The sequence below is a fragment of the Phacochoerus africanus genome, chromosome 7 (assembly GCF_016906955.1).
Source record: "Phacochoerus africanus isolate WHEZ1 chromosome 7, ROS_Pafr_v1, whole genome shotgun sequence".
Classification (NCBI taxonomy): Eukaryota; Metazoa; Chordata; class Mammalia; order Artiodactyla; family Suidae; genus Phacochoerus; species Phacochoerus africanus.
Genome location: NC_062550.1, coordinates 41,996,177 through 42,242,318, shown reverse-complemented (window position 1 = coordinate 42,242,318; position 246,142 = coordinate 41,996,177). Strand labels below are relative to the sequence as shown.

Here is a 246,142-nt window from a genome sequence, read left to right as displayed (position 1 = left end):
GTCATCACGTTCTAAAGGTCTCTTGATAAGCTTTAAAATATTGTTATATATTGTAATGGCATTACATGAAATTTATAGTTAAGCATATTTCATTGTTCTCTGGATCTTTAAAAGGTAGTTACCTGTTTGATACAGAATTGTTTCCCAGTTAACCATACTGTATTGAATTCTATATATTGATTTTACTGATTCTATTCTTAGAAGTAAAGTTTTAAAGAATTTTCAGGGAAAATTTATATTTTATTAGGAAGGGATATTTAGGAATTTTAGCAATATTTTAATTAGGAAAGAATATACATTTTTATGATGGAGCAGCTGTAGTATAGATAAAAGTATATGCATCCCTGTTTTAAATTTTATAGTATAGGAATGCTTCAGGTCCCCTTCTAGAAGATTAAACTCAAAGCCTCTGGCAAGACAAAATTACCAGAAAGTTTATCATTGCCCCACAGGTCTCACTGTAATGCCTCTTTCCCCACCTTGAGCAACCAGGCCTGCTCCTTCACACCCCCTACTGGGAAAGGTCTGCGGCCCACTCCTCACCCTGCCTCTAAAGGGGCAATGAGAACACAAGCAGACCCAACATCAGGGAACTCTGTGGGAAACTTGCCTATAGTCTATCCCCCATGTAAATGAAGTATCCTGCCCAAGACCAATCAGAAGATCAAATGTGCCCCATACAGAGACCAATCAACACTCAGCCCTTATGCACACACAGTGGGCCAGGATGAGGGAAAAATCAGGCCCCCACTCTGGTCTGCAGCAGGTGGCTATAAGGAAAACCTGATTGTAAAGCGGGACCAGTCCCTACCTGGGGTGGGGGGAGGCGGCCTGCTCTCCTTTTGAGAGTGTACTTTCGCTTTAACAAACTTGCTTGTAACACTACCCTCTGGGTAACTGTGGTCTCCAAGGCAACCCTGACACTGTGGCACCAGCAGACCAGATGATGCCCTTTTAAAGCCCGGACAAGAGCTGTAACTTCTGAGGTGTCGCCTCTGAGCTGTGACTTCTGAGCTGTAGCACTGCTCCAGAGCTGTGACACTTCCCAGCTGTAATTAACATAACTAATGTTCCAACTAAAAGAGCTTATCTACACCTTTAACGCCCTTGCAATTTCAATTCTTTGCTGCGTGCAGGGACAGGGATCGAGGAAACAAAGCAATGCTACCCTAACAGAAACACCTGTGCTTAATGAAAACCAGTGATTCTGCACAGGGAGAATCACTTAGAATAATTCACAATTTTGATGCAGCCGCAAACCACATCTTAGTTTATTAATTTCTTGGATTTCCAGTCAATCTAAATTGTCAGTTACTTCAGGAGAGAATTATGTAAAATAAGCTCTGTTTACTGCAGACTATTTAATATGCATTTGTGAGGTTATAGTTTATAGTGCTTGCAAAATAAAATGTGCACTGTGATAAATTTTAATCACTACTAGGTTGACCAGCAAGAACAAACATCTACAGTGAAAATGCTTAAAGAAATAGAAAGAACCTAGCCTATATAACAGAAGACAACCAAGAGAAGAGAAAAAGAATCCAGTGGATTGACAGGATGCATTAGTAACTGATAAGAGAAGCTACTATCATATCCTCCCACTTTTATTTTATGGTTATACAGATTTCTAAGGGCAACTTATTTATTGGATGTCTTCTAATAGTAAAGAATAAATGCCCCATATTGGAGCCACTGTTTGTTTGATCATTACTTGGCTCATTCAGTCACTGACACCGATTATGTAGCACTATTCATCCACTTGCCTAAGGCTCAGAGACATTCTAATTTTTTCTCACTCTCTGTATATCCACTAAGTCTTGAGTATGAGTCCTTGGGTTTCTTTCTTTTGAATCTGTACCCCCTAATCAACTCTGCCTCTTTCCAAATCCTATTTCAAACCTTCCTACACATTGCTGTTGGAATGATCTCTCTAAAATGGACATTTCTTCCATAATTAAAATCCTTCCATGGTATTCCACATCTTTCAGAAAAGTTCAAATTCCTTACCTTAATATGTAAACCTAAATGATCTGGTCTCTGTAAGTTCATCTCCTTCCATCAGCTCACTCTCCATGATCCCCCAGCCCTTCTGAACTACTTACAGTTTTTGAAATGGATTGTGAGGTTTCAACTTTCTCTACCTTCAGAATTGTTCTGCTACTTTTGTCCAAAATTATTTCTTCCACTTGGAAATAATTCATATTTGTGCTCTAATACCACCTCAAGAACCATCTTTTTTAGAAAGCTAAATCAGACAAATTTCTTGAGTCTGATGGAGCTTCCTTTTTTTGGGATCCCATCAGTAGTCTAGGTGTGCCCTTAATCCAACATTTATCACTTTATACTATAGCAATTATATTGCTTAAGTTTTTCCCACTAGATTGCAAGCTCCTTGAGGATAAGAACCATATCTTATTTAACGCTATGATCCTAGTGTCTAGCACAGTGTTTGACCTGTGGTAGGTGTTAAATCAAAATTTGTAGACAGGATACACATGTGGTTTACTGAGCAGCAATTGTTATTCTTGCATTTGAACACTTTTGCATTAAAACACTTTAACAAAGACTATGTAAATAGTATGAATGTGTAATTTAGTGCAAACTTCAATTATAGGGGCAATAAATTTCCCTAATAAATGCTGCACAGACTGCACTTTATCACTACTCAGGGGCTACTATATTCACTTCAGTTAGCTAGCACTCTGTCAATCTCATATGCCTAGATAATTAGCTTCCTAAATATCATGGGCTTTATCCATGAAAATGGCATCTTGTTAGAGTCTTAGGTGGTCCTGTGTTCCACCTATGGATTAGAAGCCTTCTGGCTGACAATTGTAAGAATACTGTAACCAGATCCCTCTGCTAGAGTGTTTCTGCTGCTTCCCCTGGTGAGCATTGGTTGGAGTTCCCTAAAGGACAAACTGCTGGGATTTCACTGAGTTTACAGAAAAAGCTCTGCGTCCCCTTGGTAGGGTGTGCTTGTTTGATAAACATCCTTATGCATGGCAGAATTTACTCTGAAATTAATTTTGTTATAACTGGGTAGTGAGATTAAGAGGAATAGCTCATTCTCACTACCTCAAAGATTTTTAGGGAGGGTGGGGAAGTCACAGTTAACCACCATAAAGAACCTATTATGTGTGTACCACTAAATTAGCTACTCCTAAATTTGTCACAGTTGCAATTCTTGTCAGACACAGCAGGCATCACAGACCTAAACGTGGCATGGCATGATGGCTAAAGTAGTAGAGTTAACAATTCCAAAGCCTAGTTCAAGATTGCTATAATACAAGCATAAAATAGGCAAAGCAGAGCATGGAAGAGCTGCTTATATCATCCCAGGGGAATAATAATAACACCATTCTGAAAACTTTCAATTTATTAAAGTATTATTGAGATGGCAATTATACTTTTCTATTTTATTAAGCTGAAATAGCAAAGATTTTGGAGATTTGATCACAGAGATTTTAGAAATGTATTAGCGGATACACATTTTCAGATTTCTCTATTTAATAACCTGTGTAAGCTGATTTGCATAGTTTTTGGCTATCCAAGAAAAGGAAAGTTATTTGAAAGGATTTGAATAAAAAACTACCTCTCTGGTGACAAATTTTATGCAAGGAGAAAACAATCAAGGTCCCTGTTGTGCTTTGAGTATTCTTTTTATCAAGTCACAGTGGGATTTTTGAGCCCTGGCTGAATGAGTTTAGATATAAATGAAATGATTCCTTAAGTTGCCTTGTGAAGCAGTGGGTTAAGGACCTGGCGTTGCTGCAACTGTGGCGTGGGTTGGATCCCTGGCCCAGGAACTTCCACGTGCCATGGGTATGGCCAAAAAAAGAAAAAAAAAGAGAGAAGATTCTTCACCTTTGCAACTGTATGCTGAGTTTCCTGCGATTCTCAGATGATGAAAAAGCCAATGTGAAACCACTGACCACAATTCAAGAAAATCATTATGTGTCACTTATCAAAGTTGCACAATTATCCAGTAGTTGAAGAACTTATAGAATGTTTGTCAAAGAAAACTAGTTTGGGGGAAGTATTCAGATGGCCACTACATCAAGGAAAAGTATGTACTGATAGTAATATTTTAATAGAAATGATGTGGAAAGAGCACAAGCTTTGAAGTCACTACTGCTTTCAAACTTCAGCTCTGCTAGAAATTAGCTGTATGGCTTTGGGAAGCTACTTAGACTGAGTCTCTACTTCATCTGAAGGTTGAAATGAGGATTGAATATGGATATAGAAATGAATATACTTAAAGATGTAAAATAAATATGTATCTAGATACAGTACTTAGCACAATCTAGCATACATGTAACTCAGTACATATTTATTTTGTTTTCTTTCTTGAAATAAAGTAATCATAAGTTTTCCCTGTTTTTGTCCTGATTATTCCCAAATGGCAATCATACACACTATTCTTTTAAAGAGATACATATTATGGGTAGAAATAATTTGCATGTTGCCATTTCCTCCTGTAACTTATTATTGTCAATTCTCTTCCTTCATCAGACACTCTGAAGGAAATTCAAAATCTTGTATTAAAGCTATGAATTCTTTAGTGATTAGTAACAATTTGCTATTGAAATTAATTGAAAGATAATACATATGGAAGACTAATTTTATACCTACAGACACTTTAGGCAACCTTATAATATCTTCAGTGTGTATATTAAGACAATCAGTTGCCTAGAATCCTGTAAGAGATTGTTTTCCAAAGATGGCTGCAACAGTATCTCATCTCATATAGTCTTCTTACATAATGAATTTGGCTTGACATCAAGCACTCTGGTCTTTTCCCCTTTGCTTGGTTCTGGGTATCTTGTTACTTGTTTGTAACAATGGATTATGGCTGCAATGATGCTGTGTTATTTCTGACTAGGCAAGCAAAAGCCACATAGTTTCTGCCATGTTTGTTCACACTACAAGGTAAGAAGCCATGGAGGTAAGAAGTCAGACTATGTCAGACTGACAAATTGCAGGGACTACAAGCAGGCGCTCTGATCAATAGTCAGATCTGCACTCCCAGCTGATACTAGTATCAATTATCTGCCAGGTGAGAGAATGATTTTGGGTTGATTTCAGCCTCAGCCAACATCTCACTCTATTTTCTTGAAAGACCCCAAAAGAGAACCACCCAAAAAACCCTTACCTTTTCATATTCTTTTTTTTTTTAAATTTCAGATTTATTGAGGTATAATTGATCCATAATTTTATGAGCAAAATAAAATGACTGCTTTAGCCTGCTAAGTTTTGGGATTATTTCTTATACAAACTAGTAAGTTAAACACATCCTTAATTAGATTTTGATAAAGCAAGGATATTAAAAACATTTTGTCAAATATTCGGGATTTAATTAACATGGCACATAGTTTTTAAAATTCTTTCAAGACATTAAAAGAAAAAAGGCACAATAAGTCTATATGATCTCAGTTGTATGGTAGAAAGTGATCTGATGGAATGTGTGGCACAGAATCAAAAAAGTCATACTTTATTAAAAACAAACTAAATTGAATCATAACGTAAAATCAAAACCTTGCAGAACATATATTTTAGTACTGTAGCAGTTGCTCTTTATATTATATTAGTTCTGGCAATTAGGGCATTTATTTATAATGGTGTTAGATTAAGTATAATTTTCTCACTGAAAAAAATTATTTCCTCTAACAGTTTCATTAATGAGTCAAATAAATATGGCAAGATAATGTGCAGAGTGATAATTTATGTTTTGTTTTTATTCCTATGAGATATAGAAAAGAATAAAAAAGATCTCTCCAGTCCTATTCCAAGAAGACAAGTAAGTTTTGTTTTTATTATCCCAAGGTCTGAAGCAGAAATGCCAAGAACTCAACTCAGAATTTGAATTTCACCTGTCTTGAGTGGTGTGTGTGTGAGTTGGAGGGAATTTAAATAGATTATAATGGATATAGGCCCACCTGGATAGAAAAAGTTTCTACTGAGAGAAGAGTTTTCTTCTGGTAAAAAGTAGAATCAAGGATACTTTCTGTCCTCAAGAAGGGCTTTGGGTCCTGGAGACTGCTGATCCAGAAGTCAGTGATTATAAGTGTGACAAGTGATTGACAGCATAGGCAGATACACTCTAGATGAAATAATATTCTAGGTGAATGAGTGTATGTGTCCGTGTGTGCACGTGTGTTCAGGTCTATGCATGTGTCATGAAAGTGGGGGAAGAGACAGGATGATATGTAAGCAAGTTTAAATGGAGCTCCTTAAGGCAATGAAGGCTGAAAGGCAGAGGGAGAGTAAGAATTTGATGCATTTCCTATTTACGTTTTTCTTGTATGTTTCAGTATCATTCAGATGGTAACTGCTCTATTTCTGGGATTTCTTACGAAAAATTTAAAACCCAATTTCAGGTTTCATCTGTAATGCCAGAAATATTATTTTTTAATTGTTATTCCCTCAATACAATTTTTTTCTACTGTACAGCACAGTGATCCAGTTACACATACCTGTACACATTCTATTTTCTCACATTATCATGCTCCATCATAAGTTACTAGACATAGTTTCCAGTGCTGCACAGCAGGATCTCATTGATAATCCATTCCAAAGGCAATAGTTTGCATCTATTAACCCCAAACTCCCAATCCAACCTACTCCCTCCCCCTCCCCCTTGGTAATGCCAGAAATATTAGTGCTCCTTTTTATACCCTTCATAGCATTCTCTTTATCCTTTGTATCACTTTGCCACTAGTATTTGTCTAAATCAATTATTATCTTCCTTGAGAGGACAGCTGTCATTTTCAAATGTTCATCACTATATTCTCATTGTCTAGTGCAGTTCTTCACTTTGTATCTGGCACATAATTACAAAATAAATTGTCCACTTACATTCGTAAATTGTATCTGCCTGAACATTCCCAATATTTTAAAATATCATATATTTTATGTTTTTTAAAATATTGTCTATCCTTCCATATTCTTTATGATTTCTATATGAAGAATTAACATTTATTGATTGATTGATTGATTTTCAGGGTGCGGGGGGGCTGCACCTACAGCATATGGAGGTTCCCAGGCTAGGTGTCAAATCAGAGCTGCAGCTGCCAGTCTACACCATAAGCCACAGCAACATGGGATCTGAGCCACGTCTGGAACTTACACCACAGCTCATGGCAATGCTGGATCCTTAACCCACTGAGTGAGGCCAGGGATTGAATCCTCATCCTCATGGATACTAGTCAGATTCGTCACTGCTGAGCCAGGACGGGAACTCCTGTAACTGATGTTTTTTAAAGTTGACTTTGCTCCAAAAATTATTGAAGTTATTTAAATTGCATACCAACTTCCCCTTCTGAATATTTGTTTTTTTACCCTTTTAAATGATTATTTTTTATCCTTTCCTCTTTGTTATTTGTGATATACTAAAGTGAGTAGTTTTTGAGACATCCAAAGATGTTATTTTGAGTTTTCCTGTAATCTTTTAGTTATTGATGTTCTAAGTATCATACTCTACTGTTTTCTGAAGAAAAATATATGAGTGGAAAAGATGTTGGAAACTGACTTGTTTTCACATGGCTCCTGTAGCCACCATGCAGTAGGGACAATTTGAGAGTATAGTCTTAGATCACCTGCTTTCTCTTTCAGACTTTTGGAGATGTCAATCTGCTATATCTGGTGGTCTGAAGCACTCTTAAGCCTGGTTTTCTGGTAGCAATCTATTCACTTTCCTTCTGCTTTTGAGGTTTGGAGAATTCTTTTTTCTTCCTTGAAATTTAAGGCTTTTATTAGGACATAGTCCAGTATTGATTTTAGCTTGTTCATTTAATACCAGACATATTTTCTAATTTTTTCTATTTCTCACCTCTGTTATTTTAAATTTCAGAGTGTTTATATTATAATGTTGATGACCAATTTTGCTCTATTATTCAAATTTAATATCCATATCTGTATTTCTTATATAAAATGTTAGCTGTTCTCCATATTTTTCATGACTATCTTCTGTTTTATAAATGGCATGTTGATAGGTCATTATATTCTTTTCCTGGATTGAAGTTCTTTCTTTCTCAGTGGAGTCAGATTAGTATTTCCCATTTTTCCTCCATTACCCTGCAAGCTCCCCTGTCCCTTCCCCAGGTTAGGATCTATCAATTGCATCTCCTAAGCCAGCTTTTCCTCAGAACTCAGAAAGAAGAAGTTATTTTTTAGAAAAATGGAACAAAAATATGTGTTTGTGTGTATGTATGTACACATTTACTTTTTACAATAAATGGATTATTTTCTAATTAAAGTATTATTTTCCAATGAAATCATTGAGTTCTAGTTTCTTCATTAAGAGTCTCACTGGTGTTTCTTATGTTTGGCTAATTCTGAAGCTATAGATAAACCCTAATCTTAATTGAAAGTATTTAGCTTAATTGCTTTTTACCCTTAAGTAAGAGCATGGTTCTTCTCTTTTGTTATTTCCTCCAAATATATATTCAGTACATACTATATGTCAGGCACTGTGCCAGGTACTGAGAGTCTACAAACACAAACCACAGTTACTACAGTTATGTGACTGTTCGTCTTATGTGGGCAACAGGTATAGTCTATAAATACAAGTCAGAGCATAGTAAAATATAAGGAACTATGGCAGGCCCAGCAATGTGATGGTGGTGGCTAATCCGAGAAAAATGCTTATAGGAACTGAAGTTAGAGATGCTTTTTAAAGGGCAAGGAGGATTTAGTGAATTCCAGGGATGGAGATGGGGGAAGTGTAGAGGGGAAAGTCATTCTGGACAGGGCCAGTGTGAGCAAATGCACAGATATGAGGACCGGCATAGTATGTGCACTGTGTGTATGTGCGTGTGTGTGTGTGCATGCACATGATTGTGTGTATGTTTGTGCTCCTGTGAAGTTCAGTTTTGCTAGAATTTGACTAGTCCAACAAGGAGTGGCAGAAGCCTAGAGGGGACTGGTAAGGGCAGGTCCTGGAGAACCTTGTATGCTATAAAAATGGACTTGGATTTTATGCTGGAGGTGAGTGGTTCTTAATCTTCTGATAATACTCCCCTTTGAAAATCTGTTAACAGCACTGGTACCCCTCCAGAACAGTGGGGAGAGACTTACACATGTTCATATATAAAAGGCTTCCACTCAAGAGAGTTCATATCTTCTGTTCCAAATGCAAGCAAATGACAAAATATTAAATGAAATTTACTGACAATAAAAAGTTATTTTGTGTGTGGATTTAAAATTAAGAATAAAGTTAAAACTAAAAATTTATTGTTGTATAGATTGTGAAAGGTGATGTGATTGGTTGGGGGTACTGTTAAATTTTGCTAAAACTCATAGTTTCCTATACCTGTCAAAATTTTAGCAGAAGTCATCATAAAAGAATAAAAATGCAATCTCCAGCTTTAAGATCATCAGAGAAAAAAAGGAAAAATAAAACTATCAAATGGAAAATAAGTAGTGAATGAATTGAAGAAAAACTTTGGATAAACAGAAATGACAAAATAGGATTGTAATAAAATCCTAATATATTAGTAATCATAATAAATAAAATTGGGTTAATTTTACCAGACACATTTTATCATATTAAATAGAAAGAATAAAAATTTTAGCACCCAAATTCAATAAAAATAAAACCACCTAAAATAAAACCACACAGAAATGGATGAGGAAATAGATAGCTAAAAGATAGATGATATATCATTCAAAAAATAACTGAAAGTTGATCTAGCCAAACTAATATCAGACAAAACAGAGCTTAAGGCAAAAAGCATTTATGAGACTAAAGCAAGAGTACTACTTAAGAATAATAAGAAGAGAAAAGGGAAGGAGATTAAAAACTAGAGGTACTAATGGAGTAGTAGGTAGCTTGGGGTAAGATGGGGTTAAGGGTTCACATGAGGAACTTCAAGATTCTTTGGGGAAAGAGTGCAAATGGTTGAGAATGGGCATAACCTAATTGTTGGCAGTCCTCTCCCATGGTTAGAAAAATTGAGGTGGATATGGGGGCATGCATTTTCAGTTAGGTCCAATGACAATCCAAATAAAGCTCACCATGAAGCCTCCCCAGGTTACTGTGGGAGTCTTGAAAGTTGTATTTCATATACTCCAAAGACCCATTCTATCAGTGACATTAAAGGTGCTTACGGTTGACTGTTGAAGGATAAGTTCCTAATCTTAGAATTGGATCAGCTCCCCACTGTCAGGACCATGTGGTTCACAGGTTTCCTTATGGGTTTGCTGAGAGTGAAAATAGGAACGGTACCAACACAATAAGGAAGGAAGAGGAGGCTGATAAACTCAAGGTTTACTGCACTTATTTTGACAAAACTATGAAACATCCACCAAGATCATTCCTGTCAGTAGAGGTTCATGTATTAAAGATACTCTCTTCTATCTAAGAGGGTTTCCTATTTTCTAGTCCACACCCCCTTTTTCTTGCCATAGAGTACCTGGTTATCAGTGGTCTATACCTTTCTACAGAAGGAAGCCATGGAAAGGCATTAAGGGGCTGGTGGGCACATATTAAGGTGGCAAAAGAATGTTGGGTCAGATTTAGATCTGGGGGGAAACTGAATGCCTATTCCTTATAATGACTGCTAGGTATTTACTCAATGGCTGGTACAAGCATTAGATAGGACTTCTCCTACGAATGTTAACAAGCATAGGGGTGCAGCTAAAGTCAGTTATTGGGCAGATTTCAGGCATTTAAATCCAGATTGGCTTTTCTCATTTGCTACATTGTTTCAATCCATATGACAGATGGTAGTGTCCTGGACTAAAATGATGTCACTGAATTAGGATGATAGCTGCTAGGGAGTTCAAATTCTGATCATATTTTGAAAGTGAGGCCAAAAAAGATATCCTGATGCAAAAATGATATATGGCCCCCCCAGACCATATATATATGTATGCCTATAATGTTGTCTGATGTTTTAGAAATACCAATATTTAACTAAAATTAATTTAGAAATACCATAAATTTGATAGATTAACCATCCTTGTCCATCAGCTCTCCTTCTAAAAACAGAAGGTATAAGAAAAAATAATCTGCTTATGAAACAAAAATAGGATTTTTTGAAAAAAGAAAAATCAAAGAACAATTTGTAATTTTAGAACTTGAAGAGATGATGAATAGGAACAGGTTTGCTTCAGCTTCTGCTAATGTCATGGCATCGCCCCAGAGCAGCTGGGAGGTCAGAGTTTTCAGAAGGAGGTGCTACCAGTAGAAGGGTGGGCCGGGACAGTGGCCTGAAGCTGGGTTAACAGACTGAGGAGGAGATGGCAGAGGCAGTGGAGGCCTGGAGGCTTGTTGTGGGCACTGTTGAGCGGGTGGGTCCCTGACCAAGGAAAGAGTCCATTGGCTTCCTCTGTTCTCAGCCTTCTCTGGCCAGATGCTGCATTTCCCACCTAGCGAAGGATCTGGGGCCATAGGTCTTGGCAGTCCAGTGCTCTGAGCTGTTGAAACTCTACCTGGAATAAGAACAGCAGTTCCAACCAGTGCAGCCATTATGCATTGAAGACAGAGACATGTCAAGATTTAAAGGATTTAACCAACTTTTTTTTTTTATTTTTAAACTTGCACATAAACTTTTATCCCGGTTGTTAATATTTTGGACAGATCCTTGGCTTTTATGAAGGTGAGACCTAAAATCTGCCTTGCACTGGAGTCTGTTGTTTTTGCTGGCTGCCGTAATAGTTGAAAAAGAATGCAACGTTTCATTTACTCATGAAATAATTTGGACTAGTCAATGTAAACGCACTGCATCTGACAGAAAATGAAGGGAGAAAATAATTGTGGAAAAAATTCAGAGCTATGAAACAGAACATACTGCTGTATTAAACTTTTTTTTGCTTACATAAGACTATTATACTTCATATTTCAGAAAGGAAAGAAATATTGTCTTGATAAACTGGAAGCTTAGCTGAAAGCTTGCAATTTTCTACTAGTCTTTTCAAAAGCAAAGCCATCTGTATTAGCTTTGTACCTTCTCAATCTCTAAGTAGAAAAGTAGTTCATTAAATTATCACAAATTCTCCTCCTTGTTATAAAGCATTCAAAAATTAATGATACTGAGTTCTTTTACTGGAGGTAAGTATTTTCTAAATTACTAGCTGAATATTTTCTCTTGAATACTGCAAGAAGTTGGCTGGGATTGTTTCTAGGTGCAGAGCCCAGACCCTCCAAGGTAGCAACTATGGTGTTCCTGAGGTGTGAGCCAGAGGATCTCTGTCTTGATGAAAGTGAAAGTGAAGACTCAGAAGATAATTAGTTTTAGAGAATTAAGTCTCAGCATCTCCCTCTCCATCTCAGTGATCCAAGATGCATTGTCTTTTTCAACTTGAAAGTGACACTGTGTGTTCTAATTGTACTGTGTCAGAATTTAAAGTGTACATATAGTTTATAAGCAGTAATTGTTGGAATAGGTAGTTTTTGATCCAGCCCCCATCTAGGCAGGAATACAAAGACTGGAACACCTGTTGTCTACAATTATTCTGATCAGATCTGGTCAATTTTCATATCTGAAGCTACCAAATGGGGTATGGCTTCTCAAGCAAATGAAAATAATTTAAATATTGGCACTTTGTTTTTCTTTGAATAAAAATAGTTTTTAGTTACTTTTCCATATGGAAAATAGATTTTGTGAGTAAGGATGTAGAGAGATAAAGAGAGAAACTTTTTTCCTTGATAAAGTATAAAGTAGGAGACTGACATCTGTTGAGAATAAGAGTAGAGTCTGAGTGATGATGAGGTTTGAGAGGAGTGGTGAAAGTTCTGAAAGGGTTTTGAGGGAAAAAGTGGAGGGAACCAATCAAAGACAAGTAAAAGTACTAAGGTTGATGATGTGGTCCTAGCCAAGGCTGAAAACCATGAATTTACAGTAGTGCAAAATCAAAGTGTGGAAACAAAAAGGTTGACTGTCACTGTTTCAGGATATGGGTTTTGCAGGTTGCTGATGATGTTGAACTTCAGATGAACAACCTTGAGGTCCAAGCTCAGTAAAAAAAGGAAGGTAGCCTAGGATGGAACTGATAAGTCCAAGGAAACGGGGAATCGAGGGATGGAGGGTTTGTCAACATTAGTGTGCAGATCTGGTGGGAAGGATAGTACAAGAGAGGTGAAAAAACAGAAATTTGTTTACAAAGTATGGAATATGAAACTTTGAAGTTTCTGAGTGAACTATGAAAAGTATATTCTTGGGAGGAGGGCTATAGTGCAGAGGAGAAAATGGTAATTTGAAAGAGGTTTAGAGAATTCGAAATTAGGATGTCGGCTTTTGTCTACGCGAGCACTGAAATCTCCTAGAATTATGGCAGAAAAAGACTTGAGCCAGGTCTGAAAGTTTACCTCCATTGAAATGAGCTTAACAAGGATGATGTAATATAAATACCCTTAAATTAGGACAAGCTATCACAGGCAGATGGAAGAGTAAAGAATTAGGCATCAGGGGAATGTCACCTCCACTATCAATATATACACTTTCTTGTGGATTTGTGGAAAAGAATAGCTTTCAGTAGAGAGGCTTATGGGAGTACTAGAAGTCATAATTAACCAAGGTCTGTTCTTTCTGTAGCATCAATTTCCATGCTTGGTAAACAATTTTATACATCTCAGTTTAATATAAACTCAGACACATTTTGAAATAGGATTCTAAATTTATGTACATATTAATGATAAAACAGCAAATGTCAAAGAAAATTTACACTTATGGAAGGCTGCTTTGGGCTAGTCTTCTCTTTCCTTTCCAAGGCTCTCTTTGCCCTGTCATCTGTGAGGAAAAACTTAAAAATTATCTAGTAAGTAAGGGGAGGGGAAGGAGTCTTGAAAGAAAAGGACACAGGGCAGTTCATTATCCATAGAAAGGAGTCTTGCACAGCAATGGATAAAGTGGGGGCTGGGTTATTCAATAGAGAGAAAGGTCAGGAAGAGAAATCTGAAAACAGTAGAGGTGCCCAGGAGAAGAAAAGAGGAGAAAGTGTGGGATATCGCAATTTTTCAGTTCCTAGTCAGATTCGTTTCTGCTGCGCCACGACGAGAACTCAGATATTTTCCATTCTAACTTTTGCACAAGTCATTTTTGTGCGAGAAGTACTGTATTCTGCTTATCTTAGGAACATCGTAAGGACTATATGTGAGTAGATTTCAGCCAGTTTTAAGAGTGCTGATAATTCAGGGCTTTTTCATGGTGTTTGAAGCAATGATGAGTCATTAGTTTAGGTCTCTTCATCATAACTATGTATCTTATAATTAATTGAAATAGTGACAAGATGATTTACTTTAACTCTTCTGTCAGGTCAGAGATAACCAGAAAAGACCCCCCAAACACAATTTTACTTTTTAAACAATGTGATTTCCATAATGCTTGCCTCTTCAACCTCTTTAGGACAGTAAATACAGGCAAACTGCTGAACAAGTTTCTCAGCAAATATACCTTTTTTTTTTTTTTTTTTTGCTTTTAGGGCCAAACTTGAGGCACATAGAAGTTCTCAGGCTAGGAGTCGAATCTGACCAGGAGCTGCCAGCCTACACCACAGCCACAGCAATGCCAGATCCCAGCAGCGTCTGCTACCACAGCTCATGGCAACATGGGGCCTTAATCCACTGAGTGAGGCCAGGGATGGAACCTCATCCTCATGGATATTAGTTGGGTTTGTAACCTGTTGAGCCACAACGAGAACTCCCTGCTTACAGTGTCTTAATCCTGGTTCTTTTTGGAACTATTTGGTTTTATCAACAATTACAGCAGCACTGGTATTTTTTCCTCCATAGGGGTTATTTGTTCCTCATGAGAGATCTCTAAACATGTATCAGAGTAAAGACATAACCCTTGAAGCTCTTTTCCTCTGTTGCCAAAAAGATTCTGTTATTTTGAAATTATGAAGCATTTTTCAACTAGAAAGCTTTGTGAAGAAATACTTCTTTCCTCAAATGTTATTGGATATTGAATTATAGTCCTTATTTTCCCGTCAGTGAAAGTGATCACACTATCTTCACATAAACAAATTTCATGATTTATTAATAATCATATGGCTAGAAATGATGAAATAAAATAAACTTTTTTTTTACAAGAAATTCTGGACTTTAAAGAAGTATATATTTGATCTAACCTGAAAGAGCTACAGTCATTTCCAGAAGGACTGAAGGCAAGCCAGGTGAAAAATCTGGGGAGTTTAAAGCAATTGCTATAGAGAATTTTTCTAAAAAGGCAGGCAGTGGCTTCAGGAAAAGAGACTTGCTATAGGTACTGGGTACAGGCAGGAAATAAAAAAAAAAAATTGCCAATTTCTGTTTTTGAGGATACCAGGATGAGACTTAATCTGGAATTACTGAGTTTAAATGTAGCAAGAAAGGACAGAGAAATACCTGGAGCCGTTATCAGTGGTTTGCTAACCTGAGCAGGTAATAACAAAGTAATGCTAACCCTAGGACACATTTTTTTTTAATTTTATTTTTAAGAGATATTGCTCTCACCTAGGTACAATAAAGCTTCAGCTGACATCTCTTAAACAAAATCCAAAATTATTCAATCATTTAAGCATCAACTGATTTACTGAATTTTTAAAAAGACTTAAAATTGTCCTAGAAAATTTCACAACTGTTTTGAGGGGAAGTAGGGATTTGTGGTGGACACTTAAAGATAATGTGACTTAGAAAACTTGAAAATGTGTGACATAAGGACTAGGGTGAAGAAAGGTAGTAGCTAAAAACAAAACAATGGAAGACATATTATAAATATTAGGAAAATATTTGAATGATAGAATATCATTGTTTGGATTTTCATCTTAACAGTCACAGAAAAAAATGATACATTCTCAAATAGGAAAGTAGTGCCAATTTAGGAATCTTCTGTTTTGTTTTGTTTTTTATTTGTTTATTTATTTCTTATCAAGTAGTCTTAATTGTAATCAATTGTTATTTCCCCAATACATTTTTTTCCTTTTTTTTCCTACTGTACAGCATGGTGACCCAGTTACACATACATGTATACATTCTTTTTTCTCATATTATCAAGTGACTAGACATAGTTCCCAGTGCTAAACAACAGAATCTTTATCAATGAAGTCCTGTTGGATTGAAGGATTATTTGGACAATAGTGTGATGGTGGCGGTAATTGAAATTACCTAAATATTAAGTGACCCTCCCTTGCAGGGCAAGTTTTGTGATTATGGGAAAGTAAAGAAGGGATAATTGTGAGAGGCTGTGGTTTCAGCTTTCCGCATTTAAACCTAGCTGTTTCCACCATTGGATTCTGATAGATCTTGTCTATGTGATGGTGATTATGTCTTCCAGTGTCTATCCAGCCTGAGGAGGCTTCTTGGGTGAAACCTCAACCCAAGAGAAGAGGGAGTCAATGACACAATCCGTAGGTATTAAAACCCAAACCAGGCATTTGTCATCCTTGGGAAATAGTGAGGCTGAGTACATATTTTTGCCAGTTAGATTTGTCTCCTCTATGGATCTATATTTTAAAGTTACAACTCTGTGTTTTTGCTTTTGTTTTTGTATTTTAAAGGCTGTAAGATGGGAATATTCTGCTGTGTTATCTGTTATTAGAACATAACACAAAAAGTAGGAAGAAGCCTTTCCCTCAGTTCAAAGATTTGATGCTCCTGGGATTTGAGTGCCCCTGCTTACAGAAATGATGGGTGAGGCTGGGAACAGCGATCCACCAGGCTACGTTGCTAGCTAGGAGACATGCTTGTATTTAATGAAAAAGGTGAAGGAAGAAAAGAGGGGTCATGGTACAGGTGGCATGTTAAAACATGACTTGGTTTAAGTACATGCAAAGTGGGGCTTCTAGAATGCTTGGAAAAAAAGGAATTTGCAGGGGATTGGTCCTAAAGTATGAAATAAGGGGAAAAATTAATAAAAAAAAAGGAGGGAGGAGGTGATCCTTCTTTTATTTATTTATTTATTTATTTATTTATTTATTTATTTATTTATCTTTTTGTCTTTTGAGGGCCACACCCGTGGCATATGGAGGTTCCCAGGCTAGGAGTCTAATCAGAGCTGTAGCCACCAGCCTATGCCAGAGCCACAGCAATGAGGGATCTGAGCCGCATCTGCAACCTACACCACAGCTCTCGGCAACGTTGGATCCTTAACCCACTGAGCGAGGCCAGGGATCCAACCCACAACCTCATGCTTCCTAGTTAGATTCGTTTCCACTGCGCCATGATGGGAACTCCTCCAGGAGGAGGTGATCTTTGAACTGACTGGGATTAGATAATGTGATAGGTGGAATAATGGCTCCACGAAGATGTCCAAGTCCTAATCCCCATAACCTGTGTTTGTGACACAGTGATGGGGAAATTAAAGTTGAGGTTTAATAAAGATTGTTAATCAGCTAATGCAGGAAATTCTGTCTTATCTAGGTGGGCTCAGCATAATCACAAGGGTCATCAAGGGAGAAGGAGATAGAAAAAAGAGAACCAGAGAAATGAAAGCATAAAAAAAAAGGATTCAGCTAGTCATTGCAGGCTTTGGAGATGGAAAGGGGGTATAAGCCAAGGAATGTGAGCAAACTTTAGAAGAAGGAAAAGGCAAAAAACCCCTGAATTCTTCCTTAGAAGCCTCAGTAAGGAAGGCAGTGCCACTGACGACACCTTGACTTTAGCCCATTTCAGACTTCTGTCCTCCAAAACTGTATACTAATAAATTGAAGCTATTTTAAGCCACTAAACTCATAATAATTGGTTACAATAGCAATAGGAAGTTAATTCCGATGTGAATTTTATGGGAGTTGATGTGATTCATCAGAGAAAGAGAAGAGCAAAACAAATACGTGAATCTTCTTTTTCTTCTTTTTTTAAAATTTAGTGGTCAATTGGGATCACAATGCATCCAGAAAAGCCAAACATAGTTGGCAATGGGAGATGTTTTAGGATAGAAGACAATGAGATTCAACTGATTTATGTTGAGGTATGAGAATGCTATTAAAGCATAAATATCCAGATGAAAAAAACAGATTTGGATTTGGAAATGAAAATATAGAGAAGCTATGAGAATAGAGGACTAACTCTATAGAGTGGTTTAGGCAAAAAAAAAAAAAAATGCCTTTCAGAGATTTTCAGATTTAGATGTAGATTAAAATTGTGAAAAATGAAATATAGAACAATCGGAGAAGTGGAAGGAGAATCAATAAAGGACAGCGATAAGTTTTAATAGAGTTTGTGGTATGTAACTGGAGTTTGGTAAACATCTGAGACCGAGGTGGTTAAAAGGGGCCTTTCTAGTCAAGAGTGGTGAAACTGCTTGTATGCAGTATCATAGGCTTTGAAACTGACTAGTTTATTATAGATTCCAAAAACACAGACTGAAGTTTATGTCCTGAAAAGTATCATCTAATAAAGAATGTGAGTACTCATTTCATTCTGGTCTTGCCCATATGGAATGTTACAGTTTGAAGCAGACTTCAAGAATGTCCAACTAAATTGAGCTAGATTCCTTACTACATTACCAGTCAATATATAATAAATTTTTATTTTGTATTTTTATACCCTTAATCTCCCAGCATGATCCCATTCCGTTATGCTTCCCTTCTTTTTATGCTTAATTTATGTTCTGCCAATTCATACCTTCCATAAATTTCTGTATTATGTGTCAAGGTAAAGATGTAATATGGCTTCATAGAATGCACATATAAATGTATGTATGGATTACCTGTCTCACATAAGTATCAGATTCATATATAACATTTGTTGCACTATGTTTCTTACTTTTTTCTTTCAACCCATAGAGAACTGTATCAAAAAATATATTGTCCTTTTCTAGTACCCACTTAGATTATCTAGTCTTCTATTGCCCGATATCTAGAATGCTTCCAATGTTTTACTAATAATTAATATTATTCAGTGACCAGTTTTAGTCATGCCTATTTGTGTCCCTGAGCAAGAGTTTCTCTAGAACTGACTTTTGATTCTAAGATATGTACGTACCCTTATTTAGGTAACCGATACATTTTATTTCAAAAATGAATGCCACTGATCACATTCAAAAATAGGGCATCAGAATTCTTGCTTCCATGCATCTGCAACAATAATAATATTTGAATTTTTGCAAATATAATGAATATTCAGTGTATATCATTTTTACTTTTACTTGCACTTCTGTGATTACTGCTGAAGTTGTTTTTCTTTTTACGTATTTAATGGTGGTTGTGTGTATAAATTGCCTATTCATATCCTTTCTCTCAATTCTTTGTGGTTTCATTTCTTTTTTCAGTCATTTTTTAAAAAAATTGAAGTATAATTGATTTACAATATTATGTTTGTTTCAGATGTATAGCAAAGTGATTCACTTAGACATAAAAATATATAGTTTTCATATTATTTTCCATTATAGGTTATTACTGGTTTCCTTATTCCTCGATAATTTATAAGACTTCCTTGATAGTCTAGATCTTAATCCTTTTGATAATTTTGGATGTTGCAAATACCTTCTTTTTTTTATTGTATTTTCCCACTGTACAGCAAGGGGATCAAGTTATCCTTACATGTATACCTTATAATTACATTTTTTTCCCCACCCTTTGTTCTGTTGCAACATGAGTATCTAGACAAAGTTCTCAATGCTATTCAGCAGGATCTCCTTGTAAATCTATTCTAAGTTGTGCCTGATAAGCCCAAGCTTCTGATCCCTCCCAATCCCTCCCGCTCCCATCAGGCACCCACAAGTCTTTTCTCCAAGTCCATGATTTTCTTTTCTGAGGAGATGTTCATTTGTGCTGGATATTAGATTCCAGTTATAAGTGATACCATATGGTATTGCAAATACCTTCTTTATGCTAACTTCATCTGAGAGGCCCTCGTTTGAGGAAATCTTTACTTTTGATATGATATTATACATGGTTTTTCTCTTACATTATTAATATCTTTTAGGCTTCTTTAAAAATCATTCTTCATAGAGAAATAAAAGATGTTAGAGCACACTTTCCACTAATCCTGTTATTCTTTTTACAATATGTCTTCAATCCATGGCTTATTTCTGTGACGTGAATTTCAACATGATTCACAAAATAATCCATAATTTATCCTCTATGTACTACTTCTGTCTTTTATCTTTTTACATCTAATGTTGCTGTTTGGAAACCTCAGGTCAAATGATTCAAATTTAACATTACCATTTCATTCTAGAAATGTTGAGGATTTCTCTGTTTAAAGTTTTTGTTGTTGTTGTTTTGCTTTTTAGGGCTGCATCTGTGGAATATGGAAGTTCCAAAGCTAGGAATCAAATCAGAGCTGCAGCTACAAGCCTATGCCAGATCTGAGTCGCATCTTCAACCCAGCCGCTAGCCTGTGTCAACATTGGATCCTTAACCCAACAAGCAAAGCCAGGGATAGAACCCACATCCTCAAGGATACAAGTCAGGTTCTTAACCCACTGAGCCACAATGAGAACTCCATCTGTTCAATGTTTTAAAATATTTCTGTACTGTTTATAAATATATGTTTATATATATACATATATATTTACATTTTCGGTCTGTTCTTAACTCTATGATGCTTCTCAACTGATGGCATTATCTTTAGTTAAGAAAATTTCATGGCTATTATGTATAAATACATAATTTATACATAAAATTTATACATAAAATTTTCTTCTTCCACTTCTTATTTATCTTTCTCTTTCTGGGATTTCTATCAGTGGAAGTTGATACTTTGACCTTTAGTTTTTGCATCCTGTAATGTCATTTTTATAGAGTTAGGATAAGGGTTTGTACAAGTATAAAAAAGTCTATATTATTCATTAAAAAAACCATGTAATACATAACAATATCATTAAAAATAATTTATTGATGGACATTTAGGTTTCCAATTTTCATTACCACAACAAACAAATAATTCAACTATGTACATTTTGATGCTAATTTGTGAATCTTTCTCTTGAATTGTTTCTTAGAAGTTGAACTGCTGAGTCAATAGAAATGTACAATTTTATTTTGATAGACTGTCAACTTGTTTTCCAGAATGGTTTCTTCAATTTATACTACCAGTAAAAGTGTACAAAAGTACTATTTCTTGTACACTTGCCAAGGCTTAATATTATCACTGTAATTCTTGTCAAACTTATGAAAAACAATTCTTTTAATTTGCATTTTTCTCATAACTAGTCAGGTTGAACATCTTGCACATATTTTATGCAGATGTTTGTAACTATCTTTTATGACTTGTCTGCCTATATCCTGCCCATTATTTTAATTTTTTTTTTTTAAGATTGACTTTAGGAACTCTGTGTCTCTGTGTATCCGTGTATATTCCAAATAGTAATTCTTTGTCAGCAACATAAAGTGTAAAATTTTTCCTCAGAACTTTGCTGAAATTTTAATTTTACGATTTATTTTGTTTAGGGGAGGCTTTACTTTGTATGAAACAAAACCTTAGTTTTGTTTTTTTTTCAGTCTTTTCCTTTGGCATTTGTGTTTTATTTAGAAAATATCCCTACCATATTGCATTTTCTTCTACAACTTTTGTCATGTTATTTAACCTGGAATTTACATAGGCATACATACTCTATTTTCTCCAATATGTGAACCCAATTGTTCAAATACTAGTAATCAGTCCACATTTTCAATTTTACTTGAAATGCTGATTTCACCAATAATGAAACTAAAATATATACATAGATCTGTTTATGGATTCTCTTTGTAATATAGTTTAACTTCCATTACTTATGTCTTCCTTCATTAATTTAAAAAGTTACAGCTGTATTTTTCATAGCAGTCAATATATTCTTTTAATGACTTTAGATTTTGGTTAATTTCTTTGGTCATTGGTGGAGATAATATTTTAACACAGATTTATTTATTTGTTCCTCTACTGCTTATGATACATCTCTCCCTTTTCCATCTCTTTTAAGTCTTCAGTAATATTTTATAGTTTATTTTTATTCTCCACTCTGGGTTTTTTCAGTTTTTCATCATCATACTTAGTTATTTGTATTTTCAAATTTTCTGATTCTTCCTCAGAAACATTTAATAATTAAAAGAAAATCTTTAAAATATTTATTTATTAGATGAAAATGTTTACAGTGTATTTTTTATAATTTATAATTTCAGTGAACTGCCTATTTTATTTATGCTTGCTTTTCTTTTTTGATTAAATTTATCATTACATTTCTTATTTTACTGTATTGCCTCAAAGAATCAGCTCTGATATAAATCAACTCTGTTATTTTAAGTCAACTAACTTATTTATAATTTTTGTGTTCACTTTTTATTACTCTTTGTTATGGGTTATTTTATAGTGATTGTAGAACAGGAGATAAATGTGTTTTTAATTTATTAAAGTAACAAAAGCTCTGAAACTCATACTTCTGTTACAGCTTTGGTTGCCTCCTATGTGATTTGATATGTGTTTTATTGCTAAATCTTTAAGATATATTCGTCTTTTAAGATTACATAAATGTATAAGTTAGTATTTTAATATTACTGAATTTAAACGTGGACTATTTAAACTAAACAAGCATTAGTTTGTTCATTCACTGACCATTTGAGGGTCTATCATATGAAAAGTATTGAAATATGAAATTGTAAGACATTTATAATAACTGAACACGTTTGAGAGGTAAAAAATTACATCTTTCTGTGATTTTCAATTGCATTTTTCCAATTACTAAAGGTTTTACTATTTTCATGTATTATTTGTAAAAATAAATGTTTTTATTTTTTTTCCTTAATTTTCTATTAGAGTATCTTATTTTCCCTTTTGATTTCCCAAATTTCCCTAGATAGTTAAGATACTGATCCTTTGTTTTGTAGGTGGAAATCTTTTCATTCTTTTCATTTTTTCTTTTTCACTATTTCTTCTTAGAGCAGATAATTTTCGTAATTTTTTAAACTTAGCTATTATTTACCTACAGTGAAATGCATACTATAGATGAACTGGCAAATATATAAATCCACATGACCAACATTCTAGTCATTTCATAGTTTAATTATATCAGCTGAGAAAGTCCATTTTTACTCCCTTCCAGTTGACTGCCTCTTCCCTGTTTCCTGCTGATCACCACTGTTCTGATTCCTATCATAATAGCTTGGTTTTCTGTGTTTTAGAAATGAATGTGACTAGAGTTATAATATACCTATTCTGATTCTATCTACTCCGAATGATATTTGACTATTCATTCAACATGGTATTTATGAAATTTTTCCATGTTTTTGTGTGCATCAGCAATTTGTTCTCTATCCTTACTAGACAGTATTTTATTGAATAAATATACCAGAATTTGATTATCCATTTGGATTTTTTTTTAGCTGTGTCCATGACATGTGGAAGTTCCTGGGCTAGGGATTGAACCTGCACCTCAGCAGAGGCAACAGTCACTAGGCCACGAGGGAACTCCTCCATTTGGTTACCACAAATAATAGGCTCTGATAATTTTTTTGTAAAGTATTTTAGGAGACATATTAGGAATTGATTTTTTTTAATGTAAAGAGAATTTTAATCAATTTTAACCAACCCAGAAATTGCAGAGATGAAGGGATTAGCAGACAAAGACATTTCACCAGCAATTCTGGTTATGATCCATATGGACAGGAAGGCAGAGAAAAATTTCATCGTGAAAAAGAGAAAATTGGAAGATACAAAGATTTAAACCGAACCCTTTGAGATTAAAAAATACAATATCTGAGATGAGAAATAAAGTGGATCATAATATACACTAAATGTCTGTTCCCTTCCCTTTTCACCCAGATTCCTACATTGGAAAGTGATTAAGTTACAAGAGTGAAGTCCTTGTAAAAGAGGATTGGTGCCCTTAAAAAAGAGACCCCAGAGAGCTTCTTTGAGCCTCTACCATTATTATGGCCATCAATGAACAAGGAAGTGGGCCCTTACTAGACATCAGACCTGCTAGTGTCTTGATCTTGGACTTAAAACTATGAGAAATAAATATCTGTTTTTTAAGGCAATTGTTTATGCTATTTTTATTATATAGCAGCCTGAACATACTAAGACAGATAACATTTATATTAAATCAGACACAGCAGAAAAAAAGATCAGTGAAGTTGAACACAGAGCCACTGGAATTATACAAAATTATGCATAGACACAAAAAAGATGAAAAAATAAACAGCATCAACAGCTTATGGGATAATATCAGGTAGTCTAACATACATGCAACTTGGGCACAAAAGGAGAGAGAGAGAGATGGAATAAAACAAAAAAATGAAGTAATAACTAACAATTTTCCAGGTTTAAGACATACTACATACCTACAGACCCAAGAATTTCAGCAAACTCCAAGCAGTGTAAACCTTTATGAAAGCTACACTAAGGCCTATCTTAAATTGCTGAAAACCAGTGGTAAAGAGAAAAATCGCAAAAGCACCCAGAGGAAATCAAGTCAGAGAACTTCACTGTGGTAAAATTGAGTTGGATGTAACATTTGTGATTGGTAGAACTGACCTAACGCTTTAAACATAGATTATAAAAAAAATATAAACTATTAATCTGAATTTTTAAGCCCTGCATCATTATCTCATAAAACTATAAGTTACGAGGGGAATATAAGAGCAGTGAAAAATATGCATCAACAAGGAAATCTGAAAAAAAAAATTTGGTTCTAGTTTCAAGGATTTGAGAATGTACAGGCAATAAAAGATGTGAGAATGTATTAGGAGGCCATGTTATCCCATAATTCACTGCCTATAAGACCATAGCCTATCTTAGAAAGAAATGAAGGAGTGGTTACCACTACCTAATTTTGAATGGCAAGAGCTAGACAAAAGTGTGGGTTGCAGAGCAGTTGGTAAGAAGAACTTGATCCTAATTAAACATACCATCAGAAATTTTCTGGATGCCAGAGTTTATGCAAGAGAGGGAACCTGCTGTATAGATTATCCTCATATTACACTTTTAACTAAATCAGGGAGACAGCTGAGGCTAGTTCCCAGTGAGAGCTGTCAAGTCAGTGAGAATAATTTTATGAAAAGGGCTGAGACTACTCCATGATTACAGAAGAGAGACTCTTTAGGGAAGAAGAGAAAAATCCATGCTCTGATTGTAGCCAAACATAATGTTCTTGATCCTGAACCCTCCAAAGTAAAATTATAATCATCCTAGGTTTTTTTCTTCTTCCTTTTATGAGTTGCATAGCAACTTATTCAATTTCTTACAGTTCATGTCAATCTCAACATTATTCAAACATAAGCTTCCCTCTCAAAGGTTAAGTAAACCAAAAAGTTGGCCAATACATTGAAAACTATACACTTGAAATTGAGACTAGTCTGAGGAAGTCAAACAAATGCCCGTCTATAAAATAAACTTACTTATAAGCAACTAGAAAATCTTAAAAAAAATCTATATATGTATTAAAGTTTAAGAAAACTAGATTAGGGACTCATTAAAGATGCAAAAAATTTATTTATAGATTAAAATTATGACTGCTGCATTTTGAAAATGAATAAAGGAAAAAAAAACCTGTGTACTGGATTGTACAGATGATATAGTAGTATGTTTATCTTCCTAAATTAAATAGAAAAGAATATAATGATAAATAGAACAGATATTATCTGAAAACACAAATGACTAAATTTATTCTGCCAATTCTTTTCTATGGGTATGCCAAAGCCAGATGCCTTAAGATAAGGTATCTGTGTTTCATTATGTTAGTGATTTTAGGTACATAGAAACTTCCCAACCTGAAATGCACATAGAAAAATAATAATTTTTTAAAATGCCAGAACATTCAAGACTGTGAAACAACTTCAAAAGATACAACATACTTGTAATTAGAATAGCAAAAGGAAAAAAAATCAAAGCAGAAGAAATATTTGAAGTAATAATCTCAGAGAACTTTTTAAAATTAATGACAAATACCACAGACCCAAGGAGTTCATAGACTACAAAGCAGGATAACTATTAAAAATCCATACTTATGCATATCATACTCAATCTTCTGAAAATTAAGAGAAAGAGAAAATATTGAAAATATCCAGGGAGAAGTGGGGGAATCTTACTATAGAGTAATAAGTATAACAATTATGGCTGACTTCTTGCTAGAAACATGACGCAAAACTCCACAATGTTAGGGTAACTCCAGATGGCCAGAGCCAGAACAATTTAAGCCAGAACAATAGAAATTATCTTTATTGAGTCCCTAATCTAATTTTCTTAAACTTTAATACATATAGAGATTTTAAAAAAGATTTTCTACTTGCTTATAAGTTTATTTTATAGATGGGCATTTATTTGACTAAATATATATATATATATATATATATAATAACTATAATTGTATGGAGTTCCTGTCGTAGCACAGCAGAAACGAATCCAACTAGGAACCATGAGGTTGCGGGTTTGATCCCTGGCCTCGCTCAGTGGGTTAAGGATATGACATTGCTGTGCGCTGTGGTGTAGGTCGCAGATATGGCTTGGATCCTGTGTTGCTGTGGCTGTGTGTAGGCCAGAAGCTGCTGTAGCTCCGATCAGATCGCTAGCCTGGGAACCTCCATGTACCACGGGTGTCGCCCTAAAAAGAAAAAAAAATTGTATATATATACATATAACTATACATATATTATTATAACTCATTAACCATATATTATAATAAATAAGTGACTAAATCAGTAAATGAGAATAGGTAAATCTTTCAAGTGGAAGAATTCCAAATAACTTGTGGAAATAGCCTGCCCTCAAGGAGTTGGGACATAGCTCCTCACTTCTTAAGTGTATCTGTCCTAGTGACAATGAAGACTAGGATATGGAAATGGGGAAAAAACTGTAACTTTACTGTGGAAAAATCTAACAAAAACTACCTCAGCCAAGTGACCAAGGTTAACATCAACTGTGATAAGACATGTTGGTTGTCTGTACCACTGATACGATGGCGTGAGAATGGCATTTTACCTCTGTTGGCTTTCTCCACAAAACCCATAACCTCAGCCTAATCATTAAGAAAAAAAAAATCAGAAAAATTGAAATTGAGGAACGTTTCAGAAAATATCTGACAAGTACTCCCCAAAACTTTCAATGTTATTAAAAATAAACAAAGCCTGAGAAAATATCACAGTCAAGATAAACCTAAGTGAACCTAACAACTAAATATAATGTGGTATTCTGGTTGGGATCCTGCAACAAAAAAGACATTAAAAACTAAGTGAATATGAATAAAATATAAAATTTAGTTAATAATAATAATCACTATTAGTTCAGTAATAATAGTTATTATTAATAAAAATTATTATTCAATATTAGTGACAAATGTACCATAATAATGTATGATGTTATTAACAGTGGAAACAGTTATGGGTATTTGAACCATCTTTACCACCATCTCAATTTTTCCATATATCTAAAACTAAACTAAAATGTTTACTTTAAAAAAAAATCTGTTCTGGGAGTAAATTTTTTCTCCCCTCTCCAGTAAAATGTTTTCTTTGATATGTAATTCTAACCTGCATGTCATTTATATAGTAGCTTAAAATAGAAAGCCACTGATGGACTCTAACTAATGTAGTTGGTAACTGAATATGCCTGAGAGAAAAAGATCAATGGGAGAAAGAATGTCCTTGTGATATTACAGTAAGAGACCCTGCTGAAAAACACAAAATTCTTAGAAGGTTTCTCTATAGATGGAGCTCAGAGAACCTCATGAGCCCAAATTGCTGGGATTGAGGCTATGAGTTTACCTTTTTTTTTGGCAACTACAAAGGTGATTCTTATTTCCACTTAAGGTAGGTCTTACCATGTGATGAGACACTGGACATATAATATATACCACTCAGGAATCTTTCATCTCTAACCCTCAGGTATAGTTATTTAATCCAAGGTTGTTATTCAGTCTAACTGAACCATGACCAGCTCATATTTCTCCATCTTTTCTTATAGATTTCTTTAAAAGACCTTGCCTACATCCACACACTGCCCTGCAAAGATCTGTAAATTTCCCTGACTTGGATGCCTGGGGTATAGAGATGAAGAAGACAGACATGCTCCTCATCCTGATGCAGGTTTAGTGTGGTGAGAAAGACAAATATTAAACAAATAACTATGCAGACAATCAATTGTAAAGGTGGTAAATGTTAATGAACTAAGAACTAAGCCTTTAACAGGGGAATCTGTCCAATGTTTGTGTTTCTGCGTGGACAGTGGTGTCAGGGAATGATTTCATAATAAAAATGTTGAATCTGAGACACACGAAGGATGAATTGGGTTAGCTAGATTAAAGCTGTCTGGGTTTAAGGGAGTGTCAGTCAAGAGAGTGAGTGGAAATCAGGGACTTGGAGAATAGATTTGTGGTTGTTGGGGGCGGCGGGGGAGGGAGTGGAATGGACTGGGAGCTTGGGGTTAATAGATGCACACTATTGCTTTCGGAATGGATTAGCAATGAGATCCTGCTGTACTAGCACTGGGAACTATGTCTAATCACTTATGATGGAACATGATAATGTGAGAAAAAAGAATGTATTCCTGTATGTGTAACTGGGTCACCATGCTGTATGGGAAGAAAAAAAAAAGTTAAAAAAAAATTTCAATGGGAGCAAGAATCCAATTACAATTCTTTTTTAAAAAATTGTCAAAAAAAAAAAAAAGACAGTGAGTCCATTGGAAAATACCCTATTAGAGAAACTGAGAATGAGAATTGTGTTTTCCCTCTCAACAAAAATTTACTTGGTTTCCATTACGTGTCAAGTTTTTAGATGAAAAGTTACCCTTTATGGTGGGAGCATAGAGAGAAAGAAGGGAAGGAAAAGTACATCAGCATTAAATCATGTCATTAGTAACCTTACCGCTATTTCCTAATAATTATAGCTTCACTGCATAAAGCTTGTAAATTATACCATTATAACCTGTTTTACATGTGTTCTTCATGTAAGATAGTCTTCCAAATTTTTCACTTTGTTCTCTGCCTTTCTGAATATTAGAGAAACAGTAGATTCTCTCCAGGCTTCTAGAAGTTCATGTATCCATTATAGTTTTTCAAAGATTTAATGCTCATCATACATCCTTTGGCAAATTCCTTTGCAAGTTATTTTATCACTCTTTGGATAATTCACCTGGTCTGAGAGAACTGGCCTCATTTTGAGATGTCATTATGTCTCTAAATATCTTGTGTTCTGGCTTTCAACTTCCTCTTTGGTATATTTATTCTACTCTTTAGTCATTTACCTTGCAGGAGAATACAAATGCAAAATAGTTGTCTCATTTTCTTTTCGTATACCTTAACATTTCCCCAAGCTGTTCATTCTTTGGTTGTCTTGTTTTTTTCCTCCAAAAATGAGCAAAAACTTGTTTTAGGTGTCTTTAATATTTTTGTAATTTTAGATGCATCGTGAACAAGACTTCTTGAAAACATTCTTAAGTGCCACTATTTTATCACTGTCACTACTTTATTTGATTTTTTAAATGGAATGTATCAGAAAGCTTTCTTTTGGATATATCATCCTTATTGTTTCTGCCCCCATATTCTTTTCATCAGTATCTCTTCCATGTGACATAAGCAGAATTACATCTTATGCAGCATTTTGAAAACTGTTGGTCTTCCCTTGTAGTTTCTGATGACCTAAACTTATTTTCACTTTGTTCTTAAGCAAACTTATAAATTTTTTTTTCAAAAATGTAGAGTGCTGTCTGAATGTGCCCAGGATTTTCTTTTGATGTTGTTTTAAACTGTTTCCTGTCCCTAAGGTTCTTGTCACATCCACTTTCCCAACCAATTTTTTTCCTTCTTGGTCATTATTAAGTTCAGAGTAGCAATTTAATTGTCAGTAGAAACAATTACTAACTATTTTGAAAGTCCAGGGTACTGCTACAAGTTTAATGGCCTGAGACTTTTTTTTTTCCAGCCATTTGTGTAAAAATATTAAGATACTTAACTTGGCTATAATACAGCACCATAACTCATATTGTATTCTATTAAAAAAAAGTTACAGAGTGAAGATGAGTTGTTCTTATTACAGCCCACAAGGTTCTACATAATCCAGACTCCATGTTTCTCTCCAACTTCAACTCATACTAATCTCCTGCTCACACACTTTAGACATGACCTGATAACATAGCAAGCTTTTCTCTCTCTTGGGGTATTTGTTTAAATCTTCCCTCTGCCTGCACACTGTTTTTCCAACACTCTGCAGAGCGAATTCCTTCTTAATCTTTAAGTTCAGGTTAACATTTACTTTTCTATGATAACCTGCTGTTTATTCCCTTAATATTACTTATTATAATCTGAAGTTACTATACTTATGTGTTTGTTTATTATATTACACCAATGAGAAAGTTAATGTGAAGAGGTAGGAAAATTTTGTGTCTTTCCATTACTCACGCATAGTAAATACTCAATAAATAATTGTTAAATAGGTAGATAAGGTAAATAAAAGGTGTCCTAAAATGTTAAGTTCTTTGCAAGAATGAATTAAATACAATTTTTGATAAGTTCTTTGTTATACATAACCAATCAGAACAGCCAATTCATACTTCTCTTGAGTAACCTTTAGCAAAAGATCCTAAGAGAAGTGATTCTGGTAATATCAAGCAAAGGTATACAGGCCCTACAGAACATCTAAAAAATGGGTAAAATATTGAATCAGAATTACTTGAAGGCACAGAAAATTAACAAGGTAGTGAAGAATTATGAAGCAAAGGCTCAGGAATAGAGAAAGTCAGAGAAGTAATTCTGACATTTGGGGCAATACTTTGGGGGTTACATACCAGTTCTGAGAAATGGATCTCAAGAGGGTGAGGGCTGAGCAGAACTTTCAAACAATCTCACAGGATTACAGAGATAAATTAGCTGGTACAGTGTGCCTGGCTATCAAGAAAAGAAATCTCTAGACATACCAAAGGCCAAAACCACAATTTGAAGAAACAGAGAACCATACATGGCAGACATGTTGGAACTGTCACAGAATTTAATATAACTATGATTAACTATCTTCAGGGCTCTACTGGATAAAGTAGATAATATGCAATAACAGATGGCCAATATAAGCGGAGATGGAAATCCTAAGAGAGAACCAAAAAGAAATGCTAGAAATCAAGAACACTGTAACAGGAGTTCCCGTCGTGGCGCAGTGGTTAACGAATCCGACTAGGAACCATGAGGTTGCGGGTTCGATCCCTGCCCTTGCTCAGTGGGTTAACGATCCGGCGTTGCCGTGAGCTGTGGTGTAGGTTGCAGACGTGGCTCGGATCCCGCGTTGCTGTGGCTCTGGCGTAGGCCGGTGGCTACAGCTCCGATTTGACCCCTAGCCTGGGAACCTCCATGTGCCGTGAGAGCTGCCCAAAGAAATAGCAAAAAAAAAAAAAAAAAAAACACTGTAACACAAATGAAGAATGTTTTTGATGGGTTTACTAGTAGATGAACATGGCTGAGGGAAGAATCTCTGAACTAGTACAGAGTACATATATCAATAGAATACTCAAAAATTTAAACACAAAGAAAAAAATGACTAAATAAACAGAAGAGACTATCCAAAGACTGTGGGACAACCACAAAAGGTGTAATATGCACAATGGGAACACTAGAAGAAGAGACAGAAACAAAAGAAATACTTTAAACTATACTGACTGAAAATTTCCCCAAATTAATGTCAGACACCAAACCACACATTCAGAAAACTCAGATAACACCAAGCAGGAAAAATGCCAAAAAAATCCCCACTATATCACAGATCAATTTAAAAAAAATAAAAGTTTTAATTTTACTTTAATTTTTTTCTTCTTCAGTGCTCTTCCTTTTCTTATGTAGATCTGAGTTTCTGACCTATATTATTTCCCTTCTCACTAAAGAACTTTTAACATTACTTATAAGTTTGGTCTACTGGCAACAAATTCCTTCAATTTTTTTTTTCTTTTTTCTTTTTCTTTTTTTGGCCATGACTGCAGACTGTGGAAGTTCCCAGCCAGGGATTGAACCTGTCCCACAGTAGTGACCTGAGCTGCTGCAGTGACAATGCTGGGTCCTTAACCCACTGTACAACAAAGGGAATTCCAATTTTTGTTTCTGAGAAAGTTTTTATTTCTCTTTCATTTCTGAAGGATAATTTCACAGGGTACGGAATTCTAGATTGGTGAGTTTTTTCCCTCAACCATTTAATTTTTTTTACTTTACTTCTTCTTCCTGGCATGGTTTCTAAGAATGTCAGATGGAATCATATTTGTTTATCCTAGATAAGGTGTTGTTTTCTTTGGTGTTCTTTCAGGATTTTTTTTTTTATCTTTGATTTTCTGCAATTTGAAAATGGTATGCTGAGGTAAAGTGTATTGTGATACAATAAAAAAAGTATGCTATATTATCTACAAAGTATTCTCTCCAAAATATGTAGTCAAATCTAATAATGAGAGAACAACCAGACAAATTCAGAATGTGAGACATCCTGCAAGACAAGTAGCCTGTTTCTTTGAACATGTCTGGAGAAGCAAAGGAAGGGCAACAAGTTCCAGATGAAAAGAGATTAAAGAGACATAATGAACACATGCAACTATGTAAACATTGATTAGATTCCAGAATGGGAAAAATCCAATATGGAAAGTTTATTAGACATTATTGAATTATTGTTAATTTTCTTAGGTATTATGGATATATAGGAGAATATCTTCACTTATAGGATATATATACTGAAATATTCAGAGATGAAGTGTCAAGCCATCTACAGCTTATTTTTAATTGATTCAGCAATATTCACACACATATGCACATACATATGTGTGTATATTTGTACATATAATGTAAGTCCATATATATATATATATATATATATATATGTAACTAAATATACGTACTTAATGAGTAAGTTAAGTTCACCAATCACAAAACAAAGATAATAAAGCATTTTCCTTCTATATCAATAGAGAGGATAAATTGTGCTTCTTCACATTATTTAATAAGGAGAAAACCTGAAGTACATTTTAGATAGCTTCTCTTAAAACATTGAAAAGTAGGAGTTCCTGTGGCTCAACAGTAATAAACCTGACTAGTATCCATGAGGTTGTGGGTTCAATCCCTGGCTTGCTCAGTGGGTTAAGGATCTGGCGATGCCGTGAGCTGTGGTGTAGGTTGCAGACATGGCTTGGATCCCTGTTGCTGTAGCTGTGGTTTAGACCAGCAGCTATAGCTAAAATTTGACCCCTAACCTGAAAAATGCCATATGCCATGGGTGTGGCCCTAAAAAGACTCTCTCTCTCTCTCTCTCTCTCTCTCTCTCTCTCTCTCTCTCTCTCTATATATATATATATATATATATATATATATATGTAAATATTTGAAATCTAAAAGAATAACTGCTTCACTGTGAACAATTAGAACATTTATCAGCTATCCTAGATATTAGATACAAAATCTTAATGTTATTAAATGTTGAGTGAGAGCTGCCAGTGTTTTCTGGAAGTAAACTGTCCAGCCCTGTGGAATCTCTTATCTTTTCCAGGGTAGCATATGTGTAGTGGACATGTTAAGGTATTATTTATCAAATTATATTTCCAGCAGTCTTTTATAGCCAGAGTTCCTTCATTCCATTTTTATTGCAAGTATTTTTGCTCAATAAAGTAACTATTTTCACAGGAAGAGATTCAAGACTTTTATTTTGCTAGCCTGAGAATGGGGCTTTGGGGTACTCTTTCTTAATGGATTATGCAAGTTACCAGCCTTGCCTATGCTTTTTAAGTCTAGCAATGACACAAAGGTATTTCTGTGTGGCTTTTTTCACTGTATAATAGATTCTAGTATGATTCCCATGAGTTAGATTCAGTGGAAACATTTTCCTTACTAGGAAAAAAATGCATGTGAAATTAACTTGATTCTAAATCCTGGTGGAAGTGATGAAACTTGATGTTTAATGATGTTCCCTTGCGATTTAAAGTGCACATTTCTAAGACCAGGACAAGACTACAATTAAATTTCTAGTTTCCTCTGTTGCCTAGGTGGAGGATTTATCCAAGTTGATCCAGGCATTGCTTTCATAATTTCTTTTGCATCCGCTATGACAACACAACACTTTTTCCTTTTGACCTCTCCACTGCACACCCTCCATCTCATTAAGAAAATTGACATGCTTTCCTTGATTCTGGGTGACTGATGCAGGAGGCAACTATGTCAAGACAGTCACTATGTGATGAGGAGTCTGAGCAGATTTGAATGCCATAAAGGGCAATCCAGGAAAAGATCCATAAAAATAGCAATTCAGGCCGAGAAAACAGTAAGTGAAATGGTCCCAAGGTAGGAACTAGTTTGTGCATCAGAGAATAGAAATAAAACTACTGGGACTGGAGCTTAAGGTGAGGTTTGCAGCATCATAGGAATCCTTGTAGTTTCCACTGTCATCTATTGATCTATGCTTGTGAAGCCCTGAGTTTCAATGTGAAGTTTATGACTTCCCTTGGCTACCATAACTGGAAAAATTACACAGAGACATCCCATAAAAAGATCCCAAGACTATGTAGTTGGCAAATTCTCAGTTAGCCTCAGCAGATCCAGCCCACATCCATTTCAATCTTCCTATCTGAGGCCACAGATATCACGGAGCAAGGATGAGTCATCCTTTGCCATGCCACCTGACCCACAGAACCATTAAAGATGATGATGATGATGATGATGATAATGATAACAATAATAATAATATGATTTTAAGTCAGTGTTCTGGAGTAGTTTGTGATGCAGGTCTAGTCAGAATTTGGTTCTTGAAGTATAACATTGCTGTAATAAAAATTCAAAGGATTTGCCATTGACTTTGGGACCAAGTAGTAGACCAAATATGAAGAGTCTTGAGGATACTGTTAGTGGAAGCTGGAAATAACCTTGAGGAAGCAACTGGTAAGGGCTTGAAGGAAAGCAAGGAAATGGGGATTCTTGTTATGTAGTGGCGGAAAGTTTAACAACACTGTTGTCTATGGTTGCATGAAAAATAGAAAGGAAACCTAGTGAACTCATAGATCTGGCCAGAGAGATTTTCAGATAGAATGTACAAAGTGACAACTGGCTTCTTTTTGCTTCTGATGATAAAACAGGAGAAGATGAGATGCACCAAAGAAGAAACTGCTACATTTTTGAGCAGAATTTAGAGAAATTACATGAACCAGAACTTGCTGCATTTGAAAATAAAACTGTTTCTTTTCTCAATATTTCCGAGCAAAAGAATATCAAAGTAAGAACCAAATTCAAATAGGGCTGTGAAATCCTTTGTTAAAATCCCCCAAAGTATAAATTGGTATGTCTCATAGATCCTTGTAGGTAGACAAAAGCCATCTAAAGAATTTGGCCATGCCACATAGGCCTTTCCTGTTAAATCAATAGAACTCCTAAGACTATTAGGGTTTTATATCACAGCAGCCTCACAGGGAACCCAAGATTTAGATGGGCTTTGAGAAAAGATTTATGAAAATACCTTTTGTTTAATGTAATATATGATAATGTGATACACAATGATTTTAAAATGATTACATTAGCTTGAACCAAGCAGGGAGAGTTCAAAAAGAAAAGAGGCTTTTGGACCTTAATATGCTTCAGATGAGAAGCAGGCTGAGAAGCATCCTTATATTTCAGAAGAATTTTTCTTCTTATTTTTTGAATATTAGAATAAGACATTAATTGAAAAATAGTATCACTAAATTAATTTAAAAATTATAAGGGCATTAATCTATAAACTTCTGAATACTTATTATTCATAATAAAGCTTATTGAAAATTACGGGGTTTGTAATTTTTCAAGGAAATAGTACACAGAATTCTTAGGGAAAGGAAGTAGAGCTGAGAGCATGAGGATTACATTGTGAATGAATAAGATTGAAACATCAGAAATCCGATGAAATAAGAATCTAATATCTAAAATTCTCAGTTGTAGAAATTCAAACTCATAAAGAACAATTTCCTCCACATGGCCTGCAGCATTACATAAAATTCAACACAAATACTATTGAAAAGGAAAAATTTGCAGGCAAAAATACTTGGATTCAAGCCTTACTTTTTCCAATTAATAAAGATTTGATATCAGGTAATTTTAATAGCCTTTCTACATCTACATGCCCTTATCTCTAAAATGGGTATAGTCATTATCTCTAAAATGAGGATAATCATAGTATATATACTAAAGCATTGTTGTGAGGAATATATGTTAATCATTTAGCCCAGACCTGGAAGATGATAGCTATACAATAATATAACTATAATCATCAAATGTAATATAAATCACTATTGCAGCCTTCATTATCATCATCATCATCTTCATTATCTCCATCATTCATTACTGTAAAGCAGGCACTAACTTGGACATTGGGGATATAATTGTGGTCAAGACAGACTTAATTCCAGCCCTTCTTTTCTAACATGGGAGATAAGCAATTAATAAGTAATGGCAATTCTGGCTTCTAAGTGTTCTCACAAAGAAAATAAAGCATGCTGTGTGTATATGCACAGTACTGAATCCACAGAATACAACCTACTCTAGGGCATCAAGGAAATTTGAAAGGCAGTGATAATGTTTACACTGAGATCCGAAGGTTGAGTAACAGATAGACATGTGAGAGGAGATGGGAGTGTTCCAAGAAAAGAGAACAGTATCTGGGAATGTCCTGAGGTAGTTCAAAGGAGAAAACATCAAAAGAAATGACTCAGGTGAGGTGGACTGGGTGTTATTAAGGAACTTGAATTTGTCTCAAGTGCAAGAAATAGCCAATGACAGGTAATAAAAAGGACAGGGTATCCTAAATATGTTTATTCTCTGAAGGACCATTTTGACATCAGTATGCAGAATAGATTTTTTTTTTTGTATCAATATTGAAGGCAGAAAACTCTGTTAGGGAGCTGTGGATATTATGCAGGTAAGACTTGTTGACTACCTGGACAGTTAAGAATGGAAGAAAGTGAGTAGACTTGAAAGCTACCCAGGAGAAAGAATTTTTTGAACTAGGTGACAGAGTTGATCTTGAGTGTAAGATAGAAAAGGATTGAGTCGTGGATGTTTTCTAACTTTTTAGTTTGAGCATATCAATGCAACTCATAGATTCCAGGAGATTGTTGGAAAAGCTGATTTGGGGATTGAAGATAATGGTTGATAAGTTTAATTCTAGGTATTCTGTGTAATACCTTTAGAATAATTTATTTATATTAATTATAGTCCTCGATTATGCTTTCAAAGTTGGTTCTACTGCCTAATTTTTTTTGGTCATTGCATAACAGGGGACAAAATAATTGAAATGACTACTAGTAAAAGCAGAAGGTACTGTGTTTAGGATTAGGGAGGATTGTAGATAGTGAGTATTCTCTCAGTTTGTATTTTATCAATAAATTTTGTCCCCCATCACAGTAATGAAATGAAATCAACTAAAGATACTCAAATTTGTTTAACTAAATGTCCAAGTTTAATTATGGCAATAAAAAAGATTCAGGACATTCAGAGAATCCCGGACTTTTTAAGATTATGTATCTTACTATGGAGTTAAAACTGATTTTTTTTCCTGATGAATTTGAAAAATTTTTTATATCTCTTGGAAACAACTGTGTGTCTCAGTGTGTAGCTTAACATTTTCTCTGAGAGGCTGTTTTATCATGCTAATTCATATTGGAATTTTAAGCTATTTCCCACTTCTCTCCCCCAAATTGCATGATATTCTATGCTATCTCATAGTTCCATTTCTTAAAAAAAAAATAAACTGAAAACAGGTTTCCATGGGCTGGTTAAAGTGGGATTTCAATAATGTTTGCCTCTGTCTGGTTCCTCTTTAGAACTGCTCCTTTGCCCTGACATTACTTTTACTTGACTCAATGTTGTTTAAAACTTGCAAAAGGTAGCTTTTCAAAAGCCTGTTTTTCTGTCTAGATGTCTTTCTAAATAATGAAGCTGAACCAGTGTGCTCATATTTGCTTTAGTCTTATTGTAAGTCTCTTTTTCAACTTTCCTCATTCTTTGAGCTCTTATTTCCTGGGGAAACCCACCGGATTATTTCCAACCTTTTGCAAAACAATTATTGTGACTCATGATTTCCATTCATCTCCTCTTGTATTAAATAAATCCAAAGTCCTTTTAAAAAATCTACTTACTTCCCTGTTGTAGTATCTGCTTTTTTGCAAATGCTGTTTATTAAACAGGAGGAAATATAGTTCTGAGATACTATAAGGGGTTTTCAATTCACTAAACAATTGGGATACCTCAAGTTTGGCGCTTACTTTTTTTTTTCTTTTGTCTTTTTGTCTTTTTTTAGGGCCACACCCAAGGCATATGGAGGTTCCCAGGCTACAAGTCTAATTGGAGCTGTTGCTGCTGGCCTACACCAGAGCCACAGCAACGCCAGATCTGAGCGGTGTCTGCAACCTACACCACAGCTCACGGCAATGCCACTGGATCCTTAACCCACTGAGTGAGGGCAGGGATCAAACCCGCAACCTCATGGTTCCTAGTCAGATTCATTTCCTCTGCCCCAGGAAGGGAGCTCTGGCATTTACTTTTTGTTATGTCTGTTGTTTTCTATATCCTATTCAAATCACGGTTCTACACATATTCAAATTATGGCTCTATTTACTCTCTGACTAGGACACAAAGCTTTGAGATTAAATGCCCATGGATTTGAATGTTACCAGCTGAGTCTTATTAGCTGTGTGATACTGGGCAAGTTATTTTAAAATTTTAGAGTCAGTTTCCTCATCAGTAAAATGCTTGTAAAATCATAGGCTGAGGATCAAGTGAGTTACATCTAAAGCGCTTAGCATATTATTTTGCTCTTAAGTACTTAAAAAAAGTTTTGACTAGTACAGTTGCTAATAATTCCTTTTTCCCTAATCACTCTGACAATCCCTGGCCTAAAATGAAGAAAATACATATTTTAACACTTGCTTATTAGATACACTTTAATGAATAATAAAATAATATATATAAGTATGGTGTCTATAGTTTGTCCTTAATAAATGTTAGTTCTCTTCTTGCTCCACTCCTCTCTAATGTATTCTGCAGATGAAGCATTCAGCTAATTTCTTGTTACATATTTATAAACATTCACTTCCGTACAGCTTCCAATGGACATTTCATAAAATTTAGGATGCTTTTTAAAAACACAGATTGCCAACTGCATAAACTGGTACAGACCAAACCAACTGAGTCAAAATATCAGAGTGGAGACTTGGTATTTTAAAAATCTTCTCAAGGGAGTCTGTTGTACTTCAAAGCATAGAACTCTCCAGTGGCTGGGTAGTTATGAAGAAAATGTAAAGAGAGGGAGTCTATAAACATATATAATATAGCAGAGTAAGTCAAACACATATGAAATAATTAGCAGTAGAAAGCAGGAAAGTACTAAAAACACAGGTTATAAAATTTTAATGAAATGTCTTATCTAGCATCTATGACCTAGTGAGGAATAAGAACAATAGCAAGTAAAGTGCACTTTATTGGTACCTGCCAATAACTTAACCCTTAGTGGTAGAACACTTGGTCACCCCAGGAGAAACTACTGCACACTGACCCCTTTGTAAGTTATAATGACAATAAGTAGTGTAGTGTGAATACTGGGTTGATTCTGTGGGTTAGTGCACCTGGTCTAGGTTCAGTTGGTTAGCTGCTCTATTTACTAAAATTTCCCTATCTATCTATCTATATCTATCTATCTACCTACCTACCCACCTACCTACCTATCTATCTTTCCATCACCATCTATTTAAATGAATGGCTGGTGCAGAGGACTATGACCCAGAATTTTTCATAACGAGAAAGCTATTTTCAACTCTTGCTTTTAATGCTCATCACTCAACATCATCCTATATTCATGGAAAACTTTTCTTGTCCTTCAATCTAAAATGCCTTTTCTCAGCATTCTGCACATCAACTTTCTGAGCACACAGTAAGCTCAAATTGGCTAAATGTTTATGTCATTATGCTGGGTTATTTATGCACAGCCTCTGGCTCTTGACAACCAACGCAAATACATATTTCTTACAAATCAAATGACCAAGGTGTAAAACTAGTAATCCATGAATTCTTCATATGTAGGTCTGTCTTATCCTAATTGTTACATGTAGCTATGTTGAATAGTAAAAAAGTGTGTTGCATGAACTAGGTTATTAAAAGATGGTTATTACATATATTTTAAAATTAAAAAAATTTGAAAAGAATGCAGACACAGCAAGGGTTCTAGAGTTGTTGTTTCATTATATCTTTATGGACTACTCAATATTCAAGGTAGTTCTGATCACTCTACAAGGCAGTGTGCTATAACAGATAAAAGTTAGAATTGCTCTCAGAAAATATGGATTATCACCCTGCTTCTGCCAATTATTAACTATATGATTTGGGGGTGAGACTTTTTCCTCACTTGACAATGAAGGTTACTATTCATATGCCAGAAACTTTCTTAAGTGTTTTATTGGCCTTCTGTCATTTAATCCCAATAGTAACTATAATGTTATCTTATTCTACAGAAGAGGAAATCAAGGCTCAAGGAGCTAGATAATTTTCTCCAGGTCAGACAGCTAGTGAGCAACACTTGGAAGATAAACTCATTTTACTTATCTCCAAGGCCTATGGAATTAATCACTGTAAAACACTACTTCTTAAAAAGTTATAAGTTGGGGAAAATATTATTATATATTGTTTGGGATTTTATAATTCACAGTATATGATATGAAGGGAACTTGGAGGATGAATCAGCTTGTCTAACCATTCCAAAACTTGAAATAGCACATACATAGTCTTTTATTTATTTCTTGATTCTGTGGGTTAGTGCACCTCGTCTAGGTTCAGTTGGACAGCTCTTCTGGACACATGCATAAGAACAAGACAATTCTGCTTCTGGAGATGAGCTGGCTATCCTCCAGGGGCAGAGATGAGATATTGTAGCAGTTGCGGCGGGGGGCGGGGGGGGGGTACTTTACTTTTTTTAGGTATTTATTTTGTTTAAATATGTTCTATTATGTCCTCTTGTTTCCTGGTATTATTCTTCTTTGTATCAAAGATGAGTATGCATGTGTGTGGGGGGGAAGAGGGAGGTATATATATGTCTCTTATCATCAGGTAGGCCAGCTAAAGCTTGATCTCACAGCATTAGGGTAGGATTTCAAGAAAGAGAAAAAGCAGAAGCATGGAAGACCTTTTGAAGCCAAGGCTTTGAACTGGTACTAAATCACTTCCACTTTTTCTACTGGCCAGAGAAAGTGAGAAAGCCAGCAGAGATTCAAGGGCTGAAAAAAATAGACTTAATGAGAGAAGGTAAAAAAACCACATTACCTATAAGAAAGGCAGGAAACTGTGGTCATTTTTTTTAATCTACTGCAAAGAAATTCTTGTTATGAATATGTTGCTTTCTGAAGGCAATATTTAAATAATCCTTACACTGGACTTTAAAAGAGTTAATTTGTTCAAATATTAAATTTTGATAAGTATGTCATTCTGACAGTCACAATGTAGCTTCTCACCAGTCTCCATTTCTGGTGGTGACGTAGTGCTGTTTCTGTAGCCTTCTGTGATGCTGACTCAAGGATATAAAGGAAGCAGAATTTCAATTGCTTCTCTGCAAGAGGTAATATCCATGTAGTCCTTTAAATCTTTGCTCCACACAGACCAACAAAGGAAACCACAACTGTTTTTTCCTCCTCAGTTTTCCATTGCCATTTTTCAAAGATTTTCTTTTTTCCCCCCACTTTTATCTGTCTTTTACAGCAGGATCAGTGGAGTTAGTTACCTGGAGGGGTTTTCTGTTCTCTCCTGCCTTATATAATGAAGCCTGAATATTTGTCTTAGGAGCTTCCCCTCTTATGTTGACCAGAAAAAAATGAATGAGACTGTATTTCATTCATTATTTCGTTTATCACTTCTCCATTGATAAAGACATCTCATCTTTTTATCTTCCTACAATCTTACTTTCAAATTTATCTGAAATGTTCTCTGATTTCACACTTAGTCCTTTATGAATCAAAAGAAAAGTCTAAATTCTTCTAAAAGATGATCCTTTTATCAATGTGATTATTTCTAGAGAGGTTATGTAACCTTAGACTCAAATTGATTCCTTAGATCTTTGTTTTCTTCTTTCCCTCCATGAAAGAAACACTTGCATCGTTTTCCCTCCTTCTTTTGGTTTCTATATAGATCCATAATAACACAAATTTAATATTATCGAGCTAAAGGCTGTCATTATTGATTCCTGCCGTCTGTGAGTTATCTTTCTAGAAGTCTTGAAATTTAGTGTAAATATTTCCTCCATTTAAGTTAAAAGGAGTAATTTATGTAAAGCATTTGCTCATAGTAAGCTCTCAGTAAATGTTACCTATTATTATAAATGATACTCTACTATACTTACTATTGCTAATTTATTTTAAAGCAAATCATATGTCTTTTCCTCCCTTTTGAATCTACATTAAGCCATATAAGAAACTATCTAGACAATATGAGAATGCATGTTAGAATGTGAATATAATTTTTTTGTAACTTTTTTTGGCAATTGAATTTACCAACAGTTTTATTTTTAGAAATGCCTCAGTGACTGTACAAAACTAGAGTCATTACATCAGTATTTAAGCTTTACACTTTTTTGCATGTATTAGTAAAACATTTATATTTTCATAAGGCTAGGTCCATATAACTGTTCTTTGGGTTATTATTACACATTGTCTGTCATGTGAGTAAATTTCTTATAAATGTATACATACCATATTTTCTTGCATTAGTTTCCTAGACATTAGTGCTCTTCCGAAGACTTTTTAGTTCTTCAGTTTGTTATGTACTGTCATAACAGGTAGGTGTGTTCTTGAATTTTTTATATTTAATTGCCTACCTTGCAGTCCCCTATATTGCTAAAACTTTTTATTAATAACTCATAACTCTTGCTCTTTCCAAATCATAGTGTCAATATCAGTATCTTTTTCAAAGAGATCTCCTCCTATATACCTGGTATTTTACCAACTCCATGGACTTCAGCATCAATCCTATCAAACTATCCCCATGGACTAGGATTTCTCCCTTCCTTCCTTCTTTCCTTTCCTTTCTGGAAAAATACACAGGGATACAGAAACACACACTTCATTTGATAGTAAGAACTGATATGGGTTGAACTGTGTCTCGGCCGCCTCCTCAAACTCCAACACCCCAAAAAGAGAGTTCCTCAGAATGTCATCTAATTTGGAGACAGAAGTTTTATAGAGGTGTCAAGTTAAAATGAAATCATTAAGATGGGCCCTAGTCCAACATGACTAGTATTCTTATATAAAAAAGAAATTTGGACACAGAGACAGGTATGCATAAAAGGAAAGCGATGTAAAGAGACATGGGGAGACAATAGTCAACTATAAGTTAAGGATAAAGACCTGGAATAGGTCCCTTCCTCACAGCTCTCAGAAGGAACCAACTCTGACACCTTAATTTGGAATACCTCGCTTCCAGAACTGTGAGATAATAAATTCCTGCTGTTTAAACAATCCATTTTGTGGTGTTTTGTTATGACAGCCCTAGCAAACTAAGACAAAGCCCAATAAAAATTTAAGAAAGGGAGAAATTGGCTAATGAGATCATTGCTTTGGTACTTGCATATCTGTGGCTTGTCTTTTTAGCTTCTGAGAAACCTGAATTTTTACTTGCTAGAGCATTATGTTCCTGGAATAAACTTTTAAAACTTGTTTTGTTTTATATAACCATGATGTGGTGACTGGAGACCTACATTTGACTGAAAAGAGCAGCCAGAGCCATGGATAAGACACGAGAAACCAGACTCACTTGTCACCTGTAAGTAGAGCTCTCTCTCCCATAAGCTGCCATTAAGAAAAAGATGCAATTGGTCTTAGATTTTTCTCTCACTTGTTGGGAGGGGTGGGGCAGCGGGAATAGAAAGGATATGGAGAGTGGGGTGTAAATAAGGCAGACGCTCCAGAGAGGGTGGGAATAGAGCTTCACGGAAGGAAAATAGATGAACCTGGTTGGTACAACATAGCTTCCCCAGACCCACCCACCCACCGACCGACCGTTCCCCCAGCTCTGTGCTGTGGCGGCAGTGGTTGACGGCGAGCGGTGCGGGGCGGAAAGGACAGCTCCAGCCAGCAGCGGCTGTTTAGGGGGGAGAAATGAGACCTGCAGGTCCAAGTCGGAGCCCGGTGATCTCACCTTCGGGCGAGTGAGCTCTCCAGACCTGGGGTCAGCTTGGCTGCAACCCCAGCTCGCGGCTCGGGCCGCCCCCGGCTGGGCTGCGAGCGCCGGCTGGACCCGCCCCGAGCTCCATGGTCCGCCCAGCCCCGCGCGATGGTGACTCTGGGCGCCGATGTCCGCGCGGGGCGAGCCCACGGCTCGCAGAATGAAAGCGGGTGGTTCGGCGGGCCGCCGGCAGGGCTGTCTCCGCGAGCTCAGCGCCCCAGGGAGGCGGCCCAACCACCTGAACCCGGAAAACGCCAACAAGTAGTTTCCCGTTGGAGAAGGGCGGCTCGGCTGGGTGAAAGCACTCAGTCCGGCTGCCCGGAGAACCTCGTCCACTCGGAAACCAGAGCAGAACCACTTTTCCCTCGGTCTCGTTAAGGTATCTAGGGGCGGGAGGGCAAGGGATGATTTGCCCGGGAAGGGCGTGCTGACCCTGCAGGGCAGGCATCCCCTTCCGTTCCACCCTACGATTTGAGAGGTGAAGCCCAGGGAAGAGGTGGCTGGGAGATGGGAAACGGGGACACTGTCAGCCCAGACTCCCAGCTCGGGGATGCAGGGGGTGTGCCTCCAACAGCTTTTCCCAGAGCCTCGCCCCTCCTGGAAAGCAACCCCCCACCCCACCTTCAAGGCGTTTGTTTTTCTTGGGAAAGGGGGATGGGGTGGGATGCACAGATCACTTCTACGCCCACAAATGGCTCCTAGTTAGTCGCTTCCTTTCCCAAGTAATAGTAATATTAACAACAGTAATGTGAAAAGGAAATTAGATCAGGGAATTAGGTGGAGGTCTCCTTGGTGAAAGGCACCACCAGCAGGGACGTTTTTGTGCTCTGACTTCTGCGTTCAGCCTTTTCCCCTGGCCCAGGAGAGGGAGTAGAGGTGAACTGAGAACTGGTCGCGCAAAGGGCACGCCCGGGAGCCAGCGAGCAGCGGGTCGGCCAGAGTTCACCGAGGGTACACATTTAATGGGGGCTCGCCGCCCAGCCTTGGGGGGATGGGGTCCTCTCACCCAGCATTGCCAAGTTGGCTGAGCACAGAGAACTCCCTGCCCAAGGGAATTGCCTCCGAGAGGGTAGGCGGGGGTCTCGGAATGTGGAGGGAGGAGAGGGACCCCGCAAGAGGGAGATGACAGGGTGGGGGAGGGGGAGAGGTATGGGGGGAGACTAGGGGCTTGGGAAGAAGGGGCAGAGGTAGCGGCTGGACATAGGTTAGACCTGAGAGTGGACAGAGGGGAGGGAGGGTGAAGGGTGAGAAGATGAAGGAGGCAGAGGACAGGCAGAATGGTGTGCGAGGCAGGGGGAAAGATGTCATGGAAGGTCACGGGAGACTCGGACTACTGTCCTCTCAGCTCTCTAGAAATCTGAGGAAGATGTGATGCTTGAGGCGGGGTTCCGGCTGGGCGCCTAACTCCTCCTTTGCCCCTTGCCTCTCCGCCATCGCGGCGTCTCGGGACTCTAGGGCTGGAAGTGGGGGGCGGGGCGGGGGTCACCAAGCGGCTCCGCCGGCCGAGCTCTTTAACTTGGCGCTGTGTTCGCCTTCCCCCAGTCATGTCTGAGGCACAGAGATGGGCAAGATCGAGAACAACGAGAGGGTAATCCTCAATGTCGGGGGCACCCGGCACGAAACCTACCGCAGCACCCTCAAGACCCTGCCCGGGACGCGCCTGGCCCTCCTCGCAGCCTCCGAGCCCCAGGGCGACTGCCTGACAGCGGCGGGCGACAAGCTGCAGCCGTCGCCCCCTCCGCTCTCGCCGCCGCCGCGACCGCCCCCACTGTCCCCGGGGCCCGCGGGCTGTTTTGAGGGCGGCGCGGGCAACTGCAGCGCCCGCGGCAGCGACCACCCTGGGGGCGGCCGCGAGTTCTTCTTCGACCGGCACCCTGGGGTCTTCGCCTATGTGCTCAACTACTACCGCACCGGCAAACTGCACTGCCCCGCCGACGTGTGCGGGCCGCTCTTCGAGGAGGAGCTGGCCTTCTGGGGCATCGACGAGACCGACGTGGAGCCCTGCTGCTGGATGACTTACCGGCAGCACCGCGACGCCGAAGAGGCCCTCGACATCTTCGAGACCCCCGACCTCATCGGCGGCGACCCTGGCGACGACGAGGACTTGGCGGCCAAGAGGCTGGGCATCGAGGACGCCGCGGGCCTCGGGGGCCCCGACGGCAAGTCTGGCCGCTGGAGGAGGCTGCAGCCCCGCATGTGGGCTCTCTTTGAGGACCCCTACTCGTCCAGAGCCGCCAGGGTAAGGCCAGAATCGCCCCCTCTCCAGCCGCCAAACTCATACCGCAACTTCCTGTGCTTTTCCGCCGGGGGGCTAGGGGCGCGCTCTGGATGGGGGGAGGGGAAGAGGAGAGCAGGGCTCATAACGTTGAGGTTAGAAGTCCCTCTGGTTCGCGGTCAACTCAGGCATCTTGGCCCCCATCTCCCCGCCCCCTCCCATCCCTCATCCTACTCCCTTCTCTCCTCAACACAGATTTACTTTAGCACATGGAACCTAAAGGGCAAATGTCGACTTCCCTGGTCAACCTTGCCCGGAAACGGGAATCACACTTCATCTTGCACTTCTTTCTCTGACTCTTTTGTTCCAACTTTTTCTTTAGCTCGGATATCCTTTCAGGCTTTTTGGTCATCACGATTTGACCTTTTCAGTGAGGCCTGACACTCCTGCACATCTGACTCACCCAGAGCAGTGGCTCCAATTAGGGGTCTAATCTGAGGACAGTAAAGGGGAAATGGAATATATGTCTGTGGCTGAGCCTGGAGAGGGTGTGCCAGGAGGTTCATTTTGTGAGGAGAATCTCCTGAATGTTGTTTGGGAGAGCTCCAAGGGAGAGCAATGCTGGGCTTGCTTGCCCCAGTGAGTTGACATATCATTCACCTGCACATGAATTTTGGAGTCTGGTGTTTTTCCTCTTGTGCTGTATCTGTATTTTTGAATGCCATTGGTCACTTTGGTGATCCTAGTTTATTCAGAGCCTCTAAACCGGGGTAATTTGGATTGCAGGTAACTTTATTTTACTCTATGGATGGGGATCACATCCTCAGTTTTTCTTTCCAGCTTCTAGCTTGAGTGACAGTTTAAATGTAGTCTTTGACACCTCCAATGAAGTCTTCAAAACAACATGAAGGGATTATAAAAGTAACCAATAATGGTTTCTCTAGTTTTAAAGGAAATAAAAGAAATATAAATAACCAAAATTATACAGTATGTGAATGTTTTTTAATTATATATGAGAACAGAGTACTGTATTTAGTTAAATCTTTGCAACTGCATGTGTCTGGTTTGCTTCTGACACCCAGAAAAGATTCCCCCTTGGGCAGAATGGGAATTCTCCCAGCTTGACTTTGGCTCCATCCTCACTGTTGTCTTCCTCTGCATGTCAGAAGTCTCTGCATGTGAGATACTATGCAGCTGTATGATAACTTGTCAGAAGATGTGCTTCTGATAACACTTTAGAAGTCTGAGAGTACATTTTGTTTTCAATTTCAAATAGAATATGAAAGAAACAATTTAAAGCATTGCTACTTTGTTTTCTGGTATGCATAAATTCTAATATGTCCATATTCTCATACTTGAATATAGAATTAATAACTTCAACTCTGTAATCTTCCTTTTGAGAACATTCTATAAATTCAATGAGTTGGCATTCATGAAAAAAAAGTTCCTGTTTATTTATTTATTTAAATTAAATCACAGATTCATAACCATTACTTCTGTGGGTTTTCTTTTTTTCTTTTTTTTTTTTTTGATTCCAGCTGAGTTCCACGTGCTCTTTCCATTTGGTGGCCAAAAAGATAATCTGAATTTGTTTTCCAGGCTCATCATGTAATTTATTTTACAGTGGTGTATAAAAGAATATTTTATCATCTTTCCTCATAATAACATGGTACATTTTTATTGTAGGCCAGATTGCATAGCAAAAATTTTAGAAGGTGTTTGATTTTTATTATTGCCATGGAAATTGATTCTGTAGACTATTGGTCAAAGGGCAGACTATTAATTGGAAAATATTTTTTTTTCCTAGAAATCTTACTAAAATTTCATGGTAGTAATATTAAGGATTTGACCTGTATCCATTTTAGGTGAGGAAAAGAACACAGATAGATGACAGATTAATGCAAGGTCAAAGAGCCATCAGAAGCAGAATCAGCTGAGAATCATAGACCTGGAAAATTACTTTGAGGTCACTTCATGAGGACCCTGTATTTTGCAGTTGAAGAAAACGAAGATTGCAGATGCTAAGTGATGGTCAAGTTCATACAGCAAGTTAATAACAGTTAAAATTGTGCTGGAGGTCTCATGACATCCTTCCCAGGCCCTTTCTACCACAACCACTGATTATAACTGACCGTCTGGCTTGTGAAATCTCTGCAGATCGTGTTGCTCTTGAGATTTAATGCAGAATAGGACATTTACTTAGAAATTAACTAGAATTCTAACTTTGAAAGGTCATCTGTAACATATGTATATAAACACACACACACACACACATTATTTATTTCCAGGTCTTTGCCTGTACCACCCAACACTGGATTACAAATATGGGATTCAAGTTTTCTTAAAATTAGCCCTGTTTTAACTTTCCATTTTTATTGACCAGTTGATCTGTAATGTTTTTCTTTTTTTCTTTTTTTTTTTTCCAGATTGGCTAACATTCGGCGGGGTTGTCTTCTGGAATAAAATAAAAGTATTTTCAAATTATTAGAGATTGCCTAAAAAAGAGTACTCAGAAGTCATCTATTTTAAGCCATTCTACTTAAATTTTATTTAATATTCTTATATGGGCACTTTTAGTTTAGATGATTGACTGACTTAATATTATCTGACTAATTTGATAAATAAAATTACATCGGGAGGTCACTGGATGAAATTATATTTTTCATGGGCATGACTCCAGGAGACATAAAATCAATTATCATGTGGTTTGTTTCCACTGTGGTCTTACTGCCACAAGTCTCATTCTTAATAGAAGTATTTAACTTTTATAAACCCTCTTACTTTTCATTTTGCATCAGTTCATCTTTTATTGATATACTTGAGAAGAACAATTGTAACTGTTCAAATTCTATTTTCAGTTTTTTATGCTTGTTTCATCATTGTTTTTGTTCTTTTCCAATGTTGAAGAGATTGGCTCATTATATAATAGCTATTTTTTATTTCTAACTTTTATAAGCTAGAGTGGAAGACTGAAACAACAGTGATAGGAACCGGATAATTAATTGAATTTTACAGCATTGTAGTTTTGTCTTTTGTCTTGGTTGCCATTTCCCCCTTCTCTATTCCTTCTAATATATGATGTAAATACATGTTCGAGAAGTCTAAATTGTTCAGGTTAACTTGATAGATAAGTTTATATTTTATATTTATGAATTTTTTCTTTAAGAATAATATTCCAAACTAGAAATTTATAAAAATTCAAATGTAAGTTGTCATGGAGACCTGTTGTGGGGAAAATGAAATCAGGAAAGGGGAGATTATTTTGTTGATGCCACTGAGTGATATTTACAAATAGTAAAAAGCAAGTCTGCGTAGATGTATTTGTGAAAATGTTATGAATTGTATATTTCTGATATAATATGTACGTTTTAGAAGGAAGTGAAACTTCTGTGTGTTTTCCTATGAAGGCATATCATAGGTAAGTGAACAGGCATCATGCAGAAATGCTTTGATAGAACTTCTAGGTTTTTTAGAAGTTTAAAAAGTAGTATAGGGACAAAATACTACGATAAAAATATTTAAATAGTTTGTTTCCAATATTACAGAATTGAGAGCTGTTCTACATTTCTACTTCTCCTTCTTCTTTTCATTTATTTTTTTTGGGAGGGGAGGGGGAAGGTGATTGAATTAGGTTGTTTTAGAGTGTGGTTCTTCCTTGGGAACATGTACATCTTTGATTACCTGATAGACCTTTAACTTTCAAAGAGCATTTAAAACAAACAAACAAAAAAAACCCCTGCCATGGAACCATATTTAAATTGCCAGCTTTTGGTGTGTATCCAGATCATTTCATGTATGTTCTCCAGAACTGTATCCAGTATACCATTATGTGCAGATAATCCTGAATCATACTTGAATTGTGATGGTGAATCCATCATTTTTATAACCTTGAAAATATTCTCTTTATTACCTTCTTAAATTATTTCCAGAGCATTATTAAAATTACACCTTAAGACTACTGAAATTTAAATTTCAATATCTATAATTGGATTCAGAATTACATTATGTAATTTACTTTTTATGGGCTATTTTCTCCTTTACCTCAAAGCACAAAACAAAAGGGGAAAGAAGTGGTCTAAATAACTATTTGCTAACTGTAAGTGTAACAGATAAAGACAATTTGAATCATATATTACGATTAAAGAAAGAAAATGCCTTAATTCTTTTTTTTTTTTTTTGGCTTTTTTGACATTTCTTGGGCCGCTCCCGTGGCACATGGAGGTTCCCAGGCTAGGGATCGAATCAGAGCTGTAGCTGCCGACCTATGCCACAGACCTCAGACACAGCGATGCAGGATCCCAGCCATGTCTGCAATCTACACCACAGCGCACAGCAATGCGGGATCTTTAACCCACTGAGCAAGGCCAGGGATCGAACCCTCAACCTCATGGTTCCTAGTCGGATTTGTTAACCACTGCGCCATGACGGGAACTCCCTTAATTCTTATTTTCTAATCATTGCTCCAGTTAAAAGAATGAATGGCCCAATATAGATTGTTTGTAAAATATTGTTGTTAATTATTAAAATTTCAGAGTGTTCATTTAGTCAATGAATATGATTATGCAGTCACTCTAGACTAGAAACTATGTAAGGCACTGGGAATGCATGGAGAATATATAGTGCTTTGCCCTCAGTAAGCTCACCACTCTATAATAAAAATGTTTCCTAAAACATTATATATTCAGTTAAACTGCAACAAAGCCAACAACAAACAACATTCCGGAGATATTAAAGATGTCCTCAAAAAAAAAAATCTCACGTGTAAATATTGACACGTGCAGGAAAATATTCCATTTAGAAATGATGGTCTTAAGATATTGTTATGTCTTTATTTTATTGAGAAAGTGTTAGGCTATTTCAGTCTTTGATTTTTTTTCTGTTTTCAAAGTGATTTATAGGCCTTCTCTTTGCAATATTATTGAATAATGTAAAAGTTAACAAATGATAAAGGCTGTACTTATACTAAACAACTGAATTATTTGTGATGTGGTCGAGTGTCTTCATCTCTTCCATTTTAATTAAAAATTATGGCTACCCATGTGACAATGCAAATCCAAACTTCAGACCAAGAGTCTGCTATAATAGTTTGGTGTGTTCGCATTTGCTGTATAAGCATCTAAGTGTCCTTTGACCTTTTCCAGGCCACTAACTGTACAGATCACAAGTAAATTCAGTTTCATTCTTACATTCTGAGCATTGAATTTGATCAGAGAGTACCTAATTCAATACATCATTAAAAAAACAAGTAACTTAATAGAATGATATTTTTCACTGAGTTGATGAAATTAAATGAGAGTCAAAGAAGTTTGTCTTCTCTATCAAGAAGCTTATTTTCAGAGCAACTGAGAACAAGTGAGTGTGTAGTTTTGTAAAGAAATGCAGGTTGGGAATTCCCGTTGTGGCTCAGCAGTAACGAGCCCAACTAGTATCCATGAGGACACAGTTCGGTCCCTGGCCTCACTTAGTGGGTTAAGGATCCAGCGTTGCCATGAGCTGTGTTATAGGTCACAGATGCTATTTGGATCCCACGTTGCTGTGGCTGTGACATGGGCTGGCAGCTGACGCTCCTATTTGACCCCTAAACTGGGAACTTCCATATGCCACATGTGCGGCCCTAAAAAAGCAAAAAATAAAAATAAAAATAAATAAATAAATAAAATAAATACATAAATAAATAAGAAACGCAGGTCAACTTTTCCCATTTGGAAATATGTTTCAGTACTCTTTATTTTTACTATTGCAAGTAAAGTAAATGTGATTTTCAGATCTCATATTTTTTCAAATTCTGAGTCATTTATTCTTTTTATTATGGCAACCTTTAAAAATATATTTAAATGAAATAGTAAAGGGCACTAAAGGATTGATAAATGATAAATACAGATCTCTATAAGGAAATATATAGTGGCAACATATATTATATAAACTTATTTCAGTCCTGTTGGAAGTATGAAGGGCTGTTCTTTTGGAAGAGCCATCAAGATATTTTTTATGACAGGATAACCTTTTTGCTTTTCTTATAGGTTGAAAAGTGGTGATTAATTTAACCCTGTGTGGTCAGTATTTTCGTAGAAAGTGACTAAAATATGAGTGTTGGGAGAAGAGAGCAGAAGTAGAGAATATATGGAAACAGCATTAGAAAAATGCCTGGGTTGGGATCCATGAGACCTAGGAAGTAACTCTGACTTCACAACTAGCTGTGTGACCTTGAAAAATTTACCTCACCATTCCGAGTCTTGATTTTCTTTTGCCTTTTCTGAAAGAAAAAAAAATGAGGATGACACATTGGATTTAATGGTATCCAAACTTCTTTCCAGCTCTAAGATTTTGAGGAAAAATAAGGACAGTTATTGCTAAAGATCCATGGGCGATGGGGGTGGTGGTGGACAGCATGTCTGCACTCATTTTGATTGTACTCTAGGGACCATCACACTAATAAGGTAAACTAGTATTGATTTCTTTTTTTTTTTTTTGGTATATAACTTTCTGCCCTTTTCTATTCCTACAGCTGTTGGGTAGCTGCTGCTCTGGTTACCATAGAAACAGGTTAGCTCCTAGCTTCCTGTTTCCATTGAAAACAGCTTTCTCTCAACCACATATTGATTTCAGGAAATCATTTTGCTGTGGCTCTGTCATAAAACCCATAAAGATGATCGGCTCTGTCATTTCCTAAATCAAAGATTCAGTGCAGGTGTATACCCATCCACCCACGAGGATAACTGATTAGATAATCCCAGTTTTATTTCCATTTGAAAAGTGCCTTGTCAAGACACCATCCTTTTCACCTTCCCATATCTTCTACAGAAGGGAAAGTCTTATTCACTTGAGGATTTACAGATATGACTAACACATTGAAGTGTTTACAAAATAGTGTCATATTGTTCAGTTCTAATCTTTCATAACCCATTCTCTCAGAGTAAGCATAGAGAATGGTATACTGTCTAGCACACTTCATAAGTTTGTATTTTAATGTACTCATTAATAAAGAATATTTCAAGGTAAATATACGTATATGTACCATGTATATAGTGCACCAACTTATAGTGCACTATATTTCTCTTTTAAGAAAAAATAGTTTTTCTATTTCAGGTTATGTATATTTACATAAAAAGAATATATATTCACTGTTATGATGTAAATACATACTCAGAGAATATGTTTATAAATTTTTATGTAGATAAACAAAGGAAGAGACTCATAGGAATATAGCTTAAAATTTTGATGAGAATATTAATGTCCGTTTTCATGTGTATATTATATATACATACATGTATGTATAACAGACTTCTTGTGTTCATGAGACTTAGAATTGAAAGGAAACGGGTGATCACCTAACACAGTTGGCTGAATTCACAGAAAAAGCAGATGACTTGTTCATTGCCATGGCTAGTTAGTGACAGTAGCAGAGCGAGAATTTAGATCTTCTGACTCTTGATGCTCTTCCCAATCAATCTCAATTACTTAGTATGAATTGGGTTTAACATTTTATGCACACATTTTAGCTCTTGTAAAGCAGCATGCATGTTAGGAATAGTTGGGGTTGAGTCTGTCCTCTTCCATGTCCTATTGTTCAACAATAGCAGGGAAGTTGTCACTGTTTTAGGTATTCTATTTCCAGATCCCTCTCCAGATGCAGTCTTCCATTGCATACAGTTCTACATCTTACTGTTCTACTACCTTTAGAGCCTCAAATCTAACCTGCCTATGCACTTACCTTCTTTTTTCCCTTTTAGTTATGTGTATGTGTGTCTTTTGTAATACGTTTTTCTGCTTTTATTGGATTTATTGCTCTTGGAGTTTTTTAATGCAACCCTAGGTCAACCTAATGGTGATGGTTGATGTGTTTTATAGAACATTCTATTCTCACTTGTAATTAACCAGGTCATGATAGGTTTACACAGGGATAACTGGTGAATTAGAGTGAAAGATATTTGGTGTTGTTTTTAAGATCTGCAAATGACATTAGATGTTTTTGTGAGGTCAGTAAATACTGGAACAGAAAAACTTATACTTCAACCTTTCTTTAGTGGACAATTAGCCAAAGGTGGTATTTACTGCTCTGTGATGGGATGTAAAGCAGCACTGTAATTTTGGGAGTGTTTGAGTGAATGCATTTTATAGGAATTAAAATAGAAGAAGCTGGGCCAAAATGTTGCTGGCAATATTGGGAAAAAATACTCCCTAATTGATGTGGTTACTTGACTGACCTTTTCTTTCTTCTGAAAGCTGGTAATGATAAAGACATCTTTGTAATCTGACATTTCTTCAGTGTTCCTGTGTTAAGAAAATCCTGTTCAGACACTTTTGTGTCATCTTTATTTTCAGTTTGAAGACTCTGGTGGGTTTGCTATCAGATCTGAGAGCTTTTCCATTCTTTATGTATCTGACAATATTGTTGACATCCTTAAAAATTGGAGCAAAGGTCAAGATAGCCTTTCTTGGCTAGTGTTCTGTGATGTAGTTTCATCAGTGGAAGGTGTTCTCCTTTGAGTTGTCCCTATGGATTTTCACATCCATATGATGAGTGGAAATATGCTACCTTTTAGCCACGGACATACTCTTATTTGGACACCGATGCTTTGTCCAGAATTTTAAATTATTCACTAAATGATAAAATGGGAAAACTTTTTTAGTAGAATAAAGTGATCCTAAAAATATTGTGAAGATATCCAAATAATATTGTTAATTCTAATTTTAAGACCACATGTTTATGAATTATATTTAGGCAAAAACTATTTGGATGAATGTGAAGTTACTCACTGAGTAGTTGTCAGATTGAATTCAGTGGAAAGGCCAGAGATTATTCAGAATTTCTATAAATTTTGTGTCTGTGTTTGCAAATTATACAATAGAAATTCAGATATGAGGCTTCTTATTTCAGAATTTTTTGTTTATTGGTTAAGGATAAAATACATTTTGCAAAAAATGAATATTATGTAATTAGAAACAATGGCAAAGTAATCATAGCAAAAGGAAACTTCTTTCCTATGTTAAATTGGATAAAATTGATACTTATAAAACAGAATAATACAGCTATTACAGTTTATTTATTGTTTAAATTGTCCTGCTTCTCTTTTAAGGTGAACAGTGAGAGGGCAATTATGAAAATATTAAAATATACTAATGAAACCTGTCTTTCATATAAGCTGAGTAGGGACTTATCTGGCCCTTTTTTTGTGCAAACAGAATATCAAGTCACAAGATAACATCTTCAAAAAGCTATGGTAACTTTATTATCAGGCCTGAGTAACCTATCAAAGTCATGTAAAATGATTAGTGAGTGCATCAAAATTGAACAACTGTCAGATTTGTGTCATGATGGATAAACATTTGCAAGCTTATGCTTAATTCCCAGTTCAAAATGATGTTGACTATGCTTTGATATTTAGAGTACAATGCTAGAGTTATAAAATTCAGGAAAATGAATTAAATCAAATATAGTTTAAAGTATTAATAAGGGTCAATGACATTCAAAATGGATTAGTCTTAAATAAAAAACAAGGTTCTTTAAGTGTTTCACTTTCTTCTGTGAGTGCCCTGCTCAATTTGAGTTGTAGCGTTTGTACACCATCAGTTCTTTAGTTTTTTTTTTTTTTAATTAGCACTTGTTTTCAATATATGGTCCTTCTTCTGTTTGTGTCTTAATTGTTGATTAAGTTCATCTTGAACTTCTCTGTTAGGGGATTTCTTGGTAACTTTACTTTTTAATTATTTATTTATTTATTTTGCTTTTTAGTGCCATACCCTCAGCATATGGAGGTTTCCAGGCTAGGGGTCCAGTCAGAGCTACAGCTGCTGGCCTACGCCATAGCCACAGTAACGTAGGATCCAAGCCTCATCTGTAACCTACACCACAGGTCACTGCAATGCCAGATCCTTAACTCACTGAGAGAGGCCTGGGATCGAACCTGCAACCTCATGGTTCCTAGTAGGATTCATTTCCACTGGGCCACGATGGGAACTGCTAACTTTGCTTTTTAGTACTTGACTTTGTGCTTCAGAGGTGGGTTTTTTTTGTTGATAACCTTTGTGTTTCCTCTACCTTGGCTTGCACTGCTTGGTTGATGAAATAACATGTTATTATCAGGCATTAGTAGATCTCTCTCCTAGCTAAACAAACTGGAAGAGAAGCAGGCGTCAGAGATGAAAGCTTTCAAATAACTTTTGAATCTCTGCTGACAGTTATTGAGCTTCAACTACTGGCCAAAACTGGGTTAGTACTGAGAATGCAAGGGCTAAAATTTGGCCTTTACCTTCAGGACACTTGCATTCTATTGGAGAACAACTGTATGTCCATAGTTACAATATAATGCATTAAACACTATAATAGACATAATGGTATAGTTCAGACACACAGATGTGGGAGCGACCCACTCCTCCTGTACAGAGGAGATGAGATTTTAGTTAACACCTAAAAGATTAGTTTTTTCCAGCAATCAAGCTTAAGTCAATAGAAAAGTATGCAAACATGAAAACTTGGCAGATAGTACCATGCCACTAGGTTTAAAAAAGGACCAGAAGGAAAGAGAACAGATTTGAGAGGAAGAGGGTATGGCTCTGGGCTTGTAAACGAGATTTTCTGAGGAGCTAGTTGTTCAGTCCACAATAGGAATGAACACTTGTGTTTCAGTTTATTCTGAAATAGTTGTTCCAAAACCTAGATATGTCTAGGAATAATTTAAGATTACAAATAAAGTTTTCATTTTTTTAAATTTATTTTTTATTGTTATTCCCCCCAACACACTTTTTTTCCCCCACTGTACAGCATGGGAACCCAATTACACATACCTGTACACATAATTTTTTCTCCCATTGTCGTGCTCCATTGTAAGTATCTAGTTTTCATTTCCCAGGTATCACCATGGACATTTGAATTCAGGAAGATTTACGTAGGATTCAGATCAGGTGAACATCTTTGGGGTTGTATTTGGCTGCTGACCCAGTGCCAGTACTTTGATATGACTGCTATAAAAGCAAATACAGTTTAACAATGAATTAGGATACTAATATGCTTTGACTAGTGCTTCCCAAAGTGTGTTTTCTAGATTGGCAGCTCTTTAGGGGGTTAACAGGTATGCCCCTCAAAAGAATTCTATAGACAGATGAATTTGAAAACTAGCTTCAAAGTCAACCAGGTTTTTATTTTTACATTTTATTAATGATTACTATTATTAATATCATTTTACTACAGCTCTTTTTAGGGGCAAAGAATTGAAAGACTAGCTGACTGCTAGACAATTGGTTTTGAGATAGGAGTAAATTAATGCTAAGGACTGGACTCAGTTGCCTGGGTTTGAATCCTGACTCTATCATCTGCTTATTGTATAACTTTCACAAAATTGCTGCTGGGCTTCTTTTTTTTTTTTTTTTAATATGGAAGTATTTTCATTCCATGGACCTGGTGGTTTGGGAAAGAAACCCACAACTTGCCACTCACTTAATACACATTCCAGTCAGAGGCCAAAATTCTATTCTTCATTTTATCACTCTAATATGTTACTTCAGCTGAAAGATATTATCCTATACTAATTCCCATACAAAACATCCCATTTCTAATTAAAATCTTTGCTCAAGGATCATATTTTTATGAAGACCATAAAATCCTCACAGTCTGTCTCTTTTGAGGCCCAGCAAACCTTTCTACCTTATTATTATTATTTTAATGTTTTATTCAAATATAGTTAATTAACAAGTTTGTGATAATTTCTGTTGTGCAACAAAGTGACCCAGTCATACATATATACATATCCATTCTCTGTCAGATTCTTTTCCCACATAGACTATCACAGAATATTGAGTAGAGTTCTCTGTGCTATACAGCAAGTCCCTATTGACCAGTCATTCCATATGCCTCTCTGTGCATATTCCAGTCCCAAACCCCCTGTCTATCCTGTCCATGCCCTACCTGTCCCCTGTGGTAACCATAAGTTTTCGAAGTCTGTGAGTCTGTTTCTGTTCTGCAAAAAACTCATTTGTATACTTTTTTTTTTTTAGATTCCACATAGAAGTGATATCATATGATGTTTGTTTTTCACTGTCTGACTAACTTCACTTAGTGTGATAGTTTCTAGGTCCATCCAAGTTGCTGCAGATGTCATTATTTCATTCTTTTTTGTGGCTGAGTAATATTCCATTGTATGTGTGTACCGCATCTTCCTTATCCATTTCTCTGTTGATGGACATTTAGGTTGCTTCCATGTCTTGGCTATTGTAAATAGTGCTACAATGAACACTTGGCTGCATGATTCTTTTTAAATTGTGGTTTTCTCTGGATAGATGCCCAGGAGTGGGATTGCTGGACCACATGGTAGTTCTGTTTTTTGTTTTTTTGAAGCACCTCCATACTGTTGTTGTATAACTCTCACAAAGTTGCTTCTTTTAGTCTCTTTCTTTTCATCTGGACTGGGAGGTAATAATTGTATCTGACTCAGAGGATTGTTATGAGAGTGGACTGAGCACGTTCATGTTAGGAATCCAGCATAGTGCCTGGTTCTGTAAATGTTGGCTGTATCATTATTATCATGATCATTATCACCATTCCTTAAGACAGTCATTGGGAGTTTTGGGCATGGTGATGTTGCAATAGCCCCCATTTTCTAGTATTTAGAATGCTTATAAAAATAAATGATCTCCCCTTGAGATTTTTTTCATGTGGCTACTGGATAACTCTCTGGGAACCTGTAGAGTAATTCTATCCCTCATGAATAAATAGTGGTTAATTAGAACAATATCTAACAGGTATGTATTTTACACCAGGCATTTTATGAATGGCAAGGTAAAGGAATATGTCCTGCCTTTAAGGGGTTGTGGTGTCTTGGAAGGGAACAGTATAAGGGGCATGATAGTTACATGTCATGACAGCTCCAGTAAAAAGTATGCTCAAGGTGGAAGTTGACATAGTCTTGCCAAGATTGGAAAAAACTTCCTCGAGGAAACGTGCCTCTTTTGGTACATGAAGAGGAGATAGCCAGACTGTTTAGACAGAGAGAAAACCTGAAACAAAGTCCTACAAGGGAAAGATTTGTAATTGGGAATATTATTCTGAAACCCTTATACTTGGAGAAGGGATTGACTGGGATAGGGAAGATGAATGCAGTTTGTCAGAGAGGCTATGGTTTAGCACATTAGTTATCCAGGCAAGTGATGCTGGTGATCTCAATTAAAACAGTGGTCAGAGGGGTGAGGAAAAATGAACATAGCCTGGAGTTCCCATCATGGCTCAGCGGAAACGAATCTGACTAGCATCCATAGGTTCAATCCCTGGCCTCACTCAGTGGGCTAAGGATCAGGTGTTGCCATGAGCTGTGGTGTAGGTCATGAGCTGTGGTGTAGGTCATAGATGAAGCTCGGATCTTGTGTTGCTGTGGCTGTGGTATAGGCCGGCAGCTGTAGCTCTGATTGGACCCCTATCCTGGAAACCTCCATAACCACCCCCCCCAAAAAAAAGCAAAAAAAAGGATGTCTCCCTGATTTCTGTTTGCACAATAGGGCAAGATAAACTTTATGACTTTTTTTTCTAATTCAAGATTCAGTGGTTACATGATTTGAGAAATCAGTAGTTATTCTTTCATGGGGTTTAACACTATAATATTTTGTATTATATTTTGTGATTTTTCTTTTATATTTCAGTACCAGTTACTTAATTATTAACAGCCATTTCATAGATTTTGCGGTTGTAAAATTAGATGCAAAGTAAGGCCCTTAGAATTTTTAGTTGCAGTAATTCATCACCATAAAAAGTGGCAAGGAATACGAAATGCTCTCTATGAGAAATGTCAGCTTTGCATTGATGTTATTTTGGTTTAAGGCCCAAGAAAATAATGTTAATTTTTGCATAATCTCTACAAAATGGAACTATTTCGATGTAATGGCTCCTGTAGACTCCAAAGTTAGAAGCTGAAATTGAACTGGGGATTAAAAAAAACCCAAGAAGATTCTGTGGCTCCAAACACCCCTTGGAAAATTCCTTTTAATAAATATTTCCTTTAGATAAGCCCAGGAAGGAGCAAAGGTAGTGAGGAAAAAAAAAAAAACAAAAGTGAAAACAGGCATCAAAGGAGTTAACCTGGGAAGACTATGAAGACTTCAGACCCAAGGCAGAGTAATTCCTGCTAAAGCATTAATATAGCAGGCCATTTTCTTGCTTACAACCCCGTTATCCCTTTCTTCTGGCTACATATTAAGATATATTTTCCTCAGCCTGGCTCTCTGAAATCTGCCCACCATCTATAATCCTAATAATAGCTCTCACAGCTTTACCAGTCAGCCTGCATGCTTTGCCATTCCTGAATATAAGAGATGAACTCATGTTGTTGTACATTTGTGTCCATTGTTGCCACAGCTTGGAATGCTTTCTCCTCTTCGATTTAACAAGTTGATTCAGTCATCTTTCAGTATCCTATGTAATTATCAAATCTTACTTGACAACTTCTAAACTTTCCCTAATGCCATTCGTTTCTTCTTCTGTCCATATGATGTGTAGATACAGTATCATAGCACTTAACTGACATATTAGTTTCCCTGAGTTGTTGCAAGCTACCACAAACTTGATGTCTTGAAACAACATAAATTTATTCTCTTACAGTTCTGGAGGTCAGAAGTCTGAAAGCATGTGTCAGCAGGATTGGTTTCTTCTGGAGATTTTAAGGGAAAAATCTGTTCCATGGCTACCTCCTAGCTTCTGGTGGTTTCTGGCAATCTATGATGTTCCTCAGTTGGTAGACATATCAGTCCAACCTCTGCAGCCATTTTCACATGCTGATCTTCCCTTTGAGCCTCTCAGTTTTCTCTTCTCACAAAGACACCAGTTCTGAGATTATAGCCCCATATAATCCAGTCTGACCACACCTTAATTTAATTTCCTCTACAAAGATGCTATTTCAAAATAAGGTCACATTCTGAGATTTGTGGTAAACATGCATTTTAGGGAGATGCCATTCAACCTATGCTGACTTTTCCATTTGTGCATCATTTTCTTAGTATCCAATAAATCTTTTATTTTCTGATTTCTCATTTTCCATTTCAGTATGCTCTCATTGAATGTATATGGTGTCTTTAAGAATCTTCATAAAGATACGAGTTAGATAATTTTCAAAGTTCTATTTCATTTCCGGTATTAACTCTGGCCCCTTTAGAATTTTTTTTTTCTATTCTTTCACCTTTGTGCTTTCTATGCTGTTTATTTCTTCAGATATCTTTCCTTTTGGAAGAAGGTAAAAGTAATTATAGTGCTCTGTGGGTAGATAGGCAAGATCATGCAGAAACATATGATTCCCTTCAAGGTGGGTGGGGAGGAGCAGGTAGGCACAAAAAGGACCCTCTCCGGCTCTAAGAAAGGTGTCTGTATTTGGGGATAGAACATTAGTGAAGTTCAGTTAATGCAGAGTGACCTTTCCCTCATCCTTTTTTTCATGCACTTTGAGGAAATCTGAGGTGCTGAGAAGTTTGCCTCACTTTTCTCTATCACGCTAACACATCTGATTAGAAACTGTCTTCTTGTGTGTTGATTCTCTACATAACTTAAAGAGTTGTCCTGCTGGCTATATCCTGGGGGCAAATTATGAAGCCAGCCATAAAAGGAAGTCAGGGACTTCCAAGGAGTTGGCCCACAGCTAGCTCCCTGTCTTAGGGCCTGTTGCCTCTGAGTTTGAGTTTCCTCTGGTTTCTGAAACTCTTTGAGAAGAATTGGATCAACCCCAAGAAAAGTGTTCTCTTGCATCTGTATCAAATTCCATTCTTCCTCTCTCCTGAAACTCCATCTCCATTAGTTCAATCCTGTTTGCTTTATATCTTAGTATTTCTGGGTCAATAACTGCAGTATTTCCTGTTTTCTATCCCTGTGATTTTTTTTTTCTTCATTTTTAATGACGCTTGGCCAAGGAGATGAGGCATACTATCTTTCATTAGAATTTGATTGCATGCATGTAGGTTTCTTGCTCATACACTAGTTCTGAACTTGTGCACAGAAGTATCATTCCATTCTTGCTGTTCACCAGAGTAGTGTACAGTGTCTGGCAGTTTTCTCCTGGGTTTTCATTATCATATGAACAATTCCATGAGTTTTCTTGTCTATAAGGATATATTCCTCTATGATTCTTCCCAACAAAGTCATTGTATCTTCTTATCTTCTTTGAGCCCACCTTCTTTATCTACTTTTCATCTATTCTGGTTCCCAAATATGTAATTCTAGTGAAGAAATTCAAAGCCAACGTACAGTGTGATTTTACCATTGCTTTAAGAAGCTTGTTAGACTAACATTAAAGCAAAATCCTAGATGAAATTATCACTTGGAGAACAGTGACACTTTAATTTATCATCTTCCCACTGAGAATAAACTTGTAAGAACATGAACTTTGATGATTTAATACATTTGTGATACTTAAAGTTGCCCAATAAAGTAACAGCATCACATTGAAATAATGTTTACCTATTAGCATGCTTTTATGTTTTACACAGAGACATTGCCAGTAGGACCAGATGCTTAGCCCTTATTTTGTAGAGAAACATCTGACTGACGATAAATAGATGGCACTGATTGTCCTGCTAATTACATGGAAACAGGGCCTTTAGTGAAGGGTGCTGTATCCTAAGAAAAGATGCTGAAGAATGAATGTTGCAGCAGCAAGGAAATTAGACAAAGAGAGCAGAGAAAAAGATTTCTATTCATCATAGTATTGTTATCTCATTGGATTTAATAAAATGGAAATATCCAAAGGTGAATTTTTCCCCTTGCTATTTATTTATTTATTTATTTATTTATTTATTATAATTTTTTTTGTCTTTTGTCTTTTTGTTGTTGTTGTTGCTATTTCTTGGGCCGCTCCCGCGGCATAGGGAGGTTCCCAGGCTTGGGGTTGAATCGGAGCTGTAGCCACCGGCCTACGCCAGAGCCACAGCAACGCGGGATCCGAGCCGTGTCTGCGACCTACACCACAGCTCACGGCAACACCAGATCGTTAACCCACTGAGCAAGGGCAGGGACTGAACCCGCAACCTCATGGTTCCTAGTCGGATTCGTTAACCACTGCGCCACGATGAGAACTCCCCCTTGCTATTTAGAATACACTTTATCAAACCAAAGCAGTAATGAAGACTGTTACATGTAAAATCTAATTGTGCTAAAATATCCTTTCTGAACTGTGGCAAATAGAAGACTGAGAAAGACATTTAAAGGAATATGTTTTATATGTTATATGTATATATATAACATAGCGGTCATGCAAATAGAAGGAAGAAAAGCCTGGAATTATATAAACATACTGTATATATTATAGAGATCACATAACATTGTATTGTTTTCAGGATAAACCATTGTGAGATGGTAGATGAAATAAAAATTATAAAACACATTGTAATATTTAAAAAAGAATAATATTAGAACAAGTTTATATTTTAAAGATAAGCGTTCATTGTCATTTATTCATTTTTAAAATAAAACTTGGTCTTAAGTCATAAAAGCACATTCTTATTATGGACAATTGAGGAATTACATAATATGCTGGAAAAATAGCCCTTTTATCCCCAAAGGCTATTATAAATTTAGTATAATTATTTTATTTTTATTTTCTCTAAGGTAATTCTAACTACACTAAATCCAACACTAAATCCTTATAATCAGGAATATAACCTTCCCTTTTATTTAAATCTGGTTTTAGATTAAAAAAAAGAATTTCATTGTTTACTTCACATATGTCCTACATGTTTACTTCAAGCGTTATTACTGTATATTTTATAAAATAGTTGGTATTGTGAATGGGATATTGCCATCTATTACATTTTATCTGGTTTTTGATGGCATATGAGTAAGCAACTACTTTTAATATGTTAATCATATGGTTAGTTATCAATAATCAATCCTTATTGATTGAAATATTTCAGTTTATTGTTTTAGGTTTTGTGGATATGGCATATATACAAACAATCATTCATTTTATAATTTCTAATATTTATAACTATCATGTGCAATTTTGACTACTAAAATCTGCAGTTTATGTCTGATATTTAGAAATAATGAAGAGTAGAAGAAAAAAAAAGAATGGGGAAATCCCCATGTGTTGGAAGCACAGGCAGGAGCCCTACACAAATCTTGGCCCCAAGGACATCTCTTGCTGCAGATTTTACTTCTACTTCTACCCTTATTCTCCAGTTTTCTTGATATTCTGCATCCAAGACTCAAAATTGCCCAGAATTTGCTCCTAATCCATTTATGTACTAGTTATCTCTCTTTAAGAGGCAGCATATTGTGATGGCTAAGAATGGAGATCTTGGCATGAGACAGACCTGGATTTGGATATGGCCCAATGACATATTAGTTGCATGACCTTGGGTGAAATAATTTTTTTTCATTATTTGTAAAGGAACCTCATCATCAGATGGGTATTAAGAGGATTAAATGATATGAGAACTAAATGAGATAATGCATTTAATGTATATAGCAGAATGCCTAACATAAAGTAAACCTTCTATAAATGATGAGTATTACATGAAGCTTGAGTGCAGGCTGAAGGGCAAATTCTTTAGTCTAATAATTGGTGGGATCTTTCAGATCTTTGTTGTATGTCTAGATCCAGGGACAGGATCTTTTTATTGGATCAGAGGTAGAAAATCCAGGAGACTGGAAGATTATTTGTGTTTTTGTCAACAGATTGAGTACAACCGACAATTTTCTATCATTGCCTTGACCATAATTTTGCTAAGTTTAGACCCTGTGTTGAAATGAAGTAAGATAACATTCCTGATACCATTGCTTACTTTTCTGGAAGAGAGGAAAGGAGTAAATGATGAAGAGGCACAAGGGAGGCTTAGATCAAAATTTCTTAGCAAATTACTGCTGCCTAGGATAGACCTGTACACAGAAGATACTCAAAGAAGTGTTTCCTGACAGACTGGCAGACTGACTCTTTCATAGGTAGAGGTATACTTCTCAGCATGCAACAGTCCAGCGGCTTCCACTGCTTCACCCACAAATGCATCTCTGAGGAAAGCAACTAGAAACCTCTTTCTTCCCTCAGCTCGGTGGCTCCCTGAGATGGTTGTCAGAGGAGAATGTAACATAACTGCTGCTATTGGAGAACATAACCATACTGGCATCTCTCTCTACTTTTGAACTATCCAAAGAGTAACCACTAAGTAACTAATATTATTACAGAAGTGGAGCACTCCCTTCTTATTAAGAAGTTTCCATTTCATGGAAGATTATTGGTGGAATGACTCTTGGTTAATGTGGTTTTCCTAGTCCAAGGTAAGGCCAGCACCAACTGTATTTTTATGTTCAAAAGAGTTTTCATATTTCTCTAATCCTGGCCAATCTTCCCCTCACCCCCCATTTCAAGAGTTTGAGCACACGATGATATGAACATTTATGCTCAACCATTCTCATTAATAGGTATTTTAATTAATTTAACTCTTTCTGGATCCTGCTATGTCGTGAATTTTTGTCCTTAATTTTTCTGGGCTATTGTAATGTGTTATTAGTATGTTTTTATGACTGCAGGGTTGCCAGATAAAATAAAACACATAGTTAAATTTGAGTTACAGATAAACAAAAATAAGTGTTTTTAATATTAATATGTGTACCAAATTATGGGTCATACTTATACTAAGAAGATTTTGTTTCTTATCTGACATTCAAGGTTAAGCAGGTATCCTGTATTTTTATTTGCTAAATCTGGCAATGCTACTTTGTATTTTAAAGAGAATTCAGAAAGAAATTTTGGGTGCCTACATTTTACAGTCTTTCTCACTGTTTTAGCATTGTTCCAAAAACAAATTTTCCAACTGAACATATTCATAGTGCTATACATTGTCTGCTGCTGCTCTAACACTAATTTTTGAAGCAGTTAGTGTTCAAATAGAGATAGATAACTTCTCCAGCTGTCCAGTAACACTACTGCCAAAACAACAAAGATGGTTGGGTCTTTGCCAGAGGTGATTTCTGTGATCCTAAAGCTGGAAAAAGGGTGGCATTTAGTATTATTTTCATTCAAATGTTTTTGGACCAGCATACCCCTGTATTTTTTTTTTTCTTTTCTTATTGGCCTTTTTACAACTCCCATTTGCATGTTAATATCCTCTGACTAGTATATTTTACTCAAAAAAGGCATGATGATTGCAAAAAATAGGGTTTTTAATTATTACTAAATAATTGCACACAAAGTCTATGCTAGTTGAGGAAAACTCGGTAACTGCTAATAAGCTGTACAGACATTCATTTTATTTCAGGTGGGTTTTTAAATATATGAGTATATGCATTCTTCTGAAATTTGATTTATCATAATTTTCTCTCATAGTCCTCAAGTTATTATAGTTATGTTAACATTTGTGCTATTTTCAGATAAGCAGTGGTCTGTGGGCAATTCAACATTCTGCTCTAGGATGTACACTGGACAAAATTGCATCTTCCTCTGCCTTCAGTTTGGTTCCACAGTCATTCCCTTTGGCTTTCACTGTGTCTCTTCTGCAAATAACTCTCCTTGCAAGCAGTGCCAGCATGCCCCACTGTGAGTTCCCCATGATTCAGTAAGTGAGGAACATATAGTTGAAGGAATACAGCTGGGAAAATAAGGACAAAGAAAGGTTGGAACCAGTGAGCATATCCTATAACTGTAATTCAGTAAGACTGATTTTCTAGTGTTTGGTAAATTGTCTCTTGCAGTTGGTTCCAACAGAGGACTTCTAAAAAAGTTTTAAACAATGGCAATGTCATACTAAGGGCATAATCTCTCCAAGCAGAAGTGTTTTCTTCAGTGTACAAGTCCTTTGAGATGCTTCATCATAAAAAAAAATTCTGTTTGAGAAATGAGTCACACTCTATCTCCACTTGTCGATTCACAGTGCACATTATGCATTTAGCCTCTGAGAAATCCAATTTAAAATGAAAAGGAAAATTGCCTATCTTCCAACTTTTTTTCCAAAAACATACAGTTTCATGGAATATCCTTCATAAAGTACTTTTTAAAAGGAGGAGATCATATCTCTGCTTATCTGAATTTTGATTTGTGTGTGTTTTAAAGCCATTTCTGTAGAGTCACATTCTCTTAGAGCTCTGAACATGTTAAACTGTAGGGCTGAAATGGGAAAATACCAATTTTATGAAATGGGGATTCAGCTCAACTCTGTGTGTCTTTGAAGTTGGCCACCATTAGAAATATTTGAGGGGTTTGATCCCATGATTCCATAATAAAGTAAGGACTTACGAGCCAAAATCTAAAAAAGTAACATGAAAAGAAGAATGTCTTCATGTAAGTTAACAGCAGACCTTTCAATCATAGAAAAAACTGGTAAAATGCTGATCAGCTTTGTAAATAAGATAGATTGCTTCTCAATCTAGTAATCTTACTTTTAGAATTAATTATAACAAAGTGTATTATATATGAGTAAACTAATTTTTGCACAAAAATATTCCTTGAATAATTATTTTATATTAGTCAAAAATTTGAAATAACTTTAATTTCCAACAAAGGGAGTCAAGAGGTATATATAAATTATGGCAGTCCACATTATTGTACTGTGAAAAATAATATTTATGAAAAAATCTTAGTTATATGGTAAAATACTTATAAAATATTATCATAGCAGGTTTTCTGTTTACTTATTTGATATATTATTAATAATTTAAATAAATGTGAATAAATTCTGAGAGCTCATAAAAAGTTATCATTTACGTAACTGAATTTAGAAATTTGAGATCATTTACTTTTTCATCCTAAAAAATTACATATTTATAAGTTTTGTCCAGCAGTTATTTGTTAACTGTATAAAAAATATAAATATACCAGTTTTAAAAAATATGTTTCTAAGATATAGCAGTGAGTGTAAATGAAGCTCTTACCACTGAAGATCTAGCAGATTGATAATTCTATAAATCTTCTGCTTTAAGGAATTAGTGTAATTATCAAAAGTCTTTTCTTTAATGATTAATCTGTAATACACAGCACAGAGAGAAATTATCAGTGAGAAAAATTAAGTACTCTATTTAATTGGTCAGATATTTATTGAGCTTCATATATACTAAGCACTGTGGATGCTGGAGATTACTTCTAGCCTGAAGAATCAAACCATTTTAACTGGGGTTTGGAGGTGCAACAGACAGCTAAAAAGACCATTACATAGTTTGGTAAATTCATGAGAGGGATATGCAGAATGTCTTAAGAACCCATGGAATGAACATCTAACTTAGAAATCAGGAGAGATTTCCTTGGGGAGGCAACACCTGAACTGAGTCAAATGAGAGATTCATTGTCAGTGGGAGAAGCATAAGAAGAAATATGTTCCTGTTAGAGGGGGCAACACTGAGAATGCTTCGAGTTTGAGGGCACCTTCCACGTTAATCATTTTGGCTTAAGTAGATTACAGAGGTATAGAAGTAGTTGTGAGGCAGCTCCTGATGTTTTCCTTAAAATGCACTACATGGTTCTAGAACTCCAAGAAGCATTCTCTGAGAAGCCTAGAGAAAAATTCCAAAAGTCTAGGATTTTTAGTCTATTTTGTATGGTGACTCCACTGATTTCTTTATTGGCATTACAATGAAATTAAAATTAATAACTAAAGTACATTTATAGGAAACTATGATAGTATGTTTTTTTAGTAGACAGATTTTATAACATTGTGTTTTCAGAAATACATACAAGTTGAATAAGTACACAAACTAATGCATCACATAAACTTCATAGCATGTGTTACCATTGTGCCAGTCCAAAGATGTCTTTCACAATTCTACCCTCTATTATCTGATTAAATATAACATCTGTTACCTTCCCTATAATGGGCTGCATATCAAGTCCTTTTTTTTTGTAACTCTTGATTATTCTGTTTCTTCTATGAGAAAGAAGAAAATGAGAAATTTAAAAGATCTTATTGCAGTTGTAGGATCTGCTCTGACCATTCTAGATATGTTCTCTGTAACCTTCCAACTCTACATTTCTGTTCCTTTCAGAGAGATCCTGCATTCATGAGTCTATTAACAGACTCAAAATTTTCCCGTGAGAATATTTCCTGTCATGGCCATGTTTAGCCCTGATTCTGAATAGTGAGAATTGGACATATAACCACCACCAGTATTTAAAATCTGTTCTGTCTCTGTGAATTCACAGATATTTTCACAAGCAGGCACTTTGGTGTGTGAGTGGCTCTTCAATCAATGCATTATACAGGACTAGATGAATATTTTAAATATAATATTTCCCAGATGCTGGGAGATAATTAAGAGAGATCACTGTGCTTGGTAAACCCTATATTTCCTTAACTCAGGAAAGAAATACTGTATGGCAGCACTTTCTATGAGACAATGTGAGGGAGAGAAAAGAAGTGGCTGGCAGAATTAGAACTGAGTTTACTTTCCAGCTCTGCCAATTAAGTCATGGATTTCTAAGAAATGACTTTCTTTCTGAAAGAGGAGCTGTGATTAGGGTTAAGTGAGAAAAAAATACATAATTTTACTTTACATAGAAGGTACTTATATAATGGTTGATATTATTATTAGTGATTAAATCTAGTGCTATTAACCCAGGTTTCCTTAGCCTAGCCAATTTACTTCTGTGGAGACTCTCAACTAGATGATCAAGTTAGCGCTAATGATATCTGCTCTTGAATAGTACACAAAACAAGTTCAGGTCCTAAAAGGTATGTATGATTATTAAAATTACTCATTTTGGTGTTTCTACAAAGCGAAAGACTGTGTTACTATCGGGGCTGCACAGATCCTTACAGAATTTATATTTAGAAAATATGAACCAATTATTACAATCAAATATGAGAAGTATTATAATAGTGGGTATATGGGGAACATAAAGAAAGTGGAGCTAACCAACCAAAGGTGATCAGAGAAAAGCTACAGGAATTAAAGTTTATACATATTTTTGAAAGAAGGATGTGGATTAGGAGAAGTGGGTGTGAATAGGAAATGTGTGTGAGCTGTGATAAGAAGGGTATCAGGTGGATGAGGGGTGAGTGTGACACTTTTGAGGAAGAGAATGAAGTTGAGAATCTAGGAGGGAGAGCTGGGTGGTGAGATTGCAAAGGGGGATGGAGACAGTGGAGAGCCTGGTAAGCCACATAAAGGACTTTGGGCTTATCCTAAGAGCAATGAGTATTTAGTAAGGGATTTGCAGCAAGTGAGTGACAAAATCCATTTTAAGTTTTAGAAATATTATTGCTACAATTTGGAGAATGGGTGAGAGAGCAAGGGCAAGAATGGAAGAAGAACAACAGAGAAAGAGGGACTGCACTAACCTAGGCCAGATTTTTCTATTAGAGCATCTTAGTGTTCTCCCCCTTCATGGCTAATTGCCATACAGTGTTGGACTATGTAGACGTGTACACAGTGAAGAGCGAACTTGAACAACTACAGGTTTCTTAAAAACAACTTTTTACTAGACAATCTGGACTTTACTTTTTATATTTTTTAACTGGGAAAAGTAGTAGCAGCTTCACTTTTTTTTGATCAATAAAATATTTTAAGACAAGAATATCATTCAGTTCGCTTTCAAATTCCAGAGTGAAACTGATTTCTGTTCTTAACGTTGTGGGACCATCTCAGGCAGAGCTGAAATTTCATATTCTTACATCCCTCTGTGGTGAGAAGACAAATAACATTCGGTTGGACTTGAAAAGAAGCATAATGATTATACCAATATTCCTAACATATATAGATAATGTTTCAAAGACAATTCAAAGGCTTATAGATATTTCTAACATAGTTTGCTTTTATCTCTAGGATCTTGTCATTTCTTGGTCTTTCCAATAACTAGTTAGTTCATTCCTAAGTATGACTGATATTTTGGTTATCAAAATTGTCTATGCATTAGGCACAGTAGTTTTTGTATTTTTTACATTTTGGATTGGATACTGAAAAGGAAGTTTAGATATTTTATCATGATGGATATCTGCTGTAATAGGTTACAGGTTGTCTTAGAAATGATCATGGTTATAGAAGTTCCTACTTAGCTTAAACGATTTGTCAAATTCAAGTTTGAAGTCTCTGTATGAGTGGTCTGTTTGTGGGGAATATTTGAGTGAAGGGCACCAAAGTCTTTGCATTATGTTACTTTGCTATGATACCAGAAAACTTCTAGTAGTGGTGTCAGTCCTTTCAATTAATGTACTGTGATTTTTGAATTTCTCTGTTAGCACATGTTTCTCTAGAGGGGTAACATTGTTGGGCTCTTTTCAGCCACAAACACTACCAAAAATTAGGGATAAGATTGCTAACTGCTCCATCAGTGAGCGTCTGGAAGTAAGAAAAAATGATCTGTTTGTGAGGGTAGATGGTCGGAATGATAATGTATTCATTCTATGTCCTTAATGCTCTGTTCTTAGACATCTGTGTCCCTAGCACCCAGTACAGTGCCTGGCACAAAATAGCCCACAATATTTTGTCCTCAATTCTCCAATCCTGGGGGGGTGGTGAATGCTCTGAAAGGAGAACATTTTTTAGTGACTGATTTGCAGTAAAACTTGTCCTGAAGTGAGGTGAGGCTATTTATAGTCTTCTTTATTTATCCCACTTAGTGTGAATGTTTTGATTGCTGCAAAAGTATTAATGTGCTTGATTATGGGGTGCTGCCCCAGACCCTGCTGGAGGTGTTATATAACATGTGTTAAAGGAACTCTATTACTTTTCTAAAATCTAAAAAAAAAATTCAGAATTCTGAAATACATCTGGCCCTAAGGGTTTTGAATAAGAGACTGAGGATCTTGGAAAGTATCTTGTACTCAGTGCTTCCCCCAAGTCAGGTTGGGCACCATGTGATGAATGCATCACTTTGTTAATGCATCCATGAGAGGCAGCTGTTACAGAGTGGAAGTGTAGGTCAAAATACCTGAGCTGAGATTTTACCTCTATTCTTTAACCACCTATATGCCTTTGGGTACTATCATTTTCCGCCCTTTACCTCAGTTTTGTCCTCTTAAAACAGAGGTAACATTTACCTAATAGATTTATAATGGAGATTAAATGATTTAAGAGATGCAAAGCACTTATAACTATGCCTTCACAGAATTATTCTTGTAAATCATTTTGCTAAAATTGTGATATTGGCACTATGATCCTCATTTTATAGGGGAAGAAATTGAACTCTGATGAAGTTTGATAACTTGCCCGTGTTCGCATAGCTGGAAAGTCATTGAGAAGGATTTGAGTCCTTATCTGTGATGCCATCAAATCTGCACTTGTCACCATTTACTCTATTGTTTCTTTGCAAAAAGAAGTGCTTTAGTGAACCTCTTGGAATGAAAATATTGAGAGAAAGAGGTGCTTGGAGATCAGATGGTAGGTACTTTAGCGGGGGACCCACAGCAGCTACGAAAGTGTGGCTTTTATTAATAAGCATGAATGCTTAAGGGAGGAGGTAAAGTTATTAAATATAATTTTTCTGCTCTACAATATTGTTTAAGATTAGTCATATCTGCATTGCTGTAGTTATGCAGATGTGTCCTGCACAGACAGAAAGAGACTGGAATAGGGTTAAAAAGTAATGTTGTTAGAAGTAGGGCAACAGTTTACTTTATGAACACAGTTAATTATTCTTAAAGTGAGGATGAGGGATTATTATTATTATTTTTAATTCGAATGAGGTCCTCTATCCTTGTAGCTGGGATCATAATTCAGTTGCATTTTAAATTAATTGATCTTTGAGTTTTACCTTCCATTTCCATGGGAATTCTGGAAACTGACTTGTCAAGTTCCTTGCTTTACCATGAGGGTCATTATCCTCAGTACTGAAGATTGTCCACTAAGCCTCTCTTTTCAAATATTTACTTCGAAGCATTGTACTCTACAAGTTAGAAGAACAAAAAGTATGCAATAAAAAGAAAATTTTAAAAATTGATGTTTTTGGAAACGCATGAATTATCAAAAACACTAACTATAAAATTACCAAAAATTATACCAGAAGGCTTTGAACCTGTCTATTTTTATAACTAGTTCTTCTAAACTTTCAAGGAATGATAATTTTCACAGTATATAATTTATTTCAGAGTGTAGGAAAAGATTTTATAAAAGGATACCAGTTAAATTTATGAAGATTTTCTTGTTTTAAATCTGACAGAGCATAACAAACTCACCTATAAATATAGAATGCAAAATTACTAAATGGAATACTTGCAAACTGAATTTAAATATATATTAAAATATTGACATACCATAATCAGGTAGCATTTATTCTAGGCATTAGAGAGGGATTTAATATTAGGAAATCTATTATTAAACAAATCACATCAATACATAAAATAAGAAATAAAGTTGACGTGCCTTAAAATAAAAAGAATTCCATTGTGTATATATACCACATCTTCCTAATCCAATCATCTATTAGTGTACATTGGGTTGATTCCTTCCATGTCCTGGCTATTGTGAATAGTGCTGCAGTGAATGTGCAGGTGCATGTGTCTTTTTTAAGGAAAGTTTTGTCTGGATATATGCCCAAGAGTGGGATTGCTGGGTCGTACAATAGTTCTATGTATAGTTTTCTAAGATACCTCCATATTGTTCTCCATAGTGGTTGTACCAATTTACATTCCCACCAACAGTGCAGGAGGGTTCCCTTTCTCTACACCTCCTCCAGCATTTGTTATTTGTGGACTTAATGATGGCCATTCTGACTGGTATGAGGTGGTATCTCATGGTAGTTTTGATTTGCATTTCTCTAATAGTCACAGATGTTGAACATTTTTTTTTTCATGTTTTTGTTGGCCATCTGTATATCTTCCTTGGAGAAATGTCTCTTCAGGTCCTTATGATGGAACATTTAATGTGAGAAAAAAGAATGTATACATGTATGTGTAACTAGGTCACCATGCTGTACAGTAGAAAAAAAATATATAAATAAATGATAAAAAAAGAATTTTAAGAAACAAAGAAAATCAAAAGAAAAAACAAACGTAATTGGAAGAGAGTGTTTAACAATAAATTGAACATACCGAATTCATTAGTTTTCCTTATACCAAGAAATACAACTAGTTTATACCCATACCTAATATATATAAAAGAGGCTTCACATTGTTAGAAATTAATAGCACTCATGCATAAACTAACCGAAATACATCAGTAGGTCTAGGGGAAAAATCATGTTGACTTGAAATATTTTTTCTCAAATACTGGGAACTAATATCCAATAATATGGCTTAATTTTTTTCATTTTTTCAGCTGCACCTGTAGCATATGGAAGTTCCCTGGCTAGGGGTCAAATAAGAGCTGCAGCTGCAGGCCTATACCATAGCCACAGCAACACAGGATCTGGGCTGTATCTGTGACCTACACTGCAGTTTGTGGCAATGCTGGATCCTTAATCCTTAATCTGCTTAATCCACTGAATGAGGTCAGGGATCAAACCCATATCCTCACAGACACTGTGTTGGGTTCTTATCCCACTCAGTCACAATGGGAACTATTAGATATTTTTTTAAGAATTTGTCAGCTTTTTAAATTGCCCTCTGATTTAAGGAACATTTCTTTAACGATTTGTCAGATTCACTTCTATTATTTTAACAAACCTGGAAAAAATAAAACAAATTAATGAAAATGATAAATGGTCTTTTTTCTAAGGAGCAATTGATTTTCACTTTTTAAAAAGTATTTGCGGAGTTCCCGTCGTGGCACAGTGGTTAACGAATCCAACTAGGAACCATGAGGTTGCGGGTTTGGTCCCTGCCCTCGCTCAGTGGGTTAACGATCCGGCGTTGCCATGAGCTGTGGTGTAGGTTGCAGACGCAGCTCGGATCCCACGTTGCTGTGGCTCTGGCGTAGGCCGGTGGCTACAGCTCCGATTGGACCCCTAGCCTGGGAACCTCCGTATGCCGCGGGAGCGGCCCAAGAAATAGCAACAACAACAACAACAACAACAAAAAGACAAAAAGTATTTGCCCTCTGAATGTTTATAGACAAGTGAAATAATGTATCATTTACTACAGGAAGCCTAATTTTCACTAGTGCCTGATTCAACTGTAGAATTTAACTATTTAATTTTTAGTAGTATATGCATCAAATATTGTTGGAACATGTGAGTGAAATATTTAGAATTATGGGCTTAATTCTTACTTCTTCATTATCTTCTTTCCTTTAGTATATTTCTGTTTTTAATAATTAAACTTGAAGTGAGATTTCCTTCTGGTTTGTTTCTCCTTTATAGAGATGAAATCATCAAGCCCAAAGATAAAATATGCACTGAGTGGCTATTACCTGATCTATAAGCTCATTTATTCCAGAACTTTACTATTCATGAGTTTTTTTTCTTTTTTGAAAAAAGAATGTTGAAATGCTTACACCTTTAAAAAATTCAGTGATACTAAGTATATAATATAATTATTGCTAAAGAATAGGTAAAGGAGTTCCTGCTGTGTTTCAGTGGTAAGGAAGTTGACTAGTATCCATGAGGATGAGGGTTTGACCTTAGGCCCAGCTCCATGGGTTAAGGATACCGTGTTGCTGTGGCTGTGGCATAGGCCAGCAGCTGCAGCTCCAATTCGACCCTTAGTCTGGGAACTTCCATCTGCAATGGGTGTGGACCTAAAGAAAATATAAATAGAATAGACAATAAATATGTGCCTTAAGTGATATACTTGCTTCATGCTGGCAGTTTGGATCCTCTTGTAAAAGACATAAGTATCTTTGTGCTAATCTGTTCCTAAATGCTTTCATTTATACTATCCCATTTTTCTTCACTAAAGTTTGTGATTTTTTTTGTTGTTGTTGTTGTCTTTTTGCCATTTCTTGGGCCACTCCCGCAGCATATGGAGTTTCTCAGGCTAGGGGTCGAATCGGAGCTGTAGCCGCCGGCCTACACCAGAGCCACAGCAACGCGGGATCCGAGCCGCATCTGCGACCTACACCACAGCTCACGACAATGCTGGATCCATAACCCACTGAGCGAGGGCAGGGACCGAACCCGCAACCTCATGGTTCCTAGTCAGATTTGTTAACCACTGAGCCACGACGGGAACTCCTGATTTTTTTTTTTTTTTTTTTTGAGGGTGGTGAATTTTTGTTATTGTCATTGGTCTCCTTGACTAAATTCCCATTTGAGGGTTACAGGATTCTGAATAGTTGCATATTTACAAAATAAGCTGAAAAACCAATTTACACTTGGATTTTTTTCCCTCCAGTCTAGAGTACTGTGAAGTCTTTGGAAAGATTTTAAATAATCAACACAATATAATTTTAAGAAATGAACTTCTATACTGTCTTCACCAACATAACTCTGCTAAATGAATTCGATGTTGATTACATTAAGAGCTTCAAGAAGTATTTTGCCATCCCCATGGATCAATTTTCCTTTTTAATTCTTACCTACAATCTTATTTCTTTTTGGAAAGGCCTAGTTTCTAGTGAGAACTCTTTGGCTTATGCATCCATGCTAATTTGTGTGCTACAGTAGAACTGCATTACTAAGCTTAGGTGTAGGTTGTGATGGAATTAGAAGAGTGTCTTAACTACTTCATGGGTATTTCATGTCTTGGCCATGCCTTCAGTGTGTTCTAGGGATAATTGTATTACAAAAGTTGTGAAGATTAACCAGTATTCTCATTGGGAACTCTACATTTCAGAAGATGTGGGCATCAATGGCAGGCCTTGTCACTAAATTCTGGACAAGGTTTTTACTATGTCTGGGTTTCAACCTTAGTGTGTTAATATGCAAGTCTGGATATCATCATTAGAGTGTTAATATGCAGACAGGATACATTTTTGTATACCTCCATTTTCATTTTGTTCCTTTATAAAATAATTCTGATTTTTGTCAGGAAAATACCATTCTCTGTCTACAGCTGTATGTCTCAGGTGATGCTGACCCCGACCCAGATATGGTGGTGAGCTGAATGGTCCATGAACAATCCCATTTCTCTTGTCAATGAATTAGTCAATAGAACAGTGAAATTTTAGAACAAGTCTCCAAGGAAAATTTTGGAGACAATACCTTCATTCCAAAGATTGTGCCTCAAGATGAGAACTTAATTTTTCTTCTCTGTGTCGACATTTTATCCTGATGTGATGACTGAAACAGTTGTTTCATGAAGGTTCAGTGAACACAAGGGATCTTAGAGCAGAAAAATTCAAGGAACCTGGCCACTTGATGACCTAGGTGAGCTGCTGAGTCAACCAGCCTTGAAGCCTGTCCTTCTTGTTTTCATCAAATTTAAGATGAATTTTTCTATAGTTTAAATCAGTTTTAGTAAGTATTCTTTAACCGATTGCAGCTGAAACCATCTTAGTTTACCCAGTTCCCAAATTTCCTTCCACTTTTACAATTCTTAAAAATATATCTATATCTATATCATCTATATCTATATTATTGGTGTTCCATAGTAAACTAATAGAATTAAAAGCACATTTCCTTAACCCTGTGTCTATTTGTGGGATAGCATTACCTCTTCCTGTTGTTTCTTCACTGTTCTCCTTGCCAGGAAGTAGGGGAATATATCAGATTATTAAATTAAATTCTCTAATATAAGTTTATTATCCCCTCCTCCTTCATTCTCACTTCATCCTATAGAAACTTTTCTTGGGAAGTGATTCTTATTTTTTATGTTTCTATGTTAACACTTGATTATAATATTAGTAACACAAAACAATATGAAACATTTCAACTGCAATTTCATTACTTTATATTATGGGCTGCACTGTAACCCTCCAAAATTCACATATTGAAGCCTTAACCCTCAGTACCTCATAATGTGACTGTAGTGGAGGTAGGGCCTATAAAGAGGCAGTTAGGTTAAAATCGCTCATTAGGGTGGGCCCTAATCCAGTATGATTGGTGTCCTTATATGAAGAAGAGATTAAGACACAGAGACATCAAATAGAGATATGACCATGTGAGGACCCAGTGAGAAGGTGGCCATTTGCAAGTCAAGGAAAGAGGTCATGGCAGAAACCAAACTTGTTGACACCTTGATCTTGGATTTCTAGCCTCCAGAACTGTTAGAAAATTAATTCTGCTGTTTAAGTCACCTAGTTTGTGGTATTTTATTGTAGCAGCTGTAGCAAACTACTCTAAAATAATTGCTTTCATTTATTCCTGCTTTCCAATATGCAAAATTAAAGTGTAATATATAATAATTTGGAGTATCGTTTTACTTAACTTTCTTAGCACTTCCATATTGTTGCAGTCTTCTTCTTTATACTTTTTGATGAGACACAATATTCCATAGATATGTTTCTTTTTTCACTACTATAAATTAAATTATTGAGAACAATAATGAGGCATTAGTGTTAACATATCTGAAAATATATGTACTTTTTCCTTTTGAGATTTTTTTCAGACAAACTCTCAGGACTTGGTTTGTTGTTTCAGAGATCACAAATTTTTTTTAATGTCCTTTAATAAGAATTGCTAAATTAATATCCAAAGAAATTACATCAATTTATCATTTGAAATGAATCATTCTGTTTCTAAAGTTAAGAGTGTAGGAATTCGTTGTTAACTGAAGTGGGGGAAGAGAAAGCTCAGGCAGATCAATAGATCACTCACTGTAGTAAGGAGGGTAGGTTTATAGAAATTAAGGCAAGAATGGCAGAAGAGAAGTGGGAGGCTACACCAGTGTTTATGGGGCTATGATGATTATTTCAATTAAGGCAATGCTAGTAAATATAGAAAAGGAACTTGGGTTTGAAACATGTTAAGGACATAATCTTAACACAATGTCAAAGTGATTATGTATAGAGTGTGAGAGAAAGTCAAATTCCCAGGTTTTGGTCTGAGTGACAGATGTCATTAAGAGAGATTGAGATTGTAAGAGAAAGATGATGAATACAATTTAGGCATGATGAATTGATGTGTTTGTGGGACATGCAGATGCATGTGTGCATCGGGCATTTGAATATGTGCCTGAAGGTTGGTGAGAGGAAGGGCTGGAATGTATTAGAGAGCTCAAGGGAAGCAGGTAGAGTAATCAGAATACTACCTCAAGTATAGAGCCCTAGGATGTGGCAAAATGTAATGAGTGGGCAGAGGAGTCACAAAGTAGCTTGATAAATAATGGTCATGAAGTTAAGATATCACCATCCAAGATGGAGCCAACCATCAAACTAAGGGAGTAAAATATTGATAAAGGATTCAAACAAAGGCCAGTATGTCCAATAATGTAAGGTCTGAAAAGTATCCAATTTATCATCAACATGATGGTTATTGATGACTTTTGGATGAGCAATTTCTGTGTGGGAAGATCCTGTATGCCAATGTATTGAGAGGAAGTAGTTAAGTCTAGTATAAAATATGATTTCAAGAAGATTGTTTAAGAAAGTGAATGATAGAGTTTTAATAAGGAAATTGCAGATCAGAGAACTGTGGATTGGATTCAAGGAGGATATTTTTTGAGGTTGGATATGAATTGAATATATTCAGAGCCAAGAGACATTGAGAAATTGAAAAAAAAATGGATTTTAAAGTGAGTCTCAAAGGGAAAAGCAGAAAATCAAATGACTCATAGAAGACTCTCAATTAATATTTCCTAAATGAATAAATGAGTGGATATTGGTGGAAGGATTAATGAGTAGCACAAGAATCACCCATTCTCTGAGAATAAAGATAATTGCATGGTATTAGGTTTAAATGGTAGATAAAATTCTAAATGAGTCAAGAGATGAGCCAGTTTGTGTCTGAAGTTTTGGTTTTTATGATAACGTAGGAGATGAGAAGTTGAAAGGACATTTGAGAGGGTATTAAATGCTTGTAATGTATATATTAAATTACTGAAAAAAGAGAACTTATCAGAAGGAAAGATTATGCTATATAATTATAATATCATCTGGGTCTGGAGATTTTTCTCAATGAAGAGAGATGAGTGTATACAGGGGTGTAGAAATAGATCAGGGGAAAACTCTTGATTTTCGTCTTCTCACTAGGATGACAACTCATGGGCATTGCAGTGGCATATGGCATGTTGCATTACTTTTCTTTGGTGTATAGTATTGTTGGCAATTTTTGTATTTTTTTGATAAAGGGATTTGAATTCAAAGCTGCAAAGAGTGTGAATCAAATACAGAACATGTTGGGTACAGTTTACCTGTTTTTTTTTTTTAAATTATGGTAAAATATGCATAATGTAAAATTTTCCACTTGAATAATTTTTATGTGTACAGTTTTATGGCACTAAATACATTCACATTGCTGTGCAGCCATCACCACCATCCATATCCAGAAGATTTTCATCTTTCCCAACTGAAACTTTGTACCCATTAAATACTAATTCCCCATCGATCTTCACCCACTCCTGTCAACTACTTACTATCCTACTTTCTGTCTCTATGAATTTGGCTGCTCCAAAAATCTCATATAAGAGGAATAATACAATGTTCTTTTATGACTGGCTTATTTCACTTAACTTGTTATCCCAAATTTTTATTCATATTATATGTAAAAATTCCCTTCCCTTTTAAAAATTATTTATTTATTGGAAGTTCCCAGGCCAAGGACTGAACCCACACCACAGCAGTGACCCAAGTTACTTCAGTGGCAATGCCAGATCCTTAACCCACTGCACTGCAAGGGAACTACTGCCTGTCTTTTCGTCAGGTGGGTTTTGCTATTGTCATTTTGTGGTTGTTGACTTGTAGGAGCTTGTGTATATTCCAGGCATCATTCCCTTATCAAATAAGTGATTTGAAAATATTTTCTTTCATTCTGTGAGATACTTTTTCACTGTGTTGATAATATCCTTTGATACACAAAAGTTTTAAATTTTGATGAAGTCAAATTTATATAGTTTCCCTTTATTTACTGTGCTTTTGGTATCTAAGAAATCATTGCCACATCCAACATCATTGTTCTAATTCTCCTATGTTCCTTCTAAGGCTTTTGTAGTACTTTATCTGTTTTAGTAATAAATGATCACATGAATTACTTTCTAACAGTGTGACTAAGAAAACATAACAGCTAAAATAAAACTATAATAGCTAATATCTAAAGTTTAAACTATTAAGAATGAAAGTAGTGTAACTCATGGAAGAATTTCCCTACTTATTGAAAATTAAGCTACAGTAAAACTGCTCTTAAATTCTTGAGATAATGCAAATAGTTTGCTAAAATTGATATAGGATAGGGAGAGCAAAGTTGATTGAGACATGGTCTGCTAAGAGAGAGTAGATTATGGAATTTAAAAGGTGATTAAAGTAAAATAAGGGTGGCTTAAAAGTTCCAACTTTCAGTAAAATGTTTTATTGTATGGGTCTCAAATTACAGAGTTATCTTGAAAAATTTCCTATAGTTTTATTCTTATCCAATAGATTGCTAAATTCTAAAATTTTTATCTTACTATTATCCCTCATATACGTGTTCTTCCCATTCCCAAAACTGCTGCCCTTTTGACATGAAAGAAATAGCCTTCACAATGAACTTCCTATCTCTTCTGTGTGGATTATACATGGGATTTTTTTTGGAGCATGGGCAAGTTGGAGCATGTATTTCTCTTTTAAAAAAATTGGTATTAGACCATAAAAAAAGACAAAATAATGCCATTTGCAGCAACATGGATGGAGCTAGAGACTCTCATTCTAAGCAAAGTAAACCAGAAAAAAAGCAAATACTATATAATATCACTTATTCGTGGAATCTAAAATATGGAACACATGATCCTATCTAAAAATAACAAACAAACAAAAAACAGAAACAGAGCATGGCCAAGAAGAGCAGACTTGGGGTTCCTGGGTAGGGGGAAAGGGGAGGGAGTGGGAGAGATGGGCATTTTGGGGTTTTGGGGGATGCCAACTGTTATATCTGGAATGGAAAGGCAATGGGATCCTACTGTACAGCATAGGGAAATATGTGTGATTGGGTCACTTTGTTGTACAACAGAACTCGATGAAACATTGTAAATCAACTGTACTTTAATAATAATAATAAATGGAAAAAATTTTTGCATTAGATATTTTAAAAATTCATTGAAAATGACATTTTGGAAAAAATCTTAACTTTGTTAAACTTCCCCACATTTATTTTATGGTTTATTTATTATTATTATTGTTATTATTTTTCTAGAGTATGCCAGTTACTCTTTCACTCTGTTAAAGTAATCTTGCTAAAGTACAACTCAGATAATATGCTTATTAACTTCAAACCATCTAAGACTATTTTTGCCTTCAAAATATTTATGCATTTACTTATTTAAAAATATTGAGTAACTTCTATGTGCAAGTTATTGTTTTGGGCCCTGGAGATGCAGTAATGAACAAAACAGATAAAGCCTTTGCTCTTGTGAATTTTACATTTTACTAACGGAGCAGGAAGAAAATATATGAGTAAATAAATGCTGCATATTATATGGTGATACAAGTATGGACAAATATTTGATAAAAGATGAGGGCTGTAATATCATAGCTATCAGGAAAGGTTTTATTAAGGAAAGGTAATATTTGAGCAGCAGCCTTAAAGAAGTATGGTAAGAAGATGCAAAAAAAATAGGGAGAAATGCTGAAAAATTGGGTTGTGATGATCGTTGTTCAACTATAAATGTAATAAAATTCATTGAGTAATTAAAAAATAGGGAAAAGTGTGTTCAGGTAGAGATAGGAGCAAGTACAAAGGTTCCATGCTGGGTAGTGTGCCTAGAGCTTTTGAGGAGTATCAGGGAGTCCATTTGGCTGCAGGATAGGAAGAGAGCAGTGGTAAATGAAGTCAGAGAGTTTGCAGAGCACGAGATCTCATAGGGCCTGAAGGTCTCCGTGAGGACTTCAACTTTTACTCTGAGCCAGAAGCTATTGAAACGTTTTGAGCAGGAGAGTGACATGACCTAGCTTCTGTTTAAAAGAATTACTGTGGTCACTATTGTGAAACACATTGTAGGCGTGGGAGCAAGGACTGGATCAGGGATAGGTGCTATTGTAAGACTATAGATAAGACATGGTGGCTCTCAACAGAGAAGAGGTGATAGAAGTGAGTTATAGCCCAATGTACCTTTCTTATCCCATCCCAGCTAAAATGAGAAGAAAGCTGGAGTGGATGACAATGCTTAGGGCAAGCATGTAGAATCTTGAGAATAATACCAAGGATGGACCCCTAGGAAACTGCAAAATGTAAGGGTACCTACCATTCCAGGTATATGGTATTTCAGTTAAGTAAGGCTTCCTGATCTTTGAACATTCTTTTGTACTTTTTGGTCTTTGGCCCTTTGCCTGAGCATTTACTTATCTTTTCTAAAATATGTCAAAATTCTATTGATTATTTAAAATTCATCTCTGATACCACTGCCTTCGTAGATAGGGTTGTTGAAATTAGCAAGTAAAAACGTAGGTCCAAATTAAATTTGAAGTTCCATATGCTGTGGGTGTGGCCCTAAAAATACAAAATAAAAGTGATCCAATTATTGTATTTGAGAACATTTGAAAAATTAGGTTTATATGTCAGTATCCAATTTAAGACAGTTTATCCATGTGTTTAATAATATTTAAGAATTCTGGTCAAGTTTAATGAATGATCTAGAATATTTAAGTTTGCTGTTATTTTGATCACCTAATTTAATTAAGGAACCAGGTTGGAAAAATGTTAGGGCTATGAAGAAGAATAATATTTAATCCAAATTCAATCAAAATCTATATTAAAGAAATTACTATCTATAAAATGACTTTTTTGGGGAAGGATTACATATATTCTAAAGATTAAAAAATTGAAACTCAGAAGATGAGGAAATGAAAGTCTAGAAACTGATTGTATTGGGAAAAATTTCTTCCAAACTGGTTTTTTACCTTGGTGCCCAGTGAAAAAAAGGTACAAATGAAGTTTGGCTGGTTAATAGCTTATAGCTTTTTTTTTTTTTTTTTGGCTGCCCCTGTGGCATATAAAAATTCCTGGGACAGGAGTCAAACCTATGCCACAGCAGTGACCCTAGCTATTGCAGTGACAACTCTGGATCCTTAACCTATGGTGCCACAAGGGAACTCCAATATATATCTCTTTTGACGTCACAAATTTTTAAAGAGAATTTTTATTTTGCACCCTAAATGACATTGTCTTATCACTAATAATGAAACATCATTGAAGTTTTGTTATATGAATTTTGAATAATTTGTACTATTTCTTTGGTTGTAATTAATTCTACTAGTTTTTTTTTTGGAGTTGTTGCAGTTTTATATCTATTTTGCGAGTCAATGATTCATCTATTTATTCAAAAATGTTTTTGTTCGGTGCTCATTGTGTGCAAGGCCCTGTGTGAGGTACTAGGATAGAGATTTACCTAGGAAAGACTATCAGGGCCTCAGAAAAAGGCAATCCCAATTAGCTTTATGCTTAAAAGAAGTTATTTTTATTACTGTGATTTATTTTTGATCCCTTTGGTTTCTGAGTTTCAAAAATGGAGGCTACACATAGTAAATTAATTGTCTGGTGGAGAGATAACTTTGAAAAAAAAGTTTGCTCTTTCTTTTTTGGCACCTATCTCAACAAAAGATTAATGATTAAAAATATTATCTATCTGACTTTTGCAAAAAGTCTTATTATGTGCATTATATTTGTGAGAAAATCTTTACAAATAGTCACAGCTATAGCTTAAACCAAGTAAGATAATCTTTAAAGGAAGATGGTGCAAACTTTGCTTCCAAAAATATTGAAACATTTTTAATATTTATTTTGGCTGAATTAAATACCTTCTAGGTTATAACCAGTCATAGACTGATACATTATTTACAACTCCCACTGATTACAAAATTATTTGGGAGTAAGTTTGTTGAGGGAATAAACATTTTAAAAATATATTTGAGCAATTCTCCTTCTGCTGATATGGTTTTAGATAGAAAATGCAGTTGTCAAAATAAAAGAAAGCCAAAAGATTGTATTTATCACTTGTGATCCTCAAAACTACTGTGTTTTTGTTTTTTATGTAATTATAGTTTCTTAGTAAGTTTGTATGAAACTTATTGTTTATATGGAAACCATGCAATTGATAATTATAGAGCATGGAGGTTAGACCAGCTCTCTGGGTCTGCTGCCTGGCACCACCACTTTGTAGCTTCTTTATGGGTTTGGATAAATCAGCTTCTCTGCCTCAGTTTTATATTTTGCAAAACAGGGCTGGTGATATATGTTTGCTCTTATTTTGTTTTAGTAAAGAACTAAACACAATATCTGACAAATAGACAAGTGCATAATTAATAGTGCCTTATTCTCTCTTTTTGTCTTTTCTTGTCTTTTTCCAGGGCCACACCCGTGGCATATGGAGGTTCCCAGGCTAGAGGTCTAACTGGAGCTGTAGCTGCCCGCCTATGCCACAGCCACAGCAACACAATCCAAGCTGCATCTGCGACCTACACCACAGCTCATGGCAACGCCGGAGCCTTAACCCACTGAGCAAGGCCAGGGATAGAACCCGCAACCTCATGGTTCCTAGTCAGATTAATTAACCACTGAGCCATGATGGGAACTCCAATAGTCCCTGCTAGACTTTGATGTATAAATACTAAAAAAAGAGAGATAAAATCATTAAATAATTTTTTTCTCCAAATGCGTGATTGATTTCCCCAATATAACCATGCCTTTCTGTTTTCTCAAATCATTCATTAAAGGAATAAAAAACAGCATTCATTTTGTCAGTTACAGGAGGGTAAATGATGAACAGCAAGAAGAGATTAGATTTTTGGAGACAGGAATTCCAAATCACTTGGATGTGGAGCTCATTTTGATCTTTGGCAATCTCATATTATACATTTTTAACAAAGAGTTGTCATTCAAATATGGAAGATAAAATGTAGAGATTAAAGCAAAATTGGAAATGATTGAGGATTTAAGATAAGTTTTTTATGCATTATAGATTAAAGGCCATCAGGATATCAGAAAATCTTGAGATATTGTTATATACAAAAGAAGGAGGATTTAAAAAATGAAAATAATAAAAAATGTATCCAGTAGAGTGCATGATTTAATAACTGAATCTTTCTTAGCAGTACTTTTGAGAAAACAAAAATGCCAAAAGCATAGAGCTATAAACACAATGTGTCAGTTACAATTCAGATTAGTGGAGGAAAGACTTCTCTGCTAAGACGACTTAGTTATCAACCTTTATTTTTAATTTCATTGAGTCTTTACCTATGTTAACCTCAAGGTTATTTTCTTTGTGTAATTCCTTGCTGTGTCTTTCTAATATTTACATATGGCTTTCTTTTTATGCATTATAATTATTAATTATTCTTAGCTTGTATTTATTATTTCTAAAGAGGAAAATGTAACTCATCAGGAACTTTCATTTTATATTTTTGAGAAAAATTAGTTTTTAATCCACCAATTTACTCTTTGTAGTATTTACTAAAATTTCATTTACAAATGAAAAAAATAAGTACTATATACTTGTTGCTAAATAGAAACAAAAGGAGAAAAAATACAAATAGAGTAAAAATTCACCTGTAACTCTATGCTTGCTGATAACCACTATTACTATTTGCATGTATATTCTGTATTTTTCATATGCTCACATATACATCAATGCACATCTCACATTATTTTACAAAAATTGAATCATATAATACAGTTTTGTTCTCTTTTTTACTTTATGTATATGTGGTAATCTCTGCCTGAATATAGATCTATATGGTAAGTTTAAGGGTTACATATTATTCCATAGATGGCTACATCATTTACTTAACCAATTCATGTTTCTGAACATTTGAAAGATTTATGAAAGGCAGTAATAGATGTTAATGGTTAAGTTCATGGTCCCTAGGTCTAGACTTCCTTTGTTCACATGTCAGTCCTAATGGATGAGTAATCGTGGGAAAGTTTTTTGTTTTTTTGCTTTTTTTGTTTTTTAAGGGCCGCACTCGTGGCATATGGAGGTTCCCAGGCTAGGGGTCTAATTGAAGCTGCAGCCGCCGGCCTATACCACAGCCACAGCAACGCCAGATCCGAGCGGTGTCTGCGACCTACACCACAGCTCACGGCAATGCCGGATCCTTAACCCACTGAGCAAGACCTGGGGTCAAACCTGCAACTTCATGGTTCCTAGTCGGATTCGTTTCCACTGCGCCACAATGGGAACTCCCGGAAAGGTTTTTAATCACTCTGTTGCTGAGTTTCCTCACAGGTAAAACAGAAATTATAACTAATTATCTTAGAGTTATTGTGAAGATTTAATGAATTAATGATAAAATCATAACATTTGTAAAATTAAGATTAATCTTGGGCTGGAAAAGCTGAGTGAAATGTCATACACTGTCTCATTGTTGATACAACAAAATCCTGGCATAGAGAGGAGCCTGAAACAAACATTCTGCAAGTCTCACTGTTAGACATTTAAATCAGAGGATGTATTGAATAAGACAGAAAATACAAAATATCCCTGATCCATCTCATTTCTATATTGGATTAAGTATTTAGCCTCTCAAACTATCTGCCTGACAGTGGAGTGGATGAACCTGCTCAGTGAAAGAGATTTTCAACATCAGCCTATATACATATATATCATGTATGTGAATATATGATATATGTATCATATACATCACATATATATGTGAATATATATGTGAATATGTATATATATACACATATATATACATATTCACAAATGTTTGGTATATAAGCAAAAAGCTGAGAAAATCAAGGGAAAAATAGACAATAGAAGCAGGCAGGTAATTCGCACAGTAGGGTTAGCAGCCAAGAACTTTATAATATATTTAAATATATTTTAAAAAAAGAAAATATGAATTTTAAGAAGATGAAATTTAAAAAGTGGAGGATTTTACATAGACTTTCAAAGTATCGGAGGGATTGTGGTAGGTATTCTACTAATGCCAAACTTAAAAACTCATTAGGTTGGCCTAGCAATAGACTAGAGATAACAGGACACAGGTTTAATTAAATCAAAAGGCAGATCAATAAAAAAGACAGCTGGAAGACAGAAGGAAAAAAGAATAAAAAGAGCAGAAAAAATATGAGATATTTAGGTGTAAATATTGGGAAACTAGAGAACTAGAAAGAGAGGGGGAATGAATGACATTATTTATAGTGATAGTGGCGAAGGATCTTTCTAAACTTGTAGTCATGTTCAAGAAGTTCAGAGAACTCTAAGAGAGAAAATGAAACATACCTAGACACCTAATATTCAAATTTGTGATAATTACAGATTAAAAAAAAGCTCTTGATAAATATTACTATCTGGACTTAAAAAAATAAAGGAATAAAACTATATGCCAGGCAATGTTCTGTGTTCTTGTGTAGCATCTAAAAAGCCATTGCCTAACTCAAGATCACAGAGATTTATTCTGATGTTTAAGGGTTTTATAATTTCACACTTACTTTATTATCCATTTTATTTATTTATTTATTTATTTATGTCTTTTTGCCTTTTCTAGGGCCACTCCCACAGCATATGGAGGTTCCCAGGCTAGGGGTCTAATCAGAGTTGTAGCCGCCGGCCTACGCCACAGCCACAGCAACACCAGATCCGAGCTGCATCTGCAACCTACACCACAGCTCATGGTAATGCCGGATCCCCAACCCACTGAGCAAGGCCGGGGATTGAACCCGTAACCTTATGGTTCCTAGTCGCATTTGTTAATCACTGAACCATGACAGGAACTCATTATCCATTTAGAATTGATTTTTATATAGGGGCCACGTTAAAGAACTTACTTTTTACCTTGCATGTGGATATTCTAGCACCACATATTGGAAAGACAGTTATTTCCCTCTTTGATTTTCTTAGCGTCCTTGTCAAAAATTAACTGGCCCTAAATTTAAGGGTTTATTTCTGGAATCTCAATCCTATTTCATTGATAGATATGTCTATCCTTGTGCTAACACTACACCGTTTTGGTTACATTGTTTTGTAGTAAGTTTTATAACTGAGAAATGTGAGTTTTCCAACTTTGTTCTTTCTCAAAATTATTTTGGCTAACCTAGTTCCCTTAAATTTCTGCATGAACTTTAGTATCAGCTTGTCAATGTCTACAAAACGGCAGCTGCCATTTTGTTGAGTCTGTAGAGCAACTGGAAAATTTTGCCATCTTCTAATCTATGAACATGGGTTATTTTTCCATTTTTTAGGGATTTTTAAGTTTCTTTTAAAATGTTTATAATTTTTAATGTATAAATATTGCATTTCTTTTATTATATTTATTCTTGAGTACTTTTTTTTTTTTTTTGCCTTTTAGGACCGCAGGTGCGGCATGTGGAAGTTACCAGGCTAGGGGTCGAATCTGAGCTACAGCTGCCAGCCTACACCACAGCCACAGCAGCGTAGGATCTGAGCCGGGTCTGGGACCTACACCACAGCTCATGGCATGCCTGATCCTTAACCCACTGAGCGAGGTCAAGGATCGAATCCACATCCTCATGAATACTAGTTTGGTTTGTTACTGCTGAACCACAGTGGGAACTCCTATTCTCAAGTACTTTTGATGCTGTTTTAAATAGAGTTGCATTCTGAAATTTATTTTTGGCTTGTTCATTGCTAGTGTATTTAGACATACAGTTGATTTTTACATATTTATCTTGCATTCTAAAAACTTGCTAAAATTGTTCATGAGTTATAATTTTTTTCCAGTGAATTCCTTATCATTCTGATACAGCATGGTGACCCAGTTACACATACATTTACACATTCTATTTTCTCACATTATCATGCTTCTCATAAGTGACTAGACATAGTTCCCAGGGCTATACAGCAGGATCCATTTCAAAGGCAATATTATTAAACCCAAGGTCCCAGTCCATCCCACTCCCTCCCCCTCCCCCTTGGCAACCACAAGTCTATTCTCCAAGTCCATGATTTTCTTTTCTGTGGAAAGGTTCATTTGTGCCATATATTAGATTCCAGATATGTGATATATGGTATTTGTCTTTCTCTTTCTGACTTACTTCACTCAGTATGAGAGTCTCTAGTTCCATCCATGTTGCTGCGAATGGCATTATTTTGTTCTTTTTTATGACTGAGTAGTATTCCATTGTGTATATATATACCACATCTTCCTAATCCAATTGTCTATCGATGGACATTTGGGTTGCTTCTAGCTCTTGGCTATTGCGAATAGAGCTGCAATGAACATGTGGGTGCATTTGTCTTTTTTAAGGAAGTTTTGTCTGGCTATGTGCCCAAGAGTGGGATTGCTGGGTCATATGGTAGTTGTATGTATAGTTTTCTAAGGTACCTCCATACTGTCCTCCATAGTGGCTGTACCAGCTTACATTCCCACCAACAGTACAGGAGGGTTCCCTTTTCTCCACACCCCCTCCAGCCTTTGTTATTTGTGGACTTCTTAATGATGGCCTTTCTGACTGGTGAGGTGGTCTCTCATGGTAGTTTTGATTTGCATTTCTCTAATAGTCACAGATGTTGAACATTTTTTTTTCATGTGCTTGTTGGCCATCTGTATATCTTCTTTGGAGAAATGTCTCTTCAGGTCTTTTGCCCATTTTTCCATTGGGTTGTTGACTTTTTTGCTGTTGAGTTATATAAGTTCCTCGTATATTTTAGAGATTAAGCCCTTGTCAGTTGCATCATTTTAAATTATTTTCTCCCATTCTGTAAGTGTTGAATAGAAGTGGCAAGAGTGGATACTCTTGTCTTGTTCCTGATCCTAGAGTTTTCTGATCTTAGGCTTCTGTTATTAAGTATAAGGGTTTTTTTGTACCTGCCCTATATTAATATGAGGACTTTCCCTTCTATTTCTAGATTTTTTTGTGTGTTTTTTTTTTAATCATGAAAGAGTGTTGGATTTTTCAAATTCTTTTTTCTACATTAGTTAAAATGATCACATGGTTTTTGTCCTATATTCTGTTAATAGAATATATTACTAATTTTCAGATTTAATTTAGCCTTATGTTGCTGGGATAAATCCACTTGGTTATGATATAGAATCCTTTTTGTACTTTACTCAATTAAGTATTTACTGGTATTTTATTGAGTTTTTTTTTTTTTGTCTATATTTATAACGAGTATCTGCAGTATCTGTGTGCGTGTCTGTGTCTGTGTGTGATTTTTTTTTTCTGGTTTTTGTATTTGGTCAATGGTCTCACAGAATGAACTGGAAAGTGTTCCTTTCCCTTCAATTTTTTTGGAAGGATTTGTATTCATTCTTAAAATGTCTGGTGGAATTCACTAGTGAAACTATGTAAGTTGGAATTTTGTTATCTTGTGAGAAGGTAGTTTTTTAAGTTACTGCTTCAATCTCTTTACTTGCTATAGTTCAACTGAGATTTTCTATTTAGTCCATTGAAAAAATGTGGCAAAAGAATAAAGAGTAGATATTATAAACACCTCTAATCAGATTCATAGATAAAAATGCAGACTTTCTTTTACTAGTTTCCCTTAGAAATTTTACAAATGAGCCCCATGGATTTGTGAGACATTACTAGGAAACTGTGCAAGATCACTGTCTTGACCTGAATAAGTTAAACTAACTGAAAAATTGAATAGGAATTTAGGTATGTGTAGCAATCATGGCTTGGCCTGAGAATATTGATTATAACTGCAGTATGTTGGTGATCTTCTGGTGAAGTTAGGGAAGGACATACTTGAAAAATTGATAGATTGTTAAATGAGCTTTCAAAGAATTAATGAATAGCCAACAAATATTAATTCTATGTTGAATAATTCACGCAAATGAAGATTACTTTTATTTCAATCATTTCTGATTTGTAAGTAATTCATAGAAAACTCCAGGTGCCATGCCATTGACTATTCTCATAGATGAAAAATAGATTTGGAAGGGGAAACCAAATACCTGTTTACAGGTCTGTGTTTAGGGGACTGTAATTTACTCACTCAGAGAACATTTATGTTCTTCTTCCAGATGACTGGTGGGTCTATTACCCAAATTTTCCCATGCAGCAGTTTAGTCTAGAGGAATGCACTCCAGTTATCAATGCACTCCAGGATCAATAGTTGCGCTCAAACACATTATCTGGAAGCCTATGGGGATAGTGCCTCCTGGCAAAGGATCAGAAATCTGTATGGTTTCTAGGAACTGGAATTTTCTAGTTGGGGTATGGTGTGAAATGTGTTAGAATGTGTGTGGGGCTGGAAGTATAATGTAACCTGTGACACCCCAGGATACTTATATGATAATATAACCAGAGTAGTCCCAATAGTAGATGCTGATTTATTGTTCAAAATGAAGTGAATAAAGTTCAGTCTTAAATCGTGGTGTGTTGTGCTGGGCTCAGTGAACATAAGCAGAGCCAACACATGCACTTGAGAATTACATAAAGTCCAAACCATCCTCCTCCCACTGAAAATATTTTATTGTATTTTAAAAATTTAACGGAAAATAAGTATGAGGCTAATGATGTTGGGATGCTGGTCGTGTATTCTCAAATGACCAAAGAAGCTAGTTTACAATAGGGAGCTTAGGTCATGCATTCAGGGTAATTCTTTATGAGAGTTTTGAGAAATCCTGAGTTCAGTTACCATTCTGCTGCCCTTTTTTCCATGTTTTTCTTGCAGTCAAGGACAGTATGAGATTTTCCCCAAGGTAGTTTAGAATACCTGGGATTTGTTTCACAGCAGCAGCAAAAGTCTTTGTAGGAAGTCTCATGGCACTTTTGAAATGAGGTCACAGGATAAGTCTAGCAAAACTGTGCTTTAACACAAACATTTAGTGTTTCAAATTTTTAGGTTTCAGGAAAATAACATCGTTCCTTTAATGTAATGTAATCTATATTTTTCAAATCATTGACATTATAGTTCTTCAGGTGTGGTAGTGAGATTGTCTAAATTACCTTCAAGATTAAGTCACTAGCTTTTCGAGTAACAACAGAGCAAAAATGGTTGAAATGAGTAAGTAGCAGTAGATATTTCTTTTATGGGCTATTTAGCTATCTTATATTTTTGAAATTTAACAATCATAGAAATCCGTGTGTGCTTAATGCTATATTTAATGCTCAGAATTTTTTCAGCTGTAAGTGGCTGGTATTAAAACAAATTATTAATGTGCAGAAACTAAATGTATTTGTTCCAAATGAGAAGTGTTCTTTTTCACCATCTGGTTGGCTTTCAGCTAAGGAATCTCAGTTGAAAAAACAGATTTCTCCCAACAACTCTTTGTTTATTCCCCCCCATAAAATCTCTGTTACCTGGAGATGGCCTATCTTTTTTCCCTTTGGGGTTCTTGGTCAAGGAATTATAGAAAAAAATGAAAGAAAATATCTGCTTTATTAATTAATGGGAAAAGCACAGGCTGACAGCACTATTCTTCTTCCACCTCTTCCTTATCCTCTCCCTCCATCCTCTCTGACTTCTCAGGGAAGCTACAATACCAGTGGCCTTAGGTTTTGAGGCAAATGGAGCATGCCATCTTCTGAGCTGGAAATGGACTCACATGCTCAGGTTCACCTGCAGGATGAGAGAAAGAAAGGTCTGGATCTGCGGATCCACTTTTTACAGCCAATCAAATAGGTCTGCTTGCGAGGACAAATTATGAGAGAGATCCTCCTACCTTTAATTACAGGAAATAAAGAGGAGATAGGTCATGGCCTCAGCCTTTTAAATCTCTAGTAAATACATCTCCCCTGTGAATGTCTTGAGATGGGGGCTGTTAAAAGAGCTGGAAATAGTCCCTTCCAAAAATCTGCAGGTAGGGAGAGGGAGTGAAGTTAACTCTTCTAAAAAATGAAGCCAAAACAAAGGGAAAAGGAGAGGTTTTATGATGGTGAGTAGGCAAGACAGATATCATTAAGTCTGTTCTTTCTCCACAACATCTAACATATCAGAGGGCAAGACTCTTTTTATAGAGTTTTAGCAGGCGTTGTTGTCTGATTTTAGTTGTGCATGTGATTTAAGGTGAAGAATCAGTAAAGGCAAAGGGACTTAACAATGTTCAACAGAGCAAAGTATAGCTGCTAGCAAGAGAAGAAAGAACAGAAGTATAGAAGTAATCTAATAATGCCAAAGGCATTGCTATCAAGGGTTATTTTGTGGGCTGACAGAGACCCATAAACTTGAGCCAACTCTGATGGCCTCAGGATGTTGTGGAAAAGAGTCATCATTTTGCTTGAAAGCAACAACCCTGATCATTTAGAGAAACTTGAAAAGCAGACCTTGGAGTCCACATGGCCTAAATCTTTCATACATGAAGAAAGTCAGGTTAGTATTCTATCAAAAAATATAAAGAAAAATGTTTGTACAACCTTAAGTTTTTAACAAAATTTTTATAGTTGAGACAGGTAAACTAGCTCAATAGAAAACTTGGTCATGTAGAGAGACTCGCTAGCAGAGAGAAAGAGAGAAAGAGAAACATAGAGAATCTTAGTCTGTTCAAGCCACTGTAACAAAAATACCATAGACCCAGTGGCTTATAAATGACAGAAATGTATTTTTCACATTGTGAAGTCTCAGAAATCCAAGATCAAGGTCCTGGCAGAAAGAAGAGTAGGAGGAGACCCTGATTCTCAGTTTATAGACAGCCATCTTCTCACAGTGTCTTCATATGGTGAAAGGAGCAAGGGAGATCTCTGGGGTCTGTTTTATTAGGGCACTAATCCCACTCCATGAGAGCTCCATCCTTATGCTCTAATCATCTCACAAAGGCCTCATCTTCACTTACTATCACACTGGGGGTTAAGTTTCAACATATGAATTTTGCAGGGACACAGGCACTCAGTCTATAATAGAGAACGAGAACATGACCAGAATGTCTTGTTTATTTTTTATAATCGCAAATAGAATAGCACTCTGCTCATGGTGGGTCCAGTCATTATTGGCTGATGAATGTTGGATGGTGTACAGGTTGGGAATATTATAAACACAGAATTCACAACTTTGAAGGAGTTTAGTTACTGTAAGATTTCGGTTCTGTTAATGGCATTACCTCCCTTCTTCAGCATGTTTTCACATCTTTGCCTGAATATTGCTCATTAATTGCCAGTGCCTTTTCTGCCCTATACTTTAAGTCATAGTAATCAACGATGGATGGGGAATAAGGCTGTGGTTTCTTAGTAAGAAAACTTAGAGTTAAAATGTACTTTCCAGTTAGAAACAGCATTACCTGACTCCAGGAGGTTTCAATTCACATTCAAGTCCATGTGAATGACACTTTCTAGAATTGGGCAGCAGCCAACCTGTGCAAGTGTCTATGGCAGCTCTAGATTATAAAACTTGCCAGAACCATAAATTTTACCAAGGTGTTTTAGAGTAATCACTTTTCTTTCTTTACGTTGCTTGAGGAGAAATGGCAATAAAATTCTCTGCTGAGCAGAAATCAGGATACCTTAACTTCATGTTGTTAAAACTTTGCAGAACTTTATTCTCTAGAAGACCCTAATGTTGCATAAGGTGAAATTTCCATTTGAGAGATATCAGTATGCTCCATGTGACAGACTACTTTTATGTCTTTGAACTCTGATTTTGGACTACAACTTGAAAGTAGCTTCCTATGTGGCTTTGGGTAAAATTAGTTTCTACTTGAGTAGATATCATCTACGTTTTTAAAGTATGTTTGTAGGAAGAATACATAGATGTTTACAAAACAGTGTAGATTTAATACTTTAACTCTAAAAATATAAAGTTCTATATAATATTTATTATTATTGCCATCAGGCTTTTTTTTTTTTAAAGCAAAAGCAATTTTGAGTTTATGCTTTAAGATATCGAGTGTCCATTAATCTCTGAAACATGAGATCTAATTTATGGATGTGTCTACATCCTTCAATGATATGGGCTCATGAATACCCAAATATGTAGGTTTGCCAGCTCACACAATAAACAGAATAAACGGAAATGAAACTTATTCTGTTTTATTTTATTTGTATTTTATTGTAGTTCTTGCTTAAGAACAGATGAAATTCCTTTAAAGTTGTTTTTGTCTCATTTGCTTTTCATGAGTGAGGCAACATTTTCAAATCAATAATATATTTGAAAAGTATGTGTTTTAAAACTGTGCCTTGTGGTTATCACCCACCACACTTATCACTCGTGAAACTGTAATTATGAATTTTACTGGGGTGTTAAATGCATGTATTTCTTTTAGACCTTAATGAAGCCTTGAGTATATTTATCTTATGATTTAGCCCATGAGGATCTGAATAGAGAAGATATCATATGCATTTGACAACAATGTTATCCAAGAAGCAGGCTGTTGCTGAACAGATCACCTTTACCTTTTTATGGACTGGATCCTACTTTAGAAGATGGTTATAATTCTGGATTTTTTTTTTTAATAGAAAGAGCACATTCCATTCCATTCCACGGTACAGTGGATAAAGTGTTTGAGTTATAATTACATAACTGCTAAACCTGTATTCAAATTCTGGCTTTGAAACTAAGCTGGATCGTTGGCTTTGTGATCTTGGGCAAGGTATTAAATTCTTTGACTCATGTTGAAATGATTAATGTGTTCATAAATGTAAAATATTTTGTTAGTTTACAGATAATTCTAATACTGTTTAGATTTTGGGGGGGGACATAACTATATTGGTTTCCTAGGATTACTGTAACAAAATATCACAGACTGGGGGGCTTAAACAACAAAATTAATTTTCTCACAATTCTGCAGGCTCTAAGTCCAAGATCAAGGTGTCAGCTGGTCTGGTTTCTTCTGAAGCCTCTCTTCTTGGCTGTCTTCTTGCTGTGCCCTCATATATCTTTCCTGAGTCTAGGCACATCCCTGATATCTCTCTGTGTGTCCAAGTTTACACTTCAAAGAAAATTGGTCATATTGGACTAGAGCCTACTTGATTCCATTTTAACATAATTACCTCTTTAAAGATTCTATCTCTTCATACAGGCACATTCTGAGGTACTGGAGGTTAAGGGATTCAACACATAAACTTCGAGGGGGACACAATTCAGTCCATAATAATAACCAAGAATGTTTCATGATCTGCTCATTTATTTATTTTCATTTAGCACTCAGGTTTAAAGCGCCTTTTCTGGAGTTCCTGTTGTGGCTCAGTGGTTAACAAATCCGACTAGGAAACATGAGGTTGCAGGTTCGGTCCCTGCCCTTGCTCAGTGGGTTAAGGATCTGGTGTTGCCGTGAGCTGTGGTGTAGGTTGCAGACGTGGCTTGGAGCCTGCATTGCTGTGGCTCTGGTGTAGGCCGGTGGCTACAGCTCTGATAGACCCCTAGCCTGGGAACCTCCATATGCCACGGGAACGGCCTTAGAAAAAGCAAAAAGCCAAAAAAATTTAAAAAATAAAAATAATAAAGTGCCTTTTCTGGTGCATACACCTGTTCTAGGTGCAGGGCATCCAAATTTTGCAGACCCTGTCCCTGCCAGCAGTTAACTTGCAGTGTGGTTACAGTGGGTTGCAAACTTACTGTGTAACAGAATGACAGAATAACCAGAAGTTCTTCAAAATATACACATTCCTGAGCATATCAGGATCTCACAAAGAGGGCTGTTAATATGTAGTTATTAAAAAAAACAAAACAAAACTGGAGTTCCCATTGTGGCGCAGTGGTTAACGAATCCGACTAGGAACCATGAGGTTGCGGGTTCGGTCCCTGCCCTTGCTCAGTGGGTTAACGATCCGGTGTTGCCATGAGCTGTGGTGTAGGTTGCAGACGCGGTTCGGATCCTGCGTTTTGTGGCTCTGGTGTAGGCTGGCGGCTACAGCTCCAATTCGACCCCTAGCCTGGGAACCTCCACATGCCACGGGAGCAGCCCAAAGAAATAGCAAAAAGACAAAAAAAAAACAAAAACAAAAACAAAAAAACTCTCTGGGATATATGGGGGGGGGGTGGCTACTACTGATCAAATGGAAAATAGTAATTGTACATAGAAGCTGCTTTGTAGATGGTAGATGCCTTCTAGTTCTAATGGTAGTCCAATGGTGTTAGAAATTAGGCTTAAGGGAGTTCTCGTTATGGCTCAGTGGTAACGAATCCGACTAGTATGGATCCTAGATGAGGACGTAGGTTCAATCCCTGGCTTCGCTCAGTGGCTTAAGGATATGGGGTTGCCATGAGCTGTGGTGTAGGTAGCAGATGGGGTTGCTGTGGCTGTGGTGTAGGTCAGCATCTACAACTTTGATTTGACCCCTAGCCTGGGAACTTCCACGTGCCACATGTGTGGTCCTAAAAAGAAAAAGAAAAAAAAAAGTTTATGAGAATCTCAAGTGCTTTGCCAAGATTATACATCTGGTTTGTTACTGTGTTTTCTTAACATGAATAAATATTTAATTATTTTGTGATATAATCTCAAACCCTGGACTTGGGTCCGTTAGGGTTCCGTATGCAACTGCCAATTATACTAGTATTCTTGAAGCCATCAGTGGACTATTTTTTATTTTACTGGAACTTAAGGAAGTGTCACTGAGAGAAAAACAAATAAACAAACAAAAAACCGAAACGAGATCCATACTTTTTTTGCAATTTAGAGTTCAGATATACCTTAAAGGTATTGAACAAATCTTTAGTTGCTCACCTTGCCCCTGCAAAGGTCACATTTTCACCTCATACCTCGGTACTTTTGAACAGGAATTTTTGTCATTTCTGTTTCATTTCTTGGGTCTGATTAGGAGAAGACCAAATTAAGTTTTAGCTCAGTATTGACTCTATGACTTGATTATATTCAAAGTCTCAGGAGACTAAAATTAAATCGGTAGAAGAAGATAACCCCGCTGTTAATAAAAAGCCTCTTAGGTGGCCTTTGCCTTTGAAGTGTTACTAGATCCATTTTCAGATAAAACTTCTCAGAAGGCTTTTGGGCAGAAAAATCAAAGTAACTTTGTTGGTTGAAGGTTTGTTACGGTCTCCTCATTTTACAAGACCTTGTTTCCAGTGCTTTAAAATCCAGATTGATTTTTTAAGTAAATGTCATGGGAAATGTCATAACTATGAAAAAACCTTGTTTTGGATTTCAAAGCACCAGGTCCACTTGGTAGAGAAAACTAAGGTTATACTTAATGTAAAGAGTAGAGGATACAGGCTGTTACTTTGTTTTTTGATATTAACTAAAAGTGTGTGGCTGCTTCCTTTCTGGTCTTTAAAGCATATCTAAGAATATAATCTTCAGTGATACAGTGAATTATTCCAAACACACATAAAGTTTCATTCTTGTTAAAGGTGGGCAGCAAAATTGTGCAGGTAACTTCTTCCTCACTTTCAGTTAATGTTAAAAGTTAGATTCTGTTTGTTCAGAAAATTAGAGCCATTGTTTTTGGTTTACACAGCAACAGTATTTATTTTATTACCATTTCATTTCCTAGCTTGAATATTAGAGGGTGTCAGACTTATTCAGACAACAAATTAATAAACTAAAAGATTGGTAAAAATTTATGTATTTATTACTGAACCCTGTGAGAAGACATAGGTAAGTCTGTCACTGACTTGTATTGACTTCAAATGCAGATTGTATAAGTAAGATGCATAAGAATAGATTAATGATAAAGATTGACCAAATTCAAGTAACTTGAATCAGTGACCAGAATGAGTTACGACCTAAATGGACTTGACATCAATAAAGCCTCCCTGCCATTTAATCTAATCTTTGTAAGAGAGATATTTTTCCAGAGGAGTCTGTGAACCACAGGTTTAGGAAGTGTGAAGTTTCTATTGAAAATGTCTTGAAGTGATGATGTAATTATATTGCTGATTTGCCAAATAGAGTTCAAGCTCTCAATTCAGAAATGTTGTCAATTAAGATCAGCATTGTCAGTAGTCAGCTGGCAGGAAGTCTCATTCAAAGTTTAGCATCTCAAATTCCCTTTCTCCAAGTACTGACACACATTATTTCTTTATACTAGTGCTAATAGATTACACAGTATTACTCAGGCACAAGTGACAAGAAGCTGATTAAAATTGCTAAACTGTAGTCTTGATATTTGGATGCCCAACCCCAAAGAAGTATGTGGATCAAAGAACTCCTTGAGGGTGGATATATTAGTTAAAATTGGATTTGGCTATAGGAAACAGATGAATCCAAGGCTTTATTTTTCTGATTTGCCAAGAAGTCTTGAAGTAGAGAGATGCAGATTTAGCAGCACAAGGATATCAAAGCCTAGGTTTCTGCAATTCTTTAAGCCTTTCCCCTGTAACTCAAAATGACTGCTAGAGCTCTAGCCATGATGTCCACAGTTGGGGGAGGAGAAAGGGCAAAAAGCACAAAGTTTAATGAGATTAAGTGAGTTTAGCTAGATAAAAATCAGGACTTGAATTCAAGACCCAATGAGCTGGATTGGAAAACATTCTCTGTAAAGGGCCAGATGGTATAAATATTTTAATGTTAGACTGCAAGAGTCATGACTCTCTCACATGTGATAAAATATTATTGTTATTTTCGTATTTTTCTTTTTTCTATTTTTTGCTTTTTAGGGCCACACCCATGGCAGATGGAAGTTCCCAGGCTAGGGGTTGAATCAGAGACACAGCTGCCAGCCTACACCACAGCCACAGCAATGCAGGATCCGAGCCGCGTCTGCGACCTATACCACAGCTCATGGCAACCCACTGAGCGAGGCCAGGAATTGAACCCGCATCCTCATGGATCCTAGTAGGGTTTGTTAACCACTGAGCCATGAAGGGAACTTCTAGTTTCGTATTTTTCAACCACTTAAAAATGTATAAATCATTCTTAACTTGTGGGCTGTACAAAATTATGGGCAGGGGTGCAGCTTTCATCCACGGGTCCTAGTTTGCTGATCACTGCTCTAAATCCTGTACATTTGACCTTGGTGCTATACCTAGCTGCTGTAAATAGAGCCAACTGGCATTTCCTACATGTCTTCACTGTCTGTGACTTCTCCACTCTAAAAACTGCATTACTCTTGGTGACCTGAAATCAGACCATTAGAACATTTTTTTTCTTTCCCCACCTTAAATAAATAGTGCTTCATCTTAGATACTTATTTTTTGTTTATGCTCTCTGATGACAACATTTCTCCTTTTTCAGGTATAAGCTGTCTCATTTCTTTGGGATTTCACATTGTCCTCCTCCACAAGTGTTACCTAACTTGAAGCCTTATTGCAAGAAGTGATAAACTATATCCAAAGCACTTGTCCCAGTGACTTGAACCTTCCTAAACTTGTCATTATAGAAAGGTGCTCTGCTTCTCTGCAACTGCTCGGCAATGTCTAACTCATTAATGTTTTTCCTGTCCTCTGCCTTGCTGAGCACCCTCTCAAGTTAGGGTCCCCTGCAGTCTTAACAAGCCCTCTCATTTTCTGTCATCAGTGGGTAAATATAGCCTATGAACTCACATATCAAGGTTAGATATAAAGCCTTGTCAACACGGAGACAAATTGTCTTCATTTAGTCCTAATTTCTCAGCCACATATTCTGACTTTGAAGGAAATCTATCTCCACTGGGACTCCATCTCTGTGCAATCATGCTGGTACTGACTTTATTTTCTTGAATGACTGTGAATTTACTTTTCTTTGCTCCAACATTTGTTTAAAACTGGCTTTGAGACTAGCTTTACAGGGGAAAAAGAATTATTGCTATTTTTAGTTTTTCTTTGTTTCTACTTTGTTCAGCTGCTTCCAAATCAGCTGTTAAATAGTGGAGTACATGAGAGAATGTGGCTCCATTACAGGCACCATAAAATAGAGTTCCCTCAATTTAGATAGTCAGCCCTAATCCAGTTTGTGCAGTGATAGTCATTATTGCAATGTTTGAGCCAGAGGCTTGTGCAGACATAATGAAGAGGAGTTAGAAGATGGGACTAAATCTAGTGTCTTTAATTTCCCTGAACTTGTGTGAGCTCCAAACTGTTTGGTGATAGTTATGAAACTCCCTTTATACTTAGCACACAGCAAGCCATGCAAGAGTAAAAGCGTGTTGGAATTCAAAAGGTACTTCTTGATATAGATAATAAATACAGAAAAACTGACACAAGCAAATTTTAATTTTTCAAAATGCATAAAATGTGAAAGAAATCTGACATAATAGTCGCTGTGTTGTAACTATTGTAGAAAACCACAGCCTTGTCTATTATCTATTTATGTGCTGTGTGTTTAGTTTTATAGCATCAGTACCATATGATTTACGAAATGACATCAAATGAAACTAGCTCAAAATTATAAAAGCTGTAAGTAAGTTTTCCTTTCCAACTTATTCGGGTGACCAGCTCACACATTTCATGACTCAAGACGCACCATTGCCAGTCAGATTTCTTTTTAAAAACATGATTGCATCTCTCTGTGCAGCAGCAGCACCAGATGGGATTAGGAAATTTAGTCAGTCTGATTTATTGTAGCTTATCTTCCACACACTACAAATGCCAGAGATGAGAGTCCTACATTCCTGACATTTGCCAAGGTGTAAAAACCATGTAATATGGGAGCCCCTGAACCTCCATGAGCGCATCAGGCTGGGAGTCTGGAAATAGGTGACTGTGAGAACAGGTGTGATGATTCTCACTAACGAGATCTCAGCTAAGGCTTCTCAGATCTCAGCTGCCCAGTCTTAATAGCCAGTTTTGCCTAAAGAATATGTCTTGTTTGAAATGCCTGCCTTTCAGACACTCCCAACTAAATCTCCCACAGTTATATCTCCTGATACAACAAATGCAGTAGTTGCACGTTGTGCTAAATAATTATATCAGGTTGGACCCGCAAGGAATCACCTAATCTAACCTGCTCTATTCAGTCAGTTCTTTCCTGAAACTACTCAACGGAATGAAAATAGGTTTCCTGTATAGTACGATAGTAAAATGTTTCTATTGTGAAATATAACATTCTAATAAGTGTTTATAAAAGTATGTGCATACTTCAAGAAAAATTATAAAATAATGTTTGTTGTCACATCACTGAGACTAAAAAATGGAATACTGCTTGTATGTCAGGTACCCTCTGTGATCCCCCTCTCCCATCACGTGTCACTATCTCTCCCTCAAAATACCTATCATTCCAAGTCACAATTCCTTTAAATGTATCTCTAAGCAATATATGGTTTTATGTTGACCTTTTGTGAACTCTAAATAAATGAAATCATATGGTCTATTTTCCTTTGACTTTACTTCAATGTAATATTTTGAAGCTCTGTATTGATTGTTGATGTTTTCCCCAATCTCCCTTTACCCCACTCTCGCCCCCATCCTTATTCCTGTCTTTTAGGATAAACTGAGCTTTCAAACTTACTTTTCTCATCATCCATTTCTCCTCTAATTTGGGGAAGTTATATAGTCTATGACTATTTTCCTAGTGGTTACCTTAGCACATATAACATGCATGCTTTACTTGAGGCCTCTAAATTATTATGCCATGTCTTTTCTCTGCAAAAATCAAATACCTTAGAATTCCTTTTCTTGACCACTCTTATAACAACTTGTGTATTATTATGGTTCAGTATTTTAATTCTAGCCTATTTATCCTTCATCCCACACAAACATATAATTAGTGATTTTATTGCTAAAATAAATAAATAAATAAAAATAAAGATAATGAAATTTAAAATACTGGAAATAGAATTGTGTTAGCCATTACTTGCTTTCAGTAAAGCAAGTGGTCCATTCTTTTCTGACTTCTATTTTTATTAAAAAACCAGCTATTATTTTAATAATCATTCTTTTGAAAGTTGTGTTTTTCTCTTTCACTGATATTAAGATCCATTCATTTTGGTAATTTTTATTTAACTGTATTGCATTTTAATTTTCTTCTTGGGATTCAATGAGCTTCTTAGATCTGAGGATTGAATCTTTAACCATTGTCTTGGAAACGTCTTCGTTGTTATCTTTTTGAATAGTATTTGCTCCCCTTTCTTTTTATTGGTTATTTTTCTGACCTACAGTTATACATACATTAGACTTTCTTCCACTACTTCCATGTCTCACATTCTCTTTTTCATATTTTTCTTCTCATTGGCCCTCTGCATTATGTGCTGGGTAATATCTCAGGTGTTTCTTGCAGTTCGCTAACTTTCCTTTAAACTAATGGATTTAGTTGATCTATCCAGTAAGTTTTAAATTTCATTATTATATTTTCCATTTCTGTAAGTTCTATTTGTCTGTTTTTTTCAAATCTGCTTCATTCTTGGTTATATTATCAAACATTTCTTATTTAGGAACTTAAATTTCCTTAAATGTGTTAAATAGGAATATGATAATTCCAGAATCTGTTGTCTGTTTTAATTTTCATATGATTTGTTTATCTGTATAGCTATCTATCTAATCTATTTTCTTTTTCTCTCCCTTCCTCCCTCCTTCCCTCATCTGTCTATCTATTTATTACATTCTGCTGGTCTTGTTTTGGCATAGATTGTGAGTTTGTTCTATGAGTTAATCATTTCTCTTGGAATTTTTACCTATGGGGATTCTTTGAGGTCTGGTTTGAGGTTGAGCTCTTCCAGAAAGGGTTTATATTTGTTTCTGCCAGTTATATGGCAGTGCACTGACACAGGCCATCTTGACATTCTCCTCGTCATGATCTTCAATTTCAGCAGATGGTGTGAATTCCAACTGCATACCTGGGTGAAAGCTAGTGTGTGGCTAGAGTTTCTCAGGGGAAATTTTAATTTTTCTCTTCAACCACATCCAGGGTTGAGACAGTCATATTTCTTTGATTTATCTTTCCTAAAGGAAGGGTTTATTTCTCCTGTGCTTAATCTTCTATGCAAGGTTTTCTTATTTGTTTCCCTGCATTGTGAGAACCTCAGGCTTTACTAGTCTTGGCCTTTTGTTCAGTATCATAATGGAAGTGTAAAGTCTTTTGGCTTAAGGTAAGAACTGTCGAAAAAAAATCAAAAATCAAATCAAAAATCAAATACCAAAGATAAAAAAAAATCATCTTTGGTATTTGCTCTCCCCAGAGAGCTCTTGCTTCCTCTTTTGTATTTTTCTCATGAACTCAGTGATGTGTTCAAAATAATATGTGTAACACACACTCACACTTATATATAATTTTAATTCCTTAGTAAGGGGCATCATGCAAGGCATATAATCCACTGCACTAATGGAACTAAATATTGTGAGTGTTAATTTGAGAATTGCAAATACATAGAAAATCAATTGTACCCCTAATTTTACTGTAGGATTTTAAAGGTTATGTTTTACATAATTGAGTTTTATTCTAATGTACATTTTATTATTGTAACCATATAAAGACAAATTTAGTGAATGAAGCATCACTGATATTCAGAAGGGCATAATTTATTAAAAGTTAATGTAAAAAGGATTGAATGTTTATATCAAACACAACTATAGAGTCTTTATTAGAATAATGTGGTCATGTAATATTTTCTTTCTGAAGGTGGCATTTTATATTTATATGAAAAGATATGCTTGGTCTGTAAGCCTTTTCAGAATTTTTAAAACTTCTGTTAAAAATAAAAAAATTGTGGAGTTCCCGTAGTGGCACAATGGAAACAAATCTGACTAGGAACCATGAGGTTGTAGGTACAATCCCTGGCCTCACTCATGGGTTAAGGATTGGGTGTTGCCATAAGCTGTGGTGTAGTTGCAGCCATGGCTTGGATCCTGCATTGCTGTGGCTGTGAGGTAGGCCAGCAGCTGTAGCTTCAACTGGACCCCTAGCCTGGGAACCTTCATATGCCATGGGTGTGGCATTAAAAAGAAAAAAAAAATCAAAAAATTGCGAGAATCATGTAGTTTCATTTATTTTTTTTATGAATGGTATGTTTATGGCGCCCATAAAAAGGCATTATTTTTGTGCTTAGATTCAGTAATAAAAATAGCTATCTTTTGTTGAGCACTTCTCTGTGCTAGGGACTGTTCTAAGTTTTTTTTTTAAGTGATTTTTATTTTTTCCATTATAGTTGGATTACAGTGTTCTATCAATTTTCTACTGTACAGCAAGTTATACATACATGTGTACATTCTTTTTTCTCACATTATCATGCTCCATCATAAGTGACTACACATAGTTCCCAATGCTACACAACAGGATCTCATTGCCAATCCATTCCAAAGGCAGTAGTTTGCATCTATTAACCCCAAATTCTCAATCCATCCCACTCCCTCCCCCTTCCCCTTGGCAACCACGTGTCTGTTCACCATGTCCATGATTTTCTTTTCTGTGGAAAGGTTCATTTGTGCCATATATTAGTTTCCAGATATAAGTGGTATTTGTCTTTCTGTTTCTGACTTATTTCAGTTAGTATGAAAGTCTCTAGATCCATCCATATTGCTGCAAATGGCATTATTTTGTTCTTTTTTGTGGCTAAGTAGTATTCCATTGTGTATATAATATATGCCTCATCTTCTTAATCCAATCATCTCTTCTAAGTTTTTAAAATTCATGTATTCAGTCCCTAACATGACCCTTTGAAGAAGGTACTTTTTTTTTTTTTTTTTTAGGGCCTCATCCATGGCATATAGAAGTTCCCAGGCTAGAGGTCAAATTAGAGCTGCAGCTACTGTCCTAAACCACAGCCACAAGCAATGCCAGATCCAAATTGCATCTGCAACCTACACCACAGCTCACAGCAATGCCAGATCTTTAACCCACTGACCGAGGCCGGGGATTGAACCCTCATCCTCATGGGTACTATCAGGCTTGTTATCATTGAGCCATGATGAGAACTCCTAAAGAAGATACCTTTTTTTTTGTCTTTTTTTGTTGTTGTTGTTGTTGTTATTGTTGTTGTTGCTATTTCTTGGGCCGCTCCCGCGGCATATGGAGGTTCCCAGGCTAGGGGTTGAATCAGAGCTGTAGCCACCGGCCTACGCCAGAGCCACAGCAATGCAGGATCCGAGCCGCGTCTGCAACCTACACCACAGCTCACGGCAACGCCGGATCGTTAACCCACTGAGCAAGGGCAGGGACCGAACCTGCAACCTCATAGCTCCTAGTCGGATTCGTTAACCACTGCGCCACGACGGGAACTCCAAGAAGATACTTTTTAATATCCATATTATACATGAGAAAACAAGTCAGAGAATCTAAGTAACTCATCCCTTACACAATTAGCTGTAGTTAAGTCAGATTTAGCACACAGAGAGTATGGCTTCATAATCCAATTTTCTAAATGTATCATTATACTAATTCTCTAAGTGACTTGGAATATTGAGGATATTATTTATGTAACAATTTATTCCTTCTTTTGAAAATTATTTATTGAATGCTTACTATGTCCTAACAGTTGCTCAAAGCACTTGGTATATTCCCGCTTTGATGAAACTCACAATTCAGTAAATGGATAGTCATGCAATCAAACAACTACACCCTTAAAAGGTATGTCATGGTGCTTAGGGGAAGGATCAACTCAGTCTGCCTATAAGAATCAAGGAACTTTTAAGAATGGTCTTGATAATTAATAGGCATCTACCAAGCGAATAAACTGGAGCTGGTGGTGATGATCATTTATTCAGGCATAGCATTATATGTAGAGTAGTATAATACAGAATTTTAAGCTCACTATTACTAGAGAGTATACAGTGTGTTAGTGTGGATAATCAGAATATAGTAAAAAAAGGTGTAAACTGTTAAGCAGAGGTCATTGAAATTATTTTATTTCTCTGAATCCTCTGAATAATTGAGACTGAATTATTTTCTGATTTTTTAAAGTAATATAGGTGATAGCATAAAGCCTTATACAGAAATATATATTTAGAAAAGTGAGCTCTAATAAACTCTGGATGGAGGTGCAGTAAGTCAATTCACATTTGAGGTTGTTGTAGTCAAGTACCTTCAGGAGTCATGCAGGTAACAGGGACTGGCTTAGAGTAAGATACCAGGGAAAGTTGGGCGCTGTGGCCAATTAAAAAGTCCATGCCCAATCTTAAGATATTCAGATTTAGTGTTTCAATAGCACTGTATCTCCTTGTTGAATAAAACAGGAATCCTTACTGAATTTGTCTCAGTAGCCCTCAGTTGCGCCTCTTGGTTAAAATGCCCAAGATTTGAGTAAGAAGGTTTTAATTCTTTTTTGTCCAAATTTAATAAACATATGTATGTGTTTTGATTTATTATACTCCTTTTAAAATATTATTAGGTAATTTCATTAGATTTTCTCTTTCTTAGCAGATAATTAAAATTCCTTCCAGGAGTTTCCGTTGTGGCTCAGCAGGTTAAGAACCTGACATACTGTCTTTGAGGATGCCAGTGCAATCCCTGGCCTCACTAAGTGGGTTAAGGATATGGTGTTGTGCAAGCCGTGGTGTAGGTTGCAGATGCAGCTCAGATCTGGTGTTGCTGTGGCATAGGCCGGCAGTCGCAGCTCCAATTTGACCCCCAGCCCAGGAACTTTCATATGGCCACATATGGTGTGGCCATAAAAAGAAAGGAAAAAAGAAAAAAAAAAGGCCTTCCAATGAATACTTTACATTCTGAGACAGTTCAAAACACACATGAAAACAAATGTTGGCTGTTTAATTCCTAAATGTGGAACACTAATGAAGATTAAACAAATGTTGGCTGTTTAATTCCTAAATGTGGAACACTAATGAAGATTAACCAATACAACATTTGAGCTAGAATATCTGGGGATAGACATGCCACAACTGCTTTTTTCATTTGTGTTTGTATGACTTAGTAGGCTATAAAGAAACTTCCACAGATATAAGTTCTATTCACACTTTAACCATATTACAGAATAATTTTTGGAGGAGAGGCAAATATGAGAAACAGACAATATATAGTCTTGATCTGTGGATGGAAATATGTAGACGTAGAATTTGCTTATTTTTACACATTAATATTACTAATACAAGGAGTAGAGTAAGTGGGAAAACCATGAAATAAAATGCATACTTCACACACACACAAATACACACGCACACAAAAACAGTTCCTCTAACTTTTATACACCATTACCTTTTTTAATGACTGGATAAAGGTTTCCTTAAATTGCATCCTTGATACCTTGAGTTACTGGGAATTGGTCATTCATCACTTGCACTTCACATTTTAATATTTTGGTAGATGGTGATAAGATGATATCAGTTTTCAGTTTCCACCAAGATTTTGTTTTTGTTGTTGTTTTTTAGTAAATCGGTTATCAAAAAGATTTTTACATTCATTGACATCATTAAATGCCATGAGACATAGAAGTGCAACACTCTTTTAAAAAAGTTTGCATTGGCATATGGGAAATCCTCAAACTATTGAGTTGAAATTGAGGCAAAAAACTGAATTGGAAATGCCGATCCATTCTTTCTTCCCTAGATAGATATCAAGGGGAATTAAGCCAGCAAAAGGTTTCACTGTTCTTTGAAGAATTAGGCCAAAGTTTGGAGAAAACTATAAAACTACAGCAATGTTTGCCAAAAGGACAAAACACTTGCTCTGTATTATCCATACAGCTAAGGCCAGACAGGCCTCCTGACCTAAACATTAATAGTTTAAAAGCAAGTTAGCACAGTAGTTCCCATCATGGATCAACGGAAACAAATCTGACCCTGCTCATTGGGTTAAAGATCCAGCGTTGCCATGAACTGTGATGTAGGTCTCAGATGCAGCTTGGATAAATAAGTAAATAAATAAATAAATAAATAAATGCTAGTTAGCACAGAGAACTCTACCCAATATTTTTTGATAATCTATGTGAGAAAAAAATCTGAAAGAGAATGGATGTGTGTATATGTATAACTGAATCACTTCGTTGTACAGCTGAGATTATCATGATGTTGAAGTCAACTGTACATCAATAAAACTCTTAAAAAATGAGAAAAACACAAAAAATAAAATAAAGAATAAAAACTAAAAAATAAAGATGTAGGAGTTCCCATCGTGGCGCAGTGGTTAACGAATCCGACTAGGAACCATGAGGTTGCAGGTTCGGTCCCTGCCCTTGCTCAGTGGGTTAACGATCCGGCGTTGCCGTGAGCTGTGGTGTAGGTTGCAGATGCAGCTCGGATCTCACGTTGCTGTGGCTCTGGTGTAGGCCGATGGCTACAGCTCCAATTCAACCCCTAGCCTGGGAACCTCCATATGCCGCGGGAGCGGCCCAAGAAGTAGCAACAACAACAACAACAAAAAGACAAAAAAAAAAAAAAGATGTAAATATGAAAAAAACAAGCAAATCAAGAGGAAAACTATCTCCTGAGAACTCACTTTAAATGAATAATTGGTACAGATTGGATGTCAGCCATGGAAGAGCTAAAGTTTTCTTGTTTGGAGAGATGTTATTTACTTTTTTACTAGCCATGCAAAGGATTGAATTAGGGGATTGTTAAATTTACATGAGACAATGAGTCACAGATTTTTCTTTTGGAGGACATTGTACTATTTTTCATTTAAGTTAGGATGCTATATATTCTTTTTTTTTTTTTTTTTTTCATGGAGACCAGGGGTCCAAAGTTTATTGTTTCCAGTTCTGGAGAACTAGTGTCAGCAAAGTTGGTTTCTTTTTTTTATTTCCCCAATACAAATTTTTTTTCTACTGTACAGCATACTGACCCAGTTACACATACATGTATGCATTCTTTTTTCTCAACGTTATCATGCTCCATCATAAGTGGCTAAACATAGTTCCCAGTGCTACACAGCAGGATCCCATTGCTAATCCATTCCAAAGGCAATAGTCTACATCTATTAACCCCAAGCTCCCAGTCCATCACACTCCTTCCCCCTTCCCCTTGGCAACCACAAGTCTATTCTCCAAGTCTATGATTTTCTTTTCTGTGGAAACGTTCATTGGTGCCTTATATTAGTTTCCAGATATAAGTGATATCATATGGTATTTTTTCTTCCTCTTTCTGACTTACGTCACTCAGTATGAGAGTCTCTAGTTCTATCCACGTTGCTGCAAATGGCATTATGTCATTCTTTTTTATGGCTGAGTAGTATTCCATGTGTATATGCAGCACATCTTCTTAATCCATTCATCTATCAATGGATATTTGGATTGTTTCCATGTCTTGGCTATTGTGAAGAGTGCTGCAATAAACATGCAGGTCCTTGAGTCTTTTTCAAGGAAAGTTTTGTCTGGATATATGCCCAAGAGTGGGAATGCTGGGCCATATGGTAGTTCTATGTATAGTTTTCTAAGGTACCTCCATACTGTTCTCCATAGTGGTTGTACCAGCTTACATTCCCACCAACAGTGAAGGAGGGTTCCTTTTCTTCACACCCTCTCCAGCATTTGTTATTTGTGGACTTCTTAATGATGGCCATTCTGACTGGTGTGAGGTGGTCTCTCATGGTAGTTTTGATTTGCATTTCTCTAATAATCAGGGATGTTGAGCATTTTTCATGTGCTTGTTGGCCATCTATAAATTTTCTTTGGAGAAGTGTCTCTTCAGGTCTTTTGCCCATTTTTCCATCGGGCTGTTGGCTTTTTTGTTGTTGAGCTGTATAAGTTGTTTATATATTCTAGAGATTAAGCCCTTGTCAGTTGCATCATTTGAAACTATTTTCTCCCATTCTGTAAGGTGTCTTTTTGTTTTCTTTTTGGTTTCCTTTGCTATTCAAAAGCTTGTCAGTTTGATTAGGTCCCACTGGTTTATGTTTGCTTTTATTTCTGTTGCTTTGGGAGACTGACCTCAGAGCACATCTGTAAGGTTGATGTCAGAAAATGTTTTGCCTGTATTCTCTTCTAGGAGTTTGATGGTGTCTTGTCTTATGTTTAAGTCTTTCAGCCATTTTGAGTTTATTTTCATGCATGGTGTGAGGGTGTGTTCTAGTTTCATTGATTTGCATGCAGCTGTCCAGGTTTCCCAGCAATACTTGCTGAAAAGACTTTCTTTTTCCCATTTTATGTTTTTGCCTCCTTTGTCAAAGATTAATTGACCATAAGTGTCTGGGTTTATTTCTGGGTTCTCTATTTTGTTCCATTGGTCTGTCTGTCTGTTTTGGTACCAGAATCACACTGTCTTGATGACTGTGGCTTTGTAATATTGCCTGAAGTCTGGGAGAGTTATGCCTCCTGCTTGGGTTTGTTCCTGAAGATTGCTTTGGCAATTCTGAGTCTTTTTTGGTACCATATAAATTTCGGATTGTTTGTTCTAGCTCTGTGGAAAATTCATGGGTAATTTGATAGGGATTGCATTGAATCTATAGATTGCTCTGGGTAGTATGGCCGTTTTTACTGTATTAATTTTTTAAATTAATATTGCTATATATTCTTAATCAGTACTATATGTTCTTTACTAAGTTTTTATGCAGTAGATAAAATGTTGCTGATTTTTCACTTGAAGTCCTAACTTAAGTCTGATTATTAAGGGCCTCTCTAGTTCAGATGAATTTTTTTTTCATATATGCTTTCTATCTTTCAAACCCAGACCTTTAGATGTTTGCTTCAGAAATATGGCTCATACTGCAGATCAGTGCATCTTGTTTTTCTGAAGTCTAGCTTACTCTGGTCTTTTCAGAGATGGAGCTTGGAAACTGGAATGTGTAAATGTGATGAAACAAGCCAAGGTCTCTGTCTCTGCCTTTCCCCTTAAATACCAGGTTTGTGGTCTTGTTCAAGACACATATTATGTTTGTTCTGTGTTTAGACCTCTTCACCTTTCAGGAATGACTGGTTTTCCTTCCCCATTTATTCAAATGTTATCCAAAATTCCAGGCTCATCTTTTATTTGCATAAACACCTTTTTTAACCACCTTATATGCAAGTTATTCCTTGAATGGCTATAACTTTCATATTCTGTACTATCCAATCACTTCTTGAATTGTTTTAATTTTATTCTCGTGTGCCATGGATTTTAAATCAATTAGAAGCAAAAGTTGATGTAGTGTTGAGCCTTAATCTTCTATTTGAATCTGATGGTAAGACAGTAAAATGCTATGAAAATCCTCTTTGGATAGTGATCAGAGAAGCATTAAAATTAAAAGAGAGGAGGAGTTCCCGTTGTGGCGCAGTGGTTAACGAATCCGACTAGAAACCATGAGGTTGCGGGTTCCGTCCCTGCCCTTGCTCAGTGGGTTAACGATCCGCTGTTGCCGTGAGCTGTGGTGTTGGTTGCAGATGCAGCTCGGATCCCGCGTTGCTGTGGCTCTGGCGTAGGCCAGCGGCTACAGCTCCGATTCGAGCCCTAGCCTGGGAACCTCCATATGCCGTGGGAGCGGCCCAAGAAATAGCAAAAAAGACAAAAAAAAATAAATAAATAAAAGAGAGGAAAAAAACATGAAAAAGATATCTTCCCGTTTGTAGGTCTTTTTTGATAACTTTATACAAGTTTTATTTTCTCTCCATAAATATATTGAACATATCTTATTTATCCCTAGGTGTCCTATAGTTTTGGTTCCTATTGTCAATAAAATTAAAATATTTATTTCAAAATATTTAAAGTTAAAATATTTAATTTTTTGGAGATGCTAAGAATTTTTGTATATTGGTCAAGTTAGCAAACTTGCCATTGGATCTAAAATTGTGTAAATTCTCTTCAATTCTGTAAATGTAGTTTTATAACTGCAAATAATATTTTTATTTACAATTCTTTGTACCTATTGTTTTGTTTATATTTATTTTTTCGTTTCTGTTACTAAGACTTTAATGCTAAATAGACTCAGTGAAATATGTTTCTGAGGGAAGTGGAAATTAAACCAAGGAGTAGATATATTGTATATTCATGAAAAATGATTAATATATTTAATGACACTGATAGTTGGCAAGATGTGAGGATATGGAAACTTAAACACTGATGATGGAAGTTCAATTTGTTAAATAGAACTGCTTGCCCATGCCTAAGCAGTTCTATTTCTAAATATTTATCCTGGAGAAAATCACACACCTGAGTGGATGTGGTGACTGTTGCACCATTTTTAATAGTGAAAATGTGAAACATTTATTTTGCTAGTGGATTAGATAAAGAAACTGTGGTTTATCCATATAATGGATTATTACATAGCAGTTAGAGTTAAAAAATAAGATCTATCTTTAATAGCATGTATAAATCTCAAAAATAAAACATTGCATAAAATGAACCATTCAAATATATGTAAATTCTTAAAATCCCTCAAAACCATAGTATATGGTGTATATCTTTTTTCTGTGGGTATCTTAAAATTTCCTGCATAGGAATGAAATATGTCGACTACAGAGAAGTGCTCATTTCCAGTGAGGAAGGAAAAAAGAATGGTTGTAGGACTTTAGCTGTAGCTATAATATTTTATTTCTTAAATAAAATAAGCATCAACAACAAAAGACCTAAAACAAACGTGACATGAGATTAATATACAGTAATTCTGGGTGAGCACACAAGTGTTCATTATACTATATTCAGTATTTTTCTACATTTTTGAAATATTTTACAATTACCAAAAAAAAAACCCTTCCATTTTAGAATACATATATTGCACTATTTATCAGGATATATGGCAAGCAGGACCTTGGAAATTGTCTTTTCTACCATCCTTGACACTGAGTAAATCCTTAAAATCATAACATTCAGTTTTATTCTTACATTTCACCATAAAAGAGAGATGCTCATCAAGGAGGTACCAAAGCTGTGCATTAATTCGGTCATATGAAGTAGGATTAATGATTTGGAAAAGACTTAGGAGGTGGTCATTATCTTATACAACTTTTAGGATGATACTCTCATTTTGTTTTTCTACAAGATAAAGGGAAATAAGATATAAACTTAATGAAACTGGCTTAGGCCCACTACATAAATAAGCAGTAGCCAACATAAAACTTATAGAACCTATGCATAGCATGTTAGAAATCAATGGCCTGGGCATTTCACACTGGGAACTGTGGCTATCCTAAGGAGAACACGCAGCTCCTGAAGTTTCATCTGTAAATGATTTTAGGTACATTTTTCTGTGGAGCGAGCCCAGAGTTATCCTACTAAGTTAACACATAGACCACCTTCTGCAACTTGGGAATTTATTGTTTACAGTTAGGCTTTCAATTCAGAATTGTTTCCAGGAAAAGCACCACAGAAGTTCTTAAGAGATCTACAGACTCTTCAATGTGAGAATCATGATGCTGACTACTACAAATAACATACTTTCCTTTGACTTATAGTATAAGTTTAATGGGATTTAGAGTGGGTGGGGATTTGGGTTAGAGAGATTCTCAGTTTCTTGTGTGCTGGTAATGCAGTGGCTCTGTCCGGAGAAAGAGACAATTCACCAGAGATGAGTCACAGTGTGAATGGCAACTAGAATTTTGAGGGCCCAATGAGGTCTATAATGTAGTTACAAGGTTATATATACTATAAACAAGGAGAGATTAAAACAGGAAGGATATTCTGGTATATATTCTCAGTGTGTTGTACAAGCATATTTTGCAGCTCTAGTAGCCCTGACTTAGTACAGTAGCTAATTGTTTAATAAATTAATAAATAAACCCCTAAAATACTGGTGGAAAAACACTTTACCAATTCACCAATTATATCTGCTCTATCACAAATGAATGCATGATAAGCCTATCATAGTTGCATTTTAAGGACATTTAGGGATAACAGCCATGCCCTTCGGTAACTTATATTCCAAGATGTTTAGTGCCCTGTGGATACTTTGACATGGTAATTTTAAAAAGATGATAATTTAAAAAGTGAATAGTGGTTATACTCATCAGATAATAGTTTTGATGAATCTATATTTATACAGTAAAAGCTAGTATTCTTTTTTTGTTTCAGTGACAAGTAAGACTATTATAATAATTAATAAATGTCATACATATAAAAATGGGTATTCACCATGAATTGCAATTTTTTAGGTAGTTGTTACTCCCACGCAATAATACCTTCTGTGTCATTTTTATTATCAAATGAAAATATGTCTACATGCATATTAGAAAAAAATTGCTGACACTTAAATTAGCTTTATATGTCTAATTAAATTTCCCATCAAAACATATCATGTATAAAACTCCTATTATAAGGAGTTTTCAAGCTGCCTTGTAGAAAATTTGGTGGAAGTCTTTGTTACTATTTTTGTAAAAGGAAGAAAAAACTCACAGTGAAAAATACAAGAACTCACTGGATACTTTTGTTAAAGGCAGTGATGGAAAGAGAAAGGCATATAAAATAACATGAGAACCCAGGATCAGATGACACTGGGGAATACTTAAGTCAGAAAATCAGGGATTTCCAGTAGAATCTTCTTGGGCGTTGTTCAGGTCAAGGAGAGCAGGGGATCAAGGAGCAGTCTGCTATTCTGGGGAAAAGTGTGCCGGCGTGAGTTTGAAGATAGGTCTCTGACAAGTCATTCTTCTTAAGGATCAGGTTGCCAGGACCTCATCCAGATTGGTTACCAAATCTAGCCTATGCCCTCCTAGCTGGATGGGACAACTGAGTGAGTCACATGTGATAGAAATCCTGGAAGGCAGGTTGTCCTGTGAGAGAGTTGCAGGAGCAGGTACGAGGTGTCTAGTCACAGAGGTAGATTTTCTGATGGGGATAGGCACTAGAATATAAGATCGGGGATGTAAGTATAAAAGAATAGCTTGATAAAGAGTTACTTTCATCATAAATCTCAGAGGTTTTGGAGGTCACCTCGATCAACCACCATTTTATAGGTGAGAGAACTGAGGTTTTAGTCACATAACAAGTTAGTGTAACCATGTGGAATTAGGTTTTGGATCTCCCAACTTTCAAGATGTGTGTCCTTTGAACAACACTGCTATTCCTATAGGCCTGCAGGTCTGACTCATCACAAACATGCTGAGTTGTTTCTGCAGGGCTTTGTACCTCCTTTTTGCTAGAGACTGTGATTTGAGAATTGAGAGTGACTGAAGTTACTAATTAGGGTTAAATGACTGTAACTTTCAAAGTAAAATGAGTGCAAGAGTATAATTACTTTATCGATTTGACACTCCTACAATCAAGAGGTGGGTGATCATGCTCCCATCCTTTGAATATGGGCAGGCTGACTGGTGACCACAGTTATGTGTCACCACATGACTTCCCAGGCTCACTCATAAAAGATAATACTGATTCTCTATACTTCCATGGGGTTGCTCCCTTTTGGAATCCAACTACCATGCACTGAGAGAGCCCAAGCAGTCCTGGCTGGGATCCCAGCTGACAGTCTGCACCCATCTTCAGTTGATAGAACCGTCTTGAAAGTAGACTGTCTAGTCCCTGTTCAACCCCCAACAGCTGATGCCACGTGGAACCAAAGTGGCCTGTTCATCTCAAAACTGCAGATCCATGAGCAAAATAAAGACTGTTTTAAGTCACTAAATTTTGGGGTGGTTTGTCACTCTGGATACCGTGTTCTTGCTTACTTGAGTGAGAGTTATCAGTGAGACCGTATATTCAAGAGACCTTTAAAAAATTGTTTAATGCATAGGCTTCAGTGTCTTTTTTCATTTTCTTTTCAAATTTAAATTTGGGCTTGTGAATGATAAATCTATCTAGATAGTGTAATAAGAAATTTACATTTGCTGATTTGTGCTTTTTTGGGACCATGGTTGTTTTACTATTTTGTGTGGCTCTTTTACCCTGAAGCCAGACTGCCCTGGGTTCAAAACTGCCATTTAGGGTAGGATTTTGGACAAGTTATTTAATTTTTCCCTGACTCAATTTACTCATTTACAAAATAGAGCCAATAACTAACTCTCTTACAAGACTTTTTTTTTTTGTGGCAGTTGTAATGAAGTTTAAGGATTAGATGTTCAGCTTCTGTCTGACCTGGATTTAGCTCAGACGTTGGCACTTAAAAGGTGTGCAGCATTAGGTAAGTCAACCTATCTAAAACTGAATTTCCTCATTGGTAATGTGAGAATCGTATAAGTACCAACTGCAGCATTTGTAATTTTGTGAGAGTAAAATAAATAATTCATGAAAATTGCACAGTATGGTACATAGTTAACACTGAAAACAATGTTAGCTGTTTTTATTATTATTGGAATTAAATCAGATAATCCTTCAAAGCGTACAACTATTTTCTCCTCAGATACATAGAAATACCTGCTAAAGAGTATTGTCCTTTTCCCAACTCCTTCTCAGGACCTCATAGCTCACTCAATGCACAGTAAGTAATTTATCTTAGTTAAGACCTTACTCAAACATGGAAAAATTGCTTTAAAAGTGAGAAGATAGATTCAAATTCTGAATGACTCTGATAATTGAATATTTTTTTTTAAAAAAATGGAATGTTCAAATAAAAGTAAAAATGAACCAGTGGCTAAGAAGCTACATATTAGTCAATAATATGGTACATACTATTAGTAGAAATGCTGGTACATGAGAATGTTTAAAATAAATGTGCCAGACAACTACTATTTATGCTACTTTAACTACTACTTGCTAACCATATTTTATACTAGCTACTATTTAAGCTCATCCAAAGAAAATTTATCAATTTATTGCATCCTCAAGACAGTCTATTGTTGAAGGGTTTAACTGCATTATAATTGTCTCTGTTTAATCCCAACCTAAGATGAAGAAGCCTCACTCTCTTGAGATGAGTTGAAATTTTTGAGAGGATTTAGAAGAGTGCAGTGCAAGTGATTCAAGAGTTTGAAAATAAAACATTTTGAGGAACGACTTAGAAAACTGAATTTAGTCCACAGAAGGGGGAAAAAAAGATGTCATAAGAACAGCCCTCAGGTATATGGAAGTTTCTGTAGTTCTGTGAAGGAAGTAATCATTTTTCATACAGACTGCCCAAAGATAGGATCAGACTCGCAACCTCATGGATACTAGTTGGGTTCATTACTGCTGAGTCAACAATGGGAATTCCTATTTAGAAATTTTTTTAAAAATTTTAAGGGAAATATAAATATATCTCCAAAGTAAAAATTATTTTATTTTATATATGAAAACATAGCTTTAAATTATTTCTGTTAAGACATCTCTTCACCACCAGAACATACACTTAAAGAAAAAGAAAAAAGCCTGAGTGAGAGAGTAAGGGTAGTATTTATGGATGTGGAATAGCAGTTAGAGTTGAACTAAATTTACACAAATATTCTTGTTCACATAAGAAAATTTCACCCTCAATCGTGATCTCTTTTTGAGATAATTTTGTGTTCTTCCAGGCTGCCAAATTATATTTCACTTGCTGCTGTTTTTAAAGCAGAGCATTGCTTACAATTTTATCAGCTTATTTCTAACCACAATTCACAGCTTCCTTTGAGGAAGAGGTGAAATTTTGGTTCATGTTTTATTCTTTTTCATTTTCTTTTCAAGGCATGGCCTTATTATTATATCTGGGCCAACTTGGATGCTTGAAGCAACTGATTTTTTTGTGCAGCAGAAGGAAGTGAAATGAATTGGTTATTTTAACTCTAAAGAGAGCAAAGGCAGTCAAGCTGATCTTAAAGATGTAGACAATAAATAATGTGATTTATTAGGTCCCTGGAGACTCTGGGGTGTCATGTAGGAATGCCTTCATTGTTTTGGCTATTTCTCAGGTGAGCACTGGCAGGAATCTCCTTGAACTTTTTTCTAAATGAAATCCAATTTTTTTAAAAAGCGAAACATTCTTGACAACCTCCTCTGCTTTTAATACCTCTTTCTGATTTATTGTTCAAAAAAGCAATGGGAATGTGTCTTGTTTTTAACTTTAGGGTGCATAAGAATCACCTGGAAGGTCTGTTAAAACTTAGACTCTTGCTTTACTGAACATCTTCTTTTTTATTTTTATTATTTTATTATTTGTTAATAGTTATTTCCCCAATACACTTTTTTTTTCTACTGTACAGTATGGTGACCCAGTTACACATACATGTACACATTCTATTTCTGCACATTATCATGCTCCATCATAAGTGACTAGACATAGTTCCCAGTGCTACACAGCAGGATCTCATTGCTAATCCATTCCAAAGGCAATAGTTTGTATCTATTAACCCCAAGCTCCCCAACCACCCCACTCCTCCCCCTCCCCCTTGGCAACCACAAGCCTATTCTCCAAGTCCATGATTTTCTTTTCCGTGGAAAGGTTCATTGGTGCCTTATATTAGATTCCAGATATAAGAGATATCATATGGCATTTGTCTTTCTGACTTACTTCACTCAGTATGAGAGTCTCTAGTTCCATCCACGTTGCTGCAGATGGCATCATTTTGTTCTTTTTGATGGCCAAGAAGTATTGCACTGCGTATACATACCACAACTTCCTTTTTTTTTATTACTCAAATGAATTTATCACATCTGTAGTTGTAAAATGCTCATAACAATCTGATTTCACAGAATTTTTATCTCACAGTCCAAGCACATCCCCCCACCCCCCAAACTTGTCTCCTCCGGAGACCATAAGTTTTTCAATGTCTATGAGTCAGCATCTGTTCTGCAAAGAAGTTCCGTCTGTCCTTTTTTCAGATTCCACGTGTCAGTGAAAGCATTTGATTTTAGTGTCTCATTGTATGGCTGACTTCACTTAGCATGATAGTTTCTAGGTCCATCCATGTTGCTAAAAATGCTGGTATTTCGTTCTTTTTGATGGCTGAGTAATATTCCATTGTGTATATGTACCACATCTTCTTGATCCACTCCTCTGTCGATGCACATTTAGGTTGTTTCCATGTCTTGGCTATTGTAAATAGTGCTGCAGTGAACATTGGAGTACATGTGTCTTTGCGAGTCGTGGTTTTCTCTGGATAGATGCCCAGAAGTGGGATTGCTGGATCAAATCATACCACAACTTCCTAATCCAACTGTCTGTCAATGAACATTTGGATTGTTTCCATGTCTTGGCTATTGTGAGTAGAGCTGCAATGAACATGTGGGTGCATGTGTCTCTTTTAAGGAAAGTTTTGTCTGGATATATGCCCAAGAGTGGAACATCTTCTGACTCAGTGGATTTTCTAGGGTGTTCATGAACTTGTTTTTGTTTCATTTTGTTTTTAAAAAAGGACCCAGGTGATTCTGAAACAGTTGGCCTAAACCACAGTTTCATCAACTAGATACCATTATATTGTGATTATGTTCTTCCAGTTGGTATTGGTAAGTCACACATATGTATAATAAAACTGTTTTAAGACCTATGATAAAGAGAGTGAGAATGTTAAGTGGTAGAGTTTTTGTTTGTTTGTTTGTTTGTTTGTAGTGAATACAAGGCTAGACAGTGGATTTTTTTCCCCTTGGCAAAGACAAAATGCAGCAGCAAAGAAGTCAGGTAGTGTTCATATGCTCTCATGTTAAGAAATGCTCCAGATCTGCAATCCTCCTCAGATAAGCATTGCTTTTAAAAATGGAATTAGCGGGATTCTGTTTATGTCCATATCAGTGAGTTGGTCCACGTGAGGACAGAGTGTGTGACTGCTGATTAATGACAACCCATTCTAAGTAGCCACTGCATCTCCGTAGTAGGTTTTCAGTAATGCTCATAATCATGATGAATTAGATTTTCCTCTGGTGTTTTCATTTTGGTAGCTGTTAAAACAAATGTGAACTGCTAATAGGCATACTTCCATGTATCAAGGTTAAATTAGAGGTACTGGTGCTCTATTCCTTCCCAGGCTGAAGAAGTGAGACTATTTGATGATGATAAATATTTTCTAACGGAAACATAAACTGAGGAAGGGAATTTAGGTTGCCTTTATGTCTTATTTACATGCTTTAAAAAAAAATCATATTGACTGTAAAGCTTTCTTCATTCAGAAATAAGATTGATCTGTGTTGAAATGTTTCAGCATGAAAATATATGTAAAAACAGTGCATTGGGACAAAATGTTAATGATAATCCTATTTTTAATGGATGTGATTATGTCATCATTTCTTTTATCCATTTTTTTTTTCCGAAATATGATTAGTTCAATTTTTTCTTCCTTGGTCTGATGAAGAATTTAGTTTTGGCAGATAAATTTTTAAAAAGTGTACGTATAGGAGTTCCCGTCGTGGCGCAGTGGTTAACGAATCCGACTAGGAACCATGAGGTTGCGGGTTCGGTCCCTGCCCTTGCTCAGTGGGTTAACGATCCGGCGTTGCCGTGAGCTGTGGTGTAGGTCGCAGACGCGGCTCGGATCCCGCGTTGCTGTGGCTCTGGCGTAGGCTGGTGGCTACAGCTCCGATTCGACCCCTAGCCTGGGAACTCCATATGCCGCGGGAGCGGCCCAAGAAATAGCAACAACTACAACAACAACAACAAAAGACAAAAGACAAAAAAAAAGTGTATGTGTAGACTCTTGCAACTGTACATGGGATCCTGGGACTCTGAGGAAAAACCAGGAATGCAGATGCAGTTGTAACATCTTTAATATAGAGGTAGTAGATAAAACCAGTAGGTTATATGATTTTCCAGGAGGTGCATGCAGAATGGGAAAAGATCCTTGGGTAATTAGGATTTATAAGACAAAAAAGGGAAAAAGCCTACTGCTAGAGACTTTAAAGGCATGGTCAGTGAGATAGGAAAGATCTAGGTGAGACAGTATTCTGAGGGCAAAAGGGGAAAGAAAAACCCTAAAAGAGTCCATTAGATGTAACAATTAGATGATCACTGGCGACCTTGGCAAAGTCCTTTTTGGAAGGAACTGTAGTGAGTTGAAGGAAAAAGAAAAAAAGACAGACAGCTACAGTAGGCTATTATTACAAGTTTAATTGAGAGGGAAGAGAGAAAGTTGTAGTGGATTATGGTAGGATCATGCATATTAAAGAAAAGGTGGTTTTAATTCTAAAAAATGGGAGGGACCTGAGTTTCATTGCAGGCTGAAGAGAAGACAGCAGTGAAGAGAATGGTTATATATACAAAGAGAGAAAGGATAATAGAACTGAATCTTAGTTGGTATGGGGACATCTGAGTGCTTAAATTGACAGATTGAGTTTAACTGGAGGGGCGCCTTTCCTCTAAGGTTAGAGAAATGGAGTTGAAGGTAAGTTTAATGTATATGGTGAAAAATGCTTATTTCTTTCTCAATAGATCACACACTTGTCAAACCATGATAAACTAGAATATTAACATACTCAGTGTACATGTAGGGTGCAATTATCCCTTGTATACAACTAATGATTGAATATGTGGAATTTTAGTAAACTGGTTATTTTAAAGAGCTAAGACAGGTTATTGGTATGAAGAAATGAGTGGACAGAGATCATGTCAACCAGGGTAGCTATAAATCTGTGATATGTAGAGAAGGGAAGCCTTTTGCCAAAGAACAAATGTAGAATGTCCTTACATTTTCTCTTTGATTTTCAATAAGCTCTCATCAAAAGTTCTGCAATTATAAGATAAACACTGTAACATTGGTAGTACATCTCATTATAAATTCTCTCTTGGACTAAAAATATTTATTTTCAGAATGATGTTTGAAGTTTGGGTATAAGCAGTTATTTTTTTGTTTAGCTAGCTACTCCTTTATCTCTCATATCTTCTCTAAAGAGTATTTTAGGACATTAATGTTAGGAGAATTGGACATTGGGTCTCCATGCAGAAATGTTTGAATGTCTGATTGAAATAACAGAGACCTGACCTGTAGCAAAGAGGACCATTAATTTAACTACTGCCATTATCACATTCATTCAGAGCTGTGAGTACATAATGGCCAGGGATTCGGTGGCATTTTTTCTTATATTTTTGCCAGAAACAAATACCTGGAATGTTGCCTAATGAACCCAGCTATTCTCCATCTGTTTTGTCCTGGACTTATTCCCATTTACTATGAACTGTGGGTAGGGATTCTAAGGAGAACAGGTATTCATGACCTTAGGTCATAAGAATCAGTATCTTGACTCAGTGACTTGGGCTGTGTAATATTTGAGAGAGGAAATAGGAAAACATTTTATATTTATTTAGAGAAAAACGGTCTGATGTTGGTTATAAACAAGCTTACTATAAGCCATTCTTTTCTGTGAGTGAATTGTAATTATATGAAACCTGGTTAATCAGACTAACTGGGGAGAACTCTAGTTTAAATTTTAGAACATTTAAAACAGATGTGGTTTTGTTCCTTGCAAATGAACATCACATTTAATATTAGAAAGTGTTTTCTAACAGTAAGTTTTAAGAAAATTTATTATGATTATAATGGTATCAATTAATTATCTGTGAATAGTTGTTTCCAGATAGACTGATACTACTTTAGAAGAATTTATAATCTTGAAGAATCCATTCTGAGTCTAACCTGCAACATTTGGTCTGTGAGAGGAGAATGATAATGTCCTCTGTGGTTTATGGATAGGTTGGGACTGGCCAAGTAATCATAAACATGTATAGTACGTATTTATGTATATCACATCTTCCAACACTGAAATTAGGCATTTAATCATTTTTAAGTCATCGCAAACATATCCCTGCCTATATTTCTGCAATTCTAACATTATGTTAAAAAATAATAATTTATGCCTGATAGAACTGCATTATTCTTGTTTCAGAGAAACAGAAATCTCACCTTCTGTATTATAAAGAAGCATGTATGTCTGTATTAAACATAGGCTTTCAGGACATGAGTGGAAACAATGTAATTATATATTTGGACTATAACAATACTTTATTCACTTAATGTTTACTATAGGAAGTTCATTATGCCTTAATTTTAATTATATCATATTAAGTGGATAATGACTAACCTGCCAGATGACTCTGATAACTGCCCATGTATATTTTAATCACCAACAAATTTAATAATAGACTATTTTTTCATGTATGACGTTTCATTTGTTTCAAGATCTCATATATATTGCATGTCACAGCACACTTTTGAGGAAATTAAGGTAACCATTAACCAATACCCACTGTTATGTGCTTTCATAATACTCATGTGCTTTCACCTCTACCACATTTTTTCTTATCTTTCTGCTTTTTTTAATTGCTATTTTCTAGTTGTTCATCCTTACTATTCTGTGGGAGACAAAAACAATGTCTGCTAGGTTTATCACTCTATTCCTAGTGTCTAGCCCAGTTTCTCACACAGGGCATATGTCCTGTAATACTCATTGGGTGAATAAATTCCCATTTTATCAAAAAATGAATTACAAAGAAGTCAAAATAATAGAGACAGACCCAGAATCTATTTCTTTTATTCCTGGTTCTCATTCCTGCCCTCACATATTGGACCATATCCATACTGTTTAGTCTTTTATTGTAATGCCCAAAATGGTAACCAATTTTACATGTGGAACCTAGAGACTGATCTTCAATTGTTGTAGAAAACTCACTGAAAAAAATTATATTCGTAGTCATTTCAGCTGAGAGAAAGTTAAGGGAAACAATTCAATTCTAGCATTGGAAATATGAAGGAATACATAAGGGAGATTTTCCTGGGAGTAACTTTTTTTTTTTTGTCTTTTGTCCTTTTTAGGGCCGCACCTGCAGCATGTGGAGGGCCCAGGCTAGGGGTCTAATCGGAGCTGTAGCTATTGGCCTATGCCAGAGCCGTGGCAACACCAGATCCAAGCCTTGTCTGCGACCTACACCACAGCTCATGGCATTGCCGCTGGATCCTTAACCCACTGAGCAAGGCCAGTGATTGAACCCACACCTCGTGGTTCCTAGTCGGATTTGTTTCCACTTTGCCACAAAGGGAACTCACCTGGAAGTATCTTAATGTAAACTTTGGGATTCTTTTGAGTGGCTTCTTGAAAACTTTCCTTTTATAGAAATCGTTAATTTCAGTGAATGCTCATCTACCCTAAATTATGGGAAGTAATGCTATTGAGCCTCTGAGCTTAGCTACAAACCCCCCCTACACAAACCATGCTCATTCAATATCAATACTTGGTTTATAAATCAGTCTGTAACACATCTTAATTTGTATGATACTAGCAGCTAGATCTTGAAGACTTTTTTAAATATGAGAATTATTGGACAAAATCCTTTCGTCTCATAAACTTGTTTTATTTGAAGTTATTGAGTATTGAACATTCTTTAAACCTGAAAATACTAATTTAATACTTCTTATCATTTAAGGTAGACCCAAATAGATATTTCTTCAGTGATGAATGAAATCAGGAGGTCATTTATAACTTTTAACAAATGTTCATACTTCTCCAGCTAGTAGAATTTATACAGGGAATAAAAGCCAGTCAAAAAGAAACAAACAAAAAAAAATCATTGTTGAATGTCTGTAATACAGTGTTGCTGAAATTCTCATTGTTTGTTTAAGAGATCATGATCTATGGAGTTCCCATCGTGGCTCAGCAAAAACGAATCTGACTAGTATCCATGAGGATACAGGTTTGATGCCTGGCCTTGCTCAGTGGGTTAAGGATCTGCTGTTGCCATGAGATGTGGTGTAGCTCACAGACGTGGCTTGGATCCCGTGTTGCTGTGGCTGTGATGTAGGCCGGTGGCTACAGATCCAATTCGACCTCTAGTCTGGGAACCTCCACATGCCGCGGGAATGGACCTAAAAAGACAACAATAAAATAAAAATAAAAATAAAAGACCACTATCTGTAGAAGCATAGCTCTGTGGTGCTTAGATGTATCAAAAATCTCCAAAAGAGCCTTGCAGCCGGAAATGAACTGTTGATTAATCAGGAAGATGTTTTGGCACTCTAGTCTAAATGTAAGCTGAACTCATTTTCCTTTGATAACAGGAACAAAAATTTAGATCATGGTGATTTTCATGCATTATCTTCCACATCTGATACAGGAGCTAACTTATAGTGCCTGTTGCATTTAGAAAAGAAAATATTATAGTTTGGGGAATTACTCATCCCCTAGCACATACGCTTTCTTTCCTTATCTTGTTTTTGCCCAGAATATCTTTCAAAATTCTTTTCCTGTTGGCAATACAGAAAAGATTTTATTTTAAAATTCTGTCTCAACTCTTCTTTAAGTCTCTGCTTAAGTAAGAGTCATATTTTAATTTAGTTTGTTCAAAGATTTCAACACTCTCTTTAGGTATCCTGACTGTTCTGCCAAAACCTCACAAATAGACTCAAAGGAGATGAAAGAAGTTGATCAACACTGGTTTCAAGGCAGACTTTTGATGCATCCAAAATTGAATTGTGCTCCAATTAAAACAGGATGATCAACAATTAGGCAATTATTATGACAAGGAAATTACTAATGAATGAGGATTTAGGCAAAGCTTATAAGAAATGAAAATTTACTGTTTACCAAATTCCAACCTTTTCCCACTACATAAGGTAACCAGATAAAATACAGTATCTACATATGTTAAAAAGAAACATTTTGGGGTCTTAATACATTTATGTTTGTATCACATAGACTGCCCAACAGTATATATCCTAATTTTAACTATTAAGCTTCCTCCCCTGTGCCCAAATTCACGTCCTTCCTTTTGCATTCCTTAGTGTTTTCTCTAGAATAATTATCACCACTTTTCTTAAGCTACAAAAGATGGTATCATCATAGACTCCTTTCTTTGTGTCAGCATGCTACAACATGGATGAACTGTGAACAAAAATTCTAAGTGAAAGAAGCCATATACAAAAGGCCATATAGTGTATGATTCCATTTATACAAAATGTCCAGAATAAGTAAATACATAGAGACAAAAATTAAATTAGTAGATGTCATGGACTAAGGGGAGGAAGAAATGAGAAATGATCATTAATGGGTGTGAAATTTCTTTGTGGAGTGATAAAAATGTCCTAAATTAGATAGTGGTTATGGTTGCACACTCTGTAAATATACTAAATACTATTGAACTGCACACTTTAAAGTGGTGAATAGTATTGGATGCTAATTATCTAAATAAAATTATTGTTAAAAATAAAATGATACTATGACTAACCCAAGATTTATTAAATAAATTAAATTTATGCCTAAAAGGATCTTTCTATCAAGAAAATTCCAGACTCAGATACCTTCACTGGTAGATTCTGTGAAACATTTTAGAAGGAAATATTATCAATTCTACAAAAACATTTCTGAAAGATAGAAGAGGAGGGTATGTTTCCCACCTCATTTTATGAGGCCAGTTTTTTCCAGATTTAAAACAAAAGACATTATAAGGTAAGAAAACTACAGGTTAATATCTGTGATGAACATAGATTCAAAAATCTTTGTCAGGCGTTCCCGTCATGGCGCAGTGGTTAACGAATCCGACTAGGAACCATGAGGTTGCGGGTTCCGACCCTTCCCTTGCTCAGTGGGTTAATGATCCGGCATTGCCATGAGCTGTGGTATAGGTTGCAGATGTGGCTCGGATCCAGCGTTGCTGTGGCGCTGGCCTAGGCCGGTGGCTACAGCTCCAATTCAACCCCTAGCCTGGGAACCTCCATATGCCATGGGAGTGGCCCAAGAAATAGCAAAAAAAAAAAAAAAAAGACCAAAAAAAACCTTTGTCAAATATTGAAAAATTGAATTAACATACAAAAAGGAATATATTCTGAGCAACTGAGATGTACTTTGGTAATGCAAAGTAGTTTTTTCATTTGAAAACAAAACAATATAATTCACCATATTAACAAACCAATGAAGGAAAATGATATAATTTTCTCTATAGATGCAAAAAAGTGATGGTAATTCATGATAAAAATTTTCCACAAGTTAGGAGTAAAATAGAATATCCTCAATATGTTAAAGTGGATATAGGAAAATTCTGCAGTTAATATCACCCTTACTGGTAAAAACCTGAATGCTTTCCACTCAGATGGGGAACAGTTCCCTTTTACCACTTCAATTCAGTATTTTATCACTTTCACCACTTTGGAAGAGGGCTGACTCCACTCAGTTCACCTCAGTGGAGTTACCACGCCACTTGACTCAGCCCCTGACAGAGAGTGGTAGGGAGTTCTTGTGGCCACATTTTGATTCCTTCTCAATACTTTTGCTCATCCCTCTATTTTTTACTGTTAAATTACCCATGACATTTTTCACAGAACTAGAACGAACAATCCAAAAATTTATATGGTACCACAGAAGACCCAGAATTGCCAAAGCAATCCTGAGGAACAAAAACCAAGTAGGAGGCATAACTCTCCCAGACTTCAGGCAATATTACAAAGCCACAGTAATCAAGACAGTGTGGGACTGTACCCCAAAAGACAGGCAGATCAGTGGAACAGAATAGAGAACCCAGAAATAAACCCAGACACCTATGGTCAATTAATCTTCAACAAAGGAGCCAAGAATATAAAATGGGAAAAAGACAGTCTTTTCAGCAAGTGGTGCTGGAAAAACTGGACAGCTGCATGTAAAGCAATTAAATTGGAACACTCCTCACACTATGCACAAAAAATAAACTCAAATGGCTTAAAGACTTAAACGTAAGACAAGACACCATCAAATTCCCAGAAGAGAACATAGGCAAAACATTTTCTGACATCAACCTTGCAAATGTGCTCTGAGGTCAGTCTCCCAGAGCAACAGAAATAAAAGCAAAAATAAACCAGTGGGACCTAATCAAACTGAAAGGTTTTTGCACAGCAAAGGAAACCATAAAAAAAAAAAGACAACCTACAGAATGAGAGAAAATAGTTCCAAAGATGTAATTGACAAGGACTTAATCTCTAAAATATACGGACAATTTATACAACTCAACAGCAAAAAAACCCAACGACCCACTTGAAAAATGGGCAAAAGGCCTGAATAGACATTTCTACAAAGAAGATATACAGATGGCCAACAAGCACATGAAAAAAGTGTTCAATATTCGTGACTATTAGAGAAATGCAAATCAAAACTACCTTGAGATACCAAGGCCATCATTAACGAGTCAACAAATAACAAATGCTGGAGAGGGTGTGGAGAAAAGGGAACCCTCCTTCACTGTTGGTGGGACTGTAAATTGGTACAACCACTGTGGAAAACAGTATGGAGGTACCTCAGAAAACTATACATAGAACTACCATATGACCCAGCAGTCCCACTCTTGGGCATATATCTAGACAAAAAAAAAAAAGACACATACACTCACATGTTCATTGCAGCACTATTCACAGAAGCCAAGATGTGGAAACAATAGCCAAGATGTGGAAAAAACCTAAATGTCCATTGACAGATGATTGGATTAAGAAGATGTGTTATACATACACAATGGTATACTACTTTGACATAAAAAACAACAAAATGATGCCATTTGCAGCAACGTGGATGGAACTAGAGACTCTCATGCTAAGTGAAGTAAATCAGAAAGAGAAAGACAAATGCCATATGATATCACTTATATCTGGAGGGAGTGGGATGGACTGGGAGTTTGGGGTTGATAGATGAAAACTGTTGCATTTGAAGTGGATAAGCAATGAGATCTTGTTGTATAACACAGAGAACTATATCTAGTCACTTGTGATGGAACATGATGGAGGATAATGTGAGGAAAAGAATATATATACATATGTATGAGTGGGTCACTTTGCTGTAAAGTAGAAATTTACAGAACACTGTAAATCTACTATAATGGAGAAAATAAAAATCATATAAAATAATTAAAGAATGAGTCATGTAGGGCAATAGTTGCCTCTCCATGTCCATTCCCACCTTGCCCTCCTAGCAGTGTTTTCCAGGGTTCATTCCTTGCTCTCTGTGTAGGGTCAGCTGGAAGAGACTGGAAGAAGACCAGACATCTTCGTATTTATTCCTCCATTTCCGTCCTTACTGGACCCTAAATGGGCTATAGCTATGCTCCTTGACCAAAGGTTTTGCCCCTCTAGCTGCAGATCTCCCTGACACTGTACCTTCCTCTGACTTTTCAGGCCTAATGATAGAAACCATTTTCTGCTATTGCCAACCCAGGGTTATTCACCATCCCTCACGGATTTCTTGAACCTTTCTCACACCTGTATGTATAGAGAGCCCACCTCCTCAATTGTCCAATTTTGAATAGGTGGACCATCGAACTCATACAGAGAAAAATTAAGATATCACCCAGGTCAAATGCAGAGGGATTAATTAAAATTCAAATACATCTGGCCCTGATGTTAGTTTCACTATTGTTCCTGTGAAAATGAGATTGAAGAGACAAAGATACCATTGGTATGTTTATCCCCTGAGTCTTTTCCCAACTCACTAGCTAAAGGTGTTTCTGGGGTCAGTACCCTCTTCGGGTTCTGCCTTGCACCTTGCCTTTCCCTCTTATTTACTGTTCATATGATTAGTGTCCTGAGCCAGGAAGGGAGCTGATTCCATTTGGCTTATATGTGTTATCTTTCTACATACAGAATGATTACTGACATGGTCCTAATGGGCCCTGTACAAGTGAAATGTGGTTGTGACTAGGAGTACATTTTAAAAATTGAATAGCATCTGTATTCAGTTTTTTAGCAGCTGGGCTATTTCTTTTTTAATTTTTAATTTTTTAAATTTTTATTTCCCCAATGCATTATTTTCTTTCCTACTGAACAGCATGGTGACCCAGTTACATATACATGTATACATTCTTTTTCTCATGTTATCATGCTCCATCATAAGTGACTAAACATAGTTCCCAGTGCAACACAGCAGGATCTCATTGCTAATCCATTCCAAAGGCAATAGTCTGCATCTATTAACCCCAAGTTCCCAATCCATCCCACTCTTTCCTCCTCCCTCTTGACAGCAGCTGGCCTATTTCTGCTCGTTGTAATCAAGCTGTACTTCGTAGTCAGTGGGTTTTCTCAACACTGCTTTAATTATGATAAAATATACTGTCCTTGGGGTTAAAATTTTTCTTTACAATTTAACTGATTGTGAGAATACATATTTTACAGAAAATCTAATGGACAATCAGTCATAATCACTGTAATATAAACACTAGAATCCCCACTCATCTGGAAGAGCAAGTAATTTATTATAGATAAGTTAGAAAAATGTCAGTTTAAATTAGTTTTTCCCACACATATCTGGAAAGGAGTACATAATTTTTTTCTAGGTTACAATAGAATTAGGTCCGTTGAGTGTTATTCTGTGGAATATTGATGGAAACCAGATGCATAGCAAATCCAGTACTTACACCTTTTTATTTTGACTTGTTTTTGCTGTCTGGGATTCTATTCATTTATTTGTCAATTCTTATAGCATCCAGAACATATACTACGTCAGTCGAGTTTTGTAATTATCATTTTATTATTAAAGTCTATAAACATTTTCCTAATTTTCCAGTTTTTAGTATATATTTAATCCATATATGAGGCCTACACTATGTTTTCAGATACTAAATTTAAAATTATATCAGATTTAGTAAAATCTGAGGAAAAAAATTTGCCAGTTTAGGTAAGACTACTTATGTGAAAATCCCACAGCTAAATGGTAGGAATTTTATATATAGTCTACACATGAGGTTCATGATAAGATATTTACAATTTCAGAACCCTTAGCCCAACCATATGTAATAAATGAAAATTTAAATCCTTGGTTATGAGTAGCTAATTAGTAAAAGAAGAATTATTAAGCTTTTTGGTGTCTGAGTACAAGTGTGATATGTAATATATTTGATCTTTGTAGTAACTTTATTAATCTTTCATTAATAATTCAGAATTTACAGTGATCCAAAATTCAAAATAACCTTACATGCTCACTAACCAACTAGAGGATGCACATGTCAGTGTGAGAGGAGTCAGTGAGGAATGAATGAAAGCAATGCTGAGTGGCAGTGATAATGCAATGGCAGGGAGTGAGGATTAGCAGGGAGCTGTCATTAAATTTATGTTACATTTCTTCAGCAGTGTTGCAGAATCATTTAATTTGATTCAATGAGCCTATTTTAGAACATTCAAATGTATCACTTAACTTTGTGAAGAATTATTAATTTTACAATAAAAATATACCATATAACACTTTTATGTGCATTGAGAATTTGCTTTCCTTATGTAATTTGATTCTCTTAACATCTCAGAGACAGGGCAGAGAGAAAAAGCAAGGGCTAAAACCAAGGTTTCTTTTCAAAATTTATAATTTTGCTAATAATTACAACTGTTTTACTCTAACATAAGGTGTTTTCTTGCTCAAAGGACACTGGCATGAATTTTGTTTTGTTCCAATGTTCTTTTAATAAAAATTGTCAAGCATACAAGAAGTCAAAGGAATTTCACAATGAACGTCTATATATACACCGCTTCCTTCTGCCATTAACAATATATTACATTTGGTCCACCATGTATCTATCCATTTATCCAACCCAATGCCTGTCCATCAATCTGCTTATTTTTTTGATACATTTCAAGGTAAATTACAGATAATTATACATCCAGCTAAATATTTCAACAAATGCACTTGATTTTAAATAGAAATAGGTAATTTTTTTGGAGCATTTATTCTATAACAAGCATAGACTAAATATGTCACTTGCAGTATCTCATGGTACTCCCAACAAGGCTGTGAGGAACATATTGTTTTCATTAAATCAATTTACAAATGAAAATATAGAGCCTTAGAAGAGAGACATGATTTTCCCAATGTTATGGTTAGTTGTAGAGACTGACCAAATTACAAGGTTGAGTAGAAAACTTATACAAATTGATTAGTAAACTTTTAGGTCCTAGACTGGTAAGGCTGGAATTTGAACCTAGAGAGTCTTGACTTTGATTTGAACCTAGAGAGCCAGAGCTTCTGTATTAATTTTTTTATTGCTGCTGTAACAAATGACCATGATCTTAGTTGCTTGAAACAACATCCAATATCATAAATTCAGGGGTCAGAAATTTAGGCAGAGCCTAGCTCATCTGGGTCCATTGTCTAAGATCTCACAAGGCTGAATCAAAGGGCCTGGGGTGGTGCTAATCTGGAGGCTCTGTGGAAGATTCTGCCTCTTTCAAGTACTGGCCAAATTAAGTTCCATGCAGTTGTAGAACTGAGGTCCTCAGTTCTTTACTGGTCGTCAGTCAGGGAACTGATTTTTCTCCAAGAGGCTGGCTGACTTCCTTAGCTTTCTGTGTGGTTCCACTCCAAGAATGATAAATTGAGTTCCTCTTGTGCTTTGAAAGTCTCTAACTTTTCTTCTGCTTTGTCTGTCTACCTCCAGCCAGAGAAAGCTCTTTACTTTTAAGGGCTCATGTGATTATATTGGACCCACTCAGATAATCCAGAATAGTCTCCCTATTTTAAGATCTGTAACCTTAATTGCATTTGCAAAGTCCCTTTTGCTCTGTAAGGTAACATATTAACCAGTCTGAAAATGTTGGGGAGGTCATTCTGTCTACTATAATCACAGTTATATGCCACTGCTTTCAGTAGTTCTCTATTTTTAAAAAGGATTTCTGATAATCCAAAAATTTTACTAAAAGTATAAGAAATATAATTAATATTTGAAGATAAGATCAGTGAGAAATTATTATGAAGTTTGTATTTCCTTTTGATCTCTGGATATATTTTGAAAATGAAATATATCAAAATATCAATAAAAAGTTTGGTCATCTTTCCTGTGAAGTATTCCTTTTTATAAGGCTATACTTAATTTTATATTTCTTTGAAGCATTTTAGCTGACTTGTTCTATTGTGCATCTGAAAACTTATAATCATCTAGTCTTGTTTATTTTGGTGGAAATATACACAGTACCACAACTGCTCCAAAGCCTTAGGTCTTTTCTCAACATATGTCTATTTTAGGTATATCCTGAAGGGTATTGTATACATCTTTGCATTGGTGCATCCAAACAGCAGTAATTCAGAAGGCACAAGGGATGGAGATGATTTTATCTGTGAATGATGGTCATTCATTCAGAATTGCCACTGAACTAATGTTGATTCTGAAGTAGACTAAGTCTGAGCTTCCCTATATGGCTTTCCTACTTCACTTTATCATGGCCAGCATATGCATTTATTTATTACTATGATATCTTTCATAAATATCTTGTGAGAGAATCCCCTATGTGATTTTAAAAATGAAAGGACCGAAGTCAAATAAAAATCATTGACCTCACAAATATAGATAGCACATGCTTTCAATATCCACATTGATGCAGACGAATTAGGTCTTAATCACATCCTTATAATAATTTCTTGTTGATGGTTTTATCATTTTCTATGCTATAATAATTTCTATAAGCTCATTTAGGTCACAACTTACATGTGATTCATTTCTACAGCTCTAATGTTCCCTAGTACTGATTCTAGTACAAAGCATGTGCTCAATTTTTCAATTACCTTATCCTGTCATTCATTTATTCATTCATTTATTTTACATAGGGCTGTTGAGGGCCTATGCTATGTTAGTCATTTTTATGTCCCAGGACAAGAGAGAGAGAGATTAGAAAAAGATTCTTAAAAGATACAAGCCTGCCTCAGGAAACAACAAAAATCTCAAATAAACAATATAAACTTACACTTAAAGAAACTAGCAAAAAGAAGAACAAACAAGTTTAAAGTTAGTAAAAGGAAAGAAATAATAAAGATCAGGGCAGAAATCAATGAAATGTGAACTTTATAAAGTAGAAAGATCAATGAAACTAAGAGCTAGTTCTTTGAAATGATAAACGAAATTGATAAACATTTACACAGACTCATCAAGAAAAAGAGAAAGAGAAAATACAATCAACACAACAGAAATACCAAGGATCACAAGAGATTACTATAAACAATTATAGACCAATAAAATGGACAGCCTAGAAGAAATGGGTAAATTTCAAGAAATGTACCATCTCCCAAGACTAAATCAGGAAGACATAGATAGATGAATAGATAGATTATCAGTAATGAAACTGAATCAGTAACTTAAAAAAAAAGAGAAGTCCAAACAAACAGAAGCCCAGGACCAGGCAGCTTCAAAAGTGAATTAAAAAAAAATTGAGTTAACACATACCTTCTTAAACTATTCCAAAAAAAAATGAAAAGGAATGCTTCTGAATTCATTCTATGAAGCCAGCAGCATCTTGATACCAAAACCAAAGGTACCACAATATAGGAAAATTATAATCCAATATGACTAATGAGTATAGATGCAAAAATCCTCAACAAAACGTTAGCAAACTGATTAAAAGGATGATGCAGCATGATCAAGTGGGATTTATGCTAGAGATACAAGGATGGTTTAATATCTGCAGATAAAGCAATGTGATTATCACATTATCACATTAACAAACACATAAACAAATTAAAAAATCATATGATAACCTCAATAGATGCAGAAAAAACTTTGTCAAAATTCCATATCCATTGATGATAAAAACTCTCAACAAAGTGGGTATAGAGGGAACATACCTCAGTATAATAAAGGGCATATATGACAGATCCATAGTAAACGTCATACTCAAAAGTGAAAAGCTATAAACATTTCCTCCAAAATCAGGCACAAGACAAGACTGCCCATGTGTGCCACTTTTATTCAACATAGTATTGGAAGTCCTAGCCATAGAAATCAATATAATCAAATAAAGGTAATCCACACTGGAAAGGAAAAATAAAACTTTTTGCAGAGGATATAACTCCATATGTAGAAAATCCTAAAGACACTACCAAAAATCTTTTAGAACTAACAAATGAATTCAGTAAAATTTCGGGAAACAAAATTGCTATACAGAAATATTTTGTTTTCCCATACACTAATAACAAGCTATCAAAAAGAGAAAATAAGAACATTCTGTTGCACCAAAAATAATTAAATACCTAGGAATAAATCTAACCAAAAATGTCACAAACTTATACTTTGAAAACTATAAGACATTGATAAGAATATTGAAGAGAGTGCAAATGGGAAAATATACTATGCTCATAGATTGGAAGAATTAATATTGTTAAAATGACTACAATATGCAAGGCAATCTACAGATTCAATGCAGTCTTATACAAAAGCATTTTTTCATAGCACTTAAATGAATAATTCTAAAATTTGTATAGAAACACAAAAGATGCCAAATAGCAAATGCAATCTGAGAAAAACAAAGCTGGAGGCTCATGCTCCCTGATTTCAAACTAAACTGTATAGTTACATTTATCAAAATAGTACAGTACTGGCACATAAACAGACACATAGATCAATAGAATGGAGAGCCCAGAAATAAACCCACATTTATATGGGCAATTAATCTATGACAAAGGAGACAAAAATAAACAATAGGAAAAAACCAGCTTCTTTTACAAATGGTGTTGGGAACACTGAATAGCTACATACATAAGAATGAAACTCGAGTATCTTTTTACACCATATGCAAAAGTAAACTCAAAATAGAATAAAGAAGTAAATGTAAGATCTGATACTATAAGACTCCTAGGAATAAACAGAGTAAGCTCTTTGAAATAGGTCCTAGGAATATTTGTTTAGATTTGCTTCTTCAGGCAAGGGAAACAAAAACAAATTTAAAAAACACTACTACATCAAACTAAAAAGCTTTTGCACAGTGATGGAAACTATCAACAAAAGGAAAAGGCAGCCAACTTAATAGAAGATATCAGCAAGCAACATATCCAGTAGAGGTTAATATCCAGAATATACAAAGAACTTTTACAACTCAACATCAAAAATGTTCAATTAGGAAGTTCCCATCTTGGCACAGCGGAACCGAGTCCAACTAGTATCCATGAGGATGCGGGTTCGATTCCTGGCTTCACTCTGGGTTGGGATCTGGCATTGCTTTGAGCTGTGGTGTAGATTGCAGACATGGTTTGGATCCCGCGTGGCTGGGCTATGGCTGTGGCTGTGGCCAACAGCTGTAGCTCCGATTTGACTCCTAGCCTGGGCACTTCCGTATGCCTCAGGTGAGGCCCTAAAAAAAGAAAAGAAAGAAAAGAAAAGAAAAAAGAAAAGAAAAGTTCAATTAAAAAATGAGCAGAGGGCCTGACTACACATTTTTCCAAAGAAGACATACAGATGGCCAACAGACACGTGAAACAATCAACATCACTATCATCAGGGTGATGCCAGTCAAACTCACAGTGAGATATACCTCACACCTGTTGGAATGGTCATTAACAAAATAGAACAGTACGTGTTGACAAGGATGTGGAGAAAAGGGAACCTGTGTGCACTCTTGGTGGGACTGTAAATTAGAACAGTTACTATGGAAAACAGTATGGAGGTTCCTCAAACATTTAAAAGTAGAACTGCAATCCAGAAGTTTAACTTATGAATGTTTACCTGAAGAAAACAAATAAAAACTAATTTGGAAATATAAATGCATCCCAATGTTCAGTGAAGCATTATGTATAATAGCTAAGATATGGAAGCAACCTAAGTGCTCACTGATAGATGAATGGATAAATTAGGAGATAAAATCCTCCAGTTATAAAATAAACAAGGCACAGGGATATAGTATACCACATAGGAATATGTCAGTAATATTGTAATAACTTTGTATGGGACAGATGTTTACTAGATTTACCATGGTGATCATTTCCTAATGTTCGAAAATGTCAAATCACTATGTGGTGCACCTGAAACTAACATATTGTATGTGAACCATATTTCAATCAAAAAAAATGAAATATCTTCTATAGCTATTGAGGTTTTCTAAAAAGAAAAAATAAAGTTTTTATGCTACCTGAAAAATAATTTGACATATAGAAGCCAGCAAAGAGGATTTTCAAGTTATTTACAATCTGACCTTATTTTCATGAATCAATAAAAAAATTGAAATGCCAGAGAGGCATGAAGCCACACATTTGATTATTAGGTGAGAGGCTTATTGCATCTTCTTTTGAGAAAACATAGAAATAGATAAAGCATGAATCAGTAGATAATGGGACTGGCTACTGGTGATTATCTGATTGTATGCTTTTCTCTTTGCCTCCTATACAAAATTAATGAGTTTAAAGCTTAACTTTTTTTTTGTCTGAGCCCATGATATGTGGAAGTTCCTAGGCCAGGGATCGAACCCTCACCACAGCAGTGACCCATGCCACTGCAATGACGACACCATCCTTAACCTATGGTAAACTTAACTTTCTTTTTGAATAACATAACAATGGAGTGAAAACCTTCTTGTGGCTTGAATACCTACTTTTTTTTTCTCTTGTAGTATTTGAAGGAAAAACCCTAGATATATATCATTTTCGTCTTATTAACAAAGAAAGTGATGTTGGGTATGCATAAATGTAAAAGTCTAAAATTCCTGAAGTGCAAACATGAACTACTGTTTTTGGTAGCAATGTTTTCTTTGAGTCTGTGAATGAGGAGAGTAGGTGCTTACACTTGAAACTACAAGAGATTTTCATTCTCTAAGCATTTATTTATTTTAAACAACATCTATTTAATGGTAGAGTTTGTCGACTTGCTATTATAACTGATTTTATAAACTAGGTGTTGGAATCATGAAATTATGAGGAACTTTGAAAGGTCCACATACCCTGTCATGTTTGAAAGCACATGGAGTAAGAAGCTGACTTGTTAAGAATTTATTTACACCCCCCCCCCAATCGTCACATTATTTTGGTCATTGATAGTATTCTACAAAAATAGGCTTAGATATTTATATACATTTGTTTTTTTTTATGTTGAATATATTTCTACTTGTGAATGAGTATAACAGAATAGATTTCCAATGTGGATCACAGAGGATTGAACATAAATTGAGTTGTTATTCTTTACTGACTAGTTTTATGATTATTATAACAAAGATCCTACTTTGTCATTCCAATCCTATTTAAAATCTATACTGTAAGTATTTTTAGGTTAAAGATATTATAAAAAGTAGATTAATTAGGAGAAAAAGTAATAGAAAATAGACTGTACAATGTGCTCTGTAATAAGAATTTTCTGTGACATTGTGTTTGAAGCTGAGACATCCTATTACATTACTAGATATTTTCATTGCTATACCACTTTAATGTTAAGAAGTTATTCATCATTATGTCCTTTATTAATGGAATAGTAAAGGTTTTGGCTTGGAATTTCTCTTTCTTAGTTTGGAGGAAAGTCATATCCATATATTTTTAGATGATTTATAGTGTTTGTTCCTCTCCAGGTAAAAATCCATAAAAGGTTTTTAATATTTTACTTAAAATAAGGGAAGGGATAAAAATAGAAATAAAAAAATAAAATAGATAAGGGAATTCCATTATCAATTCTGTAATTGATAATTTATTTGAAAAGGTACATTGAGTTGTGAGATGAAATATTCCCTTGATGGACTCAACTTTCTCATTAAATTTGTCTTCCAAACACGCTCACATCTGTATAGTTTTTTCAAAAAGTAAAATTCTGTCTTCTTCACTTGCCTCCTCTTTTTTGAGAAATACAATTTGTGCCCCCGCTTCTTTACTTCTTCATCATTTATTATTTTCATTCTTAAAGTCAATGTGTTTGTTTGCCTCATTATCCTCTTTGAAGCTTTCCAGTTTGGGAATGAGAATCTACGTGTTTGATTACTCAGTTAAGGACTCATTTTTTTCCTTTTTCTTTATATTTACCAGCCGATGTGTTCAATTATTATTTCCAAACCATCACTAGACTTAAATAAAACAGACCACTGAGACCGCCAGTTTTTGTTTCATGGTTCCATAATGCCATAGGCAATTTCCCTTAAATACCAAGCTCTTTTTTCTCTTCCTGTCAACAGTTGGAGCACTGGCCTTTTTCACTGAAAGCAAGTGAAAGATCCTATAATTTTCTATATTGTTTGAATTTAATTTGAGCTACATTTTCAACTAGTGCTGTCATATAGCTACTAATTCTCACTTTGTTAAAGCCTGGCTTTCACCAGAATAACAAGATTGTTACTACCTGTCTTCTGTAATTTCCATGGTGAGTTTTCATTCATAAATCTTTGAGACAAGTGCCAAATCCAAAATATTAACTAGACTAATTAGAAAGCAAAATTTCTTAATAATATACAGTATATGATACATACAATATATAGTATACCATATGATGGTATATTGTAAAGAAGGGAATGCTTAACACAGCACTGTTTTCATAGGCATGATGAAAAGTTTGTTGAAATGTCTAGTTGTTATATATGAGTTTTTCCTTTAATACATCAGGGTCATTTTGAAGAGTTGACTCTCTACCATATGATCTAAGAACACTGGGGAATCATTCCTGCCCCCAAATGCTCCAAAGGCATGTTTCTGATTTTCCTTGCTGCTTAAGTAGTCTTTTGTAACCAAAGTTTTATCCTGAACTTTCTTGTTTATAATCCTTTGATGTCCCCATAGGATTCAAGATATAGTGCAATATCTTAACCTTACCCTATGACCCTTTATTTTTCGCCTCTGCATTGTGCCTCACACACATTCCAGAACCATTTTGAATGGCTTATGATTTCTTCCTTGTCTCAGGCTTGTGCCTTCTTCATGCATCCTAAATGTCTGGAACATCCTCCCTCTCATATCACCGACTTCCTCATCCTACAAAACTTAGCTCATTTGTCACATTACATATGAAACCTTCACAGAATGTTGTCTCCAAACTTTTGTTTCCATGGCATCCTAGGTAAACCTCATGTGTTATATATGAGTCCATGTAATCAATGGTGTTTAATTGTCTACCTTCCCTGACATACAATACTTAGAGGTGTAAAAATGACTTATCCAAGTTGTACCTTTACCACCTTATACAGTTACTGGCACATGTACGGTGTTCAGTAAGGGTTTGTTGAGTGAATGTGTGAATGAATAAGTTAATGCTTGAAATTTCAACACTGGAAATTCATTTTAATTTTTTAAAGAACTAATTTACCAAGTTATTCTCTTTTAAAATGCAAATTATTATAAGTGAGACAACACAACTCTCTGTTTTACCTCCTTCAGTGCAACAAATATCCTTTTAAAACTAGTTCATGTATCACTGAGCTATGTTATAAAGATGAATTTCCTTACTATTTTGTGTAGTGGTAAAGCCATAAGATTGAGAGAAGAGGGTCTTGGGTGTTAGTCTTAGCCCCACAGCTCACCAGATATCACCTTATTTCCTGTATATTTAAAAGGAAGAAAATAATACCCATGCTGTAGAGTTACTATAAGGAGCAAAATGAGAGCTCCCTCTCTGTATATATGTATATATTTCCTAAGTGTAATATTCAAGTATAAATTTATATTTGAAAACTTTGTTTTCCAATGCATGAGTCTAGGAAAGTGAGAATTCTAATGAGAAATGAGAAAAAGAGATGAATTTAATTTGAAGGTCCTAGTCATTAGCCTGAGTGTGTATGGTTTTGAAAATAGTGTGCATAAAAGGGTTAAAAGAGTAGAGAAGTGATGTTTGGCCCCAAAAATGGCAGTGACAGAAAATTTCCCTACTTTGCAACTCCTCCCATGAATGACTTTACGCATTCTAGTAGTCTTGGCTAAATACCTTACAAAAGGTGACACTGAAAGAGAAGTCATGGAACTTTGGCTCAAGTTCAGAATGATTACTTTCTGAAAGAGAAAGTCCAAACATGAAAGATTCTACCATTTCATAAGGATATGCAAATAGTGCAGCTAAGAAGCATCGCTCCTCTTCACTTGGTTTGGATCTTCTGTTGAGAAACACAGTTGATTACTTTCAGTGTAAATATATTGGTAAGTTTATGTTAAGAAGAATAACAGTATAGTCATGGGGCCCTAAACTGTTTGTTGATTGGCTAAAATAGGTTGATCTGATTTTGGCTCATGTTCAAGACTTAGAAATTAATTTTCAAAACACCCAATTCAGATGTATACTTTTTACATGTTTTGTTAATTTGTTTTTCACCTACACTGAACAACTTGCTGCAGAGAATGAGTTTGCCAGTTGGCATGGTTATTTCCTGCCAAGGTAGTCGACACATCAACCATATGAACCTCTTTGATGTTCTTTTCCAGCTTGATGATAACTTTTGTCACAACCTTTGATGCATTTTTACTAAGGTCTACTTAATAGGAATAGTAATAAAGATATCAAGGATGGTAAATTTCAATGGGAAGATTAAAACTTTTTTTGCAGAATGTTGTAGTCCCTAATGAGAAGGAACATATTTTTTATTTTTATAGTTTTGTGAGCCTGGTAAGAGATAGATATTTAATCATAATATAAGCAAATTTTACATTTTAATCCTTGTTAGATAAGTAGAAAACATCTTTATCCTCAGTGACTCACCTGTGTCATGCCCCATTTCTATAGAGTTATAGGTCTGCCAGGGATCCCCAGAGCTCATTTTTGTCTCTGTATATGATTAAATATTTAAACCATCTCAGACGGTTAATCCTTAATAGCTTATTAAAGCATCTTAAGATCCCCCTCTTTCAACAGTTCGTATTTATTTGTATCTAATAAAAACCTTCTCATTGCAATCTAAACTCTTGTTCTGGCCTCAGTGAAGACATAAAACTTCTATGTAGTAAATTCTCATGGAGCTGAAGATTATGATCAAGCAAACATACAGACTTTTAACTTTAAAAAAATTATAGTGTAAAGACATTTTGGAGTATATAAATCCCCTGGATATGCTTTGTGAAATGTGAATAATCATATCTTTGAGGGTTTTTGAAGCATACAAATTGATCAGTAGAGGACAGATTGTTTTTCCCTGTGGAGTTATACTCAATGTGAAAATTGATTTAGGTGAATGAGGACCATTTAAGTTCATACAGAAACAAACTCTGTATGCAGATGGTAATCAGATTTCATGTAGCAAGATTTGAAAGGTTTGGGTTGGGTTCTTTTATGGAACTTTGTATTATCTTCCTTTAGCAATCTTAGATGAAATTTATTCCCTTGACTAGATGAATGGGGAACACGTAAATCTTTAGAAAGTGTAGTGCTTATTGAAGGATAGCTCATTTATGTTACAAAAGTAGTATTCAGTTTTGCTTTTTGACAAATGACCTTTGCAGCCTCCTCAGGTCAGCTTCTTCCAGTTACTGCTGATTTTGAAGTTCTACTTTCGATGTGATTATGAGGGATGCTTACTGATTCCTCGGACTTCTAAGAACATTGAATCCCTAAGGGTTCCGTCATGGTAGGAAAGAATTGCAGGAGAAATAAATGTGGAGAGGTGCATACCCAGAGGAAGAACTCAACTCAGATTGTATTGGACTGATATGCAGGTCAGGGGACCTGGTACGTTTTAACCCTGGATTTAATTGGTCTAGAATCTAGACCTGAAACTGTCTCCTCAGATAAAATTGTGTTGTTCCTACATAAGAAACACGGAATGTTGCTGTATTGCTTTCCGTTGCAGAATGAATGATTAGGGAAAAGAACCTCAGGTAGAAGTAAGAATTACAAACGCATTGCCTATTCAGTCCTAAAAGAGGCATTTGGGAAAGGTAGTTGCTTAGGATGGTGGGTGGATACCAATCTGTTTGTTTTGCTCTTCTCCTTAAGTATATTTTTAAAAACATTTAATTAGAGAAGTATTTCATTGTATCTATTTTTGTACTATTAAGAATAGAATTGGTTTCAAGTGATACTCTAAGATTTACGTGTCCTTGATTCTGAGCCAATTAAAATAAACTCAGTGTTTAACCTTAGTCTGTGCAGTAAAAATTGCCTTAAAAAAAGAGAATTTGGTCATGTATGTCTCTTTTATATTCAAATTTGATGCTGAAACCTTAAGAAACTACTTCCATTTTTGTTATAAAGTAGTACCTTAAATTTATACAATGACATTAGAGAAACATTCATCCTTTAAAAATGAGCAAGATTCGTATGCCAATCTTCATTTTTTTTCTACAAAGTTTGTACTTACTTTTGAAAAAATATGTTTAATTTAATGTAATTATCTGAATCTGATTAGGTAGGGATTTAATTTTACCTAGGAATTTCTAAACATTCAATTAAAAAAAATATAATACATGATAAAATATCCTTATAAATCATCAAGGTAGATTGGCTTAAGACTGGAACTAAAATATCCTCTGATTAAAATAAATCTGAGTTTCAAAGAGTAAATTTCTTTTAGTAAAACTATGACCTTTAGTAAAAACTATCTGATATTTTTCCAGCTTTCTGATTTTAAGTAGTATCTTATATTTCATTATACAGCCTCAGCAAACGTTAGAAGATAATGAATAGTCCATAGATGAACAAAAAAAGTTTGTACTTGCTGGTTTGCTTTGATGTTTTTTACTTATCTTGTGCTTATTTGGCCTAACATATCAAATACAAACATTCAATCCTTGAATCTTTATGTTTTACTAAAAAACATACTTAATAGATTTTCCTGTTTTTTTAATTTTTTAAAATCAAGTATAGTTGATTTACAATGTTGTGATAATTTCTGCTGTACAACAAAGTTATAATGTACACACATCCATTCTTTTGCAGATTCTTTTCCCATATGGGTTTTCACAGAATATTAGGGAAGAGTTCCCTGCGTTGTACAGCATGTCCCTGTTGACCAGTTATTCAATATACCACAGTGTGCATATGCCAATCCCAAACTCCCAGTCCTGTTATGACAATTTACTTTGATACTGAAGCTATGTGGAGGAGGTGAATCCTATTTTCTTTATTATTATTATTATTATTATTATTATTATTATTGTCTTTTTAGAGCCATAGGCATGGCATATGGAGGTTCCCAGGCTAGGTGTCCAGTCGGAGCTGTAGTCACTGGCCTATGCCACAGCCATAGCAATGCAGGATCCGAGCCGCATCTGCGAACTACACCACAGCTCACGGCAACGCCGGATCCTTAACCTACTGAGCGAGGCCAGGGATTGAACCCGCAACCTCATGGTTCCTAGTCAGATTCGTTTCCGCTGCACCACGATGGGAACTCCGTATTTTCTTTATCTTAAATATAGGGTTACCGATCAGTTCATAAAGATGAAATGAATGTCTAAGATTACATAGTCACAGTAATTGGGACTTGAATTTTGGTCTTTGGATCCTAATTTATACCGTCGTCTAATTACATGGCTGTTCTTTTGTTTTACCTCAGGAATGTGTGAGCTATGTTTTCAAGAAGGTTGACACTTAAGCAATGGAATACAAAGTTTAAAGACCCTTAGGATATATACTGTGGACCTGAGATTTTATTGAGAATGTGTCATGGTGTATGCTCATTTAGCTGAGCTTTTTCAAAGTCACTTAACACAGCATCAAGAAACAATTTCATTCATGTGAATATAGACTTTAAAAAGATAGCTAACATTTCCTGAGTATGTGCCAGACATTGAGTCAAGAAATAAATCTGCATCATTCAATACAGTAATTGAAAAATTCCTAATAGAAAGATGCTGTTATTGACCCAATTTTACAGGTGATGAAATGTAAGAGAGCTAATAAAGCTAGTGAACAGTAGAGCCTGTTGAAAATTTAAGTATGTTGAACTTCAGAGCCTTCATCTTTGGACTTCTATTTCTTGCCCTTCTGACTTTTTGAAAATAAAACTTGATAAGTCAATATACAAAAGGAGGCACTCCTCAAGGATATTTAATGGAAGATACTATACATATTACATCAAACTTAACTCGTAATTCATACCCTATTTTTTCAGCATTGGTAGGTGTAATCAGAAGCTTGGTGGCTTTAGATTCCCACCTGTGTGTGTTCAAAAATGAGTGCTGTTTTTTTCCCACTACATAAATGCCTCTGGGGCTCAGTTTCCACATCTATAAAATAAAATCCCATATCTCATAGGCAGTTGTAAGATTTGGATGGTGATTTTTGTAGGGTGGTCATGACTGTAAAACAGTTCCTGTTTCCCATCTCCCTTTACACTAACAAATGAACTCTATGTCCATGAATCTATGGAGGGCAGAGATAGCTCTATTTTTCTGGCAAGAAGGCTAATGTTCTTGCCTTGATGGTGGTGGAACTTCCTTTTGATTTCCCCAACTGGTCTTTCTCTTTCGGCATACCACCCTTCTAAGTACGTTGGTTGGGTCACTACAGGGTATGACTCTTGAGCAGCAGCTTCCATGTGGTGACTCTGGTGACTCCCAGTAGATGCTGAGTCAGTGTTCAAGGAGCTAGTAACCCAAAGTTCTGTGACCTTTTCTCTGTCGCTAACTTGTAGCATCCTTTGTGTGAGATCATTTAAGTACAAAAGGACTTCACTTTTCTCCTCTATAGTAGAGATAGCCAAGGATCCAGTGAATACCAGAAGTGGGATAAAGAATTTTACTCTGACATTACAACTGAGCTGACAGAAGAGTTGCACTTCTTTTCTTTTCTTTTCTCTTTTTCTTTTAGGGGCCATACCCACAGCATGTGGAAGTTCCCAAGCTAGGGGTTGAATTGGAGCTGCAGGTGCCGGTCTACATCACAGCCAGGGCAACACAGGATCTGAGCCACACCTATGATCTACGCTGCAGCTTGTGGCAATGCTGGATCCTTAATCAACTGAGCAAGGCCAGGGATTGAACCTGCATCTTCATGGATACTGGTTGGGTTCTTAACCCACTGAGCCGCAGTGCAACTCTGAGTTGTACTTATTTATTTTAATCTATCAGTATGGCCATGAGAAATGAATGCTTCTGCTTCAATGGAAATTCCAAAAGAAACAGGACCAAGTGGTCAGGGAACAGCTGCAGAGAGTATCTGAATCACATGCTGAATATTAAAGTGAACTAGTACAACATTCTGATTTCAGTAGCTCATACTAAAGCACAATTAAATGAAGAAGAGCATTTACCAGTCCTTTGACAAAGGCAGTCACTTCCTCATGTGCCTTCCCTGAGTCCTTCCCATCTCCTCTATTTTTTATTAGCACATATCACAACTGTCATTTTCTAGTTATATGTGTGATTACTTCCTTAGCATCCTCTCTTTCCTTAGGGCAGGGATAATGTCTGTTTTTCACTGCTTTGTCCTTAGCAGCTCACCCTATGCCTGGTCCTGCGCTTGTTGACTAATTATAAAATGAGAAAGGGAAATTTTAAGCAAATTGTCCTAAATCAGCAGACTCAGTAGAGGGAAGATTTGGCCCAAAAGGGAGAATTTTGGAAGCAAAGTGGGTGTAATATAAAGGAAATCCATTGAAATCAGCTATGTATTTAAGAGCCAAGTGGGGAAGTTGATAGCCTTGGTTATAGAGGTTTATAATATTAGGAAGTAAGGGTGAATGAGTTGAGAACTGGAAACATCATAAAGGTGAGGAATGGAAAAATAGAAGTTATCAACATCAGCCTTGGCTTTGCAGATCATGTGACCCAGAGAGGGGTGTATGCAGCACTAGAGTAGACAGAAGGCAGACACGATACAGGGGGCTGCTTTTGGGGAGTTTCCCATATTAACTCATATTAGCTGCAGATGAAGGGATAAAATACAGCATTGCCTATTGTTAAAAATATATGAAATTAAGTTTTTTGTGGATTTATAACCAGAGCTAGTGTTTTAGGAAAAAATTTTGCAATGATTAGAGGAAATGAAAAGATGTGTGCAGCTAAGGAATGAGCATAATCTCAAAGCCTTCTGAAAAGGCATACATGGGGCTCCTCTCAGGTAATTCCCACAACTCCTCTTAAAGAGACAATTTCTGAGCACCACCAAGCAACTTCCTTCCCTGGCAGGGTAATAAATAACCATGTGCCAAGGAACGTTTTCTAAGAGACTGTCCTTGTTGCCAGAGTCTTTCATCACATTTAGCACTTTTGTGTCAGGGTCAGGACATTCTTTTGATGGCTTTGGCATCGTTTGTGGCTTCAGTCCATGCAGTTTCTGAATCTTAAAAGGCGCCATTCCCTAGGACTTAGGCTATAGTGTATATATTTGTGCCAGCTGTGAAAAGAACTGGCTGGGCTCAAGGCATGCCATTATAAAGAAGTGCTGCTGCTTGTAGTCCCAGCTGTAAATCATGCTTGATTTAGAATATGGGGTCAGAGAGGCCAGCAGGGGGAGGCTAAGACTCCTGGTGGGAGGCCAGGAGAGGATACTGTGTCTGCCAAGCCTAACTGCCAGAATGCCCAGGAACCTGTGGTGGGTGCTCCAGAATAAATCAATCCTGAATATCGACAAGACATTGCTGCCAAATTGTGGAGTCTCTGCAAATATTAAGATGATAGAATATTGGGGGTTAATAGGAAGGGAGTTGTTCTGAACACCCCTTAAATTCAGATGACTAGAACTATTCAACTGAAGCTCCTAAGAGACTTAACTTGCTGTTTTATTCATTCTGCATTTATTACATTTAAATCCCTGGCCTTCTATTAATTATAAATGAGATGTTGAAGATGGGCTTGAAATCTTCTTTGAAAGTTTTATGCAGAGCATCGTAACTGTCTGAGTCATCTTATACCTGATTTCATTTTACAGTGTGTCCTAAAGACAATTAGGGTATATGCTTCATTTTGTTGTAAGGGTCATCCATTTCTTAAACTATCACAGATTAAGCCATTTCTGTTGCTTAAGATATTGTGTTAAACTCTTTCTGTATATTATCTTAATCCTCAAAAAAATATTTTTGGAGTTCCTGATGTAGCTCTCCTTGGCCTCACTCCATGGATTAAGGTTCTAGTGTTGCCATGAACTGTGGTATAGGTCACAAATGCGGCTTGGATCCTGTGTTGCTGTGGTTGTGATGTAGGCCAGCAGCTCCAATTCAACCCCTAGCCTGGGAAGTTCCATATGCTGCAAGTGTGGCCATAAAAAAATTTTTTTGAGGTGGGGTTTAGTATCCTTATCTTACATGTAAAGCTGCAAACTTTTAACAATGAAGTGGCAGAGTTGATGTATAGATGGAGTTATATCTGACCTGAGAGCCTGTATTCTTACCCATAGCACTATGCAGCTTTCCAGGGCCAGACAGCCTTCATTAAACATAAGCTGCTTAGAATGATGGAACTAGCATGACGTAAATGTTAGAAAACTTGCTTCAAGTTCGGGTCCACTTGACCAGTTGCTGGCTGAGTTTTCTTGATTAAGTCACTAACTTCCCTGACCTTGCTTATTTATCCCCATATAGGAGATAATAATAATTACTATTACCCTACATCACAGTGTTAGTTTGAGGATCCTGTGAGGCATTGTATGGGAAAGTACTTTACAAATGATGAAGTGACATATAATGTTAATTATTTTAACTATCTTCATTAGAAATAGAGAAGGTCTACCTTCCTAGCTGTGATTAGGTTTGCTCAAAGCCTCTTTTTAAAGAAATTCTACATTTGAAGCTGTGTGAAACAGCTCATTTGGCAGCCTCGGTAAAGGGTTTTTGTTGTATTACTGAAAGCAACTGTGAGCGGCCTCAAGATCTCAGTCTTGCAGTTACTAAATTGTGCATTTAATATTAATCTATTCAAAAGGCCATTGAGTGAAATGAAAAGGCCCGAAGGGCCCCAGTGGGAGGGGTATCCAGCAAACACATTTCACATAACATTTCTATGTAGTCAGTGCATTGCTTTATTCTTTATAGTCTCAGTGTCTGACTATGATTTAGGTGGACTCTCATCAGGCCTGATAATGTACAGTGAAGTTGATGAAAAGCAAGGTGCAGGTACCACACTTGATTTATAAGCAAATTCCTTTTTCCTGTGGTTGTAAATAATGAAAATATAAAATTTTGGATATCTTATTTATTCAGTACTACATTCTGTCCAGTTAGAAGTTCTTTCTCTCACAGTGGTAGAAAGGGATATTTTGCAAAATCTAATCCCTTTCCTGGATTACTGTACTGGGCCCTTAACTGAACTTTTTGTCCTTTTCTTATCTCATTTTCTCTATGTTAGCTAGAATAAGTTTTCTAGAGTTTTAGTCAAATCTCACTGCTTCCCTGCTTAAAGTTACCTCTTGGATTTCCACTGTAACCAGAATAAAGTCTACTCCTTTGAGCATGACTTGTAATGCCTAGACTTTTCTTTTGACTTCTTCCTAAAATCTCCTGCTTTCTCACAGCATTCCAGCTCCTCCAGGCTTCTTTCTGCTCCTTGCCAGCTTGTTTCAGGTCTTTATCCTTGATTTCCTTCTGCTTGGGATGCTATTTCTCCTGATTCTTAGAGGGCAACCTTCTCAGCATTGAGGTCACCAGTGCCAAGGTCACCTCTTCCAAGAAGCCTTCTCCAAGTACTTGCCAACCAAGCTACTGCAGACCCTACCACCCCACCTGTTTTCTTTTTTTTTTTTCCCCCACCGGTAGTATCTAAAGTTCTTTTATGCGTTTGTTTACATGCTCATCATCTGTTTGTCCCTGGTGGAATGTTAGCTACTCCACAGAATTGTTATACATTGTCCTTGGCTGTGCCTGGCACATCATAGGTATTCGGCAGTGATGCTTAGTAAATGACCAATAATTATTTAACTGAAAGTTGTTGATAAAGTCACTTATCCTTTCTGAGATTTGGCTTCTTGATTTGTCTAAAGACAGTGAAAACTATCTGCTCTAATGCTCAGGAATTGTGTGAACATATAGTATATAGTTCTTTTAAGGCCCTGTATTAGGACTGAGGTAGAAGGATGAAGGATAGGCCTGTTTTGAGGAGAGCACCATGCAATAAAGTAGGCAAGGACATAATTAATTTTGATACATGTTGATCACTGTGCAGGATTGCTGAGTTGCACAACTCTGAGGGTGCTATTCAGTTTGTGGTATGTAATGCCCAGCTTCATTGCTCTAAATTATAGTAGTGCATTGTTTTACATAACTTTAAACTATTGGCTCATATGATATTCATTAAAAAAATTGATGAGGAGGATACTTTAATGTCCATATTAATAGTTCACTGTAATATATGATATTACTATACTATACTGTACATATATGATATTACTATACATGTTATTCGACATTGTATAAATTTAAAGTTTGATTATTAAGCTCTCTGCCTTATCCTTTCCAACCTACGAGCTCTAATTTTTAATTTGTTCTTAAATATTGCTGATTTCTCCCTTTAAAATAAAAAATTCCCTGAGCCCTCTTCAGGATTATCTTTGTTAAAAAGTGACAGTTTTAACATTCCAAGGCTATCCCTGGTTCTAACAGTTTCCACAGAAGAAAAGTCAGCATTACAGTCTTTTTGGGTGGTGGGGGTGAGGCGGGCAGCTGTGTGGGTAACATGTAGATTTTATGCTGTCTTATTGGTGGCTATAGTCAAGATAATAAAAGCAATACAGCCTGTTGACAGGACAGCTTGTATCTTCCCCAGATTTTTTCCTTTGTATGTTTTGAAAGGAGCAGAAAAAATGAATTCAAAACAAAACCTTCTCAGAGCTTCACAAAGCACAAAAAACATTAGGCCTTTAAACCCAGAAATTTCTCAATGTATGGAGACAAATGTGTAATTAAATCCGGAAGTTATTTTCTTTCTGTCTTCTCTTTCTTCTTAAGAAAAAACACCAAAAAACAAAAAAACAATTACCAGTGATAATGAGAGTCAGGGAGTAACTGTGCCCAAAACAGAAGAAAAACTGTGTTGCTATGTGAATGGAATTTTAGGGAAAGCAATTGTAATTCTTATGCTAGGCTGGAAATTATAGCTGAAGCAAATGAGATGCCACCCTTTCATGTTAGATAATTAAGGCAAAGATGGTTTTTTTTGGAGGTGGATGGGCTTCAGGGAAAAATCTGTATCAACCATGTGTTGGTGACATGTGTATGGGGGTCAGTATGTGGTGTCTGCTAAGGAGGATGGGTGCAGGATATTGGCTGAGGTTGTCAAGAGTGAGGATGTTAGGAATGGGTCCATCTTGCAGATCGACATTTTCTATGTTACTGTTTTATTCCACTTTTAAATATCCTTTTGTTGTCTCATGTTCTAAATTTTAGGATGAAATATGGTGTTTTATCTTTTATTCCTACTGTTCTTATTTGGCAATTTTTTAAATGTTGGTTTGCTGTTACAGTATTTTCCTTTTTTGGAATATGTATATTCAGCCAGTTCCCTTAGAATGTTCATTTCATTTGAATCTGAATGAGAAAATGATATTATGTGAATTGGAAGAATTCCTAAGAGTGATTTTTAGTAGCTGCCTTTAAAGTCTTCTTTTTGAAGTCTAATAATATTTCCCTTCACTTTATTATTGTTATTATATTTGTAATGAGCAAGTCCAACGATATCACTGGGAGGAAATAGTCATCTGATACTCTCTTTGAGGCAGGGAGTGTGAGTTCCATTGGAGCCTAGCTATCCTTCCATTTCCCTTTCAGACATTTTTCTTTAGCATGAATATCCAGATTCTGCAGCCAGGTTCAGAATTCACAGCTCCATGACATTGTAACAGTGGGATTGAACTATATTGCCCTCCCTTTTAAAAGTTATAATACCCTGACCTTTGGGTTTTCCAAAATGCATCCAACTTTCTTATTTTGCAAACTGAAATTAGATGAGTTTATCCTGCAAACCTATCATGTTGCATAATCTGAAGCACAAGGTTCTTTGACAAGCAAGTCTCTTAGTGTATTTGTTCAGCATTGTTTCAGGCATTGCAGGGAGCTCAGGAGAAAATAAATCATAGCCACTCTTCTCAAGAAACAGTCATTTTTTGGGGTGGTTTACACAAACAAAGTAGGGAGTCCAGAGATGAGGTTCAGGTCTGCACAATATTGTACCTGTATTCATTATTTTTCTAGGGATTGTATCTAGAGCTTGCATTGATTCTTATATCAATCTGTTTCAAAAAAAAGATTAAGAATTACTTAAGTAGAGAAAGAAATAGGTACCAATCTATGCCATTCTGTTTCCAAATGTGCCAGGAATTCAGAGAAGAGACATCATTGTGGCCTTAACCAATTTAGAAAAGCATTGCAGGAGTTCCTTCTGTGATGCAACAGGATCGCAGCATCTTGGGAGCCCTGGGAAACAGATTCAATCCCTAGCCTGGCACAGTAGGTTAGGGATCTGGCATTGTGGCAGCTGTAGCTTAGGTCAAAACTGAGGCTTGGATCTGATCCCAGGCTTGGGAACTTCATATGTGGTGGGGCGGCCAAAAAAGAAAAATAAAATGCATTGCGATATGCTGGGCCCTGAAGAATTTGATATGCAGAGGAAAAACCTAACAGAGTTCCCGGTGAAAGAACTGAAAATAGTCTATCTCTTTAACTTAGGTAAAAGACATGGGACAAACTGTTTCTAATGTAGGAACATAAATAAATAAATGAAATATATGAAATTATGTAAAAGTGGATGTGGATTTTGGCTTTGCTATTTACTAGCTATGTAGTCAAAGTCCCTCAGAAGGTCAGTTACCTCATCTGTAAAACTGAATAGTAATGACACCTTATAGAAGTGTCATGAATATTAAATGAGATGATATGTATAGGCTATGGGCAGAGATCCTGGATCAATTAGAAATTCTGTAAGCATCACTTTCTCCTTTAGATTCTAAATGCCATGGCATTTGGTACAGAGCACAGTAAGTGGGATGGCTGGTCATGAAAGACAGAAGTTTAGTATAGACTGGAGCTTTTTAGATAGGGTCCCGGAAGTATTCAAGGAACTGATTGGATTCCAGAGGGGAGCAGAAAAATTGGTGGGCATTTAAGAGAGGGAACAATACGTGAAACTGTATAGATAAAATAAATAATAGATGTAACTCTAGGTTCAGAGAGAATCCAGGTCCTTTGCACACACCTGGAAGAAAGCTCAGTTCCACACATCACTTACAGTTTGATCAAAGATTACCTCTGTGGGTTGTAATCCCTTATCTGAAATATTATTGTCTAACATTTCCTTGTCCTGATTTATTTTTCTTGCTAGCATTTATACTGATAGCTTCATTATATTATAGAATACAGACTCAAGAAGGCAAGATTTAGTCTGTTTTGCTCATTACTATGTATTTGCTGCTAAAACAGTGTCTGGAATTTAATACTCTCTAGATATTCATTGAATAAATTAATAATGCCTGCAAGATACTTAGGAAGAAGAACCCACCATGTTTGCTGACAAATTGGCTATAGGGTACAGAAAAGGGAAGGGGGTCAAAACTGGCAACCATCTACAATTTTATCTTTAAATTTTGGGGTTTTTAATTTAATGAGATCTTTTATTAAAATACATCTGTTCATAGCTGGTTTTGAATCTCTAAGCAAAAATGTCAGAAGAACTCTTATTTTGGTTGAATACTTTACATATTATTTCATCAGATTTTTGATTCTCTCATTCACTTCAAATTAAAAATTTGATTGAGTGAAGTTCAGATGCAAGTTAAATTGATTTTTCTTTTGATTTATCTATGAAATTAAACTTTCATAAACAAAATATGTGTGTGTGGCATAAAGAAAAACATTTAAAATAAATAAGTCATAATTAAGTTGGATTCTGTTGATTTTTTTAAAAAATTATCTTTTTCCTAGAGGATTTCTTTTTTATTTTTTTATTTTAAAATATTTTTATTTTTTCCTTTATAGTTGGTTTACAGTGTTCTTTCAATTTCTACTGTCCAGAAAAGTGACCCAGTCACACATATATGTACATTCTTTTTCTCACAGTATCCTCCATCATGTTCCATCAAGAGTGACTAGATACAGTTCCCTCTGCTATAAAGCAGGATCTCATTGCTTATCCACTCCAAATGCAATAGTTTGCATCTATTAACCCCAACCTCCCAGTCCATCCAACTCCCTCCCCTTTGGCAACCACAGGTGTTTTCTCCAAGTCCATGAGTTTCTTTTCTGTGGAAAGGTTCATTCATGCCATATTTTAGACTCCAGATAGAAGTGATATCATATGGTATTTGTCTTTCTCTTTCTGACTTACTTCACTTTGTATGAGAGTCTCTAGTTCCATCCATATTGCTGCAAAGGGCATTATTTTGTTCTTTTTTATGGCTGAGTAGTATTCCATTGTGTATATATATATATATATATATATATATATATATATCACATTTTCTTAATCCAAAGAATTAAATTTAATTAATTGAAACAAGAGACCTATGACACATTCTGAATAAAACAGTAGCAAAAAAATAATGGCAGCAGTTATATGTCAATCATCACATACACAAACACCTCTGGTACTTCTAGTTAAATTTTCCTTTAAATTTTGAAGATTAAAACTAAGTTTTCATTTATCTTAGATAATGATATTCCCTGTGCATTGATTCTCCTACATAATGAGTCTTAGTAACCTTTTTCTCTTCTCCTGTGAAAAGCCCAGTCCCACTATGCCTTGCCTGATCTGTTCATGGTCAGCTAGTAGAGCATTCTATCCAATGATACATTGTGACCTATATATAGAACAGCTTCCTGAATATAAAAAGCCGGACTAGTCACATCACAGTTTTACATGTTCTGTGCCTCCCTGTCTATGTCACAACAGTATTGATTTGGATAATTCAAGTCCTCCTTTTTTCCAGGAAAAATGGATGTGAGTGACCCACACCTAATGAAGTTGGCCCCCTCATTTTAATTCTTTCCCAGAGACTATCATGAAAGGCCTGTAATGAAGGCATAGGATCAGAAGACTTCAGACATCAGGCTGGGGAGTTCCTATTGTGGTTTAGTAGGTTGAGAACTTGTCAGGGTCTCTGGGAGGACCTAGAGGACATTTTGGAGTGGCTAGATGCATTATGTCTTAGCGTCAATATGATATTCTCATGATCCAGGGCAGGAGAATGGACTGATAATAATGTCCTATAGTGGACAACAATAAGACTAAATTTCAAAATCAAAACCCAAAGTGAATAAGAGGATTTTTCCCCCTCATATTTCTATTGTAGTATGAATTTACAAAAAATGGTTTCTAAGATTTTGCTCACCATTTCTCATTAATACAGGGCAACCTCTGTATTCTAAACTCCATTGGAAAAGAGTGTGGTCATGGCATTTGGAGCTGGAGACTGAGACGTTGTGTTATGATGTGGGAAAGTTAACAGGCCAGGATTTCTAGAATAGGATGCTGTGATTCCTTTATAAATACAAGAATGTTTTGCTAGATTATACTGAACTAAATTCTCTATATTTTAAAAGTTACAATAGTCTCTCCTTAGCCATGATTTCAGCTATCTTCATCCACCATGGTCCAAAAATATTAAATGAAAAGTTTCAGAAATAAACAATTCCTGTATTTTAAATTTGTACCATTCTGAGCTGTGTGATGAAATCTCACTCTGTCATGCTCTGTCCCTGCCCTGGACATGAATCATTCCTTTGTCCAGAAGCATATTCCACCTATTTGTCACTTAGCCATCTCTGTTATCAGATTGACTGTGGCATTTTTGCAGTGCTTGTGTTGAAGTCACCCTTTTTTTTCTTCATCATGGCCCCAAAGTGCAAGAGGAGTGGTGATGCTGGTAACATGGATATGCCAGGTGAAACTGTAAAGTGCTTCCTAGATCTACAGAAAGAACAACTCTTCTACCCTGAAATTGTGAAGAAGGAAAAAGAAATTTGGGCTAGGTTTGCTCTCTTACCTCAAACAGCAAAAGTAATGGCACAGTGCATGACAAGTGCTTAGTTATAAGATAAAAAAGGCATTAAATTTGTACAATAAGATATTTTGAGACAGAGACCATGCTCACATAACTTTTGTACAGTAGATTGTTAGACTCGTTCTATTTTATTATAGTTATTATTGTTAGTCTCTTATTGTGACTAATGTATAAATTGAACTTTATCATAAGTGTGTGTGTATAGGATAAAAAACCATATTATGTATAGGTTTTGATATTCTCTTTAGTTAAGGCATCCACTGGGAATCTTGGAATGTATCCCTCATACATAATGGGAACTACTGTATAGGGGAAATGGTGGCTTTAAATGTTCAGAAGATCAGAGGGTGCATATCCAAATGACTAATACATTTGAACCAAGTTTGGGAATTCAACATTCAAGAGATAATGCTGAGATTTTTAAAAATGAAAATTAAATACATTCATCTTATTAGTCCAAATCCCTTTGTATGAAAATTGTGACTAGCGTCAGTACATTAATTTTACGACGAGATCTGGTGTCTTCAGTGGTATGACTGTAGACAGTACATTAATTTTAAAGCACTTAAAATTGTCAAGTAGTAGGTGTCATTTTCTATCATATAATATGCTTCTTACTTTTGGTGTCTTCTGAACTACAGGTGGTAGTATTGCTTATCTTTTGAGATAAATAGTAAACTGAAGACACATTTCCTAGTTATACTAAATTGATTCTGCTTTGAGATCTTAGATTTGAGAATTTTTCATACCATTTCAATTTTTTATCATTTGAATATCAAGGCAGTGCTGATTGTTAGGGAAAGACCGAATATTTGTATACTTCAAGGTTTGTTTTTTTAGGAGTCTCTCTTATGTTTTCAAGTTTTTGGTTTTGGCATGATGACTTTTTATAAGTGTTCATCCTTTGTATTGTTACAGTTAATTCAAAAGTTATGCAAAAATTTCTATTATACTGTTGGTCTCCTTATGCTCAATTTTAAAGCTGTTACATGTTTTGATGTCATTATATTTTTAGTACTATGTTATGCTCACTTCTGGGCAATATTGCCTATTAACAAAGTACCTACTTCACCTAGTAGCAAATTAAGTCAGGTACATTCCAATCATATAAGTAAGTGTAGAAAATAGGTAGAGACTTGCAATTGAGGAGTAAAGTAAGGAAATACTGGCTCAAAGATAAATAAGCATGAAGAACATGGGGGGAAAAAAATAAAACATAGTAGAATTTTTAGAAGAAATAGAATAAACATGGAATGGCCAGACTTGAGACAGTAATAAAACACAGGGACAGGGTGATTGTAGGAAGGGTTAATAAGAAAAGCATAAAAAATTAATATTTAAAAAATATTTTTGTTTTTAGTTCTGTTAAACTAAATGTAGTCTTCAGCAGTTGTTACCGTTCAGTAAGAATTGTTGCCGAAACTTGGCCTTTGTTCACCAATGCTGAATAGAAACACAGAGACAGAGTTTTGGGAGAAAGAGGGGGAAAAATAGCTTTTATAGTTTTGCCAGGCAAAGGAAGCCACAGCAGACTAACACCCTGAAGACTGTGCCCTCCTTTGGGAAAGAATTACAGGGAGTTTTATAGTCTAAAAGAAGAAAAACAGGGTTTCAGATAAGAATCTTTTGGGGGCAGGGAGATGTTGGGACAAACATGCATTCTTCTTTCTTTCCCAGAATCGTAGTCATTGAACCTGGTGTCAGATCTCAGACTGATCCTGGTGGTGATCTTCTGGCGTATGGTATCTTGGCTTTTCCTACAATAACAATTCTGGTGAAAAATTCATATTGATAGGATATTAGAGCAAACTAGGGAAGTTCCTGAAAAACATGATGTGCTAATAATCTTTAACTCACAGACGAATGTGCTCGGGGTGCCTCATCTTTAGCTTTCAGGCGACTGTGTTTATAGTGCAATCAAAGGAGGGAGAAGCACAAGGAGGGGCTCCAAGTTGTTCATTTTAAAGTATTCATTCCTCAAAGAATCATAGGGAATATAACTTTCCTCTTAGGTGTATAAGATGCCTACATTATTCTGTGTATACCTTGAGGGGGAACCAGGATCCTGTCCCAAGACTGTGCTATGGTTTCTTGACTGTTCCTCCTTTGTCCTTGCATCCCTTTCCTCCCCTGATCAGCCCCTCAGAACCTGATCAGGTCTGAACCTGCCCCTTGGAACTCAGGGAAGGCCGTGGAGGCTGAATGAGGCCCATTACTAAAAACAAGAAGTGGGGGACAAAGAAAGGCTTTTGTGCCAGGAGCCCCACTGGGCCCTGATTGGTTTCAGAACTAATTCAGAAACTTCAGTTGAAATATTTTTCTTTTCTTAATATTTGATAGTTGGAGCATAATTTGTGAATTATGAATAATTTTCAGAAGCATGTAATAGATACTCTTCTCTAAGATATTAGCAATCTTTTGTGGTAATTCATTTTTTCACATTACATAAAGAAATAAGGTAAACTTAATTAAAAGGAATGATAACAAACATTTTATATTTTAATAAAAAAGATTTCTCTTTAAAAAATGTATTGACATATAGTTGATTTATAATGTAGTATTAATTTCTGCTGTACAGCAAAGTGATTCAGCCATATATATACACACACATATCCATTCCCATATATCACAGTAGGTTATTGAGTAGATTTCTCTGTGCTCTACAAGCAGATCCTCATTGATCATCCATTCTATATATAAAAGTGTGCATTAAAACTATTTAAATATACAAAATCTAGAGTGAATTGGATGGAGAATTCAATATTTTTATAATTTTATTCATCTTGTCTATAGAATACCTATTTTTTTAAACAATGAAAGTATGTAAAAATTGTCTAATTTTCCATGCAGTACTGATGGAATGCAGCAATGCCAGATCCTTAACTCACTTCTCTTGGCCAGGGATCACACCTGTGCCTCTGCATTGAACTGCAGTTGGATCCTTAACGCACAGTGCCACAGCAGAAATGCATCACCACTCTCTTCTCTTTATCTTTTCCTATCCCAAGATCTCCAGCCTTGCTCAGTTGATTAGTCATATTTTTTCTCAAACAGGAATATGTGGGTGACATAATCTCAGAATATTCAGAGATACACTTCTTTTCTTTCCCTAGGTGACAGGAGTCTCATCAGAGTATGTTTTGTTGATTACAGACTTTTTTTCCTCAGGTGTCCTGAATATTAGCTTTTATCTTCTGGGATTTCAGATAACTTCGAATGCTAATCTTATTCCTTTTACTTTGAAAGTTACTTTGTATGGAAGCTTAAAAGAATTCACCTCACTTTAGAAATTCAGAATAATTTACCAGGACACATATAAAAATAAGTTTTTTTTTTTTCATTAGTCCTTTCAGGGATGTGGTGAATCTTTTCAATCTGCAGCTCAAATATCTCTTCAGTTCAGAAAACATTTTGTCTATTGTTGGCTTGATTATTCTCTCTCCTCCATCTGTTCCTTTTCCTTCATCTGAAATTCTTATTATTTGCATATCAAACCTGCTGTATTTTTCCTTCAGACTCTTAACTTTTCTCCCATGACTTTTTATTCTTCTATTCTTTTTTGTATGTTTTGAGATTTTCTTGTTTGTTGATCTTTGCCTAACGTCGTAATCATCTTCTCTTTAATTTCCTTTAACTGATTTTTTAAAATTATAACTTAGCCATTAACTTCAAAGAAGCTTAGCAATGTGGTTCCAATTATGACCCCTCTATAGGTTCTCAGACCCCAGATAAGCATGCCTTCCTAAAATAATTCACAGATCTTCAAGAATGAAGTTATCTCTGGGTGCACCAAGATCCAAATAATCACTCCAGACTACTGGTTTCTGGATTCCCTTCAAAACACAGATGAGAGTAAACAGATTGTCTTCAGTGGCTACTGTCTTGAATCATAGATCAAGAGGGAGAGTGGTGGGAATATTAAGGCTTAAATTCAGGAGATACTGTCTCTCCAGAATCTCCCAGGTCTTTCAATAAGACTCATCAGTTTTATGTAACAGATAATACCATTTATAGTTTATTATGTGTCAAACATTATCTGCTTTTAAATCATCACATCAGCCTCTCTAGATATAAAATAATTGTCCCATTTTAAGTGAGGAAACTGAGGCTTAGCTAAATAAGTAACCTGCTCACAGTTGCTTGAATAAGTGACTAAATTTATCTGAACTTAAAACTTTGCACTCTTTGCAATAGCTAACTCTCTCACTTTCTGAGTTACTCAGAACTTGATTGCAAAAAGATTGGGAAGGTTGCTATAATATTCCCTCCCCTCATTCCAGCACATATGTGAAAATATTACTTTGGAAAATATTATTTTGGAATAAAGTTAAATCACTGCATCTGATAGTTTGAATTTCAGTTGAACTGCTTAGAAAAAATGCCCAACAAAACTATCTCAGCCTTGAAACTACGATGTTGGATTTGTGAAAACACCATTTCTTATTTGGTTTGGAATGGAATTAAGCAAAGAATCCATTTACAAGAAGCTGTGAAGGCTTGGAGGGGGCGAGTTGTAATTGCTGGGTTTATAAAATTTAGCAGCTGTTTTGGAAAGGATAAGGGCAGTTAAAGGCTTAGTCATGGTAAACAGTAGTCCTAATTCTAAATGTATTTTTTAAATAATTGCTTCTAAGGTGAATGGATTAAAAAAAAATTAGAGAAATTGTTTTAGAAGCTGTGGAGGGGTAGAAGAAAAAAGATGGCAGGTTTCCTTTTCTTGCCCCTAAATGGTCTTTAGTTCACTAGACATAGGAAAGGCAGGGTAAACAAAAATATGCAAATATTAGTAATTATTTTTATAGCTATAATCAGAATCTAATTTTAGTCACTGTTCTTTCTTCCTCTAATTTTAATTAAAATTTTTTCTCAAACTCACTGTCATAAGGTAATATAAAGAACTAAGTAGTTGGGAAGGTGAGATGTCTAAAGAATGGATATGGATGTTTCTGACCCTATTAAAAATTATGAAATAGGAGAGAGAAATATGTCATCACAATGAGGCTGGGAAAATCTATAGCAGGTCATAATCATGGAAAAAGGTATCTCATGTTTTGTTCCAGAACTCTTCCTGAATGCTGTTTATTTATATTATTATAAAAAAACTCATTAAATTTGAAAAATGTGTTTTTTTTCTTATTTGATGGATATGGAAACTAAAGTTCAGAGAGGTTAAGCTACTTGTCCAAGGTCACATTGTTCTATAGCATGTCTGCTTTTTAAAACACTAGTCATTCTGAGTCAAAATCCAGGCTGTTAGTTAATTTTCCTTGGATGTATTCAGTTAGCTTTGGAGAGGTCATTTTCTAAAGAGTACATGGAAAATAATACAAAATGCTGTACCAAATATCTGCTCAGTATTTATTTATTGATTTATTCAGCAAACATTCTTTCTTACTATCTGACTAAAGTAATGCGTCAGCTCCCAGAGGTCATGGGCATAAGGACGGCTCTGGTGATTTTATTTTCTACTCTGCGATTATCTTCTTTTTCTTCTCTCTTTTGTTTTTTTTTTATTTTCTTTTTCATCTTTTGTGATGTGGATACATAATTTTTAAAAAAGTAAATTAGGTTTATATGCAGGACTCTTCCAGAAAATAAGAGTATCTGGAAAGCTCTGTGTTTTAATATACAGCAAGTAAAAGTAATTCTCTTGCAGCTTTTCCTGAATATTTTAGAAAAAGTAAAAATCAGTGGCCTTATTTTTCTTTGTTTGCTTTTACAGCTTATTCTAAAATGTGTATTTTTTATGGTTGTCATTATTACATTCCTTTTACTCTTCTGATTTTTAAAATTAAGGATTATGGCTGTGTTACTTGAAATATATTTGCAAGAAACATATTCAAATAAAAATATGCACTTCATGTTTTCTCTCTGATCCTCAGTTGAAAACATGAATCTAGGAAAGATTTCAGAAGATCAAGTGGCCAAGTCATTAATCAGAGATTAGTCTTAGAGAAATCTTTCTTTTTCTGACAGAAAATAGTAAAATAGACTAAACATTTCAGGCAATAAATGGAAGCTGGAAAATATTACTTGACTTATATATGTATTTGATTTTATAATAAACTTTATAACAAAAGCTTTTTATAATGAGCAGTTATTCCTACTCTTTCAACTCTATTCATGTCCCTGTATTATATTATTTTTTGGTTTATCTTCTTAATATGAAAGAAAAAATTGAAATTTATGGACAAGGAGTTCCCATTGTGGTTATGGACCTGACTAGTATCCATGAGGATGCTGGTTTCAATCCCTGGCCTTGCTGAGTGGGTTAAAGATCTTGCATTGCCATGAGCTGTGGTGTAGGTCGCAGACATGGCTTGGATCCTGATTTGCTGTGGCTGTGGCCAGTAGCTGTAACTCCAATTTGATCTCTAGCTTGGGAACTTTCATATGCTGCGGGTGTGGTCCTAAAAAGCAGAAAAAAAATTGCAGACAGAAAATCAAGTTGATTCTAAAAACTACTATTTATTCATGTTTGATTAATATTGTCTTCCCCTAAATATTAATATATGTGGAATTAAAAACCTATTTTTGAAATTCAGTATGTAAATTGTTTTGTTGCCAATATCAGCTTTCCCTATAGTAATGTAAAGCTAGTATCTAAACTAAAAGAGGTGTTAAAAACATATACTTAATGGACCTAGCCCTGTGCCTGCTACATTGTTGATGTTCAATCACTATTAGTGGTGTTTGTGTTGTATTTTATTCACTTCATATTTCATTGAGAAAATAGTACCCATCTAAAAGAGACTTACATGTGTTTCTAGCTACTTATCTGCCTCTACCAGCCATATTCTCATCCTTTTCTTCACCTCCTGTTTCTATGAATGAACTTTCCCACCTCCAATCTGATACTGATCCATCCCTCTTGTTCAGTAAATCCAATTCATCCTATCATCCTCAATGAATCCTCTCTAGCAATTGTCTCTTCTCTCCTGTTTATCATTGCTTTTTCTCTTACCCTGGAATAATTTTCATCAGCGTGGAATGATACTGTAATTTCTTTCTGCCACCTTCTTGTTTCTCTGCTTTTTTTTTTTACAGAAAAATTTCTTAGAGTTTTCATCTCTACATATTTCCTCTCTACATTCTCTATTCTAAAAATCTTGCTTGAACCTACCACTCTCAGGCTTTTAGTCCTCAATTTCACAGAGATTGCTCTTTTCAAGGTCACCAGTGACCTCTAATCGTTAAAAATAAGGTGAAAACTAAGGTGAAATCATTAAACCTTGGCAACACTAACACTTACCAATAGCATTTGGCACAATTGATCATTCCATCTTGCTTGAAACATTTGTTTATAGATCATCCAACATCCCCGTGACCTTTTGACTGCTCCTTCACAGTCTCTTTCGCTGTTTTTTTTTTCTCTGCCCTTTGTCCTAAGGATTGAGTCTCTAGGAGCTCAGTCCTCAAAATTTCATTCTCTCTACCTCCCTCTATAAGTCGTCTCTTCCAGTCTAAGAAATTTAAACTCCATCTATATGTTCATGCACACAGTACTCTCCTCTAAACTCCGGATTCTTATATTCAACTGCTTTAATTGACACCTCTTCTTAGTTGCCTTATAGCTATCATTGCAGACTTAACATGTCTCAGGATGAAATTCTGTCAACTCTGAACCACCTTCCCTAAAAACCTTCCCCATCTCAAGATATGACAACTTTATCCTGTGACTTCAAAATATTGGAGTCAAGTTTAACCTCTATTTCTTTCTTTTTTCCTATTTAGGAAATTCTACTTGCCATGCTTTAAAAATATATCTGGAATTTGATGTTTCTCTCCATCTCCACCACCACTAACCAAATCTAAACCACTATCATCTTACCTGTGTTTGTACAGTAACCTTCTAATAGGCCTTCCTGCCTTGAGTTTTTCCTCTTAGTCCATTCTTAACCAAAACACCTTTCAGCTCAAAATCCAAGAATAACGTCTCATTACACTCAAAGTAAAAGCTGAAGTCCTTCCAAGGCTCTTTGGACCTGGATTTCCATTTATATCTGACTTCACTTCTACTAGATAGACTATCCCTTTGTTCATACTGCTCCTGCCACACTGGTCTTCTTGTTAAAACATCCTTTGGCCTCAGGGCCCTTGCTCTTCTCTTTGCTAGAGTTCTCTCTTCCATACATCTACTCAACCTGCTCCTAAAAAGTCACCTCTGTAGAAAGGAGATTTAAAATAGCAAATCTTCACTTCCTAGTCACCTAGGCTTTCTTATTTCATTTATTTACATTTTTTTTTTCTCTGAAGGACTGACATGTCATATATTTTACTTACTGATAATGCCTGTTTTCTGACTTCCTCACTAGAATATAACCTCCCTGAGGTCAACCACCTTGTTATGTTTTTGATTCTAGCTTCATCTAAAGCACTTTGATCAAGATCTGACATAAGGTAGGCAACTCAAAAAATATTTGTTGAATTAATGGACTATAATAAATGCTATTAATAATGAGAACATGATTTTATTACTTAAAGAGCAATACAAGCTAGTGGTAAGATTCTTGAGACTGAGGTCATACTGCCTAGATTTGAATCCTGTCTCTATCATTTACTTTGCATGACCTTGGACAAGTTATTTAATTATTCTGTGCCAGTTCCTTATATGTATATATATTGCACAAGGAGTATTATTATTACTAAATTTATATCTGAACTAGACATGTTTCTCCAAAACTATGCTCAGAAGTAAAATGCATTCACATAATGGTAGTTACAGAATTAGTTTGATTATAATCAATCATTAATATTGTTTCTCTCAGGTCCTGTTTTGTGGGTAAACATGTCATAATGATCCCTATATATGAATGTCACATTATACAATGAGTGGGGGCTTTTGGAAGCAAGTTTGTGGTCCCAGTTCTCCCACTGGTTGTGTAGATTTAGGTTAAATGTTAAATTGTATTCACCTCATTTTAAAATGGAGTATTTTTGTACCATGAAGGCCTGATATAATAAGCAAATGAGGTGATAGATATAGAGTGTCCCATGGAATGGTTAATATTAAGTAAATCAATTACTCAGTGATCCTGGGAGTGAAGAATAAAGGTCAATATCCAGGACACTTAACTATTATTCTTGCTTCAATATCTTATGGAAATTGACTGGTGAGATTCTATGAGTGGCTATATTTTCAGGCTTAAAGAAATTAGATAAGGACAAATCATAGACTTTCCTTAACAATGCTACGTAACAACAATATAGAAAGAAAACCTCCCCACACATTTGGGAGCCATAAGAGTGGATTTAGAATCCCTGCTTCTAGCCTGCCTCATGGTTGGAAATTTCCAGTTACATTCATTGGCTTGTTTGTTTTCCATGGAGTTAAATTTAACCCTTTAATCATCTTCATTTAGAGAGATTATGATTTGCCCTTGGAGATTATTTTTCAAACAATTTAGTACCTGCTTAGGGAAAGCTGGAATGTGTCTCAGTGTTCTCAGTTTTGCCTCTTGGCATCCAAGCTGTGTCTCTCATGCTTTCACTCATTGGGGTCATCTCAGGTCCCTTTGCTCTTCCTCCAACCATGGGGAGCTTCTCTGAGGAAAAAAAATAGTTACAAATTTTTAAATCATATGGGAAAGTTCAAATACAAACATTCTATTCCATGGATTGCTACTTGAAACAAATTATCTTGTAAAATTGAAGGCATTATTCTCTATTGGAAGATCTATTATCAGTAAGCATATGTAGGAGGGGATAGTTCCATGGACAGTAGCACTTTCTAAAAACTTCTGAAGCTCATCATGTTATAGAACCTTATTTTTCTGTACTTCCCTTAATTAACTCCTTTAAGAGACACCTCTTTGATCTTAAAAAATAGAAAACAACAAATATATGTGTACATATAATTGGAAATGTGAGTGTAATTTAAACAATATGCACATATAATTAGAAATATATGTGTATACACATATGCATCCAAAATTAGAAATCCTACTTTTCTTTGGCTATTGGTAATAAATATTACAGGTGGAATTCTGAAAAATACAGACTTTGAAGAAATGTCCAGACAGCATTTGCATTGCTATAGCCTTTGCTAAAGGCTATTTTGGCTGCTGACGTGTTTTCCTCCCGGGCTAGCTATTGGAGCTCTCCAAAATCAGAGGTATATATAACCAACCAGTGCAGATGTCACCTTAGTCATCTAATTTGCATCTAATGATTATATTAAAAAAAAACTATTCCAAGTGATGGAATTTTCCTCTGGAAAAGAAAAAAGTCAAATCTGCACCCCCCCCCCCACTACATTATTCTCTCTTTTGTCTCTACTCATTTTTGGAAAATAGTGTATTTCCTTCTCACTTGATTGCCCTGCATACACAGAAATATGGCTGTTTAGAAAAACCTTCCACCACTTATTCTGAGAAAGGAGCTGTTTGTTTAAAGTAGGTAACCTGATTTCTCCTTCCCATGTAGAGAAGCTGGGTGTGAATAAAGCTCGTTTTGTTGCCTGAGAGCTTCCTACACTCTTCATTGATGAAATCACTCTGTGACAAAGCACAGCATGAGAGCAATGCATGCGAAGAAATTATTCTTGACATATCCCTTGGGCCGGTGACTTTCTTGTGCTGGGCAGTCCATCAAGATGCACTATTATTATTTCCCATTTGATTATGTGTGTGCATATGCTGTCAGTTTGTATTGCTAAGATAAGCAGTTTGAACTTGATGATTTGGTATTTTAAATGCCATCTCTTCCTCTTAAATGTAATCTCATTTTCTAGCAATTTCAAGGCTTGTTAAATTTGGCCAGAGGAATATATATGCAATTTTTATTTTCCTTTTCTGTTCTTACTCTCATTGTTTTTACCTAGTGCTAAAAATAAGGAAAAATCCCACAGAATTACTAATACTGCACCTAAAGCTTTGGAAAACTGGTATTAAAGTGTACAATATGGAACCTTTATTTTTGGTTCTTTTAATTTCTTAAGGAAGAAGTATGTTTACATTTGGGAAGAAAAGGTGATCTTAAGACCTAGTCAAGGTCTCTTTCTCAGAAATGTTCTTTTGTGGAAATCAAAATTCCTTTATGCTCACACATTGAATTAACACTTTTTTTTTGTTGTTAAATTCAGAGCTGCACCCTCAAAGAGTGTAGCAGACCAAATGGTCAACTCTGAAACAAGGTGCAGCTTCTGGGCAAATCACATGAAAACTTTATGTATTCCCCAAATAGTTCCATCCTGTGAAATTATCCCATAATGAGTTAGCAAGTCTCTGGATACTGTTGACCTAGAGTTTCACATTCTCATTAATGTGAAAAATTTAATTATGATAGTCATTTTGACAAATAAAACTTGGTAAAACCGTGTTACGGTGGTGCTGCATTGAATTTTTGAGTAGGTGTTTGGGGCATGGTTTATGAATGTCCTCAAATAGAAGGCTTTTCTTATTGATTTTGAGTATATGTAGGGTTTGCAATCCATACACAGGGATCTCAGTGTATGTGAAAATGTCTCATGTCCAAAATGGCAAACGAGTCTGCCATTAAAATGACAGTTTTCAGTTGAAACACTAAAATTATCAATACTCTCATAATAGAGAGGAAACATTCTCTTTTTAAAAAGTAGTCCCTTTTCCTAAAAGCTAATAATTGTGCATAATATACCAGAATGTGATTGAAGATGTCTGTCAATGAACTATACTTTGGAGAACAAGGCTAATTTCCTTGTCCAATACAATAGAAAATTATTTAGTATATATGTAGGTAAATCTGGCCAAATATTCTTCCAAAGCAGAGGTACCACTACAGTTGTCCAAAAAAAAAAAATCAGGAGTCATCTAAATCATACTATAATGACAACATACAGGATACACTTATTTTACCTTAATCTATTAAGTAGTGAGTTTGCATTAATGTTACAGTGATAAATATATGGTAAATATATTTATACGAATATACTTACATGTGATTAATATTTAGTTCTCATGATAAGTTATATGGATCAATATATAAAATTAAAACCAATTTATATATATATATTATATATATATAAAACTAATTTTGTGGACTAATGAAGCAATGTATGTGATGGTACTTTAAGAAGTTAAAGACTTAAAATTTTAAGAGTTCATTAATAATATAATTTAAATTAAATGTCATGACATAAGTGGCTTTCTTCCTTTTCATTTGTCATATAATAGAATTAGATATTTTAACATTTAAAGAGTCCTTTCAAAAGAAATTGAGTGCCATTGCTATTAATTGAGTGCCATTGCTATTAAATGATTTGATCAGATTGCAGGGGTGATAAGGACTTGGGTCTTCTGACCTCTGTATAGTAATATTCTCATTTAATCTTGTGAGCAGACCTGAGGTTAGAAAACCCATAAATAGGAGAATTATGGGGACTGGAAGCAAAGAGTGAGACACATAAATCTTCAGAAAAAAAAAATAACAACTCAAGGCAGATGGTTGACTGTGTGAATGAAATACAATTTAAACCACGCTTTAGAAATTTTCACTTAAGCATTGATCTTTCTGTGACTACACACTGGTATGATGATCTTGCAGTTTCAGTGATCTTGATTCATCTCTTCTGGAATAAACACTCCCTTTTTGTCCAAATCAGTTGGGAAGTACGTGCTTTTATGACCAATATCAAATTGTCCTTATGATTCCACCACAAAAATGTTGTATCATTGTTTGTACATGAATGTATGGTGGGGGAAACTGAAAAGCTATGCACCTTTTCCTCTGTGTCTTTAATGGAGAGGTCTGCTTAACCACTCCAGACATTTTGGGCCATATACTGTAGGGCAGGCATAGAAACTCCTTGATAAGATTTTCATTGTATTTCACCTGATCCTGTCATTCCAAAGACTTTTCAAAACACACTATCAGCAGTTATTTTATGGAGAAAACTGTATGATCTCCCTCTTCCCAATCAGCTAATAAAGAAACAAGCAAGTAAATTAATATAACTGTCCCCCAAATCTGTGACCCCCTAATCAGACCAATCTGGATGCTTATTCTTGGAACTCTGGTCTGACTTGCAGGGTCCTGTGCCATTCCTACAGTATTGATTTGTGAGGGGATTAGTAAATCACTTAAGAAGATGATCTTCTATTCTCAACAGCCAAGAAGGGCCACAGGAAGTAAGGGTGGTAAGAGAGGCACTCCGGAGTTAGTCAAGACAGAAGCCCTGAGAATTTGTGCTATCTAAAGCCCTGTTGCTCTTTTGATGTGTGTTATATGTCCCGATATTTATTGTTTCATGGTATCTAAGTTTCTTCCTTCCTTACCAGCTTTTCTTGTTTGTTTGGAGGTAACCTTTTATCTTTTTTTTTTTTTCCTCTTGTTTTAGTTGCCCATAGGTTTTCCCAAAGAAGTCTAAATCACACAAAGTTCTCTAAAGTGATACTGAAAACCTCTGAATAAACTGAAATATTCCATGAATCTTATGTATATGCATACCGTTCTGTAATGCCTTTTTAAAAACTCAACATCTATTTTTGAACCACAAACAAGACAGAATTTTTTTGTTTGTTTGTTTGTTTGTTTTGCATTTTAGGGCTGTATCCACAGCATTTGGAGGTTCCCAGGCTAGGGATCCAATCGGAGCTGCAGCTGCTGGCCTATACCACAGCCACAGCAACATCAGATTTGAGCCACATTTGTCAGAGTTTGATGAGTTCTGTTGAATGTATACAGTTGGAAGCAATACCTCAATCAAAATAGAGCAGCTTTTCATCATTTCAAAGAGTGATGCTCCTTTGCAGTCAATATTTCTTTCTTCATTACTCTCGGCCATCTCAGTCCCTAGAAATATCTGATTTGCCTATTCCATATGTCAAATAAATGGCATCAATCAGTGTGTACCCTTTTGTGTCTGGCTTCTTTTAGTGAGCATGATGCTTTAGAGATTCATCAATGCTGTTGCTTTTTATTGCTTTTAGGTTTCCTCTCTGTGGATACATCACAATTTGTTTATCTGTTGATCTATTGATGGAAGTTTAAGTTGTTTCTAGCTTTTGACAATTGAGAGTGAGAAATTTGTGTACAGGTCTTTGACATAAGCTTCTGTTTCTCTTGGGAAATTACCCTATGAGTTATTGGGTCATATGGTAAATATGTTTATAACTTTATAAGAAACTGTCTATCTGGTTTTTAAAGTAATTCTCTTTTGTATTCTCACCAGGAAATGCATGAGCATTCCAGTTGTACTGTGTCATTGTTAGAACTTTGTATTGTCCTTAAAAAATAGTTTTATATATAGTATCTCATTGTGGTTTAATTTGCATTTCCCTGATGATTAATGATATTGAGCATGTTTTCATGTGCCTATTCATCATCTTCATCTCTTCTTTGATAAAGTGCTTGTTCAAATCTTTTGTCTTTTTTAAGATACATTTGTTTTTCACATATATATATATGTAAAGGTATAGGTATAAACTACAACGTGTTCTGTTGTGTGGACATGGTGAAATTTGTACAGTAAGTACATAATACCACAGCAGCAACAACAAATAAACCAAAGGATGAGAAAGACTCTGATGTAGATCTGTTTGAGGAACTAATTGACTATGACCTGTCTAAAATTTATCAAATTTGTTTTCCGTTTTGGCTCTTAGATATGAAAAAGACCATAAAAATAAGATAATTATTCAAAGCATGTATAGAAAAGGAGACATTTTTTATTAAACTAAATCTTGTGATGTATCCCAAGGATAAGAAGGATAAGTGGAGAGTGATCTAATGAAAAGGGGAGTGGAGGTCCTACCCATCTGATCTTTTCTTTCTCTTTCTTTACACCTTAGCCTTCCCTAAAATACCTTCATAGAACCCAGAAGTTCTGGAATACAATTTGAAAATCATTCATTTTCCTCAACTGTTATATGTAAATGGAGGTCTAGATAGTTTCCAGAAGTGACACCATCATTTGGGGTCAGAGAAAGTCAAATGCTTCACTCATCCATAGCTCACAGTTATTTCGTTCATTCTGACAAATGCTATGGGGTGTAAAAACATGACATTCCTTCTCCTGATATATTTTGTTTGTTTACTAATTTGAAGTTATTCAATAGAGACTTGAGATTGAAATGTCAATAGTAGAATTCTAGTATTTGAGCACAAGCTGAGTTCTTTATCTTGAGATGATTGGTCATTCAACAGCTATCTAAGGAAGCCATAATAACTCAATCAGGGTTGAATTCTTGTAAATGCACTATGTTTGTATAAAAAACTCTAAATAATATCTTCTTTGTAATCTTCATGTTCATAGAATCAGAAGCTTTTTGTATGACCTTCAAACAAAGAAAATATGAGTCTACAATTTTTAGTTCCAAAGGAAATAGAAAGAGTACAGAATCTCACTAATAAAAAGCTATGATCAAGAATGAATGATAGACAGCTGGGCAAGCAGCTGGGCCTTTCATGGACAAAACAAAGCAAAAATATGTGAAAACTTAATTTTATTTGAATGTGAACTAAATTCAACTCCAAAATCCCTGGATGCATTGTACAGTTGTGTGTTTGTGTATGAAATATTCAATTTCATTCTCTCATTTGAATCTTAGAAATAGAAAGTAAATTTATCTCAGAACAAATGGCACCTTGCCTTTGTGCCAGCCCTCCGGACATTATTCTAATTTTTGTGAATTAATACATTCCAGTCTTTTTATCACATTTTGCATAAATAATAGCAATGCTTTACATTTCTTAGCAGTACTTTTTTTTAGGTTTGCATCATAAGAGAAGGTTATTAATTCATAAGTTGTCATTAAAGAGTGTAGAAGATATTGACACCTTTTGCTCATTTTCTACCCTTAGTGAGGAATAGTCCTTGAGAGAGGTCAAACAGTGAGTCAGCAGGGCATGAAAACAGAATCTTTCCAAGTTCTCCGAGGGCAAAGCCCCACTCTTGAGTACCAGCAGCTCTCCTAGCTTTCCTCAGACTACACTTATGATTTTGTGTAGCTTAAGAATTCTTCCAGGATGATTTCTGAGAAATAATTCCCCCTACTAGGACCAACACAATTTAAGAATTCCACAGAGAAAAGGGATTTAAGATAGGTTTAGAATGTTTGAAAAGCTTCTCTGTAATTCTCCATGGAAATAAAACCTTAATCAACCAACCAAGATAATGTCAAATAAATATTTTACAAAAAGCAACAGATTGTACAGTAATATAAGTGCCCAGTAAAACATGTAAATACTTACAGGGCTTCGCATACTTGTTAGGAAGAACAGACACAAACATTTCTTCTGTTAAATGCTAGTAATGTGTATTAACATGAAATATTCAATAACATGATCATGTCCTTAAGTTGCCCTTATTTGGGTGAGAACTGCAACTACTTAATGAAGTTTCAGATTGGAGCCTTATTGCTATAAATTCACCACCTCTTTAAGGCTTAAAAATGAGCAAGACTTCTTAATTGTATATATTCATAATAATATAAATAATAAGCTTTCTTATTACACAACTCAAATAGGCAGAAGATGGTAAATTTAAACCAGTGGTTCAAACTGAAGCATCTCATGACTTGATACTGTTATTTCCAAAAGGACAAATAAAATGGCATTTTTTTTTTTAGTATTTCGTATTGAGAAAAACAAACATGGAGGGGAATAGATACAGATGTTGTCCCTATCTGTATCTATCTGGTAAATGGCAAAGTTTGAATTAAAATGCTTGTCTAGCTATTTTTAAAATCCTTGTTGTTAAAAACTATGCTATATATAGGTTTCTAATGGGTTTTTAATAAGATAGAATTACTTTACTAGTACACTTTTCTCTTTTCTCTCTCTCTTTTTTTTAGTCTTCCTTAAATTTTTTGAAGGCAGTTTGTCTTCCATTATAAAATTTTTTCAAGAAACCCTCCTTTGGAGATTTTATTTCTTTTATTTTCTTCTCATTTTTAAATGGACCTTTAAAAATAGACTTTATTGGAGTTCCCTGGTAGCCTAGCATTTAAGAATTTGGCATTGTCACTGCTGTGGCTCAGGTTCAATCCCTGGGCCAGGAACTTGTGCATGTGATGGGTGAGGCCAAAAAAATAGACTCTATTTTTGAGCAGTTTAGGGTCTCAGAAAAATTGAGCAAAAAGTATAGTTCTCATACATCTTCCCTCCTCTCTTTCCGGTTTACACATCTGTATTAATATGGTACATTGTTGCAATTGATGGGTCAATATTGATGCATTATTACTAAGTCCACAGTTCACATTTGTTCTTTGTGTTGTGCATTCTATAATTTTGACAAACATATAATGACATATATCCACCAGTATAATATCACAGAGTTTATACACTGTGCTGAATATTCCCTATGCTTTGTCTATTCATCCTGCCCTCTCTCTCCCAAGCTCCTTATGATAACCCTTGATCTTTTTACTCTCACCATAGTTTCATCTGAAAGATATACGCATTTAATTTTTTCCATGTTTTTGCGTGGTTTGATCGCTTTTTTTACCATTTAATTTTTTATTTTTACTTTTATATTTTTAATAATATTCCATTGTACAAATGTACATACCACAGTTTATCCATTCACTTATTGAAGGATATCTTGGTCATTTCCAAGTTTTAGAAATAAAAGTCGACATAAGCATGCCATGTACAGGCTTTTCATGGACAGGGCTTTTCTTTCTCTCTTTCTTTCTTTCTTTCCTTCTATTGAAGTGCTGTTGATGTTCAGTATTATATAATTACAGGTGTAAAATATAGTGATTCACAATTTTAAAAAGTTATACTTCATTCATATTTATTATAAAATGTTGGCTATATTCCCTATGTTATATGATATATCGTTATTTTATACATAGTAGTTTATACCTCTTAATTTCCTACTCCAATATTGCTTCTTCTCCCTTTCCTCTCCCCAGTGGCAACCACTAGTTTGTTCTCTATATCTGTGAGTCTGATTTTTTTTTATATTCACTAGTTTGTTGTATTTTGAAAATTCTACATATAAGTGATATTATACAGTATTTGTCTTTCTCTGTCTGAATTATTTCCCTTAGCATAATACCCTCTAAGTCCACTCATGTTGTTTCAAATGGCCAAATTTCATTTTTAATGGCTAACTAGTATTCCATTGTGTGCATGTATATTCTTTACCATTCATCTATTAATGGATGTTTAAGTTGCTTCCACATCTTGGTAATTGTAGGTAATGCTGCTATGAACATTGGGCTGCATTTATTTATTTTTTTTGAATTAGTGTTTTAATTTGTTGGATATACTCCCAGGATTGATATTGTGGGTCATATGATAGTTCTATTTTTAGTTTTACATGTCTATAAATTAAATTACTCTCCATAATTTAAAGTGGAAATTCCTTGAGCACCTGAATAATGAAGATATTATTTATGACTAAACATTATGAATTATACTTGTTATAAATTATTCTCTCAATCTGTGAATTGCAGGATTTTTTTGAATCCTTAAATTTAGGTAAGTTCATTTCCTAAGTGCTTGGGGGTAGTAGGGTAATGATAGCAGGGGCAAGTATGTGCTTTTGGAATTTTTCCTTATTCCTTTGTTATTTATTACTCATCTCTTTTCTCCTGTAATTGCATAATCAATCACTTGCCTTTTATTATCAATGTTTCTTATGAAGAAATATACCATTTCTTTCTTTGGTATAGATCCTTTAAGTAAAAAATCAACCATATGCCTTTTTCTTATACTTAGCAAAAGCATTTTATTTAAGCATTTAGAACTGTAAGGAGACTTAGTTTTTAGCAGAAGAATATCTTAAACAAATGTTATGAGAAAACTCAATGAATAAAGATGATAAATACTGGATTTGCTCTGGTGGAAAGTGGGCAATCCACTGGGATTCTTTGCTACTTTCTCCACTTCCCCAAACTGTTCCTGAAATATTTCATGAAACTAACAAGATTAGAAAGCATTAAACTAATTCAGGCTTCTCAGTTTGAATCTCCTATAAGCATGGGAAATTAAAATGTGTCATTTCCAAAGGGATATAAAATTGAGCTGAAGTGTTTGCAGTTGATTTAGTTGAAATTGGTGTAACAGGAGTGAAAAATGTGGGATTCATCCATTGTGATATATAGAGAAAATTAAGGACTTCAACCAAGCTGTAAATGGCCTGTTATAGGGAAAGGATGAAACCTGAATTCTCCAGAGTCATTATAGCTTTAACATTTTACTGAAAGCTATTATAAATTACTTTCTCAAATACATTGAGTCTTTGAGCTCCAGAAAGTGATTCGCTTCACTCATTTATTCTCAACAAATATTTATTAAATGATTGCTGTCGAAGACTAAAAATTCTATTCTGAAAAAGAAAACAAAAAATGAACAGAGAGAAATCCAGAGGAGTTCCCGTTGTGGCTCAGTGGTTAATGAATCCGACTAGGAACCAGGAGGTTGCAGGTTCAATCCCTGGCCTTGCTCAGTGGGTTAAAGATCTGGCATTGCTGTGAGCTGTGGTGTAGGTTGCAGATGCGGCTCAGATCCCAAGTTGCTGTGGCTCTGGTGTAGGCCAGCGGCTACAGCTCCAATTAGACCCCTAGCCTGGGAACCTCCATATGCCGCGGGAGCGGCCTAGAAAATGCATAAAGACAGGAAAAAAAAAAATCCAGAAATACTACCTCTAGTCTAAGAAAGGTGGGAATGGTGAGTGTAGCTCAGATTCAAGGGCAAATGTGTTAATGCATTCCAGAAGTAGGCAGATTTATTGCCTGTCATGGGGTTGAGTAAACCAGGCATTGAGTGAAAGTCCTCTTTGCTGTGGGTTAGGTGGCTTTAGATAAAAGGAAGAAACATTTATTTAATTTAACAGGAGGAGACCCATGTTTATATGTTTACAGATGTAAGTAGTTTACTGAATATGGTTGCAAGAGGAAGTGGAAATTCTTTGCAATAAAATAATATACCCAAACCGTCAAACTGAGAAAAAGAAAGAGGGAAAAGGCACTGGAAGAATAAAAGAAAACACATGAAACAGTTATTGGGAGAGTAAACAAGTATAAGAGAGATTTGACTAGGAACGGCACTGGCAGCATAATTTGCAGACCCCAGGGGAAAATGCAAAATGTGAGAGTCCTGTTAATAAATTAAGACAACGACAGCTGCACATGAAACCATGCATGGACCCGTCTAAGTGTGGGCCTTGTGCAAATACACCCATGGATCTTAACATGACTAAGAGAATACAGAATTGCCTGCCAGCACTGAGGGACTGCTTAAGGATTAAAATCATAAATTGGACATGAGAGCAATCAATATGGTTGTGCAATTTCCTTTGTTAATGATCATTTTCCATTCTTATATTTCCCTGTCCATACACATCTTTTGTTATCTGTAAAAGAGAGATCTTTCTTCAGTATTTGAATGTGCTGACAATGTTTAATCCACTCTGTGAAGCATGATGCCTTTAAGACTTTTTCTATCAAGGGGTGTTAGGTGTTATTAATTTCTGGTTTTAATCATTGTTACTTTCAAAAAAGCTAGATGTTCCTAGACTACAGTGGTGTGTTTCCAAGCACAGCAGGTCACTTATCCTCTATCTCATGGTAACACCATTTTCTATAATGTCTTTGCAGTGGGGACTTGCATTTGAGAGAGAGATGGAGTAAGTCCTTATCACTGCCAGTTTCAGTCAACAGTGCTTTCACTTGATTATTGCTCCCACACCAGGACTGTCATCAGGACAGATGTAGCTAATTAATCCTTATCAGTTCTGATTCAATTAAAAATTTCCTGGAAACTACACAGTGTCTGCTTGTATTGTCCTTATGGAACCTTGTTGTTCAAAATGTGAAAGCTCTTGTTAAACAGAAACAAGGACGTTATGAGTCAGACATTTCCCTGGATAAGGGAAGAGTTATATTTATAATCGATTTAAATGAGAAGGCAAAATATTACTGAATATAATTTTGAGGGGGTGGAAGAGAATGTTGCTATTCAGGTTCAACTTTTAGGCTAGGAGAGTCTGATAATAGGTGCATTTATTTATACACATCAAGAACAGAATAATGTTACTATCTCACCTTTAACAGGCAGGCTGTTCCTTCACTCAACTTGAGAGTGAAAATTCATTCAACTCTCTATTACCTTGGTAGCAATGTGTTTTACTCATCCATTTATAAAATGTTAGTTGAGGGAATATTTGATGTTAGTGTAGGAGGAACAAATAACTTTATATATTTAATATGTACTTTGTGTATGTTTGAATTTTATGTATTTGAGAAATAAAAAGGCAACTTTCAGAGAGAAATCATATTTAACTTTACTTCTAACAAGCAGAAAGTTTTACCTACCCAAACTGTGAACTAGTCACTACATGTGCAGGACTGGTATTCTGAACCTCTCAAAAGGGAGGCAAGAGTTTGCTTTATCGTGAACTGGAAAGTAACCAAAATTTATTAAGGAGTACCTAGTAAAGCACTACATTGAGCTTCTACATTATTATGAATTCAAAATCTGTTAAACTGAACTCTTAAAGTAGCCCCTTCTAGTAAAGCAGCCTCACATTACTTGTTTTATTGCTGGTCAGTATATATATATATATATATATATATATATATATATATATATATATATATATATATTTACTAATTGGAAATAATAAGGATTGTAAATTAATTTCTTTCTGAAAAGCATTAATCTTTTGTGGGTAATCGTGGGTCTTAGTTGCCACTTGTCATTCACTTTAAAGCAAAATTAGTGCAATAAGCTCTAGTAAATGTCAGGTTGTGCTAGGTTCTCCATACCTAAATATATGCCCAGCTGTAAATTATCTTTGACAACCTCATAGCCCTTTTAATTTAAGAATAATTTATTTTTATTATGTTGTGTATACTTCTAGATGAAATTAGTGCTTCTATCCCTGTGTAAACTAAAAAAGACCTTCAAGTCTTTTAGTCTTCCACAAATCCATGGATGATGAGATCTGATTTTAAAGAATGGATGTTGCATCTGGAGAAATCAGGCTTGTTGGACCATTAGCTTCTTACAGAGATTGATTTTCCACAATCCCCTGAGAGAAGGAGCATATTTTAACATAGTTTTTCCTTTTATGGACATAAGCTGATCTTGTAACACATGCAGAGTTGACACTACAAAGACAATTGATTGTGTGAAAAAAGAGAACAGATTTTATAAGATGTTCCTGAATTTCATTTTATTTATGAATTGCTGCCATTCCATCTGAATATGCACATTTCTTTTTATGTTTATGGTTGCCAGAGTATTTTTGGGTCTATGAATTCATAAAATGATAAAAAGGAACAATTTCAGTTGCTGTATTGGTTTCTCTCCACTCTTTATTATCATTTTTTGGTTTTAAGTATAGAAGGAGGAACATATAGCTATTCAATCAATTTAAAAAAACTGAAGGTCAAATTACCGTTCCTTACTGGATTCATGACCTTTTAAAGTCGTAGTTGTTCTTGTGATAAAGATTTATGACAAAGTGATTGAACAATATATGCAAGAATGACTTCTACTGGAATATGATAAGTTTATCCACATTAGTTTTAATTTTGAGTGAAGCTATTAATTTATGCCTTTTATTTAAAAAATGTTGTCTTCAGGACTAAAGTGTAATATTTGATATGTATTTCCTTAGAGATTGACAGAATATGAAGAGGTGGGGGAAGGAAAGATTTAAAATTATTCATTTATTTTCCTTAACCATGAAATTTTAACTTTTAAATCATTGTTGTTTAGAATTCTATACGACTGATTATCATAATCATCACTTTCCTCAAGGGAGAATCTCGTTCTTCAGGAATGGATGTCTTTATTCAGTTTGCCTTAAAGATATTTATGCAAGTTGTCATCAATGAATTTTAATGCAAACTTGAGTTAAATATATTTGAATATGTTTGCAAGGCAACAAAAAATAAGGCTTTTCCCCCCAGAAAAATGCTCCACCAAGTTAATTTTACAAATAAATTTATGTTGGCTGTATAAGCATCAGTCTGTTTTCCTATTTAAACAATCAAGACTTTGTCAAGAAAATTTGAAAACCAGATCTGTTATGTGACAGCATAATTGTACATGTTGACTATAACCTCTACGTAAAGTAAGAACTTCAGTTGTTCAGTGGGACTGGGAGGGGTGGGGGTGGAGACAGAGATGTGCCACCTGGCCTTTCATCTGCCTTTGGCTTTGTCATTTAATTGGTTTCAATTCCAAATAATATAGTGCAGTATTTTTAAATCTTGATTATCTAACAATTCTCCAGGGAGATTGTTAAAATGAAGATCAGGTCCTCCCTCCAAAATTAATCTTCATCCAGGAATTTACATTTCAAACAAACATTTCAGGTGGGTCTGATATTATTGATCCAGCAAGCACATTTTGAGACACATAGTTATAACAAAATAATGCTGATATTGGAGGGGAATTATAGAAAAGTGCAACATGTATACTATTTCTCTCAGCTAGTAACCACAATTGAGTTGTTGAACATATGCCATAAATGATAAAATAATTGAGATCTTATAATTCTGGCTTACAACCAAAGTGGATAGTATTTGCATATATCTTAAAGGACACAACTTTATATTTGCCTACAGTCCTTATGGCACTCTGTTCTGTCATGGTTCTCAAAAATAACCATAAATATTTTTACCACCAGAGAGAGAGAATTCTCCACATATGCTAACAACTTGTAAACTCTGTTCCCAAATCAAAATAAAACAAAAACATAATTTTCCTTGTAGAAACCAAAGACCTTTTAACTAGAGCAACTTAATACCTGACTTTCCACCTATTTTCTATGGGCATAAAAGTACTATTTTAAAGACCTCTTATTTTATAAATTGCTTTTTGAGCATTTTAAAAATGTTTTCAAAACAGGACTGTGTGTGAGGAAAACTGAGATTCAAGAATATTCACTTGCTAGGACAGCCTCATGCAGATGTTATAATCATTCAGCGAATTTTATGCTTTTGTTAATAACAAATTATCTTTATTAAATCAAAAAGCAGCTATTTTATTGAAGATTGTTCCTCAATTGTTGCTTTAGAACTAAAAAATAAACTCAAATAATTAAAAAGTTCAAATGAAAGTTAAGAATAAAAGTTGGTAAAGGTCATCAAAATGTACAAACTTCCAGATATAAGAAAAATAAGTACTAGAGATGCAATGTACAACATAAGTTTAAGTGACACTGCTATATGTTATATGTGAAAGTTGTTATGAAGGTAAATCCTACAAAGCCTCATTACAAGGAAATAATTTTTTTTTCTATTTCTTTAATGTTTTGTCTATATGAGATGTTGGTGTTCAATAAACTCATTGTGGTAATCGTTTCATGATGTATATAAGTGAAGTCATTATGCTGTACACCTTAAACTTACATAATGCTATATGTCAATTATATCTCAATAAAACTGGAAGAAACAAAAAAGAATGAAAATTGAGATAAGTCTTATAGTAATAGTATTCTGGGAATTTTTATTTAGTGGTAATAGGATAACATTACCAACTGGATAGACTCAGTATTATGATGTATCTGGGCAATAAGGCTTGCAGACTGCAGATGTGATCTTTGCATCAGAAAGTACGCAGAGTACAATGAAAATCTTTGCCCTAAATTCAGTAGTCTTATAAAAACAATTTAAGGTTGTTTATAGTGTTGGGCTTCAGCAGCCTTTGAGTAACTTTTAGTGGTAATGAGAAGGTCATTCATTGGTATCCTGAGGCTACACCTCGGTGATATGATTGATCATGGCAAGTGCTTGGTGCCTTGTCCGACCTATTTTCTTTCACCAGTGAAATGAGACATATTGTTATTTACCAATTTGTCTATGCAGACTTTGAAAATAGAACTAGAAACTTGGAGGTTAGAGCCAAATTAATGATGCTGTTGAAGAAGAGAAAGATGATGAAGATATCAATGGTAGCAGTTCATCCCATAGTTTAATTTTAAGCTCTACATTACCCTGAAAGTAAATACTTTTTTCCTCCACTTTATGATGGAAGAACTGAGGGTCACAAAGATTGAACTTATTTTCAGGTATTTGGGAAATGCTTCAAAAAAATCCCAACAGTATTTACCAAGGCATTATTAGGGGCGTTGGTATCATGCATAAGGGTTTACAATGTTTCTTCATGCTGTGCTCAGGAGTTTGCCTTTCGTTTTGTAGTTGAATCTATCAGCTCATCTGTGTTCTAGTAAGGCTGCTATGGCTTTTGTTTGGAAGCTAGATTAAAGTGAGAAAAAGATTGATGAGAGTGGCAGTGAGAGTGGAGAGGAGAATAAGGCAAAAAAAGAATTACATGGTGGAAGAAATGCCATGATGACCACTTAGAGGTATGAGGAGAAGAAGAGGAAGAAATCAAAGACATGATTTTTGAAGATTTATGTTGAGGTGGCTATGGAGATGGTAGTACCATAAACAAACAGAGGAAGAAGGAAAAGAGAAACTTTGGAAAACAGTGTGTAGAAGATAAGTAGAATTTCTCACTGGTTTATTATTAATAATAATAATACATTATTACAAAATCCCATTCTAGCTTAATAGAAAAATCACAAACTGGACCTTTATGTATAGATAAATTAAAGCTAAAATAGTTGTTTCTAAAACCTATTTTAGGGGCTCTCCAATAATTGTTCCTTATCTATATTGTCCAATGTGGCAGCCACTAGCTACATGCCTTTAAGTACCTGAAACATGGCTAGTGAGAGTGAGTTTTAAGTTTTATGTATTATATATTAAGTAAACATCTTATTTACAAGTTTGTATTTTTATAATTTTATAAATTATATTTAAAACATGAATCTAGATATTTTATAAATATTTTAATCAGATTTTAAAAATCTAAAACAGTGCATTATTAACAATTTAGACACTATAATTCCATCTTTAATAATTCCACCAAATTCATCACTGATAAAGAAAATGGAAAAAAGTGTCCAATTAAGTGTAAAATTGTTAACTGTTGCATGTCCTTTTAGCTGCACATCTCCCATTGGTGTTAATGAAAAATGTAGGTAAAATAATGTTCATATTTTAAAATTCATAAATCATACTTTAAATCTAACTAGATTGCATTTTTATTTTCCTGGTTTCACTATAATTGAGATAGTCTTTAAAAGCAGAGCCCAACTCAATTACTGATGAAACTGGAGTCTATTTTATCGTTATATTACACAGCATTTTAAAAGAAGGTACTAATTTAGGAGCATTACATAGTGAATACTGAGAATGCAATGGCAGTTTCTTACTTAACACAAAACTTATGTACTGATGGACTGCAGATTAAATATCTTCCTTTAGTGTGTTACAGCAGAATTATGTAGGCACTTAATTTTCAGTAGAAAATTAACAGAGAAAGCAAATCACCAGAATGTACCCAATCTCTGTTCACCTTTTTCTTTTGCAATTAAAAACATCTATCTATATGCATGTCTGTATTTATATCTTTATGTATACCTATATCTATCTATATCAATGAAATGCTGACATAGAGCATAATGATATATCCTTAACTTGTGATGCTCTTTTGCTATAAAAATTGTAGTCAGTCTTTCAGAATTAACAAATTAAGCTCTTCTAGGCTTCAGTTCTAAAGATGATATTATATTTTCCTGCTCACTCTGGCCTTTAAGTATTGTGGCTTCATTGTAGATGTGGAGGAGGCTGTTAATCTAGCTACTGAGAGCAAGGGCTTGTGTTTCAGACACATTTAGATTTGTGATTCAGCTCTGTTGACTATTAACTGGGAGTACTTAGACAAATCATTTTCTTGCAATGTTGTTTTGAGGTGTAAGGGTAATGTATGTATGTGAATATGAATCCAGTGAGAAATTTCACATTGTCTTTTTTGCATTCTCTACAAATTTTACTTTGAATTTCTGTGAATGAGAGAAGGCACTTAAGCTTGGGAAGTAATGAGTGCAGAAATTTCTATCTTTTTTGTTTTGTTTTTTTTGGCTGCACCCATGGCATAAGGAAGTTCCCAGGTAAGGGGTCAAATTGGAGCTACAGCTGTCCGCCTTACCCACAGGGATCTAAGCCACTTCTGTGATCTATACCACAGCTCATGGCAATGCAGGATCCTTAACCCGCTGATCAAGGCCAGGTATTGAACCTACACCCTCATGGATATACTAGTCAGGTTCATAACCCACTGAGCCACAATGGGAAATCCCTCTTTTATCTTTTAAGTTTTCTCTCTCATGTCCAATACTATAGAATTTTTCATTAGTTTATGTGACTGTTTAATTACATTATATTTAATCTCATATTTTCAACAGTTTTTGTAAAATGTCATTAAATTATGAATTTACAATAATAAGAAAACTTGCAAAAACAGCATTGTAAACTAATACAGAGAGTACTTGGACAGCTTACAAACTTTTTGGCAGATATAGGGGGATAGTTTTAGGATGGGCATATAATTTATTATCCACACATAGAAGCTTTTGAGTGTAAAAGAAAATATAAATTGTGACTGTTCTGGACAAACTGAGGCTTATGATTACCCTAGCTAGAGAGTATATTACCAGCCATGGTATTTGTTGCTTTGGGTATCAACTCATATGTTTTACAAAAAGTATAGAATTTTAGGTTAATGTAGAGAATTAATTAATAGGGGTTAAGAGAGCTTACACTGTAACTTTATGCTTGTGCAGTATATTAAGAATTCACATTTGTTGCACTCCTATTACAGATCTGAAATACTTTCATGCATTACCTAATTAAATTCTTAAAGCTTATGGGATAAATTATTTTTATTTACATTTCACAGGTGTGAAAATTGAAACTTAGAACTTCATCTTTGTACAATTTGCTGAATCCCATTGATTTCACTATATGCCAGGCTCTGTGCTAAATACTTATGTTCATTGCTTCATTAAATCCTCATAATTATCCTACTGGATCAATAGTATTTTTGACTTCCTGTTCAAAGATGAGAGATAAATGTGCTGCCCAATGTTACACAGCTGATAAGAGTCATAGACTGGATATAAACCCAGATCCATTAAATAAAAAGTCCATCACTCCATTAAGCTAATTTCTGAAGTTTATAGTTCTGTCAGTTGGCGAAATTAAGAGCTTAGCAGGAAAGAATGAGGATGGTACTGGGGACCAAAGAGTTTCATTTGAAACACTTTAGTCAGGTTATTGCAGGAAGAGGCAGCTTTCCACTCCCTACCTTCTTTTTTATGTCTGACCCGCTCCTAGCCTGGCCCAAAACTTTGAGCTAGTAGACTCCACAGTAATATGCACCCATGGATGGGGATCTGTAAGTTAACTAGCAACATAGGACTGGGTTTCCCCAAGATTTAATTTGAAAGTGTTTAATGTGGACAAATGAAACTAAGGTCATTGGCATCGAAAAGAAAATCCAAATGGCAATTTCCTTCAGTGATAAAAGTCATGAACCTCAAAATAAAGAAAGCACCAGGAAAGATTAATTAATCAAAAATGTGTTGTCTTTACACAATCATTAGAAGTTTAAAATTTATTGAATAACCAATTATAGGAACAATTGCTTATAAAATGATGCTGAGACCACTAATAAATATGGCTCTACTCACCTAAAATAATAGTCAAAAGATTTGTCAATCTAAACATCTAGAATATTATGTTTACTGACTGGAAGAGTGGCATGTACTAATGTTAAGGTAAGTATTAGAGATGAGAAGTTTTATCATGATTCTGCTTTGTTAGCTTTTAGGCCTTAGAAAAATCATGCTCTACCCCAAAATGCCAATGCTGCCTTTAATATAGGGATGCAAACATTAACTCTGTTTAACGCAGGATTATTGTGACGATAAGGTGATTCAACACTTTGAGCATTCTTTCATATAGTATTTCTCATATACAGTAGCAATGATTTGTTTATGTGTCTTCCTTCTCAAACTCCAAGCTCCATAAGTACAAAGGCTAACAAAGTGTTATTTATCTTTGCATTCCCAGTACGTAGATAAGAGCTTGGCACACAGGAAGTATTTTGACAATTTCCTTTTTGTTGAATGACTACATGAATAAAATGAAATGAGTCTACAAGTGCTGTTGAGCATTAAAAAGCATTGTAAAAATGAAGTTTATAGTTATTTAACTCCAATTTATGGGTTGAACCTGTTACAGTCATCCTTGGTATCCACTGGGAATGGTTCAAAGACCCTGTGAATGCTCAAGTCTCTTAAATAAATAAAGTGTTAGGCTCGCCCTATCAGCCACTTGGGCATCTGAGGATTCTAATCTGTGATTGGGCAAATCTGCCCATGTGAACTCACAGATAGGAAAGACTGACTGAACTAAATAAATCTGTTTCACTTAAAATGTAAGTAATTTATATATTAGAGCCTAATGTGGGAAATTTCAAATGTTCTTTTTTCTCCATTTCTTGAGCTTTCCATTATATTTATCTTATTATGATTATTATTATTTTTGCTAAATGAATCTGCTTTTTAAGGGACTATATTCTACTTACTTGAAAGTGAACAAAACAGACCTCTTATACTTGAATTCTAGTGCTGGCTCATTGACTCCCTGAGCTTGTCTACAATGTGATCAAAGCCAGGTTGAAAACACATCAGAAAGATCTGAGTTAGTCATATACATTTTAGCATTTCAAGAGGAGAGCACAAGAGTTCCCGTCGTTGCTCAATGGAAATCAATCTGACTAGCATCCATGAGGACACAAGTTCAATCGCTGGCCTCACTCAGTGGGTTAAGGATCTGGGGTTGCCGTGAGATATGGTGTAGGCCAATGGCTACAACTCTGATTCAACCCCTAGCCTGGGAACTTCTATATGCCACACCTGTGGCCCTAAAAAGACAAAAAAAAAAAAAAAGAGTTGGGGGGAGCACCAAAGTAGTAGAATATACTGAGGAAATTAAGGTATTAAGTTAGAAAAATGCATCTTATTTCTCATCCAGGATAAAAATCTTTTCAGTATTCATTTGTTATGCATGTTCTTACCATTCACCTAAACTTCACATTTGACAGATGGCAGGGACTGCAGATGCCTTAACAGCCATGGACCATTTGTGGTACATTTGGCAGAAGGTCACATTTCTAAGGAGGACCAGAGTTCTCACCCATTGCCACCTCCAATCTAATTTCTACAGCATTCAACACACACCAGCAAAAGCCTTTCCAAATATTTTCAAATAGTTTTAGAGCAATATGATGGCTTCTTTTGAATATGAGGTAGAGAAATTGCAGTCACTCTTATATTTTCTGTATCATAAATCTTTCCTAGAATCTGAGTGGGAAATACTAAAGGTAGAAAACTACTACTTTAAAAAGGCTTTATTATATTAAAACTATAAATTTTAGAGCCAGCATAGGCGTGAGTTCAGCTCCTAACCTCAGCAGTAAAGAAATTCCACAGGAAATGTTTAGAGAGTGGGATATTAGGTCTTTTGAGTTTTTTGATGCTAAATGTAATGTTCTTCCATTACAACCACTGCAGTAACGGCAAGCTTTAAATTCATCTTTAATTTTCTAATTTTCTGGTTCTTTGTATTTTAAAATATGAGAATTTGAAAGTTACTGGTAAGTAATCATAATCAGTTAAAAGGAATCTGTCTTTAGGAATAGTAGTGTGGAAAACTTGATAAAGAGGTTCTATTGGGCCAATAAACTCCCTAGAGACACTTGTATACTATTTGAGGAATGACTCTTAAGCACATTAAGATATATGTGACCTAAGAATGTTAATGAAATCTTTAAATATGTCAGTCTGTCAGTGGATGGTATAATCATAATAGGCTCTGAATTCCAATGCCAAAGTTTGGATCCTACCTATATCTGCCACTCCCTAATTATGGGAGCATAAAACTGGTAATTATTTTAAAAATCATTTTAAAAATACTAGAACTAGGATGATGTCATATTTTTATTAATTCATGTGGCATCTGGAGGGCAAATCCTACATTTTGCATATTTAACTGTTTATATATGTGTATGTTTATTTATTAAATAGTTAGATAGCAAGGTACAGATGTAAAATCAACTAGATTATGAACTCCTGGAGAGCTAGGTTTCCTTTACATATTGTATTTAAAGAAGATGCTCTTTAGATTCTTTAGGGTGAATTACTTTCTTTGACAACCCTACATTTTCCAATTTCTTTGTGAAACACTTGGAGTGGTTTAATTCTAAGATACTTCAAGAGAAGTATGAAGCACTCAAATCAAAAATTAAGCAGAGGATTCTAATTAAAAGCGTGCATCCAATTTAGGAACATCAGTGCTTATATATTCCACTTGATTCAAGAACATAGTATAGAGGGAATAAAAATGAGTATACTTATTCTTTGAATTTAATGAAATGCCATTTTATTTTATTTATCTTGATATTTCTGAATTTTTACTATTTACAGTACAGTGCATTTCTAGTCTGTAAAAAGGGTAAGAAAACATTATAAAATCATGTATTTATTATAGTAAAATATCTTCTTAAAGGCTTAAAAATGTTATTTAGTACTGATTAATAAGCATGATAATTAACTCACGTCGTCAATTTCCTGGTTTATTTTAAAATGTTAATAATCACACTGATTGTAATGCTTATAGAAAACTTTGTAGATTTTGCATATTATAGCGTCAGTATTTACATATATTTGTTAAGGTAGAAGGGTTATTCGTAGCCCAATTTTATAAGTGAGGAAAATGGGTGTGGAAATTTTAGGAAACATTTCAAGGTTTTGTGCCTGGTAAATAGCAGACGTAGGATTGTAGCTCTTATTTTCTTTCTTTGTTTTGCTTTTTGGGTCCGCACCCGTTCTCAGGCTAGGGGTCAGTCAGAGCTGTAGCTGCTGGCCTACGCCACAGCCACAGCAATGTATCCAAGCTGTGTCTGTGACCTACACCATAGCTCATGGCAATGCCAGATCCTTAACCCACTGAACAAGGCCTGCGATGGAACCTGTGTCCTCATGGATGCTAGTTAGATTCATTAACTGCTGAGCCATAACAGGAACTCCATGTAGCTCTTATTTTCCTGAATTCTAATTTATTATTCTCTTTTGGCTTTTATATGTACCCTCACTAATTTTATCAAATTAACTACTAAATAACTACATTCTTCACAGATTGACCAGTTAAATGCTCCCAGGGTGATTATCTCTAGGGTTTTTCTGTAAACCTGAAAATTTTCAAATATGATGCCAATTAATTACTGATACAATTAACAAACAGAAATTAAATTGAGTTTGGAGAAGTCTAAAGGGGTCTGGATTTTTCATCTTTCTATGAATTAAAACAGCTAACAGAAAATAGCAGTAATACTGTTCTTGGTAAGATGATGCTAACCTTTGTTTATAATTTTTTTGTCTTTACAAGAATTTCTAAAGAAAATATTACATATTTATTTTTTAAAAATTCTAAATTTTCTAAAAGTTTAACAAATTAAGATGAAGAGAAAAAAATATAATCTTCACTACCTATAGATAAACCTATAGAGAAATAACTTCTAGTTTTTTATATACAGATATGCATTCATCTACATATCTATATATTTCTGAATCTATAATTTTATCTGTAGATATTTTATTATTCAATGTATATATCTTTATTTTATCTCCACATGTATCTTGGTAGGTATATCTGTCTCCGTCTCAATTTATCTCGTTTTATCTCTACTATATAGATTTTTTCCTTTCTATATAGATATTTCTCTAGATGCAAAAGTGAAATTATGCTGTCTTTATATAAACAAAAATAGAATCATACTCAGTATTAATTTGTGCCCTGATTTTTTTCAGTTAATTTGTGACCATTGTTTTCATATCATTAAGTGTCTTTCCAGAATATCATTTTAATTAGTTACAAAGTAGTTCAATATATGAATACCCAGGTAATTATATACCTAAGTTATTCTTTATTACATGGATATTGAAGTAATGTCTATATTTTTACTATGAAAAGCACCACTACAATGAATATTCTCACAGCAAAATTTTTAACATATTGAAGCTTAAGGTGATTTTCTAAGAGTTTCTGTATCAAATATAATTTATTTTTTTTAAGATTTTAGGTTTATATTACTAAATTAATCTTCTGAAATGTTCAAGTTTATACTCCATCCAGAAGAATAAACATCCCTGAATTTTATGAACATAGGTTCAAATATGCATTTGATTGGCAGCAAATATCTTACTGTTTGAATTATGTTTTTATTTTGAGTGAAGCTCAACATTCAAAATGCATAATTTGTATTTCTTCTCTGAATTCACTGTTTGTGTTCTTTGACTCATATCTCACCTTTAAGAAAGACGTGTAATTAATTTAAAAAATAGAGTGTTTTACATAGTAAGTTTACTAATCAGGGTCACATGTTGCAAATGTCATTTTCTTCTTAGGTTGTTTATCTTATTTTCATTTTACATGTGCTGTTAACAACCTGAATTGTCCTTCCGTGCAGTGGTAGTGACAACTAATGTCTAATTATGTACCTCCACATAGGGCACTATCTACCTGCATACCAGGTGACTCCTACAAAGGGAAGTATCTTACATAGAGCACTCTCTCTAATTTTAGGAAGTTTAAATTCTCGTTAAATGGTAGAAATAATATTCTGGTCAGTGACCATTAAAAATAAATACTCACAACATGTTGAAATCCAAAGAGCAGAAGACCTGGATGGAAATCCTAGTTCTGGTATTAAAAGCTGCTTGAAATGAGCACATTGTTGAACATGCTTGAGACTCTTTCATTACCTCTGAAATAATTAAAACTATACTCATTTACATTAAGGATTGTAAGTCTCAAATGAGATCATTATGTAAAAACTGGCCAAGGATCTGGTATAAGGATCTAGTGCTTAGTAAATGATGCTGTCTGTCCTTCCTTCATATGAATCACGAGTGTTGTTAGTTGTATTTTTCTAGAGGTTGTTTTCAATGAAAGATTTGTATTTTACACTGAAAAGTAATGCTGGTAGTAGTAACAGGGTCAAGTGTGGAAATCTCACTTTTATTGTCATTCTATTATTTTAAGTAAAATTATTATCATTATTATTATTTCTTGAATTTTATAGATGATTATATTGCTTTCTGCTGGATCTGTAATTTCCAGGATTTAAAGCTTCCCTAAAGATGACTTCTTACTCCTCAAAATTGAGATACCTTGTGTTTATATAGCGCTTTTCAAAGTTGTCAACAAACAGTGCTTTAATTAATCTTCACACCATCCCTGTGAGGTGATAGTAAGAAATAAGTATCATTGTGCCTTTTTCACACGTTCTGAACATCCTTTGCAGAAAGGCAACTTATTCAAGCTTAAACAGAAATTAAGTGATTCTCAGGAGACTATATGGAAATGCATACATCTAGGAAACTGGTATCATCTTTTAGTTTTATAACATAAACATTTTGAAGATGCTTAATATGAGTGAAACCAGTAGAAAGGTTCATATTTGGATTGGGTTTGGGTCCAGCACATTTGGGTCCAGGCTTCTAGGTACCAAATGATTCCATCAAAGGATGGCTGCTAATATTGGTTATATTTGTTTTCTAAACTTAGCAGATGTGTGTCATGATTTTCAATTTGTGTTCCCACTGAAACATTTATATTTCTCTTTTATTAAGTATAAATAATTCTCATAGTCTTATGTTTTTCAAAGTGTTGTATAGGCATGACTCCATTACCTTCAATGGAAATTTTTTATTGCTACTGTTCTAGAATAATTTATTATGAAAAGGAATTAGGCTGTTTGTAGATAAAATATTTAGCAAACTATCCCCAGCAACCAAATTGTTATGTTAAGAAAGCTGTAAATCAATAGAACAAAGTCATTTCGAGGTTGATCAAGTCAATCTTAGGTCTTATTATTATACTTTAATGTTTCTATACAGCTGGTCTTCTGACAAAGGGTCTTCTAAGGTCAAAATAAATGTTTAAAAAGTAACAATTTGGAAAAAGAAAAGAATAGTCAGTGTTGATTTGTGCTTCTACGTTATTCCAATAGGAATATACTAATATAAACAGAATATAAATTGCCCAGGAATTGAATGTGACAGAATACATTGATTATTTAAATGTGTAGAGGTACTAGAGTCCTCATGTGAAAAAAATTCTTTGGGATGGGTTCGGTTTAGTTTGAGTACTCTTCCAGGAAGTTTAAAATTGCTAGGAAAAACTTGTTAAAGATACATTTCTAATAGGATGGATATTGAAGATACAGTTAGTGTGTAGTGTTACAGGGAGGCTATAGAATTTAATTACAGACAATGGAAAGGCATTTTGAAAACTGCTGATTTTACCCCATGCTAGCATATAGAAGAATTTGCCATGGGAAGATTAGAAAGCCATAATTGATCCATCAGTCTCTGTCAACTAATATGACTTCTGGTACGTGCTCAGCCTGGCACTCTTTGCTGAAGGTTATGCCCTGGTGGTGGTCAAATGCAAACTCAAACATCTATCTAGGAATGACATTCTAGTATAGGTATATCACAGTGCGTGCGTGCGTGCGTGCGTGCGTGTGTGTGTGTGTGTGTGTGTGTGTAGGCATTCGTGTCAGTGAGAGAGGGAAAGAGAGAGGGAGTGCTAAATGACTGGTACACAGCTTGAGGATAAAGAAAGGTTCTGTGTGTGGGAAGGCTTCAGTATAGAACTTTTGAATTTGTTGACCTTTTGAATTTTTTTGAATTTGTTTTAGGAGGAAACTGGGGAGGGTCTTCATTAGCTGCAGGTGGTGGCAGCTTGTTGTTGCTGATGCAGAAGGAAATCTTTTTTCCTGCTGGGGTCTGTAAACTGTGATGAGTGATATGTGAGTGAGGGCTCCCCTTCAGGGCTTCCTAACCTTAATTTTTATTTTTTCTTCTAGTTTTATTGAGATATAATGGATGTACAGCATAATGGTTTAGCTTACATACCCCCCAAATGATTACTATAATACGTGCAGTGAATATCCATCTTCTTATATAGATACAACATTAAATAAATAGAAAAAATATTTTGATACCCTTAGGATTTCATATATAACAGACTGCTGCATCAAATATATTTATCATGTTGTACATGACATCCATGGTACTTATTTATCTTTTACCTGGCAGTTTGTACCTTTTTACTGCCTTCATCCAATTCCTCCTTCCCTCCACTCTCCTATGATAACCACGTAGCTAAGCTTTTTTTTCTAGGAATTTGCTTATTTTTGAAGTAAAGTTGATCTACAACATTATATTAGTTTCTGGTACATAATATAGCATATTTCTATATTTCTTTATATTTTCATGTGGTCACCATGATAAATCTAGTTGTCATCTGTCCCCATACAAAGATATTCTATAATTGACTATGTTCCCCACACTATACATTTCACATATGTGACTTAGTTACTTTGTAACTGAATGTTTGTGCCTGTTAATCTACCTCACTTCTTTCCCCTTTCCCTACCCCTTCCCCTCTGGTAACCACCTGTTTGTTATCTGTATTTATGGTTTTGTTTCTGTTTGGTTGTGTTTACTCATTTCTTTTTAAATAAGATTTCCTTTATTTTTTGCAAGATAATTCTTCAAGGATAATCGTATCTTAAAAATTGATTTAGTATGATTCTAGCCCAAAGCAACATTTCTGTTTATAGAGATCCCAGATGTATTAAAAAATTGCCTTTTGTTTTTGTGGTAAAGCTGAAGCTCTAATGTTGGGTCGAACTCCATGTTCTTGTTACACATGGCTAGTTGGTTTATATCAAGAGACATCTTGAGTCATTTCTTAGGGTTTTTCTTTGCCTTCTATATTATCATGCTAGGCAGAGCTTATACATGGTCGTGAATACAGATTTCCTTTCTCACACATTCAAAATCTGACAGTGCCTCATCAACCCTCAATCTTGGTGCACAAGTGCCCCTGGTAAAGGATTATTTTTACGGTACATCTGCTTCTGTCTTAGCATGTTATTTAATTACTTTTTCTACACTTGTGATTTTTTAAAAATTATTTTCAATGAAATTCTTAAGTTATTGCCAGAAACACTGATTATGAGATTGAGCAAGAGGATAGAAAGAACAAAGTCAATCTACTTTGAAATTAAAAGCAGAAAAATTTGGGGTAAAATGAAATCAATTGGAAAAAAATTTTTACTGGGCAGTCATGGGCCCAGGCTGCTTCTCCTGCAGTCACTGCCAAGTCTGGCATCTCATTTATTCCTCTTTATTCTCATTGCTCATGAAATGTGGAAAGTCTTCAAAGACAAGAACAGGAAAACACATTATCCTTCACAAAAGAGTTGCATGCACCAAAGGAATGCTTTAAATCAGAGAGGGATGCTATATTTTTCCATTATTTCTATCTCTAAAATGTTTTTAAAAAATCTCAGGGAATTAACTTTTGATTATTTGGTTATTTTATATTGAGAAACTCCAAGCAGGAGCAGTAAAATTCAGCCAGCCACTTAGGGCTTAGATTTTTTTTTTTCCACATTTTGATGTTCAGCAACTGTGTTTTTGTTTTATTTCTACTTAGAATTCTGGCCTTGTGTAAAGACTTCTTATTTTTATGCTGCATGATAAGATTTAACTTGCAGTTAATTGTGATGAGCAAACAGTTTATAAATATACGTATACACTTATACAAACATACCTATTTTAAACATGCAGATACACGAGCAAAGGGGTTCAGTATACAGTTACTCATTTAGTCATCAAAGTATTCCTTAAGAGTATTATGTGTCAACTACAATAAATGTGACATTCTTAAGATCTTGAGGTCTTAGTTTTTGTTCCAGTTAAACTTGTTCTTGGAAGTTGAAATTTGACATATAGTTTTTCTGTTTAGGGATAAAGAACATTGCATTCCTTCAGGTAGTTCACTGGAGAATTTCTAGGGTATCATGGAGAAATTATAGCTCTAGGTCATTTGGAAATGTGTCCATCAGAAAGATCAAAAGCTTTGATCTTTCTTCATGTTTACCAGTGGAAGAGGCATAGACCATAAGTATAACATATTCCCATATGATAACTCTTATCCACAACCCCACAAAATTTTTCTGTAAGTTGCAAACACCATTTAGTGTTACAGTCTAGGATCTGCTTAAAACAATAATTCTAGTTGTGCTGACCTCCTGGTCTAATTTTAACTTCTCATGGTCATATATGAATCTTTTGGAGTTCCCACTGTGGCACAGTGTGGGTTCAATATCTGGCCTCACTCATTGGGTTAAGGATTGGATATTACCATGAGCTGATACGGCTTGGATCAGGCCACAGCTGCAGCTCTGATTTGACCCCTAGCCCAGGAGCTTCCATATGCTTCTTGTACAGCCATAAAAAGAAAAAAAATAATAATAAAATAGATCCATGGTTACAAATTAAGGTGTGTCTTGGAATCCTTTAGAAGAGAGGAAAATTTTGTCCTTCAAAATTACAGTCGACTAAACAATAAAAGAGCAAATGAATACTGCCAGGAAATTTATTTGCATCAAAAATTTACCTTCTTTTCCCAATTAAAGTTACTAGAATCCATGGAATATCTCATTAGGAAACAAATTTAAATATCCTCAGATATCATGAGATGAGATATTACCAAAATGACCATGTGTGGAAAGGAGTTATTGTATGAATCATTCAGATCCATAAAAACAGGAATTTATTAAGTCTTAGAAAATTGACTGATTTTAATGGAGTTTATCACATAGATATGGTTGCATTTGTATTTAAATAAAGAGTCCAAAAGTGATTTCTTTTCTCAGAAAATACTGATGAAACTAGAACTGGAAGTAATAAGATGTACTGCAGATAGAATAAATCTATTATCAAAAGTTGGTTAAACTCGGGAGTTCCCGTCATGGCTCAGTGGTTAACGAATCCGACTAGGTTGCAGGTTTGATCCCTGGCCTTTCTCAGTGGGTTAAGGATCCAGCATTGCCGTGAGCTGTGGTGTAGGTTGCAGACATAGCTCGGATCCTGAGTTGCTGTGGCTCCGGCGTGGGCCACTGGCTACAGCTCGATTAGACCCCTAGCCTGGGAACCTCCATATGCTGCGGGAGCTGCCCTAGAAAAGGCAAAAAGACAAAAAAACAAAAGAAGTTGGTGAAACTAAAGTCCTATAAATTAACTCATATTGTTTCATTGATTAGTTTAAATTTGGAGCTATTTCAAACCACAAAAAATCTTACTCTTAGGCTTTGTGAAAACTCCATTAATAATGCTTATAACATATTTGGATAAGTAGAGAGATACAGATATATTTAACTGAAAAATAAGATATTGAACAGTTAGCAAGTCAACAGTTTCCATGTGGAAACTATATGCATTGGGGTTATTGGAATGAGTAAGTTTCAAGCTTCTCACATTCTGAAGATTAATAATAACATAAATAAAAAATCTTATTGACAATACCTAATAATAATGCTACCATTTATTATACAGAAGGATAAGCTGGTTGAAAACTCCGGGCATAAAAAGATTCTTTGGCACTTTTCTAAAACTCTTTATCAAGAACACATTCTGACATTGCTTATACATTGTGATATTTTTAAGTTTGGTCTAGGTATGCAGGAGGTAAAATGTTTAAGAGTATGTTAGACCTTCATATCTCCATCTGAAAGTTCTTTACCAGTAGTTTGATTTTTAGGAAACTTTGCCATTTTAAAAAAAATTTTGTGTCATTTTCAAATGTTAAATAGAGAGGTTATCTTTAAGACAAATTTAGGTAGGAAATAATCAATTTATTCGATTAAGCATTCTAAAAGAAGCTTGTAAAAAGATGTGGAAAAAAATGGTCATATATTTTGCCTCTTCTCAGTTTATTGAGTTGTTAACATGGGTAATGGTTTATAGTTTATTTTATTTAGAGCATGAATACAGCCACAGTTTCATTAATTTTTTAAATTACAAAGTCAGAAGTTTCAACATTTAGGTCAAAAATCTAACATTTTAGAAACCAATAACCCAGTCATAGCTATCATCTCCGTCTTCCACCCAGTCCCAACAGATTCAAGACTGGCTATGTTTTTGTTCTAAAAAGGCTTCCATTAATTCCCTTTCAGTCTTCAGATCAGAAGGTATGCATGATGAGGAATTTTTGTGTTCTGTTTTCCTGAGGCTTGGATTTAATGTTTGGAAACATTCAGCCTTCCTACAAAGAAGCTAAGGAGATTATTCAGATCCTAAAGGTGCATTTCCTTCTGAAAGGATCATAAGAGGAAAAAATCATAGCATCTCTTGACTGGAGTAAAGTTTAACCACCAACATTGACCTGGTGAACTGGGGGTTAGGATAAATAGATAAAACAAGACTGAAATCCGAAAAGAAAAAAAAAAAAAAGACGTGATTAGTTCAAATTTTAATAGAGTTCTAAAATATAGATCTAATTCTATTACTTCCTTTTACAGTCCTTCAATATGGTTTTGGGATTAGAGTTCAAAGTTTGTGGATTAAATTCAGGTCCCTGAATGATTTCTTTTTTGTTTAATCTTGCTAGACTCACATTCTTCTACTCCTCCGACATAAAACAGTCATCCAGAAATACCACGCATCTTGCTATCATTTCTATTCCTTTTCTTTCTTGATCCAGCAACACTTTTCCCTCCTCCAGTGACCCAGACTTTGAATCAAGTGAGCCTTCTCTGTCCTGAGTTAGAGATGCCTCTTTCTGTGTTTCTATGGGCACATTGTGTTTTTCAAATGCAATCTTTATTATACCTTTATAGTAGGTATTAATTTACCATTTCTCTTGTTTAGTGCTTCAGTCTCTTTGAGGTCAGGGAATACATCATATACATGTTTGTGGTGTCAGCATCTTATGTTTGCAACATTCTAGGTGTATAATTAATGTTTTTGAAATTAGTAAAAGCTGAGTGAAGCTCAGTTCTTAGACCAGGCTGATCATTTTGAAATTATAAGGGTTAATGCAGTTTTTGCCTTGAGGCAACTTGATTTGATGTTGCTTCCAGAAGGGTGAAGAAAATGGAACTGATCAAGTAGTAGAAACTTCATAAAGATTTGGGTATCAGAATGAGCATTCTAGAGAGAGAAGCCAGGCTATGATCCTCTCCATCTCAAATCTGGCTATGGGATTTAGATACTTTCTACCCTGGAAACTGGCCACTGATGAGTTTTACATAATTTCAACAGTAACTTTACTCAAAGGGCAAAAGGAACCTCCATGACTCAGCCTTGGTTAGCCTCTCTTTCCCAGCTTGCTGATTTCCTGCTTAATTTTTCTTATAACTGATATCATAACAGATTATTTTCTTTTTTATTTAAATGGGTTTTATGACTATTCCAAAATCAAAGCACAATTTTAAACTTTAAATCTATTTTTTGTTGAGTATTCTTTAGTATGAACCCTCTTTCCTTTCAAAATGCCTATAATTTCAATAGGCAGAGAACTTGAAGAGCAATAAAAGTGCTACTATATGTGAAATTGACACAGGGAAAAGTCACTTGTTGGGACTTTTAGGAAGAACTTTGATACAAATCAGCAACTTTGATTAGGTTAACTATATCTAGTTTTATTTGGATTTGTTGAGTTAAAAATTATCAATTGAGGAGTTCTTTTGTGTCTCAGTGGGTTAGGTTAAGGACCTAACATCTCTTTGAAAATGCAGGTTTGATCCTTGGCCTGGTTTCGTAGGTTAAGGATCTGGCATTGCCGTAGGCTGCTGCATAGGTCAAAGATGGAGCTCAAGATCTGGTGTTGGCGTGGCTGTGGCACAGGCCCCAGCTGCAGCTCCAATTCAACCTGGGAACTTCCATGTGCCACAAATGTGGCCATAAAAAAAAATTAAAAATTGGAGTTCCTGTTGTGGTACAGTGGAAATGAATCTGACTAGTATCCATGAGCATGCAGGTTCTATCCCTGGCCTTGCTCAGTGGGTTGCGGATCCGACATTGCCATGAGCTATGGTGTAGCTTGCACTCCGCTTGGATCCTTCGTCACTGTGGCTATACTCTGGGCCAGCAACTACATCTCTGATTCAGTCCCTAGCCTGGGAATTTCCATATGCTACAGGTGCGGCCCTAAAATGAAAGAAAAAAAATTAAAAATAAAAAAATCATCAATTGAGAGATGTACCAATAGCTTAAGGATAATTACCATTTAGATGTAGGTAGCCCATAAGTTTATATGGCTTCTGGAATTTTAAATCACTTCCATGGTTTATTTAATAGGGCATTCGAAAATCATCTATTTCTGTATTTTAGGAATTTTAAATTCTTCCTTCTCTAAACAAATATCTTAATTGCACATGGTTTATATGAATAATTCACAGTCTCCTAAATTTAAGTGCAGCCTTCTAATTGTGCAGAATATTTTAAGCAAAGAAACAAACAAAATACTCAAAATAAGATCTGTATCTACCTGAAACTAATGTAATATTACAACTATAGAGGGAAAGTTTTAATTAAACATATTGAAATGCTCAATTGAGACATCATTGTGAAACAATTTTAATTTTGTGAAAATCTTACCTATCTAAAAAAGTGAGAAGACACACAAAATTACAAAGAGAATGGGTTTAAGAAATTGGTATAGAAATATTGCTTTGATTTTGAAAGGTTATTAAAATGTATTTACTACATTTTCTTTCTAAAGTTCTTTTTGGCAGAAGTTAGCCAGATAAGAACTTATTTTAGAAGTATGTTTATTTTAAAAATAACAATATTATCATTGTTATTACTGAATAGTAACATTTGTTTCAGAGAGAGTTGTACAGAAATATATGTTTAGACTGAATAATCAAAGATATGGCAGTAGCTCTTTTATGATGATAGAATGTCGTGTTGCAGCAGATAAACAACTGTGCAGAATTATGAAACCAGGGAATGAGCTTCACAATTCTCAGTTCAGTTTGCTGCAGTTCAGATCATACGTGTTTTTCTTAGATATAAGTAGACATCTTTGCAATGAGGGATATATTTCTATTCCTTTGAATGGGAATAATTTTGCCTACTTAGGGGGAAAACTGTCTTATTGAGAGATCCTAAATCCCCTAAGTTATATTTATTTGGAAACTTTGACAGATTTGTGTCTTAAAATCATGTCAGATCAAAGCCATTTCAAGATCTTCAGTTCGAAAACCTTTACTGAAAGAGCATTAAAGAGCTGATTTAAACTGACAAGTGTAAGAAAATTGAAAGTTAAGGTTGTCATTCCTAGGCATTCAGCAAGTTCCAGAGGAATTTCTGAGTTCCATAAAAGAGTTCCTAAAAAGCTAATTATAAAATGACCTTCTGTATATAGGACTTGCTTGATTTTTCTATTGGTTTTCCCTTTTAAACATCCTGACATTTCACATCTTTTGGTTTTCCAGATGGTATCCATTTTTGGACTTCAGCCATGTAGAGAGACTAAACATCTGTAACATATGCATTTAAATAATAGTACTTACTATTATAATAGTAGACCTCATACATTTCTGAAATACCATTTTTTTTGTAATTACAGAAGAATAAATTTCTTTCCTTTGCCATGATAGAGTTTTATTTTCATAAACATCAGTTTGAATTACCTATGTTGAATCTATTTACCAGTGTTTAGTATAATTTTAAATCTTAATTGATTCAAATTAGATATCATATTTGTCTTTCCACAGAACTCTCAAATATCAAGGTCTTTTTAATTCTGCTCTTTTTTGATTATATGATTTTCAGTAACAGCTATGAACAATTAGGTAACAGAGGCATCAAAAGAAAAATAGAGCTGCATATAACTCCACCACTAGCTCTATAACATATTAATTCTATATCAGCAAAGTTACATATATCAAATCAGCATTATTTTAAAGAATACCCCCTACTGAGCTTTCATTTCAAAGAGATTTATATAAACAAAATCTCTGTATGGAGAGTTATTTATTTTCATGATGATAATTTCTTGAGGAATTAGAGTATTGTAAAGTGTATGCTGAAGGACAAAAGAGGTTTATTTGGTGAGGAACAATTTTAGTAGGAAACATTGTTCTTTTTTTTTAATTCTTTGAAAATATATAATATGCATAAGGTACCTGGGCTAATTCCTACTAGTAATAAGTTATGAACCTAACCATTTAAGATAAAAAAGAATGTGTGGGGTTTCCTTTTGAAATGTTTATATGAAAAAGATAAAGTAAAAAATGTTTACCAATATTTTTAGAATACTCTTTTTTACTCATAAACCTGATATGTCTAAGAGGAAGAGGAGTTCTCATCATGGCTCAGTGGAGACAAATCTGACTAGTATCCATGAGGACACAGGTTTGATCCCTGGCCTTGCTCAGTGGGTTAAGGACCCTGTGTTGCCATGAGCTGTGGTGTAGGTCACAGATGCGGCTCGGATCCCGTGTTGCTGTGGCTGTGTTTAGGCCAGTGGCTGCAGCTCCAACTCGACCCCTATCCTGGGAACTTCCATATACTGTGGGTGTGGTCCTAAAAAGACAAAGAAAAAAAAGGAGATAAAACATAACATTTATTAACTGCTTCCTCAATAAATGTTCAGGGCTGTGATTTAGATTTTGCAGTCTCTGCCAAATTCATTGGCTTCCGTCATGGGGTATTAGTGGAAACCCCCTCTCTCAGTTCCTTCACTAGTAAAGAGCTAGTGAAGCATGGGAGCTTTTTTGGAAATTACTCTGCCCAGAACAAATATTTACCTAGATTGCTTTCAAGATGTCTCTTATGCTAGCAGAGATCCTGCCATTATATAATGCCCTTTATATGGATCAGATAATTTTCACAATCAAATAATAACTATATAAAGAGTTTTATTATCTCTCTCCTAGAAGTGGGATGTGAATGGCCTAAGTAAATTGCCCAGAGTTATACAGATAGTACATGGTAAATATATGATTCAACTCTGGTCCTTTAAAATTTACTTTCTATTATACCATGAAAATGTGATGAGATTCAGAAAAACCACAAGAAAGATGAGAATAAAAAACTTAGCTAAGCTGGAGTTTCTGCTGTGGCATCACAGTGGGTTAGGAGTCTCACTGCAGTAGGTGGGGACACTGCGGGGGGTGTGTGTGTGTGTGTGTGTGCAGGTTAGATCCTAGGCCCAGTGCAGTGGGTTAAAGGATACAGCAGCTGTGGCTTAGATTCAGTACCTGATCCAGGAACTTCCATATGCCATGGGTGCAGCCATAATGGAAAGAAAAAAAACCCCAGCAAAATAAATATAAGAACTAATGTGAAAAATACATCTGTTGCTAGTAAAATAGACTATTAACTTTAGAGCTTGTATTTTTAATAAGTAATTTTCTCCCTCTGCATTTATATGTCCTATGGGTATATTTTAGCACTTCATCTTAAAAATAAGTTTTTCAAAATATTTGTACTCTCCATTTATTTCCCACAAATCCTGTTTTAATCAACATTTATTATTTACAAAATCATTTTCTTTGAAACTAAATTAATACATATAAATCTGGTAAAGGGCAAATATAAATTAAATGTATGATAAATGTATTTTCACATTTATGTTACTATTTGTGAATATCACTTTGATGACTGAGATGAAATGGCATGTAGGTATCAGACTGGTAATTTTCTTCTGAAAATATTTAATTCTACTTGAAAGAATTTGCTCTTGCAATTTTTGATATCTTGCAAGTTAAAGAGTGACTATGCTTTGTCTAAAAATGTATCATAAAATATTTTTATACTAGCAAGAATATTATTTATTAATATTCTTTTATTAAGTGAATTTTCTTAAGTTACCTCATATTGGTTAGCTAATTAATGATCATTAACAGCCATGTTACTATGCATGAGTAAAGAAGCCAGAGAGAGAACTCTCCCACTCATGAAATTTGTTGCAGAGGAGTCACTTAGATCTTGTTTATTGTTCTCTTGATGTGTAGTTGGAGCTATTGAAGTTAACTTGTAAGCCTCAAAAATTGACCCTCTAAGGCCCAACCTTATTTCTCTGGGTCTCCCTGAAATAGGAAAGATGAAGACAGTGTAACTGAGCCATAGAGAAGGTAACTCCTCGTCAGCTTGATACTTCATTTATCCCCTATGTCTGCAAGAAGCTTCTACCCAGGTGCTGAAGGTAGGGAAAGGAATGCTTTCCTTTCTTTGACATAGTCAGTAAAGGGACTTTCTTTGCTTTTTTTAAGTGTCTGGTAATAAAGAATGATGAATTAAGCACAGTTATGCTTATATAGGAGGAATTGAAGATCTCCATAAACCAGACATTTGTCTGCAGTAGTCAATGTGCAACAGCCATATTTTCTAGTGAAATTTCATCCCATTGGAACCATTCAATGGAAACAATACTCTAAACCTGATATGAAAATTATTTTGATTTTTAGATTATATAGAATTGAAGCTATTTTTAGTTCTTTGATGTTTCAGCGGTTCTTTAATTTTAATTCTTGAAGCTATTTTCAGAGCAAAGTGTGCTAATTCCTATATATTCAGTCTCTTCCTTTCCACTGATTTCTTTCTTTCTGCCTATGAACATACTCAAAATATCTCCTAAAAGAAGAACAAAAACCTAGCAAATACCTACAGACCTTCCCTTAACTGTTCCTCCCCCTTCAAGATTTTGCCTTCATGTTTTGGTGAGTTTTATGAAGAACAGTTAGCCCTTCTTTCCTCTACTCCAGTCATTCCTACACCTAGGTTGATTCTAGGCTCAATACTCCTTTGAAGAGATTCTCATTCTGGCCATTGATTTTTTTCCCATTATTCAATCTAAACACCCATTTTCAGTTCTTTTTTATTTCTCTCTGCTATTTATAATTGTTCATCATACTCTACTCCTCAAATTTCTTTCCTTCTTTGGCTTTTTGGAAGTTAAGCATCAGTACAGATACACTCTTTTCATAAGTAGATAATTTCCACAGGAGTAAATCTTACTTAGTCTTTATAACCTCATCCTTTGTCATTTCTAACTTTTACCTTCTATAAGTTATTAGCTTCATTAAATAATTCCTAACAAAATATATCCATGCATTTTGTCTGTTTTACCTTATAACTGTAGCTTGAACCTGTTTCCTTTCTCCATCTGATGACTGATGCCACGACTTTAACCTCATTTTCTCTAGCTTAGCTGATTGGTGTATACCTTATTTAGTATTTTCTCCCCAAAGTCTTTCCTTCTCATTAATTAAAATCCGTAAAGAAACACAAAGATTGATTATGTCACCACTGTACATTCCTTGGTCACCTGTGGTGAACAGGAAAGTACAGTGTTTTTTGTGGCATCTGAGACCATTCCCAGTTTAGATCCAATTCATCATCCATCATTTATTTCACAAATAACATGCCCCCACTTCCTATACCATGGTTTTCCCTTCCAAGTAGGCATAATTGGCTAAAATCTGCCTCAGACTTACTAGAGTCTTTTAAAACACTGTGCCTTTTTTTCCCCTTCCCCAGGAAGTCATTTTCCAGCTTCTTTGTTTAAGAGGTAAATGCCATGATTATTCCATTAGATCCATTTTAATTTAGCTCAACAGAAATCTTATGGGGGGAGGGGCTCTCTAAGTGCGTAAGACTGAGAATAAGAATTAATGATTTTCTTTGCTCCAAAAGAGTTTATAGTCATAGTCTGTAAAAGACTGGAAGAACAGGGAGAATGCGAGTGATATTGACTGATAGAATATTATGGTAACCCAGGAAAGGGGTTGCTAATCACTGTCACAGGGAGTTCCAGAGATAGTGCTGTTGCAGTATTCTTTATATTGATGACTTTTCGGTTCTTTATATACTGAGAGCAGGTAGTTAAAGATTGGGATTTACTGTAATGGATTTGTTATGTGATTCTTCTAACACAACTAGTCATGGAAGAGCTTTTAAAAAGAGTAGGTGGGAATTCCCGTCCTGGCACAGTGGAAACAAATCTGACTAGAAACCATGAGGTTGTGGGTTCGAACCCTGGCCTTGCTCAGTGGGTTGAGGATCCAGCATTGCCATGAGCTGAGGTATAGGTCACAGACGTGGCTTGGACCTGGCATTGCTGTGGCTGGGGCCTAGGCCAGCGGCTACAACTCTGATTCGACCCCTAGCCTGGGAACCTTCATATGCAGCAGGTGCAGCCCTAAAAAAACAAAAAGACAAAAAAAAAATACATGGAGTCCAGCATCATCTCTGCAGTGAAACCTTTCCATATTCCCCCAGGAGGAATTCATTTTCTCTGTCTCCCCTTTCCTGTAGAACTCTGGTTATCTCTCTCATGTTAGCTGATCTATCATGGGTCTTGCCTATTGTAGATGTTCTATAAGTGTTGGTTAAATGCACATATAATGAATTTCTCAAACAGAACATAATATACTACAATGTTTTGTAATTTATCTGTTTACTTGTGTGTAAAGTTAAATAAATAACTGTATGTAAATACCATGGTGGGTTAGAGATATTGCCACAAACTATATAGGTGACTTTAGACATGCGACCTAAATTCTTAGGTTTTTTTGTCATCCACAAATTAAAGAGGTTAGACAAAAGTGCTTTTAAAGTTCTACTTAAGTTAACAGTAACATTTTTAAACTACATCCTGCTAAATTTGAAAATATTTATTTGCAGTTAACTAATAAAAACAAGAATACATAGGTTAATTCCAGGCTCAAATATGTTGGATTTATTGAAATCAATATTTTATTTTCATTTATTAAATGATGAACGGCTACTTAAAGAGAAGGAACACATGGCCAAAATCAGGTCCATGTCATTACATCATTCCAAAAGTAATAGAGTGCTATTTATTTCAGTAACTTTAATTGAATTTAAGTGAGTTGTTTGATTTCATTATTATCCAGATCTTTCACTTTCATATGCAAATGAATTATTTCAACTGAGCAGCAGTTACAGCCTAACTGCTTAAATTATCTAGGAAAGTCCAATTTGTGACATAGGTTGTGACTTTTGTATAATTCAAATTGTAAGTGATCTTGTTCTGCTGAAAAAAAAAAAAAACTGTTTCTTCCAGTGGTATGAACAACACATTATAGTTTAAGCTTTGTCTTAGGAAAATATTAATCTTTACTATGTTAGACATTATATAAAAAAAATCAAAATTTGTAATGTAACTAAAGGCAAACAATAAATTTTATTGTGACCTTTAACCATTGGCTAACCATAAAAAATAGTGCCAAATAAATGGTAAAGAAATCAAAAAATTATGAAGGCTGAAAAGAAGGTATTATTATCATAAAGTTAGGTATCCCTGAATTATTCTTATATTTCTATAAAAGAATATCTTATTTTTATTAGACAGATATTTGGTATAAGTGCTTCAAGATTTTGATAATACATCTCACATTTTTAAAAATTTGTACAAATGGGATTTGTAACAAATTGAAAACATAAATGTAGTTTTACTTAAGAAAGTCATGGGAAGCCTGATCATACCAAATGCTATCTTTATGCATTTAAAAAATTAAAAATTTAAAGAATGCTAATAACTGGCAATACCACACATATTTCTAATGTTGTAATTATCATGTTTATGATTCTTATAAATAATTAAATCTCAGTAAAATCACATGATTATCCCTTTCTATAATGTTAAATCAAACTAGGACTTCACCTGAGGCTCACCAATACACTGAATGATTTAGGTTTGCAGTGCTGTTGGGGTCTTTTGAAAAAACAGCCAAAAATTGTTCTGTTTAACTGTTTGTTTCCCCACTAGAATTCACTGACTCTCAGTGATTCAGGCTTTCATTACTGCTGAAATCTACTTTCCAAGTACTAATAATTATACTTAATTTTGTGTTTTGTTTTTGTAATATAAACATTGGCTAGTAAGAAAATTAAATTAATGAATAAAGATTATTAGATGTTCAAATAGTAAAGAAATTCGCTGATACTAATTTCTCTTTTCTACCTTTCTAGTTGCCTATGTCATTTGGGGAAATATACACACAATTTCATAAGTTTTATATAACTTTTGTATGATATTTGTTGGTGCCACACATACGTGCCACCAATGTGTGTATATATAGTCGTATGCCACACATATATATATGTATATATAGTGGTATGTATACACTCACATTCAAAATATCGCATACCAAAACATTTTGCCTGGATTAAAAATTGTAAATGGTATATTTTAGTGGAGGGTTAAGTCTGCAAAATTCAAGCCTGAAAATTCAATTTTTTTTAAAAAAAAGAACATTTTCTGATAAATTCAAAGTTAAAAGTTGAATTCAAAGTTAAAAGACTCTAAACCTTGTCACAAGAAATAAACTTGGAAATTACATTTTTTTAACATAATTTCTATTGTCATTTGAAAATCCACTTTTGAAAGCATTTATCTTGTCAAAAACAACTGCCACTGCTAACAACAGAGAACAAAAATTCAATTGGAAGAAAGTCTAACCTGTCTCCTAATAACAATGTCAAAAAATAATCAGATGTCATCACTTTATCTTCTCAATAACGCATATAATTTAGACAAATAGTTATCCAGCCTTCCTAATATAATTATACAAAACAATATACATCTTGGTCAGAGGAATTTAGTGTACTAAAGCTTTTTTCAGGAAATGAAAATTTATAATTATTTCAAGAAAAATTGAGAAACTTTCTTTTCTTTTTTCTTTCTTTCTTTCTTTCTTTCTTTCTTTCTTTCTTTCTTTCTTTCTTTCTTTCTTTCTTTCTTTCTTTCTTTCTTTCTTTCTTTCTTTTATTTGCTTTTTAGGGCCTCATGTGTGGCATTTGGAAGTTCCAAGCTAGGGGTCAAATAAGAGCTGCAGCTGCTGGCCTATGCCACAGCAACACAGGATCTGAGCTGTGTCTGCTACTTACACCATGGCTCACAGCAACCCCAGATCTTTAACCCAGTGAATGAGGCCAGGGATTGTTACCACTGAGACACAATGGGAACTCTGAGATTCCTTAAAGTCACAGCCGTAACATGGAGCAGCATAGTGAAAGATAAAAGGTGTTACAGGGAGGTGATATTATTTATCCAGTGTGGCTTTTTTGACTTTAGATTCTTTAAGAATCTAAGAAGAGAGATTGTATTTTCTAGTGCCTTAGAGTAGTGTGGTAATGGAATGAAGGAACAAAGGAACTAATGAACAGTTATTTCAAAATAGAATTTAATAGAAATTAAGTGGCAGACGCATCAATGTTTGATCTTGGAATCAATCGAGTTTTAACAACTTAATAAAAAGTTTCAGACATGATGGGAAATTTTTTTATTGTATTCCCATGTTCGGCATTTATAGTTAGGAAATCATTTTTGTAACACCAAGAAAGTGAAAATTATGTAATTTTTTTGCTGTAAAGTTTCAAAATTCATTGAAATTATTGTGAATCATTTTTGGGAAAAATTATAATTGATTGTGAAAATTAATACATTGGTGAGCTAAGGAAGTGTAGGCACACTTGACCAGTCTTGCCTCTGCATCTTATTTTTCTCATCAGCGTCTCATCTGCCTAAACATGTTTGTCATCACTTATTGAAAAGACTCTTTCTGTCTCTGCTCCATATGCATGGTTTGCTGCCAAAATATATAAACATAACCTTAAGGATCTCAAATATGTTATTGAGTTTACCACCAGCATTGTCAATGATTGTTTATTGATTGAAGGTGAATTAGTTCAAGAAATAACAACTTACTGCTTTTTCAGCTCTGCTCCCACTTCCACCCTCGGCCTGTTGCTAACACACTCCTATCACTGTCCTCCTTCTTTCATTCTAGGTGTTGAATATCTGTGGAATAATTGCAATTTCAGGATCTGACAATGCATGTGGATGTTCTAGGAATGCTAATAATTTGGCACCAGTTCAAGCCAAGCTTCTAATGTATAAATTGAATTTTAATGACTTCTGATTTCCAACTTCTCATAATATCACTCAGTTTCCTCCATCTCATTGCATGGCCTGCAATTTTTTTTCTTGCTTGGAGACCAGTACTTTACTATTGCTCAGCTATCCCCACTCCTGAAACTGACTCTGTGTCCTTCTTTTCTGATCTTCCCCATACTCTTAATACCTATTCTGACTACTTCCTGTGCCTACAGCAACCTGGATCATGATGCTCTTCTCTTCTTCCACCAGGTCCCATGAAACCCCTGGTCCATTTTGACTATGAATTAATTAATTCAGTATTATAGACTGAATTGTGTTTTCCCCCCACCCAGCACATTCAGATATTGAACCCTCAACTGCCAGTGTGACTATATTTGGAGACGGGGCCTTTAAGGAAGTAATTAACATTAAATGAGGCCCTGTAGGGCCCTAGTCCAGTAAGACTGATATCTTATTATAAGAGGAAGTGATACCAGGAATGAGCACACACAAAGAAAGACCACGTGAGGACATGGGGAGAAGGTAGCCATCTGCAAGCCAGGAAGAGATGTCTTACCAGAAACAGCCTGCTTTAATCTTAGATTTCTAGCTTCAGAACTGCAGAGATGAATTTCTATTGTTTTGTTTAAATCATCTAGCCTGTGGTATTCTATTATAACATCTTGACCAGACTAATAAATCCAGATTATAGTTCACTCTCCTGCCATTCTTTGACCTCCTTGCCTAAGTGAAACCTAACTTTTCCTGAGATTGCTTTTAATTAGCAGTGCCTCCTCTTGCCATTCCTTGAAAAAAAGTACTTTTCACTGTCCTCTCCATTGCCAAGTTCATACCACTGTTCCGAAGCATCCTCATTTGAAATAAAGTGTGTCCCTGTAGTTTATGCATTTAGGCCATCCCTTTTCATTGAAATTGCCTACAGAATTTTTGAATCTCTTCCAATTTTTCTTGTTAACACTAGACCTTTCCACCTAGATTTCTTTTAGTAAATGCTATTCTCTTCATCAAATCTGCACAGACTTACAATTCTCGAATTAATCATATTCTGAATCCTTCAATTCCACTTTCTATATCTTACAACGGTTTTAGAGTTGTTTTACATAAGGTCCTGTACTCTGGACAAAGGAAGGCTGTATTGGTTTTAAAATATCCCCCTAATTCTATATATTTCTCCCTTCAAAAAGTGGGTGTTTGATTTCTCCATTTTGAATGTGGGCTGGATTTAGTGATTTGTTTCTAACAAGTAGAATGTGGAGAAAGTGATAGTACATAAAGTAACTTCCGAGACTAGGTCATAAAAGACATCACATTTTCTTTTTTTTTCTTTCTCTCTCTTGGCTTCCTCACTGTGGTGTTGGCAGCTGATATGTTGTGATGTTGTGAAGACACTCAAGGAGCCCCATGGAAAGGCTCATGAGATAGGAAACTGAGTCCTTCTCTCAATAGACAGTAGTGAATTGAGGTCTCCTGCCAACAGACTATGAATGTGCTACCTTAGAAACCTATCTTTCAGCCTCAGTTAAACCTCAGGTGACCATAGCTGCTAGCTGAAATCTTGACTGCAACCTAAGGAGAGGCCCTAAGCCAGGAGCCACCCAAGACTCATCCTGACCAATATACAATTGGGATACTAAACACCTGTTGTTTTAAATTGCTAAGTTTTGGGGTAATAGCAGTAGATAACTACAACAACAACTCCCATGTCTGCCAGCATGGGAGCAAGGAGATTCATTTGAAGACTATGGTGATTTCTCAAAGAGATGATTGTAACTTGGATTCCAGTGAGTTCGCGAATTAGACCCTGAAGTGAGAAATAAGGAGATGATCTCTCAGTTTTGACATGAGTAACAGTGTTCCATTTACTAAGATAAAGAGGATAAGGGAAAGAACAGATCTGAGGAGAAAGAAATTTAAAATTTTGGTAAACTTACTTGGCATCATGTTCAATGACAATATCAAGAAAGCAATTGAGCAAGAAAACAGTTTAGAGCTCAGCAAAGTCAAGCCTAGGGATATAAATTTAGAATCAGAAGCAAATGGATATATGTTTAATATCATGTCACCTAGACATAGCAAAAAGACCTGGAGCCAAGTTGTATGTTGTTCCATCATTTAGTGATCAGGTGGAAGAGAAGGTCTGGAAAAGAAAACTGAAAAGTATTGTTCAGAGAAGTGGGGAGAAAATCAGAAGAACATGGTATCCTAGAAGTCATTTAGCGAGAGTATCATAAACGGAGAGGACTTTTAGTGTTTACTGCTTTTGAGAGTGAGAACAGAAAATATCCTGTGGAATTGGCCACTGACTTGCAACTGCTAACTTCTGCAAGAGCCAGCTACTCTAATTGGAGGAATATGAATGGAAGGTAGACTGAGGTGTGTCAACAGCTGACTTTTAACCATTTTTTTCTCTTTCTTTTGAATGAGCTATTTTTACCTTTATATGAAGCATTTGTTTATTTATATCTTTCCCTCCAGATAGATTACATGATCCTTGTGCATGAGAACTTGTCTTGGTTTCTCCAGATCTCAGGGCAGAGAGCCTTCAAACTTAATATTTGAACAGGAAATATTTATTGAATTGAATTAGACTCTTGAAAAACCAGTCAATTGCAGGACAGAGAAGAAATAAAATTTTAGATCATTAATTACATAATATAATCATTAATAAAAGACCAGGAAAAATTACATTTAAGAAGGACTTCTAGGTATGGGGATTTCTTCTCCAGTCTTGGTTCTTTCAAAAGATTACCTTGTCTTTTTTTTGTTTGTTTTTTTAGGGCCGTTTCCATGGCATATGGAGGTTCCCAGGCTAGGGGTCTAATTGGAGCTGTAGCCGCCGGCCTACACCAGAGCCACAGCAATGTCAGATCTGAGCCGCGTCTGTGACCTACACCAGAGTTCATGGCAATGCCAGATCCTCAACCCACTGAGCAAGGCCAGGGATCAAACCCACAACCTCACAGTTCCTAGTCAGATTAGTTTCTATTGCACCACGACGAGAACTCCACCTTGTCTTTTTTTAAGTAGAGTTTTGTCCGGATATATGCCCAAAAGTGGGATTGCTGGGTTATATGGTAGTTCTTTGTATAGTTTTCTAAGTTACCTTCATACTTTTCTCCATAGTGGTTGTACCAGCTTGCATTCCCACCAACAGTGCAGGAGGGTTCCCTTTTCTCCACACCCCCTCCAGCATTTGTTATTTGTGGATTTATTAATGATGGCCATTCTGACTGGTGTGAGGTGGTATCTCATGGTAGTTTTAATTTGCATTTCTCTAATAATCAGGGATGTTGAGCATTGTTTCAAGTGTTTGTTGGCCATCTGTATATCCCTTGGAGAAATGTCTATTCAGGTCTCTTGCCCATTTTTCCATTGGGTTGTTGGCTTTTTTGCTCTTGAGTTGTATACATTGTTTGTATATTTTAGAAGTTAAACCCTTGTCCGTTGCATCATTTGAAACTATTTTCTCCCATTCTGTAAGCTGTCTTTTGTTTTCTTTTTGGTTTCCTTTGCTGTGCAAAAGCTTGTCAGTTTGATTACATCCCATTGGTTTATTTTTGCTTTTATTTCTGTTGCTTTGGGAGACTGACCTGAGAAAACATTTGTAATGTTGATGCAAAACTCTACTTAAAAAAGATGCATGCTGTACAGTGGGAAAATAAAAAAATAAATAAATAAAAAATTAAAAAAAAGATGCATGCACCAATGTGTTCATTGCAGCACTATTCACAATAGCCAAGACATGGAATCAACCCAAATGTCCATTGATAGATGATCGGATTAGGAAGATGTGGTATATATACTCAATGGAATACTACTCAGCCATAAAATGAACAAAATAATGCCATTTGCAGCAACCTGGATGGAACTAGAGACTCTCATACTGAGTGAGGTAAGTCAGAAAGAGAAAGACAAATACCATATGATATCACTTATATCTTGAATCTAATGTATGGCACAAAGGAACCTTTCCACAGAAAAGAAAATCATAGACTTGGAGAATAGACTTGTGGTTGCCAAGGGGGAAGGGGAGGGAGTAGGAGGGACTGGGAGCTTGGGGTAAATAGATGCAGAATGTAGCCTTTGGGATGGATTAGCAAATGGATCCTGCTGTGTAGCACTGGGAACTCTGTCTAGTCGCTTATGATGGAACACTTAATGTGAGAAAAAAGAATGTATACATGTATGTGTAAGTGGGTCACCATGATGTACAGTAGAAAATATATATATAAATAAATGATAAACAAATATGATAAAATAAAAAAGATTACCTTGTTTTGAAATTTTTACATTTGTAAAATCAAAATCAGTAAAGCATTTTGGATATGCAAAAACTCTTAAATGGTGTTAGATGGCTGACTTGCATAGTATTTGTAAAATGTGTCCTGGATTTAAAAATAAATGAATAAATAAATAAAATAAAACCTAGATAAAATTCTGACTATTGCCAAGTTGTTGAAGTTCTGAAAAGAAGAAATAAGGTGATAAAAAAATATGGATTGTTAATGGAACCCTAAAACACAGGTCACAGTTATCTTTTCCTGATTACCTAAGAACTTTCACCATGTGTTTTAAAATAAAAGTTTTGCCTTTAAAGAATGAAACCAGTTCAAGCTGTGAGTGAGCTTACAGCTTTTTAAAGACTCTACAATGTGGAAAAGAGACACTTCAGTTTTCTTTCTAAATCAGCATTGTGCAAGCTCAAGAGAATTTTAACTGTAAGATTTTCCAGTTCTATTAAATATTCAGAAGCTTCCCTTCTTGCTGTCTCTATATCAAGGGCAAGGCTTGGAACCCTTGCTTTGAAAGCTCTGAAATGAGCTCAATAATCAGTGAAAACAACCATTTCTTTCTCTAGCTAGAAAATAGATTTTTTAAATGTAGGTATAGGAGGAGAAGAACCCAGCTCATACTTCTCTAGTCATGCAAAATTCAGCCTTTTTAGATGCTTCGGGAGCAAAGTGTACAGTTAACTTTATCTAAATAATGAACATACAATTGCTTTCTAGCCTGATACCAATTAACTTTGTTATTTTTGCTATGTAGAATCAGCATTTGGTTTTTATACCATGTATTTATTTCATAAGGACATGTAAAAGTCCTATATACAAAAGTCCATAAGACAAACCAGGAATGAAGCTTAGGAATTTCATTTTCCTGGCTTTGTTGCTTTTGCACTATTGATGACCAAAATTTAGCATATGTGTGTGCATGAGCATTTGCATGAATATATGTGTATACAATTCTATTTATTGTAATATTTTTTCTAAATATTTGTGGTTAATAAAGTTGAAGATTCTTGCTTTTTTATAAAGATCAATTCCTAGAAATAATATGTTACAAAATGTGGAGATTTGACCTTAGTCTTTAAACCTCAGTTTACATTTCTTTAAAATGGGACAATGAAATCTACTGTGTAATATGTTTGCAGGATTAAAAAAGATGTCAATAATTTTTTAGGATAAGTGCCCTCATTCAATTTTACCTATTGGTATTATTATTGCTCTTGGTTTTAGATTTTATTTTATTATTTTTAGCTGCTACTTTTTAAATGACAAAGGCAGTATTGCTCTTGACATCTTAAAATTATTCCCAGATTTTTTTTTAGGAAATTATCACTTATTAATCCCATAAACTGTCATTGGCAGTGTGGTCTTGATTTCTTAGTTTCCTGATGCCTCTGAGGACAGTGGATAATGAATTAGATTTGAAGGGTAGAATTAGTAAAAACAGTACAAAATGATCAGTAGTTGCCATGGTTGGTTGATGGGTTATAGATAGAAAATGTCTGTATGTAGACAATTTTTGTAGTAGTATTCAGGAATATTTTATACTAGTTTTCATTACTCAGCTCTTATTTTCACAATTTCAAAACTATCGTCTGGTGCTGTCTTAGCTGAATAGAATAAGCACATTTTGTTTATTCTTATGGTGGCTCTAAAACCCTTAAAAGTTGTAATGATCTCTATGAGCAAAACTGGGTTACCCTTGTGAATGCAGTAATGTGTGTGTGTGTGTGTGTGTGTGTTTGCCACTCTTACTCTTAGTGCCCATCAGTTTGTTAATCCCATGAAATCTGGACTCTCTGCTATTTCTTTACTAAACATCTTAATCAAAGAAAACTGATCTTGGCCTAATTACCTCATATAAAAGGCCTTTCTCCATTTTTATCATCTTTGAACTCTGCAGAAATTGACATTTTTAAAAATTTTTTTTCATGATTATTATTTTTTCCATTATAGTTGATTTATAGTGTTCTGGAAATTGACATTGTTAATCCCTCATCCTTGAAGCACCCTCTTTCTTCTTCATCTCTGACATTGCCCTGCTCTTGTCACTCAAACTAACAGTGTGTTCCCTTAGTAGTCTTAGTTTGTACTTTTCTTCCTAGTCTATTATGTTTATGTTTTGTTTGTTTGTTTGTTTGTCTTTTTGCTATTTCTTTGGGCCGCTCCAGCGGCATATGGAGGTTCCCAGGCTAGGGGTCCAATCGGAGCTGTAGCCACTCGCCTACGCCAGAGCCAAGAGCCGCAGCAACGCAGGATCTGAGCCGCGTCTGCAACCTACACCACAGCTCACGGCAACGCCGGATCGTTAACCCACTGAGCAAGAGCAGGGACCGAACCCGCAACCTCATGGTTCCTAGTCAGATTCGTTAACCACTGTGCCACGACGGGAACTCCTTTTTTTTTTTTTGTCTTTTTGCTATTTCTATGTTTATGTTTTCATAAGCCTTCTTAAAAACTCCATTTGGGGGAAGTTGTTGGGTGTAAATAAGTGAACCAAAATTTAGTTAAAACCTATGTTTGGTGTGGCCATAGTCTTGGCTGTTTCTTTTCTTGTCAATATTTATTAAGCACAAACTCAGTACCACTGACATAAAATAAGAATGAAAATTCCTGCTATCACAAGCTTGCATTCTATCAAAGGAGCGCAATAAAATATTACAGCAATGAGGTAAGTGCTATAGTAGAGATATGAATAGGAAACTTACAAGAAAGTGCTTAATTTTGCCCCAGATTTCAGGGATTTCAGTGATTTCTGAGTTGAGTCTTGAAGATTAAATAGTTCTCTACCAGTCGTACAACACAAAGAGTTGTATTGCAGGTAGAAGAATTGCCTGTACAAAGGCGTGCAGATTAGAGTACCCCGTCCGTCAGAGCAGATGGTGATATTCACAATAGAAAGGCATGGAAGGTCCACATAAGGAAACTTCTTGAATGACATATTGAAGAACATCATGTGTTAACTTGTAATTGGGAGCCATTAAACTGTTTTAAGCAGATGAGTAACATAATCACATTTGTTCTCTTAAAGGAGTGCTTATTCCTAGTAATCCGGGACAAGCTAATTAAAGGCAAACTAAAAGCTAAGCCGCTGGCCCTGGGAATAGAGACAAAGGAGAATAATACTGGAGATATTTCAGGTCTAAGAGTCTTCATTATTTAGTGATTCAACAGCTGAATGTGTTGGGTAGCTAAATAATGAATCTAGGTACCAAGCTGGTTACTGGATAAATGATGGTTCAAAATAACAGAAAACATAATGAAATAGGAAGATCAGATTTGAGCAGTATTTTAGGCAAGTAGAGTTTGAAGTAGTTTTGAAAACCTTCAATAATAAAATGTTTGACAGTCATTGTGATGGTTAATTTGACTAAGGGATACCCCGATTGCTGTTCAGACCTTATTTCTGGATGTGTCTCTGAGGGTTTCTGGAAGAGATTAGAGTTTGGGTCAGTCCGCTGAGTAAAGAAGATCCCCTTACTAATGTAGGTGGGCATCATCCATCTGTTGAGGGCAAATAGAGCAGAAAGGTGAATTAGCTCTCTCTGCTTTATCCTCTCCTGCCCTGGAACATTGGCACTCCTGCTTTCTGGGCCATAAGACCCAGTCGGGGCTTACATCATTGGCTACCCTGGTTCTGAGGTCATCAAGCTTGCCTAGGGACTGCACCACTGCTTTCCTAAACCCTCAGCTTTGCCTTCTTAAACTCTGTAATCTTGTGAGCCAATCTGTTGTAATAAATCTGTGTGTGTGTGTGTGTGTGTATGTATACACACACACACACAAATGTACTCTATTCTTTCTGTTTCTCTGAACAGAGCCATTATTTTAATTGCCTTCATATTATTTGTTATTGAATTGAGACTGTAGAACTGTATGGATTTGGAGAATTATGATTATAAAATACATGGAAAGGGTATTAGCTAAGGATTGACATTTCATGCATTGATGGCAGTTTGAATTGGGAAAATAGTTGAGATTACCAAATTTCCAGAGATTCCAATATTTAATCAGTGGATGAAAATGTTTCTGAGTATTCCAGATTTCCATGAATACTGAGAATTCCTTCAGTTAGCGCTCACCTCATTCAGGAAAGTTTAAAAGTCATTAGCATAATAAATGCATGTTTTTATTTAATTATTTTATAATCTACTAAAGCAGCTCATTGTATTGAAAATCACCTTGGAGACCTTATGATTTTGTATAGTCACTAATGGGTCCTATTAGCTATATATACAGAAGGGCTAATATATATATTATACTGGCCCTTCTAATATAATATATTAGATTATATATATAAAATCTAGTATATTGGATTAGGATATAATCAAGTGATATGAAAAAATGTATTTTAATAATTTTTTTTTTGTCTTTTCTAGAGTCACACCTGTGGCATATGAAGGTTCCCAGGCTAGGGGTCTAATCCGAGCTGTAGCCTCTGGCCTATGCCAGAACCACAGCAACGCCAGGTCCGAGCCACATCTGTGACCTACACCACAGCCCACGGCAATGCCGGATCCTCAACCCACTGAGCGAGCCAGTGTTCAAACCTGCAACCTCATGGTTCCTAGTTGGATTCGTTAACCACTGAGCCACAACGGGAACTCCAAAAAATAAAATTAAAAAGAAATAATATTTATAAAAGGAAAAAAAAATAAAGTGAGGAGAATGGCACTGTTTCACATTTTTGCAAATCTCTTTTATGTCTTGCTTAATAGATGACAGCTGGATTCTCCTTGTGCATTCAATCTGGTGAAATGTCACCTCTGGAAAACTGGTGAGACAATGGCAATGAAAAAGGCATTATATTATTACATAGTTGATTTTAATTTTATAGACCCAAGCAAAATTCTGAGGACCACTAGAAGTCCCCAGGCCACACTTTGATAGCTGTTGTTATAGTTAAATTATTGAGGCTAGCAACATTAAGGTCGACCCTACTGGCTTCCAATTACACAGCCAATTGATCCCCTCCTGATTTTAAACATGGCTTTTTTGCTTCTTATAATGAAATTACAAGTTACATGTGGGCTTTTGCTTTGTGGAATATAGGAATTTGCCTCTGACCTCTGTGGAGAATTTGCAACTATTTGCAGGAGTGCCAAGACCTTCAGGCAGAAGAGGCACTGACATGCTATTGTCCTCTCCACATAAGGCGGTTACCTGCGGAGGTAGGCTAGAGTGATCTGAAGGGACCTGACCAGCTTAGTACAAGGAAGGGCAGATAGCCACTGAACAACATGATCTTGAGGAGGAGGGAATACTAAAGTCCTAACAAGTTTGTAAATGTGCCTGGGAAGGGCCAGCTCCACTGGAGCTATGGCCACACTTCGAAGACTCTCAGGACTCCGCTCCTGGGCATATGTCTTCTTTTAGAAAAGACTACTGAACAAGTAGATATGAAAAAGAAGAAAAATAATATTTGAGACTGAAGCATGGGACACCTTGTGGGGTAAAGCAGAGCTGGCACTACAGGGTAGGCAGATACATGTCACTGGGTGGAGTGCATTTTAACCTCAGTGCCGTAGTATTGGAAGAAACAGATTTATCAGTCAGTGAATTTTTGGCAGGTTTTTTTTGAGCTAGTCACCTCCCTTCAAATTCAACTAATCCTCCTTTAACCTTCCTCATTTTCAACTAAGTAAAATCAAGGATTCTTAATTCATGTTGGAAAGTAATTATTATCTTAAAGAAAGATATCCTGAGGTTCATGGTATATAGGGCTTAAAATATGACCCACTAGGTAATCCTAGATCATGGTGATATATATTGTATCATTCCAAGACAAACTGAATCCTTTAAAAAATAAATTTAAGACAAATTAATATATGCTAAAGATAGAAAATGTGGGGAGAGATTTCAATAATTTGAATTTAGGAATTATAATTCATGTTTATTTTGTGAAATGACTGCATATAATCTGTTATTCTTATGACTGAAAGGGGTAGAATTTTTCTTTCATCTAATAAAACAATTTTAAAAATTATTTTCATGAAATATGTTAATTATGCAAAACTTTAAATTTTGTCTGAGACTTAGAGAAATAAAATAGTAGTAGATTCATACTTGATAACTTTTCATTCTAGTTCCCTAACTTTGAATACCATAATCCATTATGATAATACTAATTATGCCATTACAGCAAGACCTCTCTTGTCTGTATCCTAGAAAATTATACATGGGTGTGAGTGGATAGCCCTTGACTGTACACAAACAACTAAAATTTCAATGAAGTCAGTCTGTGGCATAGAAAAAAATGTAGAGAGAATGGTGTATATAATTGGGTAAATGTACCACAAAACATGGCAGAAGATACTTCTTAGGGGCCACATAAGTCTCAGTGGCCAAAAATAATACTTGTGTATCTTTTCTTGATTTAAGGAATCAAAATCTTCCATTTTATACCTTTAGAGGTTTTTGTCTATTTCTATATATGTCTGTTTATATGCCTATCTATATAATATATTCATATCTATATTTAATCCATATCTACTCTATATCATACATATTTATCCATACATATACCACATTTTATATGCAGATATAGAAAACATGTTATAAACACACACATGATCATATAGTTACCTGTAGCTTAATTTTCATCACTGATTTCTGAATTTAGTAATCATGTATGTATATTATATTCCCATTAAGGAAAGATCAGATTTCTTCAATCTAATTCAATACCATAAATGAAGTAATGTTTGTAGAACTGCTTTTACATGGTAAAACTTGGATGAAGAGAAATTGACTTTACCAGCTTTAGAGGAAACCAAGGTAATTGTCAACTCTGCATGGAACCAGCCACCACTGGGCTCTAGTTTTCCCTGTTTTGTTGGCCCTTGAGGATAGACTTACTAATGAAAGAGAATTTTCTCTCTCTCGAGACCACAGTTCTGTAACCAACATCACACACTTGTTAATTATGGCAAAACTAGTGTATAGGGCTTGAATACATACCTAATTAAGAGCATCTGTTGAGTTTTAGGTGCAGAAGAAAAGAAAATTGCAAACTGCCAATATATATAATTTCTATAGAAAAATAAAATCAGTTTAATGGCCATTGAGAATGAAGATCTAGGTTTAATACTCTTGGTCATTATTTTCTTTAAAATTTATTTTACAATTAAACTGTACATGATTAAATTTTTTTGAAAAATTTAAACTGCTCAGACGTATAAAATTGGTTTTGATTCTCCATTAGCAACACACTCACCCAATGCCACTCTTAAACCCAGGCACAATCACTGCTGAGAATAGTGTTTCTACTTATTTGCATACACTAGCTATACATAAAGAAATGGGATTAGACTCTATATATTGTTATGCTACTGCCATTTAGGATAGAATCTGGCATGTAATCTGGCACATAGTGTTTACTATGAGCCAGGTTGTTATCTAAGATGTTTCACTGGAGATCATTCCTTGTCTACACACATTGAGCTACATCGTTCTTTGTGATGTGGCTTTTTGGTCATACCATTGACGTATGGATATTTACTTTTTTTCTGCCTATTTTTGGTACAAATAATGCTTAAGTGCAGATCCTTCTACATGTATCCTTGTACTTTTTTATACATATTTCACCAGAGTAAATTTCTAAAAGTGGGTGAATTTTTGATTAGGAGGCACTTTGAGCTCTGACACTTCATCATTGAAGTCCTTTCTTTTCTCATATCTTTATTTCTTTTTTTTAATTTTTATTTTTACTTTTTCCATTATAGCTGTTTTACAATGTTCTGTCAATTTTCTACTGTACAGCAAGGTGACCCAGTCACACATACATATGTACATTCTTTTTTCTCACATTATCATGCTCCATCATAAGTGACTAGATAGTGTTCCCAGTGCTATCCAGCAGGAACTCATTGCTTATCCATTACAAGGCAGTAGTTTGCATCTGTTAACCCCAAATTCCCAATCCATCCCACTCCCTTCCCCTCCCCCTTAGCAACCACAAGTCTATTCTCCAAGTCCATGAGTTTATTTTCTGTGGAAAGGTTCCTTTGTGCCATATGTTAGATTCCAGATATAAGTGATATCATATGGTATTTGTACTTCTCTTTTTGACTTACTTCACTTAGTATGAGAGTCTCTAGTTCCGTCCAATAATACTACTCAGCCATTAAAAAATAACAAAATAGGGAGTTCCTGTCGTGGCTCAGTGGTTAATGAATCTGCCTAGGAACCATGAGGTTGCGGGTTCAATCCCTGGTCTTGCTCAGTGGGTTAAGGATCTGGCATTGCCGTGAGCTGTGGTGTAGGTCTCAGATGCAGCTCAGATCCTGTGTTGCTGTGGCTCTGGCGTAGGTCGGTGGCTACAGCACTGATTGGACCCCTAACCTGGGAACCTCCATATGCCGCAGGAGTGGCCCTAGAAAAGGCAAAAAGACAAAAAACAATAAATAAATTAAATTGTGTGCTTTAAAAAAAAAAAAGAACAAAATAATGCCATTTGCAGCATGTCTTTATTTCTTTGAGGAGAGAAAAGCATAATGAGCATTCCTATTAAGGAATGAAGTATTCCCATTTGGAAAATATATAATGTCCCCAAAATACAAACTAAAAATAGATATACCTCATTTGAAATTATAAAAACAAATTTCTTGGCATATATTTTGGGTAACTTGTCTTAAAAGCCTTCACATAACATTAATTTCTAAATGTTAAATTATCTCATTAGCTTTCGTTACAAAATAGAAGCAAGTTTAATTTTTCTTCAGCCTTTTTCACCCCTTTAAGTTTTGTAGTGTAGGTTTATATTGTTAATTGTGAATTAATAAGATGAACTGACTTTTAAAGATAAATTTCGTGTTGTGGCCAATGGAAGTTTTACATAACAAATAAAGATTTCAAAAATTGTGTTACTCTACTAATTTCATAAAAACTAAGGACCTAGTTCTTTCCATGGGTTAGGCCCTGACCTTGACTCTAGGGATAGATGTTAATTCTTTCTCTTTGAAGAACTTATGGACATGTAGAATCAGTAATAAAAGTGCATGAAGATTGCTCCAGTGATCCTATTTGGGGAGCATATAGAAAGGTTATTTAGTCAGTTTGGTTCTCATTACATTTTGTAAATTCTGGAGCTTTGGAGTTAGTTACTGAGTTCAGGTTCATTTATTTATTATTGAAGTGTAGTTGCTAAACACTATTATACATTACAGGTGTACATACAGTGATTAACCATTTTTGAAGTTTATACTCCATTTATAGTTATTACAAAATATTGGCTATATTCCTTGTGTTGTACAATATATCCTCTTTTTTTTTCTTTTTGTCTTTTCTTGAGCTACTCCCGGGGCATATGGAGGTTCCCAGGCTAGGGGTTGAATCGGAGCTGTAGCCACTGGCCACCGCCAGAGGCACAGCAACCCGGGATCTGAGCCGCATCTGCAACCCACACCACAGCTCACGGCAATGCCGGATCGTTAACCCACTGAGCAAGGGCAGGGATCGAACCCGCAACCTCATGGTTCCTAGCCAGATTCGTTAACCACTGCGCCATGACTGGAACTCCCTCTTTCTTTTTTTTTTTTTCTTTTTTTTTTTTAATGGCCACACCTGCAATATATGGAAGTTCCCAGGCTAAGGGTTGAATCAGAGCTGCAGCTGTCAGCCTATGCCACAGCCACAGCAACACCAGATCCTTAACCTACTGAGTCAGGCCAGGGATAGAACCCACTACCTCATGGGATACTAGTCGAATCCTTAACCCGCTGAGCCACAACAGGAACTCTCTGTGTAATATGTCCTTGTAGCTTAATTTATACTTCATAATTCGTACCTCCCACTTCCCTTTCACTATCTTGCCCCTCGCCTCCCATTGGCAACCACTAGTTTGTTCTCTATGAGTCTGCTTCTTTTTTGTTATAGTCACTAGTTTGTTGTATATTTTGGATTCCACAGATAAGCAACATCATACAGTATTTGTCTTTCTCTGTCTGACTTAGTTACTTAGCATAGTGCCTTCCAAGTCCATCCATGTTGCTGCAAATGGCAAAATTTAATTCTTCTTATAGCTGGGTGGTATTCCTTTGTATGTATATGCATATGTAGGTATATGTGTGTGTAAATGTATACATATATATTTATTTATTTATATATAAGAATTATAATAAATTTATATTTAAGAATATATTCCTCCTTATTCGTTCATCTCTTAATGAACACTTAGGTTGCTTCCATATCTTGGCAGTTGTAAATAATGCTGCTGCTGTGAACATTTCAGTGCCTGTATCTTTTTGAATTAGTGTTTTGGAGTTTTTTCGGATATATACCCAGGAGTGGAATTGCTGAGTCATATGGTAGTTCAATTTTTAGTTTTTAAGAAATGTCTGTACCATTTTCCATAGTGCCTGCACCAATTTACATTTCTATCCACTGTATGAGGGTTCCCTTTTCTCCACATCCTTGCCAACACTCGTTATTTGTATTCTTTTTGATGATAGTGCTTCTTACATATGCGAAGTGATATCTCATTGTGGTTTTAATTTGCATTTCCCTGATAATTAGTGATGTGGAGCATCTTTTCATGTCCTGTTGTTCATCTATATTTTCTCTTTGGAAAAATGTTTATTAGCTTCTTCCCATTTTTTAATCAGATTATTTATTTATTTATTTTTGTTGTTGAGTTGTAGGAATTGTTTATATATGTTAGATATTAATCCCTTACTAGTCATATCATTTGCAAATATTTTCTCCCACTTGTTAGGTTATCTTTTCATTTTGTCAGAGGTTTCCTTTGCTCTGCAAAAGTTTTAAGTTTAATTAGTTCCCAATTTTTTATTTTTGCTTTTATTTCCTTTACTTTAGCGGGCAGATACAAAAAAATATTCCTGTGATTTATGTCCAAAAGTGTTCTGCCTATGTTTTTCTCTGGGAGTTTTATATTATCCAGTCTTACATATAGGTCTTGAATCCATTTTAAGTTTATTTTTGTGTATGGTATTAGAGGATGTTAGTTATTGAGTTCAGTTGTATTTATTTTAATGCTAACAGAAAAGATAAAATGATGAAACATAAAAATATACCACACTTTTCCCTTCTTTCTCTCAGCCTATTATACATACCTGGAGATTCTATTTGATTATTCATTTTGAGGTAGATTGACACAATACCTTCTATGTAGAACCTGGCCTTTGAGAACTTCTTTTCCATGGTCACTAATTGGAAAAAAGAAAGAGAGAAAGTCTTTGACACTCTGTGTTGCTAAATATGGATGCTGAGCTTATGGAGAAAAAATAACTAATCATTGGACCCACAAGCCAATATTTTAGCAGCATATTCCCATCCTGAAACTGCCTGGGGTGATATATCAGTTCTGTGAATTCAATCAACATGATACATCTTGTCTGGAAAGCTTTCTAACATTTTAATTAGTATTTATCATGTCTCTTTTGTTCTCATTTAATGCTTGCAGGAGTTTGTGATCTTATCACAGTGGAAAAGAAAGATGGCAGTATGATTTTCTTCTCCAACTCCCTAGTAAGACACAAGCTTCATTAACAGAATAAATGGAAGCTAATATTGAAAACATTTGGACCTATAAACCAATTCAATTAGCTTCTGCAAATTTGGATTTTTTGCTTCAATATTCATACTATACTTTTTAATTTCTGTTATTTCCTTTTTTCATATCATTTTTATCCCCACTAGAATGTAGTCTACCTTATTATTTTGTTCATTTATTCATTCTTTTATTAATTTTTTCCATCCTTCTATTCATCCAGCCAGCAATACTAAATACTAACTTCTCTGCCAAAAGCAGGAGATACAAAAATGAATATGACATTATTCCAGTTGTAGAATGATTCCCAGTTCAGTAATTGGGAAAAACAAATAAATCCTTCTTTTTTTCCTCCATTTATTTACTTTTTAATTTCTTTTCCTTAATGTTATGCAATCCTCATATGTACCCATTTCAGTTTAACTCAGTGAATCAGAAACAAGAGAAGACATTTTCCGTATCCAAAGCTCTTAGATTTAAGTTAATATAAAGTGTACAAATTCCTTGCTAAGGAAACCAAATGTGGCCTCTGGATAATTCTAGATCTTCAGGGTTTCTGAGGTCACTCTTTCATTTGATACTAAAACTAAGTTCCTGGTAAACCGAGATTCTATTCTTCATTCCATGGGAAGCTCTGTCTCTCAGTATTTCAAGGACTTTCATGGGTCCGTATTTCTGCCGATTCCCTTTTAGTCCTATTTGTTCCTCCCCTATGTTTTTGAATCTCACTGTGTACCTTGCTTCCATAGTGACCACTCCCCTCCTTTGTGCTGTCAAAGCACCTTCAACACCAAGTTGTTTTGTACAACCATCTTTCCTGAAGGCATAACAGAGCAAGCATCATGCTAAAATTTAATATTTTCCATTAGTCTTCCAAAGTCCTGCTACTGTACCTGTAGAGGGATTTCTCAATTGTTTGTTCTCACATTATAAGCCTTTCCTCCTCTTTAGAGAATCATTTCCATTTCCTTTTCTTTAGAATTCAACTTCCTTCCAATGTTCTCCCTTTCAGGCTGACGAGGCCAACTTGCAGTTTGCTAACATGTCATTATGCAGCATACTTCAGTTCTTAGTTACAACTCCTTTTTTTTCTAGGGTGTACGTGGTGTCATTAGCCTTTATAAATAAAAATTGCCTATCTAGCTTCTTTTTTAAAGCGAAAGAACCAACTACTCCTAACATGAATGTTGTATCTTTCCAAGAATATCAAAGTTTGTTGTCATTTTTATACTCTTCTGTGGTTTCCTATTATAGTATTATTGCATTTTAGCAGATTTATAAAGTCCTTAAAAGCTAAAGCAATACTGAGTTATAAAGATTACAATGAGAATAATACAAATACAAAAATAATCATGTTTCTTTAAATAATGCTAATAAAAATACTGTTAAATGCAAGTTCCAAATAACATTAAAAGACAACTTTTGGCTTCTAGAGTTTTGTGTCTTAGAATTGTGTGTATTAGAAACTGTTTAGTTGCTTTATTTACTCATAGGTGTTTGTGTAGAAGCCAGAATTATGTCATAGCATACGTACTGATACACACACACACACACACACACACACACACAGAGGCTCTAAACATTTATTACACAGGAAGTAATGAACTATTCTTATCATGGTTTAGGAGGATTCTATTAAGAGTCTACAAATGCTAATAATTTAAAAACTGTTCCAATTCATTTAGTAATGAATTACCAATCTGGTATTATAAGTCTGTTGAAAAAACACTGGAACAGTGGTTTCAAACTTTACTATGCATAGTAATAACCTAGGAAGCTTGTTAAATGCAAATTTCATCTCCCCAAAAAAGAGAATTTATATGTCTTATGTGCGGGTAAGGAGTTCTCTTTTGTGTAAGTTCCCCAGGTGTGTGCTAATGAATGGGAGCAAACCCCTTTTCTGGATTTATGGGTGGGTTATTTGAATAATTTCAAAATATAAAATGATTCATGTTAGTTAAATCTCAGCAACCAGAATGGTATCTTAAAGCTTTCTGCTCTTTTCCTGACAACATAATAACTTGTTTAATGAACATAAAGATCAGGCTTTTATAATTCATATTGAGGTAATAATTATATTTTTAAAGTATACTAAAACATATATAATAATGTTATAATATTTTCATAAGGTTTTAAGTTAAAAACCACCTTAATATATGTCTTTTATTTTCACTTCATCCCAGATGGTAGAATAGGACTGGTGCAATAATTTAAGACAAGTGAATTCTATAGGTTTCCCAATAGAAGGACAATCCAAAGGAGCCATACCAGCAATCATACTGCTCTAAAATCACCTTACAGCCTCATTTTAAATTTAAAATCTAGGTGATATTTTTGGTTGATTTAAAGCCCTTCGGAAAAAGAGGTTAACCTTTAAAAAGTGAGGATTTCTGGGCTAATTTGGGATTTGTTCATAACAATTTGTGCAAAAGATCCAGATCTGGAAAACCTGCTGTTCCTTTGGTGTTACAGTCAAGGCACCACTTGAGAAAGTCCAGACTTTTTTGTTAAAGCTTCCCCACTGTGTGATACACATCTCCCCTTTCTAGCCAGCCAGCTTCCACTTGTCCTTCAACTTTCAGCCTATTTATTATTTTGTCAGACATTTCTGTGATCTCTCAGACTAAATAAAGTCAAGCCATTTTTTCTTTCATTACATTTATTATAATTGTAATGATATCATTTTTATGGGGTTAATTATTTAATGTCTGTATTCCTAATAGATTATAAATTCTTCAAGGGCAAGCAGGGATTGTGTTTTGTTAACTACTGTCAAATTAAGACCCTAGCCCTGTGACCTGGCATAGAGAGACCCCTAATACATACTTGCTGAACTCATGGGTGAACAGTAGGAAATGTCTGACTGGAAAAGATTCCAGTGTTTTCTCTTGACAAGCCTCAGAGTATACCAGAGAACTGTCTTTGTTGTATAGGAGGTACGCTGGCAAGCCAGGGTTGATTTTGAAATAGTAATGTTGGGAGGTCCTGCTCGATTCACTGTAGGAGTGCAGGTGGAGAGAATTTGAGACTGCAAAGTTAGCTGGAAAAAATGCTGACTCAGAAACACTAGAAGCAATAAATAAAATTGCAGTTTTACTTTAACTGCTTTATACTATCTGACTGCCTCAGAGATAGAATTTGACCACTAAAACTTTGGATGTTTAGCCTGAAATTTTGGAGACCAGATGGGGATGGTGGAGCATGTGAGGAGTGGCTGTGGGGAGTCAGTATGTACAAAATGACAAAAAAAGACTGTGGGGGTAATCGGAAGCCCGACATTCACATCTAGATAATTGATTCTTTCTCCAAAAGATGTCATCTTTCAATGTATCTGTAGGGCCCTGCTGATCTTAAGTGTTAGAGCAATAGTTGATTTTAAAAGAACTGATATTTATTTGTACAAAGGGAGAGCTGAATGGAAAAAACATGGCTTTATCTCCCAATATGTCTGAGAAAGACTCTAGTCAAATTATAAAGTCAAAACCAAGGGAAATTTGGAAGATATGCATGGAAAACTAAGTCAAATCCATGAAAATGACATTCCTTATTTAATACTATATGAATGATGTACTAACTGGCACCTTGCATAGAAACAAATCCATAATATGGCTACCCCAGCTTAATTGCTGTTTTAATTGAGGTATAGCTGATTACAATATTATATAAGGCTCAGATGTACAAAATAGTGATTCATGATTTTAGAGGTTATATTCCATTTATAGTTATTATAAAATATTGGGTAATATTCCCTACGTTGTGCTATGTATACTTGCAGCTTACTTATAGGTATAATTTGTACCTCATAATACCCTACTGCTATATCACCCTTTTCCCCTAGGATGGTTCTCTAAGGTAGATAATCTCAGTCCTAAGATTTTTTTTAGTCTTTTTGAGAGATTTGTATATCTCTTACACTGATACTCGACCAGAGAAAAAAGGAGGTGGTTTCAATCTCTTCCTGAATCTTAGATCTTCTCAGTGGCATGGTTGAGAAGCATGGGAAGAGCTTTGGGTTTCAGATATGCCTTATTATTTCTAAATAAGGGCCTCCCTCCTTTTGACTGATGACCTCCACCTTCTGAATACTAACTCCTTTGTTTAGATATTCAAGGCCCAGTCTTTTGGTGTTTATTAAGCATGCTCAATCTGAGAGCATTCTCAGAGAGCCCCGGGAATCTGCCAGCTTCTTTGAAAACCTCTGGTGCTGACAAATGAAAGTAGTGCCATTTGTTAAAACAACTGGGTTTCAAGTTTTCAGATCTTTAATATTAAGAAGTATGCAATCTCAAGATAAATGTTTCAATATATTTGTATTTTACATTTGAGAGTTTGGTAGTTGTGAGTGCAGAATCTGGGGGAAAACATACTAAGTTAATGTCTCAGGTCTATCACTTTGTATGACTCTGGAAAAATGACAACTCTCTGTGACTTTAAAAGTCAGTACAGTGTTGTTACGAATGTTGATGTAAGTTAATTATATAAACTGCTTTTAAGAGTTTCTGGTATTTGTAAGAACTATATAGGGAGAGCTTTTATTATTATTCTGTATTAGTAGGTATATGCCTTTATTTTTGACTGAAGAAATGTTGAATTAAAAAAAAAATCCCTGCCATTTCATAACACATTACTCTAACATTTGGAGTTATTTTTCAGGAGAGGAAGACAATTGCCTTTTTATTTGTTCTTAACTCTTTATCTCCAGTCTCAATGCCTACTCTTCCTCCCTAGATTTGTTTTTTTGGCCAAGACTTTGCTTTAAGTTGATGTAATTTAAATGGTAACATAGCTCAAAGGTTTTTTTTTTTTTCATGTTAATACTTCATGACAATCTTAACATTAGAGTTAGAAATCTACCGTTAAATGTAGGTGGCTTCCAAATTTCCATAAGTGTGGACTGCACCTTATATCAATGGTTGTAAATCTTGGTCTAATACTTGAAGATTTCTAGGATCATAAACAATACCTGGAGCCATTGTCTAAATTTAATTTTTTTCAGTCTGTTGCTCTTTTAACACTCTTCTGCAAGGATTTTCACACTCTTCACAGGTATGTTTTCTTATACAAAAGAGTCAAATTATTTTCCAACATAAAGCAACACTTTTTAATCTATATAAGCTGAATGCAGAACTTAAGACACATTAGCTCTGCAACTCTAATAAATGTTACTGCTTATGTCCTCTGATACTTGAGTAACATCCCAAGTGAAATCTCCCAACATTGTTCATTCTTTTTCATCTACATGGATTGATGCTCTTAGATTTGAATTGAAATATATTCGGATCATTCTATATTTCTTTTTTATTTCTTTTTTTTTCCCTCCACAGTTTATTGCTTTTGCTTCGTTATTCTTCATTCTGGTTTCAATCACAACCTTTTGCCTGGAGACACATGAAGCTTTCAATATTGTTAAAAACAAGACAGAACCAGTCATCAATGGCACAAGCGTTGTTCTACAGTATGAAATTGAAACAGATCCTGCCTTGACGTACATAGAAGGAGTGTGTGTGGTGTGGTTTACTTTTGAATTTTTAGTCCGCATTGTTTTTTCCCCCAATAAACTTGAATTCATCAAAAATCTCTTGAACATCATTGACTTTGTGGCCATCCTACCCTTCTACTTAGAGGTGGGACTCAGTGGGCTGTCATCCAAAGCTGCTAAAGATGTACTTGGCTTCCTCAGGGTGGTCAGGTTTGTGAGGATCCTGAGAATCTTCAAGCTAACCCGTCATTTTGTAGGTCTGAGGGTGCTTGGACACACTCTTCGAGCTAGTACTAATGAGTTCTTGCTGCTGATAATCTTCCTGGCTCTAGGAGTTTTGATATTTGCTACGATGATCTACTACGCGGAGAGAGTGGGAGCGCAACCCAATGACCCTTCAGCTAGTGAACACACGCAGTTCAAAAACATTCCTATTGGGTTCTGGTGGGCCGTAGTGACCATGACTACCTTGGGCTATGGAGATATGTATCCCCAAACATGGTCAGGGATGCTGGTAGGCGCCCTGTGTGCTCTGGCTGGAGTGTTGACAATAGCCATGCCAGTTCCTGTCATTGTCAACAATTTCGGGATGTACTACTCCTTGGCAATGGCGAAGCAGAAACTTCCAAGAAAAAGAAAGAAGCACATCCCTCCTGCCCCTCAAGCAAGCTCGCCTACTTTTTGCAAGACAGAATTAAATATGGCCTGCAATAGCACACAGGGTGACACTTGCCTGGGCAAAGACAATCGGCTTCTGGAACATAACAGATCAGGTAAGGCACGGATTCAAATGCATGCCATTAAATACTTTATAGACCAGTATGTCCCTGAGGTAGAAGTCAGTCATCTTCATTTTCTGCAAATGTTCATAAGTTTTCAGTTCTTCCCCTTCACAAAATGTGTTTGTGTCAGACTTGTAGATAGTGAGATTGTAGCTTTACTAAATGAAGTCCAAGTAGAAGTCTGCATAGCTGGTCTATAGAGTTTTCCTGCTTTAGTGGGAATGCCTTTTGCTGATGGTGCCAATGTTTTCTTTTGCCTGTTTGTTGCTTTTGTGCCAATGTTTCTTTGTTTCCCTGCACGATGTGATGGTATGATATTGGACATTTTCCATCCTTCATCCTCAAAATGTTGATCTCCATATCATTTGGCTTGGTGTGTTTGTCTCAGTTTTATCTCTGCCACATGGGGCCATGCATTTTAACCTAATTCACAAGAAGAAGTTACATAAGAAGAATGGATGTTTACATTTCAAAAGCCTAAGCCCCAAAGAAGTGATATGTAGGAAAGCCCTTTTGAAAGTAAATGTCTTCCTCAGTAATATTATGGAGAGTTGATTAAGTTTTCATTATTCTTAAATTAGGGATTTGGTAAGGTGCTAATTAACTAAATGTTATTCAGGGGATAGATGATCTGCTTTAGCTAGTCAATGACAAAGTAGTTGAATTTCTCTGTGGATTTCCTTATTTTATGCACTCTGCATTGGGATCTGTTCCCTTTAAGAACTGATTTTTGGATGATTTACTGTTTGAAATTTGCAGAATTCCTATTCCTCTTCATTGCCATAGCTAATCTAGTGTTGATTGACTGTAAATTAACATACGGTTTGCCAAACTGGTAGTCAGTAGTGTCATCTCTGGGCCATTAATTCTAGTACAGATGAAGTATTTTGTAGATTTTACAATTTAATTAGCTTTTTGCCCACTATGAAATGTTAAGACGTATGCTTTCCCTGTAACTTAGGTTTAATCTTTTTCTCATAGAAAGATGACATGTGACAATCCCATGTGAATAATTTTGCATAATTTAGACGTACACCCATTTAACAAAGCAAGCAAGCAAACAAACAAAAAACGCATGTGACATGTTCACAGATTCTCTCCTTAGCTTCCAGAAGTTATTATGGGGGAAATGTGACAAAAAGTGGCTGGAACTGAACTGTTTTATCAAACACTTTATTCACAGTCCTTATGTTTATTTAGTGGATTGTTTTGCAAATCCTGTCAATATGCATCTGAGACCTATTATGCTAGGAACATCTTCATGCAAGATGGATTTTAGTTGTTGTTGATGCTCTCATTAGACTCCTCTCAGGTGTCTTATGAAGGGCGTAGAAAAGGAGGACACACTCTCAGCTTGGGTAAACATTGTTATAAGCTAGTACCTAGGCTGATAGGATGTGAAAGTCTTTGGCATGCATAGCAGAGTAAACAGTTGTTTCAAGGGCATTTGGAGAATTTGATTTTGTTCCATGGTTTTGCTCAAAAATATTATATCATTTCAAACTAGAGAAGCTGCACATAAAGTTTGTGAGCTGTGGAATTATTTTGATTACAATTTGGGGGGGAAAACCACTTTCAGAAAATAATAAAAGCATGTGTCTTAAAGAACTGCAAAGACAAATATTTACTTAGGAGGAGTTTTTCCTTCAGTACGTTTCATTTTTAAAGATGTTTATTCACAGTAACTAGAAAAATATGTCAAAAATTGAAAGATATTAATTGGTGTGCTACTTCATTATCACACCTATTTTGAATTCCTATCCATTTTTTTTAAAAAGTCAATGTCCTATTAGACAAAATCCAAAATGAAATTAAAATTTCCCAAAGAACATTTCTCTCCTTTCAATACATTTCCATTTTCCTCCATGTAAATTTTTGTAATGAGTGATACAAATTCTTTTTCTTATCATGATGTGATGACTGTGTTTTGTATATCAAGTGACTGTACTATAGACATTTGGCGTAAACTCTTTGTACTGTCTCATTTCCTCATCCATCACTGTCTGTCAATGGGCATGGTGCTGTGACCAGTGTTATCAGGTGACGACAGTACAGGAAGTGAGCCGCCATTATCACCCCCAGAAAGGCTCCCCATCAGACGCTCTAGTACCAGAGACAAAAACAGAAGAGGGGAAACATGTTTCCTACTGACGACAGGTGATTACACGTGTGCTTCTGATGGAGGGATCAGGAAAGGTAGGCATGCATTTAATCAGATCCTAACAGGTGACTTAGCAATTCAATGCTCAAATACATGGAGTGATGTAAACTCTCTTTCACCATTTTCTAGGAACAGTTGTGCATCATAGTGTTCTTTTCCTCTTCTCATCATATCTTCTCTCATTATAAGCATTTTAAAATAGATATCATAACAGCCTACTTGATTGTCATATCTGAAAGACATTTCACCCTTCATTCTTTTTTTTTTTTAATTTTCTAGCTTTTCATTTGTCTATGGGCAGAATTGTAATGAAGCATTAAAAAAATTAAGCCACTCATCTAATTATTTTAATATAATGTACGCTGCAGTCTCTAAAAGTTATGTTTTTTTCATATAATGAAACTTACTAATTGATTCTTTGCATATGTTTGGTAAGTAACTGATAATTATAAAATAATAATAAAGTCTTTTTTCCAAAGTAAAGCATTAAACATACTCTAATTGTCTCTTATCCAGTATTTGGGCAATTTTCCCCAGTGAATTACCTGAATGTCAGAAGGTTGCTAAGGTACAGGAGCCTCAGCCATACAGAACAGTATATCCAATCACTCAAAAGGCTACTTATGTACTTGCAAAAATGAACTTACAGAATTTCTCTTAAGAACAGTACTAATTTTAAGTTTATTTTAAAAATTGACACTGAATAGTGCCTGGCACACAGAAGATACTTATTAAATATTTGTCCACTGAATAAATTGTATTCGGCAAGCAACTTAGTTAAGGAATAGAACAGAGTACTAAAGCTGCACTCCATCAAGTGGTTTCATTTTCCTAGACTGCGCCACTGTCTATGACTATTCCTCAGGTGTTGTATTTTGTTTGGGTTTTAGTAAACTTTACTGACCAGACCATACAACTGTACCATTTTTCTCTTCCTCAAGAAATAGTTTTGTGACACTTATAATCCACCTTTGCCAAAGTGCTGGTGTGCTCTTAGATAACCTCCTACTTTGATAATCTAGTTGCTTTAGTGCCGGGTTTATTTTTCTCTCTTTATTGGCAGAATAGAGAAAGAACTGCATATGAAAATTTCCTATGCAATTGATTGAATTTGAATGAAGAGCCACTCCAAAACTTTCCTATTAGTTTGACTGTATTTTTAAAATAGTGTGGTTATTTGCTATTCATTGCAGTTTCTCGCTATTGAATATGTTACCATTTTAAGCCTAAATATTTATTTTGTGGTGCCTACTTTTTTTTGAAATAGCTCATAATCCATGTTGCGCTTCTCTTCCATTTTTTCTGAGCATTTTATTTTATTTTGTTCTTTCTTTATACCTGTGAGTCTCAAAAGAGAAGACAAAAGATTTTTCTTTTGCTTTTCTAATATGTAGTATTTTAAATACTTCATTCCAAGTACTTTCATTCTCTGCATCTATCTCTTGCATCAAAATGTATTTCAATTGTCTTAATAGGTTTATTTCATTGTTTGATATTTTACATTTAAATATTATGTGTTACAGCAGTCTTTAAATATTTCATAAAGGTAGTTAATATCCTGCATAGTACATAGAGCAAAAATATGTACATATATGAAATAAAAATTAACAATTTCATATACAGAACATATTTTACATGCATTGTAATCTTAATTCATTATATATGTATATACATATATATGCGTGTATGTATATATGTACATTTATGTAATATATGGTTAGATTTATGTACATTTTGAGCATCAATTAATAAAGTGTCATATGCAATATTTATACTAAGGTTACGTGTTTAAGAATCTAGCTAGAATTTTTTTCTACCATGTTAGACAATATTTTGAATTTTAAACTGTCAAAGGGGATCACATATGAAGAGAGATTTTGCAAATTATAGAGCACTATATAAGTATAGAATTTTCTGTAAAATGGCAAAGTTTCATGAGCAAAGCAATTAATAAGATATGCAGTTTATATGAGAAAATTATATGCACGATCTTTCTTTACAAGTACAAATTCTATCAGTGAAAAACATCTCTGAAAACTCAACTCTGAGCTTTTTTTTCTTTGTCATTCCTCACCATGATCAGCTTCTTTTTCATTCTTGCTTAATTCTTTGGCAGATTTGTGTTTTTTCACCCTAGGTCTGGTGACATTTCTGGCCTATTTAACTTAATCTTCTCAGTGTCTTATCTTGTCATATCTATCAGAAATTCATTCATTTCTTCTATTTCCTTCATATAGATTATAGATGTTTCCTATTATTCCTGCCCAGATATTTATTTCCTATATAATTTCTTCCTTACCTTTCAAATTTGGTCTCTATACTAACCTGATTTTAGAGTTATAAAAAGTGTCCCCTATGTAGATGGAAAAAAAAAACAAAGGCTGGATTCCCATTGGATTATTTTCCCATCAAAAAATATAAATGTAGCTAGACATACATTAAGAAAATGTATGGATTCCTTAAAAGAGTGAACTCCCAAAACTTAGAACCTGTGTTTTTATTTATACAATATTTTTAGGAAATCATATAGCATGAATACAAACATACCCATTAATAGTACATGAATAGGCAGTTTCAGTACTGCCCAAAACAAATACATGCTTTTAAAAGCTTTTTTTTCTAGTTAATTCTTTTCTAATCATCAAAATAATGCAATGTTCATTATTTGAGACAAATTCTGAAATATGGAAAAGAAGCAAAAAACAAAAACACCCTGATAGTCTCACTATCCTGAAACACTATTAACCTTGTTTGTGTGTGTGTGTATCTATTTAGGGCTGCACCCATGGCATATGGAAGTTCCCAGGCTAGGGGCTGAATCGGAGTTACAGTTGCCAGCCTATGCCACAGCCACACATGCTTTTAAAAGCTTAATAAAATGTATATCATGTATTTAAATGTTCAAATTAGATTCAATATTCTTTATTCTCATGAATTATATTTTCAGTCACTCTACTCATTAAAAGTTTGATCAGGAGTTCCCATCATGGCACAGTGGAAATGAATCTGACTAGGAACCATGAGGTTGTGGGTTAGATCCCTGGCCTTGCTCAGTGGGTTAAGGATCCGGCGTTGCCTATGAGCTGTGGTGTAGGTTGCAGACACAGCTCAGATCTGGTGTTGCTGTGGCTCTGGGATAGGCCAGCCAACAGCTCCAATTAGACCCCTCGCCTAGGAACCTCTATGTGCCATGTGTGAGGCCCTGAAAAGACAAAAAGACAAAAAAAAAGTTTCATCAGCAAAATTTTATCAAATTTTTAATCATAAATTAACCAGCAGAATAAAGGAAAAATATATTTTTTGAATAACATAATTTTACTAAAATACTTGTTATTAAATTATACAGAAAGCCTTCTCAAATGAATACTAAAATTTATATTAAAAATAAAAGGATCTACAAACAGAATGAATAATATTTATGTTAATAACTGTATTTCAGGGAGTTCCCATTATGACACAGTGGAAATGAATCCAACTAGTATCCATGAGGATGCCTGTTTGGTCCCTGGCCTCGCTCAGTGGGTCGGGGATCTGGTGTTGCTGTGAAATGTGGTGTAGGTCGCAGATGCAGCTTGGATCCTGCATTGCTGTGGCTGTGGTGTAGGCTGGCAGCTGTAGCTCTGATTAGACCCCTAGCCTGAGAACTTGCACATGCCATGGGTGCAGCCCTAAAAAGCCAAAAAAAAAGAAAAGAAAGAAAGGAAAAAACAAGAAAAGAAAGAAAAAAAGAAAAGAAAGAAAGGAAGAAAGAACTAAGTGAATTTCACAAAAGTAACTAAACATTTAGAATGGCGATTAAGAATTAAACATAACTAGCATGATTAATATAAATTGTCGAACAGATTTTTACCTTTAGGAGGTCTTATAGGGAACATAGCAGTTGTAGGGAACAAGATGTAAATTTCATAAGGATGATTTATATGTATTAACAATCTCTTTGGTTCATGCATATTCACTAGTTTGCTTTTAATCAGAACCAATCAATGTTTATAGTCTACTTTACATTTTTAGGTTATACTAAAAATCCACATCAGTTTGGATAAATTATTCTTTCTATAGTTTTCAAAGTTGTATATCCAACTGAATTATAGAAGAGCAATGATAACCAGCCCTCTGGGTACCTGAAGGTCTCTAAGTAAGAATAAATGACCTGTAATTTCTTTTTAATTATTTATAACATTCTCCCATTAACTATTCCATCATCCACCAGAGTAGAATGAAGTATATGCCACCTCTCATGCTTTTATAGCTCAAAATACTAGCAAAAACATGTTGTTATGTAATTCTTTCATTCGCAGAAATTATGTCTGAGAGAACTTTCCATCTACAAAATATCAAAGAAGATATCTAATCTGCTGAAAGTTTGTGTGTGTGTGTATGTAGGGAGGGGGTTCCTATTAGTTCAGCCTTATCCCACTGTAGAGTTTTATTGCAGTCTATTTCCACATCAGCCTTGAGTGCTCACAAATTGCATGATCACTAGTCACTTAAATCACTTCTCCTCTTCTAGTGAAAGGAAAAGAAGTAGCATTAGCTTCTTCCCTAGAAATTTCATGAAAATATAGAATTCAAGGAAGAAAGAGCTGGGAGGAACATGAGGACACACAAATACCCATTTTCTTTCTTAAACAGTTATCAAGTACACTGTGGGCAAATCAGGGCCCAAGGAGTATGTTATAGGCTAAGGGAGATAAGAAGTTCTGGAATTGTATCCACTTGCTCAGCTTTACCTGCACACAACAGAGCATTTTGTTTTCCTGATATGTAGTGCTTTTTCAGTAGAGCTGTCAGAACATTTATTTGCTAAGCCATATGACTACATTTTCAGTCCTGCTTTGAAGACAGTTTCACTTCTAACTTTATACTAGGTACTTCCCACCTCATTTAGCTGCCTCTAATCTCTTCTAATTAAAAATACTACAATGTACGAGTCCTTCCAAAAGTGAGCTTGATAGGGTAGTGAGCTTGATAGAGTGTTGCTTGAGTGGCTAAGGCAAACCAATGGGTCAAAGCTTATGGGAAGGATCTTTCATTCTGTTAAGTCCAGGACTGTCATAAACAAAAGACTAATGCAAGATAATAGAAAGAAAAAGCGCATTAAGATCAAGCTTCTCTCAATTCCTGGTAGGGAAAAGTAAGCTGAAAATGTACAATAAAAATCTGACTTTAATTTACTGAAATTATAACTTGATTTATACATTGATTTCTTTTTACTTTTTTTTTAATCCAAAGGATTAGAAATGTTCATTCATTCTACATCATCTAGATAATGGTATAGCCATTATTTAGAAATCATCCATTTAATTTCATAAAGCTGGGAGATTGAATATCCCAGAAAAAAAGTTGTCCACTTAAAGTTAAGCATGCTTTATCAGATTAGTAAGTAATAAATAATGAGATAATAGCTCATTTTTTTTTTTCAGGAACATGGTTTGAAATTTAAAAATACTAGCCAAATTTATATCTTACTTAAGTTGCTTTGCCTGATCCTTAAAAGATTCTGATATTGTATATGCCAAAGTTACATCAATACAAACCATAATTTGGGGAAGGATAGATTTTGAAGTATTGCAACAGTAATTTGTGATAGCTGGTTTAATCTTTTGGGAATTGCAGCTAGATTTAGCTATATTTTTTAGAGTTTTAAATTATCTCAAAATTGAATTCTTCGTAAACAAATTCTTCTCTGAGTTCAAAAATAGCTCTTTTGATTACCCTGTATGATATTGTTTGTCTGTGTCTATTTTCTGGTTGAATTCAACTGATGTCTGTGCATTTTTTCATAAAAGGATATGAAAAATCCCGAAGCTTAAACAACATAGCGGGCTTGGCAGGCAATGCTCTGAGACTCTCTCCAGTAACATCACCCTACAACTCTCCTTGTCCTCTGAGGCGCTCCCGATCTCCCATCCCATCTATCTTGTAAACCAAACTGTATCAGTCAACTAAATTGTCTTAATTCAAGTACTGTTTACTCCATAATGGAAATAAATGTAGATTTACTCCAGGCTCCATTAATACAGTATAAATCTTGCATGATCCTACTATCCGAAGTCAGAAATGCCATTTGGGTAGCAAATGAATCTTATCCTTGCTTTAAAGATTATCTAAAGTAGTGCTACTACTTCTCCATATTAATTGCCCCAATTTATTGCTCCATATTATTGCTCCTTTCGCAATAAAATGACAGATAGGGTCAGATATTGGCCAGTACCCTAATACATAAACGTATCTTCAGGGAGATATATTTAAACCAGTGTGCTTCCAAATGCCAACCACTTCATGGGAACTTCATTTCTTGTGACTTTAAACCATTCTGAAGATATCTGGAATTCTATTTTGATTACACACGACATGACTGTGGTCAGCTCATTTGCATGGACCATCTTGTCTCCATCACCCGAAAGCAATGTCACGGAGTTCGGGACTGTGATGGCTTGGGATATGTGTACTTGCATCGAATCATCCTAATGATGTGAAAGCACTGGTCGACTGTTCTGCATGTTGAATTGGGGGCAGGGAGGGCGAATTTCTCCTTGATATTTTTTTCCTTTATTCTTTGAAAGAAATATTTGTTTAAAATAGTTTAATTTCTTGATTGATTTACTTTTCTTCCAAAATGCTGTATTGGATTCTGAATGTCTCTGGTTGTTTGCACACAGATAACTGCAAAGAGGTTGTCATTACTGGTTACACGCAAGCCGAGGCCAGATCTCTTACTTAAAGGCTTGGGGAAGGCACAAAACATGAGAGAAAGGTAACTGCCAGCCAGGCTTGCATTGTTTAAATAGGAATTGCTACTTGGTACTAGAGTCATTATTATTTTTTTTAAATCCCAGAATTTGTCATCATTTTCAGAAACAGAGTGCCAAATATCACTCAAAGCTCTTGTCATTTTTTACCCCCTTTCTTTATTTTTATTTATTAATTTTTTTGCAAACAACAAAGAGCACTGTTGTTCACAGGAAGCTTTCTTGACCAGCCTTAAATTTCTGATGCACAGGATTAATTAGATTTTCAGGCAGTGTTTAATCAGGTGCTTTGTCCTGTATGTTGTTCTGTCCGTCTGTCGTAGCTTCCTGTCTTAAATGTATATGCCATCTGTCTCCATGAAGCACAGAAATGCCTTGAGAAGGTGTTCATGATATTATTACTTCTCTCCTGTCCCTTGCCTTCTTTGCTACTTGGAAGAAGTCTCTCTACTTTGTGTATAAATTATTGAGCCCCAGGGAGTTCCCGTTGTGGCGCAGTGGAAACAAATCCAACTAGTATCCATGAGGATGCGGGTTCAATCCCTGGCTTTGCTTAGTGGATCAGGGATCCCAAGTTGCCGTGAGCGGTGGTGTAGGTCACAGACGCGGCTCAGACTCTGCGTTGCTGTGGCTGTGGTATAGGCCAGCAGCTATAGCTCCAATTCAACCCCTAGCCTGGGAACTTCCATATGCCATGTATTTGGCCCTAAAAAGCAAAAAAAAAAAAAAAAATAAAAAAATAAAAAAATTATTGACGCCCCATAGACTACCTAAATTAAACAGTACTGTGAATCTTTTTGATAAGCAGGATATAAACAGCAATTTCACCACTGCATTTGGTTGCCTGCTGCAGTGTCAGTTTCTACTACTTAGCAACTAGAATTCATTACCACACTCCAGTGAAATCCCTCGGTGTCTTATTCAGTGCAAGTGGAAAAAACTCTGTTTAAACATCCCCACAAATGCAATAGCAATAGTGTATCTGGTGTGTGGGGCATGAGAGGGAAGGAAAATGCCATACTATAAATTGAGAGATAATCATATTTCTACACATTTAGGATCCTTGAGACTGCTAATTCCTAATGCTCATGTTTATTTTTAGAAAGACATTTGTCGCTTTTATGATTGGCCACCTAACATGTACTACTTTATATCCCTAAGTCCTAGAGCATGACCTGCATGTCAAGAGATCTTGTACAACAGTGTATTTACCCAGACGTAAACATCTTGATATTTAGAGATTCAGTGATGCTTTTGATAACACCACACATAGAAAGTTATAATTACATACAGCTTTTACGGTAAAGGAATTAATATACTGTCTGGTGCTGCTGTTATTGACTGCAGTGTTGTACAGAATTTATCATGGATTTTTGACTGCTGAAAAAGGGACAGTGGAATTTAGCCATACCAAGGACTGTACTGGAAACAGACTTCTGCTGCTGAATGTGCCCTGTTGTGACCAGGTTGCACTTGGAAGAAATCCCGAGTCTTCATGAGGCATTTGAAGCTTATCAAAACTGTGGCTAGAACTCATTTGGTGCTCCCCATAGGAGTGGTCTGCTTACGGACTGGCCAGTGTCCATGAAACAACTGTAAATACCAACGTGTGTGCATGGGTCAACAGCTTTGGCCATCTCACCTCAAAGGAAGCCAAATTCATGATCAACATCTCTGGAGCTTCAAGTAAGGCCCATACCTCTGTGAATTACCCCTCACGGACCCGCAGTAGATTGTGCTGTGACTATTACAAAGCAGTAATATTGATGTGGTATAGGTCTGTTTTAATTTCTCTTACTTTTCCTTTGTTGATTGAACCCATGAACATTGCATCATTTTTTAAATAAACCAATTATATTTTCAGCTTGTCATATTATGTTGTGAAATTTTCAGTGCCTATTTATTAAAACTGACCTATTTGTAAGTTCTACATTTAAGTTCTGAAAAAATGACTTAAAAACACTCACTAATATCTTTCATAGTTTGTCTTTTGTCATTGTTACCTCAATTATAAATATTACAAAAAATAAAATTCTGGCAATGAGAGTATTTTTTTATTAAATGATCAAGGAACAATGTCATTGTATAGTAGAATATTAATTGAATTATATCCTAAAATGTATATTTTGCATAAAAGAGATATTCTTCAATCACTTTTTTGTGAGTTTTGTGGCAAATGAAGCTTGTAATTGTCTTTAAAACTGTTGTAGTTGAAACTGTGTAAGAATTCTTCATCTTGCTTAATCAGTATTTCCAGAATCTATTAGTTCCCCTGGGATTCTGAATATAACATATAATCTAATTATGAACCACTGTGTCGTGGACCTTTCATGAACATCTCAAGGTGCATGCACAACCTTGGTGATAGCCAATGGAAATGTAACTAACTGAAATGAAGAATAAAAGGCAAATAAGCTGGGGATAAATGTGAATCTTATCTGATTAAATTATTCATATTATTTTCTTGGCTCTTCTCTTTGTTTTGGAGTTTTCAATAGGCTTTACTATTTTTATGTGTCATAATACCAAACCATACACTCATACATAATAAAGAATTTGAGATGAAAGACCTTATAAACGTACATAAGCTCACATTTTCATTCAAGTCTTAGGCATGAAGTCAGTATTTTCCTCTTCTAAGTGCTTTGCCTGCCCACATTTCCCTTATTTTTCTGCCTATATTTCTGAGAGGGTAAAATTATTGATTATTATGCTGTTTCATTTTTGTATAGCGTTTTATGATTAATAATGAATTTTCACTTATACCTTCCAACTTAATCATCACAGCAGTTCTGGAGGTAAATATTTTTTGTTTTCACTTTATTAGTGGTACAGTGATGGATCACAGAGGCAAGACTGTTCACTTATATTTTTGTCACAGATAATTTCCCTTGCCATAGTTTCTTATGGTTTAAATATTTACTGAGCCTCTTGTAAATGCCTCATTTTCTAAAGATGGCTGCTGTCTCACTTTTGGGTAATGAACCCCTATTTCAGCAGCACATAATATGTAGCTGGTATTCATTTATAGTGGGATTGTGTGTAAATGTACCCTGTAAATTGTATGACACCAATGGGAAAGGCAAAATGAAAAAGAGAAATAAGGTTGGTGAATCCGACACTGTCCCATAATGCATCAACAGAATCTTTTTCTAGGTCTAAAAGTGCTCAGTTTTCATTATTTAGAGACTGTTAAGAAACTGAGAGTCAGAAAAGAAAATCTGTCTAAATATAATTACTGATAAAATGATGTTTTTAACCATGGTGTCATGATGTAGGATTTACTGTAAAAAGGAGAAGTATGTAGGAAGGAAATGTATTTTAATAGATGATAATTGCCATCAAATCTTGATTAAAAATTAAGATTAAATAGTCATGAATGAAAAGTGAAGAGAGTCATTTTATCTTTGAAATAAAGCATAAGACAGATGAATGGAATAGCAACAGTGAACTTAACTTGGAAAGAGACAATGAATATATTAAAAGGCTATAATACAAAGCAGGGACTTTGGAGAATTTATAATGTGCTTGAAGACATTTAGAGCTAAATGAATCTGCTAAAAATTGAAATCCTTAGAAGTTTATGATGATTAAAATATGTGATTAAAAATTTTCCTACTGAAAAAAATTCTTCCAATTTCCCCTGCCAAAATTTAATAAATTGTTTAAATATTTGAACATTATTAAACTGTAAATTTATACAAATTTTCTCTAACATGGCTGCGGTATCATTAATTTTTATCTTAAATTTTGTAATTTCCTGTTCTCCCCTAAAATAACTGATAATTTTCATTACTGTCTAAAAAATTAACTAATTTAACTGAATTAGTATTACATGATTTCTTTATTTATCAAACCATCATGTCAAAGTGACAGACCACTGAGCATGAATTTTGAACATTAAAATGCTCAAAGACTATGGGTTCTCTAGTGAGAATTGCAGATACCTAACAGGCTTTTTTTTTTAAATAAAATGTATTTTAGAGCAGTTTTAGATTCATAGCAAAATTAAGCAAAAAGTACAGAGTTCCCATCTATCCCCTGCTCCCACTACCTGCATCCTACACCGTAATAATTATTACAATTGATGAATCTGCATTGATATATCATTATCCAAAGTCCATAGTTTACGTTAGTGTTCATTCTTGGTGTTGTACATTCTATGAAATTTGATAAATGTATAATGGCATGTACTAATTATTTCAGTATTCTACAGAAGAGTTTCACTGCTCTAGAAATCCTCTGCGCTCTGCCTATTTAACCCTTCCCTCCTTTTTCAACCACTAATCTTTTTACTGTCTTCATAGTTTGGTCTTTTCCAGATGTCGTACAGTTAGGAGCATACAGTATATAGTCTTCTCAGATTGGCTTCTTTCACTTAGTGATACTCATTTAAGATTTCTCCATGTCTTTGGGTAGCCTGATAGGTCATTTCTTTTTACTGCTGAATGATATTCAACTGTCTGGGTATACCATGTTTATTTTGTCCCCTACTGAAGGACATCTGGGTTGTTTCCAACTTTTGGCAATTACACATAAAGCTGTCATAAACTTGTGTGCAGGTTTTTGTGTGGGTATGTTTTCAATTCATTTGGATAAATATCAAGGAGTACAATTGCTGTTTTATAGGTAGTTTACACTCATTTTTTTTTTATTTGGTCTCCTGACATTGTTATCAAAACTAATGTCCTCCTAATTTATCTTCTCATTTTAGATCATGCAAACCACACAAGAATTATTGTAAATCTGTCACTTCACTTCAAGCTGTAAATATAGTGATTGTTTATTCACCATCAGATTCTCTCTTAATAAAGATTTTTAAACAAAAGATAGTAAAAGCCCTTATAGAAACCAATAATTAAAAAAAATAACTATAACTCCATAATTTTCAACTCCACAAGTCAAATAATTTTGTTTTGTGAATTTTCTTTTTTTCCCTTTTGCTATACTCATTTTATAATATTAATGTGTGTTCATGTAAGTGTGCGTGTGTGTGTGTGTGTGTGTGTGTGTGTGTGTGTGTGCATGTGTGTGTGTATTTAACCTATCATTCAAGTCATGCTTCACTTTGGCCTACTACCTTTCTAGCCTCTATTCATTCTTGCTCATGTGCCATGTTCTAATTTTGTACATGTTCATGAAAGCACCCCAGAGCAGCACAGATGACTAAAGCATCGTTCCTGCCATTGAAAATTCCAGCTGGTGTGCTGACCCATCATCCTTGCTCTGCATCAGAAAAGTTGTTTCAGTGGCCTTTATTTATTTTTTCAGTGCCCTTAAAAAAAAAAATGGCAGTGCTCAACTTTAAACCTTTTGAAATTGTATCTGGAGATAAGGCCTAGACATATGTATTATTTTTTAAAAAAAGACTTGGCATGTATATTATTAACAAACAAAACAGAGCGAATAATAAGAGCAAATGATAATAAAAAATAACAACAAATAATCCCCTACAGGTGTTTCTTTTGTCTAGCATGGCCTATAAATTCTTTTCTAAACACCAGCCCCTCCTTCCCCCCACCCCCCGCTGTAGAAAGATTTTTTTTTTCCAGTTCATTGAGATATAACTGATATACAGCAATAAGTTTAAGGTGTACAACATGATGACTTGATGTTCATATGTCATTAAATGATTACAATAATTTTGGTGACCATCCATCATTTCCTATAGGTAGAACATTAAAAAAATCGAAAAAAATCTTTTTTCGTTGTCATGAAAACTCTTAGGATTTACTCGCAACTGTTTTCATTTATAATATACAACAGTGTTAATTATCTTTATCATGTTGTACATTACAAACTTATTTATTTTGTAACTGGAAGTTAACTTTTCACTGCCTTTACCCAGTTCCTCCTCCCCCACTCCACCTCTGGTAGCCACAAATCTAATCTTTTTATTTTGAGTTTGTTTATTTTTGAAGTATGTTAGTTCCTAGTACACAATATAGTGTAAACATTTTTTCCCTCCTATGTGCATTGTCTTAATTTATCTTCTCATTTTAGATCAAAAGATGAAAAGAATGCATAATATTCCATTAAATTGATGTTCCACACATATCCCTCCCCCAAGCCACTCATCATTTCTATTTTGCTTTTTTATTTTCCATTATAAATCAAAAAGCATTGACCATTTTGTGTATATCCACTTTTATTTTTTGACATAGAGAGTCTTTTTCCCAAAAAGTATTCCTACTAGAATGGAATTATTGGCTTAAAGATAATGAAACATTTTATGACCATACTTTAAACTCTACTTTTTAATAGTCATAAAAAATGACTACATTTCATCAGCAATAAATAGAATAAATATTATCAGGATAACTTTCTTAGCTGTATTACCATTTGAAAACACATTCTTTTGCTTAAAGTACTTTTATGCATGTGATTAAATATTATATCAATGTCATGTTTTGGCAATGATCATTTATTAATTATCTGTGATTAAGTTCAAAATATAGAAATTAGCATGATTTAAACTCTTATAGATTTTATAAATATCATGCCCCTCTTACTGTCTAAGTTAGCTAGTCTTTGACTAGCAGGACAGCTAAGTACCTTTATTGGGAAATTCTTTTTTTTTTTTTTCATAATCATCAAGTAGAATTCCAACTTTGAAGTGCCATTTAAAAATATTTGTGCATAAATCCACAGAGTTTAAATCTTCATTTTTTAGTTTATTTCTTTTTATAAAAAATAAGGACTTTCCATGTAACTTAAAATCAAGTAACTCATTTTAGAGGGGAAATCAATTTTTTTTGATTTTTATAAATTTGGTAAACTTCAGAATTTTTTTCTATGGGCCAGGAAGAGTTGTCATCACACCAAAATTCCTAAAATTACTTTCACATCAGTGAAAATTTCA

General features: G+C 35.3%; 1 protein-coding gene and 1 pseudogene across 2 annotated transcripts; both read left to right on the top strand.

Annotated features, from left to right (window-relative positions):
• The first annotated feature begins 11,244 nt into the window (after window positions 1-11,244).
• Window positions 11,245-12,236, top strand: LOC125130398 (cyclin-G2-like; annotated as a pseudogene).
• A 32,075-nt stretch (window positions 12,237-44,311) lies between these two features.
• Window positions 44,312-241,311, top strand: KCNC2 (potassium voltage-gated channel subfamily C member 2). 2 transcript variants are annotated; one of them, XR_007135851.1, is made up of 6 exons: window positions 44,312-44,376; window positions 45,540-46,236; window positions 229,431-230,358; window positions 232,399-232,563; window positions 238,318-239,285; window positions 240,628-241,311. XR_007135851.1 is itself a non-coding variant. In XM_047787211.1 (5 exons), the coding sequence occupies exons 2-5, from the start codon at window positions 45,559-45,561 to the stop codon at window positions 238,452-238,454; spliced, it is 1,908 nt and encodes a 635-aa protein (XP_047643167.1). In that variant the 5' UTR covers window positions 44,312-44,376; window positions 45,540-45,558; the 3' UTR covers window positions 238,455-239,796. The 2 variants fall into 2 exon arrangements, 1 of the variants encoding a protein (XP_047643167.1); XM_047787211.1 differs by lacking the exon at window positions 240,628-241,311 and having other exon boundaries at window positions 238,318-239,796.
• The last annotated feature ends 4,831 nt before the right edge of the window (window positions 241,312-246,142 follow it).

Excerpts from the sequence above, each read along its gene's own strand:
- KCNC2 (XM_047787211.1), top strand. The coding sequence starts at position 45,559 with ATGGGCAAGATCGAGAACAACGAGAGGGTAATCCTCAATGTCGGGGGC. Across the intron at positions 46,237-229,430 it reads ACTCGTCCAGAGCCGCCAGG|TTTATTGCTTTTGCTTCGTT; the intron begins GTAAGGCCAGAA and ends TTCCCTCCACAG. Across the intron at positions 230,359-232,398 it reads TCTGGAACATAACAGATCAG|TGTTATCAGGTGACGACAGT; the intron begins GTAAGGCACGGA and ends TGCTGTGACCAG.